The sequence below is a fragment of the Xenopus tropicalis genome, chromosome 5 (assembly GCF_000004195.4).
Source record: "Xenopus tropicalis strain Nigerian chromosome 5, UCB_Xtro_10.0, whole genome shotgun sequence".
Lineage (NCBI taxonomy): Eukaryota > Metazoa > Chordata > Amphibia > Anura > Pipidae > Xenopus > Xenopus tropicalis.
Genome location: NC_030681.2, coordinates 105,714,635 through 105,999,709, shown reverse-complemented (window position 1 = coordinate 105,999,709; position 285,075 = coordinate 105,714,635). Strand labels below are relative to the sequence as shown.

The 285,075-nt window shown below is 39.1% G+C and overlaps 7 protein-coding genes and 5 non-coding genes across 21 annotated transcripts; 10 read left to right on the top strand and 2 right to left on the bottom strand.

The window, feature by feature from the left end:
• Positions 1-7,483: 7,483 nt before the first annotated feature.
• fetub (fetuin B) lies at positions 7,484-15,630 on the top strand. Its single transcript, XM_002937840.4, has 7 exons — positions 7,484-7,713; positions 8,436-8,546; positions 9,135-9,222; positions 9,732-9,892; positions 12,132-12,245; positions 13,554-13,649; positions 15,129-15,630. Exons 1-7 carry the CDS (start codon positions 7,519-7,521, stop codon positions 15,549-15,551), a joined length of 1,188 nt encoding a protein of 395 aa, XP_002937886.2. The 5' UTR covers positions 7,484-7,518; the 3' UTR covers positions 15,552-15,630.
• An 11,326-nt stretch (positions 15,631-26,956) lies between these two features.
• On the top strand, positions 26,957-33,093 carry hrg (histidine rich glycoprotein). Its single transcript, XM_002937828.4, has 7 exons — positions 26,957-27,229; positions 27,548-27,676; positions 29,933-30,020; positions 30,543-30,709; positions 31,500-31,613; positions 31,828-31,917; positions 32,410-33,093. The coding sequence occupies exons 1-7, from the start codon at positions 27,029-27,031 to the stop codon at positions 33,037-33,039; spliced, it is 1,419 nt and encodes a 472-aa protein (XP_002937874.1). The 5' UTR covers positions 26,957-27,028; the 3' UTR covers positions 33,040-33,093.
• Positions 33,094-39,602: 6,509 nt separating this feature from the next.
• kng1 (kininogen 1) lies at positions 39,603-62,683 on the top strand. Of its 2 annotated transcripts, XM_004914366.4 has the most exons (11): positions 39,603-39,669; positions 39,847-40,065; positions 41,023-41,136; positions 42,229-42,316; positions 44,158-44,330; positions 49,669-49,779; positions 52,643-52,727; positions 53,931-54,076; positions 55,536-55,643; positions 60,836-60,928; positions 61,924-62,683. In XM_004914366.4, exons 2-11 carry the CDS (start codon positions 39,877-39,879, stop codon positions 62,581-62,583), a joined length of 1,767 nt encoding a protein of 588 aa, XP_004914423.2. In that variant the 5' UTR covers positions 39,603-39,669; positions 39,847-39,876; the 3' UTR covers positions 62,584-62,683. The 2 variants fall into 2 exon arrangements, with proteins under 2 accessions (XP_004914423.2, XP_002937873.3); XM_002937827.4 differs by lacking the exon at positions 39,603-39,669 and having other exon boundaries at positions 39,757-40,065.
• A 7,808-nt stretch (positions 62,684-70,491) lies between these two features.
• Positions 70,492-83,287, top strand: eif4a2 (eukaryotic translation initiation factor 4A2). 3 transcript variants are annotated; one of them, XR_001170728.3, is made up of 12 exons: positions 70,492-70,594; positions 71,383-71,428; positions 71,508-71,640; positions 71,839-71,978; positions 75,447-75,615; positions 76,663-76,772; positions 78,125-78,268; positions 79,196-79,333; positions 79,556-79,645; positions 80,060-80,139; positions 80,530-80,670; positions 82,576-83,287. XR_001170728.3 is itself a non-coding variant. In XM_012962618.3 (11 exons), the coding sequence occupies exons 1-11, from the start codon at positions 70,566-70,568 to the stop codon at positions 82,718-82,720; spliced, it is 1,224 nt and encodes a 407-aa protein (XP_012818072.1). In that variant the 5' UTR covers positions 70,492-70,565; the 3' UTR covers positions 82,721-83,287. The 3 variants fall into 3 exon arrangements, 2 of the variants coding, with proteins under 2 accessions (XP_012818072.1, NP_001096363.1); XM_012962618.3 differs by lacking the exon at positions 80,530-80,670; NM_001102893.1 differs by lacking the exon at positions 71,839-71,978 and having other exon boundaries at positions 70,540-70,594; positions 82,576-83,285.
• Positions 71,692-71,763, top strand: LOC116411292. The gene has a single exon (XR_004223040.1). It is a non-coding gene; the product is annotated as a small nucleolar RNA SNORD2 (small nucleolar RNA).
• LOC116411293 lies at positions 75,639-75,708 on the top strand. Its single transcript, XR_004223041.1, has one exon. It is a non-coding gene; the product is annotated as a small nucleolar RNA SNORD2 (small nucleolar RNA).
• Positions 77,879-78,054, top strand: LOC116411289. The gene has a single exon (XR_004223037.1). It is a non-coding gene; the product is annotated as a small nucleolar RNA SNORA81 (small nucleolar RNA).
• Positions 79,374-79,504, top strand: LOC116411266. Its single transcript, XR_004223014.1, has one exon. It is a non-coding gene; the product is annotated as a small nucleolar RNA SNORA63 (small nucleolar RNA).
• On the top strand, positions 80,327-80,457 carry LOC116411267. Its single transcript, XR_004223015.1, has one exon. It is a non-coding gene; the product is annotated as a small nucleolar RNA SNORA63 (small nucleolar RNA).
• Positions 83,288-91,378: 8,091 nt separating the features above from the next.
• Positions 91,379-112,713, bottom strand: rfc4 (replication factor C subunit 4). The gene is given in 11 exon segments (NM_001016363.2): positions 91,379-91,555; positions 92,169-92,285; positions 94,399-94,479; positions 102,152-102,277; positions 103,823-103,943; positions 104,942-105,085; positions 105,922-106,041; positions 106,767-106,846; positions 107,975-108,053; positions 111,195-111,332; positions 112,700-112,713. Coding segments are annotated over 10 exon segments (1,083 nt in total). The 5' UTR covers positions 111,323-111,332; positions 112,700-112,713; the 3' UTR covers positions 91,379-91,468.
• Positions 112,714-129,219: 16,506 nt separating this feature from the next.
• Positions 129,220-281,947, top strand: mcf2l.2 (MCF.2 cell line derived transforming sequence like). Of its 7 annotated transcripts, none has more exons than XM_031902050.1 (33): positions 129,224-129,542; positions 155,998-156,081; positions 159,284-159,398; positions 164,992-165,082; positions 166,361-166,474; positions 166,842-166,958; positions 172,580-172,729; positions 174,207-174,331; positions 175,094-175,208; positions 176,383-176,502; positions 185,507-185,698; positions 187,931-188,122; positions 189,142-189,319; positions 196,417-196,523; positions 198,403-198,491; positions 231,388-231,454; positions 235,049-235,164; positions 235,279-235,348; positions 237,456-237,548; positions 240,743-240,835; positions 244,743-244,868; positions 246,379-246,600; positions 248,999-249,091; positions 249,205-249,283; positions 252,478-252,550; positions 256,437-256,543; positions 260,227-260,322; positions 264,492-264,581; positions 265,877-265,948; positions 269,167-269,282; positions 270,998-271,110; positions 276,807-276,913; positions 280,397-281,947. In XM_031902050.1, the coding sequence occupies exons 1-33, from the start codon at positions 129,299-129,301 to the stop codon at positions 280,498-280,500; spliced, it is 3,870 nt and encodes a 1,289-aa protein (XP_031757910.1). In that variant the 5' UTR covers positions 129,224-129,298; the 3' UTR covers positions 280,501-281,947. The 7 variants fall into 7 exon arrangements, with proteins under 7 accessions (XP_031757912.1, XP_031757910.1, XP_031757909.1 ...); XM_031902049.1 differs by having other exon boundaries at positions 166,361-166,480; XM_012963327.3 differs by having other exon boundaries at positions 129,225-129,542; positions 166,361-166,480; positions 264,495-264,581.
• Positions 208,415-225,488, bottom strand: b3gnt5 (UDP-GlcNAc:betaGal beta-1,3-N-acetylglucosaminyltransferase 5). The gene is made up of 2 exons (NM_203909.1): positions 225,406-225,488; positions 208,415-211,116 (listed from the first exon to the last, which is right to left on the bottom strand). Exon 2 carries the CDS (start codon positions 210,884-210,886, stop codon positions 209,753-209,755), a length of 1,134 nt encoding a protein of 377 aa, NP_989240.1. The 5' UTR covers positions 210,887-211,116; positions 225,406-225,488; the 3' UTR covers positions 208,415-209,752.
• Positions 281,948-285,075: the final 3,128 nt, after the last annotated feature.

Here is a 285,075-nt window from a genome sequence, read left to right as displayed (position 1 = left end):
ACCTGCCATACTCTGCCTGCCCTACCCTGCCTGTGTGCCATACTCTGCCTGCCCTACCCTGCCTTTGTGTGTGCCATACTCTGCCTTCCCTACCCTGCCTGTGTGTGCCATACTCTGCCTGCCCTACCCTGCCTGCGTGCCATACTTTTACTGTGTGTGCCATTCTTGACTGGTTTGTGCCATACTTGGCCTGTGTGTGCCATACTCTGCCTGCCCTACCCTGCCTGTGTGTGCCATACTCTGCCTTCCCTACCCTGCCTGTGTGTGCCATACTCTGCCTTCCCTACCACTGTGTGTGCCATTCTTGGCTGGTTTGTGCCAAACTTGGCCTGTGTGTGCCATACTCTGCCTGCTTTACCCTGCCTGTGTGTGCCATACTCTGCCTGCCCTACCCTGCCTGTGTGTGCCATACTCTGCTTGCCCTATGATGCCTGTGTGTATGGCACACACAGGCAGCCTACAGTGACACAATGCTGGCACTGCTCCTACAGTCTGCACAATAACTATATATTAAAAAACCAAATTGCAGTACCACCTCAGTATATGTTCTTTTTGTAGTGTGCAGGGATTATTTGTGGGTTTCTACTGCTCCTGAGGTGTGAACAGGGGAACAATGGGGGTGATTACAGCCTGAGCCTGAGGTGTGAACACTGCAGGGGGTGAACAATACAGAGATTAAAAGGTGTGAACAACACAGGGGATTACATGTTTAAACAATACAGCCTGATTACAGCCTGAATCTGAGGTGAGAACCATGCAGGGGGGCAGTTAATCACAGTACTGATACCATTTAAAGCTTACACAAGAGTAAGCCATCAAAGCAGCCAGACAGGTGGGGGGCCACACAGAGGGGGGTCGCGGGCCGCATGCCAGTTGGACAGCACTGACTTACAGTATTAATAAAGTTGGTGGTGCAAACAGTAGTGTAACTAGAAATTAGGGCTCCAATCTCCAGTCGGCCTGTCTTATTTTTCCTTTCATTCTGGTCTAATGTTGCAGAGCTGATACATATCCCACACTCAGGGAGAAATTTAGTTTGTATCTTCTACCACAAAGTCACTCAGATGAATACAATATGGATAATTTCCCCTATAAGTAGAAAGCTTTGCTGAAGGGAAGCACTGCTGATAGAATCAAGAATTAAGTAGTGATACATTTTTGCAATAAAATCATTATTTCTGACCCATAGGGCAAATCATTTTTAAATTTGGAGCTATTGGAAATACAAAATGTACAGCCCATTGCTTACCAGTACAGTATTAGACCACACAGTACATCACAGAATCCCATTGTATGACATTGTATATCTGATAACCCACAATTGTCCCTTAGCTGGTTGTGGACAGTGTATTTTAGGCATAATTTGGTTTGGTTTGTTTGTTCCATAGGACTCAGTAATTAATCATTATTACCCAGTGGCAGAGGTATAAAAAAAGCCTTGCTGCCAAGTTGTTGGTGTCATCAATTCCCCGTTAATCTATTCAGACGAGGTAACTGTAGCAGAGGTTTTGGGATTGAAACACCCTTCTTTGGTCCAACATTTATGGATTCCTCTTAATACATAACAAGGTCTAAAATATATTAAAATGTTATGATGAGTTAATTTGGTTATGCAAGAGAAGTGCATTGCAAAACTGGGAGGAAGTGAGGCCCCTGACTTAGTCATATCTCTGCTCCAGTTAATATGGAGAGAGCATGCATACAGACCAGTGCATGTATTTACATCTGTTCAAGGTAATTTTAAGAAAATGCTAAAATGCTCTTTCATGAAGTAATTATTAGCCAAGGTCAAACTGTACAAGTTTAGCAATGACCCTAAATTTTGAAAGGCTGTGCTAGAAGGTATTTTTTAGATGGTTTAGAACAAATCCTAGTAAACATTGCACAATGTTCTTTTACACAAAAATTGGCCAAGGCTTACCCACAGTCTCATTAGCTATCTGTTAACACACCAATATCATTGTCAGATAACACTGGTAGTGCACATTCAACAAATTTTACCTTCAACCCACTTGTGTCCAATTCCAAAATTTAGCTACATTGACTAAAACAATGACTGTATTATTGGGCCTCGTTTTCTTATGTGGCAAAATGTGAAAATTATGGGAGAGAGAAGGCTTGTGTGCACAAAAAACATTGGACCTTGCATCTGTTTTCTGTACTTTACACACTGTCTTCCATAATAAATGTACCCTTGTGCCCCCCACCGCCTGGGTACACTAAAGCTTCATCTCATAATAATAGGAATCTTTCTATATATGACTATTACAAATTATGTTATTATGAAATAATAATGTTACCTTTCACTAGCCCCTTCTCATGAATCTCCCTATATGCTACTTTGAGCTGGAGTTAAGTTCTTAAGGACAGTTAACTCATTCTTTGTGGAGCACCACCAATTTATTTGACCTGCCAATAAAAATCTCTGACTCCTGCATGTAGAGTAGTCATCCCCCACCAGTGGCTCGGGGGCAACATGTTGCTCACCAACCCCTTGGATGTTGCTCTCAGTGCCCCCAAACCAGGTAATTATTTTTGAATTCCTGACTTGGTGGCAAGTTTTGGTTGAATAAAAACAAGATTTAATACCAAATAAAGCCCCCTGTAAGCTGATAGTGTGCATAGAGGCTGCCTAATAGCCAATCTTAGCCCTTATTTGGCACCTCCATAAACTTTTATGATGCTTGTGTTGCTTTTTTTTTTTTTTTATAAATCTTTCATCGAAATGCCCACCTTCAGGTAAGAATTATTTGGGCTAATCAGATGGTTTAACCCATAGGCTGGCACCATACAATGCCCGTCTTTGCCCACTTTTTTCATAAATATAATTAAAGCTGTGTTTGTTTATCCCTTCCTGTTCTCTGGGTTTGACAATGGAGTCAGGTCTCCTCTAGGTTTGTTAATCAGCTTTAATTGTAACACTGTTTCAAGAATGATCAGAAAACCCTGCACTACACTGATGAGCCCCAAGAAGGGTGAAACCGGTCTGTAGTTGGGAATCTGATCAGCTATTGGCCTGGCTTCAGCTTCAAACCCAGTGGGTGAGCTGTAGCCTATAGGATAAACCCATGTAAATGGGATTTTTTTTAAGAGTCTGGAATTCATTCCCAGAATTCCTTTTGTTTGTTTAAGAAAGAGCCAGGAATGCAGAGAATGTAAACAGCCAGGAATATACTGCTTTCTGGTGTGCAAAAAGTAGTTGGATGGATAACCCCTTGTCATTTTCACAGTAGTTCCCCTTTAAGTTTTAAAAAGCATGATTTATGCACAAGGGGTTCTTGAGAGAGTGGGTTGTATTACAGGGTGGACAGAAAGCGAGAAAAGCTAACAAATTGACCAGTTGGAAATTGTGTCTACATCATACAAACTCAGTTATTAAGTAGACCTCTATACTTTTTAATACATCTGACCTCTTCTAGCTGTAGGACAGGTAGGATTGACAAAGGGCCTGCAGTCCCTTGGGACTAATTTTAGTAGAACATGATTTTAATTTCTTCCTAGCTAGGAATCATGAATGCCTGTTTAATGATGATAACCCAGAACAGTGAATAATAAAAACAGAGTGCCCTGAACATATGCCCTAAGTGGGTTGTCTTATTTTCTGTTCAGCTATAACTGGAGGTCAACAGAAGGTACTGGTGCTTATGGAATGGATCCTGATAGCTCTCTACCAGCCCTACTCAACCTCACTTCTCAAACTCAGTACAGAACTGTCCTGTGTGAGCCAGTACCTATGCTCACTTTTAACATACTTTTAACATTACCTAACTGTAATTTCAGGGTACCCCAGGTTATGTCCATCAATGCCACCGACTTGACCCAAGTGAACTGGGTGCTAATTCTGTTATTAACAATGGGCACATTGGTGTATCGGAATTAATGGCACCCTTTGTACAATTCATAGCACCATATGTAATAAAAGCCACACAACTTGCCCAGGAGCAGCAACCAATAGCAACCCATGAGATGTTTGCATCAAAACAGGTGACCTGTAAATGTTTCCTACTATATATGGCTAGTCCAGTAGCAAAATTTGCACCTTTTATTAAATGTTTCCAATTGCTAATTTGAACTTGTATTGGCATATGCCGGCAATAACGCAGGAAAATGCTGTGCATAAAAAAATAGCAATGTACATCCTCACCAATGGACTACAATTGGACTACATTATTTGTAAGGAGTTCTTTACAACACTTCTACACCTTTTTCTGTGCACAGGAGTAGGTGTACTGTTACATCAGTTAATAGAGCTGCTCCAGCAGAATCCTACACTGAAATCTGTTTTTCAAAAACACAAACAGATTTATTTATATTTAATTTTGAAATTTCACATGGGTGCCACAGCCATGTAAGCTGTGTACTTGAGTAAAGTCACTTTTTTCTACAACATTTCCGGAGTGCTGCTGTTTTTTCATTTTATCCTGGATATTGTTTTACCCTGGCTGAGGGTTCAGCTTGCACCTGGGGCTACAACTAGCCGGTTTGTCCATTGTGTAGCACACCTTAATCAATTTGTTGACAGCCATGTAAGCTGTGCTCTGATAAATCAGACACAGTTTGCTGCAAGTTGGAGTGATTTCACCCCCCTCCCAGCAGCCGATCAGAAGAACCTTGGGAAGGTACCAAGATAGCAGCTCCCAGTAGATATCAGAATAACACTCAATAGTAAGAAATCCAAGTCTGACTTAGGATTCCTCCAGTTACATGGGAGTAGGAGAAACAATAAGTTACCTGAAAGCAGTCAATGTGTTGCGCTGGCTCCTTCCGAATGCTCCGGCACAATGCACTGAGATGGCTGCCTACACACCCATATTACTAAAAAAAAAAAAAATTCCTATGTAAACAGCACAATTTAGAAATAAAAAGTACACCATAAAAATGATGACAGAATCTCTTTAAAAACAACCTGACAGACAGTTAGAAGAATGAATAAAGCCAGCTGTTTGACAGCCCGTGACAATTTATTTTGTATTATCCAAAGCATCCATAGTAGATTTTCTAAGACGTTTGAATTGACTGTGATCTTTACATATGCTTGTCAAGGTTACACCTAAACTCTCACAACCTCAAAACTGATCTTAATCTTGCTGTGTCTTCCTGATGTTGCAATCCAAACATGTGTGGGCTTAACCTACTCATGTACCTGTTTGCTTGCTAATATTTATCAAGTGTTAAAGGTGATTTTGTAATAACAAAAGTTACCGGTTTGTTGCTTTGGGTAAAGCTAAAAGTATTAGTTGTTGTTTTATTAGGTTATTTTAGTTGATTTAATGATATAGAAACCTGAGCCCTGGGAGAGAAGGCCTACTTCTGGAACGATACACCATAATAGACTGATTTCTACAGCTCTTCTATTGTGCTCTCCTAGTGTATACCCTGTTGGCTAATATACTCCACCACTGCGCGTTTCCTCTCTTTATTGAGTAAAAAACAGTAAACAAAACTATTATTACAAGTGCGCACTCAGGTTCAGAACTAGGGTTTCTGCTGCTGGGTCTCCACTGGCTCATATGACTTCTCCGATGACCATCAAGCAAAGGTTGCAGCAAATTCGTTTTTGTGCCAGCTGAATTCTCTGCAAAGATGGCTTAAGGGGTACGCATCCTAATGCAGTGTGCAAAGGGCCAAAAAGGCCACAAATGTCCCTTCTTCTGCACTTAGCATACTGCATTTTGTTATTTACAATGCTGCAGGCCTCTCTGCTTTCCTTTTCCCATTATACAGCAGGCTGAGGTGTGAGAGACAAGCCTATAGGCTAGACTACCAGTCTAAATCTAGCAGCATCGTTTAAAGATTCTGATTACATATGATACACTAAGAAAGAAAGAATAATGACTAGTGATGAGCGAAATGTGTCGGCAGGCATAGATTCGTGAAAAAGGAAAAAAAGTTGCGCGTGCAGCAATTCTTTTGACACTGCAATCTTGGAAACTGAAAATTGTTATGAAACAGGTCCTTGAGTTTTGGACAGAGCAAAGTCAAATTTCACATGAATATGCAAGATACCAGGTTTTAGGGAGTTGCAAGCAATATTTCATCTAAAGTGTGCGCTCGTGTGTTCCCACACAAATTTTGAGGCCAGGGCATACAAACAAATTGTGGTGCGAAAAACACAAAATGTTGTATCTATTCTTGGCTGAGCACACCATTTTTAAAAATCTGCACACAACTTTAAAACGTATGCACAAAATAATTTTTTTGCGCACAAAGCTGAGAAGGAACTAGAGGGAACATTGGTTGCAAGGCTGAGCCTTGAGAAGTTTAACAAGGAAAGCAATTCAGACCTTTACCACTGGCAATATCACAAAAGGAAGAGTGCAGGTACACCAAGCAAACAACTGGTTCTGACTCATGACCAAGCATGGTTTTGTGGCTATTTAATGGGTATTTCTCTGAAGACTTATTGAGAGTATTTCCTATCATTAGGCACAGTACAATTTGATATTCACACACATCATTCAACCAGAAATGATGATTTTTCTTTTTGTCTGATTATTAATATAAATCATGGAGGTTACAGTTCATGAAACCTGCAATAAAAGCTTGTCACCTGAAGAACATTCTCAGTGAAAACAAATGAACTGCAAATTTCTATGTTATATGGAGAGTTTTCTGTGTATGTTTCCAAATAACATGCCATAGTACATAGAGTTTGATACTCATGGTTCATGGGACACATTTACTACTTTATTATATGTATTTTGGTGTTTGGTGAATTTTTTTTTTGTTTGGCAAGAGTAACAATAATAGCTTTCCATGATAGAGCATTAGCAATTGTGGAGCTGATTTCTTAAACAATAAAAAGAATATTCTGTTGTGTCTCTACTTAAATAAGGCACTGCTCGAGGAAAAAAAAGTCACCCACATTTTGTCTGCATTTTTACTCGAATAACTCGAATATTAATAAACAAGGCCCTATGAGTGCAGCAAGATGAATAAGGTGCTAAAACGTAAGTAAAACAAAAGCTATTCTGAAAAAGCCGTAAGTGTGTTATGATGCCGTGATGTGCAATGTGGAGAAATATTCAAGAAAACACACTAAAACTCTACTCCCAAGTTATTCACTATTAATTAGGACACCCAATGTCACTGTTTCACCACAAGGTGCCAATTTAAATGCAATTTTCTGTGGCACAGAAGATCATCAGCACCCAGATAAGTACTAATGAAGTAGAACTGATATTGCACATTATTACTACTACTTATCTTAGTGCTTGTGACCTCCTGTACCCACTGAAAATTGTATTGTAATTGACACTCTGCCCAGATAATTTTTCCCATTAAATTTTTATAAGTATAGAACTTTATATCAGCTCTTGCAGATTAGCATAGCTGACATTGCTTCTGAATTAGCTTTCGGACTTTACCATTCATTGTGTACCTTCGTAATCATTTACTTTGTGTCTGATGACATTAACCAAGTGTTAAAGGTGATGTTGGCTTAAAGGGGGGGTTTCCAGTGGTGCAACTGTATTTAAGTGATCTAAGCAGAACATCTTTTGCAGAGACTGCTACAAAATGAGGATGATACTTCCAGCATTTTTGTTAGTGTGCACTCAGGTGCTCAGTGCTAGAGCATCAGGTGGTGTAGCCTGCAATGACTCTGGAGTAGAGGCAGCGGCAGATCTATCCCTGCGTCAACTTAATGCTATCCGAAGAAAAGGCTTTGTGTTCGCACTCCACCGCATTACCGACGCACATGAGGAGTTCAATGTAAGCATGATATCCCCTCACCTCAAGATTTAGGGAACTGCAGTATGAAAAGAGCTATTTGTTTATTTGTAGTTTGTCTTTAGCAATCACGTCTTAGGAAAAGTCTAGCAAATATGTTTATACGTATAGAAATGTTACAATTCACAACTACTCATTTGTATTTTTGTTAGATGACTAGTTTCCCTTATTATGTATCAGAAACCAACCGGGATAGTGATAAACATCTGGGAACCAAATCTTCTTTCTAATTAAATCATACTAGAAATATACACGAGGCACAATGTATTGGTCGACCAAATACTCATAATAGTGTAAGACTCAGGAAGAAGGATTTATTTCTCTTGTCTGTGTCATGGGTGGGGCCAGTTTGTCATGCAATGCAGTTTTATATTATCATTGAGCTGGCATGGCCATTATTCTATTAGTATTACACCAAACTCATTGCTATAAAACATGCAAAGAGCTCACTTGTGTAGAGCATTGCTTGTATAGTCTGGGAAGTTACTAAGGAGTCGTCTTGTTTCGAAGCAATGAGGAGTGTACTTAATATAAAGCCGATGAAAGGTTTCATTTCTGGAAAATTTTCTGGAAAATTTTCCGGAAAATGTAGATATTTATCATGTTCAGGATTGTGAAACAACTAGGATTTGTGGTGCAGAGTTGTCATGTGCCAGGATTCTCCTCTAGTCAATTACTTGCTTTTTGTACCCATTGTTCTGTAGATAGAGAATGGTACCATATATCAGCTGACTCTGGATGTGTTGGAGACAGAATGCCATGTCTTGAGCAAGCAATTGTGGAGAGACTGCGAACCCAAAAAACTAAACGAAGCTGTAAGTAAAAAGGGTGGTCTTCTGGGCAAGCATAATCTAATTTCTGTGGTCTCAATACAGGATGCCAAGCCATAAAATAGCTTTAAAAGTTAAACAATAGGGAGTGCATGTTGTCAACATGAGGCCTGTTAGTTAGGGATATGATGATATATATGGTGGGTAATGATTACAGAACTATAGGGAACCAAGGAGATAATAATGCTAAGTCTTGTTTTACAAAACCAAAATAAATCTTTGCTAGTAAAGTAACCTAGAGAACTCAAAAAGACATATGGTTTTACAATAGCTATTGCAATAGGCCAGTGAAAGCTACGTTTTGATTGGCCATGTTTGTAAGTAAGGTCCATTGCTGCTAGTGCACAAAAAAAAACAATGTTTGCCACTATTCAATAACAGTCCTCTGGCAGAAAGTGTCAATTTCTCAATGTGGCAAAAATGTGCTATTACAGATAATATTCTTTTAACTTGCTCATCAATGGTTTTAGCTCAGATAGCACTACTGTAGATCTATTCTGAGAAACGAGTTCTTTTTTTAGAGATCACACAACCCCTTGAAGTTTCTTTATCATTTTCTTCATGTTGTTCCAGGCCTCTGGAAAGTGCAAAGTAGAATTTCACATAAATAAACCGAAGAGAATTGCCCACCTACACAGCTATAACTGCGCAATCCGACCAGGTAAGAATATGAAAGAACATTACCAAAGTCAATTTACACAGCCATTGATTAAGCTGCAATCACATTCTTCCTAATTATTTGTATAGGATTTTAGAGATTTAAAAAGTAACCTTTGTTTGCAACTGTTGCTCAATATGCTCCCAAACCATTTATAGATGTGATCAGAAAGCTGTGGTGTTTCCCTCTTGCGGAAACCCTTTTTTATCCTTTAAAATATGTATCCTCTCACCTTCAAAGTTCCTACAATTATTGCACTTTTGCATTTATCAATTTAATTTATTGGCCTAATAATGAACAGTGATCATGTCAGTCTGGGGCAGGTGTTTTTAGCATTTATGTAGACTACGTGAGTACAATGTAGAGGTGGCATGCATTTCCCATTTATTTAAAAGAATGCAGAAACATGATTGGCCACAAAGAAAAGTGAAAAAGCATTACGGGTGAAGACACATGGAGCTACTAGTAGCATTTAGAAACCCATTGTAATTATTTGCATTTTAACATTCCAGGGGCTGAAAGGCTTTTAGGGTGTGCAGGATGCCCTGCGCCCGCACCATTAGACGATGTCAGATTTCTGGAAGTTGCAAAACTGAGCCTTAAAAAGTATAACAATGAGAACAATTTCAACAGCTACTTTAGTATTGCAAATATAACAAGAGGAAGAATACAGGTATGTTAACCAAAACTATACTATTGTAACACACTTTCACACACTTGTTTTTAATACATTTATTGTTTATTTAATACATTTAGTTTTGTTTTTTGCTGTTATTTGACTTTACATTTCAGACATAAAAGAGGTCATTTATTTTAAGAAAGGCAGTGTGCAAAGTACAACAATCAAATCAATGTGCTCCTTTATTTTTGAAGCTTGCTCACTGCCTTCCTTTGATGCTGAATTGCTGTTGTGCATTTAGCAGCACTGTATTTATGAGTGGCAGGGTGGCTCATGAGTGGCTTCACGTAAAGGTGGCCATACACGCACCGATATTATCGTACGAAACCTCGTTTCGTATGATAATCGGTGCGTGTATGGCATGTCGGCGAGTCGACCGATATCGCAGGAAGCTGCTGATATCAGACGACTCGCCGATCGGACCAGTTTGAAAATTTTGATCGGGCGCCATAGAAGGCGCCTGACCAAAATTCTCCCTTCAGAGCTGAATCGGCAGAAGGAGGTAGAAATCCTATTGTTTCTACCTCCTTACCTGCCGATTCAGCCCTGAATGGTGTGTGGCGGATCTTACGATGTTTCGTGCGACCAATGGTCGTACGAAACATCGTCAGATCGCCACGTGTATGGCCACCTTTACTCATCCCTTAATCATTCAGACGTGTGAGTAAGTGAGCGGCAGAGGACACAGGACACAACAGGTGTCTGGCGCAAGATACACGGTGCAGCCATTCCTCTGTGCAGATCTGCTCCATGAGTTAGCACTAAGGGGCATGTTCCTGCACCCCTGCCTGGAGGAATAGTAAATGACCCCTATAGTATGTTAACTATCACCACGAGCTGATTGTAGCTGCCAATATCGGTCCCTTGGACCAATTCGGCAGCTTATCGGTCCGTGTAGGGGCAGGAACGAGGGGCCCCTGGCCTGAAATTGCCCAAATATTGATCGGACAAGTTAAAAGATTTAGTCGGATCGGGGACTGCATTGGCTCATTGATGCGGTCTCCAAACCGACTGTGCCCATTGCTGCCGCTATAATTCGATCGTTTGGCCCCAGGGCCAAACATTTGCCTAATATCACCCACCCCGTAGGTGCGGATATTGGGAGAAGATCCGCTCGATTGGCAATCTTAACGTGTATGGCCACCTTTACTTTGTGAGTCTTTCCAAGTGACTGGATCTAGTCATTCCAATACCTCTTATTAGCTTCAAATCTGTCATAGTAAAAATCAATGTATAAATCATGTATATTGTGTGGGCTCATTTGACTTATTTTCAGTCATCTGAAGTGTAGAGGTAGCCTTACACTTAGGGGTGCTTCTGCATTTGCAGGTAATCCTGAGAGCAGAGATACTCGTGGCACTTCATTTTGTCACCAGTAAGAAGGGATCCTTGCTGTTTTAATCATCACAGAGAACACTGGAGTCAAAAGGCTTATTGTGCCACAGCATAGGCATGCCTTGTTTTCAAGGTCAGGGACTGCAAAGCCACATTGTTACTACTGCAGCTGATATACTAAGGCCAATGCCTTTTGGACAGCTACATTTTCAGGAATTTATTGGTCACAATGTCACATAGGGGAAACTATTAGTCATCAACAGACCCAGAAGGGATCAAGACTGAAAACATAGATGTACAGTACAGGTATAGGATATTTTACCCAGAAACCTATTACCAGAAAGCTCTGAATTATGGGAAGGCCATCTTCCTAGACTCCATTTAAATCAAACAATTCAAATTTTATAACATTATTTCCTTTTTCCCTGTAATAATAAAACAGTGCCTTGTAATTGATCCCAACTAAGAATGAACTGATCGTTACTGAAGGCAAACAATCCAAGTGGGTTTAATTAATGTTTAAATAATGTTTTAGAAGCCTTAAGGTACAGAAAGCCAAATTACAGAAAGATCCCTTATCTAAAAAACCCTAGGTCTGGAGCATTCTGGATAACAGGTCCCATACCCGTACTGCCTTTTGGGCAAGTGTGTACAGTAACCTCCTCTCCAACATCCCTTAAACAAATGACAGAAAATGCCCTTTTCTCTTTATTTGGAAAACCTTTTAAAACAGATAAATTATGTTAGATGTTATTATAGCATCCTTTTAACGGATTATACATGTATTATTATGTGAATTGACATATACAGGTATTTAAATACATATACAAAGTCTTCTTCAACCAACATTTTGTTTATTTTATTTTTTCTGGTCGTTTGTCTGTGAATTCATATAAAGGTGGTTGCGGGCAAAGCCTACCATGTGGAATTTACAATTCATGAATCATCCTGCAACAAGACTACATCACCTGAAAAACTTGATCAGTGTGAACTCTTGGACAGTGAAGATGCTGTAAGTGTTTTAATAACTGCAGTACTTTAGCAGATATGAGACCGCTGAATGCTAAAAAAGATACAATGTTCCTGAAACTTAATTAAATAAGTAGCTTTTAGCCCAGAATTCTTAAAAGTCAACACCTGCACTTAGATACAATTGTAACTAATAAGTTAAACAGGTCTCCTGTGGGAACTGAGACTTGCAGCTTAAAGGGCAATTTAAAAAGCAATTGTATGTAGTTTATAAATTAAGCTTTTCAAGCCATTTGAACTTCAAAAGAGAATCTTCCATGTAAACCCCTAACCTGAACACCACATCTCTATTCCAGGCTTGCATTGCACCTGATCCAACTGGTGTTTTGATCCAAAAATAAACCTGTGAAAGCACAGGGCTACTCACTCCCCTAAACTGTATGACCTGTGGGGTTATTTCCTAAGTGCAGGGCATGATGCAAAGTACAAAAAAATAAGTGCTAACAGCAATGTTCCTGTGGACATTTGCACCCTGCTCCACACTAGGCAAAGGTCAAAATGGGGCACAAAGGCTTTTACTTCTCCTGTGAATACAGCATTACCTGCATTTGGCAACACTGTATTCATGAGAGGTGGGCTTCATGTAGTTGTCCTGGATGAAAGTTCCATGCATTGTTATCTGGGGTTTAAGTAAATGAGCCCTTAAGTGCAGACCTAAATTTACAAACTAAATTATCGCTGAACTACATACAAACTTAAACAGACATTTTGCAAAGGCTACTTTTCTCATCAAGGTGGCCAAAGAGAAAAGGAAAAATATGGATGACAGCTTGGTCATAACAAATATCTGTCCCAGTCACACCAATGGACACCTTCATCCACTTGAAAACCTGCTTACTTTCCAGTAACACCTCAGTTTAGAGCTATCCTGCAAAAATCAGGATCATTTTAATGTAAAGGGTTTGTTATAATACACAACAGGAGGTATACAATACTGGCAAACCCATGGGTGGTTACAAAGTTTTCTGGGTACAAAATGAAAAATGAAATTGATCTAATTCTGAAAAGGTCAATTGTGCAACCCTTAGCACTCTTCACTTGCCTATGGGAAAATTATAAAGGAGCCCCGGGATGTTTTCATTTATTAATCTCAGGTACATGGCTATTTTCTAAGCTTCCCATTGTTGTCCAATAGTAACAATTAATCAGACTTATGTACCCTAGCTCTGTAGTATGAATAATTGAATAATTTTTTGCATTGTTGTTGCATTGTTACTACAGAGTAGATTTTTTAACAGTTTAGTTGAAGTCTGAGTCTGTCCGGTTTACAAGAGTGAATGTTCTCCCCCAGGTTACAGGTTATTGCAAGAGCTTTGCTGTAGCACACTGGAGTACACCCGATGAGAAGAAGGTGGAGCGTGTGTCCTGTAATGTATTTAGCCCTGAGGTATGAAAAAAAGTGATATTATCTAAATACAATCTGTTTTTTTAAAATAATAAAAGTTTGCCAGGTTTTAGGTTCTTTAAAAAAGAACACCCGTAAAAACTCCCAAGATAAACAGGGATGCATTGTTGCTTCAAGATGACTTTTATCTTAGAAAAGTAGCAATTAAATGAGAGTGACTCTTTGCTTATTTGAGTTAATGATTCATATGAAGTTGGTGTAACCCCACTTTTAGATCTTTTCCCTAAACTTAAGTTGGCCATACACGTTAAGATCTGCTTGCTTGGCGTGGTCGCCAAACAAGCGGATCTTCTCCCGATATCCCCACCTACGGGTGGGCGATATCGGGGAAAATGTAGACAAAATTAGATTGTTTGGCCCTGGGGCCAAACGATCGAATTATAATGGTGGCAATGGGACAGTCGGTTTCGGGGACCACATCAACGACCAATGTGGTCCCCGATCCGACTAAATCTTTTAACTTGCCCAATCGATATCTGCCCAATTTCAGGCCAGATATTGGTCGGGCATGCCCCTCGTTCCTGCCCCTGCACTGGCTGATAAGCTGCCGAATCGGTCCAAGGGATCGATATCAGCAGCTACAATCGGCCCATGTATGGCCACCTTTAGTTTCTCTACAGCAGCCCAAAGGAGACTGGGTAGAAGACATTATTATGATAGGACATATAAGCCATTGCTTTGTTACAGGAAGCAGTAGGCATAACCCAAACCAATCCTGAATATGAGTTACAATTACATTTTTATAGTTATGGTGAATTTTGTTAAAAATAAAAAAATATGGCAATACATCTAGTTTAGCAGTTTTCTTAGCAAAACTGTCCATAGTGTTAGTAATCCAGCTGCACAATGTTGATATTAGTATCCTAAATAATATGCTGCCATTTTCAGAAATAAAGATGCTAATCTGTAAAGTGCTGTGTCAAATGTATCGGTGCTATGTAAATAACATAATAAATACATTTATAAGCACATCTGGACTGCTAATACCAATATTATTGTATTACAAACACTAAGGATATTTTTGCATTCAGCTTTTCTAGATAATTTAAGATGGGTCTGTTGTTTTACATATTCATATTACATATATCATTATTATATTATATATTATTATGTACATTAGTACTGTCTTAAGGCCAAAGCCACAAAGGCAAGTAAGTTGCCCAGAATTGACATATATGAAGTTCTAGACTAACAGGGCAGCTGTCTAGTCCAGTCTATGGCCAGTGCAAAAGGAGTATGCAATTCAGCATTCCAAATCATGGCACTACAATGAAAAGGTTTGTGCCCCCAAGTGATGCAGTGCTGCTGCTCAGTTATTTGTGTTCATGGTAAGGAGTTCTGTGTAAATTCCTTAATTATTAAGTTTCCATGAAGATAAGAAAACTATAAACTAAAGAAAACATGTACATATATCTAATTGTATGAAAAATATGAATACTGCTAAGTGATTTATATTTTTAGAACGCTGATGCTGAACCCCATGTGCATGATGGCGGCAACCATGAACACGGTCACGGGCATGGGAAGGGTCACCATGGAAAGAAAGAGGACAGACATGGAAAGAAGCATGGGCATTCTAAGAGTAAACATGGCAACAAACATGATGACAAGCATAAGCATGGGCAGAAGAGCAGTGAAAGCCATGAAGAACATTCACGCAATCATACACGCTCACACCATCATAATCACAGGCCAAGGTTTGGCAGACCCGATTCAAGTTCTCACACACCAGTTGGAAACATTACATATTTAACAAGTGAGGATGCATCACCTTTCCCTGAAAATCCATCCAAATCTGAACACTGCCCTGGAGAAGTAAAGCAGTTTTCTCCTTCTCCAGTATCTGATGCTCCATCAGTACAGCCCGCCCCTATTCCTAAATAAAGAGAAATGTTTGTAGGAACATGTATTACACATTCCTTCAAGTTGTTCAAAGTAAAAATAAATGACATATTAAAACAAATATAGTCCTTGTTTCCTCATATAAGAATTGCCTCAGGTTATTGCAGTATTGTCAAAGTACAATTATTTCACCTGCAAGGAAGCCACTGGACTGCCTGAACACACCAAATATTTACCATACATGCTCTGGTACTATTCTCAGGGAGCTGAGCTGAGTGGCAGGGCATTGGTTATACAGGACCAGGAACTGTTTTGATCCAATGATTTTTTTCAGGTGATAATAACAGGCCATGAGCTTTTCACTAATCCTAGCACTGCAACCAGTGGGAAGTGACCTTGAAAGATCTCTGGCATTTTTTCACCACTACTCTAAAGGTGGCCATACACAGGCCAATAAAAGCTGCCAACAATTTGAGTTGCCAGTTTATCAGCCCATGTATGGAGCCCTCAGATGGGCCTACCCAACTAATATCTGGGTGAAAATCAGCCAGATTTAAAAAATCCAGTTGGCAAGAGGAGCACATCTGTGCATTAATGTGGCCCTCATCCCAACAGCATGTATCCCATCAATGTGATCCAATATTGTCCACTTCAAGATGGGCATATTGGGGAGAGATCCGAAACCTTGCCAAACAAGCAGACCTTTCTGTGTATGGGCATCTTAAGGCTAGTTGCCCACAGGGATATTGTTTAAGTGTTTTGCTGTTGCATGATTTACAGCCTGGTGGATGGGTGTCCATTCTATTGCCTAAAAGGTTATCATCTTGGCCCTTCCAGAGCAATCATAGGTCAGGTGATTATCACTTAAAATTTCCCTTAAATATTTAAGGGTACAGCCCAAAATACAGCATTTACAAAAGGAAAAAATAGTTGGAGAGCCACTGGAATACCTGGTAAAGAGGGTATGATTTTAGTGCTGTTTGATTTTGAGCCCCCACAAGTATACTCATTGGTTAAAGGAACAGTAACACCAAAACTGGAGTGTTTTCCCCAGAAACTTATATAAACAAAGCTGCTGTGTAGCCATGGGGGCAGCCATTCAAAGGAGAAAAGGCACAGGCACATAGCAGATAACAGATAAAACACTATTGTATTCTAGAGAGGTTAACTGTTATCTGCTATGTAACCTGTGCCTTTTCTCCATTTTTCAGCTTGAATGGCTGCCCCCATGGCCACACACCAGCTTATTTGTATAAACTATATTAGCGTTACTGTAGCAAAAACACAACTTTTACCGGTCCGGTCAACAGTACATTATATTTCAATTGATTTAAAAAAACTTTCATTTTTGGTGTTACTGTTCCTTTAAGGTAATTGACTTCAGCTGCAAAGTAGGACAGAAAAACAATAGGAAGGCAGTACCTAATAAAAAATGTACTACAGATAAATGTTTGCCTAGCAAATAAAAAGGTAAATATGTGGTGTCCTGGCTTATTGTATTGGTTAAAGTCTTGCCTAAAAAAGGGTTTGTAAGTCACAGCTGTGAACAGATTTGCACATGGAGAATGGTCTATGAATATGTAGCTTGAGTTGTCTTTTGATATGGAAAGTTTTCAAACCCAGCATGGTTTCCTTTGTTTGTTAGTCTATGAAGATTTTCATTCATCCAGGTCATGGTATATCTAGTATAAATAAATTTAAAGCAACTGGACTTGTTTGTTTGTTAGGTGTTAGTAAACGATCCCTTTAATTCCGACACAGTTGTTTGTGGAATAGTACACAATATGCAAAACAATGCATTTTCTTGCTAATATCTTCACCGTGTGTCTGCACATAGGTCGATTCCATGCCTGTCAGTGCAGAGACATGGCTGAACAGATGGGAGCGCACTTACACTAGAAAGATACAACTGTGCATTTGGGAAGTTAATGGGATCAATCTCCCTATATAGCTGGAAATGTGGGATTACTGCCGCTGTGCTGGGCCTGCTCAAGGGAAAGGTGACTGAGCCAGCAGCCTTACACTGAAGGCAAACCAGAAAAAGTATATTATCCTAGGTTTGCCATTAAAGGAGAAGGAAAGGTGAAATGTTGGGCACTCCCCAGTGATTGTATTCACTTACCTTATACCCCAGGCTGGTGCTCTAGTTAGCCAAAAAACCGCACCAGCCCGGGGTACATGTAGGCAAGCAATCCTCTTCCGTCTTCTTTCTTTGCTCTGGCTGTGCATGTGCAGTAGACTGAAATGCCAAGTCGGCTTTTTCACTCTACTGCACATGCATGGGCCCCCGGGATCGCAGAGAAACAAGAAGGAAGGAAGGAAAAGAATCACTGACCTGCTTACAGGAGCACCAGGGGTATCAGGTAAGTGATTACAATTACTGGGGGGTGCATAATATTTGGCAACCCCCAATAATTTTAACTTCCTTTCTCCTTTAAAGGAGTTATGGCGCCCCCTGCTTTGCACGGAGCTGTATTTCCTGTATATACCTGTGCCTGTGTGTGTGCTTGCTTGTTTGATTATACAGAAACAGAGCACAAAAAAGTTATTTTTTTATTCCCGGTTTAGGGCAAAGGAACACAAAGCATATTGTCACATGCGTGAAATTATGGCCAGACAACAAAGTCCCCAGAAACACTGTTCCATTGAATAGTATTGTAACGGCTGTATCCCTGCTACTCCATTTGTGTTGTTGAGAGACCATGCAAATGCACCAGAAGGAACAGCAATTACAATGGCTTACAAATGGTATTTCCGCCAATTGTTTGCCTACTCACAACCATGATTTCATGCAGGAGATAAAACGCCTTAAAGAATAATAAGTATTTTATTTGGAATTCCTCTAAAATTAAACGCTCCCCAGAATAACGTACCTTTCTCCCTGCATGTAGATTTATTTTGTTTCTCTATACAAGAAGCTAATCTGCAGCTCTTTTACTGACTTCCTCATACCTCCCAACATTTGAAAAATAAAAAGAGGGACAAAAAGATTTAGCGCGCGTAGTGCGGCAAATTTTTTGCCACACCCACTTTTGTAGCCACGCCCTAATTGCCAAACCCCATTTTTTCCCCAAAAATATTCCTTTTATATAGTTAAAATGGTGGGATCAGACGCAAAATGTGTTATACCTTCATACTGTACTAGCTAAGGAAAAACTATGTACCAGTTTTACCCCCCCCACAGTGCCCCCAATTGACCCCATATCAGTGCCCCCAATTGCCCCACAGACAGTAGCCCCCATACACAGTGCCCCCATATAAAGTGCCCACAATTGCCCCTATAGAAAGTAGCCCCCATACACAGTGCCCCCAATTGCCCCCGTTGACAGTACCCCCCATACACAGTGCCCCCATACACAGTGCCCCCATAGACAGAGCCCCCAATTGCCCCCATTGACAGTAGCCCCCAAAGACAGAGCCCCCAATTGCCCCTGTTGACAGTAGCCCCCATACACAGTGCCCCCATAGACAGAGCCCCCAATTGCCCCCATTGACAGTAGCCCCCATACACAGAGCCCCCAATTGCCCCCGTTGACAGTAGCCCCCATACACAGTTCCCCCAATTTCCCCCGTTGACAGTAGCCCCCATACACAGAGCCCCCAATTGCCCCCATTGACAGTAGCCCCCATACACAGAGCCCCCAATTGCCCCCGTTGACAGTAGCCCCCATACACAGAGCCCCCAATTGCCCCGTTGACAGTAGCCCCTTTACACAGAGTCCCTAATTGCCCCCCGTTGACAGTAGCCCCCGTTGACAATAGCCCCCGTTGACTGACCACCACCGCCGCCGCTCCGGCTCTGCTTCTTCTGAGGCGGCGACAGGCCCTTTTATAAGGTTGCGCCCGGTGCGTACGTGTGACGTCAGGCGCAACCTTATAAAAGGGCCTGTCGCAGCCAAAAACGAAGCAGAGCCGCACAAGAACGAGTCAGCGCATCCCGCTGTCCCGGAAATGCGGGACATTCCTTAAACTATCCGGGACAGTGGGATGCGCTATTAAATCCGGGACAGTCCCGCAAAAAGCGGGACGGTTGGGGGGTATGCTTCCTTGTCTAGCATGAAGCTCTGCCTCCTTTTGCTTTCTGTACACTCCTTCTCTCTCTGACTATGATGACCTCAAAGAAGTGCCTACTGCATACAGTATGCTCACTGCCTCTGCCCCAGTTAAAATCAATCAGGCATGCACAGTAGTATCAGGTAGCTGAGGAGTGTGTAACTGGAAGAATTCGTAGAGGAAAGACCTCTCCTAAACCTCCCACTGAGGAGAACAGTCACTGGGAGTGAAACAGGACTGGACCAAGTGGAGGAGTGGCAGGAGTGCCAAGCCAGGCGTTTACAGCAAAATTGTGAGGCAGAAGAATGGTCAGACAGGCAGATGGTCGGTTCAGGCGGCACAGGTTCTGAGTCAAGGGTCAAGCCGGGTCAGAAAGTCGAGGATATCAAAGCAAGGCTAGGGTAATGATCACAAGGCTTTTAGTGTCTTCACTAAGCCTTGTGATCACTTCGCAGTGATTCTAGGCCTTTGGCGTCCTTTTAAGTGCAATGCACATAAGTCGGCATCAATTTGTGCGTGGGCATGCGCCGAACGAGCGGACGCGTGCGGCAGCATTAGATCGCACGCATGTGCATTTGCAGGCGCGCTCGCGACAATTCGATGCGCGTGTGCATTTGCGTGACAGTTCTGACGCGCCATGTTGAGCCAGGGCAGGAACGACACAAGGAGTGTGCCCAGGTACCTTATAAGTAGGCACCTCTTTGAGGTCATTACAGTGAGAGAGAGGAGTACTCAAAAAGCAAAAAGGGGTGGAGCTTCATCCTAGACAAGGAAGACGTTAGAGCTGTAGTTGAACTGGCTGTAATAGAGTAGGGAAATAAATCTGGGTGCAGGGGAAAAAGGTATGTTATTCCGGGTCTGTACAGAGTAATTATAGAGATTAAAAAATGTTTATTTATATTAAGGAAATGTGAATAGAAAGTAAGCATTCATTGGGGCCGATTCACTAAAGCCCGGAAAAACAAGTGATATTTATAGCATGTGTTAAAAATATTATCACTTCTTATATTTTGAGAATAACTATCGATTCACTAAAAGGACACTTGTCTGAATTAAAAAAGCGATGTTATTGTCGTTATTTATCTGGCGATGACATATTTTTAAGCGTTATTTTAAAACATGCAATATATTTATGCGTTATTTCGTAGCACGCGATATTAGCGCACGCTATTACGCACATAACCGTTACTTTCTCAAAACTACCGTTCTGAAAATGACCATTTCCCTGAAATCTGGAAGATGCATCACTCTAGGACGATCACGTACATGAAAAAAATCCGACTGCAAACTCCATCTTGTCACCACAGATAATCACCAGCTGCAACTTTGTTTAGTAACGCCTACTCCTGGGAGGTGTTAAGTTTCACAGTAATTATCACCACATTTTATGCTTTTAATGCTTCATATGTGTTTTGTGAATTATGCGTTAGTATTATTTCTATTCGATAATGACCTCAATGCGATGGAAATAACGCTTTGCGATAATCAGGATTTTTGCGCATGCGATATGAGTAGTAACGCATGCAAAATGACTTTGATGAATCTGTACTTAATTATCAAACGCTTTTTAACGCATAAAACTATGCGTTAACGACCTTTAGTGAATCGGCCCCATTCACTCTTATAGTAACACAGGTTAGTAAGCATTGTCAGTGGAACTCAAACTTGAAGTTCAGTGCACAGTATTACTGGGGTATGCAGGGGGGAGATTTGGTGGGTGGCAGAAAATCCCTGGAATGAAAAAGGAGCTCCTTGGTAGTAGAGATGTCCATGAAACTGTACGTGGGTAAGACATTTCCACATACCCAAGGCATAAGTAGTGGTTATTACTAAAAAGTAATAGTACCATAGCAATCAATCATTGAAAAGACTGCTGAATTATAAGATCGTAGAGCACATTGTATGTTCTGCCTGCATGGGCTTCCTCTGGGTACTCCAGTTTCCTCCCACACTCCAAATACATACTGGCACACTAATTGGCTTCTGATAATAATTGGCCCTACTGTGTGAGGATGTAATAAGGACCTTAGATCATAATATGCAGTAGGGACTGAGGAGAATGGTGTATAATCTCTGTAATGTGCTGTGGAATATGTCAATGCTATATAAATAATAATATATAAATATAATATATGTTGTCTCTGGAAATTATAATGCTCTATCCCATTATCCACTCTCCGTGAAATTGCCACAGACTTTATACTTGCTGTGCCTCATTTAAAAAATCCATGCATGTGTAACATACTTTCAGTCTGTCGTCACTTATCCATATTTTTTATAAATGCTGCTTTTTAGCATTGCTGTGCCCAGTCTCCAATTTATTCTATTTTATTGCTCACTAAACTGTTACTATACCTGAATAATAATTGCACATATGAACTTTTCTTCAGGTGGGTATATGAACAAGGCTTTTTAAGTAAGAATGTACAGTATTAATGGGTGTATGCATTGCGGAAAACAGGATTCTCTATTGTATTGTATACTTAGTCACTTTGGAAGGTGGTATGGGATGGATATAAGCCATGGATCCTGTTGCAAAGATCCTAAATAACCTGCCATGAATGATCTTCCATATAACCAAATGCTAGAATTCATTCTTCCCCTTTTTGTTCTGTATAGACCCACGGTTCGAGTGAGCTGAGCTGCTGTTCTTCATTATGTTAATGTATTACTTTGCAAGTTTTTATGTAATATAGTGTTTTACAGAGGGATTAAGCAACAGAAAAAAATGAGACATGCTCAAATTGGTATATAATATCATTAACACAGTATATTTAATAGCCACTAGCTGAGCTAAGTTACTGTCCATGAACTCTTCTCCTCCTCTTAAGGTACATATTTACACAGTATAACAACAACCAACCAATGTTCCCTCTAATTCCTTTTTGGATATGTGCACAAAAAAAATATTTTGTGTGCATATTTTAAACTTGTGTGGACATTTTTAAAAACTATGTGCTCAGGTCAGAATAAATACAACATTTTTTGTTCTCACACAGAATTCTTTGTGCGCACCTCAAAATTTGTGTGGATGCGCATCACAGCTGAAATGGAACATTGCAAGCGACTCTCACATAGCCATTCACATCACAGGACGTGGCTATCTATCCACAGTTGCAAGATCAGATATAAAATGATCAGACCTGATAAAATCTCATTGGCTTATTGAAGCAAAACAGTAGGAAAGCTTAATAGTGGGGGAGATCACAATACCTCAGCTGACAGCGAAAGAAAAAAACAATGAAAAAAAGGAACAGCTGGAAATATATAAGGTAAAGGGAATGAAAGGCAAAATTAAACACATAAGCTGCTGACATAATTACAAAGAAAAACAAAACAGGAATTGATTAATAAATAAAAAGTAGAAAAAGTAGAAAGAAAATATAAACATTTTCTTAGCAAGTTCTATCCTTCAAACCTTATTACAAATGGTTGCTGTGCACAAATGTGCATGTACTAACCTTTATAGCCCATACATCTCCAACATTCACACCACCTCTGCTCTGGCTTCTAATTTGCCAGTTTATTATGCTGTATTCCATACTGCATCACTCTTCATTTGCTGCCTTATCCTCTCGGTAAACTAAATGAACATAAAACATGCATACCATAGGTCAGTAGCTTTTATTAGAAGAAAAATGTTGTACAGGTATAGGACCCATTATCCAGAATCCTCGGGACCAAGGGTATTCCGGATAAGGGGTCTTTCCGTAATTTGGATCTCCATACCTTAAGTCTACTAAAAGATCAATAAAACATGAAATAAACCAAATAGGATTGTTTTGCATCCAATAAGGATTATTTATATCTTATTTGGGAACAATTACAAGGTACTGTTTTATTACTACAGAGAAAAAGGAAATCAGTTTTAAAATTCTGTATTATTTGATTAAAATGGAGTCTATGGGAGACAGGCTTTCTGGATAACGGGTTTCCGGATAAGGGATCCTATACCTGTACAGGTATAGGATCTGTTATCCAGAAACTCATTATCCAGAAAGCTCCAATTTACAGGAAGGCCATCTCCCATAGGCTCCATTTTAATCAAATAATTACAATTTTTAAAAAGAATTTCCTTTTTTCTATTATAAGAAAACAGTTAATTGTAATTAATCCTAACTCTGATATAAGTAATCTTTATTGAAAGTAGAATAATTCTATTGGATTTATTTAATGTTTTAATGATATTTTTTAGTAGACTTAAGAGGCAGATTTATCAAAATGTGACTTTAGAGCTTAATACATAAGAACTCACCCATGTTCTTTTCATTTCTATGGGATTTTTAGAAGCCTATTTATCAAATGGTGAGTGCTAAAGTGCTAAAACTGACAAAATGCCAACATTTGTGGTGTACAAAAAATAATTTTAGTAAGTGCAAATTGTGTGAAAAATATTTGTTTTTTGACTAAATTATACATCTGTAATGATTTACACAGAACTGGTAATACTGTTACTGCATATAAGGTAACAGGTTTTCTCTTCACTGTCATGGGGGTTAAAGCACAAACAGCAAATACTGCTAACCAGGTCTTTGTTGAAGGATTTGTCATGTTTATTTTAGTCAGTACTATATCTAGTAAACACAACTTATCCTGTATATCAGATGTCCCTCCAGAGTTCAAATTTTTTATTTACCTTTGGAATTGCCTCAACTGTGCAAGTTTTCTGTGGGGGGTGGGGGCGGGTTATATTTTTTTCCATGGTCACTGCAGGAGTTTAGAAACAAGACTTTAGTTTGGACTGACTTACAGAAATTGTAGAGATGCAACTGTATTTGCCAAAGCATATTTATTTAATATTATTTCTGGCTAGTTGATAATGTGATCCTCTAACAATAAAAAATATATAAAAGAGTTCCAGTGTTTATAAAACTTTATTTTTGTACTAACTGTACATATATCAGGGGCACTGCTACCATATGGCAAGGTGAGTCCGGCAAGTTACCATCAAAAATCTCCTGGTAACTTTAAGAGCAAAATTCTGGTAATAAAATGAAATTCTGGCTCTTATAGCGCAATCGCATTCTCTGTAATAGTGATGCAGGCTTCCCTCAACCTACTCCGACACTGGGGTGGGGGGTGGTGGCATTGGGAAGGCCACCTCAGGCCCAGAAATTCCCCTAACTATTCTGCAGAAATGAGTACCCCACACACTCCAGTATTTAATCTTACAAAACAAATTAAACAGGGCAGGGTTATGCTTACTTTGTTAGCCCACGTAAGTGGAGGAGGTAAATTCAAAGAAGTTTTATTAGTCTTGTTTTGAGTTAAAGGACATCATTTTGCATCTAAAATTTTTAAATAATGTGTGCTATGACAAATAATTTCTTTCTTAAATGTTGTCAGTGAAAAAGTATCATTATTATTCTGAATTTCTTCCCAAAAGAAAATCTCTCACTAATGTTGGAAGCCATCTGCCACTTGGAGTAATTTGTTCTGACTACCTGTTACCTGATCGAAATTAGGGATGCACTGAATCCACTTTTTTGGATTTGACCGAACCCCCGAATCCTTTGTAAAGGATCCGAATCCTAATTAGTATATGCTGATTAGTTTTCGGAAGGGCAAATTAAATAATAGATGGGGCACCAGCACCTAAACTAAAAATGAGTACGTGAGGGTGTGCATGATCAAAAACATAAATGCAATTAGGAAGAAAGAAAGAAGGTCAAAACACTGCAACCACCCACAGCTGTATCGCTTCATAGACTAGGACCAAATGGTTTTAATGGTTAATTAAAGGTTAAGTTTTAATTTGGTCCTAGTCTACAAAGCGACACAGCTGTGAGTGGTTCAGTGTTTTGATCTTTTTTCTTTCTTCCTAATTGTATTTAGGTTTTGGAAGGGTTAAATGTTGCAGCACGCTACATCCATGACAAGTCATGTGATTTGAAGAATTCCAATTCGGTTCGGCCAGGAGCGTGGATTCATCTGAATCCAAATCCTGTAAGCCCCCTGTAAGCTGATAGTGTGCATAGAGGCTGCCTAATAGCCAATCTTAGCCCTTATTTGGCTCCTCCATGAACTTTTATGGTGCTTGTGTTGCTCTCCAAGTCTTTTTACATTTGACTGTGGCTCACGAGTAAGAAAGGTTGGGGACCCCTGGTATAAGAACACCTTATAATTTCTCCAGAGCTGATTAAATACATAAATAGGGGATGAAATATGATTTTGTTTTAACTTTACTGAGTATTTCATTTTCCCTCAACTGTGCTACGAACCACCTTCATGGCAATTTGAGGTCTATTAATTATAAAAATAAGAAGAAACAAGAATTTTATGGATATTCTAGCAGACATCTCTAAAAGTGATGAGCGAATCTGTCCCGTTTTGCTTCTGGAAAAAATTCACAAATCTGTCCTGTTTCGCTTCTGCAAAAAATTGGGAATCTTTGAAAAGATTTGGGAACAGTGAAAAATTCACAAAACATCTAAACATTTGTCGCACACGGAAAAAGTAATTGTTGCGCGCCTCAAAAAAAATTGTTGCCAATGTTGTTTGCTCTACCCACCCACCACACACTGCTATTGAATACCCAGTCAGGAAAAATGTATGGCATTGTTCTCATAAGCTGCTGTAGCACTCTGTTCTTGTCTGTGATAGGTACAATAATATACTAAGGATATTAAGACATCTTTGTATTAAATTTAATATTGATGATCAAAGGAGTTACATTGTTTGGATGTGTTTGCAAATGCTATATTTTTATTCGTTTGTGAGAATGCAGCTTCAAATTGCAAAACAATTGGGATGGTTTTATTTTGGAATGTTTATAGGCAGATTTCTCTGGGAGTGATTCTACCTATGACCTTAGAAGCTACATTTAAGATGAACACTGTTAGGATTTAAAAAGTGAATTATTGCTTATTTTTGTTCAATTCTGATTTGTTTGATATTGAGCTCTCTATTATACTTAAGTGATTTGGTGATAAAAGGTCTGTTTCTGTGCTCATTTCAGAACCCAGTGTTAATGATTTTATTTACTATTTGTGTTGATACAATAACAAGTAACCACATTTGTTTATGGTTTAATAACATATATGATTTATTTACTGCTATTGTGTTTTGGATTCACCTAGCTGTGGGATTGGAGCAATTATACATCTTTGATCCTTAATACCACTATCAGTAGTTACATTTTGTTTCACTTGAGATTTCTCAATATGCCTAATCAGAACAGGAGATGACTGTTAACACAACTGTAGCTTATTAGCTAAACATAAATAAGGAGCAATACAGGCCAACAAAGATAACATTTTTGGTAGGCAGGACAGTGACCTGTTGTGCACACAGTACCAGTGTAACAACTCAGCATCTAAGTAATCATTAACCTTTTATTTGTTGTTATGTAAGTACAAAGAAGTCACCACAGTCTGTAGGACAAGTCACATGTCCAGGTGCCACACTATATAATTTCATGCCTCAAAAATGTTTAACAGGGACACATTTTAGCATGCTCATTCAGAATGGAGCATGTGTTTATATTTGTTTTCTTTGCATTAGTGCCCTTGTGTATGGCTGCAAGCCCACCGTTACCTGTTGTAAACCCAATAGAATGTAACACTACAGATGCTGAAGCAGATGTAGCTTTGGATTTGATCAATGAAGATCGCCGCAAAGGCTTTGTACTGAAACCCCTGCGTGTTGTAGAGGCATATGAGCAGCATGTAAGTATATTTTTGTTCCCTTCAAAATCAGTGTCAGAAATATTAATTGAAAACATCACTAGGTTATAATATGTCATGACTTTTGGCAAGGGAATCTAACAGACAAACATGCAGAGTATACAGAGAGCAAGATAAAATCAGTCATATTTCTCATTATTTAAAATACCCCTAATTTAAACAAAGAAAGAACACTGTATCACATTGGAAACAATAAATGCTGTAGATAGATAGAAAGATGATAGATAGATAGATAGATAGTACATTTAAGCCACAGTACACAATGCCAACAATTGATTATGGATTTGTTTCTGTCCTCAGGTGCAGTCACATAAATATCCTGCAAGCACTATCTATTATCTAACTGTAGATGTTATGGAAACAAAATGTAGCGTCTTAAGTGGGAAGCTATGGGAAGACTGTGAAGAGCCAATGTCCTTCCATGAATGGGTAAGTACCTCTGTGCCAAAGTTACTATCTTGAACAGTTTCACCACAATATCATTATGGCATTATTCTTCCCCTCAAAACTGAAACTTGTGTTGCTTTCTGCTCTGCTGCATCCTCCATATTTTGCTTTAGCTTTTCACATTATTCATGCCTAGTCTCGCATAGGCGGATTTTCAATAAGGCTGGGGTAAGCCTCCCCAAACCTGCTTGGCATCTAACAAAAAAAACTCACTCTGTTTCAGCACTGCTCTGGAACCTTTAACATCTGGAAACCTTTTTGCATTCCTGCAAGCTCCGGTTCTGTTGTTATCAGCTGTGCTCTGATTGGATCTTTCTTCTTGTGGATTCTCCAATCAAAGTACAGCTCTCTTAAAAGACAAATAGTCAAATTGACAAATCAAGGTACAGATGTGGACAGGGCTGGGGAGATATTACAACCTGAAGGCATTGCAGAAATGAAGACTGAAAAGAAGAATCTGCAGGCTGTAAACCTCACCAACTCTGAACTTTTTCTGCAGATTTCATCCCACTCCCACAGGTACTATACTGTATCATCATCCCACTCCCACAGGTACTATACTGTATCATTATCCCACTCCCACAGGTACTATACTGTATCATCATCCCACTCCCACAGGTACTATACTGTATCATTATCCCACTCCCACAGGTACTATACTGTATCATCATCCCACTCCCACAGGTACTATACTGTATCATCATCCCACTCCCACAGGTACTATACTATATCATCATCCCACTCCCACAGGTACTATACTGTATCATCATCCCACTCCCACAGGTACTATACTGTATCATCATCCCACTCCCACAGGTACTATACTGTATCATCATCCCACTCCCACAGGTACTATACTATATCATCATCCCACTCCCACAGGTACTATACTGTATCATTATCCCACTCCCACAGGTACTATACTGTATCATTATCCCACTCCCACAGGTACTATACTGTATCATCATCCCACTCCCACAGGTACTATACTGTATCATTATCCCACTTCCACAGGTACTATACTGTATCATCATCCCACTCCCACAGATACTATACTGTATATGTTCTAAAGGCTGAATCACTAGTTGTAATTAAATAGTTTTTTGTCACCTGGCATGTAAGTGGTGCAAAACTATAAGTGCCTAAATTAACGCTATCCCACTGAAAATGATAATTGTGCTTTTAGTTTTTTTTTATACTTTTGTCATTGTTTTGTTCATTTCTAGTTAGTTACAGTGGAGCCCTCGTAAAACTGCATAGCTGGGAAACAAAGCAATGTTGTGTTTCAGTGCCAGTGTTATAGTGCGAGGGCTAAATATCTGCCATCGGTATCCACTGCATGTCACAGCATATAATGTGCTGGCTTTGTAAATATAGACTGCATTTCACTGTATATAATGTGCCTGGGATGTCAGTACCCACTGCCTTTCTCTCTATAAAACTAAAATACATTTAAGCTAACTGACCATAAACACAAATAGATAGAGAACCCCTCACAGAAGTGCATGTATGAATACTTCTACATCCTAAGCATTATAGGGTGAAATAAGCACTCCCACCCGCACCTTTGCACAGTATCCCTGGAAGTCAGTGGGAACCGCAAGAGATAGTTGGGAGGTTCATTTTCTATGCCAGCAGCGAATCCAATAAGTCTCACATTAGCTTTAGGTCAGTCTATGTATGGCCCATCTTTAGCCTCCCCAAACAAAAAAGTCACCCTCCGCCTTTGATCTCACACATCTGTGTATATCTTCAAATAAATGTGTCACAATAATATTATTTTTATTAATAAAGTAGAATGTCTTGGGCCCTTAAGCATTACTGATCCATGACACTTTGTTTTTCACTCATATATTTAAAATGGTCAGTCTGGGCCACCAGACTCTTAATTGGCTTGTGCTTCCAGAACTACTTTTGCTGCACTGAAAATTGTACATGTACCTCCTGTAATAAGATTTATTTATTTCAACCTCATACAGGTAGTACTTTGCTTAAAATTATACACGGCTTTCAAAATATTTTATTTTCATTAATGTACACAAAAGGCATTTATAAGCTTTGACTGGAGCTATATGGAAGCATGTGAACACTTACTGTAGATAAGGGCAACAGCTTTGGTTATAGGGTTTATCACAAGGTGTAAATACTTTGATAAGAGACCCAACTGAAGGTAAAAGGTCTGTTCATAGGTAATTTTATTTTAGATATAAGAATGATCATGTTTATTTTGTGTTATAGGTATTTGGACAGTGCAAAGCCATCATTCTCATATCCTTGCCATGGAGGGTACAGAAACTGATCCACTACAGCTGCACTATTACTTCAGGTACTTCAGGGCCTGAATATGCCCTTACCTCAGTTTAGACACTACTAAAACCATCATCCAGTCTCTTATCATTTCCTACCTTGACTACAGTAACTTACTCCTTGCAGACATCCCAACACATCACCTTTCACAACTCCAATCTGTTCTAAACGCTGCTGCCATACTCTTTCTCACTGCTCCACATCTGCCACTCCACTATGCATATCTCTTCACTGGCTCCCAATCTCCACTAGGATTAAATTCAAATTACTAACACTTACATATAAGACCCTTACTAATGAAGCCCCTACTACCCCTTTGAAAAGATATGGCAACTGCTCTTTGTAAAGCACACGCTTTATAAACTTGCAGTTGCAACAAAGGCAGCGGTCCCTATGCAAATTTCAGAATCTCTTAACTTGGCCTTTTTAAGTTACTAAACTTCTAAATGTAACGGTTAATTTAGCTATTATTTAAACTGATAATGTATACAATTAAGCAATGTTAAATTCAAAACTTAATACAACCCTTTAATGGTTACAGCTCATCCTAAAGTTATACTCGGCAAGTGCCCTGACTGCCCGCTTGCAGATGAAGAAATCACACCTACAACATTGGAGGAGGCCAAAATACTCATTGCAGAATACAACAAGGACAGCAACAACACCAATTATTTTAAAATTGACCATATAGAGAGAAGGAGATCACAGGTATGATCAAATCTTTAATGAGCAATGGTTAACCAACCAAGGAAGTCTTAATGTCAAACCCAAATTTTATTCTACAGAATGTTTATGTGTTTGTTATTTAGTCTAGGATACTGCTGTGAAATCAATACTTGCAATTCTTCCAAGTAGCCATGGTTCAGCCGGTGACTTTGCTAACCATTAATTAATTGGTAAACACACTCCAGCAGTTGTAATAAACAGTGTCACAGCAAGTGTATACCTTGGGCTACTTTAAGGGCTCTGGCACACGGGGAGATTAGTCGCCCGCGACAAATCTCCCTGTTCGCGGGCGACTAATCTCCCCGAGTTGCCATCAGCTGCCATCCCACCGGTGAAAATGTAAGTCGCCGGTGGGATGGCACACACGGCAGCGCGATTTTGGCAAATCGCCGAAAATGCCTTGCGAGGCAACTTCGGTGATTTGCCGAAATCGCCTGCGCAGCGTGTGCCATCCCACCGGCGACTTACATTTTCGCCGGTGGGATGGCAATCCGGGGAGATTAGTCGCCGCGAACAGGGATTTTTGTCGCAGGCGACTAATCTTCCAGTGTGTCAGAGCCCTAAGTTGCCTCATGAGGCATTTTCGGCGATTTGCCGAAATTGTGCCGCCACGTGTGCCATCCCACCGGCGACTTACATAGTGTGTGCACTATCTTGTGTTCCCCACAAGATCTCACAAGGCTTTCTCTAATGACCCAAAAGATGACTGACAGTGCTAATGGGCGCTTTTAGACATTACTGCAAACCTTAAGTTAATGCTTTTGTTTCACAGTGGGTGGTTGGCCCCTCCTCTTTCATCGAATTTAACATAAAGGAAACTGACTGCTCAAAAACTCAGGAAAATGTTATTCTTTCCAACTGCAATTTTCTAAATGATAGAGAGGCGGTAAGTAAAGATTTTGCTTTGTACTCTTACCATTATTCCATGTTGTATCAGTTTTATCAGTTAGAGATAGAATATATATATATATATATATATATATATATATGGCTATTTATAAAACTATAAAATAAATGAAGATTATTCGTGGTAGTGATATTAACATATAAATAATGTTATTAAACAGCAAGTAAATCTATTTTGGTGTTTATTTTTACAGCATGTTGGGTTTTGCTCTGGCAGCTTAATAAAGAATAACTTTGACGGGACAGAACACAAGCAAGTTTCCTGTGATATATATGAACCAAAGGTATATCAGTTTAGTAATCATATTCACAGCAGCTTTATTTCTATGACTAAAAATTAAGTGGATTACATAGGGAACAGCAATAGTAAGAAAGTACATGAATAAAGATACAATAAATCAGAGAATATTCTTGTAAGCATAATGAAACCCCAGAACAAGGACTGAACCTCTGGATTAGAGGCTATACATATATATAATTAGTTATGAGTTATTAAACTAGGGCACACTTTGCAAGTTTTCGTGTATAAGCCTGTCCAAGCGCCTTTTCTCCATAAAAATAAATCCCAACCTCAACAGTCTTCCCTCATAATTCAAATCTTCCATTCCTTTTAACAGTCTAGATGTACATCTCTGCTTTCCCAGGGTAAGGCATTACCAAGGCTTTATAAAGCAGTTTTTATTTATAATAAATGATTTACTATAAACACACCTTGCACACTTATATAGTACAAATGTTAAAAGTTTTAAATATTTGTTAACTTTTGTATTTGTTAGGATCACCATTCTCATTATCCTGATTATCATGGACCTTATGCATGCCATCCTGAAAGAGTAGATAACATACCCGAGGGTCAAGAAAATCCTGAGGCAGCAGTTCAGGAGAAGTCTCAGAGATGTAGACACCATCATAAACACAAACATCATCCTTCACACAAAGGTCATAAACATCATCATCATCATCATCATCCCCACCATCATGGCCATCCACCTCATCACCACCACCACCATCATCATCATCATCATCATCCAAATGATACCTCCTCTGAACGTCATGAACATCACCATCATCACCCAAACCATAACTCTACTGAACATCATGAACATCACCACCATCACAAAAATCATTCCTCCTCCGAGCACCATGGCAGTTCATCTGAAGAACATACTGACAAGAAAGCTGACAAGAAAACTTTTATGAGGAGGTCCAAAGGGGTAGTTCAAAAAGTCACTCTTAGTAATGAAACTGATGTTCTTCCAGCTCCCACCATTCCTCCATTACCAAGCCGTCCTGGTTTTAGAACTGAGTATATTCAGTTCCCAGAATCTAAATCACATCTGTCAACATGTCCTTGGACAATTGAAGAGAAACAAGAGATTCTACCATTTTTACCACATGGAAAATAATGCATCAATATTTCAAACACAGGTGGTAAAAAATAAATTTTTTTCTTTTAAAAATGTGTGTGTTTTCCTTTGATTTATGCAGGAGATTGATTAATGTGATCCTTCAGATAGGTTATATTTACAATATAAATAGTAAATAGTAACATGTCCTTTCAATGTATTGTGTTTTCTAAATACATGGAATACAGTTTTCTTAGGTAAAATTAGGTACCTCGGCTTATACTCGGATCGGCTTATACTCGAGTATATACGGTAATTAGTATTGTCTTACCAATTCAGGGATGCACAAACAGTTGCCCTTTTCTAGTGCTCTCTGGAGTGCAAGTTTAATTATCACTAAAGATTTCAGTTGCTATAGTATGCAGTTAGTTATTTACAATATTTATTTATATCAAAAACTGGGTTTTCTCCAATCTGGTTTTAAAGGGGTTGCTCACCTTAAATGTCCAAATCTTATTAAACCACCAACAATGCTCTCAGCGTGTCAGAAAATCCGTAAAAAGTCCACTGTAAAAGCTACTTTTTATGCCTGTGAAATCAGTTCTTCTTCTGTCTCTCTGATCATTTTTTGAAGGGATAGGATGGGCCTATTTTGAACCTGACACACTGAGAACTTCCTCTATGCCTACATCATCATGTCCAGGCATATCCCTTACTTTTGTCCTATTAGACCAATTTATTGGTTGCTTGTGTACTCTAACCAGTTGCATAAATTGAAAGTTCATTGGTTAATTTCTCCTTTGCAAAGGCATAGGCAAACAGACTCAGCATATCACAAATGTAACATACTGGTATGCTAGATTAGCAGCACTCTGTCACAGGCACAGGAAACAGTGTCAGACTGACAGAAGCACAGCCAGTAGGAGTTAAGTCTGCTTGTAGTATTATTGCATGACATAATATAAGGCAGTAAAAAAGCAACTGTAGTGTTTATAGGGGTCACTGCACCCCCCCCCCCCCCCCCCCCAGCACAGGGACTGATAGATTTGTGAATGTTGTGCAAAGGTGAACAACCCATTTAATCAAGGCCAAACTTTCATGTCAGATTATTTATTAGCAAATATATATATTCCTCCACCATACTCAGATGATTGCATACAACAGTTAATTGCTTTTATTACCTCTAGGCCTCATGCTCAAATTATATGTGCGGGAAATTTCAACATGATTCTCAATACCAACCTAGATAGACTCGGCAGGCGGCCCCCACAGCCCCCCTCCTCCTCTACCAACCTGCTTAACTTAACCACAACAGTGGGCTTAATAGAAGGCTGGAGATATACTCATCCAACAGCCCTGCAATATTCTTGTTTCTCCACTCCATATATGTCTTTATCCCACATTGATATGATCTTTCTATCCCAAAACTTTTTACCAGATCTTAAAGATTGTAAATACTTACCCCGTAGAATATCGGACCACGCTTCACTAATACCAATCTGGGAGACAACCAGAGTGTGCAAAACTAAAAGATGGGCACTCAACCCAGTATGGCTAGATAGAATTGATAAGGAGGAATCCATATCAGCAGAAATACAAGAATTCTTTATGTTAAATGAAGACTCTGCTGACCCCTTAATAGTTTGGGAAGCATTTAAAGCCTATATTAGGGGAATTTTGCACAGAGAAATTACTGCAGTTAAACGCAATGCATTATAAATAGAGGAAGAATTGGCACAAAAAATTACAGCTTGTGAAATAGAGGCTGTGCGTAGCCCTACACCCCAGAAATGTCAAAATCTCCACACCGCTCAATCCAATTATTCCACCCACCTAGCTCAAAAGGTTAAATGCAAACTCTTGTTTACTAAGGCCTCTTATTTTGAGCAAGGTGAGCAGGCATGAAAACTCTTAGCATATATTTCAAAAGCAAATCATTCCCCTCCAGTAATAACTGAACTAATAGACCAACAAGGTACAAGGCATACCCATCCAACAGCTATAGCTACAATCTTTTCTAAGTACTATGCTAATATCTACAGCTCCCAAACGGCAACCTCAGATGCCGAAATAGATAGCTTCCTTGCACCCCTAAACCTCCCTCGTTTAACAGAGGAGCAAAAAGGAAATCTAGAAGTTGACCTCACCCTAGTTGAACTCTGTGAAGCTATAGATATGTTCCCCAGAAGGAAAGCACCTGTCCCTGAGGGACTGCCAATAGAGATTTATAAGAGGTTTAAGGAGATAATTGACCCACATCTTCTCCAAAAGTTCAACCATGCCATGCAACAACTGGCTCGCCCCCACAGTCTCTATATGAAGTATATTACTAAGTAAACCAGGTAAAGACCCTACACAACTGGACGCATATCAGCCAATTTCCCTTTTGCCACAGATATTAAAATTCTAGCCAAAATATTGTCACAGAGAATAGGTAAGGCCCTACCTATAATTATATCAGAAGACCAAACTGGCTTTATGGCAAACAAAGCTTCAACTTTAAACATACGGAGGCTGTATTTAAAGGAGAAGGAAAGGCTAAGTCACTTGGGGGTGCCAAAATGTTAAGCACCCCCAAGTGACTTAGATCGCTTGCCTTGTACCACGGGCTGGTGCCCCTGTTAGGAGAAAAAAGCACCAGCCCAGGGTACCTGTAGGAAGCGCTTCCTCCTTCCTCTCTCTTCTCCGGGTGAAATCCGTCAGCCGGCGCATGCGCTGTAGAGTGAAAAGCCGACTTTGTTTTTTAAGTTCGGCTTTTCACTCTACAGCGCATGCGCGCGCGGAGCTCCAGGAAGGAGGAAGCACTCGCTGCTACCCCAGTCTGGTGCTGTTCTCTCCATACAGGGGCACCAGCCCGGGGTATGAGGTGAGCGATCTAAGTCACTTGACTTAGCCTTTCCTTCTCCTTTAAACCTTGCCACCAAACATGACAATTGTGGGCAAAGAGCTGTAGCTGCATTAAATATCACCAAAGCATTTGATACGGTTGAATGGAAATATTTATGGTGTACCCTAGAACACTTCAATTTTGGGCCCTCCCTTTGCAAATGGATTACATTGTTATAGCATTCACCCAAAGCATCCATAGTGGTTAATGGCTATAATAATTTGCACAAGCAATTAGACAGGCCACGAATTTTACAGGTTGGAAGATCGGTGATAGAGAAGAATGCATATAGCTGTATGCAGACGATACGTTAGTTTACTTGGGTGACCTTGGACCCTCCATAACAACCTTGGTAAACATAACCACTAAGTTTGCCCAAATTACAGGGCTGGTCACCAGCAAAACCAAGTCGGTTAGCCTACCGGTACACCCACGACAACCATCAGATGTCCAGCCCAATATACCCTTTCCATTGGTTCAGCAGTTCACCTACCTTGGTGTAATAATTAAACTTCCTTTATATGAATACTAAAACTTAAATATACTCCTGATAAAAGAATATATACAAAAATAAAAAAAAATTAAACTTGGGATTCCCTCCTAATCGGGCGAATTGGCAGAATACATCTTATCAAGATGATACTCCTTCCCAAGCTGACCTATGCTTTGCTACAAGCCCCCTGTCTTATTAAAAAAGTTTTTTTACTACTCTTGATACAATATTGGGCAGTTAATATGGGCTGGCACCCAACACCGGTTAAGCTTGAATACATTGATTAAAGGCAAATCTCAAGGAGGCACAGCATTCCTGAACATATACCTCTATTACATAGCAGCCTAATTAAATCACTTAGCATCCTGGGTCGAGGATGCAAATCACCAATCACTTTACCAGCTATATAAAGCTTTAATAGGAGCCAACAACACTCCCTTTCAGTGGTTACTTACCAAAAAACCTGGAATAATAGCATATCCTAATTTACATTTCCCAAATGTTGCCAAACTGGGCCAAAACCCTGTATGGGAAAGTGTGGTATTTGCACTATAGGAGATGTTTGGCAAGGAGGCGCCATAGTCCCCTTTGATACCCTTAAGCAATCATTCAGTCCCTTTTGGGGCCCCTAACTTACATACCCCTAATACGGACCCTGCCCCTAAATGTTTTAATTGTTTGCAGTAATATTTTATTACCTGTTTCCTCTATAGTAACATTGATTGAGCAACGTACTGTGTCCCTAATGATATTGGTCCATAATCATCCTAATAACATAGTCGTAAACCTCTCTCCCAAAACTGAGCAAATCTAAGTTCTCTTATCAGGGTTAAATGAATTAAGTGGTCATATATAATAAATACTGATCACTTTTTGGGGGTACACTTGAAGCCAGATGAGTTCAAATAATGCTGACTTGGGGAACATTTTCTCTTGCCATATTGTTTGTATGTACTGTCTTATTTGCCGATATCACAAAAACTTGATGGGGGATGGGGAATATCATAAGTGCTGCAGTTGCCATGTCAACAAGGTTTCTGAGCTGGTTAAGGAATAAATTGTTTGGAGATGGTGTTTCCTGCATTTAAAAGGGGCCCATTTAAGCACTGCTGACCAAAAAGCACTGTGTATAGAAGATGGGGCCTTATCGATACTGTGTAAAGGAGAAGAATTACCATCCCCTCCCTTGAATCTGTACTCCTTAATACAGGCCAGTACCTTGCTTGCTGGCCTATACTGCTGCTTGCATTGCTTGCTATAGTTATGTTTATTATCCTGTCACCCCACCTCCGTTTCCATCAAGGATTTCCCTAACTTAGTCCTAATAAGGGTGTAATTGGCTTTAATATTTTAAATTCCAAATGCATAAACTTACATTTATCAACAGTTTGTCACTGGGCTGCATAAGTTTGTGTCACATAAACACAGATACGCCACTTACAGTGCTCACAAGTCAATAATGAACAACTTAAAAGTGGACCCAATACAGAACCCTGAGGAACTCCACTAAGAACTTCACTCCAAGTAAAGAATGTACTCTTGACTACCACCCTCTGTACACAATCCTTTAGCAATCCATGTACAAACAGCATTATCAAGACTAAAAGGCTTTAGTTTGTGGCTGAACAGAAGCAAATACCATCTAAGAATGCTATTAAAGCAAAAGAAGGACGTATTAATCCTATTAATTCCCTTGTGTTTGGAATGCAGTATTGGTTTTCAATACTTTTTGGCTATATAATATATGTCATGTCCTGCGAACAGCAAAAACATCAGACAGACAGTACAGGCAGTGTTGCACAGCAATATAGAGAACTGTATTTTGTCTTAGAGTGCATTCCAGGGGCATCAACAGACACCACAATGGGACATACCTGCAACAGCCTGCAGCTGAACAAATAGTGCCACAATGGCTGGTTTAATTACCCACTGTGGCTCTAGCTTTGTGTCCTTTTATAAATACTTAGTTACACAATCTGAACTGGGGAAATGCCCTGCAATTACCTAATGAAAACAGCAGAAACAATTACTTTAGATGTACAAAATATCCTGTATAGCAAAAAAAGTGAAAGTACAGAGATCCATGCCACTGGATTTTGTTGTTACTATTACCTTTAATTATAAAGTGTTTATGTGTTTCCCAGAAGTGGAAAAATTGTACAAACTTAACTAGTACCAGTACATTTGAACATTTACACTGTGGCACAAAAGTAGAAAATTGCATAACAAACATAGCTGCATAGCATGTATCAAATCAATTTGATACAGGGCTAGGTAAATTAGGCTAGCCTGAGGAATTTAGGCTAGCCTGCAGGAGGAAACTTTGCGCGACTTTGGGAAACTGAAGTGATGCATAGGCCTTTCCAACGGCGACTCCTATTGTTGCCAGTGGAAAAACATTTCGGAGCAGTTAGTCTCATGCAATAGCAGAGACCTTTCACTCCGTAGGCCATTAGCCCACAACAGGCACACAAAAACTTTAATCAGGAGCCAATTAGCCTGCCTGCATATTTTCAGAGTGGGGGGCCTATTTGGGGAATACCCGTAGATAAAAGGAAAACATAAAAGCTACATGCAGATAGCACTTGGGTCAGAATCAAAGGAAGGAGTTAAGGGCTGCAAAACAGCCAGCCCTAAAGGTCCCCATACACGGGTTGAGTGTAGCTGCCGATATCGGTCCCTTGGACTGATTCGGTAGCTTATGGGCCCGTGTAGGGGCAGAAACGAGGAGCCTGCCCAACCGATATCTGGCCTGACATTGGCCAGATATTGATCGGCCAGGTTAAAAGATTCAGTCGGATCTGGACGGCATTGGCTTGTTAATGCGGTCCCTGAACCGACTGCCCCATTGCCGCCAATATAATCGGGTGAAGATCTTAACGTGTATGGGGACCTTAACTCTGTATCACCCAACAATAAATAGCAACTAGATGTTCCCTTGTGAAAAGGTAAATAGAAAGAAAATGGCAATAAAGACACAATACATCAGATTTCAAGAGAAAGCATTTTATCAAGGTTGCCTTGCAGCTATTCATCCAATTTACCTTTTTATACTGGCCTGTTAATTTTGGTGCAGATAGAGTGCCCAATTGGAACAATTGTCTATATTTTCCATGTATTACAGGCAATTTTCATATCATGTTTGAAAAACATGCCTTTCCTGTGAAGCAGCCTAACAACTGCTGAAAGAGTGAGTGTGTCATAAAAATGGGCGGAGAGAACACATATATTTAAGGACCCAGGTGTTTTTGTCTGAATGGAATGGTTTTGATGCTTAAGGGTTAATCATTTCCTGTTTTTTCAGGGAAAGGTAAATAAACTCAAAGGACTGCATGGTCCAAGCCGATTTATTTAAACAAGGCTTTTCTGTTGTTAGCATTACAGGAGTTGGGTAACATCTTTCATCACAGTTTGTTGACCCTTCTCTGTCCAAGCATTGAGCTCATTGCTACTACTCTAACCTGTAAATCTGAATTTCTCCAAGCAGACCCACAGTTCTCAGGATTCGCTGTAAGACATGCAGCATCTTTTTACCTTCATCGTTTTCCTTCATCTTCTTCGAGGTTCTGCCACCCAAGCCATTGAGGCAGACTGCAATGACCACAATATATTTAATGCAGTAGATGAGGCACTGAGACACCACAACAGGGCATTAACTGATGGAAACAAGTTTGTTCTCTATAGGATCACAGAAGCCAAAATAAAGGTAAGAAACTGATTTGCACTATGCTTTAGAATGACAAAGATGAGCAGCTGAGAGGTGATGTATTAGGCTAAAATTCTGTATACAATGTAATACAAGGAGTAATGTATACAATAAAATACAATGGTTATTCCCCACTGTGTGAATTTAACTGTAACTTTAGTGTGGTGTTCATCTTTCCTAGCAGAATGTGCCACCAAAAAGAATGTTCCAACATCCTGAAAGAAATAATATATATTTCTTTTTACATATAATATATACGTTAAACAAATATATACATATATACATATATATATATAAAGTGTATGTATGTATGTATTTTAGCTTGTGCTACAGTGCCATCTAGTGGTAGTACTTGATATATTGCATGATCAGATTTTTAACTTTTCTTTATAAAGCTAGTGAGTTACTAGAAACAAGAGTTAAATGCAATTTTTTTCCTTTAATAAGCAGTAGTGTTCGATATACTCACAATTTTTCATGAGACAATGGTCTCCTTACTCCACAGGTTTCTGAGGTAATGATATGTGTTTTCCTAGTAGTATTGGTTTATGTTCTAAATGTAACCAGCTTTTAAAAGTCTTAAGAATAAATTTGATTTAAAAACATATCTTCTCATTTAATTTCAGATTTCCCCATACTCTTCTTTATCTTTTTAACGAGATAAATGATAAGTTTCATAAGTTTTTCTCATCAAACTCTATTGCTAAATATCAGTACAGTTATAAAGAAGCTCAAATACAAACCATAATATTTGTCATTAAGTAAATAAGAAATACATTTTCAGCGCAAATTTTGTTCTATTTATTGTGCATAAAAATGCTATTTTATGCTATAAAGAGTTGAATACGATAGTACTGATATAATTATACAATGATTAGTAATAATATAATCAAGTTAAAATACTTTATTAGATAATAATTGTATATTTATGCATTTTCTTGTCTTTGTTATTTTCAGATTGAAAATGACAGTGGGACACATAACTTTGTCAGCTATGATATACGAGAAGGTTCCTGTGGAGTAAAAAGTGGCAAAGTGTGGCAGAATTGTGACTTTAAGCAATCTGATGAAGTAAGAATTATTTGATAATTTACAGAAGAAATTATAGTACTTATCATTTATTGGCATTTTGCATATACAAAATATAACTTATAATATAAATATAACTCCTGGGGCCAGAACTAGGAGTAGGCAGAAGAGGCAGCTGCTTAGGGTGCAACAGGCCAAAGGGGTGCAATTAATTTTAAAAAACTGATTATATACTCAGCTCCTGCTGCCATCCTCGCTTACTGGTTAGTGAGTGGGTGACTGGGAGCAGGACCAGGTAAGGGAGCACTGGATGGGAAACTGGGGAAATGGCCCTATCATAGATTCCATGGGAAAATAGAGTTTAATAGTGAAATAACAAAATGTCCATCAAGCGAGCAGACACAAATATGTATGCACAGTATGCAGGAGTCAGGGCCAGGGCCAGTTATTGATGGACAGGTCAAACACATCACTAGTGTGTGTTCCATGGACAATATATTAGAAATAAGTGTTTTTAAAGATAATTTTCTCTGACACAAATTCCCAGGAGGAGGATAGTGAAGAATGACTTGATTATTTCAGAAATGGTACAGAATTTTGAACTTATTAACTTTCTTATTTGATGAGGTGAAGCATATATTATATTTTAACTTTCATTAACATCCCCATTTAAGTTCTGTAAATTGTGTTCTTTAGTTATCATAATAATTATAAATATTAAAATGTATTAAACTCTCTCTTATATTGATAAGATAAGGAATGATAGGTTTGCCTCGCCTGTTATACAAATACAGAGAGGGCTGGTTTCACTTATGCCTGAATCCTTTACAGAGTGCCAGAGCTGTTCGTTTTTACTGCATTCTCCACCTACTCAAGGACTAAAAGAATCTATTAATATGTTATTAGTTAAATATAGATAAAAGTAACTTTAAACAGTATAAAGTTATAGTTTATAGTCAAAATAGTCTGTGATCAAAAAGATCCAATAGCAAATCCATTTAGCATGAGCACCAGTGAAAGCATTTATGTCTGCTTGCAGTCTCATTGTCAATAACAAATGTAGAATCTCAGATTATACTGCAAGGAACACAAATGCCTATTACTAAACTCGCATGTTTCTGCTCTGTTCACTAGAAAGTGGGTAAGTGCTCAGCACACGTGCTGGTCAACAAAGAGCTTAAGAGCAGTGAAGTCATATTTCAGAACTGTAGCACATTCAAAGGTATGTCAATAAACCATTACGTATCACTTGGGATTCTCATTTTCATAAATATAAAGTTTCATTAAAATCTCTGACCTTGTTGGGAGATTGGGGGCTTGTTTAAAGTTTATTTGGGTGACGTGGCAATGCTAACAGAACATCAGAGCTGTTTGTTACAAGATGTTGGTTAATATGGAAATACATTGTCATATATTAGACTACAGAACACTAAGGGCATACCCCCCAACTGTCCCGCTTTCCGTGGGACAGTCCCGGTTTTAATAGCGCATCCTGCTGTCCCGGATAGTTCAATGAATGTCCCGCATTTCCGTAATAGGTTACGGAAATGCAGAACATTCATTGAAGTATCTGGGAGACGCTGGCTGGAACCGGGCGCTCCTTCCTCTTCAGAAGCTCCTCTCCGTATGCGGCTCTTTGCGCGGCGGGGACAGGCCCTTTTATAAGGTTGCACCCTGTGCGTATTGACGTCACACGTACGCACGGGGCGCAACCTTATAAAAGGGCCTGTCGCAGCCATATAAGAAACCGCATACGGAGAAGAGCCACTGAAGAAGATGGAGTGTCTATGGGGGGCACTGTCTATGGGGGGTACTGTCTCAATTGTGGGCACTTACTATGGGGGTGTTGTGTATGGGGGGTACTTTCTATGGGGGGCACTGTGTATGGGCGGTACTTTCTAGGGGGGCACTGTGTATAGGAAGTACTGTGTATGGGGGGTACTGTCTATGGGGACAATTGGGGGCACTGTGTATGGGGGCACTGTGTATGGGGGGTACTTTTTATGGGGGCATTGTGTATGGGAGGTACTGTCTATAGGGACAATTGGGGGCACTGTGTATGGTGGCACTGTTTATGGTGGGTACTGTCTATGGGGCCCCTGTGTATGGGGGGGTACTGTCTATTGGGCCATTGGGGGCACTGTGTATGGGGGGGCAAAACTGGTACATAGTTATAACTCACTTATATATTTGTATTTTATTTGTAGGAGTTACTATATTGCTTTCCTTAGGTAGTACAGTATGAGGGTATAGTACATTTTGTGTCTGATCCCGCCATTTCATCTATATAAAAGAAATTGCTGCGCTGCGCACGCCAAATCTTTTTGTCCCTCTTTTCATTTTTCAAATGTTGGGAGGTATGTAAGGGGAACCTGCATTTGGTGCAGCCTTTCCTGCACTTTACCAACCATGCATCCCAGGGGGGCTCTCTCTCTCCCTGCTACCAGATCTGTGCATGCTCTCTCCTTGCCTTATTGCCTTGACTTCCTCTTTCCCATCTCTCCTTGCACAGTCACATGGTATCAGCCTTACTGTTTCCAGGTTGTCTAAGGCTGCCCATCTGCAGGCTGGAGGTGACCTTTGCACAGTCCTCATTTACCTGCCTGTTACAATATCTTGAAATGTGGATCAAAACGAGTTATCACTGGTTTTAAAGAGCTCTCCCAATATCATATGTATTTCTCCTAAAAATGCTTACATTATTTACACATTTTCTACTTTCAGATTTAGGCTTAGAGGAGGGCAGGAAGACAAGCTAGCTTGTAGCCCTGTGTTCAAATGTCCACAAACGACACTGAGTTCTGTTAGCTACAATCTTCACTTGGAAAGGGCAATATGCCATAATATGACCAGATAGGAAATGTTGCAGAACAATAGTTGCCTAGAATTTGGGATGAATGATACAGTGGTTATTTATAAATTCTAAATTGAATTGTGATGTTATGCTCATTGTTCTGCATTTAAGGTGTTTTCTTTTTCTGACATTTAGCCAATGTATTGCTGCTTTAGGTGACAAAGCCTGTCTAAATGGAATGTGTAATAAGTATTTGCTAATGTTTCCAGTTGAACCTACTGTGACTGCCGTTGAGCAAGGCTGCCTTGGATGCCCAATAAAGCTGGACACCACAAATGAGGAGTTGTTACCCCTAATAAAGGTTGCTATGGAAAAAATGAACAAAGTGGCCAATCATCCATTCTACTTTAATCTGGAGACTATTACTGAGGCCACACGCCAGGTAAGTTGCTTAGTTGCGGTTACTGTTAAAGTGCTGTGTTTCACAGGGCTACTGACTAGTAAACTTGTCATTGCTGCTAGATTGCTGCAAATGTTTTTGCATTCTCAAACCACCCTTTTATTGGGATGCCTATGGGGAAATGTAATGAAAGTCGGTAAAAAGTACACATAATTGCCTTTGCATGAACAAATTTCCCTTTGCTCAAATTTATTATAGATTTTGCGAACCCAGAAATTGTTTAGCAACCACTTTTAAAGGGGTGGTTCACCTTTATTTTAACTTTTAATATGTTATAGAATGGCCAATTTCTACTCTTTCTAGCTTGCAAATGAGGGTCACTGACCTCAGCAGCCAAAGACTATTGCTCTACGAGGCTACAATTTTATTGTTGATACATTTTATACCTTATTTTTTAATGTAGGTCCTCTCCTGCTCATACATCAGTCTCTCATTCAAACCACTCCCTGGTTGCTAAGGTAATTCCATTCTTAGCAACCAGAGAGCAGCTAAAACTCCAAACTGGTGTGATGATGAACAAAAAGTGAAATAAAAAAAAACTATAAATAATTAAAAAATGAAGACCAATTGCAAATTGTCTGAGAATATTACTCTTTACATAATACTAAAAGCTAACTAAAAGGTGGATAACCCCTTTAACAATGGAAGAAAGATTGCTGCCAACTCTATAGTCCCCACCAGTGAGCAGTGTATGTAATAAAATGTTATATTTGCTTGAAAAGATTATTCCACCTGTGTCAGGAGTATCTTCCCCCTACAAGAGTAACTGATACCCATATAATCCTCCAGCAAATATATTGAAGTCCAGCCTACTCGGTTAATAACCATATTCACACACAATACGCTCACACTCATTGCACACTCTCACACATTGCACACACTGCTTACACATCATACACCCAAACACTCTACTCCATGTACTCCATGTACTCTCTGACACTTCAACATCCAGATGCTTAGAAAATCTTGCTATATACTGTAAGACTTATTATACAGGTATGGGACCCATTATCCAGAATGCTCGGGACCTGGGGTTTTCCGGATAAAGGAACTTTCCGTAATTCGAATCTCCTACCTTAAAGTGATACTGACACGAAAAAATGACTTTTCAAATTATGAATCTACATAAAAAGTTACCTATAGGTCATGTTGATCTTTTTTCACTGTTAGGGCTGGTTTTGTATGTAATTGTTGCTTGAAGTTCTTGACTGTCCCTTCTCCACCTGTCAGTTATAGCTTCTAATGCTAACAGCCTACTGCTGCACAAATATGGCCGCCCCCTCACAAAGAACATGGGGGATCAGATAAGGAATGGAAAAGCGTCAGGAAATACTTCTATGGCAAAATTATAAAGCTCATGAAAAGACAATGTTATGATAGATATTAAAAAGGTTTCATTTCTGGTGTCAGTATATCTTTAAGTCTGCTAATAAAATTACTGAAACAGTAATAAAACCCAATAGGATTGTTTCGGCTCCAATAAGGATTAAATATATCTTAGTTGGGATCATGTACAAGGTTTTGTTTTATTATTAGAGAGAAAAAGGAAAATTTTAAAAATGTAAATTATTTGATTACAATGGAGTCTATGGGAGACGGCCTTGCTGTAATTCGGAACTTTCTGGATAATGGGTTTCCTGATAAGGGGACCGGTACCTGTACTTGTTTATTCCCTCATCATATAACAACTTCACAATTGCTGATTCACAAATACTGTATCTGGGATAGAGTAAATTCTTCTACTAACTGCTAAAAAGTTCTTCATTCATCACTTTTTTTTTTAACCATACCCCAAGCCTACTTTCTGCCCTGGTCACAAACTTCTTGTATCTTTTCCTTCATAACCTCTTTCCAGTAATTCCACCAGGACTTTAATCATACTGAACCCATTCTCTGGGACTTGCTTTCTTATGCCATCAGCCATTCACATTGTCTACAAACTAGGAATGCACTGGATTCGGTTCAGTATTCAAAAAACCCGAAAAAACGCAGCCATGTTCTTTATCATAATCACTTTTTTTGCAACAATTTTTCCCCACAATTTTACAATCATGTTTCTTCACAAAATTAAAGTTTACCAGGGTATAAGTATTAATTCAAGAAATAATAAAAGACACTAAGTTTGTCCAGGAGCAGTAACCCATAGTAACCAATCAGCAGGAAGCATTTACTGGTCACCTGCTTAAAGGAAAAGGAAAGGTAAAAACTAAGAAAGCTTTATCAGAAAGGTCTATGTAAATACAGCCATAAGCACTCACAGAAAAGCTGCACTGGGTCCTCTATCAAAAGAAACACAGGATTTCTTGTCTCCTTTTTTGTAAACATGTTCTTGGGCAGTGATCCCCAACCAGTGGCTCAGGGGCAACATGTTGCTCCCCAACCCCTTGGATGTTGCTCTCAGTGCCCCCAAACCAGGGAGTTATTTTTGAATTCCTGACTTGAGGGCAAGTTTTGGTTGAATAAAAACAAGATTTCCTACCAAATAAAGCCCCCTGTAAGCTGATAGTGTCCATAGAGGCTGCCTAATAGCCAATCTTAGCCCTTATTTGGCACCTCCATGAAGTTGTGTTGCTCCAAAAGTCTTTAAATATTTGAATGTGGCTCATGCGTAAGAAAGGTAGGGGACCCCTGGTTAGGGGTAATGGCACACTGGAGTCAAATCACCACTTTATGTGGCATCTCCATGAACTTTTATGGTACTTGTGTTGCTCTCCAAGTCTTTTTACATTTGACTGTGGCTCATGAGTAAGAAAGGTTGGGGATCCCTGTTCTTGGGGATCTAATTTCTTCTTTCAGAAAAATCCTTCATTCCAGGGGCCAGAGTCTGAGCAGATCTTTTCTCCCTCCCCTCTCCTGCTCCCACTCCCGCAAGAATGCTAAGAACTCCCTCCCTTATGAATGTGTGATCTGATCTACCAAGGCTAGAGTTGCAAGCTACTTAAAATGGCAGCTACTGTCTTAAACAAACAGAGAAAGCGTCTAGGGCTCTTTACTCAGGTATGGTAATACTTTCTGCAGAATAAATATAGTGTTTTAGGTGGCACTAATGTGGTGAATCTACTGGCAGTAAAATGCCAATATGACTTTCCTTCTCCTTTAAAAGCAAACATCTTATTGGTTGCTATGGGTTACTACTCCTGAAAAAACGTAGTGCCTTTTATTACATATGGGGGTATATACTAGGCTTCACTTCACTTTTAGCTTGTAAGCACTTGGACCCTTAGTTGTAATAGTTGTATTAATGAAAAACCACTGTTAGCGAATATGCATGTACTGTATGTCAGGAACCTATACACTTAGGGGAAAATAAGATTTTTTTTACAAAATGCATCAGTTAATAGTGCTCCTCTAGCAAAATTCTGCATTGAAATCTGTTTTTCAAAAGAGCAAATGTATTTCAGTTACTCATTACTGCTGTGTTGCAAGTTGAAGTGATATTACTCCTCTCCCCCCCCCAGCAGCTGATCAAGCAAAACAATAGGAAAGTAACAAGCTAACAGCTCCCTGACACCTGTATTGCTAAAAATGCTCCTATGGCCCACCTAGTGGTAGATGAAAATAGCACTCAATAGTTACATTAAGTAGAGACACTTAAAGGAACAGTAACACCAAAAAATGAAAGTGTATAAAAATAATTAATATATTTTATACTATTGCTCTGCACTAGTAAAAGTTGTGTGTTTTCTTCATAAACACTACTACAGTTTATATAAATACCCTGCTGTGTAGCCATGGGGGCAGCCATTTAAATTGAAAAAAGGAGAAAAGGCACAGGTTACTAAGCAGATAACAGATAAGTAGCAGATTCCCATTGTATTCTACACAGTTTATCTGGTATCTTCTTATGTAACCTGTGCCTTTTCTCCTTTTTTCAATTTAAATGGCTGCCCCCATGGCTACACAGCAGCTATTTCTATTAACTATAGTAGTCTTTCTGAAGCAAACATGCAACTTTTACCAGTGAAGGGCAACAGTACATTATAGTTTAATTATTTTAAAACATTTTTATTTTTTAGTGTTACTGTTCCTTTAACTGAAAGCAGTGTCACAACTTAAAAATACATGTTTTTTTGGTTCAAGAATAACATTTTAAATGGTAAATAATGTTTCACTGCAGACTAGAAATTAATTGCTACAACAGGTATGAGACCCGTTATTCAGAATGCTCGGGACCAGGGGTTTTCCGGATAAGGGCTCTTTCCGTAATTTGGATCTCCATAACATAAATCTGCTAAAAATCATTAAAACGTAAAATAAACCCAAAAGGATTGTTCTGCCTTCAGTAAGGATTGATTATATCTTAGTTGGGATACTGTTTTATAATTACAGAGAAAAAGGAAATCATTTTTAAAAATTAGAATTATTTGCTTATAATGGAGTCTATGGGAGATGGGTTTTTCGTAATTCGAAACTTTATGGATAATGGGTTTCCAGATAAGGGATACCTGTAGTCTACAATAAAATAACACAGTAGAATTTTAATCTGAAATATATTCTGAATAGTTTTACATTTAATCCTTAACATTTACGATTAAAGACAGATGTCAATTTGTTAGCTTTTTTATCATTTTATATATATATATATGATCCTTGAGAAAGGTCCTAATGAGGACCGAAACGTCGGTTTTAATAATATATTTTCAATAAATTTTTGATAAAACATTGAAGGGTGTGCTGGCCACAGATGATTATTTTCTATATATATATATATATATACTTCCTCAGATTCTTTATTTAGTCCTCTGCACAATGCCATGTCAGCATGAAGGTTTTTGCTTGGCATTATCCCAAGTGCCAAAGTGAAAGCATACGCCACTTTACAATGATGCAGCAGAAAAACTCTTTCCAAGTTTCCATGGGTCTTCTATTTAGGGACAGTCTGTAATGTCAGGTTATGTTTTGCTGTTCAAAATATTACAGTTCTTTAATCAATAAGTCTTTTTAAATATATTTGATGTTCTTTAGGTATGGTAGTCTTCCTGTTTCTGTAGAGGAGGTATATCCTGATATACTGATTTTTTAGCACAAATTTAAATCAGAAGCCATATTTTAATTTTGTTTATATTATGAGGATGATTTTAAAAAATGCTAAATGCCCTCTTAAACTTAACCTATATTAACTTGAACTTAAGCTATATTAACTTTTCGTATGTTATGTAAACACTTATTTTGGAAAATCCTTGTGTCCCAAGGATTCTGTACAATAAAAAATGTGCTGTGTAATAGAAAATGTAATTAGACATTAGGCCCAATACACAAAAAAAGGTTTACTATTTCTTGTCTGAAAAAGCCTGTTTAATTATATTTCTGTACATTTCAGGTTGTCTTTGGATGGAATTATAAATTATTTTATACCATCAGACAGACCAACTGCTCCAAATCTATTCATAGTAATGTACCCTTGGAGGAATGCAATTTTGATGCAAATGGAGTGAGTACTTGGCCTAAGTTAATATGTTTGTTGTATTCACCTTCTTGCAGTACTGTAACTTGCGATGTGCATGTTCTAGTATTCCACTGATCCATGACATTTAGTCCCAGGGCTGCCATCAGAAATCACGGGGCCCCTCACAAAAAATATTTTCTGGGCCCCCCCTCCTCCCACATTGATGGGAGGGGTCACTGGGGGAGGGGCTCCCAGGGCACCCCCAGCATCCTCCAGCTCCCCCCAGGCCCCCCCTCAGGCATCCTCCTGCTTCCCCCAGGGCCCCCCAAGCATCCTTCAGTTTCCCCCAGGGCCCCCCAAGTATCCTTCAGCTTCCCCAGGGCCTCCAAGCATCCTCCAGCTCCCCCACAGCATCCTCCTGCTTCCCCCAGGGCACCGCCAGCATCCTTCAGCTTCCCCCAGGGCCCCCCCCAAGCATCCTTTAGCTTCCCCCAGGGCCCCCCCAAGCATCATTTAGCTTCCCCCAGGGCCCCCCTCAAGCATCCTTCAGCTTCCCCAAGCCTCCCTCAAGTATCCTTCAGCTTCCCCCAGGGCATCCTTCAGCTTCCCCCAGGGCCCCCCAAGTATCCTTCAGCTTCCCCCAGGGCATCCTTCAGCTTCCCCCAGGGCCCCCCCAAGTATCCTTCAGCTTCCCCCAGGGCATCCTTCAGCTTCCCCCAGGGCCCCCCCCCAAGTATCCTTCAGCTTCCCCCAGGGCCCCCCTCAAGTATCCTTCAGCTTCCCCCAGGGCCCCCCCAAGTATCCTTCAGCTTCCCCCAGGGCCCCCAAGCACCTTCCATTTATCCCCAGTGGCCACCAGCTCCCGCGATGTCCTCCTCTTTGTGCCACGGCTCCCAGCTGCTTCTGTGCTTTTATAAGGTTGCGCTTCGTGCGTGTGACGTCAGTACGCACGGGCGCAACCTTATAAAAGCGAGGATGCGGCAGAGAGCTGCGGGACATAGAGGGAGATGCAATTAAGATTGGGCCCGGCCCAGGCTTGATGAAAGGGGGCCCGGAAACTCTAGCGCGGCCGGGCCCCCTTTAAAGCTAAAAACGCCCGGGCCCGGGACGATCGTACCCCCTGTGCCCCCCTGATGGCGGCCCTGTTTAGTCCTCCTTGTAGCTAATGGTGTAATGTAGGCCAGTTGGCGAGGCAGTGTATACCATTAGTGTGAATATCTCTTTAAGTTTTAAACAATATATAACAAAATATAACAAAACTATAGAGGTAATTTACTACTTTTAAGGTGCAACATGCCCATTTTTGTACTTTTCACACTTTTTTCTGCTATTGCAGAATTGCCGCAGGTCCTTGCCTGCTATTTCAGAACTGCTGCACATCCTTGTCTGCTACTGTAGAACTGTTGCAGGTCCTTGTCTGCTACTGCAGAACTGCTCTAGGTCCTAGGTCATTGTCTGCTACTGCAGAACTGCTCTAGGTCCTAGGACATTGTCTGCTACTGCAGAACTGCTCTAGGTCCTAGGACATTGTCTGCTACTGCAGAACTCCTGCAGGTCCTTGTCTGCTACTGCAGAACTCCTGCAGGTCCTTGTCTGCTACTGCAGAACTGCTGCAGGTCCTTGCACTGTATTTAGATTTTTTTAATTCTAGCACACTGTGCAGCAATTTCCCCGGGCAAACATGCTTTTGTGCCCCTTACTGGTCTTCTGCCCAGGAAATTTGTGAAATGCAATCCAATGTCATGAAATTCTGAGATGACTACAGATATCCTCATATTTTAAGTACATTATATAATATACAAGTTTCAATGAGTTACATGACACAAATGACATCAGTAGGCACTTTTTATAACATCACTAAGCACTATTTATAAGTATATATTTTGCAGGTTATTTATGCTTCTTGTGTATTATAAGTAGCTATGTCATGTGTTATAAGGGTTGGCTTTATGCCAGTTGAGTTAATTTATCTCAAAAGAGCCCTGTGCTCATGAGTCTGTGTTCGCTAAGGTTAAAGCCCCACAGAGCACTGGCTCAGCTGCTCTCTGCCTGAAACGGATCTGCTCCTGTATTCCACTCTATTGATCTGCACAATGGAGTTGCGTACAGGAGTGGATCCGCTTCTCTCAGACTAAAAAAAAAAAAATGCCAGGCTGAGGGCAGCAGAGCCAACACTCCGTGGGACCTTACCCTAATGATCTGGTCACTGGGTATCCATTCTGATAAAAACTAAATTACAACAGGACTGTTCTGTTATTTATATAACCATATCTTAAGTACTGTTTTATTAAAACAGAGAAAAATTACAATTGTATGCTAAAATTGGACTGTGAGATGCGAGGTTGTCTTGTCATCATTTGGAGTTTTCTTGATATAAGGTTTCCAGATCCATACCTGTACTATATTAATATTTGTAATGCACTACCCTGATGCCCTGCCCTTCAAAACTGCAGGAGTTCCCAAAAAATGTACCTCTGCCAAAAAGATTATCATATAAAATCAATAATTATTTAGGGGATCAGAGAACTCTTTCCCCTGTTTCTCTGTTTGTGACATCATCCATCCCAGCTACAGACTGGGGAGAAACCCAATTGGCTGGATGCCCCAGTGCACTGTTTGGAGAGAGAAGGCTTAGGCATTCCATAATAGACTCCACACCAGCACTACATATAGTTGATTGTGGATTGATGTTATTGTTGCTGTTCTGTATTATTGACAAGCTTGAAACAGGATTATCTTCTAAAATCTCCTATGTATTATTGCACATAATTTATATGCAGTAATGTAGGATTTCATAAAGCTCTGCAATGCATAGCTAAAGCTCAATGCCATACATATTTCAAGTTATTTCTAGGTTTATGTTCTAGTTTATTTTCTAGTGGATAATCATTGCCTTGTTTTCCCATAGCAAAATGGTACATGTACAACTCAGTTATTTATAAATACTCAAGGTGAAATTAAAGACATTAACCTGGAGTGCTTCTCCCAGAAAGGTAAGAGACAAATCGTAGCACATGAAATTACACAAGAAATACTTATGAGAGAGTTTGTTACATAGCAAATTATGGGCCAACCTTTCAGTGGTTGTAATAAGGGATAACATTTTGGAATATATTTCAAATCACACTATGGGGCTGATTTTTCAATGCTCATATTTAAATTTTTACCACGATTTAAGTTTTTTTTGTGCTAAAACTCATGAACTGGAATTAAAACTTCAAATCAAGTATTTAAGCTCAAAAAACTCAAATGTATTACCTTTGTAAACAGGTATGGTACTTTAAGGGGCAGATTCATGAAATCATGAGTTTGAATCCCGAATGGGATAAATTCGAATTGGATACGAAAATTTTTGAAGATCGCAAATATCACGAAAATCGCATTAGTCACGATAATATTGTATTGGCTATCCGAAAGTCATGAAATTTTCGTACCAAACAATTGTAAACAGCGGGAAAACCTTTCCGATTTTTTCACGCAAGCGTACGAAAAAGTCGTGCAGGCAGCGAAAAATTCAGCAAAAATACGCTTGGAGCGTTCAAATTAACGCTCCGAGCGTTAGTGTCTTAGTAAATCTGCCCCCAAGTGTTTTTGTCTTATAGTTTTTGTAAAACTGTAAGTTAAAGGGTTTTCTCAGTGCAGTGAGCTTTGCAATTAGAGAACTGGGCAGCAAACTGGCAAATAAGGTTCAACTGATAAATGCAAGATTATGCACTTGGGCAAAATAAAATGAATGCTAGTTATACACTAAATTGAATAATGGTGGGAGTCTCTTTAACAATCTTTTTGTGGATTACAGACTGTGTAACTATAGATAGTCTCAGTTTGTGCCAACTAATGCTAATAAATTACTCTCATATAATAATGGCCATTAACTTATGGGATGAAAAAATTATTTTGCTATAGCTTCTGTAGCTTCCTGGTAAGGCCTAATATTAAGTATGCAGTTTTGAACATTAGCACATATATATAAGGGGACACTTACATAAAATAATGTAGTGTGCACACCAATTCCTTGCCACATTAACCATCATCTAAAGGTCCCTGATTATTAGCTTGTCTTTAATTTACACAGAACATTTAAACAAAATATCTATTACAGAGGATATGTTCCATTTGTGTATATAAGTAGCTTTGTACCTATGTGTATATGGAATTTGTCTCTAAGAGAGGTGACTTGTCAATTAATATTTCAGGGTTTTGCCTCAGCTGTCCTGATGCAGTGGACGTAGATGACCCAGAGCTGCTGGATTTGTTAAGACAAGTCATGGATGAATATAATTCTAACAATAACAACACAAACCTTTATAACTTTGTTTCAGTCAACCAAGCCTCAAAAAAGGTTTGCTATAAATAGATGTCACCTAAACATTTGGAATCACTGCAATGTGCTTAACATTTTGAAGCCCTATTGATGCCTTACTTATGCTATTTATTGGAACAAAATATCAATATGCAGCAACTGCAGCAAAGGTAGTATATAGAACAAATGAAATTTACACAAGCTACAGAGAATGTAGCCAGAGATGTTTTTAGTGTGGTCCAAGCCTGGGCAGCTAATTTGAGCTATACACATAGGGGCTGATTTACTAATCCACGAATCAGAATCCAAATGGGAAAAATTCGGATTGGAAACGAACATTTTGCGACTTTTTCGTATTCTTTGAGATTTTTTCGTTGCCGTTACGACTTGCACAAATTGTCGCGACTTTTTGTAGCTGTTACGATTTGCTCGTATATTGTCGCAACTTTTTTATATTGAGCGCTCGTGAACGGTGGGCAAACCTTTCAGACTTTGCATGATTTTGGAAGCCTCCCATAGGACTCAATGGCACTCTGCAGCTCCAACCTGGCCCAAGGAAAGTCACGATACTGAAGCTTGAATGAATCGGAAACTTTCGTACTCGGCGCGACGGCTACGAAAAAGTCGCGACAATTCGCGCATATCGTAACGGCTACGAAAAAGTTGCGACAATTTACAAAAAAAAATGCAAAATACCAATCATTACGAAAAAAACGCATTCGGACGCCTTCGGAGCGTTCGTGGATTAGTAAATGTGCCCCATAAGGTGTAATTTACAAAGTGCAGGGCAGGGTGCCAAGTGAAAAATAAGAGGGCCAAGCTACTATTTCTTCTGTAAATTTGCACCCTGCCTTGCATTTGTCTTATACTTAGTGCGGGCAGAAACCTGCATATGACCAATGGTTATAGTGCTGCCTGAGCTATGACAGCAGAAAAAGGTAGAGCCCAAACTGGAGTGCCAGCATAACAAATACAAAGTCCAAACTTGTGTGCCAGCAACAAGGGCAGAGATTCTGGCACAATGCTTCCCAGCATTAAATGACATAATGTCTGCCAGCACTGAATGACACAATGATACACAGAATTAAATTAAACACTGACTACTAGAATTAAATGCCACATATTCCCCCAGTATTAAAAGGCACATTAAATCACAACATTAAATTGCATAATGACTATCAACATTAAACTAACTATTTATGTAGATTCATATTTTAAAAAGTAGTTTTTACGTGTCAGTATCACTTTAAATGGTACAGTGAACCTACTAAGTTTCATGTACACAGGTGTGGGACAGGCAGGTCCTTTCTCTATACTTCATTTGTTGCTTTTTACCTCCTTTCCATATAGTTTGTTTCATTTAAAAATCACAATTTTTTTTTGCTTGTATCAAACAGAGAACTGAATCACTTCTCAAATATTTAGTATGGTAAAAGAGACACCAGTAAATGAAATGCTTTTCTACCATTACTCCTTTTAATGCTCTTCTAACAACTAGGGAACACATGAAAAAACCTATGATGTGAAATTTAATATTCAGGAGACCAACTGCTCAAAGTCTGATTACAGTATTCTGGGAGAAGAATGCGAATTTATAGAGACAAAGGTACGTATATGTGACTAATTGTATATTTACCAATTAGATGTTAACCTGTACAAAATTAAAGTCAAGGGTAAATAAAAAGGATCTAGGAAAATAACCCAACAATGTAGGTTGGATGCTGGAAATTTTTTCCCAGTTGGTGGGCAACACTCTGCACATCCATTATGAAAACGCTAAAATATCTATCAATAGTTTCAAAATATAGAAAGCTATCATGTTTCATTTTATTAACAACATTAGCATAAGGAGCATTATAATTAGATAACTGGGCAGCAAACTGGAAAATGAGGTTCAATGTTGATAAGTGCAAAGTTATGCACTTTGGTAGAAATAATATAAACGCAAACTATCTACTGAATGGTAGTGTGTTGGGGGTATCCTTAATGGAGAAGGATCTAGGGGTTTTTGTTGATAACAAGTTGTCTAATGCCAGGCAGTGTCATTCTGTGGCTACTAAAGCAAATAAAGTGCTGTCTTGTATAAAAAAGGGCATTGACTTAAGGGATGAGAACATAATTTTGCCCCTTTATAGGTCCCTGGTAAGGCCTCACCTTGAGTATGCAGTGCAGTTTTGGGCTCCAGTCCTTAAGAAGGATATTAATGAGCTGGAGAGAGTGCAGAGACGTGCAACTAAACTGGTTAAGGGGATGGAAGATTTAAACTATGAGGTGAGACTGTCGAGGTTGGGGTTGTTTTCTCTGGAAAAGAGGCGCTTGCGAGGGGACATGATTACTCTGTACAAGTACATTAGAGGGGATTATAGGCAGATGGGGGATGTTCTTTTTTCCCATAAAAACAATCAACGCACCAGAGGTCACCCCTTTAGATTAGAGGAAAGGAGCTTCCATTTGAAGCAGCGTAGGTGGTTTTTCACGGTGAGGGCAGTGAGGTTGTGGAATGCCCTTCCTAGAGATGTGGTAATGGCAGATTCTGTTAATGCCTTTAAGAGGGGCCTGGATGAGTTCTTGATCAATCAGAATATCCAAGGCTATTGTGATACTAATATCTACAGTTAGTACTAGTGGTTGTATTTATAGTTTATGTATGTGAGTGTATAGATTGGTAGGTGTGGGTTAGGTGTGCTGGTTTTACTTGGATGGGTTGAACTTGATGGACACTGGTCTTTTTTCAACCCTATGTAACTATGTAACTATGTATATTTGGGACTAAGGGCACATGCCAAATGCTGCCTTTGTTCTTTCCTAATACACATCTTTTCTAAAATGCAATATGTACTCACATTAACATTTTTCACTGATGATCTATATAAGCTTTAAACCCATACACTGCCCTACAATAGAAACAGCACAGTCCGTGGATACATAGGGGACTCCTTACACTTACACAATATGCAGCATAAAAGCACCCCGATATATACAAAGGGTGACTAATATATTCTATTCCTATCAGAGGAGCATATTTTTTAGTGTTATGGTATATTTTTATCATTCAATATGATTTTCTAGTTAGCTTAAAGAAAAACTATACCCCCAAACAATGTAGGTGTCTATAAAAATATATTGTATAAACAAGCTCATATGTAAAACCCTGCTTCATCTAAATAAACTATTTGTTTAGTTAGTAGTATGTGGTACTGGGTAATTCTAAATAGAACATTTCCATTTTAAGAACTAAGGGGCCTCCTCCTGGGATCATAGGATTCACAGTGCACACAAACAAGCCAAAGCACACATACTGCTAGGCCCAATCAGCCAATTAATGGCCAGAGTTCTGCCTTTTGCTCCCACACTACTTCCTGTTACAGTTAGAGCTGCATTATTTCTGGTCATGTGACCTCTGAGGGAGCACACAGCCCATCACTAAATGGTGGATCAAGGGAAAGGGTGTAAAATGGCAATATTTATTAATATATACATATACTCCACTTTGATAAGATTCTTTAATAGGCCACCTAACATAATATAAACTATATGTTGGTTAAGTACTCATTCTGGGGGTATAGTTTTCCTTGCTAATATGCAAGCAAAATGGTAACATGTTGATGCCTACCAAAAATATATTTCTTTTTCAGCATATTTTTTATCATAAAAAAAACATTTTTGCATAAAGGAACAGGTAACATTCATCTTGTGAAAGGTCTGATTAGGAGTTTAAACCTTGCTTCATTAATGGCAGGCATACATACTGACACATGAAGAGTCATTTATTTATTTCATTAGGGAAAGTTGTGTCTCATGCATTTCAGGCTGATGCATCAATATGTATATAGTTAAGTAATTTCTAGTGCTCAGCATCTAGTGTGATTGCAAATGCACTGCATGTATTGATGCAACCTGCTGTGGGAAAACACTTTTTTCAACTTTTGCCTCTTCTCTTTATATCCTAATAAGCAACATACTGAATAATTTTATTCAACTGCAATATAGAAATCAGTAAATATTTTTCTTTTACTTTTTACCTTAAGCCACTATTTTGTGGTACTTAGCCTGCCCCATCATTCATCATCTGGCACGAAATGGCATTTTATATGGGCTTTTTTATGTCACTTACGGGAAGGGGAGCTGGACTGCACATGTAACCATGCATTTAAAGTGATGCAACTCAATCACAGAAAAAAATATATTTAAACTCAATTAAGTTTTTCTTTCCACTATTTTTTTCTCACCCCTAGCATATTTATGAAACACACCATATTTATGTACATACCATGGACCACCATCATTAATAATTTCCTAATTATTAGCCTCTGGGTGGAGGTCCATGGAAATAAGTACGTAGATTGAAGTTCCAAAGAAAAAAAAAGTGCCCTACGAAGTCATAGCCACATCCCTAATTTGCCATGGCTACAACCAACTATGCTAAAACATGCCCGTGATCAGTCCAAACCCCATCCACTTCCCACAAACTCCACCCCCTATGTGACCCACTAATCAAACTAATGCTTTTCCAACTGGAGTACATCCTGTCCCCTCTGCTGATGGTACATACCATAAGGTTGCACAAAAGCCAATGCTTTTCACATTATTACAAATTAACAGTACTACAGATTTAAGACTTATACTCCTCTTCTCCCACTCCACAAGTGCCACCCCTTTACTTAAACTATAAAAAATATTAACATTTTGTTTTCTTCTGTCTTGGAACTCACAATCACAGCAAGCAGGCAAGTGCCATTTTGTGGGCACTGTTATTAAGGTAGGTCTCAGGTATAACCCCAAAATTGTGTGTATGTGCCATAATAGGAGATTTAATATCCATGTCCATGCACAGACTACAGTTATAGACCTTTGGGGGGAAGGGGGAATAAATACAATTAAGTACATTTATAACAGTTTTTTTTTAAATTTAGTTTAATTTTACAAAGGACTTTGATTATACAGCTTTTTATGTGTGGTTAACAGGTCCCCTTTAAAGAAAAATAGAAAAAGTAACATGGAATCTGTGGGATATTGCCTGCATAGCTTTTTTCCCCAACAACTTAACATTTAACATTACTGCACAATTCTACTTCTGTCCCACAATATAGAACCAGAAATACCTAAGAAAACCCAAAGTATCAGTTTTCACAATACAGTGTAGCCACAAAAAAAATATTGTTCCTCTGTGGTTTAGTGTACTGTGTTTTGCAGTAAACAATAAATGATAGGTAGCAACAGGTGTGTTATTGAAGGGGAACTATTTTGAAAATGAAAATGTAATATAAGCTTTCTCTTGTGGAAACATGAAACATTCTTAATTCTTATAAAAAAACATTCTGTACCGTTTCTAAATTCAAATTAATCTTACAACCTCTCTGTCTTTATGCACTATTTGGGATAAGATTTTGATTGACAGGTAGGTCTAATACAGCTTTTAGGGGGGCTTCCTTTCCTAGCAGATGTGTTAGAGCTCACTCACATAACCAACTGCAGCATTAACAATAGTTAATTTTAGGCAAAGGGTCGAACTACCCCCACAGGATGTATCAGACCTGTCAATCAAAACCTACTGAATAAATAGAGTCCATCTACTGAATAAAGAGAGAATTAAGAGAGACAGATATTGAGGGGGGAGCAAAGTAACCTGGCTATTTTAGAAACAGAATAGAATTTGTTATTGATTATATTTGGTTTCTTATTTCAGTCAGATGAAACTTATTAAGTTTTCATTTTTGTGATAGATCCATAATCTAAATAGAAACAGATTATGTGTGGAGTTTATGTGCCTAGCACTGCATGTTAATCTGAACTACAACCCGGATTCCAAAAAAGTTGGGACACTAAATTGTGAATAAAAACTGAATGCAATTATGTGGAGGTGCCAACTTCTAATATTTTATTCAGAATAGAACATAAATCACAGAACAAAAGTTTAAACTGAGAAAATGTACCATTTTAAGGGAAAAATATGTTGATTCAGAATTTCATGGTGTCAACAAATCCCAAAAAAGTTGGGACAAGGCCATTATCACCACTGTGTGGCATCTCCCCTTCTTCTTACAGCACTCAACAGACGTCTGGGGACCGAGGAGACCAGTTTCTCAAGTTTAGGAATAGGAATGCTCTCCCATTCTTGTCTAATACAGGCCTCTAACTGTTCAATCGTCTTGGGCCTTCTTTGTCGCACCTTCCTCTATATGATGCGCCAAATGTTGTCTATAGGTGAAAGATCTGGACTGCAGACTGGCCATTTCAGTACCCGGATCCTTCTCCTACGCAGCCATGATGTTGTGATTGATGCAGAATGTGGTCTGGCATTATCTTGTTGAAAAATGCAGGGTCTTCCCTGAAAGAGATGACGTCTGGATGGGAGCATATATTGTTCTAGAACCTAATTAGTGTTATTTGGTCCTCCAGCTCTTTGTTATGCTCAAATTAACTTTTTCCAGCCTCTTATTGCTACTTGTCCCAAATTTTTTGGGATTTGTTGACACCATGAAATTCTGAATCAACATATTTTTCCCTTAAAATGGTACATTTTCTCAGTTTAAACTTTTGTTCCGTGATTTATGTTCTATTCTGAATAAAATATTAGAAGTTGGCACCTCCACATCATTGCGTTCAGTTTTTATTCACAATTTGTTTAGTGTCCCAACTTTTTTGGAATCCGGTTTGTAATAAATGCTGAATTTCCCAGGTCAATCATCCCAAACCAAAGGACATGGGACTGACCAGAGAATCTGTTATTTGGGTGTACATGCCTAATAAATATGCTGAGATACAATATGGTAATTCTTTCTTTTGTCTTTATTTCAGGAAGCTCTAAATTGTGATGCCAAAGTAAACATAACAGACACAAAAATTACAGTTGCTTCAAGTCCTATGTGTATTCACAGAGTCAGATCTACGGTAAATATATTTATAATTTTTCTTGATCAAATTAACCCCTAGGGGCAGATATAGCAGAGATCATATAGGAAATACTACAGGTGTGCTGCAGCCATTCAAACTTTGCTAAAATATTTAAGTGATTAATCAAACTGTCCTGTGAGTTAAATCAAATCAAAAGGCCAGTTTAATTAACAAAACCATTATTTATTGTTGTCTAAGCCTTCAGGAATTCCTGAATTAAATTCTATAAAAGACTGGGGACAATATCATTTTTGAAGTGTGTTTAATCAGTATTGCTTAAATCCACTTTGTGTGAAGTGCTTTTGATAAAACTCAAACAATTTAGAATGACTAATTTTGACTCATTCTAATTCAGTATTAGGGCTCTGGCACACGGAGTTTCCTCTCGAGGCAACTTCCGCGATTTCACTGAAACCGCGCCACATTTTCGCCGGTGGGATGGCATTTTGGGGAGATTAGTCGCCCGCGAACAGGGAGATTTGTCGTGGGCGACTAATCTCCCCATGTGCCAGAGCCCTTAGACATTAGAACATACTTTAAAACACTTTTTACAGATTGATTAGAACCAAACAGTCCATTACAGTCACTGAAAAATCATAAGATAGCAATTTTTAAAATCTCATAGGTTAAATTTTCCCTTATATATTCTGATAATACAACTGTCTGAATACATTGGCTGCCTTATATACAGTGCCTTGCAAAAATATTTAGACCCTTGACCAATTCTCAACAAATTATATGCCACAATTTGTTTTATGTAGTTTAATGTGACATTGTTGTGTATTAGAAAAATTCTAAAAAAAATAATGAAATATGCTGTTTGCATAACAACCCCTATGCTGAAGCTCACAGGAGAAAACAGTTGCACTATGGAAAATCCAATTTATGTTCAACTGCCTGTGCAGTGATTTCTACAAGAGAATAAATATACCGTGTATGTTATCATATTTTCATTGTATGCATTACAATTAATGGTTATTTTATTATTCTAGCCCTTCTTTTCCTATAAGGGTCTTTCCCCTTTTCGCATGGTTCTACCTCAAGCAAATCCTTCAAACAAAAATAGAATAGATACTGAGAGAGCCAAAAGACATGCACATGGGCATGGTCATAAAGAAGAACAAAAACATGGAAGAAAGCATAAAAAAGAGAGAAAAGACAAAAAAGACAAAAAGAATAAGAAAAATGGCCATAAGAATGGAGATTCCTCTGAAGAATCTCAAGAACATACTATCTTACTTACTCAACACACAACAGCTCAGACAGTAGAGTTGATAACGTCAACTCTGACACCACACAGCATAAGTACACCTGGGGGACAAACACCTGAAACCACAGAAGAACCAACTTTAGGACTATTTCCTCAAATTCCATCAGTACCAGAAGACCAGGATAATTTTTTTAATTTTCACGATAATGTTGAACCAGATTTACCTGGGCCAGAAGATTCAAACTTACCAAAATGTCCAGGGAATCCCTGGGAGCCAGTAAAATTGCCTATTACAGAACCAGTATATAACCCTTTTGATCTTGCTTTTGCCATTGAAGATACCACAACTACAACTACAGCAAATGAAAATATTAAAAACAAAGAGCCTGGCAGCCAGGGTCAGCCATTTAATGATGAAGATCTGCTGCTAAGTTTAATTTAAAAACAGTATTATGACAGAAAATTAATGTTACAATTGTACCATGTTACAATGACGTGCCTATAAAATACAAATTTCCTATAAACATGTAAAATCACGATAACTTGCAGCCACTTCTACTCTACTCTTTCTGAGCCTTGTTTTAGTTCTTTAGGCAAAAGGACTCTCTGTAAAAACCTCAATTTTACATACCCTGATTTTAAGCTTTCCCGCATTTTATACTGTCAATATATAATGCATTTCCCTAATTTTCTCAAGAGTTTGGTAGATACAATTAAGGATGACCTAGCCTGAAATTACCCTCTCAAAGACCTGGGTAATTGAACTGTGCATCTGAATACTCATTAGAGAACAACTCAATTAGCAGGTGGGTCTGAATCAAACAGTGCTGTTGGGAGGTGGAAGTCATATAGTTATGGATTTCAAACGACCAAATATCTGCTGAGGAAAGACTTAGGCATAGCGTAAAAATGCTGCTCCTCTGCTATGGAGGAAAAAGGCACTTCTTAATGAACATTACAAAGAGGTTTACAAGTAAGACCATGGGCAAACATTAAAGTTCTTTAGGCAAGAAGACTCTGTAATAAAGTACAGCGAAAACTCAATTTTACATAACCTGAATTTACATTTTCTCACATTTGACACAGTTTTTTGTGGTCTCGCCAATAAATAAATAGTGGATATAATCTCTCAACATGTAGTTCCCCTTAGGGAAGAATTTAAAAAAACTTTTTTTTTATTTATAGTCATTATGACAGAATAATCTTGATGTGGTCGTGGCTGTTACTTTTCATATTACTTGGCCAAAAACACTGTTACTGCAGAAGACTGCTACTTTTGTCCCTGTATTGCTTACATAGAGAAAACCCATGGCCCTAGAATGCAGAAATGACTTCTCTCCTATATTTTTATTTAAAAAAAAGTTTGGAATACAAACATTTAGAAATAACAGTATTGTAGGGTACAGAACCATACATACACAATCATAAAGTCAGATACACAATAATGCTATATCATCTCACCTATGTGGAAAAGTTATAGAAGAAGTTGGGAAGAAGAGTTCCACAGAGTAGATAAAGGTGGTGGTAGATCCAGGGTTCTCAAAGCATCCAGCATCACTTGGCACAGCAGACTTGTGCCTAAAGAACTGGATGGAGATGTCATTTCAGTGCTGAATACTGACATCAGGTACATTGCTCACTTGATATTGCAATTATGCAGGAATTATGGGGGGAAATGCTGCAATGAGTGGAAAACATAGCTATTGGGTCCAATATTGTACTCTGCACACTGCGGATCCATAAGAAAACAACCCCTCGTATCGTTAGTGGAGGTTTTTTTCATGTGGAGCCCCCATTTTATAATAAAGGTGTATCCGCTCCCATTGGCCGTTGGTCCATGTTGGCACACCCAAAAAATAACATTAACTCACTAAGCACAAACTTCATTGCCTGCTTTAATTTAAAGTTCACTTGCTTGAAGGTAGTTTATAAATCATAAATTGTGTAAATCATACAGGAAAACAACATGCTCGAATGAAAAACTGAGGTTGCTGAAAGCACATGGAATCCTTATAGAGTTGCCACCTTTTCTTCCAGCATGTACCGGCCGATGACATAAGGGGTAGGGGTGTGTCCAGAAGGGGCGTGTTGTGATGAGGGCAGGGGTTGTGACATAACTACTTCAGCAGCTACATTGCTGGTAAATTTGAAATACCAGCCCCAGCTTTGCTGGTATTTTACCAGCTAGGCCTGTGAAGTACTGGCAAGGTGGCAACCCTAGATCCTTGTGACCAATAATAAAGGCATCCTATTTATCTTCAACTGGAGGATTTCAGTTCACTTTTGCAGATAAACTTGTCCTTTACAAGACCTTTTTGACTGTTTTGCACCTATCCACACCAGGATTATTCAGGGGATCATTGTACTAATTTTGTGTTTGCTAATTAAACAGAAAGAAGAATTAAGAAGCAATACAAATTTGTATTTGAGTAAGCTTTATCAGAAAGGTCTATGTAAATACAGCCATAAGCACTCACAGAAAAACTGCACCTCAGTCCTCAGTACACAGGATTTCTGGTCTGCTTTTTTTTTATCTCTCCTTCATTTCCAGGGCCAGAGTCTGTGCAGCTCTCTCCTCTCTCCCCCTCAGCTAGGAATATGTAATCTGAGCTACCAGCCTCTAGAGCTGCAGCAGGAAGCTATAAACATCAAGCTAAAATGGCAGCTGCAATCTTAAACAGAGTGAGCTTCTAGGGCTCTTTACTCAGGTATGATAAAGCTTTCTGCAGAATAAATGTAATGTTCTAGGTAGCACTAATGTGGTAAATCTATTGGCAGTAAAATGCCAAATAAAAAATTTGTAACGTCATGCTTAGATTAAAAGGGAGGCTTACCTCGAAATAAACTATTTTTATGGTGTAGGCAACATAATTCTAAGACAAGTTAAAACTAGTTTTCATTATTTATTTCTGTGTTTATTTAATATTTAAATATTGTGGTTGGCAGCTCTCAGGCTTTGTATTAATAGGGTAATGCAACCCTACAACTCACCCATAAGACCAAACTAGTCTACTCCCTGCACAGACTTGCTTCACCCCACCCAAGCCACACTATCTGGGCACCTCAGATCTACCCCCATGTTCCGTATCTCTTTGGAAAATGCAGAACAATGGGGTGGGTGCCACATGGAAAGTGGAAAGCTTCTCAGAATAGGTCCACCTATGATATTTCAAAAGTTAATGAAAAGATTAGGCACCCCCCAGTGATAAACACAGCATACCTGATACCCCAGGCTGGTGATCCTATTAGCAGAAAATTGCACCAGCCTGGGTTACACGCAGGCAAGTGATCCTTTTCCTTTCTTCTCCTTTCTCTGTGATCCCGGGGGCCTGCGAATGCGCAGTAGAGTAGGGATGCACCGAATCCTGGATTCAGTTCGGGATTCGGCATTCTCTATCAGGATTTGGATTCGGCTGAATCCACGCTCCTGGCCGAACCAAATCCTTAAAATCACGTGACTTTTTGCTACATAAACACAGAAGTTAAAACATTTTCACTTTAACCCTTCCATATCCTAATTTACATATGAAAATTAGGATTCAGATTCTGTTCGGCATATGGCTGAATCTTTTACAAAGTATTCGGGGTTCGGCCAAATCCAAAAATAGTGAATTTGGTGCATCCTACAGTAGAGTCAAAAAGCGAACTTCTTTTGTTAAAATGCGGCTTTTCACTCTACAGTGCATGCGCTGCCAGCTCAAAGGAAGAAGATGAAAGAGGCCTGCATGTACTCTATGCCAGACAGTGTTTTTGCTAACAGAAGCACCAGCCCATTTATCAGCTATCAGCCCAACATTTTGCCACCCCCACTAATTCCAGAAAACTTACTTAAAGGAACAGTAACACCAAAAAATGAAACTGTATAAAAGTAATTACAATATAATGTACTGCTGCCCTGCATTGCTACAACTGGTGTGTTTGCCTCAGAAAGATTACTATAGTTTATATAAGTTAGCTGCTGTGTAGCCATGGGGGCAGCCATTCAAAGGAGAAAAGGCACAGGTACTTAGCAAATAACAGATAAACCCCCATTATATTTATCTACTAGTTATATGCTATGTAACCTGTGCCTTTTTTCCAGCTTCAATGGCTGCCCCCATGGCTACACAGCAGCTTATTTATATAGTAGCTTTTCTGTAGCAAAAACACCAGTTTTTTGCAGAGCAACAGCATATTATATTTTAATTACTTTAAAACACTTTAATTTTTTGATGTTACTGTTCCTTTAATGTATATTTTATTAGTGATGTAAAGGGATACTAATATGGCTGCAGATGGATTCATTTAGTCTACAGAGAAGTCCATTGTCAAGGTAACCATATAAGTGTGACCCAAAAACCGATTAAAGGGGAACGCCACCCAAAAACAACTTAAGCTTTTCATGATGTCAGAGTTTCATTGCAGTGCAATGCATGGGTTATTCAATGGCTTCATGCTGCCTGCAAGCTGTCAAGTTTTTATTACAATTTGTGACATCAATGTTCCTGTCTGCCCCAACAGGATTTCAAATTAAACCAAAAGAGAACTGTTTTGCAGCTGGTTTTCAGCATAAAAAATGGTATTTATTAGTGATACTGTGTATAAAGCGTTTCTGTGTTGTGTGGGGCTCTTTAAAGGAGAAGGCTAAATAATTGGGGGATTGCCAAATGTTCAGCACCCCCCAGTGATTGTAATCTCTTACATGATATCCTTGGCCAGTTTGGGGTATATGCAAGCAAGCGTTCCTCTTCCTCCTGTCTTCTTTGTTCAAATTTCCGGGGCTGATACATGTGCAGTTGAGGAAAAAAGCTGGCTTTTCACTCAACTGCACATGTGCAAAGACCAAAACAGTAATAAGGATCACTATCTTGCATACACCCCGGCTAGTGCAGTTTTCTCGTAACAGAAGCACTGGCCCAGGGTTTTTGTTTTGGAAGCCAGAGCTCTGCTTTAAGAATTATATTCCTTGCCTTGTTTGTAAAATTTCTGTCTCTAGTAGTCCCAGCTGGAATAGGTGTCTTTTAACGCACACATATTGCTATCCAGCCATTAGTCAGTTAGAGGGGGGTAAGAAACAAGTGGTTTCTTGGGAGCAAAGTTGTTTTTAAATACCGTATATACTCGAGTATAAGCCGAGTTCTTCAGCACCAAAAATGTGCTAAAAAAGTCGACCTCGGCTTATACTCGAGTAATAAAGATTTGAAGATGTCTTTCCCTGCGCACGCACGCACGCACAACACCCCCCCCGTGGAAGAACTGACCGGCGTGCATACTTCCTCCATCTCTTACCCGGTTCCCCTTGCCCTCGAGTGTAGGAGTCCGACCCGGGAGCTGATGGCGGGGCAGCCGGCCTGGGAGTAGGGTCCCCGATCCATGCCCACTCCGGGCCGCACAGCTGCCGGCACTTGAGGGCAGTAACTCGCAGCATATGGCGGCCCCGGCTCCAGCTCTCCGCTATGACATGTCTGCCTCTCAGCGAAGCCAGCGGAGACCTGCCAGCACATAATGCTGACACTCAGTGTGGCTCACATGCAGAACACAGTGTGCTTCACTCACAGGCCAAGCCAATGGAAGAGGCAGCAGGCACTGATTTGGGAATCTGCATATATGGTATACCAGTTGCTTGGATTTCCATCTTATCATTACTATCATTACTTAGTATGGCAGCTTTCTTAGCCTTCCCAAACTTGCCTGACAGTTAAAAAAAAACTTAGCAGTAGCTGCTGCATTTCCCCTAGGCTTATACTAGAGTCAATAAGTTTTTCCAGTTTTCTTAAGTAAAATTAGGTACCTCGGCTTATATTCGGATCAGATTATACTCGAGTATATACGGTATGTACATCTCCTAGCTCCCTCCTGCATTTTTTTTGACACATACATACAAAACACACAATAATACACTTTTTGAGGGGGGCTTTTAAACATTCACATACACAAGTAATACAACAAGGGGCACATTTATCAATGTATGAATTAGTATGAATGGGAAAAATTGGTATTTTTTTAATTTATAGAATCATGCATATTTTCCACTATATTTTCATTAATTTGCGCAACTTTTTCGTGTTTAGCATCAATTTGTTCAACAAAATTGTATTTGTTGCAACGACTACGAAAGTTTCAGATTTATTCAAGCTTCGGTATTGTGAGTTTCCTTTGGCCAGGTTGGAGCTGCAGAGTGCCATTGAGCCCTATGGGAGACTTTCCTTGGGCCAGGTTGGAGCTGCAGAGTGTCATTGAGTCCTATGGGAGACTTTCCTTGGGCCAGGTTGGAGCTGCAGAGTGCCATTGAGCCCTATGGGAGACTTTCCTTGGGCCAGGTTGGAGCTGCAGAGTGCCATTGAGCCCTATGGGAGACTTTCCTTGGGCCAGGTTGGAGCTGCAGAGTGCCATTGAGCCCTATGGTAGACTTTCCTTGGGCCAGGTTGGAGCTGCAGAGTGCCATTGAGCCCTATGGGAGACTTTCCTTGGGCCAGGTTGGAGCAGCAGAGTGCCATTGAGCCCTATGGGAGACTTTCCTTGGGCCAGGTTGGAGCTGCAGAGTGCCATTGAGCCCTATGGGAGACTTTCCTTGGGCCAGGTTGGAGCTGCAGAGTGCCATTGAGCCCTATGGGTGACTTTCCTTGGGCCGGGTTGGAGCTGCAGAGTGCCATTGAGCCCTATGGGTGACTTTCCTTGGGCCGGGTTGGAGCTGCAGAGTGCCATTGAGCCCTATGGGAGACTTTCCTTGGGCCGGGTTGGAGCTGCAGAGTGCCATTGAGCCCTATGGGAGACTTTCCTTGGGCCAGGTTGGAGCTGCAGAGTGCCATTGAGCCCTATGGGAGACTTTCCTTGGGCCAGGTTGGAGCTGCAGAGTGCCATTGAGCCCTATGGGAGACTTTCCTTGGGCCAGGTTGGAGCTGCAGAGTGCCATTGAGCCCTATGGGAGACTTTCCTTGGGCCAGGTTGGAGCTGCAGAGTGCCATTGAGCCCTATGGGAGACTTTCCTTGGGCCAGGTTGGAGCAGCAGAGTGCCATTGAGTCCTATGGGAGACTTTCCTTGGGCCAGGTTGGAGCTGCAGAGTGCCATTGAGCCCTATGGGAGACTTTCCTTGGGCCAGGTTGGAGCTGCAGAGTGCCATTGAGCCCTATGGGAGACTTTCCTTGGGCCGGGTTGGAGCAGCAGAGTGCCATTGAGTCCTATGGTAGGCTTCCGAAATCATGCACCGAAGGTTCAGTCAGAAAGTTTTTCACGCCATTTATGATTGTTAAGATACGAAAATTTCATAACTTTCGGATCATATCACAATACAAATTTTCGCGCAATTAACTCACATCAGAAATTATCACATTTAACCCGAATTTTTCCAAAACATACTTTACATTAATTTAAATTCGGACTTTAATAAATCTGCCCCCAAGTGTACAAATTCATTTAAACCTTTTATTTAGTTTTTTTCTCTGAACAGTGTTTTATTGCCCTGTTTGCAAGCTTATTACCCTGCATAATTACTTTTTACATTTTATATTGATGATTTTATTGCATTTTTAATGGTTTTATTTAATTTTTAGTGTATCAGTGCTGCCAACACAGTGTTAATTAGAATTAACTGTGCCCACATTAATGTGTGCAGTTTAGGTTTGCATGAATTATTGTTAGTCAATAAAAATACAAAACCCACAAAAGAATAAAGTATTTTACGCAGGAATATTTTTTTGGGGGGGGGTTATGTAGAAGCCATCAGAGGGAACCACTTACCATCACAAATACCTACACAGCAAAAGCAGAACTCCACTGCAGAAAATCTAATAATGTTCTGCATTTAATAATCCCCGCTGAGGCAGAACAACATAGATTTGAACTTTCTCCAGTTTTCAGAAATCAATAATGTACATAAACTAGGTTAAATGATACCGATGTTGGGCTGGAGCTACAATGCTTTGCGCAGTTTGCACACATTACGATACCTCGTTTTAGCAAACACGCTTAACATTTTATCAGCACAACTTCATTGCTAGAGGTACTGCACCATCCAGCTTCTCTTCCCTGCATCACGTACAGCACACAGAACGTCACCCACTGACCGCAAGGGAGGAGGTCTTAGCAATCTGCCCGTGCAGGGGCTGCTCCGGAAACCCCGTACTGTTCAGGGACCGAAACCCTACACAATATGCTGCAATATCTTTCCGCGGAGAGCACAGACGACTCATCGACAAAAAAATAGTACCTATACCACAAAATAACATAAGAGTACAAAATATTGTCGTACGAGAATAAATAATAAAATAATCTCTACCGCTTTTGGGTTGTAATCCTGAATAGTATGAGACTTGCACGCATTAGTCAATAAAATCGTCTTTTTACTGGTGTTCGTCCGCGGTTCGGAATGTAGTCCCAGTTGTATAAATCGGACGTGGTAGCTTTCCAAGTCCTTTTCAGTTGAGCTCTGAAGTGCGGTGTGGATCATGTCAGGCGGTTCTGCGGATTATACTAGGTAACTGTTTTGCACAAGTTATTGAACGAGGATTTTTAGGTAGCCCTAAAAGAGGGAGTGGGTGGTAGAGACTATAACATTTAGTGGCAATATATATTTGTTAGGGGCTGAGTGTAAGGCCTTCTTGGTCGGCTTTACACGCGGGCTTCTTCAGGGCTCTGCGAATTCCCGGAATCTTGTGCCAAATGCTGCAGGGTGTTGTAGTTGGGTAGTAACTAGAAGCGGTATGGCGAGGTGTTCCTGACCGTAATGATGCCCTGCTCTGCACATGAGTAAGCTTTGGGAATGCGGCTATGTCTTTTGGTTGCGGACCTACGCACAATTTTAGAGCGAAACGGTTTGGATTCACCTAAGGGCTGTGGCTCTCATCCGCAGGGTGGGGAGGGGGGGAAGATGGCGCCGGCAGAACATGGCGCCATGAATTGTGAGCACTGTGCGAAGGGCGCAAGAGCTTGGCTGTATGCTTCGCTACGGTTACTAATTAATTTGATAGGTAATTGTTATCCTGTGATAGATATATACTTTATTGGGTACAGATGTTAAGTAAGCAACTGTCCCATCACTGTTAAATGTAAGCAGGATACTGTAGCAGCTGCAACATCTTGTTATGCCTGTTAAATGAATGTAACTGCAGCAGCTGCCTTCTTTAGGCTGTGTGCCTCTTATACATCAACTTGTATATATGCATGTGCCAATATAGCTGCTGCTCTGTAGCTTGGGTGGTGGTGTATGTCCGTTTGCTTAAGGCAAAGACATGACTTGAAGTGCACTTGTGTTATTCTTCTCAGAGACCATGGAGGCCCTGATGGTATGGACCCCGATGGTGTCATTGAGGTGAGCATAATGCTTATTTCTCCTTTTATGTTAAATTCTGCTTCTCACTGATAAATAACTGGTTAACTTGCCATTGCAGAGCAACTGGAATGAAATTGTTGACAATTTTGATGACATGAATCTTAAAGAATCTCTTCTGAGAGGCATTTATGCTTATGGTTTTGAAAAACCATCAGCCATACAACAAAGGGCAATCATTCCCTGTATCAAAGGTAAGAAAAGTTCACATCTGAGTAGGTAGAATAAAAAGCTTCCCTTAATACAAGTGAGATGATGGCATACCATCTTTCGGGACTGAGTTGATGTGAAGAGTTTTTCTGTTTTGCTGATCACTTGTATATTATGTGACTAATAGTTAAAGTGCCAAAATAAAATGTGGGAACATTGAATGTGTATCCTACTTTTTTTAGGGTATGATGTGATTGCTCAAGCTCAGTCAGGTACTGGCAAGACAGCCACATTTGCTATTTCCATCCTGCAGCAGCTGGAGATTGATCTCAAGGAGACCCAAGCTCTAGTATTGGCCCCTACAAGAGAACTCGCTCAACAGGTATTGATAGGCTAGTATGTGCTGCACAGGCTTCAGTTTAATAACTAAACACACTAGCGAACGCTTAATGATAAAATACTGAATATCTAAAGGGAAACTATCTGTTTCTTTAACTGATGTAGCTAGTGGTGCATAAATTTGTTGCAGTATTATGGCAGGGAAATTAAGTTAAACCTAAAGCAAAGTGTTTTCATTTAACCGTACTGCTGATTATCACTAATAAGCCGCCATACTGTGTCCACCCCCCGTTTTTGTGTAGTAGTAGTATAATGAGCAGTGTTCTTAAATGTCATTATCTGTGCTACTTACTTATTAAAATATACTAGTAAGTAACTTCACAGCAAAGGATTTTTTTTAACTCTTCTTCCTACCATTATGGTGTTTACTTTAGTGTTCTTAGGCCCTTGGGTTATAATGACTAAAGGCATGATCTAAGCAGTCATGTATCTGGCTATTTAAAATATCCTTAAGGCTGCAGTTGCCAACAATGGCAGACTGGTCCAAAAGGCCAGGCGACACCTGATTTAATATTGCTTCCTAAGGGGCATACTAATTTGAAACCATAGTGACCTTTGTAGTAAGACTTGCACATTTGTTTAATGTGCTAAATAGGTGTGGGTAAATGTGTATATAAAGTCTCTAAGAAACATGGCTTTCTGTGGGAAGATTACCCAGCCTCCATTAAAGAATGTTTTACTCCATTGATTAACTGTAATCTAATGAAGCTAATGAAGATGTGCTAAACTAAATTAGTGCATTAGCCCATAGCAACCATTTGGCAGTGACCATTTTCTAACAAATTAGAACATCAGATCTATTTGCTGACTGGCTTCTATGGCTAATCGCACTGATGTGGTTTGAACAGCTAGCAGATCCTTAGGGCCACATTTACTAGTCTGTGCTGAAGTGCTGTACCTGGCTTCTTGAGTTGGTTAGGCCTAGAATTCATGAACCTTTGTAATATGGCTTGAACATACTACACATGCATTAAGGGTGTGGTTTGCCAGCCAAGCTGATGGCATCAACCATATTTGAACTGTTCTACGACAAGGGCTTTGGAGTGCAGTACTTATGCGTATCATTTTAGAATCAAACATGACTTTTTTTTTTTTTTTTTATAAAAATTCTTGTATCCCTGTCAGCAATTACTAACCATGCACTCTACTCTCCCTTTCACAAAAGACTTTAATGAAGCCCCACAGCAATTATTTTTACAGTACTTTAAATCCTCTTTAAAGACCCTTAGATTATTATTTGTGCACCTCTTTCTACATATTAAAATATTGACTTAAGTGTCCTGTAGTGTAGCATATCTGCACTGTAAGTTCCTCCTGTGGCATGGAAAAGCTTTTAATCTTTGTGCATATTTGACATATAGCCTATTTTCTGGTACATATGCACAGGACAATCTATGCAGCTCTGGAATTAATGTTGACGCAACATATTCATTATGGCTTTTAAACTCAAATTACAGAATGTGGTAGTTTCCCTTTAAAGGACTCCTTCCCCACAAACTCCTGTATGAAAATGCAGTTTTAAGAATTTTAAAATCCTTTTGTTTTAAATGTAGTCTTGTTTATACCTTTATGTTATCAGGTTCTAGCACTTGAAGCAGCGTAGAAGTCATTATGCTATATTGTTTAAAGACAGATATTAGATACTTGATAGACACGAAGGGGTTCCAAGCTTAAAGTGAAACTTTCTGCATAGTCCCACCATATTTTCAGATGTTTCAAATTTCCCCCCAGTGAGCATGTGCAGATCTATGTAGTGACATTGTGATGGGGTGAAAAGTACAGGGAATATCTGGGAAATCTTATAAATTGTCACTCAACAAAAAGTACCTCATACACCTGCCTAGTGACTTGGCTTTCATTGTCCTGGAATACATTGAAAGGATGCTTAGTACTGTTCATTAATTCTATCCAAATATCTTTTGGTTAGAGGACCCCTTTAAGGTACATCACCATGGGTGTTTTTGCTGCTTCGTTTTACAGTGTGGATAAAAATGGGTTGCAGTTGCAAGCTTAATGTCAGTGTGCAAAGCAGTAAGGCAGTGTTACGGATAACTATATTCCTGTTTTCATAACCCATAGCAACCAAGAGAGCTGTTAGCTCTGTATGGTTAACCCTAAACTGTCAATTTGTGCTTTTTCTTTTCTATCCATTTAAATGAAACAAGCTCATTCAGTTGGGTCTTCTGAAAAGTGCATAAATAGCTTCTCTCCATGCTGCAAGAACCAGCTCCCCATTCGCCTTAAGCTGGCCATACACGCGCCAATCGACGAAAGACTCGCGAGGCTTTTTCGCCGTTTTCCCAAAATCGCCCCGCCGCGTCTGCCATCCCGCCGGCGACTTGCATGTTCGCCGGTGGGATGGCAGGGGAAAGCAACTCGGGGAGATTAGTCGCCCGCGAGCAGGGAGTTTTGCCGCGGGCGACTAATCTCCCCGTGTACCAGAGCCCTAAAAGATCTTTATTGGGAGCCTGAGCAAAATCTGCCTTCAGAGCTTAATCGCCAGAAGGAGGTAGAAATCCTATTGTTTCTACCTCCATATCTGCCGTTTCAGCCCTGAACGTTAGTGGCCGATTGGAACAATCCGTGTACCACCCACTATGGAAGGTAAAGGACTTAAATCCATCACTGGAATAAGGCGAGAAAGGGCTTGCATTGCACTTTCCCGCTAAGGGAAAATTTGGCAATGATTTGCCCATGTAATCATGAAACCAGCCTGAAGTCTTGTCGTGGTTAAAATCACAAATCTTTGGTTGCCTTTGGCTATTAGAACTGGAGTACTGTCATGCACAGACCTTGTGTCCTGCTTTGCTTAGTAAGATTCTTACTAAAGCAAATTCTGATGCTGGCAAAACCCTCTGCAACACTGGTGCAACAAAATTCCCATGGAGATATTAAAGTGGAAAACTAAAGGGTGCACTACATGCATTCTCTGCAGTTCTGAAGAGAGCTGCAGTGCATATAGTATCCAGACTGAAATGTATTGCTACATGTGACATTTATTGTAAATGTGTTTTGATCACTTGTTAAATTGTGGCAATAAATATTAGATTAAAATCAGGTGACTACAGTTAATAGCTGTAACAAATATTCCTTTAGACTGATATACATATTTCCCTTTTAAAGCTTATTGGTCCATCTAGACACCAAGTCAACTGGAAAGGAAAAAGTGACAGACAAATGTGTCATGTGAAGCAGTGCAGTATAAACAGTTTGCAATCAGACCTTTAAGATATGGCAGGGACAAATTGCCTGTATATAAGACCCTCACTTTGCATATTCAGAATTCCTACCCTAATTCTTGACAAAGGCTGCTGACCTGAAAAATGTCATCCTATATAACAGAAATTTAAGAAAACTATTCCTGCCTTTCCTTTTGTCATCAGTATTGTACACTTGTTCTGAACAGAGTTCATAAAGAAACTAAAGTTTTGTTTTTTTTTTCTCTCCTAAGATACAGAAAGTTATTTTGGCATTGGGTGACTATATGGGCGCGACTTGTCATGCTTGCATTGGAGGCACAAATGTTCGAAATGAGATGCAGAAGCTGCAGGCAGAGGCACCTCACATTGTTGTTGGCACACCAGGGCGTGTGTTCGACATGTTAAATCGAAGATATCTTTGTAAGTCACTAATATAATCTCTAGAGCGAAGTGATGGTATACCATCTTTCGGGACTGAATCCCCTGATGACATCTTAATAAAACTGATCGCTCAAAATGTTACTTATTATTGGTACACACTTATCCTTGTGTAAAGGAAAAATGTATCTTTTTTGCTTAATTTTATGATCATTAACCAATAAGAGCATCCCTTCCTAGAAACTTTCTAACTACATATTTGTATTATCAGGGCTGGCTGACTTTTGTTAACAATATAACATTTGCTAGACTGAAACTGGATGGTGAATATCGGTTTCCTAGGCTTGCCAATGTGGGAGGATAATGGTCACTGCCTGTAGATGGCTAGAAGTGGCTTTATTTACCTGATGGGCAGATTCTGTTATGCTGTACAGAAGTGCTGTCCAGATTCAGGCTGTAAACCCCCTGTATTGTTTAAAAATGTAATCCCCCTGTGGTTTTCACACCTGTTCACCCCCTGGGTTGTTCACACCTCGGGTTCAGGCTGTAATCACCCACATTGTTCACCTGTTCACACCTCAGACTGTAGGAGCAGTAGAAACCCAAAAATAAACCCTGCACACTAAAAAAAGAACATATACTGAGGTGGTACTGCAATTAAAGTTTTTTAATATAGTAATAATGCTGGCACTGCTTCTACAGTCTGCAGTCACTGTAGGCTCTGTGTGTGATACTCTGCCTGCCCTATGCTGCCTGTGTGTGCCACAGAAGTTGGACAGCACTGCTGTACAGGATACGTTAATGATTCTGGATGGCTTTAAAATGGTCACAATGCCCAACCATAATTTGTACCTCCATTACTGGGACATGGTCAATAAAATCCCATAGTAAGTGTCTGCTCAGTCCCTCTAATGCAGGGTTTCTAAGAAATAGCCAGTAATGCAGATCAAACAAGAACATTTTGACTTAAAATGTTTTAGTTGTGCCCTCCCATTGATACCTTTTTCCTTTCAAACTCCTTGTGTTAATGTTTGAGCAAACTTTCTTTTTATACAAGTCATGTATGATTTGTGATTCTTTGTGTTACAGCTCCCAAATGGATCAAAATGTTTGTTTTAGATGAGGCAGATGAAATGTTGAGTCGTGGGTTCAAGGATCAGATCTATGAAATTTTTCAGAAGTTAAGCACAAACATACAGGTTGGTTTTGCTCTGCTTCTGCAACTGATAAATTTTGCATCTTTAAAAGTAACTAGTACACAGGGCACTGACATTTCCTTAAGTGAATAAAGAGATGCAAAGGTGGAGGGGCATGCTTGTGCAGAATGCGGTCTGTATTGAAAGCTGGCCATGAACATGATAAATAAAATATCTCTGCAGCCTACTGGCTGAGTTGTTATGGAGCATCAGCTGGTGTATGGCTAAATTTGTGTAATAAAACAAGGCTGAACGGTTTTGAGAAAACAGATATGTAAGCAGTGGCTACATCTACTTCCACATAAATCCTATACAGAGTATATGCATTCAAATGCATATAGATGGGGGCAAGATTTATATAGCAGGAAGTGGTTTTTTTTTTTTTCTACATTTAATTTTAGTGCTTATGCATCTCATCGTGGAATTTCTGGTGGCTGTCTTTAGTGGTAGAAAGTAGATTAAGGCTGGATTTATGATCTTTGGGGCATCTCGAATTTTTCAGTCTAATTCATATCATTGCCTGTTGCTAGGTTCAGGGACCTTTGCCAGACTGCTTCCTGAATTACTAATGGGGATCTACTGAGCAAAATGAAAAGCTATAAATGAAGACCAGTTAGAAGTTGTCATTGCATATTCTGGCCTTTGTCTGCATCATGGAAGTTTAAAGGTGATTAAACTTGACTGAAACTTTAGCTAAACTGCACTATCCTGAAATTTTTTTTCTCTTGATGCAGCTTTTTAACATAGGTGACCAGTAGTGTCTAGTTTGGATTGCATTGCATACGATGTGTGCCTTTCTTGAAGCAGAGGTTCTGGTGCTTATTGCACTTTTGTATGGCGGAACCTCCTTTTGTCCTTTGGCCCATTCTGTACAGATTAGTGAAACATAATGTCATTGCTTTGCTATTTTTTAGCTTGGAAGAGCTTTTATTTTTGGTGCACTAATATATATTTTAAAATTGGTGCTTTATCAACATGGCTGGAAGCTTGCCTAACTTAGCCTAATTTTAATTTAAGGCTTTGTAAAGTTAAGTCCCACATGCTGCCAAGGGCTGTGGTCAGAACTGTAAGGTACAGGATACTTGATGTAGAGTATTTAATTTCTAGCATTCTTCCTGTTCAAGCATTCTGCTGTAACTGCATTTCTTGGATTTGTTCTAGGTCTTGCAGTGATGCCAGCAGAGTAACTACAGGAAGTAGAATATATGCACTGGTTTTTGGGATGCTGATGAACCTCTTTCTGAATGTTCAGTATCTTCTGTCCCAGAGATTTAGTGCTACAGATTATTTAAATACTGTTTTTGTGCACTTAGGTTAGCGCAAGTGTTTGTTAATCCCATTTTTCTTAAATTTAGGTGGTCCTGCTTTCTGCCACAATGCCAACTGATGTGTTGGAAGTGACCAAGAAATTCATGAGGGATCCAATTCGCATCTTGGTGAAAAAAGAGGAATTAACCCTGGAGGGTATTAAACAGTTCTACATTAATGTCGAACGAGAGGTGAGATATTTCCTATGGGAGAACACTAAAGCTGGCCATACATGCACGATATCATCGTACGAATCCTCATTTCGTACGATATTCGGTGCATGTATGGCGAGTCGACCGATATCGCAGGAGGCTGCTGATATCGGTCGACTTGCCAGTCGGGCAGGTTAAAAGACTTTGATCAGGCACCTGAGCAAAATCTGCCGTCGGGCCTGAATCGGTAGGAGGTAGAAATCCTATTTCTACCTCATCTGTTTCAGCACCTGAAGGTTAGTGGTGGATTTAAAGGAACAGTAACACCAAAAAATGAAAGTGTTTTAAAGTAATTAAAATGTACAGTTGCCCTGCACAGGTAAAACTGGTAAGTTTGCAACAGAAATGCTACTATAGTTTATATAAATGAGCTGCTGTGTCAACAAGGGGGCAGCCATTGAAGCTGGGAAAAAGGAGAAAAGGCACAGGCACAAAGCAGATAACAGATAAGCTTTGTAGAATATAATGGGGTTTTATCTGTTATCTGCTAAGTAACCTGCCTTTTCTCCTGTAAATGGCTGTCCCCGTGGCTACACAGAAGCTTTATTATATAAACTATAGTAGTCTTTCTAAGGGAAACACACCAGTTGTACCAGTACAGGGCAGCATTACATTATATAGTAATTACTTTTATACACCATTTTTTGGTGTTACTGTCCCTTTAACAATCTTTCGTGGTCACACGAAAGATCGCAAGTCACCACGTGTGTGGCCCACCTTTTTAGATCTGTAAGCTTTGGTGTATGTGAAGTCCTTGTAATAAGGGTATAAGTAGAAAGTGGAGCGCAAATGCACTTGTATCTGATCTGTGGGGAGCAACATTACTTTTATTGAAAAGATAAGCTCTTTTCAGTCCAACTTACAAAATTTGTCACTGCACACTAAAAACTTGTCATTTCATTACAGGAATGGAAGCTGGACACCCTCTGTGACTTATATGAAACATTAACTATTACACAGGCTGTAATTTTCCTTAATACTAGAAGAAAAGTTGACTGGCTTACTGAGAAAATGCATGCAAGAGACTTTACAGTTTCTGCTCTGGTAAGACTTTAAACATTTGCTATGGCTGGGCTGCTTATAAATGCAGGATAAGTTACAATATAGCTGGGCAGTGCTGTGTTGTCGTTCCCCCTGCAAAAAATAAACTGCTTCCTACTATCCCTGTCTGTTTTGACACTACCTCAGCAGACAGGGACGCTTGGTCTCAAACAGTGATTTTTTTTTTCCAATATAAATATAGTAATGTACTTCAATCTGTTACAGCATGGTGACATGGACCAGAAAGAGAGGGATGTTATTATGAGAGAGTTTCGTTCTGGATCCAGTCGTGTATTAATCACCACAGACTTGCTGGTAGGTGTTTAAATTACATGCAAACCTTCCTTGGTAAGTCTGCACAAAGTTATGCTTTGCTGAAATAGGCTACAGGTGAGACACAAATGTGCACTATTTAAGTTGTGGGCAGAGATAACTGAATGTAGCATATTACAGTAATGAACATTCCTTTAAATCATCTGTTAATCATTTTCCAAAGACTTAAAACATTTTCATGATGGTTCCTCATACCAGATGGGAAAAAAGTCATTTGGTATATTAAGACCCACATTCCACAGTGGATTACAGTGTTGTAATCCACCACTATATTGTGGCTGACAAACCTTTTCTCCTCAAGCCAGTGTGAAATGGCAATTTGTGCCTTTCAACAGGCTTTATAAAATACATGAAATCGCAAGTAGTGTAAGTTAATGCATTTTATTATACCATTAGGCTCGTGGCATAGATGTGCAGCAAGTTTCCCTGGTTATAAATTACGACTTGCCTACCAATCGTGAAAACTACATTCACAGGTCAGTGACTATTTGAAATCTAAACTTCTGCTGTTCTGCCTCACATGTTTGTACGAATTTAACTAGTAACAATGCACCCTTTCCTATAACACCATAGGATTAGCTGGTGCCAAAGCATTAAATACCCTTCCAAAGTTACATTATGGCTGCTTTGTGATGTAAATTTGTCTTTTGGAAGCTGCAATTTCTGCAGGATTAGTCACAATACATCTGTGCAGTGCTGTGTTGTCGTTCCCCCTGCAAAAAATAAACTGCTTCCTACTATCCCTGTCTGTTTTGACACTACCTCAGCCGACAGGGACGCTTGGTCTCAAACATTCATGCCATACTATTGGCAGTTGAACTGTAGTCATCCACAAAATTTTTACAAACAATTTTATGTTTAAATAGTTAAGGAGCAGAATACAGCTGCTCCCGGACACAGCTGAGAATGGGCCTATGGAAGTGGCGTCTTTCTCTTGATCAGAGAACACACACTTCCGGTCGTGGTCTGATGGCAGCCAGTGGAGCATGGATCAAATCTTTGTAAAGGTAAAACATTTTGCTTATTTGAAAATGTGCACTTCAAGCACAGTACCTAGAGGTATTAATGCCTTGGCCTTTATCAAAATGGCAAAGTTTTGACTTGTTTATGCATTTAAACACTTGAGAATTTACACTAGAATTTTGCCTTTGTTTACATTTATACCTGGTGGGGTCTCTTCCAAAACGCTTCCTGCCACTTGGGTCTTAACTCAACAAATCCTACACTTCATTACATAATGAGGACAGGTTTTAGAGGGTAAATGGAGGTAGCTTTGATAAAGCCATAAGGTAAAATCTCATGTATGCTTTGCATAAGAAACTGCAAACATGTAGTGTAATTTTGCAGTCTTCCTTTAAAATCATTAAATTTGAATATCCATTCTAGCTCAGTATTAGTATGTTGACCTGTTAACAATGTTTAGCTGTAGTAAGCTTTGTAAGTGTATAGTCCTTACACTTCCAAGACGTTCTGATATAAAGCATAATGTGTTGCATGACACTTACGGCTACCCTTATTTGTCCATGAGCACCTCCATTTCTTTCACAGCACAAGCTCTGGTACTGAAGCTTAGAGACCAATCAACAGAAAAGACCTATAATTTATTAGCCTAAATTGGGCATATGGTGCAACCGAACCTATTCATGTTTGGTTCTTGTGAGGCAGAGCCTGTATGTTTTTCTGTAAGGTAGGATGGAGGGAGTTTTTTTTTTAGAGAAGTCTCCCTAGTAAGTGAAAGCAAAACCATACTTTTTAAAATTCTTTAAGTATACTCTTTCGCATAGTTCAATTTGCTCTTGTTGAAATAAGGTGTAGACTGCCCATTCACACTACAGGGCAGCTCAGGAACCAGTGAACTAACAAAGGTTATTTAAACAGCAAGGCTGTTCAAGCATTGTTAACTTTGGGCTGCATAAGTGTTTCCAGAACTCTGCAATTACCTTTTAATCTCCTGGGTAGGGTAACATTGCTGCATTTCTTATCTTGGCAAACTCCCCCAGGCTGGAGCATGTATAAGGATCCCAAAACCCTGTGCATGCCCCATTTATAGTCCTTAAGCTATGTATCCTGCAGAAATAAAGGCATAATGAAGAAAATGGCAATATCAAAGAACTAGTTTAATTAATCTGTATATAAGAACTGCTAAAGCTGTTGGTGAGAATGTTAGGAAAGCATAATGAGCTCTAACATTGGGCAGTAAGTACTTGATACCGTTTCTTTAAGAAATGCTAATTGCATTATAGCATGCTTATAACTTGGCATTTGGCACTAGTTTTAATTGCAGTCTAGCATTTAAATGCAATTTAATCTAACTAGCTGGCCTCTAGTGCTTCTCATAAGGATTCTGGGTTTTCCATATGAATTGCATATCTCGCTTGTATTCACATAAGCATGGTAACTAAAATTTAAGTAAAAAATCTATTCTACCCTGCCCCAATAACTGCCCTATCCTGCAAACCACTTAGTATCTTGAATGCTTTATTAGAAAATACCTGCTAAAACTTGCCTTCCAGTTAATTGAAATAAGGCGATGCAGGGCAGAATCCACTATGCGATCAATTTATCAAGCCTAGCCTGACTCCTTCCTATACAGAAAGAAGGCTAGGCTATTAAGTGGTTTGCAGGGTAGAATAGATTTTTTTTTTTTTTTTTTACTTAAAAAATTTTAGTGTTACTTTTCCTTTAAGACTAGTTAAACTGAGCAGAAACACCCCGCTGTAGCTTCACAAATATGATTGTTAGTCAAAATGTTTAACTCTGATGCTTTGGCAGAGTTCCCTTGTATTCTAGAAGAAAGTTGGGTGTTGTGTACATGACCAGTCAATGAAGATAACTGACTGCACAGTAAACTTATTTAGAAGAGCAGTGTGTTTTGAGCCATTGCTTAAAGATGTTTCTCTTGACTCTTGCAGGATTGGTCGCGGTGGTCGATTTGGCAGAAAAGGCGTGGCAATTAACTTTGTTACAGAAGAGGACAAACGGATTCTCCGTGATATTGAGACTTTCTACAATACTACAGTGGAGGAGATGCCAATGAATGTGGCCGACCTTATTTGATCCATGGGAGGAGGTTGTTTGAATACAGTGCTCGCTGTTGCTGAATAGGCAAATCACAACGCGCATTGTGCTTTCTTTGGAAAATTTGAATCTTGTCTCAATGCTCCATAGTGGATCAGAATACAAATTTTTTGATAAGCAAAGCGACAACAGTCGCATGCTCTGGAAGGAAGGCTGTTGGGCTTTTTCTTCTCTCCAGAATTTAGACTGTTGGGGTGGGTTGTAAAGCAATGGGGTCTTTACATTTTATTTTAATTAGACATTTATTTCCTAGTTCAGTAGAAGTGGTTGTTCTAGATGTTCTTTATCATTTAATAACTTACTTATGGACTAAAAGATATAAGTGCTGTATAAAGTCAGCCAATTATGTTAAACTATCACATATACCTTTATTGTACATTTCAGATTTAGACTTTACTAAATTGAAAGGACTATACTTTTTGTATATTTATTCAATAAAGTAATAAGTGTTTACGTGAGACCCTGAAACTCCAGCAATGTCTTGGCTTGATTGTAAAGTTGGTATTGCACATGTATAAGTTGTAATAAATAGTGTAGAAAGGTCTACATTTTTGTCAGTGTAACTTTCATATAGGGTTTCTCTATGGGCAACTCCCCCATCCCAAAAGTATTCTTACAATCTTGCAAAAGAATGTTTCTGCATTCCTTGCTACACCAGTGCTATAAGATTGAAGGGCTTAAAATGTAACTTCCTTGAGATCTAAACCCAGTAATCCCCCAGTATAATGCCAAACAGCCTTCTGTAGGCTCTGTCCACCTAGTAGCTATTAAATAGCCAATTATTGCTCCCGGCACAATCCGGAACCATTTTCATGCTTGTGTTGCTCCCCTTTTTCCATTTGAATGTGGCTCACAGGTATAAAAGTTTGGGAGATCCCTGTCTAAGGGCTCTGGCACACGGAGATTAGTCGCACGCGCGATTTGCCAAAATTGCACCGCAGCATGTGCCATCCCACCGGCAACTTACACTTTCGCCGGTGGGATGGCAGGTGATGGCAACTCGGGGAGATTAGTTGCCCTGAACAGGGAGATTTGTTGCAGGCGACTAATCTCCCCATGTGCCAGAGCCCTAAGACCCTATGTAATATGTACTGCTGTTGTGCTATATATATTAGGGATGCCTTTCAGCAGAATCAATGTGCCTGGCCAAACCAAATCCTAAAATCACAATACTTGCTGTCACATGGAAGTTGAAATTGTTTTGCTGCACACAGCTCTTCTGCCATTCCATGCATATGGGAATTAGGATTTGGGTTGCCTAGATCTTTTGCAAAGGATTCAGGCTTCTGATAAATCCAATATAGTGGATTCTTTGCATCTCTAGTATATATGACTTCCCTAAAAGCCAGCATGGGGATCTGGTAAATTGTCTAGTATATATGGTTGCTTGCTCTCCATGTCTAATTAGGTTGCATCTTTGCAACTTGACCTTACCTTTAGATAATGTCTATAGCAGGGGTGGGCAAACTACAGCCCGCGGGCCACATCCGGCCCTTTGGCCTTTTTAATCCTGCCCGCCAATGATGCCAAGTGTCATCACGCAAGACTTGCTGTCATTGGTGGGCCGGAATTAAAGACGAAGGGGGCGTAACGCTGGCCTGGCCCGGGGGTAAGTAAATGTGGCCCATGAGTCAAAAAGTTTGCCCACCCCTGGTCTATAGTAAATGACTGATATAGCCACATCACTACAAGAAATACTAACTGCTCACAAAGGGAACAGATAAACCAAATATTTAAGACCATATAAACCAATGTTTAGTCATGTCCTTTATGAATATAGGCTGCCCATGTATAATGGGGTGTGTATATTGATATGGAGAGCAGCTGTGGGATAGCAGGTATAGTAGGGAGAGATGGTGCCTATAGTAGCAGTGGGGGGGATAATAGCCTCTGGGAAGGGACTGGGGCTGTGGGATAGCAGGTATAGTAGGGAGAGATGGTGCCTATAGTAGCAGTGGGGGGATAATAGCCTCTGGGAAGGGACTGTGGCTGTGGGATAGCAGGTATAGTAGGGTTATTAGACAATTAAAAAAAAAAACTTAGCAGTAGCTGCTGCATTTCCCACCCTAGGCTTATACTCGAGTCAATACATTTTTCCAGTTTTCTTAGGTAAAATTAGGTACCTCGGCTTATATTCGGATCGGCTTATACTCTATTATATACAGTAAGTGCTATTTGATTTCAGTTCTATTTCCCATTCTTGCACTCTAATTTTCCTGTTTGTGAATTTTTAAAACTGCATTCTGCCATAAAACTAGGAATCCTTATTGGTTTTTGTCTGCTGTCCAGGAAGTAGAACATTGGTATAACCCAGTTAGTCTGGGGACAATCACTGAGAATCTACTGCAGCAGCTGCCAGAGAACACTGCCTAATGTTGAATAAACAGATATTCTTAGGGTACTATCTTCTGAATATTAGAAGAAACCTAGTTTCATTGCAGCAGGTGGACAGCATGGAAGTAATGGGAGTTGTGCAACAGAGGCTTGACTTCTCTGCATCAGAAACGTGTGATAGTCTTTATTATACAACATGGCATATAGAGACATGTACATTAAATTTGTATTGGCAAAAGAATGCAATAAGTGATGAAAAGACCTAGTTTTCCCAATTAAATGTATATCTTTATAAAGCACTACTTGTGTATGCAGTGCTGTACATGAATACCAACGGGGTTAAGATAATAAATACATACACAGTATAACAAATACAAGATACAGTTGCAATAAGTAAAAGTCAAACAAGAAGATGGAGGTCCCTGCCCTGTAGAGCTTACAATCTATATGGGAGGGTAACTTACAGACACAAATAGGCAAATATAAGTACTGTAGGTCACAGTTGGTGACATTACAATAGAAGTGTTAGTTCCCAGATCAGGTGCTGGGCGAGTGCTCCAAAAGGTAATCTTTAAAGTTTAGTTTTAAAAAGACTGAGGGTGGATTCTCTCCAGAGGAAATCAGGGAGGGCATTCCAAATGTAAGGGGCAGAAAGGTTTAAGGCGGGAGACAGTAGTAGTGGGGGGCGCAACCAAGTGGTTGCTCTGTGAGGAACGAAGGAGTTGGCCAGGAACGTACGGAGACACAAGGCAGGAGATGTAGTGAGGAGCAGAGGAATGGAGGGCTTTGAAGGTTAAGAGGAGGAGTTTGTAAAATATTCTTTGTTTAATAGGAAGCCACAATAAGGACTTTAGCAGGGGAAGGGCCTAAACTCTCCTAGATGAGAGGAGGAGAATTTTGGCAGCAGTGTTTAATATAGACTGTAGGGGGGGAAAGATGGGAGTTAGGGAGGCCGGTTAGTAGCAGGTTACAGTAGTCAAGTCAGGATAGGATGAGAGCATGCATGTGCAGCCTAGCTGTTGCAGTAGAAAAAAAGGGACTGATTTTGGCAATATTGTGTAAGAAAAAGTGACTGGTTTTTGACAGTGGTGTTAATATGGTCAGAGAAGGAGAGGCAGGAGTCAAAGACCACCACCAAACAACGCGCCAAATCGATAGTGTTGATGAGGGTGCCATCAATAGAGATAGTAAAAGGGGGGGGGGGTAGGACCAGGCTTAGGCGGAAAGATCATTAGTTCAGTTTTGTTAGGTTTAGTTTGAGGTGACGTTGGTTCATCCAATTGGATAGCTAGGAGACAGAGATTTGAGTCTCAGTTTCAACTGTTAATGAAGGGGTCGACAAATAAATTTGGATATCATCAGCATACAGATGATATGATAAGATCTCCCAAGGACAGTGTGTAAAGGGAGAACAACAACGGCCCAAGTACAGAGCCTTGGGGTACCCCCACATTAAGAGGAACTGGAGATGAGGTTTTCTTAGCGTAGGAGACAGTGAATGAACGGTTAGAGAGGTAAGAAGAGATCCAGGATGCAGCCTGACTAGGGAGACCAATCGAATGCAGAATTTACATCAGGAGGGAGTGGTCGACTGTATCAAACACAGCCGATAGATAGAGTAAGATTAGTATAGAAAAGTGACCATTGGCTTTGGCAACCTGAAGATTATTTGTAACTCTGCACAACGCCGTCTCAGTAAAGTGTGCAGGCCAAAAGCCAGATTGCAGCGGGTCCAATAAATTATGGGCGTTAAGAAAGTTAGTAATACAGGAGAAGACAATGCGCTCTAAGATTTTGGAGGCAAGCGGTAGAAGCGAGACAGGATGGTAGTAAGAGAGACAGGACAGGTCCAGCATGGCCTTTTTAAGGATAGTCTTGACACAGGCCTGTTAGAAGGAAGAGGGGAAAATTCCAGATGACAGAGAAGAGTGAAGATGTGAGTAAGAACTGGAGTATGCTCAGCAGCACAGTGTTTAATCAGAGAAGAAGGCATGGGGTCAAGAGAGCAAGTGGTGAGCGGAGCTGACAAAAGAAGGTGGGAGACTTCAGAGACAGTTATGGGACCAAAAGAGCTAAGACATGCAGAAGGGGGCAGAGGAAGGAGGAGCTGGTTAGTATTAGTAGGGGGGGAATCTGATTGCGGATGGACTCCACTTTGTTCATGAAGAAATCAGCAAAGTCCTGGGGACAGTGCATAAAGTGAGTTAATGGAGTCTGTGAGGGACGCAGAAGGGTATTAAATATAGAAAACAGGCGTTGTGTGTTTTGAGCCCGAGTACGCTTAGGCCGATGGGCTGCAAATGAGTCAATGGTGGAGGCTAGTATGCTGTTGTACTCGCTAACCAGGGTATCAGGGTCAGACATTTTGTTAAAGGAGGAGAGACTGGACCTGAAAGAGTGAGCTAAGGCCGGGAGGTCTAGGTCACGTGTATTTCGAATTAATACAGTGGGGGAAGGAGAGTGAGAGACAGAAAATGTAACCAGGTGATGGTCAGAGAAGGGGGCACCGTTAAATCAGAAAGGGACAGATTTTTAGTAAAGACTAAATCCAGAAAGTGGCCATCCTTATGAGTCGGAGCGTTTGTCCACTGCTGGAGTTCAAAGGAGGAGGTTAGATGGATGAAACGTGAGGGCCATTGTTGCAATGTGAAATAAATCAGGATGTATAGAGAAAATGTAACTGATGATGAAATAATCACAACCTGATTAGCACTCAAACTGGAACAGCATTCTGTCTAACCCAAGTCTAAGTAATGGCTTTGAGCTTGGCTTTAATGGAGTATTAAAAAAAAAAAAAAAACTTGGCTGATAGCTTTAGCCATGCTGCTTACAGGGAGACTGCTTGATCCCCAACCAGTGGCTCATAAGCAACATTACCAACCTCTTAGATGTTGCTCTCAGTGCCCTCAAACTAGGTAGATACTTTTGAATTCCTGACTTGGTGGCAAGTTTTCATTGAATAAAAACAAGATTTACTACCAAATAAAGCCCCCTGTAAGCTGATAGTGTGCATAGAGGCTCCCTAATAGCCAATCTTAGCCCTTATTTGGCACCTCCATGAACTTTTATAATGCTTTTGTTGCTCTCCAAGTCTTTTTACATTTGACTGTAAAAACATTCCCAGTGATTTTCAAGTTGTTTGAAAATGTAATTGCAGTTCTTCTCCAACTAAAACAGGTCTGTAAGGTTGATAACAGAGAGGGAGGCCTGTCGCACACAGTTAAATCTGCACTACTGCAGGTCACATCTCCATAAAATGCTTCCCCATGGGCACTGTTCCCTCTCAAACTTTACTGCAATTTATATTTTTTCAGAGGTCAATTAACTTTTTTTGCCAGTGGGAAAGCATTTTGGCAAGATTTGTTGCCAGTGGCAGATCAGATTTAACCAAAGGTAGCAAATCTTCCCGCCTGCCCTAGGCCTGTGCAACACTGATTATCAGATAAACGCAGACAGAGAATCAGCCCTAACACTTGAATCAACCTCAGGCTAATGCCACACCATGTGTATAGCATATATTTTAGGCAAGCCGAAAACGGTTGCCGAAAATATGTGCCATACGCTCATACTTGTGCCTTCACCCGAATGAATGGAATACGCTCGGGTGCAGGCACATGTAGCCGATATCTGCATAAAAACGCAAGAGAATGCAAAGTCTCACATTTTTATGTGGATTTCGACTACATGTGCCTGCAAATATACGCCATACACATGGTGTGGCATTAGCCTCACGGAGAGGATTTTAGCACCGAAACACGAGTATGCATTTTTGGTGCCAAATTTACAGTGCCTGCACCTGGGAGTATACAGTGGCTCTGGGTGGTCACAGGGGTAGGCTGATTCTTAGGCCTGACGCTAAACGCAGGCAAGAATCGGCTCTCTGTGGGATTAGCCTTAATCAGTTGCTTACTGCAACATTGTTTCAAAAGTCAGAGCCCCCAGGACTGACAGACAGACTGGTTTCACTGGCAGTTACATTTCCAGATAACCTTAAAACTGTTAAAATGTTGAACCACTGTACATTGAAAAGTTGCTTAGAATTACATTTTAGTCCATTAAGCAAAATGTTATTTTTTTGGTTGACATCCCCTTTAACAAGTCCAAGTCAAACAAAGTTCTTGGCAATAAGTAAAGTGTTAGATGAATTGACATTTATAAAACCATATTAATGTTAATTCTGCTCGCAGTTTCAGCTTTAATACAAGCCTAAGCCACCCCTCCTGACCACAATGTGATTTCACTGTGTGGCATATCACAATCACTGGCAAGAATAGTTTTTTCACCACTAATATTGCTTTATCAAATCATGTGTTTCCTGTGCTATACCCCCAGAATGAATACTTAACCAAGTTTAATATATATTTATATATATCAGTAAATATTGCCCTTTAAAACCCTTTCCCTTGATCCACCATTAAGTGATGGGCTGTGTGCTCCAGAAATAATGCAGAAGTGTGGAAGCAGAAGGCAGAACTCTGCCCATTAATTGGCTGATGCGGCCTAGCATGTATGTGTGCCTTGGCTTGTTTGTGTGCACTGAGAATCCTATGATCACAGGAGGCGCCCCTTCATTTTTAAAATGGCAATTTTCTATTTATGAGTACCCAATAGCCCATACTACTAAAAAAGTACATTTTTATTTAGATGATATAAGCTTGTTTATACAATATATTAATATAGAGACCTACACTGTTTGGGGTATAGTTTTCCTTTAACAAAACCCCATACATTTGGGAACTAGAGTTTGAGAAATGAGTAATAATACCAACAATGAATCTTAGCAATCAGGTGTACTTACTACACCCTAGCATAATGGATATTGTGATCAGAAAATGCATTCCAAATGCACTAATGCTTTCACGCAGTTCCTGCTGAGTAAAACTAAACCTGGCCTCTACAAAGAATTCCAATTCCTTTACAGCCAGCATTTAGATTCTACAACTGGTGGCCAATAAGTGGTTAATAGAAAGTAAAGCAAAAATATACCTACTTTACAAATAAGGTTTATGTCTTGGCCATTAACCATTAAAGGCGTTGTTCACCTTTTACCATATATACTCGAGTATAAGCCAATCCGAATATAAGCCGAGGTACCTAATTTTACCTAAGAAAACTGGAAAAACGTATTGACGAGTATAAGCCTAGGGTGGGAAATGTGCAGCTACTGCTAAGTTTCAATAATCAAATTATTTAATAAAAGGACACTCACATGCTTGCATGACTACCATATTAATAAACACAAGGTATGGGCTGGAAAATGAGGCGCATCTAACATAAGATAACCACATGCAAGGTTGTACAGGTTAATATCTCAATTTAATTGCTACATTTTTAATCCTATAATTTTTTCTTTTTAGGAAAAAAATGCATGAGCCCGAGGAAAAAAACTAACACTGCTCTATGTTGCCATCTTACCTTTCCCTGGCCCAAATTTAAGCTTCCGTATTTACAGTAGTGTAAAATCCTAGTTGTGATGTCTGGTGAGAGGTAAGCAAGTATGATGTCTGGTGAGAGGTAAGAAATAACATGCTCATCACTGGCTTCTAAGTTTTAAGCAGTTTCATGCCTGAGAGCAAAACATGGGAAGAAGAACTTACTAATGTAAATAATTTCATGTGCATGCCTCGTTGTGTAAGCAATATATCCTAAGCTGTATTTTATTATTTATGCAGTGCCATAAGCAGTACTCTTATTGTAACAGGCCCTTTGAACAGGAAATGCACAAAACATGCAAGAAGAAAATAAATATTGTAGTAATGAACAAGTGCTTACTCTATTGGGCTTACAGATGTCCTATTGGCATATGAGACAGCTGAGGGGCTATGTGAAACCTGAAGGAAGGCAATAAGTGAAAAATGATGCCACACCATCCACATGGCTTATCCAAAGTGTCAGTAGCAATTCATGAAGTAAAAACAGAGTAATATAATCAGGCACCTGCGCCGCGCACAGTGGGGAGCACCATCCACAGAGTAATATATCCAGGCACTTGCCCCGCGCACGGTGGGGGGTACAACATGAGTACTTCTACTAGCGGCTGATCAGCACCCCCCCGTCCGTGGGGGGGTGCGCGCGGCGCGCTCGGGCGCCGGTGCAGTCACTAGAAGACGGACTCATGAACTGCCCCTTTTGAAAGAAAGCTTAAAAGGCACAGAGAAATGTAGTTCACTTGGAGCATATCCGACTTAAACAATGCTTTTTTGCTACACTCTGATGAAACCATTTCAGTCTCGCTTGACTGGTATGGTGGTTGATTTATTTCCAGCAATATATTATCCTCTACACCACATACACCTCATTTAGTGGTACATATTTTATACAAATTTATTAGAAGCATTACAAAAGATTTCAGACCTCTGTTGTCATTAACCAGAAAAATTATTATTAGCTATTTTAAGTCATTTGTTGCATTACAACTGCGAAAAGACCCAGCATTTGCAGGTATTCATCGGCTCCATCTGCCAAACATTTGTCAACTTCCTGTAAAAGAGAGAAAGTAAGCCTCAGAACAGCCAATGCACATCTGAATGCAGTAAGTCAGAAGGTATAAACAGCAGAGTTATATTCTTTTTTATGTAAAATAAAGGGAATTTTACATTTAGGCTAAAATCCGTTAACCCTGAAGGTTTGCCTTTAGAACAATCCCACCAACTCAACCTCAGGCTTTATCCCTGCCATTACAGCCGAAATCAGCTGGTGCCAATACTGTACTATAAAATGTACAATTAAAAAAAATTAAGACCAATTGAAAAGTTACTAAAAATTGGACATTCTAAAAGTTAACATAAGGTGAACCACCCCTTTAATGCCGTGCGTGCATACAGTCATTTTTTTGCATTCTACACACTGCAATAAGCTCTGTGCAAAATGCTGCCTAAGTTTACCCATTGTCCTTATGGAGATTGACCTTTTTCATACTGACCATCTACCATACAATCTAAACAGTGTGCAGGTTAACCTGGAGAGGAGAATTTGATAAAATATATTTTACTAATAAATGCCCACAATACTCTTTCTGCAAAATATTTTCAGCACAGACAACCAATCAGCAAGGGAAAGGGAAATCTATTGTAACTGCATCAAATGGACTTACTGCAAGTTTTTCTGTAATAAATGCTTTCTGCTTGTCTGTAAGGTCCCCTCTCTCTAATATAACATCATGGAGCTGGTTTACAAGCTGTGTGGCTGCATGTCCATTGTTTATCAGATTCTGTGAAGAAAAAGAGAGAGAACCCCAATAAACCCCACTTCATGTACTTATGTATGGGAGTATAAATAGGTCTGTATATCTATATATACCAACATCAATACTAAGTGTAGATATTAGTATCACAATAGCCTTGGATACTATGCTTATTCAAGAACTCATCCAGGCCCCTCTTAAAGGCATTAACAGAATCTGCCATTACAACATTACTAGGAAGGGCATTCCCCAACCTCACTGCCCTCACTGTGAAAAACCCCAGAGGCTGCTTTAAATGAAAGGTCTGTACCTCGTGTCTAAAGGGGTGGCTTCTGGTGCACTGATCCTTTTTATGGAAAAAAAAAAAAAGGTACTCCGCTTTCTGTCCTCTTTAATGTACTTGTATAGAAATATGATGTGCCCTCACAAGCAGACATATGTATGGGATGTATTATCTGGAATGCTTGGGACCTGAGAAAGATATTGCTGTATCACCACTGAAATTAATCTGCTACCAACACGGATTTATACTATCTTAGTTATCATCAAGTACAAGATACTGTTTTTATTACTCAGATTTACCATGATGTGGTTTTGTGGATTGGAATTTTAGGATACTAAACCCTGTTTTTAAAACTATATGCACTTGCCCAGGCTAAAACAAATGTGGGCCAGGAAATTATCAAACCCTTCTCCTTTGTGTTTGTTTGAAGCAAATTGGTCCAGATCAGTCATCCTTTCAATTTTTCTTTACTTTTGAATCTTCATACAATGCCATCTGCATTACTGTACTGCAGCAGTTATTTTGCAGCAAGATTGCCAAATTGACATGTGGCAACACCCTAATAATTATTTATTGTCTGCCCTATGCTGCCCCTAGGTGTGCCATACTCTGCCTGCCGTATGCTGCCTGTGTGTGCTATACTTTGCCTGCCCTACCCTGCCTGTGTGCCACATACTCTGCCTGCCCTATGCTTCCTGAGTGTGCCATAATCTGCCTGCCCTATGCTGCCTGTGTGCCATACTCTGCCTGCCCTATGCTCCTGTGTGTGCCATATTTTGCCTGCCATACCCCGCCTGTGTTCCCCATACTCTGCCTGCCCTATGCTGCCTGTGTGTGCCATACTCTGCCTGCCCTATGCTGCCTGTGTGCCATACTTTGCCTGCCCTATGCTCCTGAGTGTGCCATACTCTGCCTTCCCTATGCTGCCTGAGTGTGCCATATTCTGCCTGCCCTACCCCGCCTATGTGTGCCATATTCTGCCTGCCCTACCCCGCCTGTGTGTGCCATATTCTGCCTGCCCTACCCCACCTGTGTGTGCCATACTCTGCCTGCCCTATGCTGCCTGTGTGCCATACTCTGCCTGCCCTATGCTGCCTGTGTGCCATACTCTGCCTGCCCTATGCTCCTGTGTGTGACATATTTTGCCTGCCCTACCCCGCCTGTGTTCCCCATACTCTGCCTGCCCTATGCTGCCTGTGTGTGCCATACTCTGCCTGCCCTATGCTGCCTGTGTGCCATACTTTGCCTGCCCTATGCTCCTGAGAGTGCCATACTCTGCCTTCCCTATGCTGCCTGAGTGTGTCATATTCTGCCTGCCCTACCCCGCCTATGTGTGCCATATTCTGCCTGCCCTACCCCGCCTATGTGTGCCATATTCTGCCTGCCCTACCCCACCTGTGTGTGCCATACTCAGCCTGCCCTATGCAGTAATTACATGGTCCCTAAGGTGTGTAATTATGTGCTGGGGGTTGCTGTGCAATCCGCAGGGGAGAAGAAGGCATATAGATAAAATATAGATTAAATGTATGTCTTAATATGAAATAATAAAACTTCTTTCACATATGAATAATGGGTGATATCTCAACAGTGAGTACAGACCATTTGGGTTTTTGCTGTGCTACCAACATTAATGTACCCACATTGGTCTTAAAAGCTCTTGTGATAACATGGGTGTGGTTTGAAGTGGGTGTGGTTTAAAAAAGGAGAGTGGTCAAAACTGGCTTCCATTATCATCCCTTCACCATTTGGCTAGATACATTTCAGCCCTTGGTACTACTACCACTGCCCTACAACATACTTAATGTAAATAATTGAATAGAATAAATCAGTACAGAAGCAGTATCAGTCTTCACTTACTTTGACAACAGTTTCCAGCTTCTCAAAAGAACCACTCTGACAGGCCACTAATACACAATCAAGTGTTTCTTTAGGGACTACCTGCAATAAAAAGCCAGAAATGGAAGAGTTAAAAATACATAAAAAAATATTTTTACATCAATATTAAAACGGCCCTCCACCCAAAAACTGAATTTTTGCATTTTAAAAGAAAACATTAATACTTAAACTACATTAACAACATTGTTTTAGGGCAGCCAATGAGTAAGTACCCTTTAGGCATGAAACACATTAGGATTACGATGTCCTAATAAAATTTGTGCTTTTTAATTTTATTTCTCTGCTGCTGTGATTTTTTTTACTTTTTTGATCATTCTCACATTTGTTATTTGATTGGCTACTGCCGAATGGGGGCTGCCACGGGGGGCCAGGAACAGAAATACTGCTTTCAGTTGCAATTATTTAAAAAAAAAAATTAAAACTCAAAATGTTTAATATTAAAAAGTTGTTTACAATTACACTTTCATTATGAAAGTCTTGTTGATGGTGGATGATCTTCTTGATGGTGGATGGCTGAAGATCTTGTTCACACACAAGTGGGATCTGTTATCCAAAATATTTAAAAATACAGCCACACAACAGCTGTTAAACCAATTCCTGGGTAGGAAACCTAGTTTTTAATTTTCATATAATACACAAGAGCTGTGAATATCTTGTAAATGATATCCTTATAAACATTGCTTGGCCTTTGACCTTGTGCTTTTAAATGGTCATGGAACCCCATTATGTTTTATATTTTACAATAAAGAGGGCATTATCCACAATATAATACCCCTACTGCATAAAGACCACCTGTAGATCCCAGTTGCAACGGGTTATGCCCTTATTGGGCCTTTCAGTGAAAGATTTTCTGATGTGAAGCCAGGAAAGTGGTTTTGTAAAGAGCACAATGGGACTGAGGAGACCCTCTAGTTTTTTGTATGCAAAGAATCTCAAATTCAGAGAAGAAATTGAATTTTCAATTTCCATTTTTACCAACTTTTATACCAACTAGATGAAGAGTTAAACCCTGAAGTGCCAAGTCCTGCTCCAGGCTGGAACTATATAGCATTAATCCATGCTGGTGACAAAATAATCCTCATGGTTCAAATCACTTTAACTATTCTAGTTTTAATTTAAATAACAATCAGATAAAGGACTGGGAAATATCCTAAGCATATTAAGAGAGTGGTTTCTAAAGGTGGCCATACACGGACCAACTGTAGCTGCTGATATCAGTCCCTTGGACCGATTCGGCAGCTTAGGGGCAGGAACGAGGGGCATGCTGACCAATATCTGGCCTGAAATTGGCCAGATATCGATCGGGCAGGTTAAAAGATTTAGTCGGATCGGGGACCGCATCAACCGGCTAAACCTTTTAACCTGCCCGATCGATATCTGGCCAGTTTCAAGAACTGTGCCCATTGCTCCCGTTATAATTCGATCGTTTGGCCAAGCGAGCGGATCTTAACGTGTATGGCCACCTTAAGAGTCACTATACTAGCATTTGTTGAATTGTTCTATATGGTATTTTCTATATGGCTAATTATTTGCAGACTAGTTTTTAAGAGGTTAATAACTATGGAAAGAGGGATTTTCTGCGCCTACTGTTAATTCATTTTCTTATTCTACTCGGGAAGACAGAGGCACCATGCTTAAGTGGAGAGCAACCAGGTGCTGACACAGAATACTTAAAGGAGTTGTTCATCTTTACAATAACTTAATATGATATAGAGAATGCTATTCTGAGACAATATAGTCTTTATTTTGTATTATATAATTTTGTTTTTTATTTTTGTAGCTTTTTGTTTAGCAGCTCTCCAGTTTGGAATTTCAGAAGCTGGTCGCTAGGGTCCAATTTAACCAAGCAACTAGGCAGTGATTTGAAAGAAAGACAGTAATATGAATAAGAGAGGGCCTAAATAGAAAGAAAAATAATGAAAAGTAACAATAACAATACAATTGTAGTTTCATAGAGCAATAGTTTTTTGGCTTCTGCTGTCAGTGACCCCTATTTAAAAGCTAGAAAGAGTCAGATAAGGAAGGCACATACGTAATTAAAAAACGACACAAAATAAAAAATTAAGACAAATTAAAAAGCTGCTAAGAATAGGCCATTCTATAACATACTAAAAGTTAACCTGAATATGAACCACCCCCTTAACCCTTTTCCCTGCCAAGCACGTAGGTACTACGGTGTTTTAAAAAAGGCAGTTTCCTGCCGACACCGTAGTACCTACGTTTTCTTTCCCTACACCATTCTCTCTGCATCGGCAGCAAAAGCCGCCGGTGCAGAGAGACAGAAGTGACCCAAACCCCTTCCGCAACGAGCGGAGGGGGTTGGTCCTGCGATGCGATTATCGCAGGACCATCCTACAAGCAGCAGATGCGATCGCATCGCATCTGCTGCTTGTACTGCTTCCTGCTTCCCCCCTGAGCCGCCTCCTACTCACTTCCTCCTGACGTCTGATCTTCAGGACAGGTAAGTGTGACTTTATTTTTGTTTATACACACTTTTACACACACTTACATACATTTATATACACATACAACACAATTTAGCACAGGTTGGTTTTTTTTTTTTTCTTTTCCCACTTTGCACACTCATATACACTCATATACACTCATATACACTCATATACACTCATATACACTCATATACACTCATATACACTCATATACACTCATATACACTCAACTTTTACATGTGCACATGTATACACAAACTCAAAAAAACTTTTTAAAACTTTTTAAAAATTTTTTTCATTTTAATTCTTTTTTTTTTTTCTATTTCCCCCAAAAACTGTTTATTTTGACAGCGTGACTATTGGATCAGATATTCTGACCACTAATTACACTGTCATGTGGCTGATTTGCACATTTTTATATTAGTATTCCTAATCTAATTCCTATTAGTATTCCTGATCTGTTTTAGCATAGCTTTGCCATGTGTAACTTTGGTGTACAAAAATAACTTTACCTATTTTGAATTCATCAGAATGTGTACTTTCCAAAAATATATGGCTTTCTGGGGGTCCCTGTGTAGTTTGGGGGTCTTACTGCATATAATAGGCTGTCAGGGGGCTCTGTGTGCAAAAGCTGAGCTGGCAGGCGAGAAATCCTTATGCGCTATTTTCATTTTGGGGTCAGTACATACCGCAGACTTTGGTATATCTATGCATATTGGGCATCAATCTGTTCAGTAGGCCTCTGGTGTTCCTATTTGGGGTGAGCTGCCTTTGTACGCAAGAAATTGTGTGAGATAAATGCGGCAAACTGCAACATTTTTATGCGATTTTCTCAAATGTCATAAAGACCACTAACTTTAGGAAAGCTTTGCAGATGGGTACTTTGGTGTAGAAAGGACTCTTTACCCTTGTTGGATTTGTCAGAATGTGTACTTTCCAAAAATATATGGTTTTCTGGGGGTCCCTGTGTAGTTTGGGGGTCTTACTGCATATAATAGACTGTCAGGGGGCTCTGTGTGCAAAAGCTGAGCTGGCAGGCGAGAAATCCTCATGCGCTATTTTCATTTTGGGGTCAGTACATACCGCATACTTTGGTATATCTATGCATATTGGGCATCAATCTGTTCAGTAGGCCTCTGGTGTTCCTATTTGGGGTGAGCTGCCTTTGTACGCAAGAAATTGTGTGAGATAAATGCGGCAAACTGCAACATTTTTATGCGATTTTCTCAAATGTCATAAAAACCACTAACTTTAGGAAAGCTTTGCAGATGGGTACTTTGGTGTAGAAAGGACTCTTTACCCTTGTTGGATTTGTCAGAATGTGTACTTTCCAAAAATATATGGCTTTCTGGGGGTCCCTGTGTAGTTTGGGGGTCTTACTGCATATAATAGGCTGTCAGGGGGCTCTGTGTGCAAAAGCTGAGCTGGCAGGCGAGAAATCCTTATGCGCTATTTTCATTTTGGGGTCAGTACATACCGCAGACTTTGGTATATCTATGCATATTGGGCATCAATCTGTTCAGTAGGCCTCTGGTGTTCCTATTTGGGGTGAGCTGCCTTTGTACGCAAGAAATTGTGTGAGATAAATGCGGCAAACTGCAACATTTTTATGCGATTTTCTCAAATGTCATAAAAACCACTAACTTTAGGAAAGCTTTGCAGATGGGTACTTTGGTGTAGAAAGGACTCTTTACCCTTGTTGGATTTGTCAGAATGTGTACTTTCCAAAAATATATGGCTTTCTGGGGGTCCCTGTGTAGTTTGGGGGTCTTACTGCATATAATAGGCTGTCAGGGGGCTCTGTGTGCAAAAGCTGAGCTGGCAGGCGAGAAATCCTTATGCGCTATTTTCATTTTGGGGTCAGTACATACTGCAGACTTTGGTATATCTATGCATATTGGGCATCAAACTGTTCAGTAGACCTCTGGTGTTCCTATTTGGGGTGTGTTGCCTTTGTACGCAAGAAATTGTGTGAGATAAATGCAGCAAACTGCAACATTTTTATGCGATTTTCTCAAATGTCATAAAAACCACTAACTTTAGGAAAGCTTTGCAGATGGGTACTTTGGTGTAGAAAGGACTCTTTACCCTTGTTGGATTTGTCAGAATGTGTACTTTCCAAAAATATATGGTTTTCTGGGGGTCCCTGTGTAGTTTGGGGGTCTTACTGCATATAATAGGCTGTCAGGGGGCTCTGTGTGCAAAAGCTGAGCTGGCAGGCGAGAAATCCTTATGCGCTATTTTCATTTTGGGGTCAGTACATACCGCAGACTTTGGTATATCTATGCATATTGGGCATCAAACTGTTAAGTAGACCTCTGGTGTTCCTATTTGGGGTGTGTTGCCTTTGTACGCAAGAAATTGTGTGAGATAAATGCGGCAAACTGCAATATTTTTATGTGATTTTCTCAAATGTCATAAAAACCACTAGCTTTAGGAAAGCTTTGCAGATTGGTACTTTGGTGTAGAAAGGACTCTTTACCCTTGTTGGATTTGTCAGAATGTGTACTTTCCAAAAATATAGGGATTTTAGGGGTCACCCTACATTTCTGCAGCTTCTACCCCTCATAAAACTGCCATGTGTTTATGAATTAGGTAAAGATAAGCCATGAAATTAGTGTGCACAAGGTATATTTGGGGTTCTCTAAGTGCCATGTGCTTTGATAAACCTATGTACAGTGGGCATCAAACTGTTCAGTACACCTCTGGGGTTCATATTTAGGGTGTTTTATCTTGGTACCTAATGACCTGTAGAAAATAGGATGCTGTATAGTGGAAGTTTTGAGGTGATTTTTGGAAATGCCATAAAAATCATCAAACTTAGGAAAGCTTTATGGCTTGGTACTTTGGAGTAGAAAGACATGAGTACCCATTTTAGATTCGGGGGGATGTGTACTTTCCAAAAATATATGACTTTCTGGGGTGAATGTAGTTTTTACTAGCTTTATCCCACATGTAATGATGTAAATGTTGATTTTGCAGAAGCTGAAATGACAGAAATTACAGTACATATGGGTATATGTTCACATTGGGGCCCCAACATGCCACATACTTAGGTAAACCTATACATATTGGGCATCAAACTGTTCAGTAGACCTCTGGGGTTCATATTTAGGGTGTTTTGTCTTGGTACCTAATGACCTGTAGAAAATAAGATGTTGCATAGTGGAAGTTTTGAGGTGATTTTTGGAAATGCCATAAAAATCGTCAAACTTAGGAAAGCTTTATGGCTTGGTACTGTGGAGTAGAAAGACATGGGTACCCATTTTAGATTCGGGGGAATGTGTACTTTCCAAAAAGATATGACTTTCTGGGGTGAATGTACTTTTTACTAGCATTATCCCACATATAATGATGTAAATGTATTGATTTTGCAGAAGCTGAAATGATAGATCATATGGGGGTATATTCTCATTGGGGCCCCTACATGCCACATACTTAGGTAAACCTATACATATTGGGCATCAAACTGTTCAGTGGGCCCCTGGCGTTCATATTTAGGGTGTTTTATCTTGGTACCTAATGCTATGTGGGAGATAAGATGCTGGAAACTGGAAGCTTTGAGTGGATTTTTGGAAATGTTATCAAAATTGCCAACTTTAGGAAAGCTTTGCGGCTTGGTACTTTGGAGTAGAAAGACATGGGTACCCATTTTAGATTCGGGGGAATGTGTACTTTCCAAAAATATATGGCTTTCTGGGGTGAATGTACTTTTTACTAGCTTTATCCCACATGTAATGATGTAAATGTTGATTTTGCAGAAGCTGAAATGACAGAAATGACAGTACATATGGGTGTATGTTCACATTGGGGCCCCTACATGGCACATACTTAGGTAAACCTATACATATTGGGCATCAAACTGTTCAGTGGACCCCTGGCATTCATATTTAGGGTGTTTTATTTGGTTACTTTATGACCTGTAGGAGATAAGATACTATAGATTGGAAGCTTTGAAGCGATTTTAAAAAAAATTCACAAATTTTGATAAAAACCAATAACTTTAGGAAAGCATTGCGACTTGATAGTTTGGAGTAGACAGACAATTGTGCCTATTCTGGATTCCCCAGAATCTCTTCTTTCTAAAAATGTAAAATTTTCTGGGATAAACTTTCTGTTAGCGGAATTTTTGGCCTTAAAATCTAAAGTATGCAGCTTTCTGGAGCAGTGCTTTGGAAATTTGGTAGTGTACTGCTGGAAGTTTGTGACCTATACAAGTGAGAAATCTCCATAAAACTATATATATTTGGTATTGGCACGTTCAGGAGACATGGGACTTTCCAAATCAGGTGTATTTTCATGCATAAAATATTTTTTGTTTCTGGTATATGTGTTTATATTATGGAAAATATAATTTTTTTTCATTTTTTAGACATTTAGAAGCCTATATCTTGTTACAAAATTGGAATTACACAAAAATTGTACCATATTTTAAAAGCTTAGGTTGTCCTGAAAAAAACAATATATTGTTTTCCTGGGTAAACTAAAAGTTCCCCAAAGGAAAGGCCCCTAAAGTGTTCAAAAACTGTCTGGCAGTAGAAGTTCCGCTTTGTTCAAAACGGCTGGCAGTGAAAGGGTTAAGGCACAGAGTGTGAACCGTGAAGAAACTTAAGGCCAACTTGTTGGCTAATCCTCTCTAGAGAAAAGACAGGATAGTCATCAATTGCTATGCCATTGAGCTACATTTAGGAGGCCTAAATTGCTTAAGGTCCATGCCCACTGAATAGAAAACGCTTTATCCACTTTCACAAATGGGCTTAAAAAAGCATTCAAAACCTTGCCATGGCCACTTCTCTAATTTTACTGACTAATAAGACTTAAAGGAGACAAATTGGATAAATGGAAAAAACCCTAATTTTGTAGGCAATTATGAATAATATATGGTCTCTTTATTGGAGCTCCCTTTAGATCCAATAAGTTCTCTGTCTGTTCCCTGTTTCAAATGAAGGGTGGGCGTGTCTTAATAGTCCCTGCCAGAAGTGCTTGACAGTCGGTAACCTAGACATGCTGTCAAAACAACAAGGAGGAACAAGCACAAACTTCTTGTTGCTACTTTGAAAATGGGACCTCTGTGCCTCTGTCAGCGATGCCAATGAGTGTTTTGACAGGGGGTCTGTTAGTGCTATGTGCCACTAAAATATAAACCGTGAATAAATTAATACCATTTCTGCAGTGTCTGTACATTTGCTATGATGAGATGTTGCCAAACAAACCTGCCTATAAATGCTGATATTTTATTTTAGAAAAAAAGGTTAAATGAACCATACCCCAGCTATTTCTGTCACTATTTCCTCTGTTATTTCCTTTCCTCCAGTTAACCTTGTAGCACTCTGAAGGAATGTTATGGCTTTTCGCAAGTCTCCTTCAGACACTTCAACCAAACAACTTATTGCCTGCAAAAAATAAAAAAAATAAAAAGGCATTTATTTGCTGCTTAAACATATAGATTTTTGCAGCAGTGGTAAGGGCCCCACCATCTGCTCAAAACAGAAGTAAATGGAAAATGGAAATTTCTTTTATGTAAATGCAGAATGCCCTACTATTTTTGTAGTGTAAATACTCCTGTCGAATCTATCTATATGATTCGACAGAAATCCTCCTCAGAAAGGTATTTTTAAAGGTGGTGTATCAATTATGAAATAATATAGTTTGTTTCACAGAATGCATATGTTGTAAAGCACTTTTTAATGGATTAAAATAAACAGGTGCCTTTTCTGGAAGATCTGAAATAAATTAAAATAGTTTAGTCAATACCTTTCATTTCTAAATACAAGTTAGAAGAATACTAGTTATATAGAAAAGTGACCCAAATGCAACAGTTTGTTGTCAGATAATTACAAGACAGTACTACTTTGCCATTGTTCAAGGCAAGATTTGGGGAGCAAATCTAAAACTACCTACACCTCAAAAACATAAATCATACCAACACTGAAATATGGTATTCCTATGGGGTATCCTTCATTAGCAATAACTGGCCATTTTGTGAAAATAGAAGTAAGAATGGATTGTGCAATACATAGGGACATTTTACTTAAAGGAACAGTAACACTAAAAAATAAAAATGTTTTAAAATAATTAAAATATAATGTACTGTTGCCCTGCACTGGTAAAAGTTGCGTGTTTGCTTCAGAAAGACTACTATAGCTAATAGAAATAGCTGCTGTGTAGCCATGGGGGCAACCATTTAAATTGAAAGAAGGAGAAAAGTCACAGGTTACATAAGAAGATACCAGATAAACTGTGTAGAATACAATGGGAATCTATTCTACTTATCTGTTATCTGCTTAGTAACCTGTGCCTTTTAAATGGCTGCCCCCATGGCTACACAGCAGGGTATTTATATAAACTGCAGTAGTGTTTATGAAGAAAACACACAACTTTTACCAGTGCAGAGCAATAGTATATAATATATTATTTTTATACTTCCATTTTTTGGTGTTACTGTTCCTTTAAAGTGATACTGAAACACTCCTTCAACTGTAAGAAATGTGTCACAATTACCAATAATTCAGCATTTTACCACTGATTTTGTAAAAACCCTCCCTTAAGCCACCCCAAGCCAAAACACACTAACCCCTCCCTTCTTTCCATGAAGCCAATGCACTTCTGCATGGGGGTTAATGCAGCTGACCTTGGGCAGGCTTAAGGGGCAGGTTTTTATTTTTTTAACCAAAAATTGGTGCATTGCTGCATTATTAGGAACACCAACATTTTCCTTAAACAAGTCAGAATTGCTTTAATTTTCTTCCAACTAAACAATTTAAAAACAATTCATTGATTTAAATGATACAAAACACCCTTGTCTATCAATGCCCTAAAGGGACGAGTGCCAAAGTCTTTCAGGCACAGCCCGGGATATATATACAAGTTCCATAGAGGTTATTACTTCATTGTGTTAAGGTTGCAATTAAAAAAAAAAAACAAAAAGAAAAAAATACCTCATTTGTAATTTTCACATTTTCTTTTTCACAAATACTCAGTAGTCGCTGAGTCTGTATTTTATCAGCCAGGGGTTTGAAACGAAATTTTGAACATCGAGATGTTAAAGGTTCAATTATTCTGCAGGAGACAGAACAGATACTTTGCAAAGTGCAATATTGTAACTCAGTCCAATAATGTGCCTATTGAAAGCCTTAGATATATTGGAAGCACCTGTCTGTTTATGCACAGGAGGTTTAGCAGTTAAAGTAAAATTTAATCATTCTGATCAATGGATCAGGAATAGTTTCAGTGTCTTGCACTGGATTAATCATGTTGGGGGTTGTACCAACAGGCTGAAGTGCAAATGTAAATATAACTCCCTGAAGCTTAGAAATGCTGAGCCCCTAAGCAGACCGTAATGGGTCACTTAGCCCCCCAACCAACCATAATGGTCCAATCCAGCCCTCCCCCAACTTAGTTAAAAGTTTTATCACTTAACATTGTCAGTATGAAGCATGTTTAATATAAGACCAATAAAAAAAGATTTATTGTAATGTCATTATGTCTATTTCTTATACAATTGTTTTCATTTTTTATACCATTGCCTTAAAGGGGAAGGAAAGGCTAAGTCACTTGGGGGTGCTAAAATGTTAAGCACCCCCAAGTGACTTGAATCGCTTACCTCGTACCCCGGGCTGGTGCCCCTGTACGGAGATAACCGCACCAGCCCGGAACACCTGGGGCGAAGCGCTTCCTCCTTCCGCCTTCCTTTCCCCTAGACTCCGAGTCCGGCACATGCGCAGTAGAGTGAAAAAAGCCGACTTCTCTGTTAAAGTTCGGCTTTTCACTCTACTGCGCATGCGCGCGCAGCGAGAGAGGAAGGAGGAAGCGATCGCTGCTACCCCGGGCTGGTGCTGTTTTCTTCATACAGGGGCACCAGCCCGGGGTAGAAGGTAAGCGATCTAAGTCACTTGGGGGCGCCTAACATTTTGGCACCCCCAAGTGACTTAGCCTTTCCTTCTTCTTTAAAGATTATAGCCGTATGTACTAATTTATGTTAGCACATAAAAGAGGGTCTACCACTCATTATTAATCAAGAACTAGCAGACTTTAAAAAAAAGACAAAAACACTGCACCTGCTGACGTAATTGCATATGAGACAAAACCGAGTTGTTTTGGACTCCTTTTCCATGGTGCGCCTGAGGGCAGCCTGTGCAGCTGATGTCATGGAATCTGCTTCATCCAAAATTACAATCTTAAAAGGGGGACAAGGTTTACCACTGAAAAATGGGAAACACAATATAATGAACAACACTGCATTTCAGATATACAACAGAAGGAATAGAGTATAATTATCATAACAGGATGATCTATTTATGGTTTAACTCATTTTAGAAGTTGATGTATGATGCAGCAATGGCAGCTTGAATTATTGCCTCTTCTTTACAGTGCTTCACAAATAAGAAGCATACTACTTTCACAAGCTGGTCCCCCACATTTTAATTATAAATTGTAATGAAGCCCTCCACAAGCATCTATAGCAGTTCATTCCAAATTGTTTGGTCAGTCAACTTGACATGGGGTAAGTCTGAGCTAATGTATGGGGGGGCGGGTGGAGGTCAAAGTCTAAAGATCAATTAGGGTAACAACTAGGCTGATGGGCCAAATTTGTGAAGTTATAGTTATATAAGAATATCAGTTTAATCTTAATCTTAAACAGGCAGTGGAAGTCACATACTTGTTAGTGGGCCACTGGACAAGTGTGGTTTCCCCCAATAGGCAGCTCCTCTGAAGCCAAATAGTTATTGTGCAGCCCTACCCAGTTAATTGGGTCACAAACAGGGAACAGACCGGCTGCATGGTCTCTGTTGGGTCATGCTTTTGGCATGGATAGTATTAAAAGGACAGGAGGAGGGGACCAGATTGGTCTTGTAGGATGCAAGTATTTAATAGTATTTCAAGCAACACAACAGGTCAATAAACCAGTAAAAATACCCCAGAATGAAATAAATAGGACAGATAGAAGACAATTATTTAAAGCCTGAAATAGAAACTTAGATCACCTTTTTTTTTTTTTACACAAACTATAAAAAGATTTTTTTTTTTTTTTACATACTCAGAACGTGTCCCTCCAACTGTGAGCTGAGCAAAATTTTTAACTTTTTCCCGTACCACTTGTATCCCCCTTTCATCAGATGCATTCAGCTCCAAAACTCGCTGGCGAAACAATTCAGGCCTAAAAGATAGATTTGATGTATTGAAAAAAACAACAGAATTACTGTTACTAGTCCCTTTAAACTGTCGTTCATTTTATGAAAATTACCCACCTTTACATTACTATAAAAATTAAAATCCAAAAATAATACTGCCACTACTATTGACAGTAACCAGTGGTTATGGGGAAGGGTATAACCTATGGATTTGGCCATGGTTACAGCTAAGGCCAAAATACTTGTGGAAAAAAAATAATATTTCTGTATCATTACTGCATAATAACAACTCAGGAAAAAGGGCATGTACTGGTCAGCAGGGATGAGAAAACACAACTGCTGTTATAGCAACCAGCAAACTGTAAATGATGACAGATTAGTAATTAGTAAATGAAAAGTGAACTTAGATTAAAATGACTTCACAAACATAAATGCCAAGGAAAGCAAGAGTTTCTACAGAGCAAGTCTATTCCTCAAGTTACCAAACCATATTTGGAATGGAACTCAGAAATGATCCTGCAGCAGATCAGCAGAAAAAAATATGCAAACTATAAACTATCAAGAGAAGTGGCTTATCATAGATGTTTATTTTACTGAATAATAGGCTGTTTATTTAAGTTAAAAATCCCCTAATTTAATTTGCATTAAGGTTAAACAAGATGCATATAAACACCAAGTTAAATGATAGAAACATAACAGACCGCTTTTAATGTAGCAATAATACAATGTTCCATTGCCTACTGTAACATACCCATAGAGTTCCCTGGATGCTGCCAAAATTGTTGATGTTTTTCCAGTGCCAGGTGGGCCATAAAATAATAGGTTTGGGAGCTAAAGAACAAAAATAACATGACATTTTGTTTACAATTATTTATATACACAATAACCTTATTTTCAAGGAACTGTGACAGAACTTAAACGTAAATGTATAACAGAGAATTGTTTAAACTGCAATATAATATGCATTTCTGTTTTTTTGATGTTGAAGATCAAACAAGGAGAGAGAAAAATGTGTGGAAGCGATAATTGAGCAACTATATATAATCTACTTTTTGGTAGAAGAGACACAGTTGCTAGTTAAAACATCCACCTTAAAACAACCCAACTATTATTCCCCTCCCCGAACCCCACCCCTTTACTATTTTAAATGACACTTTGTCTCTTTTGGGGCCCCTTCTGCCACTGGGCTTCTACAGCAATACCAACTGTACCCCGCTAATGGCAGCTCTGTCTCTAACACAGAACAAATTAGGAAATAGTAGATGGTAGCAAGCAAAATGTCACATACATCTGCCCAACAACCCATCAACTATCACAAGTTTTATTTTCAAAAAGTAAGAATTTTAATTAAAAAAAAAAGTTAAGCGTATGGAAGAACATTCCATGCAATAAACTCCTTTCACAACAGTCTATTCAAGGAGAAAAAAAAACTCTTAGCTGAAGTCTTTGTGACATGATAACGTTCTGTACTCCTTACATAATCAGTACTAAAATTACAACTGGCATTTACATTTTGCTTTTCTAAGCAGGCCCTAATGCTTTGGATAGCGAACTACTATATTTATAGAAAGCATGCAGCACTCTCGTTCCATATTAAAACAACCAGCACTGTGCGTGGTTTCAGAAAGTTCCGGAATACAGGAAGGCCTTCTCACATAGGCCCCATAATAAGCAAAAAATTAAAATTTTTAGGAGTGATACTCTTTTTTTCTGTAATAAAACAGTACCTTGTACTTGATTTGAACAAAGCTGCATCAATCCTTATTGGTGGCAAAACAATCCTACTTGGATTATTTAATGTTTACATAATTTTTAGCAGAAACAGTATGTTGCTCCATATTACAGAAAGATCTCTTTTTTTAAAAACCCCAGGTCCTGAGTAGTCTAGAAAAATTCTGTACTTGTTCATATTAAATTTTCATCACAATGAAGAAAGAAATTTATAGGAATCTAACTTACATCTGCACCTTCCAGTGATTTTTTTAGTACAGCAACAACTTCTTCTTGAAAGGCAACCTCATCTACACATTTGGGTCGGCTGCATAGAAATATACAGGAAATGTTTATAAAGCAAGCAAAAGCTTTTTCTAAAAATTAAAACAAATAAGGAAATCAGAATCACTGAACTCATAATAAACTACGATATAGCTTTGTGAGAACAGCAAACTGCACCTGAGTATGTTTTACCTTCTCTATACTAGCTATACCAGTATCATTATATCAGGAATCTTCTGAAGGTGCCTAATTTTGGACATATAAAGACCCAGTTCAACAGAAAATACAAAGATGAGGAGTCAACCACAACAATTATGAAAGTGCTATAAATAAACCAAAAAACACAAGCAGAAGACAGGACAATCTGTGTTGTATAAAGTAAAAAAAAAAAAAAATCTTCACAGACATCTTTCTAAATATGTTCTCACAGTGCCCTCTAATGGCCAGTGGCTATTTACATTATAATTTTACATTCAATACTGTACAATGTTTGCTGCCCAATAACATTATTATTAACATATACCTATAAAGCACCAAATATTCCATAGTGCTGTACAATAAATGGGTTTATACACTGAACACACACACATATATATATTATATATAAAAATAAACTAAACTCAGAAACCCAATATGAACCAACCTCATAAACATATTTCAGATGTGTCAGTATTACTGTCCATGAGAAATTTAACAGAACCTGTAGTTCATATTAAGTGAATTTAAGAAACTTAACTTATAATTATTGAAGCAGCAACTAAAGCCCAGAAATATAACCTTGTGTGACACTGCACACGACTGCGGTCTTTGTGCTTGTAATCAGTCACATCAAAAGATCTGCGCAAGCTTAAGTGGTATCCACGTGTAGATGTGAACATATGCATGCCAAACTGGTTATGTTATGATGTCACAATATTGAAGGGTACCAAAAGCAGCAAAGAAGGTAAACAGAATGATCTAAACACCCATAACTTTGTTAGGCACAAATGCAAAAGGCTATGGGGCTGATTTATTAAGATGGGTGCTATATGCACCAGTGCAGTTACCCAGAATAACCAATAAGCTTGTTGATTTCATTTTCAAACTTGTAACTAGTTGCTTATTGTTTACTGTTGGTTACTGCATAGATCAATTTTTATTAGTAAATTAGCACCTGTAAGCACTTTGAGGGAGGCCTTTTTTTGATTTGTTTATGCTTGTGTTATTATTTTTATTCTGCCCAACGCACTCTATAGCACTGCTTAATATGTAGGCAATTTTAAAATAAACTATGCAACAAGAGACTTTTGTGTGTGGATAGGGAGTTATTTTCACCCCATTTTAAGTTTTTCATGGGACCAGAAAAAAATGGTGCAAATTCTGGGAAAATGTAAAATCATGGAAGTTTATTATGTGCTATATATTAGTGGGACCACAAAACAATAGTCTAAAATGCACGAAAACTTAAAATCAGGGCATGTAAAATTGAAGTTTCACTATAATACAGTTTATCGCTAAATTTTCTCTTATTAATTATGCAGTTTTTGTAAGCACATTTAAATAAGCTTTAGCTTTTCTTTAAAATAACTTTACAGCAGTCTGGCTTATAATAACAAAATACTCCTCAACAGAGCTAATGAAAAAGCAAAATAAAAACTTATACAAGTTGCCAACAATATAAACCATCAGCATATCATATAAACTTTTTTAAACATTTTTTTTTACACAGAAGCAGCCCAGGGAAAAAAGTACATTAATTATTTCAATGAAGGAAGGCTAAGAAACTGGCACCTCCCCCCCCCACTTTGTGAATGTAGTTTTCCTTGTCCTTTAACGATTCAAGGAGAAGATTTAGCTTGTTGTTTCAAGTTTCAGTTTGAACAGTTCTATGGACTTGTCCTTTAAATCTTAAGCACTTACTACCCAATGATAGTGCTCCTCGTGCTTTCTTAAAATGCCACTTTCTTTCTAACAATAATCCTTCCCCAGTCTTCAGATATAGAATATAATATAGTTTTCTTAATTTTGTGGTCGACCATTTGATGTGGACAGAAGTGTGCACGTGCTTTTTAATCCCCACAGGACAGCACCCAGAAGAATTACTTTGCAGGGCTCAGAATCTCTGTTGTGTGCATGATCTGGCCCAAGTCTACAAGAGTTTAGCACAACACAAAAAATGCAGCAGTGTCATGTTAGTCCTTCTTCTAACCCCTACCCAGGTGATTGAAAGTATGTGTGAGCTGTTGCTGATGAAGTCCTATTAAATGATAACCTTCCTTGTCCTTGAACTTATATTTTCTATTTTCTCATGGGGAAAAAGGGAATATCAGAGGCAGAAAACTATGCTTAAGGAAAAGTACACAGGCCCATTGTACCAGGAAATACCAAAAAAAGAAAAAAAAAAAACAACATTTTCCAAAATAAATCACAAATTTCCAGTCTTTATGTGTATTCACTAAACTGTGTCATGCAAAAGAATATACATTTCTTTTTTATTGTGCAAATTAGCACTGATACCTCAAAAGAAACACTAGGGGGCCTATTTATCAATATACAAATGGTTACAATTACAAAAATATCATATCTTTTCTAATTTATATAACCGAGTATTTTCCAAAATGTTTTTGTTAATTTCCGCAACTTTTTTGTGCGTTGCAACAATTTGTGCAACAAAATCGTATTTGTCGCAACGAGTACGAAGGTTTCGGAATTCATTCAAGCTTCAGTATCGTGACTTTCTTCTGGCCAGGTTGGAGCTGCAGAGTGCCACTGAGTCCTTTGGAAAGCTTCCCACATCATGCATTGAAGTGTCAAAGTTAGAAAGGGTTTTTCACTGTTTACGATTGTTGGGATACGTCATTTTTGTGACTATAGGATCGCCATACGCAAACGATCGCTTCAATCCAAAAATTTCGGAACTTTCAGATCGTAAGCACGAAATTTTCGTATTGAAATGAAAAGAATTTGTGACATTTGTGATCATCGTATTTCGTGATTTGGAATTGTATATTGATAAATGGGCCCCTAGGTATTTAGTTTAAAAGGAAGTCTCACATAAAACACTATATGTGCTAATTAAAAAAAGCTGTCCAGCTAATAATCCAACTCAACTCAAATACTAACAAGCTGTATTTTGGAAAAAAAATTGTAATCAACTTAAAGCATGTAACAGCATTATCAATTGTATGCTTTAAACAATCATTACTATTTTTCCACCCATGGAACAGGCTTCTGTTTTTTGCTTTCCCCGGTGCTCCCTGTGCCAGATGCAGATGCTTTATCTTTCACAGGCTTGGTGCTGATAGATGTTCCTCCTTTTAGAAAAGCCTGCATTGTGACAGCTCTGTAAAAATAGTAGCAAGGACTATGTATATGACTTATGAATTATAATGCAAATCAAAATGTATTATATATACATGCTTATTTACAATGATAGTAACAACTGAAAAAGTATTTCCACCAACATAAGTATCTTGGTCAATTGCCAACATTACTTGTGGAAGGCAGCTAATTTTAACTAGTGCTGATAAGAGATATAAAATGCACTTTTTATCTATGTTTTTAGGTTGACAGCCCTAACTAGAACAGAGTTGCACATATATCATTATTTATGTAATATTGGAAATATGTCAGTAGCTTTAAAATCAGCACTGTTCCTGTTGTTATACAATATCATTCTTAGAAATGTCAGTTCTACAACTAATAACTTTGCAGGGCACAGCAGGGGGTCCCCAAACTCGTGAGCCACAGTCAAATGTAAAAAGACTTGGGGAGCAACACAAGCATCATAAAAGTTCATGGAGGTGGCAAATAAGGGCTAAGATTGGCTATTAGGCAGCCTCTATGCACACTATCAGCTTACAGGGAGCTTTATTTGGTAGTAAATCTTGTTTTTATTCAACCAAAACTTGCCCCCAAGTTCAAAAATAACTACCTGGTTTGGGGGCACTGAGAGCAACATCCAAGTTCAGTTACTGATTGGAGATCACAGGCTTACAGCCTGGGTCAAACATCAGTGATACAAGTGGCCAACCAGACGTGACATGGGCCATGTGGTGACTGAGAATCCTGTTACAGAGCTCTATATTCTGGCCACTAAAACAGTTCAAGCAGGGCAATGCTGTGGTTCAGCAGGGGGATTTGAAATGAAGAAAAACCAAATAAACTTTAGTTTTTCTTGACAGAGCAACGTGCAAGGATAGCAGACAACAATAAAGATGCATTTTCATGCAACATTACTTAGCAAGTGTCTGAGTGAACACTTATTTATATATATTAATTTAACATTTTCTCCAGTAGTTATACATTTTGCTGTTATCGAAATTTAACAGCCGTCAGATCTGTTTTCAGTCAACAGGTCTGTTAATTAGCTTGCTTCTGCTACTCTGTCTCAACAGTCAGAAACACCAGTACAGAAAAGTAGCCAAACACTGATCTCAATGGCAATTACATTTAGAAATTAAGTTTAAACACTGAAAACTTTTAATGAATACATTGGGCCAGCATCAGCCCCGGCTGTACTGCATTTACTTGTACCACCGGGCCCCTAGCTGTCAGTAAGCTACAGACTTCAAGAGTGTGGTTGCTAGGGTGCCTGCATGTTCTTTCCCCTACTCAGCTTTCATACTATTCAGAAGTCCCACTCTTCCCAATACAGCCCAACAGTCCCAATTTTCCTATTGCAATCAGCAGGCCCGGAACGCTACTTACACCTCCCGCGAAAATGTAGCTGCAGCCTCTCAGCCTACTGTGTTACAGAACGCGGGACAACTACACGCAAGCGCAGTGACGCAATCACGTAGCCGCCTTGTGGGAGTGACAAGTAGGCGTAATTCGGCGTTTTACAGTCAGGCGCTGCTAGTAAGTGGCGGCGGGTCCTGTCACATTCTGTTTTGTTAAGTCGTGCCTCCTACTTTTGTGAAAGAAAATAATACTTATATTATAGTTTCTGCTTGCAGTTCAAACTCACTGCCAGAGAACCAAGAAACTATACTTTTTGCTGTTTGGTAACCGTACCTGTGGCAATCAGAGCCTTCTCCCAATCTGACCAAATAGGTTTTGTGCAAACTAGGGGCAAGTGAAATTGTCATCATTTTAATTTCTATTTGTTTATTTCACGTTTATTTTTTTCTGAACATGTAGTTACAGTAACAGTCTCACGCTCAGATCTACGTTGCAAAAACCTTTATGCTTATATAATGTCTCAATCACAGGTAACAGTTTATTTCCAGGAGTCAGGGATCTAGGCTCTAAGATTAGGCAAAGGTCCTCCAATGTCATTTTTTCGGAAATTTTGCCGGTGCCACGTGCAAGTTTAGGGAGACAGCGGGAGCTTAGGGAGCTAAATGCGTGGCTAAAGTCTTGGTGTAGGAAGGAAGGGTTTGGGTTCCTAGAGCACTGGGCTGACTTTTCCTTGGGGTACAATCTATACAGCCCTGACGGATTGCACCTCAATGGAAGGGGGTCTGCTGTGCTAGGGGAGAGAATGGTTAAGAGGTTGGAGGAGTGTTTAAACTAGACAAGGGGGGGGTGGGTGAGCTAGAATTCCATGGGAAAATTAGTGTAGACGGGGTAGGGGGACTAGCAAAGGGTTGTGGGGGAGGAGTGAGGGGGGCATATAGTTTATCAGATAAGGAGCTTCCGTTACAAGGAAAGCAGTCTCATAATTGCCTTAGCTCTAATTCTCCCTTAGCTAATGTAAACATCAGAGGGAGAAGTAATAATCTCCGCTGCATGCTGGCTAATGCGCGTAGCTTGTCGGGTAAATTAGGGGAGCTGCAAGCTATTGCATGTATTGAAAATTATGATTTAATAGGTATCACTGAGACCTGGTGGGATGATAAATGCGACTGGGCTGTGAATTTAAATGGTTATACACTTTTTAGGAGGGACAGAGAGATTAAAAAGGGTGGAGGGGTTTGTCTTTACGTAAAGTCAGACTTAAAGCCATGTAATAAAGACATTACCAATGAAAACGTCGAATCTCTTTGGGTAGAAATTTCAGTAGGGCTGAAGGTCACAAAGAAAATGATCATTGGTGTATGTTATAAACCACCCCGTATAGATGAGGGGGATGAGGCCCAGCTATTGTTGCAAATGGAGGAGGCTTCAAAACTGGGTCAAGTTGTTGTTATGGGGGACTTTAATTATCCGGACATTGACTGGAGTAATGGGGTGGCTAAGTCAGAAAAAGCTAGTAGGTTTGTAAATATGCTAAATGACAACTTTTTATTTCAGGCAGTTCAAGAACCCACTAGGAATGACGCTATTTTGGACCTGGTGATTTCTAATAATAATGAACTTATCTCTAACATTTGTGTGGGTGAGCATTTGGGGAACAGTGATCACAACATGGTCTCCTTTGAGATAATGCTGCAGAGACAGCGCTATAAGGGAGTAACTAAAACACTCAATTTTAGACGTGCAGACTTTGCCAGTATAAGGGCATCTCTGCAATGTGTCAACTGGGAAAGGCTTTTCATGGGGTTAGACACAGAAGGAAAATGGAACATCTTTAAAACATTGCTTTGTAGGTATACACAACAGTATATCCCCCTAGTAAGCAAGGAGAGGCATCGCAAAGCAAAACCTTTATGGCTGAATAAAAGTGTTATTGTCGAGGTTGGTAAGAAAAAACGTGCTTTTAGGGCATTCAAGTTAGCTGGGACAGCGGGGGCTTTCATCAGGTACAAGGAAGCAAATAAAGCATGCAAAAAAGCTATCAGGCAAGCTAAAACAGAGATGGAAAGGGATATTGCAGCTAGGAGTAAAAAGAATCCAAAATTATTTTTTAATTATGTGAATAGTAAAAAAATGAAGCAAGAAGGGGTGGGAACTTTATTATCACGGGGGGGTACGTTGGTTGATGAAAACGGGGAAAAAGCTGAAATTTTGAACTCTTATTTTTCATCTGTCTATACATCTGAGGAGCCAGATAATGAAGGCTTCCCTTGTAATATGCCCAGTTCTAGTAATTTAGCTACTGACGCATGGGTCACTCGGGAGGAAATTCAAAAGAGACTTGAACATGTAAAGGTAAACAAAGGTCCAGGGCCGGATGGGATTCATCCCAGGGTATTAAATGAGCTGAGCGCTGTGATTGCCAAACCTCTTCACTTAATTTTTCAGGATTCATTGAGGTCTGGCATGGTGCCAAGAGACTGGCGGATTGCTAATGTGGTGCCGTTATTTAAAAAGGGATCCCGTTCTCAGCCTGAAAACTATAGGCCTGTTAGTCTGACATCAGTAGTAGGAAAACTTTTGGAAGGGGTAATAAGGGATAGGGTACTTGAATACATTGCAGTTCACAATACTATTAGTTTGTGCCAGCATGGTTTTATGCGTAACAGATCTTGCCAGACTAATTTAGTTGCCTTTTATGAGGAGGTGAGTAGGAACCTTGATGCTGGAATGGCAGTTGATGTCATCTACTTGGACTTTGCTAAAGCGTTTGATACAGTACCTCACAGAAGGTTAATGATCAAATTAAGGAATATTGGCCTAGAACATAATATTTGTAATTGGATAGAGAACTGGCTGAAGGATAGAGTACAAAGAGTGGTTGTAAATGGAACATTTTCTAATTGGACCAGTGTGGTTAGCGGAGTACCGCAGGGGTCAGTCCTTGGGCCTTTGCTGTTTAACTTGTTTATTAATGACCTGGAGGTGGGCATAGACAGTATTGTTTCTATTTTTGCTGATGACACTAAATTGTGCAAAACTATAAGTTCCATGCAGGATGCTGCCGCTTTGCAGAGCGATTTGACAAAATTAGATAACTGGGCAGCAAACTGGAAAATGAGGTTCAATGTTGATAAGTGCAAAGTTATGCACTTTGGTAGAAATAATATAAACGCAAACTATCTACTGAATGGTAGTGTGTTGGGGGTATCCTTAATGGAGAAGGATCTAGGGGTTTTTGTTGATAACAAGTTGTCTAATGCCAGGCAGTGTCATTCTGTGGCTACTAAAGCAAATAAAGTGCTGTCTTGTATAAAAAAGGGCATTGACTCAAGGGATGAGAACATAATTTTGCCCCTTTATAGGTCCCTGGTAAGGCCTCACCTTGAGTATGCAGTGCAGTTTTGGGCTCCAGTCCTTAAGAAGGATATTAATGAGCTGGAGAGAGTGCAGAGACGTGCAACTAAACTGGTTAAGGGGATGGAAGATTTAAACTATGAGGTTAGACTGTCGAGGTTGGGGTTGTTTTCTCTGGAAAAGAGGCGCTTGCGAGGGGACATGATTACTCTGTACAAGTACATTAGAGGGGATTATAGGCAGTTGGGGGATGTTCTTTTTTCCCATAAAAACAATCAACGCACCAGAGGTCACCCCTTTAGATTAGAGGAAAGGAGTTTCCATTTGAAGCAGCGTAGGTGGTTTTTCACGGTGAGGGCAGTGAGGTTATGGAATGCCCTTCCTAGTGATGTGGTAATGGCAGATTCTGTTAATGCCTTTAAGAGGGGCCTGGATGAGTTCTTGATCAATCAGAATATCCAAGGCTATTGTGATACTAATATCTACAGTTAGTACTAGTGGTTGTATTTATAGTTTATGTATGTGAGTGTATAGATTGGTAGGTGTGGGTTAGGTGTGCTGGGTTTACTTGGATGGGTTGAACTTGATGGACACAGGTCTTTTTTCAACCCTATGTAACTATGTAACTATGTAACTATGTCAGTGACACAGATACTTCTGTTTAGTGCTGGGCCAAGCCAATCTTGACAGCCCGGTCAACAATGCAGTGTCTTGCAGGTGTGAACAGTGCAGTGTCTTACACAGGGTCGCTGCTGGCCAAATGGGTGCCATAGTAAGTGCCCCCATAGACAAAGCCCCCAATAGCCCCCATAGACAATGCCCCCATAGTAAGTGCCCCCAATTGCCCCCATAGACTGCCCCCATAGTACGTGCCCCCAATAGCCCCCATAGACAATGCCCCCATAGTACGTGCCCCCAATAGCCCCCATAGACAATGCCCCCATAGTACGTGCCCCCAATAGCCCCCATAGACAATGCCCCCATAGTAAGTGCCCCCAATAGCCCCCATAGACAATGCCCCCATAGTACATGCCCCCAATAGCCCCCATAGACAATGCCCCCATAGTACGTGCCCCCAATAGCCCCCATAGACAATGCCCCCATAGTAAGTGCCCCCAATTGCCCCCATAGATTGATTGAACTATCCGGGACAGCGGGATGCGCTATAAAAACCGGCGGGACAGTGTTGGGGGTATGTTATAATATATAAAAATGTTTTTTTTTTGGAGCAGCTGGGATGGTGCCCCCCTGGGAGTTGGTGCCCTATGCAGACTGAGTACTCTGCTTATAGGGAGCGGCGGCCCTGGTCTTACAGGTGTGAACAGTGCAGTGTCTTGCAGGTGTGAACAGTGCAGTGCCTTACAGGTGTGAACAGTGCAGAGGCCAATTACTCTCAGTACTAATACCATTTAAAGTTTACACAAGGGTAAGCAGTCACTGCAGACAGAGGACCACCAGTCAGCGGACCACCAGTTGTACAGCTCTAAATTGAAAATTTGCATAAGCTAGTCGCTTGGTATTTATTTGAGAGGTAATAGGCCTATGATAAAGATACCTTTGGCATCTTTTATAATGTCTTTCTCTTGAAAATCCAAGTTTTTATGTAAACCAATAGCTTCTCCTTTGTTTATTTTATATTTTACATCGGTGCATTACTCTAATACCATTTTGTATATCTTATGTAGTCAGTAGTAAATCATAACTCCTAAAATGTGTGAGATCTTGAACTAGGCTTCTTTTCATGAGAGGAAAACCCCTGGCAGAGGTCCTCACCCTGATGGCCTGCATCCGTTCAATGTGATCCAGTCGGTCAGGATGAAATCACAGAAGAAGGGAAAAAAGGGGATGAAGGTTTGCCTTTGTTTTCCCTGCGGGTGGAGAAAAGCCAATAATGCATTTCTTATTTTCATACCAAAATCTGCTTTAGGTATCTGCCCAGAAACAAACTTGGTGCAGAGAAACCTCGGAGAAAATGCAGGTGGAGAGATATGCAGAGGCATAGTTCTGTGTGCCCTTACACTAAGGGGCACATTTACTAATCCACGAACGTCCTAAAAGTGTCCGAATGCGTTTTTTCCGTAATGATCGGTATTTTTGCGATTTTTTTTCGCCGCCGTCGCGACTTTTTCACGAATTGTTGCGAACTTTTCGCCGCCGCTGCGAAAACATCGTACTGTCACGCAGAGTACGAAAGTTTCGGATTCATTCAAGCTTCAGTATCATGACTTTCCTTGGGCCAGGTTGGAGCTGCAGAGTGCCATTGAGTCCTATGGGAGACTTTCCTTGGGCCAGGTTGGAGCTGCTGAGTGCCATTGAGTCCTGTGGGAGACTTTCCTTGGGCCGGGTTGGAGCTGCAGAGTGCCATTGAGCCCTATGGGAGGCTTACCTTGGGCCAGGTTGGAGCTGCAGAGTGCCATTGAGTCCTATGGGAGACTTTCCTTGGGCCAGGTTGGAGCTGCTGAGTGCCATTGAGTCCTGTGGGAGACTTTCCTTGGGCCAGGTTGGAGCTGCAGAGTACCATTGAGTCCTATGGGAGACTTTCCTTGGGCCAGGTTGGAGCTGCAGAGTGCCATTGAGTCCTATGGGAGACTTTCCTTGGGCCGGGTTGGAGCTGCAGAGTACCACTGAGTCCTATGGGAGACTTTCCTTGGGCCAGGTTGGAGCTGCAGGGTGCCATTGAGCCCTATGGGTGACTTTCCTTGGGCCAGGTTGGAGCTGCAGAGTGCCATTGAGCCCTATGGGAGACTTTCCTTGGGCCAGGTTGGAGCTGCAGAGTGCCATTGAGCCCTATGGGAGGCTTTCCTTGGGCCAGGTTGGAGCTGCAGAGTGCCATTGAGCCCTATGGGAGGCTTTCCTTGGGCCAGGTTGGAGCTGCAGAGTGCCATTGAGTCCTATGGGAGGCTTCCAAAATCGTGCAAAGTCGGAAAGGTTTGCCCGCCGTTTATGAGCACTCAATACGAAAAAGTCGTGACGGCGACGAAAAAAATCGGAAAAAATACGAAAAAGTCACAAAATGTTCGTTTCCAATCCAATTTTTTCCCATTCGGGATTCGGATTCGTGGATTAGTAAATGTGCCCCTAAGTCTTATGGCACACTGAGCATTTTTTCTGCCAGTGTGAAAATATGCTTGCATTTGCCTTATTTGCCCAAAATCAGCCCATGTGTGTAGTGATAGATATATAAATTCACATTTTTACAATTTAAAAACGCTGACTGTCTGAAATAGTAACCATCAATATTGTAACCAATTTGGGCCTGAGCTGCTTTTTGTTCTACAGCACTTCTATATTTCTGATGGCAGCTCTGGCCGATGCACAGTATGAAACTGCACCAGCAAGATCCTGTAATCATGTATTTACATATACAAAAATGAGAAATGTGGTATATTTTATAGCTAGAAATTAACCTTATATTGAAATACTCCTCTTCAAGTTGTACATTCTTTCTGTTTCCTTTTGTGTTTTTGAGTGCAGACCATTATAAAATCACGCTTTTTCAAAATGTCTTATGAATGCAATGCTGCATATGTCTGACATTCTAATAAACCTAAGCATATGAAAAAAACCCAGATCTGACATATAGAAGCAAATTTTTCAATGTGTGAAACTAGAGCTCGCCACAGTCTGCCAGAGAGAAATTTCTCTGTTTTTGGATTTTTAAAGGCATATTTATAAGAGTCTGCTCTAACTTTCAGCTGTTCATAAATACTCCACCCAAAATCCCACAAAAATGAAAAAAAAAATGGTGGAATTTACTGACAGACTGTTAGAATTTAATTTCACACTTTAAATAATATGTATGGTCATGGGTTTACAATAGTTGTGATTTCTGCATTATATGATCAGTAATGGAACATTACTGCACAGCATTATACTTTGAAAAAAAATAAAGGTTATGTAAAATAAAAAAAATATTTTTTTCCTAATTGGGCAGAAATGTAGTAAAGTAATGAATTACTTTGCATTCTCTCGCATTTTATGCCTGCACCTGAGCGTATTCCATTCATTCAGGTGCAGACACCGGTAGGAGGCGTATGGCGGTATTTTTGGCAAGTGTTTTTCAGCTTGACGAATATATACGCCATATACCTGGTCTGACATCAGCCTTAACCTTAAATGGTTATCAGTTGTTGACTTGAAGAAGTACTGCTTGGGAAATAAAACTCCTTTCTAACTTGCTTTGCATAACAGAACATGCACCTTTTGGGTCCTCTTCACACTAAGGAAAAGATTGTGCAGAGGCAGAAGAGTGGAGGCAGCTTCCTCTAAGAACTAATACTAGCTTTCTGAGGAAAGTCATAATTATGTTGGGTTGAAAACCCCAACATACTGTTCTTCCAGTTTGGCTTATTCTTCTGCTTCTTCTTCCGCTTCTTCTTATTCTTAGAGCCCCCCATTTTCTAAACACTACTCCTCCTACAGTTTTAGGGGTACAACACCCAAATGTTCCACACTTCTTCTCCCTATAGTGGAGCAGGTTGCTTGTGCTTTTATAAGCGATCCCGCCCCCCGCCTTTTTGTGGCGCTGCTCTGAACACCCCAATTTTTCCATTGACTTTGACAGGGAAGATTTTCAAACTGCTGCCAAACTTACAGCTTTGAAGCTACAGCCCTCAAACTTGAATAACATAATCATGGGGTCACCCTGAATGAAACAGCAACATTTGTTAGATGACCCCAAAGTGGGAGGGGCCAACAACAGCCAATCAAATTTCACCCATTGACTTTTATGTGGAAATTGAAACTGCTGCCAATCTTACAGCTTTGAGGCTACACTTCCCAAACTTGAATCACATAGTCATGGGGTCAGCCTGAATGAAAATATGATGATTGTTTGATGCCCAAAAGTGGGCGGAGCTGTGAACAGCCAATCAGATTTTACCTATTGATTTGGCAGAAATCCAACCTGCTGCCATTTTCACAGTAATAACGCCGGGGTCCCCAAACTTTGCAGAGTTAGGCACCAGGTAAGAAAAAGTGGGCGAGGCCGCCAAAAGCCAATCAGATTTCACCTATAGACTTCATATGTTTAAATTTAAACTGCTGCCATTCTTTAAATATTAATACTAAGGTCCCCAAACTTTGCAGAGCTAGTCACCAGGTCACTTCGGTTCAGAGTTGGAAAAAGTGGGCGGAGCCACCAACAGCCAACCCATTTCCACCCATTAAATTTCATTGGTTTATATTTAACTGATGTCATTATATAAGTATTAATTCCAGAGTTGTTAAACTTTCCAGAGTTACTCACTGGGTATTTGCGGTTCAAAGTTAGAAAAAAGTGGGCGGAGGCACCAACAGCTAATCACATTTCACCTATTTACTTTCAATGGTGAAGTGTAAAATGCTGTCAGTCTCACAATTTTCAAGTCCCCAAACTTTGCACAGTTGGTCACTGGGGGACTGCAGTTCAAAAATAGGAAAAGTGGGTTGGGCCACTTACAGCCAATCAGATTCCATCCATTGAATTTTATTCATTTAAATTTAAAATGCTGCCATTCTCACTCTATTTATGCCAGGGTTCCCACTTTTTGTCACTGGGTGACTTCGACTCAAGGTTAGAAAAAGTGGGCACACCCACCAATCACAATTTACCTATTGACTTTTATTTGTTTAAATTTAAACTGCTGCCGTTCTGTAACTATTAATCCTAGGGTCCATAAACTTTGCAGAGTTAGTCACTGGGTAACTGAAGTGCCAGGTTAGAAAAAGGGGGAGGAGCCACCAATCAGATATCACTCGTTGACTTTCAGTGGGGAAATTTAAATTGCTGCAATTCAGACACTATTAAAGGAAAAAGAAAGGTAAAGTCACTTGGGGGTGCCAAAATGTTAGGCACCCCCAAGTGACTTTAACCGCCTACCTTTTACCCCGGGCTGGTGCCGCTGTCAGGAGAAAACAGCACCAGCCCGGGGTAGCTGCCGGCGCTTCCTCCTTCCGGCTTCGCTGCGCGCGCATGCGCAGTAGAGTGAAAAGCCGAACTTAAACATTTAAGTCGGCTTTTTCGCTCTACTGTGCATGCCCGGCCACCGGCAGTTTAGGAAGTGGAAAGCGGAAGGAGGAAGTGCTGCGCTCCAGGTGCCCCGGGCTGGTGCTATTTTCTCCTAACAGGGGCACCAGCCCGGGGTACAAGGTAAGCGGTTAAAGTCACTTGGGGGTGCTTAACATTTTGGCACCCCCAAGTGACTTTGCCTTTCCTTCCCCTTTAAAACCAGGGGCCCCAAACTCAGTGGTTTTACTATATTAGGCTGATGCCACACGTGGCGTTTTTCCTCTGCGTATTTTCTAATTCTCTCGGCGGCTGAAAACCGCCTGATATCATCATCCATAGAAATAACTTGAAAAGACGCGAAGCAAACGGAATTTTCAAGCGTTGGCCGAAATACGCCAGTATTTGCACAGCAAGCTATTCCTATGTATACGCAAAGGCAGCTGCCAGACCTAGCGGAAATACGCGGCGTTTTTTGCTATTTCGCACTATTAGCACCATGGAAACGGGATTTGCTTACGTCACCAGTACTAGGCTGAAAAACGCCATAGTCTCGGGCTGTGTGGCTTGTGCTGCGTTTTTAGGCTGAGAAAAAATGCAGTGGAAAAACGCCACGTGTGGCATCAGCCTTACTGTGGTCCAAGGGTAGAAAAAGTGGGCGGAGCCAACAACAGATCAGATTTCATTCAGTGACAAAAAAATCTGTGTATATGCAGAGATAAAATCCCTTCATTTAGAAATATTAAATCATTGAGTTTTAATCTATAGTGTAATGATTATATCTAATAGGGTTAACTAAATTTGTGCCACTGAAGAGTTTCTGTAATACATGAAGCTAAACTGGCTTCCAAATGGCACATACAGTAAGTTCATATGATTCCTATAGCATCCTGATACATACACCAAAAGAAAACATAATCTAAATGTATTTGTTATTTTCTAGCTAAATACTGACTCCCTCTCTAATTGTTCCAGCCACGGAGTATAATATATATCTCTTTTTAAGTTTCTTTACCCAGAAGCCATGTTAGTCCAAGCTATTACCTGTTCCTTTAAGGCCAGTGACACATAGCAGTTTGATTGTTGTTACTTATGAGCAACTCAATGCATACAGCAGTGCACCAACTGCACACATCTCTCATAATCCATGAATGGGAGTTATTATACTTCATGAGAAATCACATAAGCTGTGTAGGTTTAGCCAATTTCTGCATTATGATGTTGACTCTTTTAAAGTAATACAAAAAAAAGAGTTTCTCCACTGATCCAGCAAGAGGATGCCACCAGGGAGAAAATTACAGTAGTCCCAAGACTAGTTTCTATGGCAACCAGAGAGTTTTCCATGTAAAATCTTTTCAGCATTAATGTTACAGTATTTTATAGTAGAAAGTCACTTATGAGTTATGACCAATTGTGTGTAACGCAATGAAATAATTTTTATAAGGCACCACAAACTGCTATTGTTGCTATTTTTCTCTTGTTGCATTCTGATTAACAATAAATGCATATTAAGGGGCTGATTTACTAACCCACGAATCCGACCCGAATTGGAAAAGTTCCGACTTGAAAACGAACATTTTGCGACTTTTTCGTATGTTTTCGGATTCTGTACGAATTTTTCGTTACCAATACGATTTTTGCGTAAAAACGCGAGTTTTTCGTATCCATTACGAAAGTTGCGTAAAAAGTTGCGCATTTTTCGTAGCGGTAAAACTTACGCGAAAAGTTGCGCATTTTTCGTAGCGTTAAAACTTAACGCTACGAAAAATGCGCAACTTTTCGCGTAAGTTTTAACGCTACGCAAAATGCGCAACTTTTTACGCAACTTTCGTAATGGATAGGAAAACTCGCGTTTTTACGCAAAAATCGTATTGGATCCGAAAAATTCGTAAAGAATCCGAAAAAATCGCAAAACATACGAAAAAATCGCAAAGTACCGATCATTACGAAAAAAACGCAATCGGACTCCATTCGACCCGTTCGTGGGTAAGTAAATCAGCCCCTTAGAGTACAAGGTCCTCTTTCCTGCATCTTCTGGAATTTTCCATATGCCAGGGCTGAGCCCAAACTGAGACTGCCAGCAAAAAGAACCCAGGGTAGAAAATATCTCATCATCATTTAGGAACTATGTAGAATATCTGTCTTGCTATGAGAGTAGAATTTTTATAGTTGGGGTTGTTTTCTCCAGAAAAAAAGACACTTGAAACATGATTACTCTTCACAAGTACTTTAGAGAACATTAAAGGCAAATAGCGGGGGATCTTTATTCCCATAGTATCATGTTGAGGGAAGATTCCAAATGACATGAGTGACTACTACTTCAGATTCCACAACACTGTAACCCCCGTAGATGAAACAGCATTGTGAGTGGGAATGAGCTGGAGCGTTGGAGAATAAGCAAAAATCACACAGGTAGGGTACAGGAACTTCAAGCAACACACAAGAACAGGAACCTCAAGATCACCTAGCAGCAAGTGAAAAACTGGCTTCCTTAAATAAGCAGATGTGCACACAAGCCCCACCAAGGACATGCCAGATCTAAAGATCACAGCGAATGGTACGTTTCTAGACACATAGCTAAGATAAACCCATAGGGTTGTCAATATTATCAGGAGCCAGTTAATCTACCTTTATATTTTTGAAGTGTGGGAGGAAACAGCAGGAAATCCATGCAAGTATGGGGATAATACAAACTCTTTGCAGATAGTGCCCAGGCTGGAATTAAACTTGCTAAAGCATTTGATACAGTATTACACAGTAAGTAAACAATAACATTGAGGAATATTGGCCTGGAACATAATATTTGTACTTTGATAGAGAATTGGCTGAAGGATCGATTACAGTGGTAATCTAATTGTACCAGCGTTGTTATTGGAGTACTGCAGGGGTCCTTTGCTTTTAAACTTATTTATTAATGACCTGGAGATGGACATTGAAAGTACTGTTCTATTTTTGCTGATGATACTAAATTGTGCCAAACTATAAGTTCCTTGCAGGCTGCTGCCAATTTGCAGAGTGATTTGACTAATTTGGAATACTGGGTAGGAAAATGAGGTTCAATGTTGAATGCACTTTGGTAGATGTAATATAAATGCGAGTTACACATTAAATGGTAGTGTGTTGGGGTGATCTTTAAATGAGAAGGATCTGGGGATAAGTTGTTTAATTGCAGACAGTGTCATTCTGTGGCTACTAAACCCAATAAGGTACTGTCTTGCATAAAAAAAGGACATTAACTCAAGGAATGAAAACATAATTTTGCCTTTTTATAGGACTCTGGTAAGGCCTCACTTTGAGTATGCAGTGCAGTTTTGAGCTCCAGTGTAAAGGTACCTGGTGGTCTAGTGGGGCGGCGGGGACACCCGCCCGCCTCCTCCATTACGGGGATGCCTGCCGTCTGCTCCTAGGCGCGTGCGCGCCCGGCACGCTGCCTTTTAATAAGCGTGCGAGTTCGCTTATGTGCACGCTCGCGCCCGTCGCTCTGTGCATGCTCACTCGCGTCTCTGTTCGGCGCGCGTGTGTGACGTCATATGGCGCCAAAATTAAAATATTTAAAGCGCTTGTTATCCCTGCCCAACGTAGGTTCTGCTTCCTGTGAGTTCCTGGGTGTGATTCTCTTGTTGTTCCTGCCGTGTTTGACCTTAGCCTGTACCTGACCTCTCTTGTTTGCTCCTTGTATTGACCTTACCTGTTCCTGACTATTCTTGCCTGCTGCCTGGACCGACCTTTGCCTGACTGACTATTCCCTTGGATCCTGACTCTGTGCTGCGTTGCCCGATCGTTGCTGACCCCGGCCTGTCTTGAATACTCTAAAGTGTTCCCCGCCTTCCTGCCACCCGATTGGTTCCCTCGCTTGCTCAGAACTCTCTCCTTGGGTCTCTCACAATAAGACCTGGCGGCATCCGAGTAGCGAAGGGCTCCTCCCGACGTGAAAGGCGGCTGTTATAGGCAGAAGCGTGAGCCGAGACAAGACCCTTGGAGTCTGTTCTGAGTTTTGGGATACCGATCGTGACAACCAGTCCTTAAGAAGGATATTAATGAGCTGGAGAGAGTGCAGATACATACAACTAAACTGGGATGGGGATGGAAGATTTAAACTATGAGGTTAGACTGTTGAGGTTGGGGTTGTTTTCTCTGGAAAATAGGCGAGGAGACATGATTACTCTGTACAACTAAATTAGAGGAAATTTTAGCATAAAAAAAAATTATTTGGGGATAATAAATAAGAACTGTGATTAGCTATTTGGAAGCCTCATGTGGACTGCTAACCTGCAGGAGCCTCTGCTTGGAGTACAACTGTGGTTTGTGCTTCCAAAACTTGGAAGAGGGCACCTACGTTAAGACCACTGGGAGCAACATTAAAGGTGGTGGTGAGCAACGTGTTGCTTACAAGCCACTTGTTGGGGAGATCACTGCACTACTGTGTATACAAGAAGAGAAGTTTTTTTTGCTGCCTAAAAAAATGCATTTCATTTTGTGAATTTTTTTTATGATATAAAATTGTTGACACTCACAGTTAAAAGGGAGTGCTTGGCTTTAGTTGATCGAAAAGACTGATAAACTACATTAAAATACAGAATGGAATTCAGTGAATGAAGGACAGTGAATGCAGGACAAGGGAGCACAGACCAGGGGAAGGCAGGAGAGGTACCAGCCTGATGCACCCCCCCCAGTTTCTCACTTGTGAGCCACACTCAGATGTGAAAAGTGTTGGTGAGACACACAAGCCCATAGGAGCCTCTGCTTGGAGTACAACTGTGTTTTTGTGGTTCCAAAACTTGGAAGAGGGCACCTACGGTAAGACCACTGGGAGCAACATGGTGGTGGTGAGCAACGTGTTGCTTACAAGCCACTTGTTGGGGATCACTGCACTACTGTGTACACAAGAAGATAATTTTTTTTGCTGCGTAAAAAAATGTATTTGATTTTGTCAATTTTTTTTATGGTATAAAATTTTTGACACTCATAGTTAAAAGAGAGTGCTTAGCTTTAGTTCAGTGTTCCCCAACCAGTGGCTCGTGAGCAACATGTTGCTCCCCAATCCCTTGGATGTTGCTCCCAGTGGCCTCAAAGCAGGTAGTTATTTTTGAATTCCTGGTAAGGAGGCAAGTTTTGGTTGCATAAAAACCAAGTATAATACCAAACAGAGCATTCTGTAGCCTGCCACTCCACATAGGGGCTATTAAGTAGCCAATTATAGCTCTTATTGCTACTCCTAGAAACCTTTTTCATGATTGTGTTGCTCCCCAACACTTTTTCCATTTAAATGTTGCTCACGGGTGAAAAAGGTTGGGGATCCCTGCTTTAGTTGATAGAAAAGACTGATAAACTACATTACAATACGGAATGGAATTCAGATACATAAAACCAAAGTCTTTCCATTGCAAAGCCTTGAAATGTCACAAAAAAAAAAAAAAAAATAAACAAGCTATAAAGGTTACCCCAAGGTAACAGGTCCATATGTGTAAGCACATGTACTGGCATTAACTGTATGCATTTAAAATAGACATTCCTGGGTTCTGTGTAGCCACAGCTCTCCCACCCAATGAAATGTCTTAAATCTCCCACATTCAGAACTTTATCCTACATGCACAGCTGTCAAAATTGGAGACATAGATATCAATGGGTGAAAGGACAATTTCACACAAAGGTTTGCCAAAAAAGAACTGCCAAGACCACTTTACTCGAAATTCTTTTTTGGTAGATTCTCTTGTGATTTTTACAGGGTACAAGCCTGTAATATTTCCTCAGAATAACGTTACCAGATCATTTAAAATATAGGTGAATCCAGCTAGAAGGACTGTACTGCATAACTTGTTTATTATTATTAGTCTTATATAGTGTCCTTACCTTACCTCAACTCGTGTACATTTTCTAGTCTGAGCTAGTCTAATATTGATATTTACATTCTGGCATAACAAATGTGGTTGGTATTGGCAGAGAATGACCAGATAATGCAGTTTTTTCTTTTTTTCCACTTCATTTATTTACCAGCTGGTCCCTTGCCTAATGCAAGAATCCTTCCTTTATTGACAGAGTCCCTATAGTGAGTTATAAGCACGGCCAGCCCTAGGGTGCAATGCCTGATTGTGTGCAAGCACAGACAGCAGCTGCTCTTTAGCCTCTTGGTCTCCCAGGCAGAAATGGAGCAGGATGAGTAATTCTGACATTATCCTATAAGGCTTAAGGTGGGAATCTAGCTTAATTTTTCTTAAAATATGAATTCCACATATGTTTTGTTCCTATTAAACTGGCATTTAGTTATAAAATTACATCGATTTGAGCCAGTTACCAATGCAGTGGGGTAAGTATGATATACAGGGATTAGCAGCAAATCACTTAAAATATAAACAGAAAATGAATGTCCCATTTGCCAATCTATAGACCAGTGTTCCCCAACCAGTAGCTCGCGAGCAACATGTTGCTCCCCAACCCCTTAGATGTTGCTTCCAGTGGCCTCATACTAGGTGCTCATTTTTAAATTTCTGGTAAGGGAGGCAAGTTTTGGAGCCATAAAAAACAAGTATAATGCCAAACAGAGCCTTCTATAACCTGCCAGTCCACATAGGGGCTATCAAACAGCCAATGATAGCTCTCATTGGCACCTCCAGGAACCTTTTTCATGCTTATGTTGCTCCCCAACACTTTTTCCACTTGAATGTTGCTTACGGGTATAAAAGGTTGGGGATCCCTGCTATAGACCATCTATCAATGCTCCCTTTTTTATTATTAATATAATGTCTTTCTCTATTCTGTATATAAGATTAATGAACATAGTGGTAAATGAGCATTTAGTTGGGAAAGAAATATTCTAATTTCACATAGACATAAGAAAGTTAAAGCACTGGAGGACCGTTTTTGTGAATGACTGGACATATTGAGTGTGCAATGTTTTCAAACACAACAAATTTCTAATATGGACCCTGAAAAACTTGAATATGTGTTTTTAAATGAAAAAGCAAAGTACTACTCTTTGGAGGAAATCATTTTTCTGGAATTCTTTTTTGAAGCTATTATTTTAGCTATGTAGCAAATTAGGATAATCACTTATTTAGGAGACAGAAGGCAAATGCTAGACATGAGCTAAGGCTATTTTTGCAGCCCACTCCAGTTCCAAGGCTCTCCCAGTCCAGGTTTTTGCTCTGCACCACAGCAGGCTCATGGTCCCTGGAGGCAGGTAGCAGGCTGCAGTGATGAGCAGACAGCAAGGAAAGGCTCGCTGTGGGAGAAATGAGCATCAGTAGCAGCATTAGCAGCAGCAGCAGAACTACAGCTCTGCCCACTGAATGCTAAGCACCGGGGCTGCATTGCTCATGCCTGACCGCAGCCAGTGTGTGTTGCCAATAGTGACAGGTGGATGTCAGGCTGCTGAGCTGGGAGTGGCACTGCCTCGCTTTGTACCCCACATACACCGGCAATTAGGGCGGGCACCCGGCATCTCTCCTTGGGAAATGCTTTTTTGGCTTAAAGAAGAAGAGATGTCACATCAGGAATTAACGCAAAGGCTCTCCACAGTCATCACTCATGTCGGTAAGAAGCAGCTTCCGTGAATGTGGCGGTATAAGTCATTGTGTGTTTGTGTGGATGTAGATGGACAGTACCAATACATAGAGGTGTCCCCTTGCTCCCTTGTAATGGTAGCCTTGGGCACGGCTGTAAGGTGATGGGTTGTAGAATGTTCAGCAGAAAAGCGAAGCCTGGGTGTGTCAGTCACTCCAATGAATAGATCTGCTGAACTGGGGCCTTTTACAATACCTGCTATAGGGACTAGCAGAGATTGGGAATGTCTGATGTCAGCTGATACACAGAGCAATGGCTCCATCGCATACAAGCCTATATCTGTGTGTTTTATATTACAGCTCCCAAGGGTGCCCCATGTGTAAATAACATATACAGGGTGGGTAGCACCTGATGGTATCCCAGCTGTAAATGGATTTCCTTTTCAGACCAATTAACAACACATCTTCATTTTATTCAGTGTGATTAAGGTGCATGTAATATGACTCCTTTACAGCACAGATGTACAGCCTGGGGCCTGTCAGGGGTTGGTAAAACATATACAGTATGGACTGATACACATATTTTACATAGGAATATACATATTTATTTATTTTATAGATATATATATATACACAAATTACAGTATGTAGTGTTATATATAACTGCGCCTAATTAAGTCCATGTGTAGAAATACACACACATCCTCATTACTGAGCCTTGCTTCACACCCTTGTTCATGGTGCATACTGACAAATAAGTAATTGCTTTGGGGTTCTCATATTGTAAATTAGTAGTGTAGATCTAACGTCACCATAAACAACTGCTTTCCTTTTAATCACAATGCTTCACTATATGTATTTGTTTGTTTGTTCTCCTTTGTGGCCGAAACGTTGGGATACTAAAATAAATTGTCTTTGAATTTTGACTCAAGTCCTGCGAGTGTGATACATTTTTATTGTGTATATATATATATATATATATATATATATATACATATAATGATATATCTAAATATTTACATTTGTGTATCTAAATATATATATATATATATATATATATATAATCATTCATATAATGCATCAGTATATGTATGTATGTGTATATATATATATATATATATATATTTACTGATACACAAATGTATATATTTGCATATATTCAGATATGTTTATATTATATAAGGAGCTTTAGGGCTAATGTTTTTGTTTTGTGTGTGGATTTGTGTATATATGCACACACATTTGTCATTTACATTCAGTATCCATGTATTTTGTATTTCCTGTGTATATATGGTCATTACTAATGCACTAGGAAGTACATGCAGAAAGGAAACTGTTATGAGCAATTTTTTTGGGTTGTGGAACTCTAACTGTTACAGTATTGCAGTAGATCAGAAAGCCCTTTAGACATCCATGTAAATGTCATTTATGAAATAATCATATTATTAACCCTAAAAACCACTCAGATATGTGAGTGTCCTTTGCAAAATTAGATGAAGTTCACCTACAGGCAGAGGGCTGCTGATAGGTCATCCTTTGCAGCAGAATTCTAAAGTTGGTGTTTTTTATTTTTATTTCTTTTGGTAATTTACGTTTAGATTATAATTGTATATCTTAGGTTTGGAATTTAAACTATTTTCAGGTTGCTAGAGGTTTATTCCCTCTAAAATTATAATAGACAAGGAACAGTGTGTGGCTTAAAAAGAAAGATATGCAATAAAAAGATCAGATGGAAGCTTATTTAGAATATCACCATCTATTACCTACTGAATGTTAAGGTAAAGGTGAACTTCCCCTTTATGAGGGGAAAATGTCCCATCTGTATTTACCCTAATCCCCAGTTTTCTTTACTTCCTCTGCCTACGTTTTTATTAATCAATGTATATGGCTGCTAGCAATTATAGTCTGGTAACTCCATTCCAAAACTAAACTGAGTATGTTTGCTCAATGAATGTGTGATAGAAGCTTCCATTTCCCATAATTCACAGCTGTTGTTGTTCTTTTAAATAATAAACTGTTAAGATCCCCTTCTGTTCTCCCCCTATTAGCTGAAATTAGACTGTGTTCACTTCTGCTCCACTATTTGGAACTCTGGCTTTATATGATCTCACCAAAATAACAATGCATTGTATAAATATAACTGACCATGAACATGTCAGCCTCCAGTGTCAGTACAGCGTGCGCATGCGATGTCTTCATGGCCAGGATTCAGATCATATCCATGGAGTGAGTAATTCAAGCAGCAGGCTGGACATTATTATGGCTTGTTATATAGTGGCTGAGGGTACCGATTCAAAGGTAGTTCATTTTAGTACCATTGGCTCACATTTATTAACACAGATACCTGCTCCACTGTTATAAATTATACCATCAGTTACCTTTCACTGGTATATTGTAGTTAGAATAATCATAGAAAGCGCCTCATTTGTTGCTGGTTGTTAAATAAGGGCTAGATGTAAAGGCTTTCAGGGAAAATCCAGGGGTATGGTATTAGTGCTAGCATTTCCTAGACAAGGCATTGACAAGGCCCAAGGTAATGGCAATGAGCCATCTTCTCTTCTCTCCTTGCCTCTCCACACGTGAAGTTTATAAAGTACTCTATTCTGTTGCTCCAAAAAATCTTTCTCTTCATATAAACCAAGAACATACAAATCCCGCTCTCAACTTGCATTCCTATATTTCCTATTATTTGCAGCTTGTGACATTTCCTCCATCCCTGGCCCTTGCCCCATCCCTGTTTTGTCAGGGCCACAGTCTCCAAGCCCACCATGTGCTTTTGTAAAGTATGGAAACCTTATCCCTATACCCAAAGCCACTGCTCATATATCCTGTACCCTCTGGAATTACCGCTCAGTCTGGAACAAACTTACCTCCATTCATGACCTCTTCATCACTAATTCCTTTAACTTACTTGCAAGAACTGTAACCTGACTTTTATCTACAGACACTACCTTACCTGCTGCTCTGTCCTATGGGGGTCTACACCATACTCACACTCCCAGACCTGGAAAAAGAGCAGGTAGTGGGGTAGGATTCACAAAATCACTTCTCCTTATAGATTGTAAGCTCTTTTGGGCAGGGCCCTCTTCACCTCTTGTATTGCTTATTGGTTGCTTTGTATGTAATTTTGTATGTCCAATGTATAAATCCATTTATTGTACTCTACAGCTTGGAATATGTTGGCCCTTAATAAATACATGTTAAAAATAAAAATAGTATCCTCTCTAGGGCAGAATGCTTCAGCATGACACCCTGCTAACTTGTACTTTTAGATGCCATTCATATATCGTATACATTTTCAAGATGTGCCTGTAAGAAAGGGGCCAGCACCTATATGCACAAGACACAAAAACAGCACTACACTCAATACCTGGCCAAAGCAGGGGATAGGTACAGGAATCATTTGCAGTTATATACACATTCTACAGTTATAGAGGTAGTTGCAAGCACATTTTTGTATGGCATCTAAAGGACTTAGTTCTGTACCCATCTTTTGCTTGTATTGTTTGTAAATGTGCCCTATAAGGTTTTCATTCAAGGACACATTTTTTCATCAATACCTATGGACACAATTATGCCTGTCCCTCCCTAGAATGCTAGAACTTTGAGCCCTCTATCTTTTGTAAACTAAAATTCCCAGCAGACATACCTAGATGCTCAGAGTAGCAGAATGGCTTAGAATGCACCCTCCCAAAGTTTTGTTCCATATTTAGTTGTATTAACAACCCCACAGAATGTACTGGTAATCTAAAAGAGTTAAAATGCAGGAAAATGTAAGAAAGGGGGACATACAATTGAGGTTTGCGCAGAATGTGGGAAAATGTTAAATGATTCAAGAAAAGTGACATTTACAGGGGACAATGATGGCATAGAATGCAGTGTAAAATCTAGAAAATGCATTCAGTGAAATGCATTAGAATTGGAGGGGACTGCAAAAAAATGCATAAAAGCTGTCAAAATATAAAGCGGTGTTTGACTGTATTCACATTCTTGTGTGTAGTTTTGTTCCTGTAGTAATTCATTTTGCAGAGCCAATAGGGTTCAGGAGAGACCAAACCAGGGCTTTCATGAGGCTTGGTCATCCCAGTAAAAATATTAGGGATGCACCGAATCCCGGATTCAGTTCGGGATTCGGGCTGAATCCAGCCTTTTTTTGATGGATTAGATTTCACCCGAATCCACGATCCCAGCCGAACCTAATCCTAATTATCATATGCTAATTAGCACTCGGAAAGGGTTAAATTTTATGGGGAAACTGTTCTTTAACCCTTCCCAATCCTAGGATTCGGATTTGGCAGACTCCACCAGGATGGGTTTGGGGGTTTGGCCGAACCCAAAAAAGTGTGTTCAGTGCATCCCTAAAAAATATATCATGGATCCACTTTTGTTCCTCACTAAAATAAGCGTTTCTTAGTTTATTTGTAAGCTGCTTCAGTTTAGGATCGCTGCTTTGTTTTTGCCCAAAGTGGATACATCAATTACACATATTTTAACCAAATTACCGAAAGATTCCTCAAGCCAGTATTTATAAATAAAAGTCAAAGTCAAAGTCTAATTCTTAATGAAATAAAAATGTATTTTTAAGCAACTTTTCAGTATAAATAAAAAGGGATTATTTTATTATTTAGTTTTTTATTTAATAAATTGCTGTTGTATCAGCCTGGGTGTTTACATTTTTTGCTCTGCTAGTTCTGACTGCTGAAACAATGTATCAAGCAAGCTGATTAAGAGACATAGAGGAGAATGACCAGCATTATTTCATTATTTACAAGTATTTCTATTTATATATCAAACTGTATATAGTGTTAAATTAATGTTTCTTAGAATAAACCTTTCTTTCATTATGCCAAATTCTGTATTGTGAAAATCTCCTTTAAAAAGAGTGAAAGTACAGTTCAAAATGCAAAGACAAATAAGAAATTGTACCAGAAGAATCCATTCACCCGTGCATCCATAAACTGCTCCAAACTTCAGCATTTACTAAACTTATTCCAACAAATACATGTAGGATATCACCTGATATATGTCATGCTTAGTCTTGGTATGCCATTGGAGTTGTGGGCAGATGTCTATAATACTTGTATTGGTAAACTGAAGTGTAGCCAGAGAATATGTATTTATGATAAATACATACTTTTTGCCACCTCTGGTAACTGGCCTCTCACTCATGTCTGAGGCATAGTTCTCACCTTGCCTCATGGTAGGAGCAGCCCTGAGGACAGATCATCTACAAAGATTGGCAGTAAGGTGGCTTGCCAGAGCATTGGCATCAGACAGAAGAACAAGAATTCATGGTCTTGGAACATAGTTCATAGTTTGTTAAATGGAAATACATTTAGATATACACCCAAAAGTTATTCCAACATAGCCACTAGAGGGCAGATTTAAACTGATTTCCAACTGATGTGTATATATAGTGAATAAAGTACCCCCTATTGTAAAATATATAGCGAATACAGTATCCCAAATTGTAAAAAATAAGAATATTAAAAGTCACCAAGGAGTTCTGTGACCAAGTGCTCTTATACAGGTCATGGAAATCTGATTATAAAGATATATTTTACCGGATATTCCCAAGGATTTATATGACCATATAAAAGCGTAGGCCAGAGTGCTTTATAAATGTCATGGAACTTCGAGGTGACTTCTTCCTTATATTTTACAACAGGGTGTATTTTATTTATTATAATACACAAGTTTTAGTAAGCCATGTGACAGAAATTACATCACCAAGTACTGATTATTAGTGATGGGCGAAAAGTTTAGACAGGCATGGATTCGCGGCGAATTTCCGCGTTTCGCCATTGGCGGATTGTTTCGCGAAACGGATGAAAAATTTCGCCGCGGAAAAATTCGCCGCACGTCCAAAAATTGTCGCCGGCGTCAAAAAAGAATAGTCGTGGGCGACAAAATAATAGCCGCGGGCGACGAAACAATAGCGCGCGACAAAATAATAGCTGCGGGCGACGAAACAAGAGCCGCGCGACGAAACAAGAGCCGCGGGCGACGAAACAAGAGCCGCGCGCGATGAAACAATAGCCGCGCGACAAAATAATAGCTGCGGGCGACGAAATAAGAGCCGCGCGACGAAACAAGAGCCGCGGGCGACGAAACAAGAGCCACGCGCGACGAAATAATAGCCGCGCGACAAAACAATAGCCGCGGGAGACGAAACAAGAGCCGCGCGCGACAAAATAATAGCCGCACGACAAAACAATAGCCGCGGGAGACGAAACAATAGCCGCGCGACAAAATAATAGCCGCGGGCGACAATTTTTTTTGTTGCACGACATTTTCGCCGTTTCGCGAATTTTTCGCCGTTTCGCGGATCTTTTCAAAGATTCGCAAATTTTTCGGCGAAGCGAAACGGAACAGATTCGCTCATCACTACTGATTATAACTGATGACTTCACTAAGCACCTTTTATAAGGATATAATGTACAGGATGTTTATGGCTCTTGTGTAAAACCCATGATACTTAAGATGATGTTCCCAGCACCATTTCAACATCCTTTATTTGTAGGTTGTAGGTGAGCACAACAAATCTCCCTTGTCGCGAGCGACTAATCTCCCCAAAATGCCATCCCACTGGTGAAAATGTAAATCGCAGGTGGTATGGAGAGGAAACTTCAGAGATTTCGGGGAAATCGTGGCGCCGCATATGCCATCCCACCGGCGATTTACATTCTCAACGGTGGGATGGCATTTTGGGGAGATTAGACACCCGCGACAAGGGAGATTTGTCGTAGGCGACTAGTCTCCCCGTGTGGCAGAGCCCTAAAGGGGCCAAAGATTATCTTTCTTGGACCAATAGACAGATATCTGCATTGTAATGACAGCAATTTCCAACAACCTGTATTTCTGCCTTTAGTGGTGGAAATTGTTCTTCATTGTGAGAACAGTAAAGTCATGGAACTCTCTGCCAGGTGAGGCTGGAATTGTACAGTGTGCTTCACACACTATTATTTTCAGTGGGAAAGAAGGCTGTGGCTGTAATCCTTCTCTATCTGTAGGTTTTGATAATGCTGCTTAGATATAATCATTTAAACATATAGCAGGGGAAAGTTCAAATTGCTGTTATGTAATTACTAAGGGAATGACGTTAAGGCAGCGATCCCCAACCAGTGGCTCATAAGCAACATGTTGCTCACAACCCCTTGGATGTTGCTCCCAGTGCCCCCAAACCAGGTAGTTATTTTTGAATTCCTGACTTGGTTGAATAAAAACAAGATTTACTACCAAATAAAGCCTCCTGTAAGCTAAGGCTACCTAATAGCCAATCTTAGCCCTTATTTGGCACCTCCATGAACTTTTATGATGCTATTGTTGCTCTGCAAGTCTTTTTACATTTGACTGTGGCTCACGAGTAAGAAAGGTTGGGGATCCCTGCATTAAGGGAATGAAGAATGAAGCTAAATTATTTTTTTGCAGAGGAAATAAACTTATGGATATATAAGTTTCAACCCTAATTATTATAAAGCATTGCATACAATTGGACTGTTCAGATGTTGCAGAACTATAGCTGAATTCCCCATCAGCTTCTAAAGACTAAGGGCTCTGGCAAACAGGGAGATTAGTCGCCCGCAACAAATCTCCCTGTTCTCGGCCGACTAATCTCCCCGAGTTGCCATCAGTTGCCATCCCACCGGTGAAAATGTAAGTTGCCGGTGGGATGGCACACGCGGCGGTGCGATTTCGGCAAATCGCCGAAAATGCCTCGCGAGGCAACTTCGCCGATTTGCCGAAATCGCCTGTGCAGCGTGTGCCATCCCACAGGCAACTTACATTTCTGCGACAAATCTCCCTGTTTGCGGGCGACTAATCTCCCCGAATTGCCATCCCACCGGGTTGCTAATCTCCTCGTGTGCCAGAGCCCTAAAACATGTAATTCAGCATTATCAGGTTTCCCATTCCTAATTAGCTAACTAGCTAAAATCAGTTTCCTGATTCCATATTAGATTCACCTTGGCTTGACTGTAAGGTTATCATATTATGCAACAGAAAATTACATATCCCATTAGTGCTCTTTTAGCATTAACGGGTTTAGGAAAGTCATAAAACTCTTCTGTGCCATAATGTTGATGATTTGTTCTGTAGTAATCTGATCTCAATACTGGAAGTAGCCTCATACCAGCATTCTATTACGCAATAGATGCTGAAATCTTAGCAGCAATTGGACAGAGTTTAAAAATAGGCACAGGATAGCAGCATGAGACACATGTCTGAGTGGATGGGACAGCACTCAGCAACAGCAGGTTTAGTAACCCTAAGCAGGGTTTATCTGTTTTTTTCATTTCCTTAAATGAAACTATTGCTTGACAAGCATTGACAAGCATTGGTTCGAGCTATTGTCAGGTATTTTTAATTGGTCAGTTTAATGCTCAGCTTTTTAGCTACTTAAAGGGGACCTGTCACCGTAAATCAGGGATCCCCAACCTTTTATACCTGTTACCCACATTCAAATTAAAAAAGTGTTGGGGAGCAGCACAAGCATGAAAAAGGTTTCACCTAATAGCCCCTATGTGGACTGGCAGTCTACAGAAGGCTATTTGGCATTATAGTTGGTTTTTATGCAGCCAAAACTTGTCTCCTTACCAGAAATTCAAAAGATAAGCACCTGCTTTGAGGCCACAGGGAGTAACATCCAAGGGGTTGGGGAGCAACATGTTGCTCACGAACCACTGGTTGGTGAACACTGCCCTAAGACATAAATCCAGACTCTTTTATATTGGGTTAGTCAAGCATAATAAACTTTACTTCACAAAAAATACTTCACTATATAAATGATTTAAATCTTTTTTCTTCAGTCTTGGAAATATACAACTGCAGCAAGCAGGCAAGAGCCATTTTGTTAGTCAGGAAAGCTGTGCATCATGCCAAAATCTTGTTTATGTGCCATAAGGGTGGACCTGATGCCCATGCCCTGGCTACACAATAGGACAGTGAGGAAAGGGGTGGGGGGAGTGAAGAGGGCAATGACATCTACAAAGTACGGAATGGGAAGTGAAAGTAATTGTCTGCCCCGCCTCTATGCCTAAGGCCCCATTTTTCCAGCTCCACGCTTAGAACTTTAGCTATTGCGCTATCTGTACTAACAGAGCTGAATTTTCATTTCAAAAACAAAAATTTGGCTCTTAAAGTTACCAGAGGCAGCTTTTTGCCGCTTCTGGTAACTGCCCGCTCACTGCCGCCTGAGGCAAGGTTTTTCACCTTCCTCATGGCAGGGGCGGCCCTGGTCTTGGTCTTAGTCCTGATCGCACTACTCACTGTAAGTGACATCCTTCAATACTGTAAAAGTGCCCAGTTCCAAGAGCTTCCTTGTCCTTTAAATTGTAATGAAAAAAAAATACAATATGTTACAATGTCCTTTTTCACAGATAAAGTATTTCTCTGCTGTAAGACCAAAAGCCAGTGCGTAGTTGTTTCACTAGTCCAGCTGAGCTATCATTACAATATTGTTTTTATTTTTTGTCTTTTGTTTAAACTTTAGGTTAAAGGAATGTTTGTAGTTTCTTTAATAAATAAAATAAAAAGCCACAATGTCATAGGCCTAGTTATAGAATTATACCCAAACTTAAGCAGTGCGCTCATTCATGTTGGCAGTGACAGGCTTAAACTGCTATATAAGACATTTTTTATGGGAAGCCTATCAAGCAATTTGTGTGTTTCACCTTCTGAAATGTCCTCAGATGTGGATAAAATCACTGCATGTCACTTCCCATCGATAGAATGAAAGATACTCTAAAAATTAATTGGGAAATGTGAACACATCACTGTGAATTCATCTTTTTCTCTTCTGTTCATAAACAAATAAAAAGATAATGAGGGCTGCAGTGTGAGAATGATTTTAGTTCCCTTCTTAGGTGAAAGAGTTTATTAGACAGGTAATGGATTATTTATCTAAGGCTCTGCTATATTTGTCAGCATGCAATGGGTTATACTTGCATACTGAGAAAATTCACTAGTTGCAGAGGGGTCTGTAATAAATATGGACATATTTAGGTAAAATATGCTGAGGTGAAGTGAACTGGAACATAATAACTGCACACAAAACAAGTCTTTTAGTTCAGTATGTTCTGTAGTGCTGGTAGCTAGTAGTACTGACATTGTTATTAACTGCTGGGCCCCTATTCAAACTAAAGTCCTGCACAAAGGGCCAATGAGCTGTGTCTGCAGATTGGTTTGTCTGTATGTCTCACTGACTTCATGTCATTAGCCTGGTGTTGTGTTGCAGTCTTATATGTTAAGCTGGTCATAACAGAAACATTCACTGGAATGTTTCCTTTAAATGTTTATCTATCACTCTCACTGTACGCTAAAAACGTAAGGCAGAGCATATCGAATAGAACATACATTATTGCATTACATTATGCTATGGGAAAGGCATTTTCCTGTGTGCTTATCCTATGCAGTGCTTATTTCTTATCCGGGCGCCCTGTGCGCATTCCAGATTTCAAATGGGGGTCACTGACCCCGGTAGTAAAAAACTATTGCTCTGTGAGGCTACAATTTTAATATTGTTATTGTTACTTTTTATTACTTATATTTTTATTTAGCCCTCTACTATTCATATATCAGTCACACACTCAACCCACTCCCTGGTAACTAAGGTAAATTGGACCCTTGCAACCAGATAACTGCTGAAATTTCTAACTGGAGAGCTGCAGAACAAAAAGTAATATAATTAAAAAACTTCAAATAATGAAAAATGAAGACCGATTGCAAATTGTCTATCACTTGACTATTGACTATTGACTATCACTCTCTACTAAAAGTTAACTCAAAGGTTAATAACCCCTTTAATATTGAATGTAGCCTTCACAACAGTAATACATTTGCACAGGGTAGAATTTATCTGCCCACGTGTCCCTTTCATACAGTGAAGAAAATCAGCTTGTACTAAAAAGGTGTGCAATTGGTTGTTATGGTTACCAGATTTAATATTACTAAGAGTACATCATAACATATTTAGCATTACATTTTTCAGGTTTTTTTCACACTGTATATCCATTTGTTTTTTGAAATTTTATAAATATAGGTACTCATGGTTGTTTTTTTCTATTAACTCTGCCCAACATGCTTATTTACAGGGGAGGGTGGTAATGTGCAAAGTGCAAAAAATATGGCATAAAATACCATCTTTGGATTAAGTTCTGTCACACAGCTGTCTGCACCTCTATTACACCTCTCTCTGTTATTAGTACAGAGTTGTGCCCAACTGTGAATGTAATTCTTGTGGTTGCAAATTGTTCCCACCATGTTCATGTTGACAGTGCATGTTGACATCCCCTTACATGTGATTAAATGTGCTTCTTCAGGTTGTGCCATTTAAAGGAGAAGGAAAGGTTGAAACCATGTAAGCTTTATCAGAGAAGTCAATATAAATACACCAAGTTACACTCACAGTATTGCTGCTCTGAGTGCTCTGTGAAAAGAAACACGGCATTCCTTTGCTTCTATTGTTTACACATGGGCTTTGGTATCATATTTCTTCTCTCAGCTGGGCATACAAGCACTGAGATTATCGTATGAGGTTTTGCACGATATTCGGTGCGTGTATGGCAGATAGATAAGACGACCGGTATTGAGAAACCTTTGGATATCGGTTGTCTCGTTGATCAGGTGGGACAAAAGATTTTGTTCAGGATTTTTGTTCAGCCCTGAACGTCAATAGAATGATCTTTCCTGCGACCAGTGGTACAAGCACTTTATGTATTATGTCCATAAAACACTCATAATGCTCACAAATGTGCATGGAAAATAAGCCCTTAGGTCACACATGATAACTGCTAAATTTGTCAAAAGAGGATAAAAACACCTGGGATGCACAGAATCCAGGATTTGGTTTGGGATTCATCCAAAATTCTGCCCTTTTCAGCAGGATTCCGATTCGGCTGATTCCATGCCTCCGGCAGAACTGAATCCGAATTCCTAAAATCACGTGACTTTTTGTCACATAAACATGGAAGTTGAAAATTATTCTCCGCATGAAAGAGAATTTCACCCTTCCTTGTCCTTATTTGCATATGCAAATTAGGATTCAAATCGCACATTTCAGTAATATATAACACAATATAAATATTTAAACTATAATTTTGTTAGAGTTTGTTCTTCTTCATCTACATTTTTATTTTTCCAGAAATACCAAAATGTAATATTTCCATAGTTCTGTTTTTAGAATTTATAAGGGGTATTAGAAAATAATATCGCAGGATATTTTATCTGTGTAGAAAAAATGTAAATTTATTGGTTCAATGGTTATGGCTCAATATATTTATTTTTTTATCATTAAAGACCTGTAAGTATGGTGTTACATAATTCCAGATTTCTGCACCCAGGCATGTAACCTTATTAAATGATGTGCACACTTTCTGCTATACTGTATATATATATATATAAAAAAAATTTAAAACTCCTCATTTGAGTAAAAAAGCATATTCAGTTACATTGTATCCCTGCATAGCAGCTACACATATATATAAAGCACATAAATCCTTTCTAGCTGCCAGAGAAATAGTAGAGTGATAATAGATTTATATATAGGCAGGCAGATGTCTAGAGATGCAGTTGGAGGCCTTGGTTTTTATTACTATGGCGTGGAGTGGGTATGGTCCCTTTATGACCCAGGGGGTGTTGGCCCTTCTACACCTAGGTAGGTCCCCTCAAAACTTGGAGTCCCCCCTCACCACAGGGCCTGTGGGGGCTTTTATTACAACACTGTGTATTCTCATGTAATCTAGAAAGTTATATTTGCTGCAGCCCTAAAAAAACGGCAATGTCCATAATCTGTTAAGAGTGATTAGTCCTTCACAGGAAAGCAGCTGATAGACACTAGGTCATGCAATTCAACTAAAAGACTTGACTTTTTTATCCACCTACACAGTATTTGCCAGTGGGTTTTAAATCTAGTGCAGTACTGTTTTCCTCTGTAGCTAATCCCCTGGCAGTGCTGAGATAAACCTGCTAAGGATTTGCTGAGATCCAGACTAATTATACAGCAGCCAGAAGCTGTCCTACTCCTTTCTGTCATAAAGACAATCACTGACTTGGTCAGCGCTCTGATTTATCATCTGAAAACCACATTTGTACAAATGCAATGTATGGCTTGCTTTATATCTTTAGCCCTTGAATATGGAATCTACAGGGAGGGTACATTCTAACATCAAAGCAGTAACCTTCCCCGGATCATTATGCTGACTAATAATTGATGGCAGTGGTTCTGATACAGAATAAGATGAATGTACTCCAGGGTCACATCAATAGCAAGATTAAATTGGACCACTGCTACCCTGCTACATTCAGCTTTCATTATTTATAGATTTTAGTAAATTGTAGTATATTTCTGAAAACATCAAAAGAATTTAAATAAAAAACTAAGTATACCGGTACCCACTTTATTCTAAATCAGGGCTGTCCATAATTTCAGTAGCTTTTGTGGAAGTACATCTTCCTGTGTCCTTATCAAGGTTCAGTATTAGAGGATGCTGGGAGCATGAGTATGTGGATACTTTTTAAATCCGACTATTAAAGTTTTGCCTGCATTGATATATTTTAGCTTCTTGGAAGTTCTGAGCAAAAGCTCTTATTACAACAAGGCTTTACTTTCAAAATGTCAAATGCATATTTGCCGCAAAATGATTGCCTTTGTAGTTTCACATTTTTAACAATGGAAAGTAATTAGTAGCTCTTTGTAATACAATGGCTTCCAACAGAATTCAGACCATTTTCCAGCAAGCACTGCAGATGGTAATTACTGTAATCAAACATTTGACAATGCGTGTGGTTGGTTTATGAGTGATTGGCAGCTTGTAACAATTCAATGTAAATTAAATATAGAGTGGGATATGTATGTAGATGCTTTTATTAATTTACTGGGAAAGTCACCATGCGAATCTCTTACTTGAAGTTTCATTAAAGTAAAATTGGCATACCATTTGTATAGATCGTTTTATTTATGCTATAAAGTGATGGAGGCACATCTTTCTGTGGGTAGGAGCATTTTCTGCCTTGTTTAAGGGCTGCAACAATATTACTCCTGCCCATAGTAAATGAACCCTTATCAGTTACTAAACATTATAGGCAAGTCTATAGTTAGCAAGCACATTAATAAGTCATCTGAAATAATAACCCCTGTCAGTCTGAAAAGAATATGTGCAAGATTCCAGTTAACAGGTAAAAAATATAAAAGCCACAAAGTTAGGCATAGGAATGCCTATACAGTTCATACTCTCATTGCTTTTGCTTCCTGCTACATATTTCAGTAGGGCTGTTGGGCCCTTTTATTTACATAACAGATAAGCTATTTAGAATAAATATATTTTAGTAATTAGGCTGAGATAACTAGGGTCAATTTCTGGCCCTCTACACACCTATACTATCAAACCTATCTTGGTTAAATTCAAACTTCAGCTGGCAGTAAATACTTTATTTGAAGGTGCTAAGGATGTCATAAAATGGAATAAAGCAAGTTTGCAAAATAACTCCAAATATATTTCTCACTCCAATTTCAGTTTACTCCACTTTTGTGCATTCCGCTTCTGCGCTTGCTTTGCTTCTAGCTGTGTGTTTGTTGCTAGGTGCATGAGGGGATTAATTATGCTATGTGTTATGCTGGGCCAAGCAGATGTCTGGATGTTGCCTCTTCTGCTCCTAATAGCAATGTAACCCAGGGGATTAATAATACTCAGTATTCTCCATTATATAACAGGAAAGTGTCAATAGAAGCTTTAAAGATGAAGCTACTAATAGATGATGTAAATACTTAAAAGCTTATAAACCTCTGGACAAGACAAAGAACCTGTGGATTGACTGAAACACAGTGGTTTATTAACAGGAAATAATATCTTGCTGGAATCAATTTTAAGTATAATAAATAAAGTATGTGTTTGTAAAAGACATTAACATTCAGAATAAAAGATACAATCACTTGGGGGTGCCAAAATGTTAGCACCCCCCAGTAATTGTAATCACTTACCAGATAACCAGGGCCAGTGCTGTAAGCAGAAAACTGCAACTGGGCCAGGATACCTGCGAACGACCAGTGATTGAGACTTTACTTCTCCTTTAAACTCAAAGGATCCAAAAAATATTTACTTGGGAATAAGCATGAATTACATACCGCGCTGCTTGAAAACTTGTGGACCCTTTTGAATTGTCATTGTCAATCTAAATAATCAAACCCATTTAAATAAGTTAAATACACAATGCTGGTCCAGTTATTTATTGAGGAGAAGTGTAGCATAAGTATGTGAACCTTTGATTTCTGTTACTGGTGTTTCCCACTTGAGCATCAATAATTGCAACTTAATGTTTCTGGTAACTATTGATCAGTCCTGCGCATCAGCTTGGAGGAATTTTAGGCCATTTCTAATTACAGAACAGCTTCAACTCAGGGATGTTGGGCTTCTTGGCATGAACCGGTCATTCCACAACATTTCTGTAGGATTAAGGTCAGGACTTTGCCATTTCAAAACATGAAGTTTCTTTTGATTTAACTATTCTTTTAGGTAGGGTCATTGTTGTGTTGCATAATTTACTTTCTTCTGAGCTTTAGTTTAGGGCTGTGGAGTCTGTTTTTAATATGCTAATGTATTTTATACATTCATACAGTCAATGAAAAGCATGCTTCATGGTCACTCAACGTGTTTATTTATGCACTGTGTGCATTGGGCTTTATTCTTATAGCAGAGAAGTAATTAATTATGACTGTTTGTGAATTGGGACATTTAAACTTGCTTTATTTTTTTTTTTTATTCCCATTTAAATTTAGTAGGAGTCAGAGTCGGAGTCGGTTCATTTTTTGCCGACTCCAACTCTTGGTACCCAAAATTGCCTCCGACTCCTCGACTCCGACTCCACAGCCCTGCTTTAGTTCATGGATGGGTACATAATCCTACAGGATTTGCTAGTGTAATTCAGAATTCATAGTTCTATCAATGATGGCAAGTCATCTTGGTTCACAGGCAGGAAAGCAGGCTCAAACCACAATAATGCCACCACCATGTTTCACAGATAGGATAAGGTAGTCTTTTTCACTCAGGCCAAAAAGTTCTATTTTGGTCTCCATCCACAGAACATTGTTATAATGGCTTTTCAACCTCTCCATGTGGTCTTTAGCAACTGTAAACAGACAGCAATGTTCTTTGTGGATAGTAGCAACTTTCCACAAACATGTTGTTAATACAGGTTTGGGACCTGTGATTTGGATCCAGTGTACTAAAAAGGAATTTAAACATTAAATAAACCCAAAAGGATTGTTTTTCCACCAATATGAATTAGTGCAGTTTAGTTAGGATCAAGTACAGGGTGCTGTTTTATTATTACAGAGGAAAAGGAAATTATTTAAAAAAAAATACATAATTTAAATCAAATTATCTATGGGAGGTGGCCTTTCTGTAATACAGGGCTTTCTGGATAACAGGTTTCCAGATAACAGGTGCCATACTTTATATCAGACTTGGATAGTGAAAAGCCAGACTTCTGTTCTTTTAGAACACACCTGATTATCACATACCTTTAACACACAAATATGTATGGAACAAGTAAAATGTTTTGGGCTTGTTTGTTTAATTCGGTTCTTTTTATTAAAGTGTAACTCCAGCTTTCGAACCAAACTTTGAGCCCCACACAACACAGAAACCCCTAATATACCTATTCCTATAATCTTCAAAAAGTATGAATAATTACCTTTTTTATATGTTGAAATCCAGCTGCAAAACAGTCCTTCTCTTTCTGCTTCATTTGAAATACTGCCAGGGGAGGAGGGACAAAAACATTTTTGTTACAAATCGTGACAACTTCTCCACAGCTTACAGATAGCATGCAGGAACTACATAACCCACAATGCATTGCACTGTGATGTGCCTTTCCATGTTGACATCACATGTGCAGGGGATTGTTGGGTTTAGAGAATGCAGGCTAAAGGTAGGCTGACGACAGTCGACTACTGTAACATTTTTTCTTTTTTCTGAGTTGCAAAGTAGTCAGCCAGATCAGCAGGAGGCTAGGCTTAGGTAACTGTTTCAAACCATATTATTACATTAAAAATCCTGAAAAGGCTGCATATTTTTTAATTGATGTATATTGCAAAGTTGCTTGAAATTATTGTGCATTTTTTTTTAAAAAGCTTAAGTTATATTTGGGTGGAGTTACCATTAAAGTTTTAGGTAAAAAACAAATCACATTTCAGGTCATATTTACTGTATGCAGAAATATTAAAAATTCAAAGAGGTTCACAAGCTTTCAAGCAATGCTGTAGGGCTGTTCATGTATTTATCACAGAGTAACTTCATCAATTTATGTAAAGGTTTTACCCAGGCATACTTTTATAAAACACATTTTGACTTTTTATGCTTTAAAAAAAAAACAAAACAAAAATAAGGCATCTGAATATTTTGTCTATTTTATGTATATTTAGGTTTATAAAATACAGTGCCAATAGCATTGCCCCATAACTCCATTATATACTTGCAGTGTAAATTGTATCCGTACTGCTGCATAGACTGATATATGCAATGCTTGGCTGATTTTAATTCCAGTACAATTTTGTGCATTGTGTTTCTTCATTGAACCTGGAGCATCACGTCTCTAACAAATAGTGTCGCCACCTTTTTGAGCTGCCTATACCGGCTGGGCTGGGGGCGGTCCTGCGAGGGGGGCAGTCTGTGATATAAATGAACCAGGCTGCATCTTCAAGGGGAAGGGGTTATTAATTCAAGGGTCAGAATCATGCGCTCAAGGATTGAATCGGGAGAGTCTATTGGAGCTAGGAGGGGAGAATGGGGCAGGCCAGTGCCAGATTGGAGGTGGGCCAGGGGCGGAAGGACTAGCTATTACAAATTTACCAGCAAGTACATTGCCAGTAAATTTGCAATACAGGCCCCGGCCTTGGCTGGTATTGTACTGGCTGGGCCAGTGAAATACCGGCCAGGTGGCAACCCTACTAACAAATTGTATTTTATAGCAACTTTTTTTATTAGCACTAGTTTTGTCCATTTCATCCTGTGAATTCATTAGGGTCAGAGAAGAGAAATAAAAGGGGTATGTTGTGTGCATCCAGATATTTTATAACCTGCTTCAGTTACCCTTCTAGGAACAACAGGGGCATAAAGGGAAAATTCATCTTAAAAGAGTGTAAAGAGTAAAAGGGACAGAGTAGGAAAAAGCCAAAAACCATAAAACATTAAAATTAGTAACGTTACAACTGTGTGACAAATTCTATATAATCAGTTTGTCTTTATCTTAGAAAAATTAAGATCCCTGGTTAAAGGATGAATTATAGATATGTGAATTATGATTTCATTTTTAACAGTGCGATTGAAAGGATGAGTGTATACATTTGTAAAGTAGACTGTGCCAGTTTCATCCCTTTGCCTAGTTCACTAATGGCATGCAAGGAGAATATGACAGTTGGTAAGCCTATAAGGTTTTAGCCAATTGCATGTGTGAGCCGTGTGTTAGGACAACATCCTTCATTATTCTTAAGAAGGATAAGTACTTGGCTTGGAAATAACCGTGTGCTTGGGACAGAGAGGAATCTGTTGTGCTTGTCTGCTGATGGCGTACTGGTGTTCAAGATGCGGCCAGCAGATGCCCCGGAATGTAAAGCTGTTCAGCCTTGTCCGAATATCCGAGCTGGAAATGGCATCCTATCATTATTTTCTTGGAAGGTGCCTTAATCTAGAATATGCAGCAAGGAAATGTATGTACACAAAACCTTATCCTTTCTGTACCAGTTATAGCACTATATAATACCTATTTTCCGTACAAATGAATAATAATCATTTGTTTAAATTCCCATCATTAGGGTATAATAGAATTTGTGTCTGGGATTTATATACTATTTGTTTGCATAAGCTGACTTCGCTTACTTTCTAATTTTGTAAATAAGATTAAACTTAATAGCTTTCTGTCAGCATTAGTGGGCATGTTAATAAGCATGAATTGACTGTATGCACTGCCATAAAGATTTATCAAAATGTGGGTTTAGAGCTTAATACACAAAAACTCCCCATGTTCTATTCATTCCATGGGAATTTATGGGATTTTTAGAAGTGTATTTATCAAAGGGGGAAAGTTAGAACTCACCATTTCATAAATATGCTTCTAAAAATCCCATAGGAATGAATAGAACGTGAGTTTTTACGTAGCAAGCTCTAAACTCACATTTTAATATATCTGCCCTAGGACTGCTGTTTTCTCAAAGAAAGAAAATTGGTACTGATAATATGAAATCATATTTGCCAAACAAATAAATGTCAGGTGCAAATATCATCTAACGGGGCAACAAGTATAAGTACAGAACGCCATGCATTGTTCACTCTGCCTTATGCCAGTTGTTCTAAAATTGGTACACCCAGTACACACAGCGCACTTTGCACTATAATTTGGAATGGTGCAGATTTAAACCTCTTGGCACTATTCAGTGATAAATACAGTATGTACTTTGATGTTGACTGAAAATGATGGATATCCATCTGTGGTTGACATTTATCAGACTACTTGTTAAGCAGACTGTTGAAGCATGTGTATATTAGACACATACAAGTATACAATCCATCTGGAAACCCATTATCCAGAAATCTTAGCATTATGGAAGGTCATCTCCATAGGCACCATTTTAATAAAATAATAACATAGCAGCACAAAAACAGTACCTTGTTCCTAAACTCTGCTAAGATGTAATTAATCCTTATTGGAGGCAGAAAAAATCCTATTGGGTTTATTTAATGTTTTAATGATTTTTTAAGTAGCCTTAAGGTATTGTGACCCAAATTACAGAAAGATCCTTTATATAGAAAACCACAGGTCCCTAACATTCTGAATAACAGGTCCCATACCTCTATCATACCTCCCAATTTTCGTGGGACTGTCCCTCTTTTAACAGCTCAGCCCGCAGTCCCGGATACTTACCGAAAAGATTCTTACGGAAAAGTCCCTCATTTCCCTCTGATCTCCTGCACTGAACGCTAAAAAAGATACAAATTAAATTAAAATGTAGCTTTTGGCAGAGAGCCCCGAAATCTTAAGGGTGAGGTCAGACGAAGTGTATCTCCGCTTCCCTCAGCCCTGCGCTTTTCTGCCTGGCTGAGTGAGGCGGATCCGCTTCCATACGCCGCTTTGTGTGCCTGCACTGAAGCCTATGGTAACTGCCCGAGTGTGTGCACACAGAGCGGAGCAGATCGGAGGTCGGCCTGGAAAATGCAAAAGCGAATGTTGTGGAACCATAAAAAAGCAGATGTAAAACTTCACCATTTAAAAGCTTGCAAGTTTCTTTATAAGTCATTGGTAGTTGTCCTAGACAAGTACAGCCATATTTTCAATTTGAGATATTCCAGTTTTCAAGTTTTATTCAAGTTTGTAAACTTGTAATTTTGAGGTTTTTTTTCTTCGAATGAGTTTATCACATTAATAAATAAATGAGCATTTCATATGCAAGTTTGCTTATAAAAACAAACTCAAAAACTGAAAATTAGCCCATTATTATTTTTTTCATTTTTTTTCCATGTCAATGTCGCACTGACTGGATACAGGTTGGTTTATTGTTTTGAAAATCCATTTTGATTGGTTGCAGTTTTTTTCTTGGGCAGTATGGGACCTGTAATACAGAATGCACTGGACCTGGGGTTTTCCATAATTTGGATTGCCATACCTTAAGTTTGCTAAAAATCATTAAAACATTTAATAAACCCAATAGAATTGCTTTTGCTTCCATAAGGATTGATTATATTTTGGGATTAGGTACAAGGTACTGTTTGTATAATTACAGAGAAATAGGAAATCATTTTTAATCATTTTAATTATTGATTAAAATAGAGTCTATGGGAGATGGCCTTTCTGTAATTCAGAGCTTTCTTCATAACAGGTTTCCGGATAATAGATCCCATATTTGTACTTATGAAAGAGTGATTACACCATGTACTTAAATCTCATGTTTTCTTGAAATAATCAAATCTGGTATTGGTGTCCCTTTAAAGCACCTGTGCTATTTAGCAGTATCAAGAAGGAGCTAGAATCTTAATATGCTATGCATGTGATATGCTGTGCAATCATGTGAGAAAAAAGATTGTTGCATTTAGTTAATATTGATTCACATACAGTATAATGAGGCTTTTATGCACAAATGAAAATGTCTTTAGTTCTATAAGGGGAAGAATGTCCCTGCAGGCATAAAGGGCATTTTCATCACTGAAAGAGTTACGCATATTATAAGAGCACAGCACCAAAGTTCTATGTGTCAGCCAGATTCAGCCCATATTCCATGATGCACCGTCAGTTGGAACGTGGAGCCAGAAGGGAGCTACATTATGCAGTTCACTAAGCTTAGTGCCTGTACTGCTGGGTTTCCTTCTAAAATCACAGCAACATCGCATTTGAGAGCCTTTTATCTCAGCTTGTAGCGGTTTGCAAGCCACCGACTGCCTGAAGGAAACAGACACACAGCTGTACGTTTCCTGGACTGCCCTTTTTCCATCTCTTACTAAGGGATTTACAAGCGACAGAAAGCACTGGTTTTTGGCAAGAGACTGCTAAGACTGCTGGAGCAGAGCTGAAGATCTCAGATGCAAACTCGCGGTGATGTTCCTTAATTATTCAACTACTCATATTGGGACAGTGATCGGTATAGTCTTCTGGCAAACACATAATGCAGCAATTAGAAGGTGATACTGATTTTATTATCATTTCTCAAAGGAGATCAGAGTTCTTGTTAAAGAACCCGTTGTAGTGAATCCTGCCATGAGGAGCTACTTTAACTGACTCAGTGCTGTAGTTCAGCTGCTGCCTAAATGCAGGGTACTTTTAGCAACCTTTGCCATTATTAGATGTTAAAATGTAGAAGACAATTTGAGAAATGCTGTAAACTTAAATATAAAAAGGGATAGAATGCATAGTTTAGCTGATTAGCGGGTTCTACCATTTCTGGGCTGGTTTGAAGTTCAGTTAGCACAAACCCTATCAACTAAATGTACCTGGAATTATGGCTGTATTCATCTGCAACACTGTGAAGGGGTTTGGGGCCCTTAACCAAATAATGTACCACAAAGGGGGTTTACTGTGAATCCAGATAACTAAAAGCCATTGCATTAGGATATTTGTGGATAACCCTAAGAAAACCCTAAGAAAATGCAGGAATATCTATAAAATCTAATAAAAAGGCACATTAGCATTAACTTCATGGGTCTCCTTTATAGTGGGTTTCACATCACATGGGCCACTAGCCCATGTATCCTCATGTATCCTAGGCTGCCCCAATACCCTTTGATACCACCGGATAGGATTCTCTCTAATTCTGTCTGGAAAACACAGGATTAATTCTGTCTGGAAAACAAAGGTTGTGGGGCAATGTGAGACAGACAGACATTGATGTAGCACCACAGGCAGGTAAGGGCTTATTTCCTATAGCATTTTCCAAAATTATCCCCATTAAAGGGGTAGTTTACCTTCCAAACACCTTTGTAATTTCATTTTTTTAAATACTGCAATGGATATAATGGATATGATATTTTAAAAGTGCTTTTGACCATTTTGTTTCTAAGACTGAAGTTTGAAGTTTAATTTAGTTTGAAAGGGGAACTCCAGCTTTTGAACCAGAATTTGTTAAAAAACCCCACACAAGACAGAAACCCCTAATATATCTATCACTGTTCCTTCAAAAAGTATGAATAAATACAATTTTTATATGCTGAAATCCAGCTGCAAAACAATTTCTACATCATTTGAAATCCCGACAGGGGAGTTGGGACTAAAACATTGATGTTACAAATAGTAACAACTTCTTCATAGCTTATAGGCAGCATGCAGGGACTACATAACCCACAATGCATTGCACTGCAATGTTACTTTCCTTATTGACATCACGAGTGCAGGGAATTGTGGGGTTTGGAGGATGCAGGCTGAGGACAGTCGACTACTGTTACATTATTTTTGAGTAACAAAGTTGTCAGCCAGATCAGCAGGAGAACAGGGGGCAGGCATAAGTAACTGTTCCAAACCATATTATTACATTAAAAATCATGAAAAGGCTGCATATATTTTCAATTGATGTATATTGCAAAACTGCTTCAAATTATGTTTACCTTTCAGAAAGCTTAGGTTGCATTTGGATGGAGTTACCCTTGAATTTTTTCTCATGTTTTCTTGAAGTAGCTCGATTTTCAATATATTTTTCAGTTATTTGTATATGTATTTGCCGTTGAAAGCAGTGTTTGCTTATCCCTTGTTTTCTGTTTCTGACCCTTAAAACAATGTAACAAAAGTCAGTTCTCCTTCAGGTCTATTAATCAGCTGGCTTCCAACATTGCTTCAGGAGTCAGACCCAGCAGTGTACATAATTTAAACAGATAGACAGATGCTTGTTTCCATGGCATTTGTATTATAATTAAAAAAACTTATAAGGGGTGGTTCACCTTTAATTTGACTTTTAGTATGTTATAGAATGAGTGGCCAGCTCTTAGCACTTTTCAACTTTTTTTTTGTTTTATTAATTATTTTCTTTCCTCTTCTGACCCTGTTCAGCTTTTAAAAAGGGAGTCAGCAACCAAAAAAATATTGCTCTTTGAGGCTACAATTTCATTGTTATTTTTTTTTTATTACTTATCTTTCTTTTCAGACCCTCTCTTATTTATATTCCAATTTCTCATTTGAACCACTGCCGGGCTGCTAAATAATTACAACAAATAGTTGTTAATGCTAAAAATGCTAAAATGCTAAAAATGAAGACCAGTTGCTGATTGTTTTAAAATAGCACTCTCTACAACAGGGATCCCCAACCTTTTTTTTTTACCTGTGAGCCACAGTCAAATCATTTGACTCAAATGTAAAAAGATTTGGGGAGCAACACAAACATAAATAAGTTTCTGGGGTGCCAAATAAGGGCTGTAATTGGTTACTTGGTATTCCCCTTTATGGACTGACAGCTTACAGGAGGCTCTGTTTGGTAGTACACCTGTTTTTTATGCCAGGAGCAGCATCCAAGGGGTTGGTGAGCAACATGTTGCCCCTGAGCCACTGGTTGGGGACCACTGCTCTACAACATACTAATAGTAAATATATAGGAGAACAAACTTATTAAAACCTTGATAAAATGAGTGAGTACTGAAAAGTTGCATAGCATAACAGGCAGAGAGACTAGGAGAGCTTGGAAAGCTCTGGTAGTGATGTGTGTTTCAGATGATCCACCCCCTTTATCGTAAATGAAAAGAATTGACTTAGTAGTTTAATCTCTTGGATACCTCTCTTGGAAATGTTCAAAGCCTACCTAATGGTCCTTTGCATCTATATTAGCCAGAGGAAGAGGTTCTGTAGTCAAGCACACTGTAACATGATTGTATACCCAAGCAAACTTGCCCCCCAGCAATGAATGGTAGTGGAGATAAGAGCTCAAGATGGCACTGCAACTATGTGTATCTAAGTGACCAAGTGTTGAGATTTCCCATTATGATTTTTGTTGTGGCACTGTATTGCTCATTTTGTTTAAAAAGTGATACTGACTGGTCTTCATTTTGTTAATAAGCACCACATCAGTAGATCATAGAGCCTCCAACTCATGTGAAGGTCTATTAGCAACTTTAAGAGGTGTGGAGTGTAGCCTGCATTCTACAAGAATAAGGAAACAACAAACATGTGTGGCACAAAGCCATGTTGTATGTGTTTGTCTAGAATGTTATGGAGGCAAGTTGCATCTCATGGATGTTTTTATTGCCATAATTCAGGGTTGTAAAGCGGTCCTATGGCATAGGCTAAAGTTATAAGCGTGTTTTGGCATATTTGCAGTCTAATTCTATATGTAATAAAAAACACTAAGTTTGCACAGTAGAAATAACCAATAGCAACCAATAAGATATTTGATTTTAAACAGGTGAACAATAAATTCTACCTGCATATTGGTTGTTAAATAACAATGAATGTGTCCATGTGGTTGTGCTGTAACAAGGGGATTAAATTACAGTATGCAGTATGCAATTTTCATACTGTACATTTACTGATGGACTTGATTCATTATTTGAAAACCATGGCAACTATAAACAGAAGAGTCTATTTTGGACAGGTGTTAGTATTTAGGAATATTGGCTCATTGCAGGACATTAGTGGGTGTCTTTCTCAATCTGAAACAAAATACTGGACTAAATGCAGAAATCAGAAATGGCCCAGCATTTGCTGTCCTTTCCACATGTTGAATGTATGTTGCAAGGAGACTTTTCATAATGTTTATAATAAAGAAGCATACATCTTTTAGCTTATGGGGGTTCTCCAAAGGGTATTGGTATGCAGATTACGTAAATAGCAAACATGCTATAAATTTTTAGCACTGAATTTGATTACTGTGTAGCTAAAATAGAGGTGCTCCAGCTAACTGTAAAAAAAGGATTTAGAGGAGGGTCAAATATGGGGAATAGGGCTCAATGGTATAATTGTACAAGAAAGAGATTCCAGCATAACTAGGGTCAGTGAGGGTCTGCCGACACAGAGGCACCATTCACTGCTGCATTTAGCACTTTGACACACAGCACACCAGCACATTTGAGCTATTAGTGGCGTTTAGTGTGCTGTAGTCCTTTAAAGACAGATGTAATTAAGCAGAAGTCTGACAGATTGTGTGTATTTGGATGCCAGCCGGAAGCTGTGGGAGGTGAGAAGGGGAATCATAAAGAGAAAATGTACCCCCCTGAACAATGCACATCTTTATAAAAATATATCACTTAAGATTTACATTTTTCAATAAAAATAATACATTTTTCTAATAATATGTGCCATTAAACTGTATCCCAAAAGTCTTGATATAGTCTCTCTCTCTACCTTATAAGAGTCTATGCTTTCACATAACTAAGAGCACACATAAATGCTAGGTTATATCACCCAGCAAATGGACAGTGACTATTCTTTTTTTGCCTCACTTCCTCCTGTTACAGTTTCTACCAGGTGCTCTTTGAGTAAGCACACACAATATTACAAGATGATGGCTTAAGGTAATGAATGTAAAAATAGAAATATTTATTGGGACGTATAGGTCAATTTTTTCATCATTTTTATGATGGGTCACGTATTAGATAATTTAAGGCCCTGCTTCCACTGTCTGGTGGAGAACAGCAATGCCCATCTACATCTATCACCACTTCTAATGCTAGTGATGGAAAAACGTACTTTTGAACACACAAAGCGGCAAAAGGTTGATCACAGTGCCAAAATGCCCTAGTGGGCATCTTAGTGGCCTGGTTTGCCTGTCACTAATTCATCTGTGTGAGACAACGTACTTTCTGTTCACTAGTATTAGGAAGGGTGGCAGGCAGAGCCACTGTTTGTCTCCCAGTTACAGACAACAGGCAGGGTGCCATAGCCCTAAGCTATTTTCATACTGGTTTTTTTTGTCCATATTTTGCCAAATGATAGAAACCATAAAGTTGTAAATGATTTATATTGGCTTATTATTATTGTATATCTTTGTCAGTGGAAGTAATTCTATATCATATTTATTTCCTTTAACTTTGCAGATGAAATCATGCAGCAAGAGATAAGGCCACTGCTGGCTGTGGACATCATAGAGCAACTTCATAAACAGTTTGCTAGCTTGACAGGTAAGATTTACATTCCTCAATTTACAACAAAAATTAAATGCCTGAAATTAAATGAAACTTAGAAGTCTAACAAATGGTTTAGAAACACCACCAGTTTGTACATTTCCCACCCCCTGGGGTGGTTGAGTGCAGGAAGAACCATGGAAAAAGCACAATAGGTTAGTAAATAGGATGCCATTTTAGGCCAAATTCTGAAGCAAATCTGAACTCATCCAAATCCTGCAAAAAAAGTCTGGGATTTAGTGAAATCTGGTATATCCATAGTTTACAGTGATACTAACATTTTAAAAGGAAATTTCATAGAAAATTTTCATTTTCATAAAGCTGACTTCTTTCTGGTCAAACGTTTTTTTTTAAAAATAATTTTCATTATCGTTCTTGGTGCATTATTCATATTTTATACAGTGGCTGATGTTATTTGCATACATTCTGTATAGGCAGCAATAAACTAATTGACCCTAGTAACCATAAAGTTGAAGCTGTCAATTTCAAATTGAAAGTGGAGATCAACCCTGCTCTTTTCTTTTCATAACTTGTAGTTAATGTATTATTTAGACATTTTTGAAGATTTGTCCTGAAAATATGTTGGAATATATGATTACAAATTACTAATAATTAAAATCTCTGTCACTTCTCATATAAAACCACTAGATGGCAGTGTGATCACACTAGCAGTTGGCCACATAAAATTAGACAGGACTCAAATAATCTACTATACATAATCCATTACTGACAGGCTTAGATAGTCCTGTTACAGTTCCTGTTGTTAACAACTAGGATAAACCAGTAATTATTCAAACAGGTAGCAGGAGTTATATGTGTATCCTGTCCAGGATAATTAGGGGGATGTCTAGTAACACTTGGTGAAACTCTAGTGTCCCCTATATAGGCTACAACAAATGTCTTATTTAGAAAAACATGATGACATTCAGGCCTTTCCACTGTGTTAATTTGTTGTTTGCACATAAGTAATGAAAAAAAACAAATTTAAAATGTAATTTTAAAAATTACACACCATAGCTAAAAAAGGTGCACTTGACATGTTCAGTCAAGGATACTCGGTCTGTGACTATTCAACTGTTACTGGACTACTCCTCTCACTTCAGAACCTGCTGAATAGGTTGCAGATCTCTATAGCAGAGAGTATTTGTTTGCACTTAAAAAATTTGAGTTCGAGTTATGGTTCAAAAACTTGAATGTCTGGTATTTATTAAGTGAAAAAACACAATAACTCGAATGTAAAAATTCACCATCTAAAAGCTTGTGAGTTTCTATAGACATAGGAGGTGACATAGGCAAAGTCAAGCCAAATTCTCAAACTCGAATTTTTCGAGCTTGTAAATTCGAAAAATTCAAGATGTATGTATGTATGTATAACTTTATAAAGCGCTTCAAGGGTACGCAGCGCTGTACAATCTTACAAAATACAAAATTACACACAAGGAGGACAAGTGTTATAATAAATAAATACAATAAATATATATAAATGCACAGGGAATAAGTGCCATGTGGTATGATATTCAAGTTTTTTATTTGAACGGGTTTTCCTTATTAATTAATAAGTGACCATTCGATATGCGAGTTTATTCATTCTGTCTCAACAATTGTGTTCCTCTTAGCCAACCATACTCCTCCTTCTTCCCTATCCACATACAGTTTGCATTCTGATTATTACTGAAGTGGTACTGAAATGCACCAATTTCTCTAATAGCTTTTACTCATACAGAAATGGTTTGTTCACTGAGGGGCACTTGGAGAGATTTATATGACTAGAGAGGAGCCAGAATTTATAACAAAAAGATAAGGGGCCCTACAAGTTAGATTTGCCCAACAGTTGCTGTTGGGCATAGGGATTCATTTTGAGGGTAGGGTAAGAGGGCAGTGTTACCTGAGCACTCAGGACACAACTGTTTAATGACAGATCTTTATTGCATTGATTACAGCAGGCTTAATGAACTACAGATTGGTTGTGCAAAAGCAGAACTGTATTAACTAGATCATTGCAGTACTTAATGAGTAATATTTCCTGAAACTGGCAACAGCCATGACAACAATGTGTTATTTCTATACTACCAGCAGGGATATAATGTTACATTGCAAAGGGCTTTCCCCAGTTGCATTAATATTTGATTGCATGAACACTTTATCCTGATAGTGATAGTTCCATGAAACATCCCAGTGCATGAAACAATAAATACCAATAATAGGTATTATAGTACGTTTGCAGTACTTTTGTTTTTGCAACTAAATCACAGTGACATTAGCAAGAGTAAGAGATACAGAAAAGACAATGGCAGCTGACACGTAGGGGGCTGATTTATTAATGTTCAAATTTGTTTTTTTTCTTTCTTTTTTTGTCATAATATATGTATTGAATACATCCATTTATTGCACAACGTTGAGGAATATGTTGACGTTTTATAAATACATGTTAATAATAATGATAATAATAATACAAATAACAGCAACAAGTATAATATAATATTAGCTGTATTACTGTGAGCTTGCTAGGGATTTCGGCAGTAATCAGGAGCACTGATATTTCTCACCAGAGCAAGCAGCAATAGAAAATTACATACAGGATGACTACATTCACCAGTAGCATACCAGACAATTTTGTGTGTCTGTTTTGATACTTTAGAAAAAAAAAATGATTTGCTTTTTTTTTTACTGGTCAGGTATGAGTCTGTGATGTGTTTCTCTGTAATGAATTATGTACAGTGTCATAAGTAGAAGAGGGATTCCATGGGTCCTGGTAGATTTACATGAACACATGTGTATAGGTAGGGTACTCAGTAGGTGGGGCTGCCAGAGATTTTTTCCTTGACTTTTTCCTGCGCACACTTTTCCAGTTTTTTGTAAATGTCAGATATTTGTGGAAATTAGTTTAGTCGAATTTTTACAAATAAAATTATGAGAAACGTTAGGGTTTTTGTAAATCTGCTCCTTGACTACAGAAGGACTGATTGTTAGCACTAGGTAGGTGCTTTGTAAAACAATGTTCTTATTTTACCTTGTGCTATGTGTGGGTATCATGACATATATTTAGTACGGAATCTTCATTTTGAGTTCCCTTTATTTATATTTGTACACCATATAAATGTATTGTATGTGTACGGATCTACACTTTGGGACCTATAGTAGTTTTCCACCCATACAGACATCGCATCACGTTTGTTTTTAATCACTCTTTTTTTTGCAGGAGGAAGAGGAAAGGATGGAGCACCTATAATAACATTTCCAGAATACCCAGGCTTTACTGAAGTCCCTGATGAGGATTTCCTGAATGTTGTAACATATTTAACAAGCATTCCAAGGTGAGGTCGAGATCTGCGTTATTTACGAGCCCTAATTTACTTACCGAAACTATGAAATCTCAGCCTCTGTATAAGGGCAATGATATCTAATCCAGTAATCATAATTATGCTTCCAGGAAGAAATCTACCTCAGAGCTAAAGTTAGCCATACACACACTTATATAGTCATATAAAGGGTAGTTTTGTGCGATTTTCGGATGGTGTGTGGGCTCTGAATTATCGTCCCGATAATTTTCTCACCATCATGATTGGTTGTTTAGTAGATCGGACAGGTTAGAAAATTTCAGACAGATAACGATAAATTCTGCACAAGTATTGTGTATCTGATGATCTTCTTGGGAGACCTACAATGCATTTCCAAGAAGTCACGTTCATACGACTGGTGTCTCATACCTCCCAACATATGATATGTGTAAAGAGGCACAAAAAGAAATGCTGTGCACAGAGCAGTGAAAATTTTTTGACCATGCCCATTTTTGCGACCACACCCCCTAAATACCACTCCCATTTTACAAAATTTGGCAGGTTATTTAAAGTTTTAACACATTTCTGGGGGTTTACGGGTCTTGTTTTATTTGTTATTACAGTTTTGCTAGTGCAGGTGTTGCCTGTTAAGTTTTCGGGCGCTCTGCCAAAAGCTACCTAAGTGTCCAATTTGCAATGAAAGAATGAAACACTTGGATAAAATAAATATATCCCACAATTCTATAGATTTCCAACTACCAAGATGGGAGATGAGAATAACAAACTCAGCATAACAGTAACTATGACAACTGATAAAATATTTTCTGGTGTGTCTCAGATGGAAAGAGGATATATCAGAGTACTACTGTAGGACAACATATTTGTGGTTGTTAAACCTGCCTGGCAGCATCATATCGTCTGCCTATAGTCATCTTATTTTCATAAGGAGGTTAAAAAATAGAAATACTGAGTTTCAGTTCACAAAGGGCATTCCCTGATGTGTGCAGTGTGAGGCTGCTGTGGACAGTGTCAGTAGAATTGGGAAATCCTTTTTTTGATGATTATGCAATACATCTTTTTAGCACCAGAGATTCCCACAGACACCAATGCAATGCAATCTTCATTAGATTTGTTTACCATGGCTCACAAATATCCCTGTGTGCCATCACCCTTATCATGTGCTTCAAATCACATCAAACATAAAGGCATATCCTTCCACCACCCTTTTATATTTATTTACACCATTCTTTCTAAACATTTTACAAGCCTTGCCATCCATGCAGCTCAAACCAGTCATGCCTTAGCAACTCCATTATCATCATACTCCTCATCTAATGCCATCAGCTTGCTTCACCAAAGTTCTATATTTTATACTGGCATCACTGTAGATTTGTCAGAAATACTGCATACTTTAGGCTTCTGGTGCTTATCTCTTGGATAATTCCACACCCTCTTTTTTATACTAAGGGGCTCATTTACTAAACAATTTTCAGATAAATTTGTATTTTTTTCAAAATTATAGAACACTTTGGAGTGTAAAATTCCACAAGTTTTCCACGAAAAAACGTACTTTGCGCAAAGAATACGAACATTTCGGAATTCGTTAACGCTTTGGTTACACTTTTATTGGGACTATATTTTCGCAAGGTTTGATCTGTCGAGTGCCATTGAGTCCTATGGAAGGTTCCCAAAGCCAAACCTGGAAGGTTTCAAAGCCAGAACTGTTTTTGTGGCGCTTACGAACTTTACGGTCTGAAAATTTTGTGACGATTTTCGTACAACAATAAAAGTGTTATCGAAACATTTTAGAACTACAGAAATTATCGTGAATTGTCGTGACTTTTTCGTAGCCGTCACGCCGAGTACGAAAGTTTCAGATTCATTCACGCTTCAGTATCGTGACTTTCCTTGGGCCAGGTTGGAGCTGCAGAGTGCCTTTGAATCCTATGGGAGGCTTCCAAAATCATGCAAAGTCTGAAAGGTTTGCCCGCTGTTTACAAGCGCTCAGTACGAAAAAGTCGCGACAATATATGAGCAAATTGTTACGGCTATGAAAAAGTCGCAACAATTTGCGCAAGTCGTAACGGCTACGAAAAAGTTGCGACAATTTACGAAAAAGTCGTAACTGCAATGAAAAAATCGCAAAAAATACGAAAAAGTCGCAAAATGTTCGTTTCCAATCCGAATTTTTCCCATTCGGATTCGTGGATTAGTAAATGTGCCCCTTAGTGTAGTGATTATCTAACCAGACTTCTCACAGCAGTTCTTCCCAGGCTGCTTTAGCTTGGTGCTCCACCCCAGCATTTTTTGGAAGCCGTCTAGCTCTGTAATGCCTGTGAAAGGCTCTGATAGGACTGTGTGCTACTACAAGTTGTACTTGCAGAAGTGTACAGTCTCCCAGCACCTGTGGAAAATTTTCTGTTATGGCAGATGAGGCTAGGGCAGGCTAAAGCACTTGGCTACTATTACTTATCCCCTTTACTTCTTGCTCAGAAGAACTTGACAGTGTTGCTCTTTCTGCTCGACCATGCTTGAAGTTTTCTTAAACCTTTTAGCCATCTTCTCCTCAAAAATAGCTGGAGGTAGGAGGGTTTCTAAACCTGTCTTACTTATACCTTTTCCTTTTCCAGGCAATAATCTGCCTAAGGGTCCTGCTGCCTTCCTGGCATAGCAAGTGGCACAGGGTATGCCACTCGGTCTCCAAGACATAAGCAAAGCTCCTTGTTTCTGTTTCTGGAGTAATATGTAGAAAAACATGTGTATCAAACCATAATCTTTTTTTTCTAGCAGGTACTATTGTAATTGTTAGCAGAAACAGGCACTGCGTGCAACTCCTGCAGCTGTAAATACATCATTTTTTGTAGCGATTGCTAGTAATTTTAGTATATAAACAAGGGGTGGCTGGTTGTGTCTCTGCAGCTGTTGTTTACATACAACAAGTCTTCCTGTATGAATGAGGCACAGTTTTCTCTAAGGCCAAAGTCACACTGGGGGACAGATTTATTATGAGGTGTAAAACAAAACCATCAACAAAACTTGCCACACATCGCCAGGCTTTGCTGCATTAAAAAGGAGTCATTTTTAAGGGTTTTTCCTAAAGTGACTTCTGCTGCTGCTACATGGAATGGAAAGCGGCCCGGATAAAGGTTCTTTATAGTCCAGAGGTAGACAACAACAAGTCTGTGTAACAGACAAGAGGTCTGGGTATAAAAGCAAGTCTGTAAGGCAGTCGAGTTGTTGAGTCAGGAAATCATACAATGAAGGACTAAGATATGGGCAGGAAGTCAAGAAGCTAGATCACAGAACAAAGCCCAGTAATCCAGCACTGAGCAAAAGGGGGAGGCAGGCTTAAATATTAGACAGTTACCTGCAACTGCACCTAAGGGCGAAGACACACGGAGTTACTTAGTAGCAGCTACATGTCATAGACAATGCTGAGAATAGATACTGCTAAAACACATGTAAACAATTATCAGTAAATTATAGTCATTGTCTATTTTGTAGCTGTGATAAATAGCTGCCACTAGTAGCTCCGTCTATCTTCATCCTAATGCAATTGCACCTGAGTGCAAAGATCAGCACAAGCAGAGGTGAACTAAAATAACAAAACAAATTATAACAAAGAAATTCCAAAGAATCCTGTGCCTCAGTAAAATGTCTCTGGATCTAGTGCAGCCAGGCCCTTAAACTCATTACTATTCTTATTTAATAAAAAGAAATGTTGGAATGGCATTCAATAACAATATCAGCCAGGGTGAGGCCAAATAAACCCCAGCGTTTCCAAACATTTATCTAACACCTCTGAGTCTTATGAATAATTTATTTAGATAACTGTTGCACAATGTAGGATATGACTGTCTGACATTTTTTACCTGGAAATTCAGGTTCTTTACTGTGTTGTTTGGCTTCAAATTCTGTTCCTAATCCAAAAGCTAAAAAAACACTGAATCTAAAACACAGACATAAAATTACCGATGCATTGATGTTGTCCATTCTGTGGGGCAAAAAAGCCACAATATTATTTTGGTGCCCTTTTCTACAGTAGACTCATAGGATAGTTTATGTTTTTAAGTATACGTTGCATGTGATAGGTGATCAGCTGCATTCGCAGGAGTTTTACATCTCTTGTATGAGCTGCCTGATCATGTGTACCAGTTCTAAACTTACCATTTATGTTCCCTGTTACAATTTTTGTGCCCACCCAACACTAGTTAATAGCTCTTTCCTCGCTAAAGGGTAGAGCTCAAAATCCCCTCTGAAATTGCTCAAGGATCCAGAGTTCTCTACTTATCTGCAGAGAACTAGAACACTATGATTATTTTAATATTAAATTTACATCCCAGTGCTTCAGTAGATCACATTGTGATATCTCTAAGAAATGTTGTTCCAGTGCTAAATTCCTGATGGATGTTGCCACTACCTTTGTTTCACATTTACACACTGAGACAGAATTGCCTTGGGATTCTCAGTGAATCAAATGTAAAGGTGTGCAGGAATGAGCAGCTCAGGCACGTTTAATCACTCTGGCCTGCATAGACCTATGCTAACTATGTCTGTTGAAAAGGGCCAAATTGCCTGACAGCATTGGAAAGCTAAGTACTCCTCCATCTTCTGACAATATTGGCCTGAGTGTGGGCAGTGTTAGATGACTTACCTTGCCTTACCTTACTTTGCAAAATTGCTATAGAAGTGCCGTATTTTTTGCCCTATAAGACGCTCCGGAATATAAGACGCACCCAATTTTAAAGGAGGAAAATCTAGAAAAAAAAGATTCTGAACCAAATACTGTAGTAAAATATTTTATATCAACTGTATAAAGTTAATTGTCTCTGGGCTCGCACATAATGAGGCTTCCCCCAGGGCCCCCCCAAGCATCCTTCAGCTTCCCCCAGGGCCCCCCCAAGTATCCTTCAGCTTCCCCCAGGCCCCCCCCAAGTATCTTTCAGCTTCCCCCAGGGCCCCCCCAAGTATCCTTCAGCTTCCCCCAGGGCCCCCCCAAGTATCCTTCAGCTTCCCCCAGGGCCCCCCCAAGTATCCTTCAGCTTCCCCCAGGGCCCCCCCAAGTATCCTTCAGCTTCCCCCAGGGCCCCCCCAGGTATCCTTCAGCTTCCCCCAGGGCCCCCCCAAGTGTCCTTCAGCGTCCCCCAGGGCCCCCAAGCACCTTCCATTTCCCCCCTAACCTACCCCCAGCGGCCTCCGGCTCCCGTGATGTCTTCCTCTCTGTGCCGCGGCTCCCAGCTGCTTCTGTGCTTTTAAAAGGTTGCGCCCTGTGCGTGTGTAACGTCAGTACACACGGGCGCAACCTTATAAAAGCGAGTATGCGGCAGAGAGCCGCGGCACAGAGAGGAAGACAGTTCGCCGTATAAGATGCACCAACTTTTCCCCCCCAGTTTTGGGGAAGAAAAAGTGCGTCTTATACGGCGAAAAATACGGTTAAGGAATGATGTGGGACAAGAAGCATTGTCTAAAGGGAGAATCTGGGTGCACCATTAGAAAGATATTTACAAGAAAAGGAGAAAGCTGCAATAGGAAAAATATATCCACTTTCTAAAATATCTTTGGTTGTAAACAGAGAAAAATAAAAAAGACGTTGTAGGTCCTTAGTATTACTTTATTTCCAATGTTTCAGCCTTGAAGCTGCCAGTATTGGGTTCATCATTGTGATCGACAGGAGGAAAGATAAATGGAGCTCAGTGAAAGCATCCCTGACACGAATAGCAGTAAGTGAATTAATTAATTTCCTACATTCTGGTTCTGAGATTTTTTTTTATAGCCTTAGTTGCCTTGCACACAATAAATAAATAAAAAATCTTCTGGACAAGCTTTGTACCCTTATTTTTTATTTTAATTTGTCAGTGAGTAATGAAGTGTTTATCACCTGTGCATAGCAGCACTTACCTATGTACAGATGTCATATGCCAGTTTTGACAAGTTAATTGTTCTTTCTAGAAATTAAACGACAGCTTCCTAGGTAGTACAGGTATAAGATCTGTTATATGGAAACCCGTTATACAGAAAGCTCTGAATTAAAGGAAGGCCATATCCCATAGACTCAATTTTTTAAATATTTTTTAATTTTAAAACATATTTCCTTTTTAAATATTTTCAGATCAAAAGGCAAAAAGGAATCAAACAGCTCCAGGCAGCATTTGAAAACTTTTATTCTACTTCTGATTATTTGTGCTGAACTATAACCCATTTTTTTTTAATCTTTTTAAATATTTTACATTACCCTAACTAATATATCATTAATCCTTATTGGAGGCAAAACAGTCCTATTGGGTTTATTTCATGTTTAAATAATCTTTTAGTATATTTAAAGTATAGGGATCCAGATTACAGAAAGGAAAACAGGTCATATACCTGCATTACATTGTGGCATGCCTTAAATAAAGTCTTTGTTTAAAATATGTGGATTGGCAGTGACTGTACACCAAAATAAAATATAACAATGTATTTAATTTGTAGAGAGTGCTTTATGTATTCAGCCTCATGAAAGGGCATAAAAAAAATCTTTAGCAGAGTGGAAATAAATGCATAAAGCATGCCAACTCTATGAACTATGTGTGGGTTTGTGTGTTGTGTGTGTATAGTCGGTGGGTTTGAAAAGCTAAGGCTGCACAGTGGGGGTAAGTTAGTAGGGGAGGTAGTTGTTCTAAAGAAACTAAGAGGAAAGCTAAATCATGTCTGGCATAAGCAATGAAAGTTATTTCAGGGGCAAAATGCCATGTGCACCATTGCCCTGATATTATCTGGAAGGCTGCAAGTTATATATTCTTTATTTAGAGGTAATTAAGAGCTTTCATGTGCTTTACTGTCAGACAAGAATTATTAGGTCTGTTCAAAGGACCCTACTTACTAATATTAAACTTTTTAGCATCTTGTTTATACACTTCAGTCACAGAATAATTTGAAACTGAAGAGCCTCAATGGTTTTGATATACAGCAAAGAGCTGGCGAAGCAGTTTGTAATAATACATTCATTTAATTTCCACCAGGGAGCATTCCCAGGAAACCTGCAACTTGTTTTCATTCTGCGTCCATCCCGTTTCATCCAGAGGACCATCTCTGATATTGGCATCAAGCTCTACCGAGATGACTTTAAAATGAAGGTACCGGTAAGCGTGTATTTTCATCTCGTGTACATAGTCTGCATTTACCCATGTTGCCACTGATGTTCTTCTTATGTCACATGGTAGTGGCAACCAATCACATTCTTCATACTCATATTCAATATATTTGAAAGTTGAAGCAATACTTAATAAAATATCTGTAGGACTGTTTATATTAAATATGCCATATGCTTTAGTACACAAATAAGCAGCATGAGGGACTTATCATGAGGGGCCTTCACACATGAACTTGTGTATTTTGACCATGTGTGTTACATTTTTATATACTTAAGCGGATGAATTTGTGAGCCAGCAATTCATTTTTTTCATCTATTTATATTTATTTTATTTTAACTCATATCTACAGATTGTAATGATAAACTCAGTTTCTGATCTTCATGGATACATTGATAAAAGCCAGCTAACCACTGAGCTGGGAGGTACCTTGGAATACAGCCATAGTCAATGGATACATCATAGAACAGTAAGTCAGTGTTTCTCATGTATAGCTAACTCTGTATTATATATATGATATATATGTAAGGCTTGGACCTCCAAGTGGATTGTGGACCATGGCGAGGACCTGCAATACATTGGCTTATACTGTCAACAGAATCTGAAGTGCAAACACCTGTGTTTTTCACTCCGCTTCATGCTTAGAGCACTTAGGAGCAGGTTTTTTAAGTTTCAGCTCAATATATAAGACATTATTATTAATGGAAGATTCTTAGCGGGTATCCCCCACTATTGCACAAACTAAAATACAAAATGGTTTGTTCACCTTGAGTTTAACTGTGTTATTTAATTATTTAGCTTCTTGTGCAACTCTACAGTTTGGAATTTCTATCTATCTATCTATCTATCTATCTGTCTGGTTGGTAGGGTATAAATTGGTTGAAGACGCTGGAATATGAATAAGAGAGGGCCTGAATAAAAAGATAAGTAATAAATATTAACAATAACCATAGGTTTTTGGTTGCTTGGGTCAGTGACCCCCATTTGAAACTTGGAAATTGTCAGAAGAAGACAGCCAATACTTTAAAGACTATACAAAATAAAAATGAAGACCAGTTGAAAAATTGCTAAGAGTGGGCCATTTTATAACATACTAAAAGTTATCTTAATGGCAAACTAACCCTCTAAAATCATGGAGGCATCCTTCCCACATCAACATATACAATACATACAAAATGGGTAGTAGTTAACTAGAAACTAGAAAGGGAAGTTTAAGAACAAACTTCATGTTGGGTTGAAAAACGCAAAATCACTGAATGCAATCTGATCTGTTATTGACTCCGCCCACTTTTTCTAACCGTGGACCACAGTTATATAGTAAAAACCACTGTGCAAAGTTTGGGGACCCTAGTTTTAATAGTGTTTGAGTGGCAGCCATTTAAATTTCCCCACTGAAAGTCTACAAATGACATCTGATTGGCCGTTGGTGACTCCGCCCACTTTTCTAACATGGAACTGCAGTTACGCAGTGACTAACTCTGTAAAGTTTAGGGACCATAGGATTATTAGTTAAAGAATGGCTGCAGTTTAAATTTAAATCAATAAAAGTCAATAGGTAAATTGTGATTGGTGGCCCTGCCCACTTTTTTAAACCTTGAACCGCAGTTACCTGGTGCCTAACTTTGCAAAGTTTGGGGACCCCAGCGTTATTACTGTGATAATGGCAGCAGGTTGAATTTCCTGAATAGGTAAAATTTCATTGGCTGTTAACAGCTCCGCCCACTTTTGGGCATCCAACAACCATCCTATTTTCATTCAGGATAACACTATGACTATGTGATTCAAGTTTGGGGAGTGTAGCCACAAAGCTGTAAGATTGGCAGCAGTTTCAGTGAATGGGTGAAATTTGTTTGCTGTTGTTGGCCCCTCCCACTTTGGGTCATCCAACCAATGCCGCTGTTTCATTTGGGGTGACCCCATGATTATTTTATTCAAGGGTGTAGCTTCAAAGCAGTTTGAAAATCTTCCCTGTCAAAGTCAATGAGAAAATGGGGGTGTTCGGAGCGGCGCCACAAAAAGACGGGGGGCGGGATCACTTAGAAAAGCACAAGCAACCTGCTCCGCTATAGGGCAAAGAAGAATGGAAAGTAAACTAAAACTGTAGGAGGAGTAGCGTTTAGAAAATGGGGGCGCTTGGGTTTTTCAGCCCAACATAATTACAGATATAATCATTTGATTATCTATCTCACAATTCTGTCAGATACCCCATCTGAAGCAAAAAGATTTTAGTTTCTAATGTACAGAGTTCAGTCCAAATAAAAGTTTAATAAATCCCCTAGCACAAGAAATGTTGACTTCGAAATCCAGCATACACGTTCCGCACAGTGTGTTACATTGATGTGTGTGATTTATTAAAGGGGGGTAAGTTGTAGAATAAAGAATGGCAAACTTCAAACCTATTTATATCTGCCTTTCACACTGGTCAGCAAGACAGTTCAACATACCTCCCCACAATATGTCTAACAAGTACAAACTTATCCTTCAAAGGGAGTTATTAGCAAACAGTGGCAAAACAAAGGTATACTTGCGTCCTGCATCTCTACCTGTCCATATTTTATCCCAGGGTTTAAAGTAGCTCTCCAAGAATCCGACTATTGTGTAGACCTCCTCCTATTACTGTCTCCACATTATGTCACCAACTGGCGTGCGTTTCACAAGCAATGCTTCTTCCAGGCTGCTGCCTTGTGACATCCAACTTCAAAAACCTTTCATACCCGGAAGCCTATACGAATTTAAAGTGATCAACCCCCAAATACTAGAGACATTTGAAACATTCATAATGGCATTGTACCAACCCAGGTTGGTGGGGGGTGGTTAGTATTTCACACAACAAAATTACAGAAATGGTTTATCATAAGAAAATCTCCTCATTCATCCCATTTGGGTTGCCACCTCATCCATTTAATACCAGTCACATTTTAAATCCACATCCTGCATGGCTGGTCAGCAATTAATTAAACAGGTACATCAAAGCCCATACACCACTCCCTTACAAGTCTTACAATTTACCAAGGAATTTAAAAAATGCTTTTTAAGTAAGGACTTTTGTGATGCCACTGGTAAAAAGCATTTTATGAAATTGGTCTAGCCATGTACCCGAAGCATGTTGCACAAATTTACTTCTTACCAAAGACAGACTGTGTCTGCCACTGCTCCCTAACTTGTGTATACGAATGACATTCAAGTTATGTGATGGGTAGGGAGAATGCCCTCATGCTAAAACAGAGTGCAGAGACCTGCAGCATGAAGCAGAAGTGCAGTGAGCTAAATGACATTGCGCCTGTTTTTGCACTTTGCACTCTGCCTTGTTGTCATAAATGATCCCTTATGTGTGCAGAGATCAGATAGGAGGGAAAGAAAAAAATGCACTACAAACACAGCTCCATAATCAGTCGTGTATAGGCATGTATGAAATTGATATGATTTGTGAACTCATTTTGAACAGTATTGACTAACTCAGTTAAACTAACAATTCAAAGACGTTCAATAAGTGAACCTACTGTGGCCTGTTGCCATGGAATTATTACCGCTTGTTTATTGAGACCTGGCATTTAACATGTTTGATATTGATAAGCAAGCCACACCCAAGTACATACTCCTCTTCTTCATTAGTTACTGTGAGTCCAGCTCTGATAGTAAAGGATCTAGGGACAATTCATGCTAGCTGTGAATAGCTATGGGACAAGAATGTGGTAATATATATAAATGTTCTACATTTTTTAAATACTAATTTCTCTAAAAGTACTATACTAAAGGCAATACACAGGCTGATTTTAGTTGCCAACACTTGGTACCATAATGGCACCATCTGGCTGCAAACTGATGGCCTGACTGTTGATCATTTGTTTTCCCTATGATGATTCAGCATTAATTAAGCCTTGTCTCCCACCATACACACACCGAATATCGGATAAAACCTTTATTAATGTTGATTAGACGTAATGGAGAACCTGGGACCATTGGGACTCCTGGCCACCAATGTGCGTTTTTGTTTTTAACCACTATGCCCGGAAGGGAAGGGGGAGAAGGGCTGATAATTTTTTTGTACCGGGCTCCATGATTTCTGATGGCAGCCCTGGCCCATACACACTCCTTGTACTTGCGAGTACTTGAGGAGATCACCAAAGTACCCTCCCAGCCTGCATCAATGACTTGTGGGCAAGTGCAATTATGCAAATGGTTTCTAGGAATTACTGCAAGTTTTGCACTTTCCTATTATTTCTGGATCAATAGTTGGATCAGCAACACAAAACATCTTCCCCCTACCCATTGGCACTTCTTGCAATTGGTGGTTACCTCACAACCTTGGAAAATATTCCTGTAGCTGCTCAAAGAGATTTCTTAGTTAAGCTACAATAGAACACCTTGTTTGCACACTCTGTACACAGTTATAGGTTTAAGATTTAGAAACAAATCTAACCCAGTAAAACAAGTAGCTACCAACAAGAAGCATTTAAATGCCTATTATGCTTGCATCAAATCATTTGTACATATACAATAACACAAAATGTCTGTTTAGCCAGTAGCCTGGAGACATGAAGTTTCCTCATTCCAAGTTGTTATGGATGGTTTTGTTTAAAATACACATAATAGTTAAAAAAAACTCATACAGTACCTTCCATTGCTAACTGAAATAATTACACACAGGAATAGAGACCTACCAACAGACAGTCCCATAATATCACCCCTTGGGTAGAATTTTTACTGACTGGAGTGACCTGTAAACTAAAGAATTGCAATATAAATGTTATTAGTTGCAGTATTAGTTGTTAGTTGAATGTCATTAAGTTCAGTTTTCCTAATGATGCTGTTGAGGTAATCTGATACCTTCAACAGTTCAGGGTCTCCTTTGTAATGTTTTTCCTTTAATGCGGCAAATGTTTTTAATGGGTGACAAGTCTGACTGCAAGCATGCCAGTTTAGCACCCTAACTTTTTTCTATGTTATACATGTAGAATGCATTTGACATTATCGTGCTGAAATAGGCAAGGCCTTCCATGAAAAAAGTTTCTCTATGCATACATCGCTCTAAAATTTTATATATTGCTTAGCATTAATGATGCCATTCCCAGCTGTGCAAGCTACCCAAGAGTGTGCACTAATGCACCCCCATACCATCACAGATGCTTGCTTTTGAACTGTGCTCCTCCCTTGGGGATGCAGTGTTCATGGTGTTCAAAAAGAATTTCACATTTTGATTTGTCAGACCACAGGACAGTTTTTCACTTGGTCTCAGTCTATCTTAAATGAGTTTGGTTCCAGAGAAGGCGGCAGTGTTTCTGGATCATATTAATATAAGGTTTCTTTTTAGCATGCTTTTAACTTGCATTTATAAATGCTCACGGGCATCCAGTTCTAGCTTTTGGCCTTGTCCCTTGCATATAGAGATTTCTCCAGATTGTTTGATTCTTTTTATGTTATTTTTGTAAATTATGAAATCCCCAAATTCATTGCAATTTTATGTTGAGGAACATTATTCTTAAATTGTTGCAATATTTGCCCGCACTGTGTTTTACAGAGAGGGTACCCCTTCCCATCTTTACTTATTAGAGACCCGGCCTCTCTGGGATCCCCTCATGTTAGCATTACCCAGATTTTCTGGTCTTTGTTGCCCCATCCCAGGTTTTTTTGAAAAGTGTTGCTGGCATCAAATTCAAAACATGCTAATTTTTTTAGAAAAACAATAAAATTTCTCAGTTTCAACATTTGATATGTTGCCTTTGTACTGTTGGCAATTAAAAATAGTGTTTAACAATTTGCAAATCATATATTTTTTATTTTATTTACATTTGACACAGTTATCAACTTTTTTGGAAATAGGACTGTCAGTAAGCTTATTTTATTTATGTTCCTGGGTTTACTCCTGATAACTGTTAAACTAGGGTTCCCAGTATCCCCTTCCAGTCTGTCACATGAATAAATAGAAATCCTATGAAAACCTATGACCCATAATTATCAACCTAAAATAGGCACCCCCGTGCATCAGCAGTAAAACCGGCACTCTGTGTATATTCCTGTATATTCCTCGCCAGTAGTGTGGCACACCATGATCTTTAGTTAAAAGATTTTTATTTTATCCTTTCTCTTTAGGCCATTGAGAGCTTTGCTCAAGTTGTGAAAACGACAGCACAGAACCTGCAGACCTTTGGAACAAGCCTTGCAGAGACTGAGCTTCCAAATGATGTACTGTGCACAGAGGAGCTGCTGCAGTCCCACACAGAGCAACAGATCAGTCTAAAAGTGAGTGCATAACTCTAATCCTAAATCATACGTATTGTGTATATTGATACTAAATAAAGTACAACATAACTAATATTGGCAATGCAGTCATTAAATTATGGTCTGCATCTGCCAATATTGACAACCAGCCCCCGGTCATTCTGCTGACTTTTCATTTATTTTCTGGGCGAGCATGCATGGTAAGCGTCCAGTGATCACCTGTGGAGCATGTACGCATGCATGGGTAACATTTAGTGGCTTCAACAGAGCAAATGAACATGACGCTACTTCTGGGGCAGGGCGGTTTTCGTGACATCCCCACAGGCAGCTGAGAGCAGGTATTGCCATTAAGATCTTTCCACAATGATTTGTTCTCCTCTTTAACAATAAAAACAGTTAAAGATGCTGTTTAATTAATGTAATAACCCAGGAGCCAAACTGATTAAAATTGGCAGTAAATCTGCCAGAAGTCATACGTCCTACCTCCTGCAGTCTGTTTGCGTTTTGATGTGTCACGAGGAACTGCTTGAGTACAATCTACAGTACATTAGTCTGACACAGCAGTTGTTTCTGCATGGTTGTCATATATTTTATGTTCAGCAGTGTGCACATAAAGTAAATGATTCTAACTATTTGGCTTCCTTACCTCACAATGGTGCTGAATCTTTGACTAATAAAAGGGGTGTGGGGATGACATAATAGGAGAGAAATAAATAGAAAAATGCCAAAAAAACATGGGGATTGGTAGCTCACTGTATTCTGAACATTAAATCCATGATAATGAGCAGTGCTTGCAGCCAAAACAATAAGTCTAGGCAAGAAAGATTTTCCTGTTTAGCTGGTTTCTTGGTTTTGTCATTCAGTCTTTGATTGATTGTTGAATTGTGTGTGTGTGCACGCATACACACTCTAAGGGGAAGTTATCTACTAAATTCTTCAGAAAATGCTCCCACATTCTGGTCACCTATATAGGATGTCAGAGTGAACTTTGTGATGAAACACTGTAATCTATTTAAAGGAATGCTATACGACCAGAATAATTTTATCCTAAAAATTACCTATTAAAGAACTTACCAAATAGGAATATATATCAGTAAATATTGCCCTTTTACATAGTTTACCTTGAGCCACCATTTTGCGATGGTCTGTGTGCTGGACTGGGGTACCTGAGACCCACCAGTTATCCTCATCCCAGGGGCCCGGGTAGCATGTTAAAATTTTTCTTGCCCATTTCAACTTAGTAGCCACACCGTTAAAACAACACTCCTGATTTACAAATCCACAAGCCTTTTAACATGGTTGGAAGGTAGACCAGCATGTTATGAATGACACACTGAGGGCTACACATTTCATAGCACAGTCTGAAACAGCATCAGCACCATACAGCAAAATTTAGCCAAATAAGTGCTGATATTGGAACCTTTTGATATAATTAGGGATTTGCTCTCACTGATAAAAGCACTTACCTTGTTGTTTAATATGATATTTTACCCTTCAGAATGACCTGAACTTGGCAATGCAACAAGGTGGCACGCTGCTCTCATGCATAAAGGAACCAGTATCAAAAGACCCAAGCTACAAACTAAATCCAGATGAGGTTGAGAACATGGCTACAGTTGAAAGGTTTGTGATAATCAATGACATGTTTCATTTATTAAATTGCCCCTCATTTATTTCACTGGCAACGAGCTGGATTCGCAGAGCAGGAGACTATCACACGAAAGTTAGTGTTTTTCAGTAGCAATTATCTCATCCTTGAGTGCACCTATGGGTCCAGGAGATTCCCATTAAAATGAATAAGAGGGTTCCAAAGGTGTTGCCCCCCTGCCCATTGAGCTGCAGATTGCTCAGGTGACAAAACACCCTGAATTGCCATGTGTACCATGATGTACCTTAAAAATGTATTGGGTTGGCTATAGACTAGAACAAGGCCAATGCACAAGGGTGCCCGAGGCAAGCCCCCTTCTATTGCCTGCCCTTCTCTCCCCTACCGTTGCCACCACTTGGCAGCTATCCGTTCAGCATCTCCCTTATCTTACCTCCCACCCCACTCTGCAACTCTCATTCTCTCAACTCTCATTGCCCCCTGCCACTTCCTAATCTGAAGCTGAGCACAGGGACGGAGTTAAAGGCAGTAGAAGTTGTTCCCTAGGCATGTGCATCTTCTGCCAACCTCTACTTCCAACCCTGCTTATCACATGGTACAACAATGATTATGATAAACACAAGAACAGTTGGCACAAATGTTACATACTGTGCTGGAAAACACACCCTACACAAAATTATCAATAATTTAAACTCCATAAATGGCAACATGTTTAGGCACTTAGAAATAGATAATAACAGTACAGATATAAAGTTCATTTTTCTTTTTTGTGATTTTAGACTTCTGGCTCAGCTAGATGAAACAGAAAAAGCTTTTGGTCACTTCTGGAGTCGGCATCAACTAAAGTTAGAACAATGTTTGCAACTGCGACACTTTGAACATGATTTCAGAGAGGTATGTGCTTTAGTTGGATAAAGCCAAGAGAGCCTGTGCTCCACCCCACATAATATGGAATCCTCAGAGCAGCAGTTGTAGGTAGCAACTGCATGGTGAAAGCTCAGTAATACAACACAAATGCAGATTTAAATAAAGCAGCTGTAACTGTAGCCTTTGAAACAGGACCGGGGCTGTCGGCAGCATTCAGTGTGTACACAAAAATTGTTTTCGTATACACTTCTGTGTTTGCATGCAGGCATACATTAACTCTGGGACAGCACAATTCAGGGAGACATGCATCAACAGGTTGAGTTTTTGTTAAAATATAATTTCTAGCACCTACTTATTGCTAAAGTAACCACAAGATTCTGGCTCCTAATGCAAGAAGGATATTCCACATTCCTAAGGATTAACAGGGGATGAAACTGGATGAGTTATGAGCATTCCATATCAGTTAGCTGCATGTGGCCAAACCACCTGACTGCTTTTTAGGCCACTCTATTATCCCACCTGCTCCAATGGGCTGCTCAGCATCACACTAATAAAAAAATATATATTACTAAAGAATATTGACAGATTTTTACCATGTTTTGTAGTGCAAAAGTGTCATGTCCATAAATAGAGTGTAGTTTTATGTATACCTGTACTACTGCCATAAGAGGTAGTAGGTGAAAATGATATTAAATAAAATAATTAGACAATAAAATATCAAGGAGGCTGCTTAAAGACCTAGTGTGCAGGCTTGCAGCTAGGACTGTTCATTAAACAGTGAGAATTGCTATTTTCTACTCAGTAATAGCATAGTCATTGCTTCCAGTTTCTAGAATAAATATCTGTGTTATGGCAAATGAGAGGTGGGGCACTGTGCAAACCTGTATTACCTTAGGCAAATGCCCAGAGGTTTTAGGCCTCAGCCCTTGACTACCACCTGTTTAGAGATATGTATTAACCATTGATAGAAGTTAGTAGCAGCTCTGTACTGCCAGTCTTCGGTAGATGGCATATATCTGCAAGGCCTGTGCAGTACTATCATTTATTTTTGTTTTAATGGTTCTCTTTAATGTGCTGTTTAATATTACTTACCGTACTCAGGCATCTGTCCAGTTGTGACAAACCATTTGTCCAGCTGGTCTGTCTTTGTCAGCTCATTTTTCAATTTTCCTGAATAGTAATATGCTTGTCTTGCCTCTAGTTGAAGCTAACTTTGGATGGACTGATGGAGATCCAAGCTGCATTTGCAGACATTGGAGACAGTGTGTCACGGGTGGAATACCTTATTAAGGAGCTAAAAAAGCTGGAAGAGAAAGGACAGGTAATGGTTATTTATTAAAATACATTTGTTTCTAATTATATGTCCTTGTGGGATATTCTGAATGAATAAGTATATAAATATTTGATTAGCATCAGTATATTGGGAAGTATAATAAATAAGTGCAATACAGATCTTTTGTATCTATTTGATTTGTGATAATTTTACACACTTAGATATAAACATGGAAACTCTTTAGGGCTGAGGCTGTGTTGTGTTTTCAAAAATCACATGATAATGATTTGTTTCCCACATTCTATTATTAGCTTTTTAGTCTGTGTAATATTACACCCCAGTCAACAGTATACATCTTAGTCCTGGTTCCAACAAAATAGAAGAACGCCGTCTTTTGGACCACAACAAGTCACCCTTAAAATTAAATGTCTTATTTTCCATACATTTTTGCAGGAGTCAGAAGCAAGAAGTCTGGACTTGATGGTCTTTTTTCAACCCTATGTAACTATGTCTGTCACCAAAATGTTGTAAAATGGCCCAGTAAACACAGGGAAATTCCCCCATATAAATATAGAGTAAACATACTGAGCATTTAGTAACTGATCTCCAGGAAAATAACTCTGATTTCAGCCTTAGTCACAGTTAGTTTTTTCTTCAGAGATTTAGTGTGTGCAGAAGATGGCTCCAGATGTGCACCCTGTAGCCTGTGGTTGCTGGCAGTGGAAATTACTGGTAGAAAGAGGAATGTGCAGCTGTTTTCAGTCATCTAACGTTGGCTGTCTTGCCAGTTATTGTCAGCTAAACATATGTTTAGATCTCGATTTGGGTGGTGTTGTTCCCCCAGTCTCTCTAGTCATTCTTTACAGAATGTGTCCTTATTATATATCCTGTGGGTTAAACTCCTGGCGTAGGTTCATAGCCAGAACATTTAGATTTTTACAGGGGAAACAATGTAGTCAGGCTTGATGGTTGCTGGTCATTTTTGATGTCCTGTCAACAGAGCTACTTAGTAGCAGCTACTTGTCATGGCTACTAAACTCTAGAACATACCCTGCCATTGACAATACTGAGAATTGCCTCTGCTAAAACACATAGAGACAATTATCAGTAAATGATCAGTGTTGCCTATTTTAGTAGCCTTGACAAGTACAGTAGCTGCTGCTAGCAGCTCCATGTGTCTTCACCCTAAGTGTAATACCATAATTCATAAACACTGGCAGAGTCAAGCTTATTTCAGACAGGCATGTTTTTTTCTACTTTCCCATACTCCATTGCAATTATTTGAAACTTCTTGTTGACCATGATGCATTGTGTAATTGTGTTTGCATAATACCATAATTTAATAATGTGAGCACCACTAACAACAAGGTACCATGCTCCACATAATGACGCATTGACACAGTCTTGTGACAACTGCAGATGCCATCTACCACATGTGGTAGTTACCATCACATATACATTACAGTTAATACCCATGGAAAGTTAATGCATTATCCTGTGCTGTTTGGCATTTTTATGCTCATCAGAAATACATGTGTTTGCCAGTTGGGCAATGTCAAGGATTTAAAAACAGTTTTGGGATGTATTCAGTTTGGGAAATAACAATAGTGACAGCTGGGGGTCCCAGAAGAACAGGGTAGCCTACAAGGGGTACTCCTAGATGGGCATATTACAGAAATCATTATCCCTAAGCTTTGCAGGATTTGATTAAAATGGAGTTTATGGTAGATGGTCTCCCCATAATTCAGAGCTTTCTGGATAATGGGTTTCCAGATAAGGGATCCCTTACCTGTACAAGGTACAGTTTTATTATTTCAGAAAAAAAAACGAAATAAAAAAAGTTTTTAACTATTTCCTTAAAATGGTCTCTATGGGCGATGGCCTTCCTATAATGTGGAGCTTTCTGGTTATGGGGTTAAGGATAATAAATCAATACCTGTACAATCATACCTTCATAAATAATTGTTTGGTTATTAGTTAAAAAACGTACAAAATATCCCAACCAGATTACTTTGTTTATAAGCTTTCTCATCCCTGTGTGAAACATTCTAGTTTTTAGCATTTCTAAAAGCTAGAATCAGTGTCGGACTGAGACCCCAGGGCCCCACCAGAAAACTTTAGACCATGGGCCCACTCTCCAAAATATTTTTCCTCCTTTCCTCACTCAACCACTTTATTCTCCAAGTCTCTTTTATTTACATGCTAGCATCTATTCTTCCATCTATTTCTTCTCTTTGTTCCCATTCAGAAATAGGGAATGACCATGAAGTAGGCCAAATGGTTAGGAGTAGGAGGGCCCACTGACCCCTTGGGCCACTGGGAGTTTTCCTGGTATCCTGGTGGGCCAGCCCGACACTGGCTTGATTGTTTGAATGTTTGAATGACAGTCAAACTGGGTTAACTCTTTAGGTGTAACCTATCATAGATGCTTTGGTACCAACATTACAGTACCATCATATTAACGTTCCCTGTTGATTTTTAGTGTGCTGTGTATTTACTGGCAACACTTGAGGCAACAATTCAAAACAACCCAGCATTTAAGGATGAATTGGTTCTTTGTTTTTCCATGTCACGTAAAAAAGGAAGTTTCTGTTTACAAAATAAACAGTTTGATCACATCCCAAGATGACAAGTATTGCTGTTTCATTGCTTGTGTATGTCACAGACAGCTAGCTCCAAATAGTCATTGTTATTATCTGTTATTTATACAGTGCTGACAAATTTAGTCAGCACTTTTTCAGAGATCATATATATTATTCTCATCCAACCCTGCCTAGTGGATCTAGCAATCTAAGGTTCCTATTATATTTATGCACACTATAGTCCATTTTTTTTTTCCTCCCTGTATGTTTTTGGAGGAAATCCACAGATACAGGGAAAACATCTTGTAGAAATGATCAGGGCCATCAGAAGCAATTCATTTAAAGAGTTCCATTGATTATTGTGCTTATAAGTCATTTGGTTTGTAGGGGGTCAGTGGAGTTTGCCCTTTAACCCAGGGGAGGGCAAACTTTTTGGCTCAGGGGCCACATTGACTTACAGACGGCCCGGGCCAGGCCGGACCAGCGCTACGCCCAGGGCCGCCATTAGAAATCACAGGGCCTCTCAGTCCCCACCCAGCATCCTGCAGCACCCCAGCATCCTCCCCAGCATCCTTCAGCTCACCCCCAGCATCCTCCAGCTCCCCCCTCAGCATCCCACCCAGCATCCTCCAGCTCTATTCCTCAGCATCCTGCAGTTCCCCCCAGCATCCTTCAGCTCCCACCCAGCATCCCACCCAGCATCCTGCAGTTCCCCCCAGCATCCTTCCCATCCTCCTCCTCAACATCCTCCCACCAGCTCCACCCCCCCCCACAGCGACCTACAGCTTCCTTTGGCTCCATCCTCCAGCGACCTCCTGCCTCCTTCGGCTGTGTCAGTCCCTCGGCTCCCGCTGCATCTGAAGTTTTATACGGTTGCGCCCCGTGCGTTCTGACGTCACGCGCACGCACGGGGCGCAACCAATCAGGCGTCGGCGGCCCGGATTAAAAAGGCAAACAGGCCGGATGTGGCCCGCGGGCCGTAGTTTGCCCACCCCTGCTTTAACCCCTTCTCACCTACCTGACCCTGCTCTGCACTGTCATTGCTTGATATAGAAGGTATGTAAGTTTATTCATTAGTTATGAAAACTGCATAAGTTTAGGGGCCCAATGATATTGCTAGTCAGTAGTAGTTCCTAAATATAGTAAAAATAGTTAATGTGCTAATAAGTCAGTATTTTAATTGGGGAGTCAGTGGCATTTATATGTAAGATATGTAAGTTTCTTTGAAAGTAACGTAAGTTACATAAATTGCATAAGAGTAGGGACCCAAATATGTTGCTGTAGAGCCCAATAACCAGTCATTCCCCTGAGGGAAAGCTCAATAGCTCCCAAAATAAACATCTGGTGTTACTCTATAATAAGCAGTACATATAAATAGTTAAAATAATTAATTATTGTGCTTATAAGTCAGTCAGTTCATTGGTGGCAGTGGAATTTATCTTGTTTTTTATTCATTGGGGGTAAGTGGAGGTTGTCCCTGAATTGTCTTGCTTAATATGCAAGTTATTTGAGTTTCTAGGCCAGTTACCTAGCTTTCTAGAAGTTACACAAATTGTGTAAGTTTTGGTGTAGCTGTATACTTAACTTACGCAAGGTGCGTACCTCTTGTGACACGACTGGGCCCACTTACAGAAGATGATTTCATAGGGCCCGGCACAACTGTACCCCCTCTCCCCCCTGATGGTGGGCCTGTATATGAAAGAATGTTACCTGATGATTGGTTGCTGCATATATTCAAAAAGGATTATATCTTGACTTCCTCCTTTTCCCTTGTACTAATGCAATTAAAACATATTGCAGTTACACACATTAAAAACCTTTAAGCTCTAACAGTGAACAAATATTCAAGTGGCTGCATGTGAAATATACCGCACTGGGTTTTAAAAATTGCGCAGAGTAATCGCCCTATCTGTCTTCGTCCTAAAGCTTTATGGCTACAATAAATACTAGATATATCACAGCTTGTTTGCTTTTTGTTTACCATTGATTATAATTCAAACTTTTAGGCCTGGGAATCCACCACAGGTACCCAGTTTCATAATAACATTTTATGCATGTTGCTTTCATATTGTTGTATAGCAGGTTGCCTAGCCTGTATTAAACAAGTCTGCTACTGTGTAAAATATAACACAGCTTCTTATAACATTATGGGGCAGATTAGCTCCCCACAGTAAAGTTCCCCTATGGGAACAGTATTCATTCCTATGGGATTTTTAGAGGCATATAAATAGAGAGTGGGTGAATTTTACTAATGTGAGCTCTAATTTCAATCTGCCTCTATGAGATTGTTCATGTAGTATAAAGATTCATACCTTTTTTGTGAGCTGGTGTGAACCTTCTCTTAGAGTATAACACCACTGTTCATGTATTCTAAAACTCAAAAGTTCTGTTTCCATTATTGAGCATTCATTAAAATATGTGACAGAATTTAACTGAAACAGCTGAAAAACATAGATGCGAGGGACTGGTTTTCTACAGTACTTGGAAAAAAGTCGATCATGATAGTCGATTCCAAGAAAAAGTCTCTGTAACTGTATAAACCATACATTTGACACATGTCTGGTAGGGAGACAGCACACACTGCCCCGCAAAGAGTAGCCAATGCAAAATCTTTCCCAGTGCCCGGAAGCTTCATGCAAGGGTTTCGTTTTTCATATATTTGAATCGCTCACTGTGTACTTCTGACCTGAAGGGGAAATCCAGACACCTGAAATCCCTTCTGTGCTTGCATTTGATCTATTCTTCAGACATGTTGCGGCTGTGGCATTGGGTTGATGTTGCTATCAGGCCACCATCTATCCTATATGTAGAAAACTAGGGCAGAAGCTTAATCCACTGTTGCTGGGTAGCAGGTAAAAAAAATATTATATTTTATACAAAATGTGTATAGCTCAGCAGTAAAATAAAATTTAATTATTCTTTATTTCTTTAGCATCTAAATATGCGTCAACAGGAAAATATTACTTTTCTACTTATTGAAAACCCCCATACATACAAGTGTCTCTAACACAGCAGGTTTCACTATACCTCAATGGAGCTAATCATAAGTGAGAGTTCTGTGGTTGCAGAAAAGTCTGAACAGGACAAAAATGGAACATACCATTTCTGAATAATTTGCACCTGCTACGAGAAATGTATTTTTTTTTTTGTGCAGCAAAGCTGGCACTGTGTAGACATCAGTTTAACACTGTTTTTCAGTGTTTGTTGTACACATAGAGATACAGTGATATTAAAAGCATATTCAAGTGTATTTATCCTTCATTATTGTTAATTAAGCACTTTTCACCTTGTTCATTTTGCTGATATAATAAAGGTTATGTTTTAATCTTAGAAGTAGATTCCAGATGGTAAGGAAGGGGAGGTGCAGCTCAGGTGGTCAAACTTTTTCTTTTATATTTGTTGAATAGGTTCTTTGACCTTTGACCAAGCACACCTTCCAATGGTTCTTCTATTAATGGTGGTGCTCCCCTAACACAAATTGCTTTAATGATATAAAAAGCGTCCTTCATCCAAAACCAGTGTTTGAAAAATCAAAGAAAGCACAAAGCTAAGCAGCTTACAAATATACATTTATTAGACTTGCATAGAGTGACAGAATTTGTAGTTCTTTAAAGGAGAAGGAAAGGCTAGTAAAGAGTTAATCTCAAGCTGCAGGCATACCTTCAGTTCTCTCAATAGTGCCCTTAAGTCTCCCCATATTTCACCTGTTCAGAAGATCAGAAGCCAGACAGGAAGAAAAAACACTGAGCTGTGTAAAGAAAGTTCCCATAATGCCTCGCTCCTGCACAGACCCCCAGACTAATAGAACATGCTCAGTTAGTAAGACTATGAGTCAGCTTCCTGCTGATTGGCTCAGATCCACATTCCTAAGGGAGGGGGAGTGAGTTCTTAGCATTCTGGAGGGAGGGGGGAGCAGGAGAGAGCAGAAAGCTGGGTGTCTCTGGCACAGGAATTACAAACACAAGAAATCTTTTTTCAGAGAAGTCAGTGCAGAGTATCTATGAGTGCTTATAGCTGTTTTTACATAGACCTTTCTGATAAAGCTTACTTAGTTTTTACCTTTCTTTCTCCTTTAATGTATCATATTGACATGTTCAGGAGGCAGATTAGAGGCTAAAGCACTAGAAAACTCCAAATGGGAGTAACTAGCTGACCGATATGAGCGTTCATCACTTACTGAATTTGCATTTCCAGATTATCCAGGATGATATATTTTGAAGCACCGTAGTAGGCAAGGTATAAAGTGCTGCCTCCCTGAACTATTTTACTACCTATTATTACCTTCATCTTAGATTTGTGCACCATGAGAGATAGTTGCCCTCAAACTACCACCTCAGTTTCTTCTTAAATAGCCAACAACTTTGTTATATCAATATAAAGGATCACTTCCTTAAGGGCTCTGGCACACGGGGAGATTAGTCGCCCGTGGCAAAACTCCCTGTTCGCGGGCGACTAATCTCCCCGAGTTGCCTACCCCTGCCATCCCACCGGCGAACATGTAAGTCACCGGTGGGATGGCAGACACGGCGGAGCGATTTGCGCAGGGAGTTTTGCCGCGGGCGACTAATCTCCCCGTATGCCAGAGCCCTTACTGTTCCTTTTCTGTATGTCTCCTAATGTTTAGCATTCCTATTATCAGTTCTTTTTGAACTGGTTCCTCACAGATTGATCCTTATAATCAGTAGGGATGCTTAATTAGAAATAAATACATCCATACAGCGTCTTGATTTGAATATGTACACATTTGGTAATCTTTCATATTCAAAGATATCATTTGACTACAGTGACTATACCAGTTAGATTTGAAATGTTGACTCAATAAATAAAATGTTTTTTGTCAACAGCTTTGTTTGTCACTAAGTTGTTTTTTTTTAAGAATATGAACTCATTTCCAGGAATGGACATCTATAGCTATAGGAATAAAGCATTAAAAGGACTAAACCATTTTTGCAGTATATATGTTGGGCAAAATCATGTTGGACATTCAAAAGTGTTATTAAATGTTACAGCACTTATGAAAATACTGAAATATCATAAACTGAACTCTGACCCTTAGGGGCAGATTTATCAAAATGTTAAGAATTTACAGCTTAATACATAAAAAACTCACCCATATTCTATTCATTTCTATGCAACATCACATGGTAAGTTCTAACTTTTACCCACTGATAAATATGCTTCTAAAAATCCCATAGGAATGATTAACGTGGGTGATTTTTTAAATTCACATTTTGATAAATTTGCCCCTTAGTTATTCAGTTCTGTCTGTTCTCTGAGTCAGAGCTACCTGGACACTGTGTTAACCAAGAACAGGCTGATCATGGGGGTCTAATTTTATTGTTCCATTTATTTTTTATTGCTTATCTTTCTTTTCGGTTTCCTATTATGTGTTTTCTGGGGTAATTAAGCCCTAGCAAGCAGATACCAGCAAAATTGCAAGCCTGAAAGTTGCAGAACCAAAAGCATATACTGCCCCTTAAAGTTTGGCTTGCCTCAGCCTTTTTGCTCCTTGGGTCCTGCTAGCTTGTTATAATAAAAGTTGTGGTATAAGACTTTTGTCGCATAGAATTTCTCCGCCTGTGGAGAAAGACAACTTCCTCCCCTTTTTCCAGCAGAACTGACAGGCATAGCATATGTGTGCACAAGTTGCTTTTAGCCTAAAAATGTACAGTTGCACATTTTTGCCCAACATTCTCCCCGTGTAAACACTGTCAGACAGATGCCGCTGTGTCTTGCCTCTCCATTTTTGTTGTTAGGACCCTGCTGGTCCATTTTAAGAAGATTATGACATAAAATGGGGTATGAAGATTTTGTCACAAGTGGCATTTTGCCTGCTGGTGAAGATTCTGTGCCCACATGAATAGATTTAGACCCAAAAATGTGCTTCTGTGGCAGTAGTGATATATGCCACCACACCATGTGTGACATTGGCCAGCCAGCCAAAGGCAATGGCATATTAGGCAAGAATAACTGCAAACTGAGCCATTAGCAATCTTAACAGAATATAGAGAGAAGTAAAATAATAATTCATCTTCCATAACCAACGTACAAATAGAACATACAAAAAATAAATGCATAGCAGGCCTTTAAGATCATAAGCATTAAGAAGTTCTTGTGTTTTCATTCCTATTAACTGGAATTTACAACAATAAATAAAATCCAGCTGAGCCTTAATCTGTTTCTCTCCACACTGTAATGATTATTACTGGCAGGCAAAACCACATAACTGGTTTACATTTCCTGCATAACATACATTTTTTCCTTTTGGTTACATTTTGTGGATGAATAAGCATAAAAGTATGCCCCCTTTTACTTCTTTTGTTATAGTTTTTTTTGGCTTATACTCTATTATATTTTTATTATATTTTTTTATTATATTTTTTTTTTCAATATAAAATCTTGAGAAGAAATGTTCATTAATTTATTTTTTCCTGCCTAAATCCTTCTCCACTCTTTCTTTTATTTCCCAGGGAATGTTGGAGAAAGCCCAGCTGCATGCTCTTCACGGTGACCAGCTTATCCAAAACAACCACTATGCTGTGGACTCTATTAGACCAAAATGCATAGAACTCAGGCGAATCTGTGATGACTTTACCAATGAGACAAAGAAAAAGTATGACATATTGGCAAAATCACTGGAGCTGCACCAGCAACTTGACGAGGTGAGCAGATTGTTCTAAAATACTTCAACAGAGGACCTGGAAGTATCTGTCATCATTTACCTCTGATTTACTACTTATAGCAGAAGTATAGTTTACAGCTCTCCATATAGACTAGGGTGCATATTACAGCCCTTTATGCTGGCATTTTGTCCTCAAGCCTATCCAGCAAGTAAAGATGTTTGGTACAACAATGGTCATGTGCAGAATCCTTCTTAAATAACACAAAGGGCCAGGTTCAGACTGAGGCCTTCCACATATTAAAGGAACAGTAACACCAAAAAATGTATATATTTTAAAGAAATTGAACTATAATGTACTGCTGCCCTGCACTGTGTTTGCTTCAGAAACATTACTAGAGTTTATATAAACCCTGGTGTGTAGCCATACGGGCAGCCATTCAAAAGAAGAAAAGGCACAGGTTATACAGCAGCTAACAGATAAACCCTGTAGAATACAATGGTGTCTTACCTGTTATCTGCTATGTAACTTGTGCCTTTTCTCCTTTTTTCCAGCTTGAATGGCTGCCCCCATGGCTACACAGCAGCTTATTTATATAAACTATAGTAGTGTTCCTGAAGCAAACATCCTAGTTTTATCAGTGCAGGGCAACAGTACGTTATATTTCAATTACTTTAAAACTCTTTCATTTTTTGGTGTTACTGTTCCTTTAAGCCTTGGCATTTTAAGTACACAGAGGCCTAAACAGCCCAACACCAGCCCACTAAATAGTGATTGTCTATGGCATCTTACAGCAGCCCCTCTGGGATATGCCAGAATCCACAGATTGCCAGTCCAGGCCTGCAAAAATGATATTACACACTTCTTCAGACACTTCATTCATGTTATAACAGAAGTGTCCTAATCTCTTAGTTTTAATCGATTTTGCCTAATGCATATTTTTATTTTCAAAACAAATAGACACCTATATAAAGGTTGGGTACAGTTGTTTATATTGTATATAGTACAACAGATTTAAGACAAGCAGAAGTGTATAACATCAGGTTATCAAGGTGTACACAAAGTTCAGTCATCTGGTAGGGATACTTGGGGGTTGGCATCTATTTATTACCTCAACCTATTGTTGTGTGTAGGAGAATTTGGGCTCATCCATTTCATAATTGCTAACTTTTTTGCATAGAACATAATGTGTTGTAGATTTTTGTGAGGGGGCTGACTCATCTATTCCATGGAGGGTTAAACATTCATTAAAGTAGAATAAAGCTTAACTAAATAAGTAGGCTAGAAATGTTGTACATTATGTTTTAGGGGTTTGCACCAGCCCTAGGCAACCGCAGCCCTTTAGCAGAGAAGATCTGTGATACAGAAACAACAGGGGATACTTCTGAAAATACATTTTTATATATATATATATATATATTTCTATATCCTGTATATTGAGTGTCGGCCCTTAAGGTCACACAGAAGGGGATCTACTGCAGGCATTTTCAGATACACAGATCTTCACTGTTAAAGGGCAATATCTAGTGGCATGACTATGATTAAATGCGGGTACGCACGAAACGAATCAGGCGTTCTGGGTTTTTAAGAATGTAAATAAAGTTCGAGTTTTATTCATTTTCTGGCTGACCATGGTGCTTTGTGAGCCGTTTTCTTTAGAGCATGACTATAGAGGAACCAGACCCCGTGGCCATGGGGGGGCCAGGGGGTAGAGGGACTTAATTGCAGGGTCTGCTTACTCTCTAGTTTTTAGAAATCTCTCCTCCTCAGTGTGCAGGGGGTGGAGGGAGGACCAGGAAGGTGCTGCTGTGTGCACCAGGCCCATCTGAAGATAATTTTGGTTGGGGGGTTGGGGTGGGGGTGTAAGTGTGGGGGTGCCTGAAATGAAAATTCTGAACAGTTGCTACATATTCTGTGAATACCCAAGAAGACACATTTGAAGCTACCTATAACCTCATACATACTTTTGTGCCCCTCAGGGAGCAATTCCTAATGTTTGGAAACATCTGCTTTAAAAACAGGTGCTGTGATTTGTAATTGACAATGGCTATGGACCCACAAATTTAACATCATAAATACAGTAGTGATCTAAAACAAGAGTAGGGGTGATCCTTTCAGCTTCAGTGTATAGTGCATCTCTTCTGTTATGGGTACATGAACTTACTGCAAATCCACACACAGATTTTTAAGAATTATTTTATGGACCCTTATTTTTCTACCTCAATTACTCTGTTGCATATTTGGATTTAATACTTTGATATACTGTTTTTCCAGGCCAACAAGTGGTGTGAAGATGGAATCTACCTTTTGGCTTCCCAAGCTGTGGATAAGTGCCAGTCACAGGAAGGTGCAGAGTCTGCTTTACGGGACATAGAACTGTTCATTGAAAGCTCAAGAGGACACCAGCTTTCCAATCCAACAGATTTCTACAATAAATATGATGCAATTCTCACTCTTGAAATCAAAGTAAGATGATATTTAATAGAAAAAGATAGCATACAAGGTAACAGAAAAAAACATGCTTAGTAGGACATGAGGAGTAAAGGCCAGGGATAGGCACCCTTACCTGCTCCAGATGTTGGAAAACTATAGCTGCCTCAGGTTTAGAAAGTTCAAATAAACCAAAGGGATTCTGGGAAGAAATTCCTTAAGGCTTTTAAAGAAATCCCATTTACATGGGTCTATCCTTTAGGCTAAAGCTTACCCACTGGGTTTTTGAAGCAAAAGCCAGGATAATAGCTGATCAGATTCCCAACTACAGACCGGTTTCGCCCTTCTTGGGGCTCATCAGTGTAGTGCAGGTTTTTCTGATCAGCTTACGTAGAGCCAGGAGTGGGGATTCACGAACAAGTCAAATGGTTGAGGAGACCGCCTCATATGTATGCAAATAAACCAAAGGGATTCTGGGAACAAATTCCTTAAGGCTCCTAAAAAAATCCCATTTACATGGGTTTATCCTATAGGCTGAAGCTCACCCACTGGATTTTTGAAGCAAACGCTAGGATAATAGCTGATCAGTTGTATTCTAAAACTGCTAGTAATGTGCGTATGTTGTAAACTGCAGGTCTTCAATACATGGGGGTCATGTACTATGCCTCATGGGAGAAGTACATTTAGGGGTGCAAGAGCACATACTGTAGTGTTCATGCACAGAGCACTTTGGCCTGGGGGAATGGAGGGTCTTTGCAGACTGGGCCGGATGAGGAGTCCAGCACAAGTTGCAGAGCACAAAGTCAGTGGGTACCAGCCAGCCGTGTACTTACAGCCTGTCCCCACTGTGGCCCATCCTCTGCCTTTCCTAACCTTCACATCTAAATGGGATGCATGTAAGGGGCGGCAGGGGGAACGCCTGGATACCTTCTATGTTGGTTTGAGTGATTGATATTGTATACTGATTGTATACTGATATACTTGATATTGTATAATTATATACAGACTATATGTATATTCTTTAAGCAGGATATAACAAATGCATTATAATACAGGCAAATGTTCAGAAAGTTTTGCAGAAGGTGGCTGATGTTCAGGAGATGTTTAATAAGAGACAAGCAAGCCTCAAAAAGCTGGCAGCCAAACAGACAAGACCTATCCAGCCTGTGGCCCCACATCCAGAGTCCTCACCAAAGAGGTCATCTCCAAAGACTGTACGACCCACCTCACTGTGTAAGTTGGAAATGCCAGTAATTTTTACATTTGTATGATTACATTGTGAATATGTATCAGTCTTTTATATCTTTATTTCTAAAACTATACAACAACAGTGTACAAGTGAGTATATTCTGAAATCTTTAACTCCTAAGTATATTTTGAGCACTGTATAAGAATAATCACTAATTTGAATAAACCCTTACAGCAACCATACTTTTATTGACCTACAAAGCATTCAACTATTTGGGTGATTTGACCATCCACAGGGTGGCTAGATAGCATTGCTCCATTTCTTTGTCAGCTGCTGCTTTGTTCTCTTCCTCATCTGCCAATGCACCACTTAGAGGGATAATGGCATATAATATAATCTATATAATATATAGATTGTAAGCTTTTCTGGGCAGGGACATCATTCCTCTTGTTTCTTTGACACTCAGCTCTTAATCATTAATGCAGCAGTACTTTGCATTTATCTGTATTTATTGTTTTAATGGCCCCTGTTGTATTAATCTATAGTTCTGCTGGACAGTGCTATGTACATAAGTAGCGCTATATACATAAAAATATACATACATACATACATACAACTTTCATCACTGGCAAACTGACTGAAACTCATTAAGATTGCAAAAAGGTCTGTCAAAAGTGTCCCAAACTAAGGTGAAATATATTCAAAGGCATTCGGGCACTATGGTTGAAACCGACTGATCAAATCTAAATATGTACAGTGAGCCTTAGGCCTTATGTAGATCTGAATGCAAGCTCACATTAAACCAAATCAGATTTCATTTATATCTCAGTGCCCTTGCAAACAGACAGATCCAATTTTTTGCGTGTGCTTGACTGATCCCACAAGCTGGATGCAGATGTTCACAGGGCCTTAAAACTATTTTAAGCTGTATTCATTTGATGCTTAAAAAGGTGTTTCAACTGATTGCTGTTTGGTGTATAATCTCTGATGTTAAACCATGGGTACATTGAATGGCACAGTCAAAGCTCCTGCCACTAATAGAATCAGTAGCACTATTTGAAAAAAAGGTGCAAAATCATTAGCTAAACTAACCTGAATAACCTAAGACAAATGGCTGGAAGAATGGACCAAAATTACTCCCAAGCAGTGTGCAAAGCTGGAATTAAATTATTATTTCATTTTTTAATATTAATTTTAAATTTTAGTTCTTTAAAAATATAACTTTCTGAGAATAAAATTCCAGTGCACTATTAGTTTGAGTAAAATGAGAGAATTAGTCAAGGGCCTATATACTTTTGAAAGGCACTTTAGCGCAGCTTCAGAAACAATGCCTGAAGAAATGGTCATTTGTAAACACATACCAGCATATAACTATTGTCCTTGGTCAATGTCCATTTGACAAGTTAAATAAAGCTGTAAGCACTGCGTACAATAGCAAAAAATACCAGACTTCAAGAAACAATATATATTTGGTATAAACATAATTATTTAATTCGTTCCACTCACTGAAACTGAAATACATATACACCCTTTGTTTACAGTTCTTAGAGTGATTATTTACCTAGGGATAAATATTTGCATATTTAGTAGATTTGAACAATGGCAACAAGGTATACAAACAGTTATATACATTTAGCTGCATACACATGGACCCACAGCTCAAATAAAATATGTCAACCAGCAGTATTCTGGTCAATTTCTGTGAGTTATGTGTTTTATCACACACGTCACATGCAATGAAATTCAAAGGAGCACCCAACAAAATCAATAATTGCCTTAAATTCTATGGGGTAGACCCTGGGGTCAATAATAACCTTGTTAATGACTCTATTCCAAGGATGAATAATAAGCATTCCAACCCAGAACCAAAAGAACCAGCAGCCAGGGAACAGTCTGGGCTTCTGGAAATTCCTGGGTGATTCTGGTGACATTTTTCTGGCATTCTTGGGGTGGAGTATAAGAAATGTTATTGTAAGAAATTCTTTTCATGTCACTACAAAGAATCATAGTGATCAAATGGCCTCTTACAGTGGCAGCCACTGAAAGTACCTTCATCTACTATAGGCAGCTGTCTTTCTAAACGTGCCTTAAATTCCATCATGGTGAGAGTGGGGCATTAGAATTGCAGTGCCGATATTCTCACACATCATATCAACACATGCCATTTTTCTGGCCTGGCCACATTAGTAAGATTAGCAAAGGATGTTATCATTGGCCTCGGTTAGCAAAATGAACCAACTGTTTATAATGAAGCAATGTGAAAAGACAGCTTTATGAATAAACATGATTCTGGCTGAATCTAAATGTCTGATTTGCAAATAATTCCTGTGCACACAAGGAATTGTGTATGAAACAGCTAGTCATTAGCTCTGATTAAAATGGGGAAAAAATGATCACTAACTTGTATAAGGGTATCCTGGGTCAAATTATCCCTACAAAGCTGGCCAGAAACAGATTTTGCTCCTGTTGATTCATTGTAATAAAAATATTTGCTATGCATTGAATGGGGCCTTCCCCTCCCTTTGTCTCAGACTGGAAACAGCTCACAATGCTGTATCATAGTGTGTATGAATGTTATAGGGATGTTAGATTAGAAGATCCTCTGGGGCAGGGTCTGATGTGTATGATGAATAATCTCTGTTAAGCACTGCAGATATGTGTTGGTGCTAAATAAATTACAGGAAATATTATATTATATTGATCAAACTCCCAGACCATCTGGTTAAAAAAAGAAAAATGTAACTGCACTAGGTGCAGTTTTTGCCACTCCTGGCTGAGGTGAACTTTCCTCATGGTGGGCACTGCTGATTATTTTAGAGCTTTCTGGTTAGGACAGTACTGCAGTTACCAATAGTAACCAATTAGCAGTCTAATGCAAGTTAGAAAATAAAGTTTGGTTGTTATGGGTAACCACATTGGTGTTTTAAAGGAAAACTATACCCTCAAACAATGTGTGGCTCTATAAAAATATATATAATATATAAAACAGTTCATTTGTACTACTACTCATACTGACAGACACATTATTATCAGATATTGTATGTTTTTTGTTAGTATGTTCATTATACACTTAGTTATCAGTTGTAGCAGACAAATACATTTACACCAATAACTGTGAAATATGATGTAGTAAATGTTACAGACCACAAAAGCAGACCATATATGCGGTTAACACCAGCCAATTAATAGCCAAAGTTCTGTCCTTTACTCCTGCACGTCTTCTTGTTATAGTCAGAGCTGCATTATTTCCTGTCAGGTGATCTCTGAGGAATCACATAGACCATTACATAATGGTGGTTCAAGGGAAAAGATGTAAAAGGGCAATATTTACTGGTATATATTCCAGTTTGGTAAGATTCTTTAATAGGCCAGTTAGTTTATATCATACAATTTGTTAGTTAAGTATTCATTTTAGGTGTATAGTTTTTCTTTAAGTAATTGTGACTATAAAATAAAATGCAGTAGTGATTCGGTACAGGATTCCTACTATAATCGCGCTGTTAGGTTCATATGCATACCTCCCAACTGTCCCAATTTGCGAGGGACAGTCTCTCTTAACAGCACAGCCCATAGTCCCTCATTTCCCTTTGATCTCCTGCACTGAATGCTAAAAAAAAGATACACATTTATTTAAAAAAGTAGCCCAGAAATCTTAACAAGTTTTACCTGTACTTGGATACAATGTTTCTCAAACTTAATAAAATAGGTAGGTTTTGCCAGAGAAAACAGAAATTTAACAAGCTACACTTGCACTTAGATACAATTGTAACAGAAATGTCACTTAGGGACCTGCTGCCAGGACTAGCCATTGTGTTTAAATGACTTGGAAATGTTGATATTACAGCAAGCAGTTTCTGTTGCTTTCAGCATCGTTGAATGAGTTCAGTTGTATGTTGAATGTAATTCAAAACCTACTGGGCCCCATCTGGAACACACCAAAGTTAGATAAAAGTGTAATACGGCTGCTAGAACAATGCTGTCAATACCACTATTTTACATGCTGGGCACCAGATTATTTCAAAACAATGATGTCCTACAAAGACACAATCTTGGACATTAGTCGAATAGTCCTGATAGTCCTAAAATAATCTCTGACCACTAGAACTAATTTTGTTTTAAAGATTTTATTTCATTTTAGCGTCTCCTAAGAAAATGTATTTAATTTTATGCAGCACTTTCATACATAATTATAATGACAAACTTGAAAGGTAAATTAATGTAGTCTAAGGGGCAGATTCATCAACATTCTGATTTTAGTGGTTTTAGAGTCTTTTGAAACCATGAAAAAACTCACTTCCACTAAAACCATGAGTATCTTAGTCATTTATTAAAAGATCCGAATTTAAAAAGCAAGAATGCAAAAACCTTGATTTTTTAGTTTTTCGAAGAATTTTTGTGGACTTACAAACAAAGAAACCCCTAGCAACCTCCTAACCACAAATAAAATAAAATTTGTTACAATTTGCCTAGGGCAGTTCCAGCTTTTAGATGACATATTTTTGTCTTTTACCTGCTGCTCAATGGATTGGAATATGCAATGCCTCTACCTCATACATGACAATTATAGAGCAATCTACGACACTCCACACTTTGTTTTCTTTATTGAGAAACTAGCCTTGATTACCCTGGATTTTTCTGTTTGTTTATTTATACCTATTACAATGAATGCTTCCTTTGCATGTTGTACCAGGAATTCATATCATATTTGTGGTTCCTTACATTAATTTTAAATATTCTTCATTCCTCCCAAATCTTTACCAAAAGTTTCCCACGGTACATTACTTCAGTTCTGTCTTTTACTAAAGCACAAATGTACCTCGGCATGGAATATTTTATAGTTGAAGGCAATGGAGGATTTAGTTCACCAAGACGAGGTTAATAATACTTTTTGCTTGAACTCACAGGAATGCCACATGTTAATACTTGTCTGTCTGTAGGCAAGTTACCCCCTACATAAACTAAGGGTATTGGCACATGGGGAGGTTTGTCATTCACACTTGCCTTTAGATTGCCACACATTTCTCCCAGTGATCTGGCTTAATTGCTGGAAAATGTGAAAGAAGGCAATTTTCTTTGATTAAACCAGATTGCTGCTAGGGTGCTGGCACACAAACAGATTTGTTGACTGCTGGCAAGGAATCTGCTGAAATTGCCTCCCCCTTTACTTACTTTCAGTTTACTGCAAGTAAAACTCATTGCATGGCTTAACCATGGGAAATTGCCTTCTTTCATGTTTCCCTGTGATATAAGCTGGATCCTTGTTTTACTTGTGGCAGTCCAAAGATAAGTGAAGGGAAATGCATTTTCAGGAGTTTCGCCTCACAAAGTAGTGCAGATTTACCACAGGTGGCAAATCTCCTCTTGTGTCAGTAAGGTATTAGGTTTAGGAGACAAGGACTGTGGATGGGGGGGGGGGGAGGAAATGGAATAAAAGCCAGTTAAATCATTATTTGCAGAGATTGCCCATTTACTCCTTTTGATTCTCCCAAAAGCCAAGCCTTTAGCTAGCAAGCAAGTTAGTGTAAGATCTTGGGGACAGCTTATTTGTTACTCTAGATCAGTGATCCCTAACCAGTGGCTCACAGGCAACTTGTTGCTCACCAACCAATTGGATGTTGCACCCAGTGGCCTTGAAGCAGGTGCTTATTTTTTCATTCATTTGGTTGAAATTAAGCTTTAGTTGTATAAACCATATGCACTGCTAAACAGAGCATTCTGTAGGTTTCAGTTTATGGCACCCCCGGGAACTTTTGCATGCTTGTGTTGCTCTCCATTTTATATTTGAATGTGGGTCACAGGTAAAAAAGTTTGGGAACCCCCGCTCTAGATATTCTTTAAACTAGGACAGAATGTCTGTTAATATAACATCTGCATATATCTATAACCTTGTTACAGAGGGGACTTGACCTCAAAGTTAACTGAAAGTCTGAAAACCAGCAATCCAGGCGCAGAGGCTAAAAAAATCTATGTGCTCTACTTTTTACTCAGCAGACATGCACAGAATAAAAAAGTCAACACACGTGTACAGTCCGATGTGTATAGGCCCTCTGAATGTAGCCCAATAAAAGCACTGAAATGGTCCCTTACACAACTCATCACTCTTGTTTTTTCCAAGATATGTTAATTTGAGTTGGACCTCCTTTTCTGGGCAGGCTGTACCACTTGTTTCACTCTGCAACCCTGGTTGGTAAATTAAGGTCTCCCCCCTGTTAATACATTATTGTACAGCACTATATAACTTGTTGGGGCTCTGTGTGCTTTCTGTGCCACACATCCGAGAGGCACATTTTTGCGGTTTCAGTGTATTTCACCCTGTGTGTGGTTTTAAGCTCCATCCCCCATATAAATGAAGGGGAGCAATTTACAAGAGTGTTAAAATTATCTATAATCATTTTATTGTTTTATTTAGGCAAGTTAGAAGTTAAGCTTAATTGTAAATTGCTGTGCAATGGATTGTTGTGCATTTTACCACATAAGAATTAAGGAGTTAAATTGTTCTGAGTCTCCCATGTGGAAACAAACTTGAATGTTGCATGCAGATGAAGTTGAAACCATAGATTGGTTATTATTTAACTCATGTTTGGTTGCTGTGCAGTAGAGCACACAAACAATACATGTATTTATTTTAATCACATTTGTGCAGGATATTGCATGGCCTGTTTCTTCTGTGTCACAAACACAAGTTAAGCAGACATGTTTTAGGACATCTTAGATTTGCTTTTTAAAAAAACAAACTTAAAAGTGTATGCAGGTAGTAGCGTAAAGGAGCACTTCTTTTAATGTTTATACTTTTTTGTGGTTCACTAAATAATGTACAGGTATGGGACCTGTTATACATAAGGCTACTAAAAAAATCCTTTAAATATTAAATAAACCCAATATTATTGTTTTGCCTCCAGTAAGGCTTCATTATATCTTAGTTGGGATCAATTACAAGGTACTGTTTTATTAGTAAAGAGAAAAGGAAACAATTTTTGAAAAATATGAGTTAAAATGGAGACTGTGGGAGATAGCCTTTCCATAATTCAGAGCTTTTTGGAAAATTGGTTTCCAGATAACAGATCCCATACCTGTACGACATTTGAAAGGGCTTACAAACCACTGAAGTGCTGTAGTTCTGAAAATACTGCTTCTTTTCTAGCCACAACCCGAAGAGCAGCTGATGTGCCATGCGTGCCTCCCAAGTCTCTCTCTGAAGCAGACCTGTCCAGGAAAAGGAACAATAAGAAAACCAAAGCAGGAATAAAGGTACATCTTAACTTCTATATCACAAACTCATTTATAAGTACTGTGATAAACAATATATACACATCTGGATATATGTAGCAGCTGTCAGTGGAAGGGTTGCAATTTCTGCAATGCAGAGATTCCTGCATAGTTAACCAGCAAGTCATTTAGATACAAGTTGCAGAGTGCATAGAATTTTGCACAACCAAGTATGCATTTCAAGTAGTTTATGATTAGCCAGATTTGATGCTGCTTTTGATATGTGTCCAGTGTTAAAGGTTTCAGATTTAAGGGTGACTAGATCACTTGAAAATTTAGGGACACGTCTAAAAAATTAAGCTGACGGGGCTTAACGGATTGCAGTTTCTTTTGACTGCAAAGAATATTGCCCTGCAACATGTATTTATAAGACGTGTCCCTAAAGTTTAAAGTGATCTGGTCACCCTAGTGAGAGCCCCCCTGCCTGATAAAATGATTTGTGGCTGGCAGCGTGATAGTAAATACCATTTCCCCAGCAACAAGCAGGTACCTCTGAGAAACAATACCAGCAGTGACTAGCTGGCAGTATCTTGGCTAACGTGTTTGTTATTGTTTTGGCTTGGTAGAGCAATAGGAGGCTGTGTCAAGCATTATGTGTGGCTTTTCTGTTGCAATTAAACACAGCAAGAAAATGACCTCTCTTACTATTCGAGCACTGATAGATTGCATGTAAGACAGCGAGCCTCTTTGTGTGTATTTGTACAGGTATGGGATCTATGATACAGAATTCTCAGGACCTGGGGTTTCCAGATAAGGGTTCTTTCCAAAATTTGGATCTACATACCTTAAGTCTACTAAAAAGATAATTAAACATTAATTAAACCCAATTGGATTGTTTTGCCTCCAATATGAATTCATGCAGCTTAGTTACCATAACGTACAAGGCACTGTTTTATTATTACAGAGAAAAGGGAAGTCATTTTTAAGAACTTGAATTATTTGTGTAAAATGGAGTCTATGGGAGATGGCCCTTCTGTAATTAGGTACTTTCTGGATAATGAGTTTTCGAATAACAGATCTCATACCTGCATACAAAATTGAGGTTCAATGGCCAAATATAGGTTATATTCAAGTATGCATGTCAAAAGGCTTGGGCTGCAATTTTCAAGTAAAAATATACCATAAAGGTACATACATTTTACTTCCACTGTATTCTCTTTTCATGTATATCTACGGTTGAATGCAAAAGTTTGGGCACGCCTTGCTAAATGAGATATTTAGGTGTAAAAAGTAGGAAACAACTACGGCCACAACCAGTGGGATTCAGAATAACATACTTGCAAATGTTAATGCACATGCCACAATTACTATTTTTTGTACCTATGTTTTCATGTTGTTTTTTTTTCAAAGAGCTGCCTGCGGGAGACATACCATGAGCTCCCTCTTACCGTACAGTATTTGAGAGCCAAACTTCCAGTTTTAGGTTGAAGACACACAGAACTACTAATAGCAGCTACTAAAATAGACAGTGCTGATCATTATTGATAATTTTCTCTACGTGTGTTTTAGCAGAGTCAATTCTCAGTATTGTCTATGGCAGGGTATTTTGTGGGGTTTACCAGCTGTGACAAGAAGTTGCTACTAAGTAGCTCCCTGTGTCTTCAACTGGTTTGGTCTCTTAGAATTTAAACAAAGTATTGAGAAATATTTTTTTCCACTTTTCTCTAATATGCTTAGCAAGTTGGACGGCCATGCTATGGGGAAGCAAGGGATAGCTGGGTTCTGCCACCTCAGTTGGCTGTCAGATCATTTCTGATAATTATGTAAATGGACATTGAATATTATATTGTACACTTTTTATCACATGCCAGGTAGCAGAAGTTCAAAAAAGCATGTTAATCCTGATGATTTCTGTTTGCAGATTGAAGTAATGCATGAAGCTAGTCAGGGTGGCACAAGCCGCACATTGGTGATGAGTGAGAGTGAAGAAAACCTCTCTTCAAGAAAGAGGTAGGAATGAATATGTCCTTTCACAGGGGGAAGAAACCAGTGAAAGCATTTGTGTTCTGGGGCACTAACATTAGTGTTCATAGCTTATTGTGATAACAGTATATGACTCCTTACCATATCTACATTTATAAAGAATGCTGGGAGCTGCCATACTAATGCCAAGGCAGAGGCCTTACCTGTAACCACAAATATTTTTTACAAAATGAAAATGTTTTAATATTCTTGGGAGTGTGTGTAACAGGTCCCAGTTAGATGTATAAAGGCAAAAGATGCTAAGCAGGAATGTCCTGTGCATGCCAGTTCTTTATATGGCCAAAACATACCCATTATCTACAGACAGGGTGCATGGAGAACAGTTTTGCATTTTTGCATTATAATTAAAACTATATTTTAATAAATATTGACCATATGATACACTAGTACTTAAGAGTTATTTAATCCATAAGCTTGTATGATAAAAGGCTGGCTATTGTCCATTTTGGCCACACATAGGGATGAACAAATATTGTTGACACATTGTCAGTGAAGATAGGGGCAATTTAATGGTTTAATTTCACCAGTTAATTTTGCTGTGTCCGATGGTATGCCCCAATCTCAGAATGGATTAAGCCATGTAGGCAGTGGAACATTGGTAACCATGTAGAAATGTTTTTATTTAACATTTTAAGTGCCAGCAGAATTTCACATTTCAGTTATGCTCAGTTTCAGGCATTTTTTTTGAACATTGGCTGCTTTCATAACCTGAGCTTTGTAAATTTGTTTTTGGGTATTTCCACTTCTGGAACAAGATTTAGAAAAAAATAGCTATTTTTCATGCTATAAGGATTTACACCAGAAACATATTTTACTTTATGGACTAAAAATTCAACTGATTCGGAAAGCCTCATGTCTCCGGAACGTGTCAATACCTGATATGTATAGTTTTTTGGAGATTTCTCACTTCTATAGATCAAAAACTTCCAGTAGTAAACAATAAAGATTTACCCCAGAAAACCATATATTTTTGAAAAGTATACATTCTGCCAAATCCAAAATGGGTAACCATATCTTTCTACTCCTAAGTACCAAACAGCAATGCTGAATTTAGCAGTTTCTATAAAAATGTATGACAATTCTAAAAAATTGACTCAAAGCTTCCACTTTCAAGTATCTTATCTCCCACATAGCATTAGGTAAATAAGAAAAAAGTGGCGAATAAGTCAGTTGATCCCAGAAAACCTCATATTTTCAGAAAATACACATTCTGCTGAAGGTAAAATGGGTAAATATGTCTTTGTATGGAAAAGCACCAAACAGCAAAAGCTAAGCTAAATGTAGTAATTTTTATGTAATTTCTGAAAATTGTCTCAAAGCTTGTATTTTACCCCATTTTATACACCACATTTTGTAAAATACCAACATAAAACATTCTAAATATGAATGCCAGGGGCCTACTGAACAGTTTGATGCCCATCATGTATAGATTTACCAATCTATGTGGTGTTTAGAGGCAAAAAATAGTGCAGATGAATTTTAAGGTCTGACGCTCTGAACGCTGCAATATAAGCTCCCGGTATGTGTATTATGTGCCATAAGACCCCCTAACAGTACAGAGACCCTAGAAAACTACAAAGCTAAGCTAAACATAATAGTTTTATGAAGTTTCTAAAATTTATCACAAAGCTTGCATTTTACCCAATAATATACCCCACGTTCTGTAAAGTATCAACATAAAAGATTTTAAATATGAACTCCAGAGGTCTACTGAACAGTTTGATGCCCAATATGCATATATTTACCAAACTATGCAGTGTACAGAGGCACCCAAATGGATATAAAGGAGACAAAATTTCCATTGGCAAAGAACAATGGTGAATGCAATAAAATTGTTAAAATCCAATAAAACCACTAAAGTGAATGTTTTTTTTCGCAGTCAGAATTAAAGTTTGAATATTTTGGTTTGGGCAAATTAGTTTTACGGACAAAATCAAGTGAACAACACCTGTGCAAAACTAAAAAGGCAATAAACTGGCTAAAAATGCACTAAAATCACTAAAAATGTTATAAGAGCACTGAAATAACATACAAAAGGTATTGCGTAGTGTGGTTAGCAAACACAAAATTGTGTAAGTGTGTGTACACTTGGCAAAATGTGTGTTGAGTGCATGTGTGCAAGTATGTGTGATAGCCCCAAAAATGTATGTGTGTATTAGCGTGATAAGTGTGTGTTTGTGTGTTGTTTTGACACTAACTTGGGGTTGGCAGGCAGGCAGATCGTCCTGGAGGGGCTGAAACTGCAGTAGGAAACGGAAAAGCCTTTTCTTGTGGTGATCTGGTGAGTAGGTGGTGCTGGGGGGGAGGCAGAAGAGCAGGAAACACCAGGCACATAGTTACCATGTGCCTGCTGTTTCCCATGGGGCCCCTAGGGGATCATGCCCCAGGGACCACTCGTTCCAGAGCATGTAGATTCTACGTTTTGTTTATCCAGAGCATGTAGATTCTATATTTTGTGGCACTTAAGGTTAGGTTAAACTAACACATGGCACATTTTCTCTGCACAAACTTTATAAATGATCCCCACTGACACTGATCTCCTATTTCCTAAAAGTTGTGTTCTTTGTGGCATAGCCCTAAAGCAACTTTGGAAGTTTTTTTGTGATGAAAGGTCATATGGTGACACACCTACGCACGTAATAGTTTCCAGACCAACGGAAGGGAAAATGCAGTTTTCGGTAGTGTTTCACGCTGAACCAAGGAAACCCTTTTTCCATTACTGCCAATGCTTTATGACACAATACTTTATGGAGTGTTACAGTTACAACGTGTGGGCTGAAACATGAGCCTCTTGTATTCTGTACAGGTAGCTTAGTAACATTCGTTTGGAAAAATGCTGCCCGTGCAGCTTTGGCATAACGTCACTCGCCTTAATAGATACAGGAGCAGAGAACCTGTCAGTTTTCAGTTAACAATTGGAATGTGTTTACAGCAGTGTTGTCCAAGTGGTGGGCCGAAGGCCCCCACCTGTCTGGCTGCTTTGATGGCTTACCTTTGCGTAAGATTTAAATGGTATCAGTACTTAGATTAACTGGCCCCCTGCATGGTTCTCACCTCAGATTCAGGCTGTAATCCCCCTGTATTGTTTAAAAATGTAAGACCCTGTGTTGTTCACATTTTTTAATCCCTGCATTGTTCACCCCCTGCAGTGTTCACACCTCCGGCTGTAATCACCCACATTGTTCACACCTCAGACATTGTATGCACTGCCTGGCCTATGCTGCCTGTGTGTATGGCACACACAGGCAGCATAGGGTCGACAGATTATGGCACACACAGGCAGCATAGGGTAGACAGATTATGGCACATAGGCAGCATAGGGCAGGTAGGGTATGGCACAAACAGGTAGGGCAGGCAGAGTATGGCACACACAGGCAGCATAGGGCAGGGAGGGTATGGCACACACAGGCAGGGTAGCATACCCCCCAACTGTTCCGCTTTTGGCGCTGTCCCGGATTGTTGTTTGAATGTCCCGCAATTCGCAGTGACGCCTTCAGTTTCTGCCCCCATGGGGGCTTTTGTTACTGTCTCCCGAGATGAGACTCTGACGTCACAACTGCTCCGGGAAAAGAGAAAGAATGCAGCGAACAGAACATAGTCCTGAATTTAAAATGAAAGTAGCCGCTGAGATACTAAACTGACCCTGCTGGATTTATTGCTGCTGCCCTCTGCCCTTCCCCGGCTCCCTCTCCCCTACAACCAAGGTGCATGTTATTCATTAGAAAGTTTCACTGATGCTGCTGCCAATTTCTTTCTCTCTGACTGCCGATCTATCTCTCTGTCAGTTTCCATCTCATTTCCCTTACTTCTCTACCCAGTTTATTTATAGCATTTAGGCCAAGCTCAGCCTTCCTTCATATAAAAGCTGCAGAGTCTGATGCTGAACTACAACTCTCAGTATCTGTTGATGTTGGTATTTGCAGTTTAGCTACAGCAGGAGGCTACAAGTTACACAGCACTAATATAAAGTATTGCCGAAATGGTATTGTTGCACTGAGTCTGTTATGAAATGCTAGAGGACTCTCAATGTGGCTGTCATGGAATGCTAAGGGCATGTCATTATATGTGGAAGCCACTTTGTTAGTCTTAAAACCTAGTGCGTCTGACACTACCATGCAAACCATTGAAAAAGGGTGTTTTTGTAAAATAGGGAGTGGTATTTTGTGGGTGCGGCAAATAAGTGGGCGTGGCCACGCAAAGTGTTTGGTGCGCTGTGTGCGCAAGATCTTTTTGTCCCTCTTTATCATTTTAAAATGTTGGGAGGTATGGGGGTAGGGCAGGCAGAGCATTGCACACACAGGCAGCTAAGGGCAGGCAGAGTATGGCACAAACAGGCAGCATAGGGCAGGTAGAATATGGCATGTACAGGCAGCATAGGGCAGGTAGAGTATGGCACACACAGGCAGGGTAGGGCAGGCAGAATATGGCGCACACACAGGCAGCGTAGGACAGGCAGAGTAGGGCACACACAGGCAGCTTAGGACAGGAAGAGTATGACACACACACTCAGCATAGGGCAGGCACAGTATGGCACACACAGGCAGGGTAAGGCAGGCAGAGTGCTGCCTGTATGTGCCATACTCTGCCTGCCCTATGCTGCCTGTGGGAGGTGAACCTGGAAGGGGTTTGTTCTGGGAGTTTGTTAGCAGTTGGAAATAGCCATTAAATAGTCCCTAAGGTGTGTAATTATGTACTGGGGGTTGCCGTGCTATCCACAGGGGAGGAGGAGGCATATGGATTTAAGGGTATATCTTAATATGACATAATATCATTCTTTCACATATAAATGACGGTGTGGACCAGTGAGGACCAAGCATTTGGGTTTTTACTGCACTACCACCATTGTGATAAAATAGGTGTGGTTTGAAGTGGGTGTGGTTTAAAAAAGGGAAGTGGTCAAAACTGGCTTCCATTAGCGGCCCTCCACCGTGTATGCTAGAGAAATTCTGGCCCTCGGCACAGCAGAAGTTGGACAGCACTGGTTTATAGTGTTATAACTTTTTTTTTTTTTTTTTTTTTAAATGACCAGAAGCAGGTGTTTTAAAACTGTGCACGAGCGACTTTCTGAAAAGTCGGAGTGCAAAGCCCCGTGGGAAAAAAAAATAGCTGAACTCTCCAGAGATTTCCTCTCAACCGTTTGAATGTGCAGGAGAATGTGGAAGTGCTTCAGCCAGCGCTGCGCAATCCCTGCATCCTCCTCTTTACAAATGGAGGAGTTTCAGTGATACTGCGTGAGGCACTGTTCCCCCCTGCAGCCCCTCCCTGTGCCTGTGACCGGAGGATTTTTGCCGAGTCTGTGTAATGTTCTGTTCCCCTCTGCAGCCGCCCGCCTGCCTCTGACCGGAGGAGTTCCCTCTGCAGCTGCCCCCCCCACCTGTGAACGGAGGAGTTCAATTAAGCTGCGCAAGGCTCTGTTCCCAGTTGCATCCCCCACCCAATGCCTTCCATATTATGCATTAGGAAGGCACAGGGAGCGTGACATCACTTCGTCACGCCAGGGGCGGAGCAAGGAGTCAGGAAGGAGCAGCACGCAGAAGAGAGCACAGTGGGTCCTGGGTTGGCGGGGGCAGCGGGAATCAGGTAGCAGAGGGTGCTAGCTGGAGGGACTAGAGTATAAGCTGAGGTTGCTGAAAAACTTGGCTTATACTCGAGTATATATGGTATATCTTCTCTTCCGACTAGTAATGGATATGCTGGCATATATCTCTAAATGACACACTGTTCTCACACAGGAACAAGTTATATTTATTTTTTGCAAGTATGTATGTATAACTTTATTTATAAAGTGCTACAAAGATACACAGAGCTGTACAGTCTTATACAATATACGCAATTACACACAGGGAGGACAAGTGTTATAATACATACAATAAATACACAGAGATTAGGTGCCATGTGGTATGAGACACAGTAGGAAGGATGTCCCTGCCCTGTAGAGCTTACAATCTTAAGGCAAGAGTAAAGGTCCCTGTACACGGGCCGATAGTAGCTGCCGATATCAGTCCCTTGGACCGATTTGGCAGCTAATCGGCCCGTGTATGTGCAGAACAGAGCGGCCTGGCCGACCGACATCTGGCCTGAAATTGGCCAGATCTCGATCGGCCAGGTTAGAAAATCCAGTCGGATCGGGGACCGCATCGGCTCGTTGATGCGGTCCCCGAACCGACTGCCCCATGGCCGCAAATATATATTTTATTTTTTTTAGCTACTTGCTACCCGATATCGCCTAACCGTAGGACTCTCAATGTGGCTGTCATGGAATGCTAAGGGCATGTCATTATATCTCCCCGAGTTGCCTACCCCTGCCATCCCACCGGCGAACATGTAAGTCGCCGGCGGGATGGCAGACGCGGCGGCGCAATTTTGCGCAAATTGCCCCGCCGCGTCTGCCATCCCGACGGCGACTTACATGTTCGCCGGTGGGATGGCAGGGGTAGGCAACTCGGGGAGATTAGTCGCCCGCGAACAGGGAGTTTTGCCGCGGGTGACTAATCTCCCCGTGTGCCAGAGCCCTTACCTGTAAACCCTCTGCTGCTTTCTACAACTATCTACGGGTTATCATCCCTGCCAAGCATTACCTGCTGCTCAGTACATTTGTGCTTCTATTATGTTGTAGGGCTATAAAAAAAAATTCTTGACCATACTGGTTTTGCACATCAAGTTTAGCCTGCTGCAATCCCTAATAACATACCTTACAAAACTGGATTAACAGCCACTGTAAATACAGTTCAACATTTGTAATGACGTGGTCTAACTTGTAAAGCTGTCTCGCCTGCCATATTTGTTCTTGCCTAACAAATAGAAGTATCAGTAATCCCCAGGCAAACAGATACTAGCTATGCTTTGTGCTCTCTCACATTATTTATAAGTACAGACTAGTCAGTCCCAGGTAGAGTTGTCTGCTACATTCTACGATATGGCCATCTCCCATAGACTCTATTATAAGCAAATAATTCTAATTCTTAAAACTGATTTCCTGTAATAATAAAACAGTACCTTGTACTTAATACCAACTAAGATATAATTACTCCTTATTGGAGGCAAAACAAGCCTACTGGGTTTATTTAATATTTAAATAATTTTTAGCAGACTTAAGTTATGAAGATCCAAATTACTGAAAGATCCCTTATCTGGAAAAGCCCAGCTCCCGAGCATTCTGGATAACAAGTTCCATACCTTTACTCAGTTATTGGTGTTAATAAGGCTGATAATGGGCCTAAAAAATGGGTTAGAACCGCTTGTTGTAATCATTTTGTTTCATTCACATTACCTAAAGAAAAACTATACCCCCAAACAATTTAGCTTATATGAAAATCCCTGCTTCATTTAAAAAAAACATTTTCATAAAAATATCATTTGTTTAGTAGTATGTGCTATTGGGTACTCCTAAATAGAAAACTGCCATTTTAAGAATTACGAGCCGCCTCCTAGGATTCACAGTGCACACAAACAAGCCAAGGCACACATACATGCTAGGCCCCATCAGCCAATTAATGGACAGAGTTCTGCCTTTTGTTACCAACAGAGCTGCATTATTTCTGGTCATGTGATTTCTGAGGGAGCACACAGCCAATCACTAAATGGTGGCTCAAGAGAAAAGTTGTAAGGGCAATATTTACTGATATATATATATATATATATATATATATATATATATATATATATATATTCCAGTCTGGAGAGATTATTTAATTGGTCACTTAACATAATATAAACTAATACCAAATCTGTTGGCAAAGTATTCATTCTGGGGGTAAAGTTTTCCTATGTAGTGCAATTGCACCCAAACCATGGGTTAAAGGCAAAATATACTCGCTTTTTTGACATGAGTTCACTCAGTTGGCCTTATACAGAAAAGGTGTCGCAGAGACATAATTTTACAATGAAACAAGGTGAGATGAGTTGCATTGGATTGTGAGCCTAGGGGGCAGGGAACTTGTCCCTTTAGCTCAGATAAACTTATCATGGTTTCCTTTTGGTTTGTGTAAAAACCTCTGTGTAAAAAAAAAAAAAAAAATACATTAGAAAAAAAAAAAAAATTTCTCTAAGCCCAGATAGTGTTGTGCCTTTTCTACATAAGCCCACCTGAATGAGCTTATGTCAAAAAGGAAGGGGGGGGGGGTATTTTCGCTTTAAGAATCCCTGGCTTAAGGGACTGTCAGTTCTGTCATTTCTTGTAATGACCGGACCTTCTTTTCAGTTTAGACTTTGTCGAACTCCTGGGTCTGTCTTTTTCAGGTTACTCATCCAACTATTGAACCACCTTGCTGAAATATATTATTTATGATTTTGTTTGTGAGTATTTAAAACAGCATCAGATTAGGCTGACATCTGTCTCACAGGACATATGTGTTTCAGTCTTTGGGCAGGGGCAATTAGTTTCAGTCTGTTGATTGTTGCATTTGGAGATGGTTACCCGAGTCCTGTAAAAACACCCTGTGAAGCGGATAGGAGTGCACAGGAAGTCCAGATAAAGGAATTCCAGAAAGGAGTTCATAATTAATGTATTTCACATGTACTGTTTGCTCATCCTTACGCACCTCAGTAACACTGCATTGACAAGTACAGCTTCGGCCTGCTCTCAGCTACACAACAGAGCCAAGCGGGTATGAGCCTGAAAAATGCTTGCTTACATGTTTTTCAGGCGGATCCCTGCTTGGCTTGGTATAGCTGAACAGAGGTGGAAGTTCTTGTCAATGCAGTTTCACTAAAGTGCGTAAGGGAGCGGATCTGTTTTGCTCTTCCATCCATCAAGTATTGTTTTACAGAGGTATTGCTATTACATGTCATCTGTTTAAGAGATGGAATTAATATACTGCTATATGAATAAAAAGGGAGACAGGCAATTTTTTCCAGAAGTACATAAGGTTGTTTGTGTGTCTCTTGTCTAAACTACCCCTACACAGGGCAAGTTAGTATGGTCTGCAAACCTGTGAATGAAAGATTTCTTGTACACAAACACATCAATAAAATACACACAAATATATTACAGGTGTAAGACCGGTTATCCAGAATACGTGAGACCTGGGGTATGCTTGATAAGGGATCTTTCCGTAATTTGGATATTCATACCTTAAGCCTACTAAAAAATCATTTAAACATTACACCCAATAAGAATGTTCTACCTCCAGTGAAGATGTACAACAAACTGTTTTATTACTACAGAAAAAAGGAAATCATTTTAGAAATGAATTATTTGATTCAAATGGAGTCCATAATATGGAGCTTTCTGGATAATGGGTTTTCAGATAACAGATCCATACCTGTACAACATTTCATTTAGACAAACAGAGAAAATAAACGTTTAAAGGCTTATTAAAAAGAGATCTAAAGCTACACCTCGGGTTTTATTTTTACAAAGAAAAAAGGAAATCATTTTAATCAAATAATTCAGATCAAATAATTATAAAAAAATGTGAGTCTATGGAAAACAGGCTTTCTGGATATTGGGTTTCCTGATAAGGGATCCCTTACCTGTAGTTATATTTATAAACACAAAAAAAAAAAAATCAAGCCAACACTCCACCCTTGCACTGGTGCTCTACAGAAAACCAACTTCTTGTGCATATTTGCAAAAATTCTGTGGCACTCTATGGACTTTTTGGACTGTCACTGAACAATGTAAATGGATTAAATAATTGTATTCAGAAAGTTCCTGGAGTGCCACATATTTTGGCATATATAGCCAGGCCAGACTAGTAACCAGAAGGAGCTGTTATGCCATGTGTCTGTGGAGGGGATCTTTGGCCCCCCACTCGCACTCTAGACCTGTATATGGCTCAGTATTCTACTTACTAGTGAGAAGGACTTCCACTACAGCAACCAGCCCAAACTATCATGCTGTCAGCTGATTACTGAGAGGGTGAACAGAGGTAGAGCACAGCTTACAGTTTTCATTATGGAGTCAGTTTATTGAAAATGAAAAGATTTACAAAAGTAAAATTGCTCATACGAGCAAAGCAATAATTTACAACATAAAAAAAATACACAAAACATACAGTTAACGGCAGACAATAAATACACAAGTGCACGTGTCTTTCACTCATCCACAGCTCACTAGTTTAGAACCACTGAAAGGCTCTGATGTACAACTGAAAAGGATTTCTCCACCTCACACTTCCAATAACCAGCACCATTTTAGTTGGGAATCCCTCCACAAGAAAATCGAGTTATCAAAAGGATTTCCTCTGTATGAAAATTCAGGTGGTTTGTTTTTCCCACCTTCATATCTTTTATAATAAATATGCAGTTCTAATACAGTATAAAAATATATTTGTGTGTAAAACAGACCTGCTGTAGTTCAAAATATGTTCACTCTGAATTTTTTCACATTTTTTTTTAGTATGCAAGTTCTTCTAATTCTAGTGAGCTTTATTTATATAGAACCCTGCCTGTGACTGTGCTAAAATACCAAGTGGTTTAATCTATACTATAAAGCGCCAGTATTTAAATAAAACACAAGGGCATTCTTCTGCCTCACTACCAGTGGGATGTAAAAACTGCAGTTCAACAGCATTAGGAAAGCTGCAGATTACCCACCCCTGATTTAATGCAGTGATCCTAAAGGTGGAAAGAGTAAATAACCTATGAATAACTGGTTATCATTTTATGACTAAGTTTAAAACCTGCTGTAAATGCAGCTTTTTGGATGATAAAATCCACAACAGCCAACCTATAACATGCATAAATACAAAAACTCTTAGTCACTTATAATTTTGGTTTTTTTAGCTGGACATTAGAAGGCACAGTAACAGCCCACAGCTTCAGATTGAGACCAAGGATTCCCATATGGTTCTTCTCCAGCTGTTGCAAACTAAACTTCCCAGCATCCCTCAACTGCTAAAGCTTTAGACAGTGCAGTACATCCATAGCAAGCCAATCTGGCTTCTCTAAACTTATACTGTGCTGTATTCTCATAGGGATTTCTTTATGCTTTATACTTGTACATGGTTTAACAACATCACTGCTATATCATACAACAAATCTGTAAACAAGGACATGAAAAGAACATAGAATTCAGCCATTAACGTATTACAGCATGAGTGATACAGTGCATCACAGTAAACATTTCAGCATTTATTACTGTTGTTCAGTAACGGACTTCAAAAGCGTCATCAAAAGCAAAAATAGTATGTGTTCCTGAGAGCAGATGGGTGGGGACCACAAAGGATCCAAAGAATGTTTGCCAAAAAATCAAACTGAAAGCAAGCCCAACTATTGCAGTAGCACTAGGACCATGCGGCTGAACAGGGGTATGTATCCACATAGCTAAGTTTACAGAGAAGCATGATGTTTACTAACTTACAGTATGCACCTCCCAAAACTCCAGCACTAAGAGATTTTACATTAGGGTCTGTAGCTTGCCTCCATAAATAGTCAAGGTCATCTAAATGTCCATGGGAAGTAATCATTTTGTTGTAAATACAAGGATGGTATGGGGCTTTTCCTTCTCCAGCGAAATAAACGTGATATTGAGGCACAACTCCCATTTTGTTGGCACAGATTCCCATGAAAACATCATCTATGTATAAACTGGTATTTAATGTCTGTGACGCTTCGTATACTTTTGCAGCTACATCTTTAGAAACAACATAAGCAGCCCCTGCAGTGTAGTCGGGATAAGATGACCAGGGATACATTTCGTAAGGCACATAATACTTGCTGGTTTTGCTTCTTATTGGAGGTGATCCACGATGGACTCTACCAATCCAGAAATCCTGTGTTTCGATAGGCAAGCTTTTAAGGTAGGAAACCAAGTTAGGTGTGTGGACAAAGATATCATCATCGGCTGACATAATGAATTTAGCACTAGGACAGTATGAATTTACCCACCCAAACTGCAAAAGCAACTTAAGAGTTAGGTTGTGAAAAGTGTCCTTGAAGTCTTGCTGTATTAAATCGTTGAATCTTTTGTTTTCAATGACAAGATCTTTTTGAGTTTGATGACTTTTTACTGGATCTGCTTCAATACCAAGGGCAAACACAACTTTAATGTTGGCAGCATACTGAGAACGAATGTAATCCTCGTTGCCCCAAGTCTTTCGAATTGCATTGCGGCGCCTTCTGTTTTCAGGAGATGTCTTTACAAACAGTAATAGAAGGACATCCTCGTTTTGACATTTGTCTCGGTTATTGATCAGATATCTGTAGCTGGGTGCCCCATCGGGTCTGTCCCGAGGAACAGACAGGCTATCATTGACAAAGTCATAGCTATTTATGAGGTATCTGTAGGAATACGACTTTACGTGGTTGATCAAGGAATTGTCTTCTTGAACCAACAAAGCCATTAATGATAAAACAAAACATGAAGTGAGTAATTGAAAGAACTGGCATCTTCTTAGCCTCCTAGCACTAATAAGCATTCTGGGGGAATTAGAAATTTTGTGAGGAAAAAAAGGTTGAAATTCATATAGCTTGTCTTTGAATGTCTGTATTTCCTGAACAAATGTTCATTGTAAAAGCCAAATACTCCTTAAAATGGAAAAACCCACACTGTAGGCTAACAGATTTTCAACGTTTGCATTGCTGACGGTTCCAGGAAGACTTCAAAAATGGCACATGCTTCTACTGTGTCTTAGTTAGCTGACATCATCTGTATGAAAAAAATACAAAAAATGTCATTTAGACAATATATATGCAATATATGCAGGATTTCTATGCAGCCTGTTTACCCCACCCCATGCTATTTTCCTTTGCCTGAATGTTGCTAATAAGGGGGGGCTGCACACTCCACAGCAAAACAACAAAGCCAGACCTGACTGCTGCAGGATGGCCCATAAGTATAGAGGCTGGATGGGATACCGTCTGATATCAATACATTTGGAATATCAATAAATTTGTATCAAACAAATCATCTTCTCAATGTGTGGTGTAATGGGATCCCTGAAAAGACTTTGAGGACAGAAGGTGCTTAAATGACAGAATAAAGTAAGTTTTAGCACATTGTAGTTTAGCGTTTCAGTGCTTGCACAAGCAGAATGCAAAGGGAAACAATAATAAAAACCTAAAAGCACCCATACAAAAATAAGATCCTTAGGGCATCATATTTATCAACAAAAAGCCTACAAGTAAACTTCATTTTAAGGCTGCAGATCAGGATCCAGGATGACTGCAGCGTACTGCTGTTAGCATCCCAGCTACAATTCATACCCATACTACAGTAAATGGATACCTTCATAAAATATACAGCCTTTTAGAAATTTAAGTGAAACACTCAACTCTGCCCCCTTCCAAGACCCTGGCTTAAGCAATGCTGGTATTCTTAAAATATTTTCACTGCAGCATGTCCACCCCTTCTACCAAACTCATAGCTGGAAAACAGACAATAAATGACATATTAACCAGGTTTTTGCCAAAAACAGCAGGATAGCTTACTAACATGTAAAGAAATGAATCAGCACATACAAGGGGCTAACTTACATATTCCTTTAAAGCTGCTTGTGCTAAATGAAAACCCAAATCAAAGCTTCCACTAACCTGCTAAAGGCTTGTGCATTCAAAGCCTGATCATCCTGCCAAGTGTTTTGACTCCTTGCTCATATTACACAATAGGTGCTAGGAGAGACAGTAACTAAACAAAGATAGTATCCAGCTGGATGTCCAAACATTTATAGCAGGTTAGTTGCAAACAAACACACCTCTAAAAAAAAAAAAAAAAAAAAAAAAAGGATGTACAGGTATGGGATCCATTATCTGGAAACCCATTATTCAGAAAGCTCAGAATTACAAGGTTGTCTTCCACAGACTCTGTTGTAATCAAATATTTCTGATTTTTAAATAGGAGTTCTTTTTTCTCTGTAATAAAACGGTACATTTTACTTAATCCCAACTAAGATATAAGTAATCTTTACCGGAGGCAAAACAGTCCTGTTGGGTTTAATTATTTTTAGTACACTTAAGGTATAGAGATCCAAATTACAGAAAGACCCCTTATCAGGAAAACCCCAGGTCCCATGCATTCTAGATAATGGACCCCACACCTGTATACTATAACAATATTTTTATTCGAAATTTAAACAACACATAAATGTGAAATATTCTTTAAGAATGATAGTTGTGGTTAGAAAATACAAAAAAAAAAAAAAAAATACAAAACCTCTGCTAAAATTAATGGAAATGTCCTTGGCAAGGATGCAAAATTTCCAGGCTACAATGGAATAAAAGCTTCAATTCACTGCTCCAAGAACACGGGACTGTTTTGCCAGATATCCAAGCTACATAAACAGCTCAAACAAATGCTAATCATAACTCGTACTGCCATAAGTTAGAAGGTGGATCAACAACTTGGCTGCATTTTTGCACCCTGCCCACATCTAGTTCCCACCCATTACATTTAAAGGCAAACAAATTTAACACACTGAAACCTTTGCCACCCATATACAACTCTGACAGCAATAACAGGCTTTAATATATTACAATAGAAATTCCACTAAAATGTGACACAACTCCAAATTGATGTCAACAATTATTACTAACAATATGTAGTCCTATGATGCAATGTGTCCATACACCAACATATGTCAAGTACATATTAATAAAGTCTTAAACATATTCACTATATTAAATAGATCAAAATATATAGCCTAATATTATATTAATATAACCATAATTACATTAATTAAGATTGGGACAACTGTTATTACTAGTACTTATTGTAACTAAAATGCATGGGTAATGGGAAAGTCTTGGATCATTGCTGCTATTGAGAAGAAGAAAGTTTGCCAGCGCTTAGTTTGCCTTTAAAAATAATTTTTACAAAAAATTTACAAAAAATGAGGTGTTAGTACCACACTTTGGCCAAAATATGTAAGCTCACGTGCCACGTCAAGGCCCCTCATTATACGTGAGTCGTACACGGTCTAATGACTTTGAGTCTGTGATGCAATTAAAATAAAGTCCCCCAGAAAGCAATGTGACCGAGTATTAAGGCCCACTGCACCTACCTTCAGCTCAAAAAGGCTCTAGTGAAAAAGCAGGGAGCTTTTAAGCCCCAGCTCATTAGTACACACATGAAAGTGTGAATCACTGCTATTGAGAAGGTTGGTGCAGTAAGTACAGTATAAAAAAAAATCCATATTTATTTTATATACTGTACATACTGCACCAACCTTCTCATTTTTAGCCATGTTCAGTTTAGGGTTTAGTTCTCCTTTAAAGGACATGTAAACCCCACACACAAAAATGTAATCAGTGAACAGCCTCTTTGAAATCTTGAAATACCTGCCACTCCGGTTGTTTAAAGGGTAATAGTAAGGCTGCAGCATCCCCTTAAAGGACATTTAAAGCCTTCATTTTTGTGGGGGGTGGGTTTACATGCCATTTAGCCTTTGTGGTCCTTTCAAAAGTTGCATAGGAAATATGCTGCCTATGGAGTCAGGTAAGGAGTATTTAGGAATGCAAAAGTAAGCATTCCCGAGTAATCACTACTTGAATGGGCCAGTGGCAAGGGATATGCACTCATACTAACTAACTAACTGGCTTCACAGCAGAATAGTGTTATTATGCCCAAAAATGCTCAAACAGGAGGATAATCCTTAAATAAGCTGCCATGATATTAAAGAAGCAACAGGTTGTTAATATGATTAGCATTTCTGTAGTAATAAGCCAAATCAAATGGATTTTTATGTGTTTTTGTTTAAGATGCTTTACTAGTCATCCAATTCTCAATTCAGAATGCATTCACTTGAATTAAGAAATCCAGTTGGATGACTAGCGAAAGATCTTTAAATTACACTGTTTACCTAGCAAATGATTAACTATCAGGAATATTCTGCCCGCTACTTTGAAATGGGAGGAACCACAAAGTGTAAAGCTTGTGCTTGTTTGAGTGAGGGCGAGAGTGTCACAGCTTATCGCACAGGGAAGTCTTATAGAATCAATTATTTTGTTACATGTTCTACTAAGGGTGTCAAATATATGGCAACATGTATCAATATATTGGTAAGACCAATAGGCCTTTAAAAAAAAAAATACATTTTAGAACATATTAAAAGGATCACAAATGTTCCAAAGAAAAACAAATGTTTAACTCATTTGCAGCAACACTTTCATGAGGAACATAATTAGGATCAGAGTTTATTGCGCTTTCAGGGAATACAATTGGTGCATTACACTGGGTTAAAAAGAGATGGAGATTTAAGAATTTTGCAAAGGGAGTAACACTTGATTTTTGAACGTGGCACAAAGTTTCCTTATTGGTTTAATGTGGTCATAGAATTGGAACCTTTCTTTAAAAAAATAAAAGGAAAATAAATGTTTGATTAGTTGATAATTCAATTACTTTTAGAATTGTGTACTGATATTTATGCGAGATGTTTATTAAGTTTCATCCAATAGGGAAAGAATTAACTATTCACCTTTAAGAACTAAATGGATTGCTTTTTGAAGTGTTGTATTGGTGTAGGTGTAGTACCCCTTGAGCTCCTGAGGAAGCGCTGTTGAGTGTGAAACATGTTGAGGTGAATTTTTAACTTTTAAATAAACATATTTTTATTATTACACTTGAAGTGCTCCTCTCTTGTTGTTTATAGAAAATAATTCACTCTACCATTTAAAATTTTATTCTCAAACCAACAAATGTATTTTACTAGTTGTAATATTGATGTGTAGGCAGCTATCTCAGTGCATTGTGCCTGAGTCTGAGCTTTCAGAAGGAGCCAGCGCTACACAATAGAACTGCTTTCAGGTAACCTATTGTTTTTCCTACTCCCATGTAACTGGAGGGGTCCCAAACCAGACTTGGATTTCTTACTATTGAGTGCTCCCCCCAGCAGCCCGATTGGCTGCTGGGGGGAAAGGGAGGCGGGTGATGTCACTCCAACTTGCAGCTCAGCAGTAAAGTGTAACTGAAGAGCACATGTCACATGGCTGTAGCCCTGGGAAATTAAGAATATGGCTAACCCCATGTGACATAAAAAAAAAAAATATATATATATTGGCGTTTTTGAAAAACGGATTTCAATGCTGGAGAAGCAGTTCATTTAATCTATTCCAGTAGGCTTCTTATGAAATAAAGTGTGGTCTTCCATATGTCAGTTTTTAGTGTGTTTGCACAATAAACAGGAAACCAACAAATGCAAAGTTCCTCTTTAGTATGATTTTATCAGTTAACTGTTATTTCCTAGACAAAAAGCGTAACTGTGAAATCTAGTCAGGTTGGGAGGGTGGGCGTGTGTCTGAATACCTTGAACAGTTCAAAGCAGGCAACAACATGCATATGAGAGGTCCCCATAATGGATATGACCAACCGACCACTTGAGGCACACCTACTAACTGGCCAGTGGCTAATTTGTCCCATTAATGCAATGTGGCTATTCTAATGAATAGTCAGAATGCACCAAAAAAATAATTTGTTGTCCCGACATGTCTGCAAATTAAACTTTAGTATAACATGATATGTTCCAAAACACTCATTCATACTGATGTAGTCCTCAAAAAACCTTAAATACCAAATCAGCATAAAAAACATTAATTCTATAGCAAAAATAGCTGGCAATAGTAATGAATCATAGCATATTCTTGGATCCTGTTTTAAACAGAATAATTAAAGACGACAAATCTAGGCTATATTTTTAGGCTATAAGAGGAAAGTAAATTTAAAAAAATTTAAATAAATAAGCACGTTATAAACAGTTATTACCTTCCAGTTTAGAAATGTCTAATGGTGAAGTTACTGCAAAGTAAATACAAATACATCGTTTTTAAACCAGCAATAAAGTCAATGGTACACAGGTAATTTTTACCCCAGGGAAAACTACAATGAATTAGACACCTGTTTCGACCCAGGAGTGGTTCTGCATTCCATGCCACCCTGAGGCAGCCTTCCCAATGCTGGAAGTTACCAGGAGTGTCTTTTGTTGTCTCTTGTAAATCTCTACCAACACTGCAGTTCTAGAGGCAATACTTGGTTAGTAGGCACTAATTGCTCAGTAATTTGATGTGCCATTACCATTAAGCACAGAGCTTTCTAATTGATAATTACTTCCACTTTCTCACCATTGTAAATGTGGCCATACAAATTACAATAATGATCTTTCTTTCCTGCGAACATTGACTGCAGGAGTTCATTAACTCCACTAACCGTTAAGAGCCGTAGAATTGTATCCCACCTGATGATACAGCATTAACCTACTACCGATGTTTGGGCTTCTTCAAAAGTGCCTGATGAAAAACTAGGCGATCTACAACACCACGGATATCCAAGGCTTTTGCTTATATTGGTTGCCTCGTTCATCCAAGATCAGTGCGTACAATACAATCTTCTCCAGGTGATCAAAACACAGTTCTAACACTGCACAATTTGCCCCTAACACTAATATGTTCTGTCACATATTAGTTCTGTTCTGTTAGATGCACGCGGGTGGCTAACCTCTCCAAAAAGACTTTCTACCAGCAACAACAGAAGTCTCTGGTGGAAAGCCCTTTGCATCGCTTTGGTAATCTGAAGCCGTGCAAAGTTTTCTCCTGCAGGCAACTTTGCGCGACTTTGGAAAACAAAGCAATGCAAAGGGCTTTCCACTGGCGACTCCTGTTGTTGCTGGTGGAAAGCCTTTTCGGAGAGGTTAGTCACCTGCAATAGCAGAAATCTATAGCGGCCGAGTAACTCGCTTCGTGGACTCAAATATCTGAACCAGGGCTGCATTACAAAAGGAGTAGCTAGGTGTGACCTTATCCTGATTCCCCAGAAGCCAATTAGATCTCTTCCCTTACACAACAAAAGATATACTACCCTGTCAGGTCCCACCCACCAGATGGGAATTAGCTGGCATCTTACAATGCAAAGTGATAAGAGCAGCCAGCAGGTAGTGGAAGGCTAGTACTAGTGAGGTTTTTTTTGGGGGGGAGGAAGGGTTGGATTTTAAATTAAATTAGCACAAAATGTTAAAACACATTCTGTTTAGAAAGGTGTATAATGTTCTTGATATGTGCCCTTTAAAAGGTAACCAAAGACGAAGCATATGATTACTGCATTGATCAGCACCTATGCATTAGAATGCTCATTAGATTGGTTTTCCACAATGGGAAGAATGTAACAGCACAATTAAAAACAAATCATCCAGATGACACCTATATTAAAATATTGTTAACAAGACACAAATTGCTATCCTTCATAAGTAACAAGAGGCTCAATAGATTTCACTTTATGACATAATTTTAATTTAATCTGGCCCTCAAACTCACTTTTTGAGAAATAATTGGCCCGCTCTATGTAAAAGGTTGGACAGCACTGTTGTAGGGCATTGGACATTTTATGTAAATAAAGCCACAAACTAACCTCTTCTCATCAGCACTCAAACACTAGGAAAAAATTTATATACACACACTAAAATAGTATATATGGTTATACCATTATGTTTTGCTTAACAAATAATTTGGCTAAGATGTTTACAGAGATGAGTACCATTTCCATTAAGATGAGTGCTCATCTTCTACAGGAGGGCCACATTCAGTCTCCAGGTGGACAAAAGAGGCATAGGTTATTCTGAAAGGTGAATCTGCGAGAGGGACATACTAAGCCTCCAGTTATTATCCAATCCATATGAATAAAGTCTGCAATACTAGCTGCTCTAATAACTTACAGTGGTCCAACTAGTATTACCAGGCAATACAGTTTAAATTAAAAAAAAGCTTGAGTTCTCATAATATATGCATGTATACATTTATTCATATAGCACTACTAGGATATGCAAACTGTACAATTTTACTAACTGCACACAAGGACAAGCATCACAAGTATAAGTATAAAAAGATTTAGTGCTACGTGACCAAGACACACAGTAGGAATAAGGTCCCTGTCCCATATACAAATAGTAGTGCTAAGGTGCATAAAGGTTTGGACATTGGCCCTTGAGTGACTGGACCAGAATGTTCTAGTGCAGCAAAAGGTAGGATCTGAGTGGTTTCCATTCTAATGATACCACAGTTTTTATAATAATGTATCTCTATCAGTAATAATCTGAAAGCCCAACTAGTTTTAAGTAGTTTTAAACACCAAGTAACTGTGTGCCCAGCCAGCATCCAGAAATTCAAGGAGTTGCATAACATACACATTTTTTTTATATATAAAACACATTTTGCCTGCTGCTGGTCAGATGTTAGAGAAGATGTAGTTCTGCACAGGTTGAATGTTACTTACTATATATAAGTACAAAAAGGTAAAGGCCCTTAAAGCATGTAAACAAGGTGACACTTTCCTTGCACTTATCCACACTGCAAATACTTAATACATACCTAAATCTCAGTAATGGCTGTACTAGAAATGTGGCAATTCCTAGATGCAGGAGTACACTTCCCCTGGGCATGCAGTGCAGCTAGCTGTGAAATACTGGGGTTCATACGCTGTGTGCATGCTGTCGCTTTAATGGAATAGCCAGTCATTCACACAGTCGTATAACAGCTTTTCTTCTTTGTTCCATGCAAGTAGAATGCAAATGCTGTGTGTGCGTTTGTATTGTTTTAGGACTTTTTCCAGGATTAGCCTGGATAAAGCAACAGATTTTTTGCTGATCAAGTAATGGAGTATCTAGTGCAAAAAATGAATGAGTGAATGAATTACTGAGCACACCATTCATTCCAACATATCCTCTCTAGTAAATTACTCTTTTGCACAAGCAATTTTGGAGGTTAAAATTTTGTTGCATTTAGAGAAATGCCAGAGAAGAGTGAATAAAATGCAAAGCTTGGGGTAATAATGGAATGGCTTAAGAATAATTAATTATTCCCTGTAATTTAAACAAATTTCTCAGCTGGTAGTCAATATCCCTCCCCAGTAACCATGTGTGAGGCAGTGCATGCCTGCCATAGGCAGAGATTTTCCCATTCAGGTCAATGGGAAGCAACTGCTAGCAGAGGAGAGGAGAGCATTTTACTGCAACCCACAGAATTTCCTGAAAGCACATAAATGCATAATTTTATAATGTGGCATCTAATCAGGAAATCTTTTTTTTAGTGCTTTATCGGCTTAAAGGTAACCAACAAGGCTTAAATTCATGCCTTGTCAGCCTTTGTTGCTGTGGTGACATTACTGGTAGTCTGTGCCCATGTATACATGCTGCTCCAGGTCCTTGCACAGAAAGGACACAGGGCAGTAGAATAATGCTGATTAAAACTTATGGATCTAGGTACATATGGATGTAGGTGTGCACTACAGCAGCAAAGATTCACAAACATTGTGTATCCCACTGATTCTGCAGAATGTCTGATCCCAGTGTCTGACTATGGAAGCCACAGCATCCTCCCTGTAAAATAAATATAGTGTGTGACATAAGGAATTCATCCGACTACTGAATTTGATCCGGGGTATGATTTAAAATAAGCACTTTTTTTGTCTTAATTAAAATAAAGATATTGCTGTGGAAAGGATCAGTAGCATAAAATAATTGATGTATTTTGTCATGGCGTTTATGACTTGTGCGCCAGGGGCTTTTTGTGACTAATTCACATTCCATGCGTTATATTAGGATGGGAATATAAACTATATGCGGTAGAACAGAAAAAAACTGTCCAAACGTTGCTTTTTTCGAGGACAAATACAGGAGTAATAAAATTACAAGAATAGGGTATTATTACACTCATATTATTTTCAGCATTAGGGGCATAGGCATGCCAATGGATGTTGCATGAGGTAGTAATTTACAAGCCACTCTAAAAAAAAAAAAAAAAAAAAAATATAAGGAAAGTGTGATCATAACCTTAGGAATAAGCATGTCACAATATATTTCCTAAAATTGTCATCCAAAAACACACATAGGACACTAGCAGAAACTGGTCTATGGAGATCCTGGATATAGTGATTGTGCCATAATGAAAGGAATCTCCCATGGGGAAAAAACTTTTTGATGATGTGTCGTGAAGAAAACCTAAGAATGCTTAATTTTCTTACTAGATCACATTTCGTAATGGTAACATGCAGTATATTAAAAAAAAAAATGTTTTTACTGTACTGTGTATTCCCTAGGTCCTGACAGCTGCAATGGTCTGCTGGGTTCAATCTAAACATGTTGGTGCAGCACAGGCTGAACTAAACCCCAGACCAGAGCAATTTTCAGGAAGAGAAGCACTAGCCCAAAGTTTAGGGCAGTGTTAGACGAGGTGTATCTTAAGGTGGACATACACGTAACAATTACGATCTTTCCTATGTACCCTCCCACTGACGTTCAGGGCTGAATAGTTAGATATGGAGGTAGATACAATAGGAATTTTCAGCGCCGGATTTGTCTTGCCGGTGCCCCTAGGCCGCCACCCCATGCGCAAACATTTAAAGTCCCATACGGAGCAGTGGGGAGAGGTCACCATTGCTCCTTATGGGAGCCAACTTTAAAAAGTATTTTACGGCGGAGCGGCATGCCGCCCCTAAATTTGTGCCGCTGTAGGCCCGGGCCTTTGTGGCTTCGCCACAAATCCAGGCCTGGGAATTCTACCCCTATCTGAAGATTCAGCCCTAAATGCAGATTTTGCTTGGGCACTGTTGAAAATAATTTGTCCTAATCAGCGAGATCCAGGGCTCTTGCGATATTGGTCGTCTCTTCAATCCACCATACACACTCTAAATAGAGAATATTGGTGCATGTATGGCCAGCTTAAGCCAGGGGAGAAAATGCTGATCCGCTTCCTTCCACCCAAACTTCAATGTGTACTGGCATGTATGGCACAGATGGGGTGGATTTCGACGTGAAGCAAAAAAGCATGCATTTTCTCACTGTAATTTGCTGTCGATGTTGGGCATATTGGCAAGCAACATTTTTTTCCACAAGATTTTTTGTGGACTTTTCACAATTTAAAATATACAAATTTGTTTCTAGTATATAGACTGAAGTGTGGGGTGGAAGCAATGCAGTCTATTATAAAACTTTTATTTATTTTTTTTAAACTCACATCTTAAATAATGTATGTACCTACCCTCAGATAAATGGGTGGCTTCCTGCACTATAAATATATTTATGGATTTTGTAAGTGTATTTTTTGTTTTTTTACACAAAAGCATAAAAATACAATACAATTTCATTTGTTGAAATGGAGGCGGGATGCCAGTCAGTTGTAATAAAGCTGCAATGCCATCTGGTAAATTGTAATAATGGGCATATGTTATAAAGGAAGGAATTTTGTCCAGGTGTAGTAACCAATCTGAAGTTTTTTAAACTGATGACCAGTCATTTCCACCTGCTCATTTGTTGCTATAGGTGACTAGAAATGTAGCAAATTCACACCTAGATTATTTATCTTTGCTGCAGAGCATGGCTGACTAGCACTAGACCCTCAGGCAGAGGGTAATGAAAGACTGGGGTTTAAAGATCTATTTGTATTCTTTCCATGCTTTTTTAGATGACTGGTATGTTTGTATAGACACACCAGCAGAACAGATTTTGACACACGCCCTTTTAGGCACCCTGAATTCTTGAAGAAACTATTTAACAGGAGGAATGTTGAAAGAAATGTTATCTTGATTTAACTGAAAGCATGTTGCATATGTATGATGTAGATGTACAGTATGTTATCTGGCCATACAAGGAAGGATCTGCCAGTTCAGCAAGGTCATTTAACAAGCGGATAGTTAAACTACTATATTTTTCTGTTCAGTCTCTCCGATTCAACTATCATTTTGCCATTTGCTTCAGTGCCTGGTTTGTAGGCAAAGTTGGACCCAAGCAATCACATAGCAGTTTCAGTTCCCAACAGGGAAGCTACAAAACATAAAATTACCAAACTTGCAAACTGCACCAATGTCTTCATTAATTAAAACTTAACTTCCAATTAAGGTAGCCATACAAAGCCAGATTCTAGCGGCCAATATTGCCCGCTTAGACCAATTCAGCATCTTATCTGCCCGTGTATGGGCACGGATGACAGGCCTGCCCAACCGACATATGGCCTGAAATTGGCCAGATCTCTATCGGGCAGGTTGGATCGGGACCACATTGGCTCATTGATGCGGTCCCTGAACTGAAAGCGCCTATACCTAACCAATCTAATTTAGCTCGATATCGCCAACCTATAGGTGTATGGCCACCTTTATACTTTTAAAAAGACTACTGCAGTTCAGTCTGGGGACTGCTATATTACAGTATTGTGTGCCATGCTTTGGAATTGGAAAACAAGTGTGACTGCGTGCTAATTGCCTGCTTCATAGTTAAATATGTATTTATGTTACAGAACTGTTTTTTTTCTTGTTAAAAATACCCTGCCTATCATTGTTATATTTTTTACTTATTAAAAGAACGTTGACATCAGAAATCAGTTATCGGGCAACTGATGATCAGTACCTAGGTACTAAAGTAAATTCCTTCAAAATATCTACTTTGGTTATTATGAGAATATACAAACAAGTGACCCTGTATTCTTTACCCAGGCACAAGTTCTTTGCAGCAAGCCTAAGGGTGGCTGCATATGCCAGAGATTAGACAGAAATAAAGTACATAGTGATCTAGCAGAAGGTAATGTCACACAGCCTCCCAGCTTCTACTGGAAATATGATACTTACTGCAAAGTGATATTACACAGCCGCTCCTTCCAACTGCATTACAAACACCGTGTTTTCAGAGCGACCACATTATGGGCTATGTACAAGACATTATTATAACATTTATTTCCCGGCTCCTATCAGATGATTTAAGAATTATAGACATGGATTGTACTAAAAATAAGTCAAAAAGACAGCCTTGTAGAAGGCGTAATGTGTATAAGGGTCAGCATTAAAGGGGAAGCAGGCAAAATTGAGCAATGATTGAGTGAACAATGGTTGACCTAGTGATTATTGACGATGACATATGCATGTTGAGATTTGTAATAAATTAAGCAATATTTAGATAAAAAAAATCAGTAACAAATCAAATAAAAAGGATTATAATAAAATTATAAAGATGCGTATCACACACTATTATTATCAACATTTATAAAGTACCAACATATTCTGCAAGGACTTTATGCAATTTAAAGGTGGCAACTTCTTTGAACCTAACAGATCATAACAGAGGCCCATGCAGGACTGTCAGTAAAGGACTACTACAATGTGCAACTTTTTAGCCAGTTATCTGTCAGGGAGGCTGTTGGAAAGGGCCCATACACAGACCAAGAAACTGTACACTGTGTATGAAGGAGCCGTGTATAGCTAGTTAGCAGGGCTACCAAAACAGGAAGCCCTTATGTTAATGCATGGCTATAAAGATTGCAGCACAACTCACCACACTGCATTTTTATTTTTACAATGCTCTTAAGTAGTTGAAGGGAAAGTTCTTGACACAAGGGTCAGTTTTCAAAATACTACCTTCTATTGACTTAAAGGGAAAACCCATAGTGCCCCAGTACTAGTAAGTCTCACTAGAGCTGCTAGTCCAGCTGAGAAAGTGGTGGTCCCTGTTCCATTTGCGTAAGTCACTGTTAGTATGATGTAGACAGTCATATTCAGCCTATCAATCTGTTTTCTAGTTACCAAAGCCACTGAGCCTAGCACCCAGCGAACATTTGAAACTGCATGTTAAAATAAGGCAGAATAGATGAGCAAATAATTGAAACCATGAACAAAATGAAATATGAATGCCAACTGCAGTTACTTAGGTTGTTTCCAACTGTGATTTTTAAGCCATTCTGTTTAAAATCAACAAATGTATAGGTAGCAATTATATCCACATGAGCCTTGGGTTGCCATAAAATGACATTGACTAACCCGATGTCATTAGATTTATAATGATCCAGTCCTGGATTTTATTCCACTCAATTCCTCTTCCCTTTAAATGGCAACATCTCTTATTGATACCACTTTGATCTAAGGGAAATTATACAGACCTTACATATTTTGTCTGATATTTAGAACCGAATGATAAGCTGTTTTGGGATACTTTGCCTAAATGTGAAAAAGAAACAACGAAAGTTTCCTTGCAGCACTTCCTTCTGCTGAGGTAACTTGAATTAGTTGCAACTTGTGAATCATACAAAGAAGAAGGGTGAGGTTGTGGGGTAGGAAGAGGGTTGAAAATTCATGGTAAACAGCTAAAATTATTTAGCCGACATCTCGTTAGACATGACTAATGAAATTAATTACTACAGGGAAATTATTTTATCAAGGCAAAATGACAAAAGTACATTATTAGAAATAAAATCAACTTACTTTTCCTTTTATGGATAGGACAGGCTAGGGCGTATTTGCTGAAGTAAGGCTGGGCATGCAGCTCATACACTACGGTGCATATTTATAAAGGTGTGCAATAGGTTTTTTTTTTTTTTTTTTTTTTTTAAAGTTGGTGTTAAATAATGAGATTGCAAACAGGGCGACTGCTAGCATTCTGCTACCCGCCCCCATACTTAGCTGCTCAGTGGAAAGAAAACACTCACAGTTGCCAATCCACTGCCCTGAATGGTAACTGCAGCTAATAAAAGTGAGGTGAAGGTCACATGGGGATGCTCACTGCGATTTTACACCTGGCCACAGGTCTGCATCCCATTATTACATAGATTATATATATTTATTTATATTTCCACAAAGTGGCTGCTTAATGTTAAAGCCACACTTTGGCACACCTTTATAAATATGCCTCTAGGCCCATTCCATTAATAGCTTCGAAAAGGGTGTAAGCTGGTTGCGGTAGAAATCTTAATTCAGCTCTGATAGTTATACTCTTTTATGTGTTAACTGTTTAATAATACACCTTTTATATAAAATATACACTGTTTCAAATACAGTCTAAGACTAATTGGTTTTGCAGTCTCGAAAAAAAAAAAAAAAACATTTTCTTTTACTTGAAACCACCAGTTTGACGTCATTGACTGTCACTTGATGCTGGGAGTTGGAGAGCAAAGTCGGGGAGCAGGAGGCTTGAGAGCCCTTTCCCCATGGGTTATCTAAATTACACCAGTAAGTTTCAAAGCAGAATTTTTTTAAAAGGAGACCTACCGACACACAGAAATGATTCCAGGCAGGCGGCATAGATGCGCTCAGCTACAGCAGGCGATGAACGCGCTGGCAAGTCCGCTTCCTGGCTCACACTCAGCGCTCTGCGGGAGCAACCACACAATACCAAGGAAGGGGGAGCTGCCCAGTCCTCTTCCAGCCAATCAGCTTCCAGTTCAGCAAGGCATCAACCCCCCCAATAGCCCTCAGCGGAGACAGAGTAAGGCGTCACACCTAAATATGGCCCTACGTCTAGGTGGGTATTAGTGCCAATAGCGATGACGATCTATCCTCTGGTCACACGGCTAATCGAGAAAACCTAAAAGATGAAAAAGTTTTAGAGGTTCTGAAAGAAACTCTTCTTTTGTCGAGCTAATAAGGCTTGAACCAGTCAGACACGAATTCGTAATTAGCACAAGAATGACGCCGAATAAATCAACAGCTGTGGGTTACCACCTATATAGGAGTCGATGAATATATCTGTACGAGTCATGTGTTTCATAGGGAAGTAATATTGACGAGGAGATTTTGGGAGAAGTTGTTTCAGGCGTGGCCCTGACAGTGGGAATGACTCGGGAGCCCATGGAATGACTTTGGTTTCACGTTACTATTAACCCCTGTAGGGGAATATGGCTGGAAAGATTCGCCGCGGAAACGTGGCAGGCAAGTGCTGTCTGGGTGTGACGGGCACGAACAGGCGGCGGGACAGAGGTGGGATGTGGGCTCCATGGAGGCCAGTAGTGTACTTGTATACACTCGCATTTGGCTCAGCAGCCACATGTTGCACTATCAGTGTGGTAACTAGGCAGTGATGGCACTAGAGAAGGAGGCAATCGCGGCCATCACCGACCCGCAGGAGGGTTGTAGCCAATCTGGGATATCGCTTCTGCGCAACTCCTCGGCGGAAATAAAGCGCTCAAATCAATGATTTCGAAATCCAATTTAGTTATGTAATAAAGTGTGTGGTACGTATCATGTGTCTGCCGAGAGAAAATTTAAAGGGGTACTGTACCCTATTAGTGCGAGTTTGTATATCCACATTACTTATATACGTTATACATGGTCAAATGTATCTGGTTATAATATCATATATGAAATATATAATATATTATAACCAGATACATTTGGCCATGTAATTATATATATATATATATATATATATATTGATTGAGACTCAAAAATCAAGAGAAGCACTGACTGATCCTACCTGACATACATACCTCCCAACTTTTTGAAAACAGAAAGAGGGACAAAAATAAATGCCACAATTTTTTGACCACGCCTATTTTGACCACACCCCCTAAATACAACTCCTTTGACTAAATTTGACCGGTTATTTAAAGTTTGAACACATTTCTGGGGGTTTTGGGGTCTTGTTTTATGTGGTATTACAGTTTTGCTGAAAAGGTGAAATTGCCCTTTAAGCTGCGAGTCTCCGTTCCCCCAAGAGACCTGTTCAGCTTATTAGTTACAATTGTATCTCAGTGCAGTGCTTTTTACCTTTCTGGGCTCTCTGTCACTTATTTAATTAAATGTGAGAAACAATGTTTCTTAGTGCAGGTGACGCTTGTTAAGATTTCGGGGCTCTCTGCCAAAAGCTACTTTTAATTAAATTTGTATCTTTTTTTAGCATTCAGTGCAGGAGATCAAAGGGAAATTAGGGACTTTTCAATAAGAATCCGGGACTGCAGGCTGAGCTGTCAAAAGAGGGACTGTCCCGTGAAAATCGGTACAGTTGGGAGGTACGGACATATATGCGCATAATGAATGGGCTGGGTCGCTTGCTCATGTAGGTGCCATAACATGCTCACTTGCCCTGGGATCTCCCTCTTGGTGCTGGGGGGGGTATAGCGCTCATGTGGGGGTTTCCTTAAAGAAATACTATTGATATCCATACTCAATTAGTTTGCTAAGCTGGAAGTGAAAGAACTACCAAGGTCCTGACCTCAACCCAATGGAACACCTCTGGGATAAATTGTATGTCAACTGTGAGCCAGGCCTGATCCCCAACATCAGTTATTAACCTGCCCTAGAAGTTATACATAGACTGCTACTGGTTTTTTTAAATCTAAAAATGGCCCCTGCAGGAGCAAGCAATTTCAGATGATTGCCTGTTTTCTTCTATCTACCCTAGCAACCAGGAAGTGGTTGAAAGGACAGGGTTGGAGATGAACATGAAGGATCAGAATAAAAAGATGAAAAAAAGATTAATGATAATGTGATATAGCTTAAAGATGAATATGCTTCACAGTGAGCTGCAACATGTATTTTTATGCAACACTATGCACATTTTAATTTCCTGTGCATCCTTTGTAGGGGTTTCTTATTCTACACACAGAGCGTGTTGGGGGGGGGGGGGCTACTAGGGTGGCTAATGTTACTCAGTGACCTATAGAGCAGCATTTATGCACATCTCTCCCACCCTTTTATCCTATTATGTTGATCTACCAGAACTAGCTGAATATCTGTTTCAGAACACAATAAACATATCCATCATATGAAAAATTTTGGGAACCTCTCTCAGCCTGCATGATATTTTACTCCACTTTCAACAAAAAAGATAACATGACTTGAATATCATCGAAAATCTATGCGATGATGTGAAGCAGGCTGTCTATGCTTGGCAGCCATCAAATTTAACTGAATTGGAAAGATTTTGTATGGACGAATGGTCAAAAATACCGCAATCCAGAATCTTTCATCAATATCTATAAGAGGCGTCTAGAGGCTGTTAAATTTCAAAATTAGTATTGATGTAATATCTCTGTTGGGGTGCCCAAACTTATACTCCTGTCTAATTTTGTTATGATGCATATTTTCTGTTAATCCATTAAACTGTATGTCACTGCTGAAATTCTAGTGTTTCCGTGAGGCATGTTATGTATTAAAAGGAAGTTGGTACTTTGAAAGCTCAGCCAATGGTAAGCAAAACTCCAAAGAATTAAGAGGAGTTCCCAGACTTTTTCATATGACTGTATACAGTGGCTTGCAAAAGTATTGGCCCCCTTGAACTTTTCCACATTTTGTCACATTACAGCCACAAACATGAATCAATTTTATTGGAATTCCACGTGAAAGACCAATACAAAGTGGTGTACACGTGAGAAGTGGAAGGAAAATCATACACGATTCCAAACATTTTTTACAAATAAATAACTGCAAAGTGGGGTGTGCCTAATTATTCAGCCCCCTGAGTCAATACTTTGTAGAACCGCCTTTTGCTGCAATTACAGCTGCCAGTCTTTTAGGGTATGTCTCTACCAGCTTTGCACATCTAGAGACTGAAATCCTTGCCTATTCTTCTTTGCAAAACAGCTCCAGCTCAGTCAGATTAGATGGACAGCGTTTGTGAACAGCAGTTTTCAGATCTTGCCACAGATTCTCGATTGGATTTAGATCTGGACTGTGACTGAGCCATTCTAACACATGGATATGTTTTGTTTTAAACCATTCTTTTGTTGCCCTGGCTTTATGTTTAGGGTTGTTGTCCTGCTGGAAGGTGAACCTCCGCCCCAAGAGGTTTTCTTCCAAGATTGCCCTCTATTTGGCTCCATCCATCTTCCCATCAACTCTGACCAGCTTCCCTGTCCCTGCTGAAGAGAAGCACCCCCAGAGCATGATGCTGCCACCACCATATCTGACAGTGGGGATGGTGTGTTCAGAGTGATGTGCAGTGTTAGTTTTCCGCCACACATAGCGTTTTGCATTTTGGGCAAAAAGTTCCATTTTGGTCTCATCTGACCGGAGCACCTTCTTCCACATGTTTGCTGTGTCCCCCACATGGCTTGTGGCAAACTGCAAACGGGACTTCTTATGGTTTTCTGTTAACAATGGCTTTCTTCTTGCCACTCTTCCATAAAGGCCAACTTTGTGCAGTGCACGACTAATAGTTGTCCTATGGACAGATTCCCCCACCTGAGCTGTAGATCTCTGCAGCTCCCCCAGTCACCATGGGCCTCTTGGCTGCATTTCTGATCAGCACTCTCCTTGTTTGGCCTGTGAGGTTAGGTGGACGGCCTTGTCTTGTCAGGTTTACAGTTGTGCTATACTCCTTCCATTTCTGAATGATCGCTTGAACAGTGCTCCGTGGGATGTTCAAGGCTTTGGAAATCTTTTTGTATCCTAAGCCTGCTTTAAATTTCTCAATAACTTTATCCCTGACCTGTCTGGTGTGTTCTTTGGACTTCATGGTGTTGTTGCTCCCAATATTCTCTTTGACAACCTCTGAGGCCGTCACAGAGCAGCTGTATTTGTACTGACATTAGATTACACACAGGTGCACTCAATTTAGTCATTAGCACTCATCAGGCAATGTCTATGGGCAACTGACTGCACTCAGACCAAAGGGGGCTGAATAATTACGCACACCCCACTTTGCAGTTATTTATTTGTAAAAAATGTTTGGAATCATGTATGATTTTCGTTCCACTTCTCACGTGTACACCACTTTGTATTGGTCTTTCACGTGGAATTCCAATAAAATTGATTCATGTTTGTGGCTGTAATGTGACAAAATTTGGAAAAGTTCAAGGGGGGCTGAATACTTTTGCAAGCCACTGTACCTATACCTATAGGGAAAGTCCATAAATAGCTGGACTTGGTGTGAAAGACTTGACCTACTATTAAAAAAAAAAGTTTGTTACAGATATCTGACAGTCATATTGTGTGTGTGCTTGGAGATGTTATTGAAGTGTCTAATCTAATGATCTCATTTTATGGTAATAAGCAATACACAAAGTGTAAAAAATATCTTGGTTTGCCTTGTTTTTCCCCAGCGCTCATAAAGTTCTTGCATGTGCAAGCTGTTAATATCAGAACAATATCAGTGACCCTCTATTGCAGTTAAAGTGTATCGATGTCAAAGTAGGAATATTATAGACACTATGGGCAAAATTTGCTTTCAAAATATTTGTGTGTGGGTACAGACTGCTGGTAGGTATCACAGCCATAGCAGGCTAGGACAGCATGAAATATCAATCTGGACCTTCCAAGATGGAATTGAGAAAATAAGAATGTGATGCTAGATGCTAGGTCCTATAAATTAACCTGCTATTATCCTTTAAAGGAGAAGGAAAGGCTTGTAAAGAGTTAATCTCAACCTGCAGGCATACCTTCAGTTGTCTCAATAGTGCCCTTAAGTCTCCCCATATTTCACCTGTTCAGATGATCAGAAGTCAAACAGGAAGAAAAAACGCTGAGCTCTGTAAAGAAAGTTCCCATAATGCCTCACTCCTGCACAGACACCCAGACCAAGTGAACATGCTCAGTTAGTTAGACTATGGGGGAGATTTATTAAGCTCTGAGCGTATTTTCGTCTATTTTTTAGTGGCTTTTTTGCACGCTTGCGCGAAAAATTCAGAAAGGTTCTGCCGCTGTTTACAATCGTTCGGTACGAAAATTTTGTGACTTTAGGATCCCCAATACGATATTATCGTGACTAATATGATTTTTTCGTAAGCATTTTCGTGATATTTGCAATCTTCAGAAATTATCGTATCCAATCTGAATTTTTCCCATTAGGGATTCGAACTCACATTCACATTGCTAAGGGGGGTTGTGAGTTCTTAGCATTTTTGTGGGAGGGGGGAGCAGGAGAGAGGAGACTGCAGAGAGCTGCGTGTCTGTGGCACATGAATTACAGACACAGAAAACTTTTTTCAGAGAAGTCAGTGCAGCGTTTCTGTGAGTGCTTATGGCTGTATTTACATAGACCTTTCTGATAAAGCTTACTTAGTTTTTACCTTTCCTTCTCCTTTAAAATTTTGAATGTCAAAAATGAATGATTCAATCTAGCTCCAATTTTGGCTACTTTGGAATTCCTTCCTGTGTTTGATTCCTTAAAAAGATTTGTTTCTGACTGATTGTTCCATGTGCACTGCTTGATTACCAAAATGTAAAAAGTATTGAAATGCAATTTTTCATTCTAAAATTCTTAACATAATTTCAGACCCTATATTCTTTTAAAACTATATTGTTTTCTCCCAGCCACATCATAAATGAGTTAATTGAAACAGAACGTGTCTATGTTGAAGAGCTTCAAAGTATCCTAGAGGTAAGGCCACTTTTCAAACCTACATTTTTACAGTGTCTGAATAAAGGCTTGTTGGCTGTCAGGAAATGTGTTTACAATATTTATTTAGAGCCACAAAGAAAAAAATGTTTAGTCATGTGCTCTGACCATAAACATATTTATAAGCAGTTATCATATCCTCTCAAAAGCACTTGTTTTCCACTTCCTTAATATTATTGCCCTTTGAACTTAATGAATAGTAACAGTTTATGGCATCTTAAAGCAGCCCTCTGCTGTTAGTCTGGACTGGCCTAAAACCCCTATAGGTGTCTTTTATATTTTATGTATGTGAGTGTATAGATTGGTAGGTGTGGGTTAGGTGTGCTGGGTTTACTTGGATGGGTTGAACTTGATGGACTCTGGTCTTTTTTCAACCCTATGTAACTATGTAACTATGTTGAAGACAACCCAAGGTAGTTAAAATACACTGGGATATTTAATACACAAGTATATTTAATACACAAGTATATTAAACAGTATAAACGTATTGCATAAATGATATATACACATAAACCATTTTGTAGGTGTACAGAACAGAAGATGACTAAGCTTAATCACCCTTATCTCTACACTGCAGTTTTGGCTTCTCATAGGCCATGAAGTAGATTCTGTTCACGCAGAACATATTTTGTGTCATTTTGTGTGGCTGAATGTTTCCAAAGACTCTACTTTTTGTCTTACAATAAAGCAGCAATTTCTGCTAACCACCATATCTCTAATTCTTGTTATATAAGATAAGGTTCTGGTAAGTAAAACTACCAACAAATTACCCTAAAACAGCTCTATTTTCTACCTGAGCAAATAAGTTTCTTGATGGGTAACCTACAGAATTGTCCAGATAAAGAGATACACTTTTTGTCTTTTTCTTTTACAAAAATTAACCCTAAACACGACCCTGTCTTTTTGTAATGCCACACTTGCAGTCTTTTTATCCTAGAGAAGTTATTCAGATATTGATTGGACAGGTTTAGAAATTTCCATTGGAGTAAGAACTGCATCGGCTCATTAATGCAGTCCTCTCCCCATTTGCAAGCATTCCTGATCCGATTGTTTAACCCTGAAGCCAAATGATCAGATCAGCCTCATATTGCTCTTGAGGTAGGCATGTTGGGTGGATCTTTTAGTGCATGATGAGCTTAAGTTAGAGGGAAAATATGCCCCCCCTTTTGACATAAACAATCTAATTCAATTGGGCTTATGTAGAAACATTGCAAAAACTCATCTTAACTTCTAAAAATAAAAGTTAAGATGCAAAGAAACATTTCAAATGGTAGACTGAAATAAAACCATGATTACTTGTAGGAACCATTACCCAACCCGCCTTAGGCTGTCAGTATCATGCAATAGTGATGTGTGGGTCAGACGATGTGTGGGTCACCCACCCCGGCCGCGACCTAACACTGCCGGCTTCTTCTTCCAGCTCTCTAATTTATAGGTACATGCCTCAGCACACACTCCCCCCCTGCGGGTCTATAAATAGAGGGAGGAAGCCAGGTTGGGTAGGGTAAGGGTTGGGATCGGACAGGTTAGGGTCAGTGCGGGTCGAGGATTTCCTGCACATCACTATCATGCAACCCTTCTCTCACCTTGTTCCATTGTGAAAAGATGGATTCTAGAAATTGAAGTCCCTTTGCTTTCCAGAGAAACTGCCCACTATAAAACAGAGTCTTTAAAGGCACAGTATACCCCTAAAAACATCTTTGCTAAAAATGAACATAAATAAATAAAAAGCCATCTTTTTCAATTTCTTTGCCATTATAAAGCACTCATTGAATTTTAGCCTGTTTTTACTGACCTCACCTCCCCCCTTCCTTTATAAACAGGGCAGTTTGTTCAGAGCTCCCTGTACCTATGAACATATTATCACTGGATAGGTTATTAGTTTTTTTTTTCAGATTCTTTAAAGTTCTTTGGGACAGGAAGTGTTCAAATGAAACTGGCTTAATTTTCTTGTTTAGCGCCAGAAATAACAGAAACTATATATATTTCTTATAAAAAGGCAAAAAGTATGTTCAGCAAATGCCCAATTGTTAAGCTCATGCTGAAAATACTGTCCCTTTAAGTCCTAGAATTCATCCCTTCACAATGAAACAACGTTTCATTGCGTTAACATCTGAGCCAAAGCGAGTTGGGAAATTGTTCTTATGAGTATCACTTTTTCTATTCAATCTGTGAAATCAGCTATGTCTGTGGGAAAAAATATACATATTAATTTTTGTATGTTCAGATAGTGTTTAGGCATATTTTCTATTTATTAATGATAACCCTCAAAACAATTTAGAAAGAGCACCAGATGATAAGGCAGATAATGAAACAATAAGCAGATGTACAGCCAGTAATTCTGCATAAATTGTGCTAAAAATATATATTCCTGTTAATGTGCAATCATTGAGAGATGAATGAGCAGGATCACTAGAGCTCTCTGAAAGACAATCCAAAAGCAGTTGAATTAAGATGCAGGCAGTAGCATAACTACAGAGGAAGCAGACCCCACAACTGTCACAGGGGCCTTAGGTCTGCTTACTCTGAACAAGGAGCCACGGTGGGGGTAGGTACATGGGTGACCCTGACGCAAACAAAATCACGGGTGACTGGCGATTCCTGTGTGCCACGGGTGACCTGTGAATCCTTAGAGAGAATCATGGGTAGATCACGGGTAGGCTTGGGCATAATAGCTGTAGCTAAAGATCCTGGGGGATGTTACAGTATATTAATGTGCACACAAATACAGGTATGGGACCTATTATCCAGACTGCTCGGGACCTGGGGTTTTCCAGATAAAGGGATCTTTCCATAATTTTGATCTCCATAACTAAGTCTGCTAAAAGTCATTTAAATATTGAATAAACCCAATAGGCTTGTTTTGCTTGCAGTAAGGTTTAATTATATCTTAGTTGGGATCAAGTAGAAGGTACTGTTTTATTATTACAGGGAAAAAGGAAATCATTTTTTAAAATTAGAATTATTTGCTTATAATGGAGTCTATGGGAGATGACCTTTCTATAATTCGGAACTTTCTGGATAATGGGTTTCCGGATAAGGGATCCCATACATGCTTAGCCAAAGTTTATCCTTTAATGATTTGCTCACGGTTATTTTGATTTCTCTGTGCTTGTTTTTCCAGACCATTTCAGGTTCTCTTGTCACAATCATAAATTCAAAAGCAGTCAAAAATCTGTATACAGCTAAACATAGGCACATATGAAAATAATAAGGTTGCCTTTTTAGTAGCAAGAAGAGGATGAAAAAATTTCATGAAAGAATGTGTTCTGTGCTTTCTTGTGTGTGGAGAGACGTCAGCCTACTGTTGATTGTATACTCTCGGTTTCAGGACCAAGCTATAGTAAACACATAAAAGTCTGCGAAAGCATGGTCGTAAGAGCCAGTAAAGTGATTTAAAGAAAACTGTATTTTGTCGAAAAACACTGCAAAATATGTTTGTAATTTACAAGTATGTGTTATTAATAATAATAATAAAATAGCAATAATATGTGTATTTCAATAAATGTAATGGTCCTATAGCCAAACCTCAAATGTGTAATTGAGTGCTATAATGTTTTTCTCCCTTGATCTTAGGGTTATGCATCATCTCTGGAAAATCCTGAAATGATTGGTTTGATACCAGTGGCATTGCAAAACAATAAGGAAGTTCTCTTTGGAAACCTTTCAGAAATTTATGAATTTCACAAAAGGCAGGTATCATAACCAGCGCTTTCGTTTAAGAAAGTTGTAATGTCGATATTGCAAAATATTTATGAATGTAATTTATGCTATTAGCAATACCAATATTTCTTCTTTATCTCTAGAATTTTCCTCAAAGAATTAGAGAACTGTATTGAAAATGCTGATTTGCTTGGAACATGTTTCTTAAAAAGGGTAAGTGAGTAAGTATAGGGTAAGTATATTTATATACTGTATATGTTAACAGCTGTGTGCCCTGTGTTTATAAGCATCTAATATAACCTGATGTAAACTGCCATATATCTGTGCATGTGTGAAATATCAAAATATGTGCTGATGCATTCATTTTCTACCTGAGGATTTAGAGTGTGAAGTGGAAACAGATTCTGAATTAATGGTTTCCCTATAGCATTTCAGACTTGATAAATGGCTTGTTGAAGGTTCTAATTTTTAAATATGTTTTCTTTATAGCATTTCAGACTTGATAAATGGCCTGTTGAAAGCCTAAAATGTTTCCTCCCAATGTCAAATTTGTTTTGAATAAATGATGATCTAGGGGGTCATTTATAAACGATGGGCAAATTTGCACATGGGCAGTAACCCATAGCAACTAATCAGTGATTGCAGTTTTCAGCCAGCTAAAGGTTAAACAATGAAAGAACACATTTAACTGGTTGCCAAGTGTTACTGCCCAGGTACAAATTTGCCAAGTGATTATAAATGAGCCCTAATGTGTCTTCAAAGGTTCTGGGAAAATGTTGGAAGAGAAGATGTCATATATGTGTGTAGTAACAGGCATAAATGGAAATTATCTGTCACCATGCAGACCATCACACCTAAGCAGTTTCTGGCTGAAATTTGCCCCATGTGGGCCATATGCATGCCTGTTGCTACACACACAGGGTGGCATCTACAGTTTTTGTTGGACAATGGCTGTATGCTAGAACTGTATCTCTATTTACAGTTACATAAAGAACCTACTATAGTGCCAGATTTCTATTGCATTTATTAACCAATAGCTTGCCAGCTGGAGTCGAAATCTCTTATATTATGTCAATTTATCAGGAAGCTTTTTTTTGGGTAGGAATCTGTTAAGAGGTTATTCCATCAGTTTTTCACCTATTATAATGAGTAGCACTCAAAATGCGTAAGGTACTGAGGCTCTGATGTTTTTAAGCTAAGCAAATTAAAATATTATTTTTTTATTGGAAGATTGGCTGCTGTCCATTTTTCTTTTGTTAATATTATGATTAGATGTATCTGAAGAATAACAAGACATTGAACAATCATACAATGTATTTACAAGCAGGAAATTATGTTACAGTAACAAGTAAAAGAAATTGGCAGACCATTTGCCCAACTAAGGCAGAACTGTTTCCCTGTGAGATATTTTTTTTTTTTTAACATTTTGATTGTATACAAAATGTTGTTAGAATTATGGGAAGGCCATTTCCTGAAGACTGCTTAAACTTTTGAGCAAATAATTCTAATTTTTAAAAATGATTTCCTTCTCTGTAAAAATAAATCAGTACAGGTATGGGACATGAGGTTTTCTGGATAAGGGATCTTTCCGTAATTTGGATTTCCATAACTTAAGTCTGCTAAAAATAATTTAAATATTGAATAAACCCAATAGGCTTCTTTTACCTCCAATGAGGAGTAATTATATCTTAGTTGGGATCAAGTACAAGGTACTGTTTTAGTATAACAGAGAAAAAGGGAATCATTTCCCATACCTGTACCTTGTACTCGTTCCAAACGCAACCTCATAAATCCATATTGGTCACAAAACAATACTATTGGGTTTGTTCAATGTTTAAACGATTTTTAGTAGACTTGAGGTCTAAACTACAGATATATCCCTTATCCAGAAAACCACAAGTCCTGAGCATTCTGGATAATAGTTCTGATGCCTGTAACAATAACAGTTGTAACAGTTTTTACAACACTATGATACAGAGCAAAGGTACAGAATTGAGTATTTTCTTGAGGTTCTTACTTAAATGCCATTCAGTTGCTTAAGTGTGTTTTAAATAATGTGTATGTTTGCTGCAAATCTATACATACCTCAGTCAGAAGTCGGTTTTGAGTAAGAGGGAACCCACTTGATTCTCTACTAGGTAAACCCATATTTTGTGCATTTTTTAATATTTTTGAAATGCTTGAATATGTACTAATGGAAATTTACACATTCAAAAGAGTAACCATAGATTCTGAAATATATATCACTATTATGAATAAGGCTTTTGTCGTGTTCACAGCCAGGAAAGGGCCTGTAATGGAAAAATGTTCTCTATTTCAGAAAGAGGACCTTCAGATTTATGAAAAGTACTGCCAAAATAAACCAAGGTCGGAAGCAATCTGGAGACAGTGTGCAGAGAGCATTTTTTTTCAGGTGAATTTGTATCATTTCGACTGTCATCTTCAAAACGTTAATGTTAGGCTTCTAACTCCAGTTTGTCCCTAATGCACTAACACTATTGCATAGTCTTTAAAAATTAAAAGAAGCTTTACCTTATCAAAATCTGGGTTCTATAGGCTGTTTGAAGAAACCTGTGTATAAATATCATATTTTATATTATTTATAAACGTTTGACTGCTTTTGCAGTCCAGGCACATGCAGTTCTCCAACAATTGTTAAAATTATTAACATTTCTCACACTCTAACCAGCTTGATGGGGTGCAGGTTGGAGATTCCTGTGCTGTAGTTAATAATGTAGAAAAAGAAAAGACATCTTTAGCATGATTTAAGATTGACTGTCAGGCCTAGATACACATATATAATGAGCCTAAATCAACATGGCTACATAAGAGCAATTTTTTCAGTTTTTTACTTTTAGAGGGTTGGGAAACTCTGACATATATTATCTCCTGCTAATCATACAAGCCAATCTTCCCAGTACTAGTTTATTTGTTTATACCTATTAGAAAAATGCAAAGTAGCGCAGTGGTGTTGTCAGTCACTCTATTGGCTCACTTGATGTTCTTCCCCAAGTTGTCTGACAGACAGGAGCATGCACAGCTGAAACCAATTCAGTCCTGACTTTATCTGCACGTGCTCCTGTCTGTCTTTTGAAAAAAGACATCAAGTGAGTAGAAGAATACTATTGTGCTACTGTACATGTTAATATTCTGAGATGCAAGGTAGGGGTGGAATGATGCGCTATAGCACACTTAATCACAGGCTATTATTAATAGTAGACCTATGGTACCAAATATTGAGACTGGACTCTCTGTATCTTGAAACTTGCTCTGTGGGCACATCACAGACTTGTAGCTAACAATTATGATACAACAGGTGAGAATTACAGGGACCAGATGTGTGTTCAATTTCCCAAACCCAGTGATCGATAACTTGTGAAAGTTAGCAGGAGGAATAGGGGGCTGCTCTGTGTCCAACCCCCCAGAAACAGCACAGCATTCATTGGGCTGTGCACCCCTGCCCTGTGCTAAATAGACAAATCCCATAAAAAGGAGCACCAACATAAAGAAGATTAAACTACCATGTATTGATGGGCGAATCTGTTTGGTTTCATGAAAAAGCAAAAATTTGCAAAATGCATTGAAGTCAATGGGTGACATTATTTTTTTAATGCAAAACTTTTTTTTTACAGTGCCCCAATTTTTTTTTTATCTTCATTGGACTTTTTCACACCAAAACCTGGTGAAACTTTTCGCTCATCACTGTGGCATGAGCTTAATGTTCACACTCCTTTCTATATCTTTTGCTTTCATTGTATAGGCATGGGATCTTTTATCCGCAGACCCAGAAGGCCATCTCCCATAGAGTTCCTTTTAACAAATTAATTCTAATTTTTAAAAATGATTTTCTGTTTCTCTGTAAGAATGAAACATTACCTTGTACTTAAGGCAACTAAACTGTATTAATCCAAATTAGAGGAAAAACAACTTTGTTACGTTAATCTGTAGTAAGTCAAATCAACTGGACTTGCTGTGTGAGGACAAGATGGATGGAGCCAAATACAGGGCAGTTCAAGATGAAAACCTGTTTTAGTCTGTAAGAAACCTGAGACCAACGGCAGAGGAGTACCTTTCAGCAGGAAATTGCAGTTCTTGTAGAACAATAGTGAAGACACACATAGCTACTAGTAGTAGCTACTTCTCTTGGCTACATAAATAGACAATGCTGACCATTTACTGATAATTCTCTCTATATGTGTTGTAGCAGAGGCAATTCGCAGTATTGTCTATGGCAGGTTATTTTCTGGCGTTTTGTAGCCATGACAAGTAGCTACTGCTAAGTAGCTCTGTGTGTCTTCACCCTTAAATCTGCTTTAATTACAGGTTGTAACACAAAAAAACCTCTTAGCGGCAAAATCTTTGCTAAAAAAACAGAAGAAAATCACTTTTAGAGTCAAATTGCCTTAAGACACCCAGAAATATTTAAACTTTACTGACACAACTTAAAATGTAAGGTTTAGAATGGACAATAACACATAAAGATATCTTGTAACATATTAATAAGGGGGTATGGTGGAAAATGACAGAGAAGGTAGAAGCAAAAGGCAACAAACACATTTCAATATATTCATGAAAATAAAGTAATTTGCGAGTAGACTGGTATACTACCGATAAGTGTAACTGAAGCTATTCAAAGAAAAAAAATTGTTTTATCAAATACAAGATAACACAGAAAGCAATGTATCAAGCATTTTCTCTTTGCCAAGGGATTTTCAAGAAAAACACAGCAAGTCCAGTTGATTTTACAGATATACCATGACTGGGATGAATGAGAACCTTCACAGTTCTATTGGGCTTATTTCATGTCTATATGTTTTTCAAGTAGCCTTCAGTTATGACAATAAAAACTTATCCAGGGACACCCAGGCCCCTAGCATTCCAGAATATACCATACCAGTACTTTATTTTACCAGAAATTAAAAATGCTACAGCAGCATAAGCTATGTATGGGCTCTATATCCAGAATGTTTGGGACCTGGGCCTTTTCAGATAATGATTGTTTCTGTAATGTGCAGCATCATACTTTAAAGCATCTAAACTTTAAAAAACACAATAGGATTCTTTTGCCACCACCACAGAATTATGCTGCTTACCATTAATTAGAAGGTACAGTTCTATTATTACAGAAAAAGGAAAATCATTTCTGGATAATAGATCCCATACCTTTGTTGATTTGTGTTAGATAAAAAATACATACTATTGAAAAATACGATTTGAGTACATGATAAAAAATTTTTTTATGGTGAACTGGACCCTACTATATGTGATTTATTGAAGGTACATAAATGGAAGCACCTCACCAGTGTAGGTTTAATACTTGGGTATAAGTAATTTCCCAGTGTTAACCTGTCTATAACAAATTATAGTTCATACTGTGTTTTGGACATACGTTGGTTACATAGTTACAATGGATTGAAAAAAGACCAAAGTCCATCAAGTTTAACCCTTCCAAGCAAACCCCAACACCCACATATACCCTCACCAAACTATCTATACACTCACATACTTTTATTGTGTTTGTATTCTAGCTTTAAAACTACAAACAGTATCAGGGGACAAAACCAGTTACCTTTTTTCACTTCAACATTTATCCATTTGCTTTTAAAGGAATGCCAGCGTAGACTGGATCATAAGCTGTCTTTAGATGCTTATCTTCTTAAGCCTGTCCAAAGGATCACAAAATATCAGCTGCTTTTAAAGGTATTAGTTTATTTTCTTCCTTGGAATAAAATGTTACAGTGCAAGTTTATTTTAAATGCGATGACATCTGTGCAACTTATACATTCTTCTAATTTCAGAAAAAGTATAGTTATAAATATTGTATCTGTATCGCACAGCTATAATGATGCATTTTCCAACTCGTATTTTCTACAGGGGTAGCATCAAAGAGAAAATTACAGGGTTATGCAGGAACACATGCAAAGTCTGTTTTGTTGCCAGACCCTAGCAATAAATTGACAGTTACCATTTACTGTTGTATTGACGAAATCAGGTATCTGTTTTGGTTACTCGCTGTTATAGAGATAGGACAAGCTTTTTATAGGTTTCTGCATTGCAAAGCAAATTTCAAAGTGAATGAGACAAATGTGAGGGAAAACCATCACAGGGAATCTAGTTCTGTCTGAATCTAGGATGCTTTTTTGTAAATTTATTTTAACATTTTGCTTCTTTAAAATGAGACCGATGCATCACGCTCAGCCATTAAGTAACATTGAGTGGGCTGTGAAACAAGGCACTGACATAGGTTGTTAAACAGCACGTTGCTTGCAAGCTCAGAGTACCTAGAACCCTGCCAGGGACATGCATTAAGGCCAGGTTACCAAACAAGTGTCTGTTTTGCTATTTTGACTACCAAAGGGATGGGTGAAACTAGGCTGATCTGAATGTTTGCCACTGCATAGGTAAATGGATCACAAGATTAAAATAGGTATTGCACCTGCTCCCCAGAAGACCCATTCTCCCATACAGTCTTGACAAAGCTCATAAAAGTGAGGACCAAATGTGTGTCAGCACAATTTCATCATTAGTGTAGGGACAGTGATCATGCCAAGGTAACTGCCAGTTGTAGGCACAAAGACTGATTTGGAGAATATATCTTATGGGGGGTGGGTTCAAAATTGATTACAATCTTGTGTGTTATGAATCTTGGAACTGCACACTTGTGGCTAGGTTATTGTAGTATACACAGAAACAGAACTGAAGAATAGGTGCTCTGGAGAGGGACCATTTTACAGGGTCCCTTATATAAAATGTATTAAACCAGACCCAGATCATATTAGCAGTCCTCCACTCTGGCACAACAAATCTAGTTTGTAAGAATCTCACCATGAAATATATGAATGGCTCATGTATTGTGTGACCAATCGCTCAGGGACTGCACTCCAGTGACAAGGTAACTTTGGCAGTTGGCACTGAGACCGAACTGGAGAATAGGTTCTTTGGAGGAGTGAGTGCAGGATTGTGCTTTTGTGCTAAGGTAACTATTGTTAATAGACCCAAGACTAGGACTAGGTCCTTTGGAGGAGTTGGCAAAATATTCATTTCTGTCCTGTGTACTGTGAGTCTAAAGACTGCACTCTCATGCCAAGGTAACATGTGTTGAAGGATGATGTGGTTAGAATTCAGCTCTTTTATGAATTCATAATCTACTCTCCACTTTTTGCAGTCCTGTGTATAGGGAACAGTGCTTCTGAGCTTATTGAATATATATTGTAATGACTATAATTCTGCCTGTTGTTTTAATTACAAATAGCTATAGTTTTTACTATTTTTACACTAAGCAGAAAAATGAAACCAGTTCAGTTTTATGCATGAACTTTGTGCTTAAGGGCAATGACACACTAAGTGGTATTTACCTCTTTCCTCCGCAGGTGTTTTTTGTAGACACAGAAGAAAACAGATTTGCTCTTGTGCGCACCCCCCCCATAGCTCCATTGACAGTGCACGAAATGCAAATGTATGCTTTTTTTTGCACCAATATCTGATCTGTGTAGCTCCACACAGGTTGACGCCAGGCCTGTCAATGGAACATCGGTGGTGTGCACATTAGAGCGGATCAGCTTTAATTTTAATTTAATACGCCTGTGGATAAAAGAGGCAAATCTGCTTAGTGTGCCTTTGCCCTAAGAGCAAATTTACCTGTAGTCTAGGATATCTTGATTCTTAGCTCCTGGTTCCTATTAACCACATTTAAAATTGAAAATAGTAGGAAAACATGTACACAAACAATAAAAATCGTCTTTTAATAATTAGAAAAATATTTAACTTGATGTTGGTCTACTGTTGCCAAGGTCTGCCTGTCACAACTTTGTGAAAATTTAGGGGCATATTTATTATAGTGTGTAAGGGCTCTGGCACACGAGGGAGTTTAGTCGCCTGCGACAAATCTCCCTTGTTGCGGGCAACTAAACTCCCCGATATGACATCCCACTGGTGAAAATGTAAATCGCCGGTGGGATGGCATAAGCGGTGACGCGATCGCCGAAGTTGCCTCTTGAGGCAACTTCTGCAATTTCCGCTAATCACAGCACCGCATATGCCATCCCACCGGCGATTTAAATTTTTCGCTGGTGGGATGTCATATCGGGGAGTTTAGTCGCCCGCAACAAGGGAGATTTGTCGCGGGCAACTAAACTCCCTCATGTGCCAGAGCCCTAAGCCAACATCACTGGTGATAGCAACAAATCAGATCTTCACTTTTGTTTTCTAAGGGCTCTGGTACACGGGGAGATTAGTCGCCCGCGGCAAAACTCCCTGCTCGCGGGCGACTAATCTCCCCGAGTTGCCTTCCCTCTGCCATCCCACCGGCGAACATGTAAGTCGCCGACGGGATGGCAGACGCGGCAGCGCGATTTCGCGCAAATCGCCGAAAAAGACTCGCGAGGCTTTTTCGGCGATTTCCCGAAATCGCCCCGCCGCGTCTGCCATCCCACCGGCGACTTACATGTTCGCCGGTGGGATGGCAGAGGGAAGGCAACTCGGGGAGATTAGTCGCCCGCGAGCAGGGAGTTTTGCCGCGGGCGACTAATCTCCCCGTGTACCAGAGCCCTAACTTGTAGGTGTTGATATCTAACTGCTGTTTGGTTGCTATCAGCAACATCAACGGTGAGGCAGAGGGGATTGTTTTTTCCCTGTACACTGTGTGTAGGCACTAAAACATAAAATGCACTATGTGCCAGGGACCTTAGTAAAAAAGCATTTTTACTCAATTCTAGATTAGAACTGACAATAGTATAAATGTGCCCTATTGTTTCTGGTCCAGGAACAAGGTTTCAGGGTGTAGCTGATTATTCCTTTGGCTGGCCTTTATGTTGTTAAGTGTTGTGTAAGACATAAGTGATGGTAAAGAGGCAAGATAGAGATGACTGAGACAGTGTTATCCAATTTTTTTTTGGGCGGCTGAAAGGGCTGAATCCAGATTTCATAGAGAATAGTGTTGTAACTCAAATTTTACTTTATAAATATGCACTGGGCCACGGTATTTTTTGCAAAATGTGCAGCCACCATCTTCTTCCCCAGCCATTCCTTCTCCAGTTTAAGCTTGGGGCATGAGCAATAAAGAAGTCTCAAAAAAGTTTGTACTATACAAGCTCACACACAGGGTGGTACAGGAGATGGCTGAAATTAGCCAGAGGATGGTGGCTATGCACTTTTCCTTTGTACTTAAAGAAATGGAGTGCTGGCCTATGGTTAATGTTAGCAATTACTGTAGAGACAACTAATAATCCCCCCCAGTGATTTTTACATTCTACACGTTTCTATTTAATATCTATGTTTTCCCAGTCTTTCTGCAAACTGTTTTTTTTAAGTAACTAATGACAAAAAGTTTTATAATCATTTTTACCTCAGCTGACTCTATACGACTGTATGCTAGAGTAACACATACACCTAGCACAGAATGCTGCAACTCTTTTATTAATCATTTGTTAATTAATCATTTGTTAATTAATCATTAACACTGTGTTTAAATTTGATTATAATGATAGGGTAATGATAGGATAATTATAGAACAACTATTATAACTAATGTGCGGTTCCAGTTATTTGTAACATGGTGTTTAGGTTTTTATGCATGCCTTTTCATTTATATTCCTGGTATTGTTGCTTAGGAAATGTTGAAATGCAGTAAGAATTCTGAAGGGACAGCTGAACTAGAAGAAGCACTTGCCACAGTGTTGGACATAATTAAGTCAGTGAATGACTCAATGCACCAAATAGCTATAACAGGATATGAGGTAAGTTTAATTGTCTTTGAATGCATTCATATTATTCCAGCAAATCAAAGACCAATTAATGTACATTTGGTCAGACAAAGGTGTCCATATTTTACAGTTATCTTTTACATTCAAACAATTTCATTCTCTTGGCTAGACACATGCTGCTCAGGCCAGGTTTCCCCCCATACCTTTAAATAAAGCACCATTGCGTCTTCTGCCCTTTATTGTTGTTTGTCTTTCAATCATTCACCTACTGTACTTTGGCTGCTGTTGACAGGAAATAATAATATACTATAATTACAGATGTTTTCATTAAATATTAATAAAACTCTGCTGAAGTGAAACATTTTATCAAGTCTGTAACTTGAAAAAATCAGGCCTTGACCATTACTTAAATGTAACAGTAGCACCAACTTAAAAATAATGTACTTACCCTGCACTGGTAAATTAAATTGTTTATATAAATAAGTTGTTGTGTAGCCATGGTATGAACCATTCAAACTGAATAGGGAAAAAAACACTAATATACATAGTAGATAACAGATTAGCTCTTTAGAATACAATTGGTATGGATTTTACACAGGAAGATAAACAGCGGTCAAATGCCATTTATGGCTTTCTACAGGACTACAGACTGAAATCTTTTTCATATAAAGTAGGACATTTGTTTTCAAGAAATTGTTTGTTTGTAGTATCTGGATATTCAGATAGAAACATTAAAGTGATACTGACTGTCCCTTCTCAACCTGTCAGTTATAGCTTCTAATGCTACTGGACTCCTGCTGCACAAATATGTCAGCCTCCTCTTAGAGGAACACAGGGGATCAGATAGGTAATGAAAAACCATAGGGTCCATATTTTTATGGCAAAATTATAAATATCATGCAAAGACAATGTTATGATATATGTAAAAAAAGGTTTCATTTCTGGTGTAAGTATCTCTTTAAATGTAAATACAATATTGTACTTTTTATTGTTCCTGATCTTTTAAAGGACAAAGGAAGGTAAACATAGTACTTATTTGATTTTAAGGCAGCAGTAAGAATAGACCATGTTAACTTTGTTGCTCTGCCTTCTGCTTTTACAGTAGTTAGTTCTCTATTCCAGTCACTATGGCTATTCTTAGCTTTGGGAGGTGTCACCAGACTTCCTGGGTTTCTCAACACCCACTTGCTCAGGGCCAGTACATACACATATGGTGTATTCTCTGCATCTGCAAAAAAATATGAATTTTTGCAAGGAGTGATGATGTATGGGTCAGGTGGCTTAAGTCAGCCTGTGACACGAAAGATTGTACAGTATAAGAGTAGGTCCAGACCTACTACTGTGAATGACTGTGAATGCAGTAATTATGGCACTTTCTCTATACCCAGTTTTCTGAATTGGATAAGGGTACTGTTTTCAACATACAAAATCATAATTGGTTTTTAAGCAACTGCTACTTAAGCAGTTTGGTCAGCCTTCTAGCTTTTCACCATGTAGCTCTTATTACTGTTCTTAATGCCTACTAATGAATCTATGTTTTTAGGGGGATCTGAACGACCTTGGTAAGCTGCTTATGCAGGGCTCATTTAATGTGTGGACTGATCACAAGAAAGGGCACAACAAGGTAAAAGACTTGGCCCGATTCAAACCCATGCAACGGCATCTCTTTTTATATGCTAAGGCCCTACTGTTTTGCAAGAAGAGGGAAGAGAACAGTGAAGGACATGAAAAATCTCAGTCTTACAGTTTCAAGCATATTTTAAAGGTAATGACTTGTCTGTCTCTATTCTCTGGCAGTAGATTGTATGCTTTAAATATTATAACATAATTCCATATATTGTTTTCTGCAAAGACGGCATAAGGGTCCTTCTGATGTGTTACTGTTGTGTTTAAAAGGGGAATACCCAACTTGTACAGTATATTAGGAAAATATATTCAGCTGGCATTACTTATAGCAGAGAAAAGTCTAGTTCAAAATATGTTTTATCCATATTTGAGTTTATATGTATAAGCCAGAGATGACTGCCTTTGATGAAGTTAAAGATAATTGTCTAGACACAGACCCATGGAGTCTATTCAAAGTTGGCACTGTTGCATAATGTTCAAGCTTTCATAAGATTAAAGAACATTTTTAGAACAAATAAAGACATTAAAGGCATTTGGACATAGTGTAAATTATTTTGTAGCTAACTGACTTACACATAGTACACAAAGTAGCTATTTCTTTGACACACAAAACCTTACTAATGTGCAGCTGGTCAACAGAATAAGACTGCTCCTAATCTCATAGATGTAGATTTAACTAAATTTAAACTAGGCATAGTTGTTTCCATAACCCCTTCCCTGCCAGCAATCTCCACCATGTAAATTAATTGAAGAGTAACCATGGCAGTCAAGTGGTTAAAATAACAGTTGAGTTACAAATCAAAAATAGCGTCTTCTGCTGTTTAGGAGACTCTGTTTCATAGTCTCTGTGGGACATAATCATTTGTAACTGAATGTATCCCACAAATATTTAGACAGAAATACAGATATTTAGTTCAATGTTTTATAGCTCTGACTAAAACCATTTTTACATATGCATTCATGGTATTTTTAATTCCTCATACTGCAAAAAACAGTAGTTACTGATAAATGCTTATGGTGGTGGGGCCCCCCAAAAAATCAGAAATGTATAAGCAGGGATTTGGGTTGGGTGATATGAGATTGCAGGTTGCAAACCTGGTGAGGGAAGGGCCAAAGTTTATTTTAAGGATGACTAGATTATACCCCTAATATTAACAGAAACATGTGTTCTAAACCAAGACCTTTTATAAATCGTTCCCTATCAGTTTGCTGATTCTCTGCATCACATTTCCTTTCTTTAGTGATGCAATTCTCTTGTAACATCAGCCCTTCCTATCAGTACATCATTTGCGTCAGCTTTTGTATAATTATAGGCAAGTTCTTATGGTCCAGAGGAATGAAATTCTATACAATAAACATTATATAGCATACAGTATAGGATAAGGTGCATATGAAATCATGACAACTAAATAACTAACATTATTCAGCTGGGATGGCAGTCAGTAGTTCTACCTGGAGAGTTAATATCACCTGAGCCGAAATGTAACTTGGAGCCATACACCCCAGTATAAACAGCATGATAGACAGCCAGTGTCATCTAAAGAAAAGCTAAATTAAACATCATTCAGCTGTTAATATTTGCAGTAGACAACCATGAAAAATTAAAATAAATAAATTAAAAACAACAAAATTACTTGTGTTGTATTATTGCTACTAAAAGCAGATCTGGCTGGTCCTTTCTTTTCTCTGCTTGGCTTGTCCTGGCTGTTGAAACAATGTAGAAGAAGTCAGCTATTCTTCTAACAAGACTCCATTTTCTTTAGGGATGCACAGAATGCAGGATTCGGTTTGGGGTTCTGCCTTTTTTTAGCAAGATTCGAATTTGGCCAAATCCATACCTCTTGCGTATTCTTTCATTACATCCTCAGAACATATAAAAGAAAGGGAATTTTGAAAACAGGAGTCTTGTCTGTAATATAGTTGACTTCAATAATACTGTTCCAGTGGTCTGAACAAGCTGTGCAGAGAATAGAAATGGATAGTTATTGCTTTCCAAAGCAATAATATTTACAAATACATTTAATATAATCAAGGAGAACCCATATTTGTTGGGCACCCTCTAGTGGTTCAAATTGCTTGCATTCTATCATATGCTGGTGCACCTTATCCACCTACTCCTGGGTATCTTTCACTGCCCTGGGAGGGCTCATTAGAAGAATAGTAATTTTTTGGATGTTATTGTACTGTACATGCACCAGAGAGCAGGTAAGAAGATGGCAGCGTGGTGTTTGGCTGAAAAGTACCCCAGGCTGGTAAGTTTTTTTGTTTTTTTTTAAAAGAAGCATACTGGCCTTGGGTATAAGGAAACCAATTTTAGCCAAGGAAGGGGGGCTGAACTAGCAAACTGGTACCACCCAGTGATTTAATTTTGTTTTCATTAAAATATTGGAAAGTTGTTTTGTGTTCCTTTAATGTTCCTTTAGTGACCCTTTATTGAAAAATAAAAACAACTTGCTGTACAATTTGGGGTTCAGAACCCTATAGTCCCTTTCTGCATGTTATAATTGTGAGAATAACCATTTGCCCTCTGTTACTAGATGAGTTCAGTTGGCATCACTGAAAATGTTAAAGGGGACAACAAGAAGTTTGAAGTATGGTACAATGGCAGAGAAGAAGTCTACATTATTCAGGTACCATATGTTTATTTAATCGCCCAGTCATTTATGTTTTTCCTACAGGTAATTCAATCCTTATGAAGCAATAGGACACAATGCTTCACTAATCCTACTTTTCTCTCATGTAGGCATCAACTATTGAGCTGAAAAACCTTTGGGTTTCTGAAATCAGAAAAGTCCTTACAGGCCAACTGGAAGCTTGCAGAGGTACAACATTTGCACTCTTTTCCCTATTTAAAGTGGCTGAAAATAGTAATATTTTTAGTGACTAAAAAGCATTTCTGGATGATGATAATTAAAATGTTGCACTGATAATAGAAAATCATGTTTGTGACTATCCCAGGTGAACATTCAGAATACACTTTGTAAATACTGTCTGGCAAAAAAATGTGGGTTTGATTAGCGTTTTATGTGTATGAAAATGTATCAGTATCAGCTAGATGGGTGAAAGGGGGCGGTAGGGATATTTTACTGACAGTGAGCAACTTTCTGCCATGCATTCTTCTCTACCAAGTTGAAAGACTGTTATGAAAATAGGAAGTCCTATGTGAATCACAGAGTTACAATTTTATGAACTGGTTAAATATGACAGCTACAGCAGCTTAGAAATGTATCGACTAACCTGTCTAATGTAAATATTTCACAAAGTTGACATTGTAGCTTTTTTGAGAGGGTATAAAATAAAGTAAATTCTTGTTTGAAACGTACACAGTATAATATATAAAGCAACCAAAAAAGTCTTTAGTTGTGGTGTACTATTTCAAAATGATAAGTTTTGATAAATAAAATGAACTTCCACTTTAAACATACCTTAAGGTGGCTATACATGCATATATATTGATAATTGGTGTGTGTATAGTAGGAGACAAAGTGACTGATATCGGCAAAAGCCTTGAATATTGGTAATTTTGTCGATTAGGTTGTACGGAAAATTTTGATTGGACACCTTTGAAGGTGGCCGAACATTGTAAAGTTAATTCTGAATTGTCATATAGGGGTAAAGAATTTCTTTGTTTCTACCTGAATGTCTGACGATCCAGTTCCAGTTCCAGTGGACGAATGATCTTTCTTACGAACCAATGGTAGCGTGTATGGCCATCTATACAGTTGTACATAGTTAGGGCAGTATCAGTTCATGGACAGGAAAAGGGATTGATCTAGAAGTAGGTTGTTTTGGCCACAGCAGGTCAGCACGTGAATTAAAATGCCCCTGGTGTTTATGGGTTGTGTTGGATGGGTAAGCCTAAAATGCTGTTTCACTTATCAGTGTAGTAGTAAAAAAAAAACTTGTCTAGCGGGTTTTTGGGCATGGGATTACCTAATATCTGAATTACCCCAGAAAGGTTACTTCAGACCCGTTGATTTTGTACTCAACTCGCAGCAAAGCCCAGTAGGTATGTTTGCATGTAACTCTTTTCTAATGTGGGTCTTCAGTGTGCTGTTGGAGGAGAGGTCACCCACACTGTATTCCACCACCAAACAAGTCTATCAAACAACTTGGGTTCTAGTGGTTCTTAAAAACAGATAACTTCCTTATTGGATAGATGGTATACAGTTTCTTTTGGTGGGTGCTAATTCAGTTTGTTAAATCAAATCAGTAAATGATTCAAATGTTTTCTCAATCAGTTGTTACTGATAGTCATAGCTGTAGCATTTACAACACCCCAAGGTTGTACTCACAGATCTGTGAACTAGTCCCCAGCTCTAGGTGAAGCTCTTAGTGGTGTATTACTCCAGGAATCTCCTATTCATGAGCCTGAGTCTGGCAGCATGCATTGAAAACACAGGGTACTAGCCCTTACTGGCCTCCTCATTGGAGCCTCAGAGTACTCTGCTAAATGCCCTGATCTTGCCTCTCGCTTCTAGAGTGAGCTATTACATATCTTCCCAACACTTCTCTAACTGGAACTTTCCTGCTTTCTGGGCTCTTTAGAACACGCCACATCCAGCAAATCGGGGGAACCAAAAGACGCCGGGCACATGTTGGCCTCCATTTTTATAAATGGAATCCTGATATCCCCTTCACAAGCACTGAACTGTCAAGAGACCAGCTTCCCCTCCCAACTGTAATAAAGACCCCAAATCTATCTAGCCATAACCCTCCTGGGGGAAACTAAAGATTAAAGGTTGCCAAAACCTTTACCCTCATATTTCATAATGAGCAAAACTAAAATGTTAGCATGTAGTGAAACATGCTTGTTAATATATATGATTAGACATTATATCATTGGTCATTATTATAAGGCAATGATTTTGTGTTCAGCATACTAAATACCCTGCTGGTATCAACATGTTAACAATTTAATTTTACAGAATGGTTTTTCATGTATAGCAACATGAGACTTACAAATGTTCTCTGTGTACATTTTGTAGGTGGACCACAATAGTAAAAATAGGGTTTTATTCTGATTGTGCAAAAAATAACACAAAACTATACTCTATGCACAGTGCCCAATAGAACACAGTGAAACCTGTAATTAGCCTTTGGAACTTATTCTTGTCTTTATTCCATAGTCTCACTTTAGCAATAACTAGGTTTAATGATTACGCCACATAAGTACCATCATTTTTCTAGTGTGAAATGGGAGTGTTGGATACAGTGTCTGTACCAGATCAAGCAACCCATAACAACCAGTCAGCAGTTATCATTTATTGGTCCACTGTTTAAGGCCACTCATGACTGGTTGCTATGGGTTAACAGACCTGTAGAAAACTCTGTGCTTTTTTTATACGCTACATGATGTTTTTCAGGTACAATATACTTAGTACTTATTAAATATAAATGTCAACTTGAGATGGACCATTATAATAAAGGGAATTTAGCTATAAGCCAATTTGACGTGGACAATAAAGAGGCAGCTAAGGGGTGGTTGTTATTGATTCACAGTCTGTGAATGTTTATAAATGGCATTCTATGTTTGTGTGTGTCACACCCCACTGGAAACAATTATTTTATCTGTCTTGCAAAATCCTTTATCCCTCCCCAGCCCAACCTTCAACTAATAAGAAAATGTATGCTTTGTTATTTGTCTTGACTCCAGCCTACTGCCCAATCTATTATTTATAAGGTTCAAGTCCACAACAAATCCTCAAAAGAGATGGTAATTTCTCATTGCTGAAGCATGTCAAATGGTAGAGCAGAGGTGTGACACCTGCAACCCAACAATAATTATGTCTCCCACAATTCTTTAGCAGCATATATTACTACTGAGGGGTGCTGGGAGATGCAGTTCACATCATTTGGAACACTACATGTGGAAAGCAAGTAATGTGGGAGAGTATCTGAATACTTGCTGTTGGAAGTAATTTTAATAGTGTTTATTTAAAAAGAAATGAAAGGTCATAAAGCCGATTGAGTAAATAATACGTTCTTTGTTTGACATTGTACCTTTGTTTTATAGAAGCAAGCCAATTACATCAAAGGATCACAGAGAGCGTATACCACGCACCAATGAACTCCTCATTTATTGCCAGGTAACAACAAATTATCACTGGTAACTTGCCCATGGTTTGCAGAATATACAAAAAAAACTTTTTAAATAGCGATATCTAGGGTAGCCAAACATGGCTGAATCTACCCATCTCATTCACATATTCTTGTCTGTCTCTGCTTCTTCCTTTGTCACTTTTATGTCTGATTAGCATATAGTTTAGTAAATGGTCCCAACATCTAATGGCACTCTAAAGAGCCTATTTACTAAGGCTTATACCCAGCTGGGCCATTAGAACCCCATGGACTAAAGAGTTGAGCTTAACACTTCCAGCACAGCGCTACTCAGCTCAAAAGAACTCTGTGCTTAATACTTGCAGTAAGCAGGTGGTAAGTACTGGACAATATAGAGGGATTCCAGGGGACACCCATCTCCAACCACTCCTGTATGCAGCATTGGCAGGCACAGATAGTGCTGCATACAAAGAGACACACCACTTGCAAATTAATAATGGTATGGTGAAAAGTACAAAAAATGGAGCTTGCACCTTCAATGTTGCCCATTTTTGTTAACTGACTTTTTAAGGGGGCAATATACCACATTTTTTCAGCAATGATTAGAGCCTATGCTGAACTGCATATAGGAGTACTGGCATAAGGCAAAAAGCCACTCCCAGTCACTTCAAGAGCTGAAACTCAGTTTTTTTAATTGTAATTTCAGCTCTTCTGGTGCAGAGAGCTCTATAGTGCACTCTGATGCAAAAAAACTAAGAATGTGGGGGGGGGGCGACATCCCATAGGTGGCACTAGGGGGCAAAAATGTCCCTGCTGTTAACAAAACATTCACAACAGAGGGTGCTGTATAATAGTAACATAGTAAGTTGGGTTGAAAAAAGACATACGTCCATCACCATAATGCCTATATATAACCTGCCTAACTACTAGTTGATCCAGAGGAAGGCAAAAAATCCCATCTGAAGCCTCTCTAATTTGCTGCAGAGGGGAAAAAATTCCTTCCTGACTCCAAGATGGCAATTGGACCAGTCCCTGTTCAACTCGTACTAAGATCTATCTCCCATAACCCTGTATTCCCTCACTTGCTAAGAATCCATCCAGCCCCTTCTTAAAGCTATATAATGTATCAGCCAGTACGACTGATTCGGGGAGGGAATTCCACAACTTCACAGCTTTCACAGTAAAAAATCCTTTCCGAATATTTAAATGGAACCTCCCTTCTTCTAAACGGAGTGGATAATGGTAATCTAATTATCTACCTTGCAAGAACCAAACATGGAGTATCATCAGTTTTCTGGGGTTATGTAATAAAAGGCACCAAGTTTGCCCAGGAGCAATAACCCATAACAACCAATCAGCAGGTAGAATTTACTTGTCACCTGTTTAAAAAGCAAATATCTGATTGGTTGCTATGGATTACTGCTCCTGGGCAAACTTGGTGCCTTTTATTACATATGGAGGTTACTATTTAAACAGTAGGCAAAAAGTATGTTCATCACAATCCCTATTCAACATGAGCTGAGCATGTGGGATACCCTGCTTTTTTAAAATTCCTTATCAAACACCATGTTGACCTTCAGTTTTCCACTGTTTAAAGTTAACTGAGATTAAAGGTTTGGATTTAGTTTAGTTAGGTACTCAGTTCTCATCTAAATAAAAATAAATTGAATGCCAAACTGAAGTGTGGATTCAGCACACCTACTGTAGTTTTTTTTTTCCTTCACATATTTAGAAAAACACAGTAAGGGATCACTGGTCCAGGACTGCAGTAGAAATTTAATCATTATACTGATTAACCAGTAAAGTTGAATACTTGTCTCCACAAGTAAAAGGTTAGTTAGACTGAGAATTAGGTTAAATGCTTTTTTGCTATTTAGTGCATCATTAAAGGAGAAGGAAAGGCTAATAAAGAGTTAATCTCAAGCTGCAGGCATACCTTAAGTCTCCCCATATTTCACCTGTTCAGGTGATCAGAAGCCAAACAGAAAAAATGCTGAGCATTGTAAAGAAGGTTCCCATAATGCCTCACTCCTGCACCGAGAGCAAGTGTACATGCTCAGTTAGTTAGACTATGGGGCTGATTTACTAATCCACAAATCCGAATCCCGAATGGGAAAAAATCGTATTGAAACGATCATTTTGTGACTTTTTCGTATTTTTTGCGATTTTTTTGTCGCCGTCACAACTTTTTTGTAAATTATTGCAACTTTTTCGTAGCCGTTACGACTTGCGCAAATTGACTTTTTCGTATTGAGTGGTCATAAATGGCGTGCAAACCTTTCAGACTTTGCATGATTTTGGAAGCCTCCCATAGGACTCAATGGCACTCTGCAGCTCCAACCTGGCCCAAGGAAAGTCATGATACTGAAGCTTGAATGAATCCGAAACTTTCGTACTCGGCGCGAAGGCTACGGAAAAAGTCGCGGCAATTCGCGCAAGTCGTAATGGCTACGAAAAAGTTGCGACAATTTACGAGCAAGACGTAATGGCTACTAAAAAGTCGCGACAATTTACGAGCAAGTCGTAATGGCTACGAAAAAGTCGCGACAATTTATGAAAAAAAATCGCAAAATACTGATCATTACGATAAAGACGAATTCGGACGCTTTTCGGATGTTCGTGGATTAGTTAATGTGCCCCTATGAGTCAGCTTCCTGCTGATTGGCTCAGATCCACATTCCTAAGGGGGGGAGTGAGTTCTTGGCATTCTTGAGGGAGGGGGGAGCCGGAGAGGGGAGAGAGCAGAGAGCTGCTTGTCTCTGGCACATGAATTACAGACACAAGAAATCTATTGACAGAGAAGTCAGTGCAGCGTTTCTGTGAGTGCGTATGACTGTATTTACATAGACCTTTCTGATAAAGCTTACTTAGTTGTTACCTTTCTTTCTCCTTTAAAGTCGGTAGTTAAGTGTGAATATTCAGCACTTTTTAGCTAAACTTCAGACTTATGATATTGTCATCTGTTGCTATTTATGGTGCGTCCTACAGTACTTATGCGCCTTGAGCTCAATACATCACTTCCCCTTTAGTGCAGTGGCACACGGGAAAATTAGTCGCCCACGATAAATCTTTGCTATTGCTGCCGTCTAATCTCCCCGTTATGCCATCCCACCAGCAAGGATGTAAATCACCGGTGGGGATGGCATATGCATTGCTTTGGTTTTCCGAAGTCGCATGAAGTTGCCTTGCTAGGAAACTTCGGGCGACTTCGGAAAACTGCAGCAATGCGTATGCCATCCCACCGGCGATTTAGATTCTTGCTGGTGAGATGGCATATCGGGGAGATTAGTCACCGGCAGTAGTGAAGATTTATTGCGGGCGACTTATCTCCCCACGTGCCACTGCCCTTAAGCAATTTTAGTTTCTTTGTGTCTCACATATTAGCCTGTAGTAGCATCTATTGCAGATTAAAAAGTTATAAAAAGTAGGAAATATGCATTGTCCTGGTTGCTGTTTCTATTTAGATTTAATTCTTTTGAAATACTTTGGTGCAAATAATGACTAAAAGAGTTGCATATGACAGTAATATTACCAATTAAATGAGTTGCCAGTGAAAAGTTGCCTATAATAAATGACTGCTTTATAAATATACATAAAATACATATATATTATGTTGTTCACCAATCCCAGCTACTCTTTAGGTGACAACTATGCTTCAGTACCACACTCGATAATTCAGAATGGGATTTCATCATGGCAGTTTCCCAACGTTTGTAGTTGTTACTTTATAGAACTAAATCTAAACCAGTAGCCTAGTTTGTAATCCACACATGACCCATTGGACCTTTCCATTAGACGGCTATTCACAAGTGCCCTTCAGTTGTTTGGTCTCTGTAATTATTTTTAGATATTTTCTAAGATAAATTATTAACAACCATTTAAATTAACATTTTTGCCGTTACCCTCACTCCAAAGGTCCAATAAGACTTCAGGTAACAGCCAGAACAAAGGAGAATTGCCAAGTCTTGAAGTGTCCAATAAGAAGAACAGGACTTCTAGTCCAACTGGAAGACAAAAGAAAGGTACTGTATAAAATGCTGATTAAAATTTCCTTTTATACATCAAAGTTTTGGACTTTTTATCATAGTAAAAGGCTCCTCTGAAGGACTACTTTTTGCCTGCAATATTTCAGATAGGCTGTCTTAGTCCAGAAGCTGTCATGTACAAATGACTGTTTGCCTATTTACAGAGGTGCTTTCATATGTTTATATGCTCCCTTATAATTAACTGAAAAAACTAACTGCTCTGTGTAGTAAAACTTCCTTCTTGATTTTGAGAAACACATTTACAGATACACAAACGATGGCTGCTTTAATACGAAACACTGTTACAGGGGCATGAAAAAAGGGTCAGCACACCCAGGGGCTTTTGGGGGGGTCCCAGGGATGTAGAGAGCTTAATTGGGTCCTGACTTATGTGCTCTTTTAGAGCACATATTTGCTGAAAAGATCATGTTTTTAAAGTCGTTGGGTTCCCTAAAAATTCCCTAAAAAACTTTTGCTGAATAATTTCCTATGGCTCATAGCTTTGGCTGTAGGGTCCAACTTTTTTAAGTCCCCCTTAGGATTTAAAAGTAGGAAGCCAGATGTACAGTAGCTTTCTTTTGTACAGAATAGAACTTGAAAGGCAGGATGAATGTTACCTCTTTGAAGTTTCAGTGATTACTTCCAGGAGAATCTGTACCATGACCCCATTTAGAATAATTACTAATTTAAACAGATCAGTCAAGTTGCGTGACGGTCAGTTCAGAAGTTTCTTCACATTCACAATCAATATAATCAATAAAGCACTCAGCCTGCCAGCAACCTCATTGGCCCAAGTAATTGACTTTTCTAGTAATTCAGCCAATGAAGCACAATGAAACTTAGAAACTGCAGTTCTATTCCTGTATATCACCTTCCCATCTTGAACCAAACCATGTTAAAGGAGTACTATTAACTTCTAGGACCCATAACCATTTTCTCCTTAAATGTTTTAGCCCAACTTCCCAAAAAGCAACTATTCACCCATACCTGTTAACCAAATGCATAGCTGTGTGGCAGGTTTGGCGTTACCGGACTCTATGATTCTGACTGCCAGTAAATGCCCACAGTGGTCTTTGTAATTGTAAATATTACGACTGTCAAGCTGAAGGTGAGCAACCTGCATATACGGCATTTCTCTTCCATTTGCTTAAATTGTGCTAAGCACAGTTTGTGATGATCCTGCTTCCTAATCACCTTAAAAAATTCTATGCATTGTTTTCACAGTATTTCTTACTCATTTGTTTAGAGTGCAAATTTTGAAAGCAGTTAATTATGTAATTGTTATACCTACCTTTTATGATTAGACATTTTATATAATAATGTACCATATGTGTTTACAAAGGTACAGGAACACTATAATTATTATCTATGGCTTCATTTAAGTCCCCCATTTAAGTCATTTGCAAAGTTCACATGAATGGAACATCGATTTTGCTCGTATATATTACCCCAAAGTTAAACTATTGCATAGAGACCAACTCTGATGCTTTAGCTCTTTAGTTCTAGGGCTATTATGAGAAACCTGTAGCTCTTTTGGTAGTGCAGCTCCCTTTATTGCTATTTAGTGTTTATGAATGATGGCACTAATGCCCTAAGCACCTTGCATCTTTTTGTACATATATATCATATATATCTTTTTGTGTATATATATATATATATATATATATATAATATGTATATATATAATATATGCCTTCAACATCATCCTTTCTCCACCCTAAATTTGCAATTGTGCAGATACAGCAACATTGTATTTTCATTCTAAAAATCAGTGGACCCAGTGCATTTTAGGGGTAATATATGTAACAGAAGGCAGTGTCTCCTGGGTTACTGAATTGCCACGTGTCTTTTTGTTCATTGGGTAAGGTGGTAAAGACAGGACTGGTCTACGCCTCCTGACACTGGGTTTTCAGTCTGGCATTAGGTGTAGAGTGCAGCATTTTCCCTTGCTGCTTGTTAGATGAGCATTAAGGGGCACACTATTGTGCCCCTTTGTGCTTTAGCACTTGCGTCCCGATGAAAAGTACATGGGCTCTGTATGTATACTAGAAGGATGTGTGACTGTGGCTGGCTGTGGATTGCCTCCTACTGACATGGGTTGGAAGCTCTAAGAAGACTCTTACACTTACAATTTACCCCATATGTATCCGTGCATGTATTTTTGGCTATAATAAAAGAATCTTGGTAAACTGAATTGCTTTGCTTAAGCTGCCATTAAAGTGTCTGAGGAAAGTTTTTGGAGAGTCAACTGTTATTACTGGTGGAGAATTGTTTTTAACCACAAGCATTTGGATCAACTAATCCATTTGTTTGGCATGCAGAAAAGATGGAAAGTAACAAATTTAGTGAGAGGGAGACATGGTCCTGTGCTTTCTAGATGACCAATACATTTGCTGATGGGAAGGAATGGCAGACTAGTTTTATTCTTTTCGATCACACTGACACTTTGGTGTAATGAATAAGCAGAATGGTTTCTAAAAACAGATACTCAAATAAACCCCACATAGAGCATTGTCTGTGCAAATTGACCAAAAAAGGCCAAACCAGCAGATTATATTGTACGTGTCTCCATTTTTCCTCTGATACATAATCAGATACATTTAAATCTGCAAACAACATACACACACAAATACCCTTATTCAGCATACATTTCATCAAGAATACAGGCTCACGCAGGCAGAATTGTCTTTGATAAAAGTTCTGCTTTGTTTGAGCGCTGTAATGGTAAAGCTGAGCTCAGGAGAGTTGGTTGGGAGAAAAAAAGTGAAACAGACAGCTGGTGCTGAGTTTTTGGGAACCAGCAATGCCATCTCTTCACTGGCTGCTAGACTGGGGGGGGTGTTTAGTAATCTGAGCTTAGAACAACTGAGCATGCCCACAAGCCAGGAATCAAAGCAAATTCCTGAGGCAGGAGGCTGAATGGGTTTCAGAAGGAGAAGGAAATCTAAGTGATTTAGAAGATGTTGCAACCTTACTATTAATCTCTGGGCAACCAGAGTGGCAGGTATTGAAAGATTTCAAAGAGGCTGTTCACTGATTACATTTTTGTGTGTGGGGTTTATATGTCTTTTAAAATGCAACCTTGCCCATGGCCTAGGGAGCAGAGATTGTGGCATAATGTTACTGATGGCCCTGACAACCCTAACAGAAAATGAAAGGGAGGAGGACAGACAAAACAGCCCAAGCTTATATATACACATAAAATATGTAGAGTATAGTGCTTAGGTATGCTTTAAGAGTCGGAGCGCTGTATATTTTGATATTGTACCATAAATCTTTTTATATGATGTTAACATAAATGTATTGTTAAGAACAGCAGTAAAAAGATAGATTGCATTTACGCAATAAGGAAGTGAGTAGCGTGGGTAAGGCCAATGTTCCGTTCAGTTATTTCTGTTCAGTTGTCCCTAAAGCTTTTTTCTGAACTCTGTGACATAAAAAGATGCTGTGTGGCATAGTTTTTATGTTTTATAAAGAAAATTAAAAGAAAACCAAGTAGCTGTTTCTACTTACAACCCGCATGTCACCACGTTTAATTTTTTGTACAGTAAAGAGATTTCTCTTGATTTAAGTTTCAATTTCCTTCATTAATGATGCCAAAATCATTAGCACGTCGCTTTTTAACCCTTCTAACCTTTCAACCTTACAACATTCCTTCTAACCCTTTCCCTCTTTCCTAGCTGATAATCCTGCCAGTCATAATCTTGAGCGCTCAGCTCTTGCTAGAAAAAGATTCACATTACAGGGTCTTTCCAATCGGAGAGCTCCACACAAAGGTAAAATGAGCACTTGCACATTGATGTCTTTTCCTAGGCGTCCATGTCTTCAGAATCCATGTTCCATGTCCCATCGACATCTCAGCTCATGTTTTGTAGCGTTCCTTTTTCAGTGTTGTGAAAATAAATCAATTCTCCATTAGAACAAAAAGAAGAGAGCAGAAATAAAGCCCCATGTAGAGTATGTTGTCAGAACATTTTATCGGCCAATGTTTCCTAATCTTTAATTTTATTTAAATATCTAAAAATGATAGTGCCTCTTAATAAACAGGGTGGAAAGAGGTTTGTCTATATACTATTATTGAATTTGCTGCATCATTTCATTTCATCATTCAGTGCAGATAGAGACTAAACTTATGATGAGGCTAAGTTTATGATGAATTAGTGTTACACTGGTGCCCACCTCCTCTGGCCTACAGACCTCCCAGACTGGCGCTATCCAAACACTAAGGGGTACAGCTAAAGCTCTGTAAAGAAATAACTTAAGCATTAACAAACATTTATTGTACTAAACATAAAAGTTGCTAAACAAAACAGAGAGTTAAAGTAGCCATACACTGAAATATCCGCCAGACAAGTGGATCCAGGTGGGAGATATCAGATTGATCACATTGATGGAGTATAGGCTGACTGCATGAATGAGCTGATGTGCTTCTCGCCTTAATGGGATTTTTAAACCTGCCCAATCAACATCTGGACGATTTTTGTCTAGATATTGGTCCGGTAGGCCTGCCTGAGGGCCCTATACAGATATCTGCCAAATATGTATAGGGCATATAGTAACCCCAAAAATGATTAAGGTACTATATTTAACTGCCTTATACATATACGCTTGCCATTCCTCTGAAATGCATAACTCACTGCCCATCCAAGAATATGGGGTTTCTACAAATGTCACAGTGCTATTTTATTTAGTGCCACAGCAAGCAGGTAGAACTATTACATCTGACATCCTCTGAGCTCTGAAAATAACCCACTGCCTAAACATTATGAGTCATTGAAGCTTTTGCTGTATTAACATTGCCCTCTTTCATTTTGTCCTTGCACTTCCTGTTCCATCAACAGTTAGATATTAACAGATATTAACAGTTAAAGCTTTTTTGACTCCACATTCATTTTATATGCATTTGTAGGCAGTTCATCAGATGTATATCAATTATTAAAAAACATATTTTAGATCTAGTGATGTCTGAACCAAGATTTGCTTGGTACTGTTTGTACCACTAACATGGGCACTTACCTCTGTTTACTATAACCTGCCCTGGTGCCTCATTGTTTTGATAGTCAACATGCCGATTTGCCATTATTATCTTTACAATGTGCTCAGTCAAGGAAAAAATAGATAATTAGAAATGTAGTTTTGATGTACTGTTGACCTTGTAATTGCAGCTGCAGTTCCCTGTATCACTGCACTGTTTTTTCTGCATGGCAATGTATTATGTGGTTAAAAAAGTGACAAACAGCTTGGCTTGCCAGGAGGTCATAAATAAAAAGAAAGAAAGCAGAACACAGAATTCCTTATTAATATTCAACAACTCAGTGTTGTTTATGAGAGACCTTTATCAAACAGAATGATAGAAGGTAACACAGCTGAAATGGCATACCATTTTATGAAATGCTGGAAAGCATCCTGACAAATATTATACACTTAAGCACACAAAGAATACAAAATATAAAGCCAATTATGTATATTATTAGGATTCACCAAATCCAGAATTCAGTTGAACACTGATGTTTTTTGCAGGATTCATATTTGGCCGAATCATAAGTGTTGAGGAACCTAATCCAAACCCTTATTTGACTTCAAAGAGCTCAAGAACTAAGGGATGGAATTATAAAAATGTGAAATTAGAGTTCACCACAAAAAAATTATCAATGGGTGAAAGTTCACCATTTTGATAAATACACTTCTAGTGCTGGGCGGTATACCGGTAAAAACCGATCACCGTTTTTTTTTTTGAAACCGATATGAATTTTCTACATACCCCCATACCGGTGTGCTGAATACTTCCGGGTGCGCACGTGACGTCAGCGCGCACGTGACGTCAGCGCGCACGTGACGTCAGCGCGCACGTGACGTCAGCGCGCACACTCTAAAAAAGCGCCATCGCTAGGACGCATTCAGAGTCGGATACCAATGTGAGCTGTCGGGGGGTGCCTGGCCAGTAATTATATTTTATGTGAAGGGGATGGGGTTGTGTTTGGGGGGGGTGGGGTGGGGGGTTATATTTATGTGAAGGGGATGGGGGGGTGTTTGGGGTGGGGGTGGGTGGGTTATACTTATGTGAAGGGGATGGGGTTGTGTTTGGGGGGGGTGCGGTGGGGGGTTATATTTATGTGAAGGGGATGGGGGGTGTTTGTGGGTGGGTCGGTTATACTTATGTGAAGGGGATGGGGTTGTGTTTGGGGGGGTGGGATGGGGTGGGGTGGGGGGTTATATTTATGTGAAGGGGATGGGGGGGTGTTTGGGGTGGGGTGGGGTGGGGGGGGTGTGTGCGGATGGGGGGTGTTTGGGGTGGGGGGGGTGTTTGGTGTGGGGGGGTGCGTGGGGGTGGGGGGGGTGCGTGCGGATGGGGGGTGGGGGGGCTGCGTGCGGGTGGGGGGGCTGCGTGCGGATGGGGGGGTGTTTGGGGTGGCGGGGGGGTGCGGGTGGCGGGTGTTTGGGGTGGTCACCTAATCATGCATGGGGAAAAAAAAATACCGTCAAATACCGTGATACCGATATAATTTTGAAAAATACCGTGATATAAATTTTTGGTCATACCGCCCAGCACTATACACTTCCCATAAGAATCATTAGAAAGTGGGTGATTTTTTCTATGGTGAGCTCTAATCTCACATTTTCATAAATCTGCCCTTTAAATGTGTCCATTTTTGTTCACATGTGATGCCATTTATTAGATCAAAATATGATTGTGCAAGTTAGGTTTTGGGTTCATGTAATATTCGGAAAAATTCAAATTCAGTTCATTCCCAAATAATATATATTCTGTTCATTGAATACAGTACATATTATCTAAGACTCTCGAAATGAACTTGTTGAGGACATAAAGATAGTACTATTAAAAAAACAAGTTCTGAAACTTGCTATAGCACTACTACCATAAAATTTTTAAAAATTTAAATTCTTTGCTTCAAACTCACACTGCAATAAACTCAAACTCAAACTCTTTGCTTCAAACTCACACTGCTGTAAGTGAAAGCTGCTTTTCGTTATAATGCACTTATGTAGGCCCTCTGTGCTGGGTGTTTAGTTATGTACTGCATTGTATCACAAAGTTTGCAGTGGTAATACAGTGGAACCCTACTTTTACATACCCACAAAGTACATATTCTTGGAAAAGACTTCCTTTCTTTGCAGCCTGGTGCACACAAACTGCATTATTTTATTCATGGATTGTAGGTAAATTTTTTGAGGCCCCTAGAAAAACATAAAAGAGGGGTTCCACTATATTATGTAATAAAAGAGACAAAGTTCAGCAGTTAACTTTCACTATTTTACTTGTGTATTACTGGACCAGGGCAGACTTTTGCCATGTTCATTTATTTTCAGTATACAGTATCTCTGTATTTAAAAATAATTTCTGCCAAAAACTTCGGTTAAGTGTTAGGTTTTTGGATAGAACTCAATAGGTGATTATTTCTAATTTCATTGCATGCCTTTGTGTACATCTGTGATATGTGTGGCACCATTACAATATGCACGTAAGAATAAGGTTGTCAGTAATAAAGGAGAACTGTATCTAAAGTTGCCTAAAGTTGGTCTTGGATCCCTGTCATTGCCATTAAGCCTGGCCATATGAAGATGGTTGTTTAGCAGAATTCCCAACAGTCTCTTCAGATTCTAGCCCTCTGGTTTACAGGCCTTAGGTTTGGGCCATCATAGAACTTTGTATAGCATTCTTTATTAAGAAAGTACATTAACATTCAGCTAAAATTAAGTAGCATTTTTTAAACATTTGTAAGTTTTTCCTGAATGTTTGCTGTACAAGGATATAACCATTTTGATTGGTTAGAGTTATATATTATCTGGCTAATGCACAAAATCATTTCCCTCTAGTATCATTCTTCCAGCTTTCCTCATTGTAAATAGGTTTCCCTCATAACCTTCATTTTTTTAAATCACTTGCTGCTAACCAATACTTGCTTTGCCACTGTGTTTCAAAAAGCAGAATCTCAGGAGAAAGAATCTACTCGGCGATTCTCCCTAGCTTCTTCTGTGAGCTCAACATCTATTAAAGTTCCTACTCGTACAAAAGGTACTATGATTAGGATCACCTGATCCTTACCTGCTTAAAACATTCAGCAGCATGATAAGATTCTAGTGTTCATTTACCAACATTTGGCTATATATAAAGCACATGCATAGCTGCACATAGTATACCTACATACAGATGGTCTAACACTTCTAGTGTGACTGTTTACAGACAGGCAGCAACATTTCAAGACAGTTTACAGTGCTCTTAGATGTAGATCTAACAGAGAAAGAGAAACAGAGCAATTGTTACAGTTTTACTGTGCTGCTTTTACTTTCTTGGTTCAGCAGACATGACAAACTGGTATCTCCAGTATCCATGAGATCAGACTTCCTTGTGTTAATATAAACCATATTTGGTGAGGCTGCCGAACAAGCTAATCTTTTCCCTGATATGCCCACCTTGGGTGGGTGATATCATGCCAATACGATCGTTTGGCCCTAGGGCCATTGCAACGATGTGAGAAGTCGGAGAAGACCGTATCAATGAGCCATTGCGGTCCTTAAAGCGGACCTGTCACCCTAAGAAATAAGTCCAAATTATTTTCTATATTGTTAGTTGAGCAAAATAAACTTTACTTACTCTATATAAATAATATAAATCTTGTTTCCTTCCGTCTTGGAATTACTCAATCAAAGCAAGCAGGCAGGCACCATTTTGTGGACACTGTTATTAAGGCAAGCTTTGTATCATGCCAAAATCTTATTTATGTGATAGAATGGGGGCCTGATGCCCAGGCCCATGCACTGGCTACACAGTTAGATAAGGAGGAGGGAGGGGAAAAGTGAGATGTGCAGTGACATCTAGGAAGTGCTGAATGGAAAGCTAAAGTTACTGTCTGCCCCGCCTCTATGCCTAAGGCATAGAGGCGGGGCAAGCAATATATGATTGACAGCTGTGATTTTTAAATGCCTTTATAATGGGTTTGGATGTGTTAATATAAAAATGAATTTGGGTTTCATGTTTAATTTGAACAGGACTTTTATTATACAGATTTTCATGTCTGGGTGACAGGTCCACTTTAATCTGACAGAATAAATTAAGCCTGATCAACATCTGATCTGTTGAGGGGCCCCATACATGGTCAGATAAGCTGCCAAATCGGCCTCAAGGTCCTAAATCTGCTCGTATATGGCCACCTTATGGGACAGACGTATTAAAGATTGTTACTACTTAGTAAAATGTACAGATAGCTGGTCAATCAGCCCCTATGTTTTACTGTGGTTTTTTTTTATGCATTTGCACATTTCTGTTTTTGGTTTTTTAAAATAGTGTGAATATTTGTAAACTTAATTTAGGTCCACTTGGCCCTGATGTGAAAGCAAAGCGACATGAGATAAAGAGTGACCCAACCCCCCTTGGTTTCGAAGGTATAAGTATAGATGGCATGCATGCATATGTTTGTTCCTCTTGTGCCTGTTGATGTGCTTGTTGTTTTTGCCTTGCTTGTTCAATTTAAGTTTATGTTTTACTTTGTTATGTTAATTGTTCTGTAAGAATGTACTGTAAAAACAGGCCTGCAAGCTATTGTGGATTCTTGCAATGGGGAACTCTGGAACAGAATCTTGAGAGAGCAGCTGAGTATCCCTATTTCCTCAGTTGCTTAAAGGAGAAGGAAAAATCAGAAAAATCCTTCATTCCTGGGGCCAGAGTCTGCACAGATCTCTCCTTTCTCCCCTCTCCTGCTCCCCCTCCCATAAGAATCCATAAAACTCTCTCCCCCCACCCTTAAGAATGTGTAATCTGAGCTACAACAGCTAAACTGCAAGCAGGAAGCAATGAGGACCAAGCTAAAATGGCAGCTGCAATCTTAAACAAACAGAAAAAAATTCTAGGGCACTTTACTCAGGTATGGTAAAGCTTTCTGTAGAATAAAGAGGTGGCACTAATGTGACAAATTAGTATTAGTAAAATGCCAAAATGACTTTCCTTCTCCTTTAATGTTAGGATCCATCCAGATCACAATGGAGTGCAATACAAATGCCATCTGAGAATGCTTAACCCATTCATTTATTTGGGTTCATTAAACTCAGCAAATATTTAGAAGTGCAGTAACCCATGTAATTTCATGAATCAGCTTAGCTAATTGCTGAGTGGCTGCAGTAGATAACTGCAACGGGCAAGTATTAGTAAATGAGGTTTCAGGCTGGGTTCTTGCCTCTCTGCAGACTCCCATAATGTCTCCTTTTGTCTCCCCCCCCCCCCCCCACAAAAGCACAGGTTTCTTTGCCCCAATAAATCTGCTATTGAACCTTCCATCAAAATAGGTGTACACAACCCCTTTCATTCTATTCATGTTTGCATGGATAAGCATAAAACTTTCTTAAAGTACCTATTCTTATAGAGTTTGTACAGAATGCACATTAAAATAAAGGTCATCATTGTTTTTACAAAGTTTGTACTGAGTCATTCTGTTAGAATGCTGTTTTTAGGCAAATACATGAAAATGATGGTGGTTTTTAGGAAAACATTTTTTTTGTTACATATAAGCACAAGACAAACATATTCACTTTGGAATGAAAGAGCCTTTAATTTCCTTGAGAATAAAAATTGTCTATTTAGCAAAATATTACATTCCATAAAGGTCTCTGGGTGCAGTCATGTGCCTTTAGCTTGCTAAATCAGATAAGGGTAGGAAACAGTACAGTACGTCACTGGAAACTGTGGCTCTGAATCTGTGATGAGCTAATTTTAGAATTATCCCATTCAAAAGGTTATAACCCCACACACCCAATTTAAAGGTGTGTAAGAATCGTAAAAGAAAGGAATTGTATTTACATAATCAATTAAAAAGAAACTAGGAGATAATGTTAATGTAGGACTACTTAACCTTCTTAAAGGAACAGTAACAAAAAATTAAAGCTTTTTTAAAGTTTTCTCTGTGAATGGCTGCCCCCGTGGCTACACAGCAGCATTCTTTATATTAACTATAGTAGTGATTTTGAGGCAAACACACCAGTTGTACCAGTGCAGGGCAGCAGTACATTATGTTGGAATTACTTTTATACAATTATGTGTATAAAACATCACTGCAACGTCACTGGCTTACACACTATAATAAATATGCCTCTTTTTAGAATGTAAGCTCCACTAGAGCAGGGTATGATGGGAATGAAGAATATTTATTCGTTTTTTCTGACTATCTGGGCTTCAGCTGGGTGTTGGGCCTATAAATTAAAAGTTTCATTTGTAAATGTGTTGTAAGATTTATTCAAAAATGAAACTGTTTGTTGTGCCAGTGAAATATTATTATGTAAAATGCAAAAAAATGAAACTGTATAATGGTAACGTAGGAAATGGTAATGCAGGGCGGTGGGGGAGCGCTGATTGAAACCCTTGCCTAGGGTGCCAAAATACCTTGGTCTGGCCCTGGGGCACTACATGATAACATTAATTCAACTAATGATTGTTAGATCATATTACAGCCAGTTTAATATATAATCATGTTCTGATTACAAAAGTCTGAAGGTTGATTGACATTTTTCCAGGCAGTTTGGATTCACATGTATCACACCCTATGAAAATGTGTACTGTGCAGTCATTTCTGATATCAGTACTAACCAAATTCAGTGTTAGTATATATTATCTTATAAAACAAAAGAAAAGTGACCTGATTGTTGCATGCATATTTTGTTTATAAAGTCTTTGTGTGTTTGTTTTTTATGTTATGTGCTTAGTGACAGGTGGTCCTATCCATGTACACATGTAGAGGCACAGTGTGTTTCCAGCAGGAAAGTGGATAATTCACTATGTGCTACCTTGCAGCAAAGGTGTCTAGAAGGCCATAAATGGCTGACCCCTGTTTATCTCACCTTGAAGGAGAACTAAAGCCTAACTAAAGAAGTAGGCTAGAAATGTTGTACAATATGTTTTGGCCTCTGTACCAACCCAAGACAACCACAGCCGTTTAGGGGGAAAGAGATGTGCCCCCAAATACCCCCAGTAGCTCCTAATCTTCTTTTCTGCTGATTCCCTGCACATTTTCTGTGCTGCTGTCATTTACCTGAGCTTAGGGACAGACAAAATACTGTTTATATAGAATATTAAAGGCTGAATAGTATTTACTACAGGTAATTACTACATGGCAGCTCAGAAACCATTGCAATTAGCATTAGAATATAATAATCAGCTTTTATGACATGCTCATTTTCTGCTTGATAATTTGCCACAACCCCTAAGCTTAACTTCTTAGCAGCTGCTCAGAGCATGTGTGTCACTGACCCCTCTAAGATGGTGACCCCCTGTGACAAGTTTGATAGGCCTGGATCATTGCTGGAATAGAGAAGCTGAAACTTTAGACTGGAGCAATAAGTTCAGTTTATAAAATATGGCATTTTAGCCATATTCATTAAAGTTTTATTTCTTTAAGTACTAAAGGCATAGTACTGTACAAAGTTTATGTGTTTATGTGTACTACTATGTAGGTATGGGCTTCACAAAAGTTTCAGTGCTTTTTTCTTGAAGGACAGGAAAACAAAAGTATGTGATATGACTGGTGAGATAACCAAATTTACTATAAATTTGTGAAGTGGAATAAAATCTGTTTAAAGAAAGATAAATGTCAAGGAAATGCTTTTTTGTTATGCAGGCTGGCCGAGACACATGAACTCTATGGAAACTTTCCAAGACTTTTCAGCTATCCCATCCAGCAATGATGAACTTTCCAATTCTTCAGATGTTGATGAGGATATAACAAATAGCAAAGTAAGTGTCAGCCCTCTAATAACAATCTGTTAACCAGAAGATCATGGGAAAACAAACAGTATTTTTACTCCCAGCAAAACCAGTGGTGATACTTTAGTTACATTCAGTCTAGTCTGCCCCAATTGACCTTTCATTTTATTTTGGGCAATGATTGGTGCTAATACTCAATGTGGGGTTCCATTATTTGTTAATCTGCAAAAAACAGTATTCCTTGACATCTAGTTGATGTGATTAGAGAGCTCTGATACTTACCATTACTGACACCATCTTGAATTGTCTGGATTGAAATGGGGCTTTTTTACTTTTCCCTTAAATAGACAGTAAGAGCCACAAAGTGTATAGAGTATGTAGCACAGCAACCTGCTCTTTTTACAGTATATCAGTAAATTGCCACCTGCATTTAACCTAAACAAGAGCAAGAGTGGGTATTCATAAGAGCCAGACTCAGGAATGCATGTAGGTGACCTTTTTCCAACTGCTATTTGTGTCATTCAGACACCCAAGTTAGGCAGCACCAGTGGAAGCAGGCTAAAGAGAAGCCTTGTACTTACCTTCTTTCCTACAGAAGGCATTTGTGCCATTTAGAGCAGGGGTACATGGGGAGATTAGTTGCGCCGCAACAAATCTCCGTTGTCACTGGCGACTAATCTCCCCGCAATGCCATCCCACCGGCTAGAATGTAAATCGCCGGTGGGATGGCATAAGCATCACTGCGATGTCCCGCAGTCGGCCGAAGTTGTCTTCAAAGGAAACTTCAGGCCACTGCAGGTCATCACAGTGACGCGTATGCCATTTCACTGGCGATTTACATTCCAGCCGATGGGATGGCATTGCGGGATGATTAAGTCGCCCACAGCAATGGAGAGAGCCAGACTCAGGAATGCATGTAGGTAACCTTTGAAGACAACTTTGGACGATTGCGGGACATCACAGCGATGCATATGCCATCCCAACGGAGATTGTGGGGAGATTAGTTGCCCGCAATAGCGGCGATTTGCTGCGGCGTGACTCATCTCCCCATGTACCCCTGCCCTTAAAGGAGAAAGAAAGATAAAAACGAAGTAAGGTTTATCAGAAAGGTCTATGTAAATACAGCCATAAGCACTCACAGAAACGCTGCATTAAGTCCTCTATCAAAAGAAACACAGGATTTCTCATCTATTTTTTTGTAAACATGATGTTCCAGTGTCTGACTTTCTCTCTCAGAAACAGCCTTAATTCCCGTGGCCAGTGTCTGCACAGTTCTCTCCTCTATCCCCTCTCTATCCTCTATCCCCTCCCTTAGGAATGTATGATCTGAGCTATAAGCAAACAGAGAAAGCTTTTAAATCTGTCAGGTATGGTAATGATTTCTGCAGAAAAAATGACTTTCCTTCTCCTTTAAGCTTGCAAATGGAGGTCAAAAGACTTGCTCTTTGAGCTACAATTTTATTGTGACTGTTACTTTTTTAGTACATATCTTTATGTTCAGGCTCTCTGATGTTTCCCTGTCTCTCATTTAACCCATTGCCTGGTTTCTAGTGTGAATTGGACCCTATTAACCAGGTACCTGAAGTTCCAAGCTAAACTGCTAGATAAATATAATTCTAAAACCATTAAAAATAAACATCACTGGCAAATTGTCACAGAATATCGCTGTCTACATCATACTAAAACATTAATTAATGCTGAACTACCCCTTTACATTCATGTGTCTCACATTTTAATCTATACAGAGATCCAATCTGTTTCGTGTGGAAGGATGTTTGGAAGTATGTTCCCCCAGTGCGCTCACACTTCAGCATGGTGACCTTGTACAAGTGGAACAATGTGGAGACAGTGGACAGTGGTATTTAATAGTTTGCTTTATTTTCACGCATGTTACAGTTTACTAAGCAGTCTCCAGCACGCCAGCTGTCTCTAGAACTATAGCTCTGGAATCGTCTTCTCTGTACATAACGACGGGCAAAAGCAAGGGAATAGAGAGGACTCTTTATAGGCCAAACATTTGTTTTGAGAATCATCTTTTTCTTGGGTGATGCATCTATTTTATTTATAAACATACAGCTAAAAAGGACTTGGCGCTATCCACAATAGACGTATTAGCCACAGAAAATGGTACTGAAATTATAATAAATGAGCTGAATATCACACCCAGTTCCTTTTCAGAACTTGTCTCCAGCAAGTTTTGGCACCAAAAGGACATACTTTTATGCCAGATGGCCCCAGTGAAAAATAATTGTGATGCAACAGCTTAAAGGAGATGGAAAGGCTAATAAAGAGTTAATCTCAAGCTGCAGGCATACCTTCAGTCGTCTCAATAGTGCCCCTAAGTCTCCCCATATTTCTCCCATTCAGATGATCAGAAGCCCAACAGGAAGAAAAAACACTGAGCTGTGAAGAAAGTTCCCATAATGCATCATTCCTGCACAGACACCCAGACCAAGTGAACAAGGGGGGGGGAGTGAGTTCTTAGCATTTTCGAGGGAGGGGGGAGCAGGAGAGAGCAGAAAGCAAAGAGCTGCGTGTCTCTGGCAGAGGAAAACAGACACAACTAATCTTTTGACAGGGAACTTAGTGCAGCATTTCTGTGAGTGCTTATTGCTGTATTTACAGAGACATTTCTGAAAACGCTTACTTAGTTTTTACCTTTCCTTCTCCTTTAAAAGACTGCAGCTACTTGTAGTCAGCTACATGTCTTGGCTACAAAATAGTACTGATAATTGTCCCTACGTATGTTTTAGCAGAGACAGATTCAGTATTGTCTAATTCTATGGCATGGTATTCTGGCATTTTGTAGCTGGCTACAAGTAGCTCTGTGTGTTATAGCTCTCAGGCTCTGACCCTCATGTACTGCTCTAAGCATGCCTAACAGGGAAAGCCCCACAGTCTTGGAAACAATATCTTAAGGATATAATAGCTGCAGCTTTTTAGGGGCTTATTTACCTATGCTTAAGCATCAAGAGCAGTTAATCTGTGAATAGTAACATAGTAAGTTAGATTGAAAAAATATAAATCTCTATCAAGTTCAACCTTAATGCCTTTATATAACCTGCCTAACTGCTAGTTGATCCAGAGGAAGGCCAAAAACCTCATCTGAAGCCTCTCTAATTTGCTGCAGAGGGGAAAAAATTTCAAGATTCTGCCCAGATTGCCAGTTTGTCAAGATATTGCTGAAAGGATGCCACATCCTGGATAGAATTGATTGGGCTGCAGAGTTTTGTGTCATCTGCAAACACTGATACATTGCTTATAATACACTCCCCTAAGTCATTAATGAACAAATTACCGTAAATAAGAAACCCAGTAAAGGACCCAGTACAGAGGGGCCGCACTGAGAACTTTACTCCAAGTAGAGAATGTACCATTAACAACCACCCTCTGTACCCGATCCTGTAGCCAGTTTTCTATCCATGTGCAAATGACTTCAATTAGACCAATAGACCTTAGTTTAGAAAGCAGTCATTTGTGGGGAACGGTATCAAATGCTTTGGCAAAATCCAAATAGATCACATCTACTGCACCCCCACTGGGGTTTCTGGTTGGCCCCTCAGCAACCTGTGACATAAAGTTGTTGTGCAACAAGTTTATAAACTTGTTCCCATTTACTGTCCTTGCAGTACTATTGCTCCAGTCAATATCAGGGTAATTTAAATCCCCCATTATTATCACTTGCCCCAAACTAGCAGCCTTTTCTGTTTGCAAAAGGAGCTGAGCATCTTCACTTACATTAGGGGGTCTGTAGTATACCCCTACCATTAATTTGATGGACTCTTTACTATCCATAAAAGGCAAAAACTACTTGCATTTCTATCATAATGCAGTGCAGGCTGTGTTGCAATACTTTGCACTTTTGCACCTCCTGATGAAGCCAGGTGGCAATACATGTAGAGGATGGCGTCTCTCCCCCAGCCCCAATTCCTCGCTGATTGATCTTTTATTATACACTAACTCAGGGGTAGGGAACCTATGGCTCGGGAGCCAGATGTGGCTCTTTTGATGGCTGCATCCGACTCGCTGCCAAATCTTTAAAGGAGACATATCCTATAAAAATTATGAATGTACCAGGGGATTATACTCCTATAGAAGGATTGTGCTTAAAAAGTTGTGTTTCAGACTGATTTATTGAGAAATTCCACAAAACCCCCACTAGCCCCGCCCATCCGTTCCACTTCCTGCTGGCTGAATTCTCTGGATGAGCTGGGGAGCCGGCGGCCCTCCGTACCCTGCACTGTAGGATAGGAACCAATCAGCAGCTAGGCTGACCTGATAGGGAACTGAAGCCTGTCTGTGCTTGTGTGACTGCAGGGCTGTGATTGGCTCTCCCCCTCCTACTGTGCTTCTGGCAGGGACCGTTAGGACACGCCCACTCTTCATTTCAAACTCCGACAGAGAAGTGATAGGATCTATAGGGAGCTCCAATAAAGGGGCCATTGTTACAGATAGGATTAATGTTTAGCCCAAAGGGAAACCAGCACTGTATATTATTCATAATTGCCTACAAAATAAGGGTTTTCCCATTTATCCAATATGTCTCCTTTAATAAAACAAATAATGGGGGGCGTGGCCTGCGCTCGGCAGATAGAAGACGTGTTCTATCCGCTGAGCGCAGGCCACGCCCTCCTCCACATCGCATCCGGCATCCTTGGCACCCACCCTACCTTGCCCCTGCACTTGGCAGATAGAAGACGTGTTCTAAGCCTTAGAACATGTCTTCTATCCACCAAGCGCAGGCCACGCCCTCCTCTGCATCGCATCCGGCATCCTTGGGACCCACCCTACCTTTCCCCGCAGCATGCGCTGCCAAACATGTTGTATGGCTCTCACGGAATTACATTTTAAAATATGTGGTGTTTATGGCTCTCTCAGCCAAAAAGGTTCCCGACCCCTGCTCTAACTAAATGAGTGTTGACTTTCTCAGCATAAACCTTTCTTGTGACTTTAATGGTTATATGCTATCAGTGCTATATTTGAATGTATTATACTTGTACTTTGCATTGGGACTCTCCATTTAGTGCTGGGTTTTGTTACTCATATTGCATCCAGATGCAGCTATACAACTGGGTGCCTGTGAACTGTTTTGTTCCGGTCCCAGTAAGCTTTAGTGTTTTGTATAATTATTGTTCAGTGGGTGAGTTAGAGTATTGTGGGGCATTCTGGGGGAGATGCAGTTTTCAAGTGTTTTTAACCGAGTTTTTGTCTCTGTGGCTTATTAAAGATTGTGCTTCATTAATATTTGAGTGTGCAGTTTTTAAGGGTCTGTAGCCACAATTGTGGCGCGTAGTGGTTTTGTTAATGGTTTAATTTACTCTGGCACCAATTGCTCATTTGAGCTGTTATTTGGTGCTGTGGCATTTGCTGTTTTCTTTTTCAGTCATTGCACTACTTTGCACTTTGCCCTATATTTAGTAAATAAATGTTAAAAAAATTGCATTTTGCAATTAATTAAAATAAGTTATTTCAAGGGTAAGTCTGAGAGATGCTTCGTCCAACAGTTATGGTAAATCCATCCAACCGCATTTGTCCTGGATACTTTTAATTGCTGTTTCTAGAGATATAATTAGACACATATACAGATTGAGATGACTCCTTTCATAAAAATGTATTTATTGTAATGGAGAAAAGGTGTAGGTGGAGACTGTGTGTTATAGGTGCTTTAATGATGCATCTATTGTGTCCTCAGCATTTAATTACATCCATTGTGTGCGTCTAATTTTGTACAATTGTAGCAACCTCAACTCCCCCATGTAGCCTGTTAAAGTGTCTATACACAGGCAGATATTAGATACTGATTCGAGTCCTTTAGAAAACTTATCTGCCCATGTATAGGGCCTCCTGAACTAAATCTTGCTAAAAATCAGTCAAGTGACGGTCCAGCAGGTTCAATTTTCCCGTCAGATTGGGACTGCATTGACTCGTTGATGTGGTCCTCAGTCCTACAGCCCCTATATTAGTTTTTGTAATTAGCCTGCTTTAGGTGGGCATATTGGAAGAAGATCTGCTTGTTTGCCATAATTGCCAAATGAGCGGATCTTACAATGTATGGCCACCTTTACACTGAACTTGTGGATAAATGCTGCATTGTGGGTAAAACATTGTATGCTAGTAAATGAAGCCTCAAATCTCTTAAGAGCAAATGTGGGAGTGATTGAAATATTTAGCTACGTGCTCTCTTTCTAGGATTTTGTCATCATGTCAGCAAGAACAAATAGAGAACTTTTCATTAAAGAATGAAAATATCTGCCATTAAAAACTCAAAATAACATGTTTTGTTTGTTTGTTTTTTTGTTATTTAATTCTTCTTAAAAAGTTACAGTGTTAGAAAACATTCACGTTCCAAACAGAAAATTAGGAGAATAACATGGAAATTTAAAAAAGGCTTTTTTAACTGCTTTGTTAACTGAATGACTTTTTTTTCTATAGCTTGTTTGGCCCTGTAAGAACACCTTCATAGAAACGGGCAAGTGTACTAAGTGGGCGAGCCAAACTGAGGCTTTAAATGCAGTGTTTATGAGCTTTGGAATGGATGTATTGCCTACTGACAGCATTTATGCTATTTAAAAGAAAGGTGTGGTGTGAGACTGATATTTACTGAAAGTGACATAGTGCAAATAAAAAGGCATTGCTTGTGTCCTACAAACCAGTATAATATTGATATAGGACTTGCAGTGATATAGAAGCATGTTTTACTTTTTCTACAGTGCACATAAAACACATGTATGTATCTTATACTGAAGGGAAAGTATACTCTTTGTTTTCTGACATGAGCTCATTTATCTGATGTGTAATTGTTCCATATAATTTATGGTCTGCTGTAAAAAGCTAAACTCTTAGTCACTATTTACTAATGCAAATGCATTGTGGAAAGTGCGGGTTATTTTTACCCATAATGCTGGATTTCCTCGATAATTCCAGTGGAATTGTGGCAAGCACCAAATTGAGAGAATCAGCCTCATATGGCATCCGCCTTATTTTGCTTTCGGTGATTCTTAGGGCTATCCGTGCATCTAGAAAACACAAGCAGGCTCTTACCAGGGTATTGCCAAACCTCCTCAAGTAGTATATACAGTCCCATACATGTGTAATATATATATATATATTGATATAATATTAATAATAATATTATTCACCCCTCTTACTAGGGTGACATTTTTTTTGAGAAGCAGCCAAATACCCTACCAATAAGTGTATATAAAAGGGAATATACTGAATAACAAATCAATTGGTTGTTACAATTAAGTGATTAAACTAAAACAATATATTTACATTATTTACAGTTTACAAATTAATTATCCAGTCAACATTGTTACCACCAGTGCAAAAGAATACAGGTCAATTTCTTACACGTGGTGGTTACACCAGTGCCCCAGTTACAGTATACATTATGTTTAAACAATTTAAACCTTGCGCTTTAGTTAGTGAGATCAGAAGTCACCAAAGATCAGTTGCCACCAAGGAGCAGAGGTGAGGAGTGTAACGCACTGGGGTTACGCTTTTGTGCACAACAGTAACTAGTAACACTGTCTCTTGTTGGCTCTATTACAGGTTAGTAAAAGAAGTTGTTTCCAAGAAAACTGCATGGGTACCTTCCAACATGTTAATTCCTGCCAGGAGCGATATTAAGAACATCTGCCAAGAGGATAACAGCACAGGTACAAAGGCAGCTTTATATCCCACAGGAAATTATTAACAGAAGGTTATATGTGCCAAAAATTCTTTAACTTTATCTTGTATATAAATACTTAACCGATAATAACATTGTCATACTCTAATGTCTTCTTTTTGGCTTAATTGTGTATCAGTTAATCTTATTTTTTTTTCTTTTTTGAGGAAAATCATGTTATTTTTAATTTACTTCTTTAGCTTTGTACAATAACACTTGTCTAATCATATAGCAATTAGAAATGCCCCATATATAGTCAATAATGCAGAAGTCAGAGGTGGGGTGTGAGCTTTCATATCAGGGGAAGCTGGTGGGGATTGGGAGAATAATAGGGAGGCTGGGGTGTAACGGGGCAGATCAGGAGCATAACTAGGTGGGTCAGGGTGTAACAATGAGGCTATCTAAGGGGCATATTTATTATAGTGTGTAAGGCAACATCAATGGTGATGTTGCCCAAAGCAACCAATTAGCCATTACATTTGAACAGTCACCTATAAGTTAGAAAGCAAAAGCAAAAATCTGATTGGTTGCTATGGGCAATGTCACTATATTAAATATGCCCATGAGTCTTTAAGCAACAGCCTATTGCTTAGTGTTTTTTCATTGAACTGCTTGCCTGGTGGCAACTCCCTCTAAATCCCTGTAACACATAGCAAAGATGTCCCTGTGCTTTAAAAAATGTATATATTTCAATATACAAAGACACTTTTGAATTGTATCACATGTTGATTCGCATCACCTGCATTAAGTATGTGTCCATTATTGATAAATAGTAAATGTATAGTTTCTTACATAAAAAATAAACAATGACAACAAACAAGGTGCTTAGAATAGTGAACGTCATTCTTCGTCAGTCACAATGTGTGCATTTCTCTGGAACTTCCCATACACTGTAGCCCTTATACTTTAGGCTAAAATGTTTGGTTAAGGAGAAAAGAACCTGGAATACAGGTTCTCTTAGGATGGCAGCCATCTTTCTTAAAGCAGGCAAGAGATACACTGCTGACAGATATTTCACACTCATAAACATACTCACACTCTCACAAATAAACATACTCACACACATAAACATACACACACTCACACATAAACATACACACTCACACATAAACATACTCACACACATAAACATACACACACTCACACATAAACATACTCACTCACACATAAACATACTCACACACATAAACATACACACACTCACACATAAACATACTCACACACATAAACATACTCACACTCATAAACATACACACACTCACACATAAACATACTCACACTCATAAACATACACACACTAACACAAACACACATAAACATACTCACACATAAACATACACACTCACACAAACACTCATAAACATACACACATTCACACAAACAAACACACATATAGAATTACCGTATATACTCGAGTATAAGACAATCCGAATATAAGCCGAGGCACCTCATTTTGGGTGCTGAAAAACTAGGCTTATACTTGAGTATATACAGTATACATATAAATATAAAATATTGTATGAAATTCTCTCTTTCATTCGGGGTAGCTTGGCAAAATGTGTGTTCCTGGTACAAAGTCTGGTGCAGAGCAAAAATGACACCCCTGCTATATTGACAGTAGGAGTGAATTCAGCACTCTCTATTTTATTGGAAAAGCAGAACCATAAAAGAACAAATACAATGAAGAATTCATAACAGAGCAAAGCAATCCAGCAACCACATTTATTAACCCCTTGCTTGAGGTGCACCACATATAAATGAACGTGCACTTATCTGTCATCCATGGTGTTACTTTCATTAAAACTAATGTTTAGGTTTGTATTTTCTATTTAATTAAATATTTAAGGTGCATTCCCACAAGCTAAGCCGGGGTGACTGACCCTAATGAGCACTCTGATGAGTCTTTCCATGACTAGCACTCACTCTCATTTGTCAAATTTGCCTATGGGCAGTAACCCATGGCAACCAATCAAATGGTTGCATTCATTGTTCTACCTGCAGCTGGCTGAAAAAAGCCAGTCACTGGTTGCTATGGGTTACTGCCCACAGGCAAATTTGCTCGGTGTTGATAAATGAGCCCATGTCACACTAAGGGCTCTTAAACTGGTGTTTTTTGGTGCATCAAAAAACAAAAATGCATACTAAACACTTTAACACGTTTTATAAACACAGTTATATGCATTTTTAAATGCAACACCATGTATTTGATCTACTGACATCTCTGTGTTTCAGTGTATTAGGAACCCAATTCAAATGAACATGACGTGAAACTTGCTGAAAAAAACCCAGAAAATCTGAGCAGACATTAGTGCAATAGTAGAATATAGCCTATAGAAAGTTAGCTGCTGCATAGTAAACATTTGAAAGATATTTTTAACAGATCTAAAATTGACAGAGCTCATCTACTAACAGAAATGAAATTAGACTGCAGTAACTAGATGGGACAAATAGTGATTTGTTACTCGTTTTCTCAGGGTTGACGCTGTAGCACGGTGTATGAATTCTGCCCTTCCTGTTAGCATTTTCATTTATCTGTTTCACAGTGACACCTACTGGCTGAACGCCATTACATAGCCCCTCTGAGTACTTTAAATGTCAAAAGGGGTGATTCAGAGTATTTTTTTAGGTAAATGGAGGACAGAATAATTGGAGTATTATTATTATTATTATTAACATTTATTTATAAAATGCCAACATATTCTGCAGCACTGTACAATAAGATGTAACCCGCAATTTATTCCTGTGGGCTTCACCTGCTCCCACAGGTACACTAGTGGGCCAGGATTGAAAATGCATTAGTTAGTGTTTTTAAAGAGATAGTGACACCAGAGTTTAAACCTTTTTTACTTCTATCATAACATTGTATTGCACAAACTTTATAATTTTACCATAAGTGTATTTATAAGTAGACCGTTAGCATTAGAAACTATAACTCACTAGTGGAGAAGGGACAGTCAGGTTGGCAAAACATTCAGGTTTAAGCATGTCAAGTAACAATTACTTACAAAAGCAGCGCCCTACCAGCAAAAAATGATCAACATGACCTATAGGCAACTCTTATATATTTTAAAGAGTAGTTCTTTAGTGTTAGTATCACTTCAAGTGATGACTGCTTATCTACAAGTGCATGGAACTGCCCCATGTCCCATTACCCTAACTGAAGATAATTCCACTAACTGTCCTTAGGGCCCCTGCTAGTTTGGCTTTTGCTCAATACCTTGAGTCTGTATCCAAATATTGTTTTTTTGTAACTTCCAGTTTTATTTGGTTTCAACAGGGAAAAGAAAAGGGTGTGTTCCATACATACATGATATGAGTCTTATTCATTTTACATATACATTGAGGCAAAAGGGAGAGGGGGGAAACAAATATAACATAAACAAATAAGAACAGTATAGTACAATATTGTTTTAGGCTGCAACTGGTTTCTATTATCCCTAACATTAATGAGCATATATTTTATCATCTTTAGCTTACAGTGAAGCATGTCAAATATCACTGGCATCAACAAGCATGAAAGAGAAGCAGAATGAAAGGACACGAAGCTTGGTGGCTGAGCAGAAGGCAGTGAGCTGAACCTTTGACTGATTGGATTGTGAAACAGTATTTGAATTGTTCACCTAAAGAAGTGGCTTTGAGCCATAGGAGGTGGTACTCCAGCAGGAAAATACTGCAGACAGTCAGTCTCACATTCCTTTGCATTCCAGCACTGGATACTATAATGGCCTATATTAGGCCCACAGTCATGGAGATATGAACTATGCACTCTGCTCTGTACAGCCTCGTCTTCATCTGGGGTCTTTTATGATGAACTGATCTATCTAGAATTTCTCTGAAATATAGCTGTGTCCTTCTTACTGGATCTACTTGCTCCTTGCTTTATACACAGGGCACAGCTTTACAGCAGGGATTGGTACAAACGCACCTTGCAGCAATGCCAACAGATTCTTTGCAATTTCCTACACTGAAGTTTTTTTTTAAATGTGAATATTGCCTGCATACTTTCTAATAGGTTTGCTCTAACTGCTACTGCTGCTTGTGTTCATATTTATTTCCATCACTGACTAGTTAGCACTCAGTGGTGATAGGGTAAAATGACCATGAATGTTGTCTCAAATAAGCATGATAAATCCAGTTGGTTACATTTGCTGTGCTCAGTAGATCTACAGGTTCTACTGCACACAACGGAATCTTTTGCTTTTTGTTCAAATGTAATGTATGAGATCCTCGTATAAGAAAATAATGCATATGTACTAGGATGCAGAGCCATCACTGCTGCTGTGGGGTGCCCTATGCCTTACCTTACAAGGTGTAAAAGAGGCATTTTTGCACATCTTATACATGTTTTCACCTTTCTCATTTTACTTCCCTCTGTGAGGCTATGTTTTGCTCCATATAGTGTGTAGGCTTGTTTGTTCAGTGCATGTGGGAGGAAATGAAAAACAAAATCAGTTTATTATTATAAGGGGATCCCCACTGGAACATGTCAGAAGATCATTAACAGCACTCGCTAGGATGAACAATCTCTTCAACTGCATGGGAGGCTCAATTATGAACACTGGGCAGTTTTGCAAAGCTACAATAAACCATAGCAACCCAGCAACTGTCTCCTTCAAGTTATAATGTAACCAAACCCTGATTAGTTAACTTTGGTTACTGCAGCAGTACAAACCTGCCCACTTGACTGCTCAATCACCTGAGGGAAAATAGTAAAATTGAAAAAATTAAGCCTGAACTTGTACGTCTGTGTTTGGCTCCACCCCCTGCAGGCTCAGGCCTTGTCATTTTAAGTTCACAGAAGCCCAAACAGCCCAATAAATAGAGACTGTCTATGGCATCTTACAACAGCTCCTCTGGCGTTAGGCAGAATCCACAGCTTGCAAGTCTAGGCCTCACTTCCTGCTACAATGTCAGAGAGACCCAATACATATTGTGTGTCTGCTGGGCCACTGTACAACTCCATGGGGGTGATGTATCAACATTCGAGTTTTTCTCCTAGGCAAAGTAAAGCCATATTTTCAAACTCCAATTTTTTTTTTAGTTTTTCGAGTTTGTAACTCTCATTTTTTATGCAAACAAGTTTTCCTTATTAATAAATAAGCAAGCATTCGATATGCAAGTTTATTTGATTTAGAAAAACAAACTGATAAATCAGCCCACATGTGTGTGTGTGTATGCACAAAGGCAGTCAGTCTCAGCTGTACATGTACAAGTCCCTGGGGAAGGGGGAAGTTAATTAGGGATGTGCTATCGGAAAGGATTTACATGGAAAAATGGTGGTTCCTATGTTTTTATCTGACTTTTGTTTTCTTAAAGGGATTATATGGTGCAAGGACATACATGCTAACATTTGCGTGTTTAACCAAACGCGATATGGAAATGATGCAGCTACATTTTGCTTATTATCAACTGGATTCATACATTTCATATGAACATTTTTGAACTACCAACCAGCACAGCCTCTACCCATTCCGGCAATGACATGGCTCATACACTTGTATCAAAAGCTACTTTAGACAGACATTCAATAAATGGTATTTGACTTCAGTGACTGCTGTATTGCACATCAAAATGTATGCAATGGCCTCTGCCCGCACAAGAATCACATGCTGTAAAAGGTTCCTTTGTTTTATTCAGCTCTCTGCGACATGGAAGGACCATCATTCTCCTGGGAAATCTCAGTGCTTGGCAACTTGCTATGTATGTAAAGCTGGTCTGATGTAAATACTATCTTGTTATGTGTATCTAAACCCTTTTTTTAACTGAACTAAATTATAAATGACAAAGTTATGTCTCCATTTTTTTTACTATTTATAATTTACAATTGCCTATGATTATGTTTGCTCATGAGTCAGGAATTTGCCTCAAATATGCTAAGCTTTGTGATGGTGCTTTTTCATTTTTGTATCTTTGTTTTCATAATAAAATATGGTGGAATTTGGCTACTTTCTGTTCTGAGTTCCTAATTGGACCAAAGATTAAAGGACATGTAAACCCCACACACAAAAAAATGTATTCAGGGAATAGCCTCTTTGAAATCTTTACATACCTGCCACTCTGGTTGTTCAATAGTAAGGCTGCAGCATTGCCTTAGTCACTTAGGATTCCTTTTCCTCCTCTAATCCACTTGCCCCCTCATGAATTTACCTTGGATGTTGGCTACTGAACATGCTTAGTTCTTAGATTACTAAACTCTCGCTCCAGTCTCGCAGCCAGTGAAGAGATGGCATTGCTGGTTCCCACGGATATGCTGCTCTAGCTGTCTGCTCCTATTTTTTTCTCCTAACCTCTTCTCCTGAGCTGAGCTTAACCACTACAGAGCTTAATCCAAGCAGAACTTTTTATCATACTAAGTTCCGCCTGTGTAAGCCTCCATTCTTGATTGCATGAATTTAAAGCATGTGCTGTTTGCAGATGGGAAAATAGTTGCAGGGTGAAAGCTGCTATCTGTATTACAAAAAAACGAGGAGATATATGCAGTATAAATTATGCCAATTGAGTGGGGGAGACGTGCCCAACTGATATATGTTGTAGGAAAATATAGGCCTTTAAAGTAGGGGTCAGTAGCCTTTTTTACCTGCAAGCCACATTCAAATGTAAAAGAAGTTGAGGAACAACACAAGCATGCAAATGTTTTTGGGGTTGCCAAATATGGGCTGTGATTGGCCATTGGTAGCCCCTATTGTACGGCACTACTAATGGTTTTTATGCAACTTAAGCATGCCTTCAAGCCAAGAATTTAAAAAAAAAAACTGTTTTAAAGGCCACATGTAGAAACATTAAATAGGCTGATGAGCAATATGTCACTTGCAAGCTATACAATAACAATAGTAAAATACATACTTTACATCATACTCAAAGTTAATTCCAAGATAAATTATTCCTTTAATACATGGGCAATTTTAAGAAGTTTGTCTATCGCACATAAAGTTACAAAACACCAGGGTGAAAAAAACAACTAATTGCCCCATGTGCCTTTACGCAGGGAGTTGTGTGACTGAATGGGCTCCTGTACATATTTTGCATAATCCTGTGTCTGCCTCTGATAAGTTCTGGTCAGGGGAAAAGCAAACACACCCACAAGTTCTATATTTTATATTTAATTTGAAGGTTTGTAAAGTATTATATATCCCTGTATATCTATGTAGCACTGTATTTTTTTACATTATGTGGTGTTAAGCTCTTCTCTATGGCCAAATATTTAGCCAGACAACGCCTTACCTCATACCAAGGTTGCAAATGTATGAACTACTGTTGTGTCCATAATCTTGCTTTAGTGCAGGGGTGGGCAAACTTTTTGGCTCACGGGCCACATTTACTCACCCCCGGGCCGGACCGGGCCAGGGCGAGCAGGGCCAGGCCAGCGTTACGGCCCCCTTTGTCTCTTTAATTCCGGCACGCGTTATGAGACTTGGCGTCGGCGGCGGGCCGGATTAAAAAGGCCAAGGGGCCGGATGTGGCCCACGGGCCGTAGTTTGCCCACCCCTGCTTTAGTGTCATAAACATCTAATTAACCAAATAAATATTTAGCCCAAATACCACACTAAGTGGCCGTCAGGCTGGGAACCTAGTAATTGTTCTGTGGTGACCCTATGCTTTTGTACAATATCTTGTTGATATTGTTGGTTTTACAGCTTCTAATAAAGGTAATTTAGGGGACTCTGTGTTTGGAGCAGAAGCATCCAAGGCTCAAGGAGTAAATAAGAATGAAAACAATTTGTGCCTAGTCAGAAATCATGGGTTGTATATGAAAGTAGGTCCTCCACAAAGCCATAAGGTGGCCATACATGCGAAGATCCGCTCATTTGAGAAAGTCGGCAAACTGGCAAATCTTTCCCCAAAATGTGTGTGTGTTAGGCCCTGAGGCCCAACGATTGGATCATATTAACGTGATGCAGGCCAGCAGGATGAGGACCACATTAACATGCTGATGTGCCCATCTGATGGCAGATAACCTGCTGAATCAGACCATTAGCAGCTTTTAACTGCCTGCATATGGCTACTTTTAAAGCAGCTCCAACAAGAAATATATACAGTAATCATTTAACCCTTTAAAGGAGAAGGAAAGTCATTTTGGCATTTTACTGCCAATAGATTCGCCACATTAGTGCCACCTAGAACACTATATTCTATATATATATTTTACAGAAG

Bases quoted from the DNA above. Each gene is read 5' to 3' on its own strand.
- fetub (XM_002937840.4), top strand. From the start codon at position 7,519: ATGAGGATGATACTTCCAGCATTTTTGTTAGTGTGCACTCAGGTGCTC. The intron at 9,223-9,731 runs GTAAGAATATGA...TTAACATTCCAG, and splicing joins TAACTGCGCAATCCGACCAG to GGGCTGAAAGGCTTTTAGGG. The intron at 12,246-13,553 runs GTAAGTGTTTTA...GTTCTCCCCCAG, and splicing joins TCTTGGACAGTGAAGATGCT to GTTACAGGTTATTGCAAGAG.
- hrg (XM_002937828.4), top strand. From the start codon at position 27,029: ATGGAGCATGTGTTTATATTTGTTTTCTTTGCATTAGTGCCCTTGTGT. The intron at 27,677-29,932 runs GTAAGTACCTCT...TTTGTGTTATAG, and splicing joins CAATGTCCTTCCATGAATGG to GTATTTGGACAGTGCAAAGC. The intron at 30,021-30,542 runs GTACTTCAGGGC...TAATGGTTACAG, and splicing joins CAGCTGCACTATTACTTCAG to CTCATCCTAAAGTTATACTC.
- kng1 (XM_004914366.4), top strand. From the start codon at position 39,877: ATGCAGCATCTTTTTACCTTCATCGTTTTCCTTCATCTTCTTCGAGGT. The intron at 40,066-41,022 runs GTAAGAAACTGA...TGTTATTTTCAG, and splicing joins TCACAGAAGCCAAAATAAAG to ATTGAAAATGACAGTGGGAC. The intron at 42,317-44,157 runs GTATGTCAATAA...TAATGTTTCCAG, and splicing joins GAACTGTAGCACATTCAAAG to TTGAACCTACTGTGACTGCC.
- eif4a2 (XM_012962618.3), top strand. From the start codon at position 70,566: ATGTCAGGCGGTTCTGCGGATTATACTAG. The intron at 70,595-71,382 runs GTAACTGTTTTG...TATTCTTCTCAG, and splicing joins GGTTCTGCGGATTATACTAG to AGACCATGGAGGCCCTGATG. The intron at 71,641-71,838 runs GTAAGAAAAGTT...TACTTTTTTTAG, and splicing joins AATCATTCCCTGTATCAAAG to GGTATGATGTGATTGCTCAA.
- mcf2l.2 (XM_031902049.1), top strand. From the start codon at position 129,299: ATGCTAAGCACCGGGGCTGCATTGCTCATGCCTGACCGCAGCCAGTGT. The intron at 249,284-252,477 runs GTACAACATTTG...TTTGTTTTATAG, and splicing joins CCAACTGGAAGCTTGCAGAG to AAGCAAGCCAATTACATCAA. The intron at 271,111-276,806 runs GTATTTAATAGT...GCTCTATTACAG, and splicing joins TGTGGAGACAGTGGACAGTG to GTTAGTAAAAGAAGTTGTTT.
- b3gnt5 (NM_203909.1), bottom strand. From the start codon at position 210,886: ATGCTTATTAGTGCTAGGAGGCTAAGAAGATGCCAGTTCTTTCAATTA.